This window comes from Metopolophium dirhodum, chromosome 3 (assembly GCF_019925205.1).
Source record: "Metopolophium dirhodum isolate CAU chromosome 3, ASM1992520v1, whole genome shotgun sequence".
In the NCBI taxonomy this organism is placed as follows: domain Eukaryota; kingdom Metazoa; phylum Arthropoda; class Insecta; order Hemiptera; family Aphididae; genus Metopolophium; species Metopolophium dirhodum.
This window is the reverse complement of record NC_083562.1, coordinates 6,457,279-6,690,543: the sequence shown is the minus strand read 5'-3', so window position 1 is coordinate 6,690,543 and position 233,265 is coordinate 6,457,279. Positions and strand designations below refer to the sequence as shown.

General features: G+C 28.8%; 22 protein-coding genes and 1 non-coding gene across 45 annotated transcripts; 9 read left to right on the top strand and 14 right to left on the bottom strand.

The window, feature by feature from the left end:
- Positions 1-7,726: 7,726 nt before the first annotated feature.
- On the bottom strand, positions 7,727-20,656 carry LOC132942099 (zinc finger protein 3 homolog). Of its 8 annotated transcripts, XM_061010402.1 has the most exons (20): positions 20,420-20,656; positions 20,241-20,339; positions 19,842-19,905; positions 17,873-17,916; positions 17,685-17,814; positions 17,563-17,614; positions 17,244-17,286; positions 17,051-17,180; positions 16,937-16,988; positions 16,781-16,823; positions 16,582-16,711; positions 16,449-16,500; positions 16,127-16,169; positions 15,928-16,057; positions 15,803-15,860; positions 15,381-15,429; positions 14,575-14,692; positions 13,341-13,410; positions 13,135-13,186; positions 7,727-9,663 (listed from the first exon to the last, which is right to left on the bottom strand). In XM_061010402.1, the coding sequence occupies exons 7-20, from the start codon at positions 17,244-17,246 to the stop codon at positions 8,422-8,424; spliced, it is 2,172 nt and encodes a 723-aa protein (XP_060866385.1). In that variant the 5' UTR covers positions 17,247-17,286; positions 17,563-17,614; positions 17,685-17,814; positions 17,873-17,916; positions 19,842-19,905; positions 20,241-20,339; positions 20,420-20,656; the 3' UTR covers positions 7,727-8,421. The 8 variants fall into 8 exon arrangements, with proteins under 8 accessions (XP_060866385.1, XP_060866387.1, XP_060866386.1 ...); XM_061010404.1 differs by having other exon boundaries at positions 17,685-17,916; positions 20,492-20,656; XM_061010403.1 differs by having other exon boundaries at positions 17,685-17,916; positions 20,503-20,656.
- Positions 20,657-26,280: 5,624 nt separating this feature from the next.
- Positions 26,281-31,118, bottom strand: LOC132941536 (casein kinase II subunit beta). Of its 2 annotated transcripts, none has more exons than XM_061009635.1 (6): positions 30,893-31,118; positions 30,570-30,664; positions 30,409-30,511; positions 28,569-28,760; positions 27,868-28,057; positions 26,281-26,534 (listed from the first exon to the last, which is right to left on the bottom strand). In XM_061009635.1, the coding sequence occupies exons 2-6, from the start codon at positions 30,639-30,641 to the stop codon at positions 26,429-26,431; spliced, it is 663 nt and encodes a 220-aa protein (XP_060865618.1). In that variant the 5' UTR covers positions 30,642-30,664; positions 30,893-31,118; the 3' UTR covers positions 26,281-26,428. The 2 variants fall into 2 exon arrangements, with proteins under 2 accessions (XP_060865618.1, XP_060865617.1); XM_061009634.1 differs by having other exon boundaries at positions 30,570-30,645; positions 30,893-31,117.
- A 182-nt stretch (positions 31,119-31,300) lies between these two features.
- Positions 31,301-43,299, top strand: LOC132940880 (protein vav). 2 transcript variants are annotated; one of them, XM_061008680.1, is made up of 18 exons: positions 31,301-31,680; positions 32,681-32,856; positions 32,925-32,990; positions 33,292-33,433; positions 35,499-35,672; positions 35,730-35,933; positions 36,354-36,473; positions 36,545-36,661; positions 36,760-36,875; positions 37,026-37,074; positions 38,382-38,584; positions 40,499-40,616; positions 40,690-40,848; positions 41,420-41,475; positions 42,171-42,302; positions 42,383-42,532; positions 42,610-42,778; positions 42,858-43,299. In XM_061008680.1, the coding sequence occupies exons 1-18, from the start codon at positions 31,471-31,473 to the stop codon at positions 42,921-42,923; spliced, it is 2,427 nt and encodes an 808-aa protein (XP_060864663.1). In that variant the 5' UTR covers positions 31,301-31,470; the 3' UTR covers positions 42,924-43,299. The 2 variants fall into 2 exon arrangements, with proteins under 2 accessions (XP_060864663.1, XP_060864662.1); XM_061008679.1 differs by having other exon boundaries at positions 38,367-38,584.
- On the bottom strand, positions 42,792-48,818 carry LOC132940882 (torsin-1A-like). Its single transcript, XM_061008682.1, has 6 exons — positions 47,881-48,818; positions 47,044-47,315; positions 44,761-44,906; positions 44,340-44,488; positions 43,810-43,954; positions 42,792-43,029 (listed from the first exon to the last, which is right to left on the bottom strand). The coding sequence occupies exons 1-6, from the start codon at positions 48,068-48,070 to the stop codon at positions 42,915-42,917; spliced, it is 1,017 nt and encodes a 338-aa protein (XP_060864665.1). The 5' UTR covers positions 48,071-48,818; the 3' UTR covers positions 42,792-42,914.
- Positions 48,819-53,210: 4,392 nt separating this feature from the next.
- On the bottom strand, positions 53,211-58,867 carry LOC132941805 (torsin-like protein). Of its 2 annotated transcripts, none has more exons than XM_061009983.1 (6): positions 58,488-58,867; positions 57,915-58,186; positions 56,658-56,803; positions 55,972-56,120; positions 55,573-55,717; positions 53,211-53,432 (listed from the first exon to the last, which is right to left on the bottom strand). In XM_061009983.1, the coding sequence occupies exons 1-6, from the start codon at positions 58,669-58,671 to the stop codon at positions 53,324-53,326; spliced, it is 1,005 nt and encodes a 334-aa protein (XP_060865966.1). In that variant the 5' UTR covers positions 58,672-58,867; the 3' UTR covers positions 53,211-53,323. The 2 variants fall into 2 exon arrangements, with proteins under 2 accessions (XP_060865966.1, XP_060865967.1); XM_061009984.1 differs by lacking the exon at positions 58,488-58,867 and adding an exon at positions 58,252-58,474.
- A 277-nt stretch (positions 58,868-59,144) lies between these two features.
- Positions 59,145-63,502, top strand: LOC132940900 (dnaJ homolog subfamily C member 16). The gene is made up of 12 exons (XM_061008702.1): positions 59,145-59,458; positions 59,531-59,597; positions 59,683-59,843; positions 59,905-60,038; positions 60,115-60,261; positions 60,323-60,506; positions 60,589-61,123; positions 61,191-61,450; positions 61,509-61,736; positions 61,806-62,013; positions 62,701-62,844; positions 63,170-63,502. The coding sequence occupies exons 1-12, from the start codon at positions 59,310-59,312 to the stop codon at positions 63,290-63,292; spliced, it is 2,340 nt and encodes a 779-aa protein (XP_060864685.1). The 5' UTR covers positions 59,145-59,309; the 3' UTR covers positions 63,293-63,502.
- Positions 63,503-63,593: 91 nt separating this feature from the next.
- Positions 63,594-66,351, bottom strand: LOC132940901 (large ribosomal subunit protein eL18). The gene is made up of 5 exons (XM_061008703.1): positions 66,211-66,351; positions 66,048-66,134; positions 65,762-65,968; positions 65,575-65,698; positions 63,594-63,821 (listed from the first exon to the last, which is right to left on the bottom strand). Exons 1-5 carry the CDS (start codon positions 66,211-66,213, stop codon positions 63,676-63,678), a joined length of 567 nt encoding a protein of 188 aa, XP_060864686.1. The 5' UTR covers positions 66,214-66,351; the 3' UTR covers positions 63,594-63,675.
- Positions 66,352-73,731: 7,380 nt separating this feature from the next.
- On the top strand, positions 73,732-84,285 carry LOC132941173 (uncharacterized). Its single transcript, XM_061009111.1, has 2 exons — positions 73,732-74,495; positions 82,974-84,285. Exons 1-2 carry the CDS (start codon positions 74,001-74,003, stop codon positions 83,736-83,738), a joined length of 1,260 nt encoding a protein of 419 aa, XP_060865094.1. The 5' UTR covers positions 73,732-74,000; the 3' UTR covers positions 83,739-84,285.
- Positions 84,286-86,177: 1,892 nt separating this feature from the next.
- Positions 86,178-92,954, bottom strand: LOC132941172 (WD repeat-containing protein 19). The gene is made up of 24 exons (XM_061009110.1): positions 92,728-92,954; positions 92,468-92,622; positions 92,123-92,347; positions 91,844-92,054; positions 91,494-91,780; positions 91,174-91,417; positions 90,858-91,103; positions 90,415-90,534; positions 89,972-90,121; positions 89,757-89,904; positions 89,375-89,692; positions 89,173-89,303; positions 88,963-89,114; positions 88,706-88,907; positions 88,501-88,647; positions 88,275-88,441; positions 87,918-88,161; positions 87,700-87,852; positions 87,464-87,560; positions 87,104-87,310; positions 86,785-86,894; positions 86,539-86,718; positions 86,400-86,476; positions 86,178-86,309 (listed from the first exon to the last, which is right to left on the bottom strand). Exons 1-24 carry the CDS (start codon positions 92,731-92,733, stop codon positions 86,198-86,200), a joined length of 4,089 nt encoding a protein of 1,362 aa, XP_060865093.1. The 5' UTR covers positions 92,734-92,954; the 3' UTR covers positions 86,178-86,197.
- A 3,084-nt stretch (positions 92,955-96,038) lies between these two features.
- LOC132941753 (uncharacterized) lies at positions 96,039-99,955 on the top strand. Of its 3 annotated transcripts, none has more exons than XM_061009911.1 (7): positions 96,039-96,324; positions 96,437-96,512; positions 96,585-96,680; positions 96,755-96,925; positions 97,013-97,137; positions 98,946-99,090; positions 99,160-99,955. In XM_061009911.1, exons 3-7 carry the CDS (start codon positions 96,593-96,595, stop codon positions 99,474-99,476), a joined length of 846 nt encoding a protein of 281 aa, XP_060865894.1. In that variant the 5' UTR covers positions 96,039-96,324; positions 96,437-96,512; positions 96,585-96,592; the 3' UTR covers positions 99,477-99,955. The 3 variants fall into 3 exon arrangements, with proteins under 3 accessions (XP_060865894.1, XP_060865893.1, XP_060865892.1); XM_061009910.1 differs by having other exon boundaries at positions 96,391-96,512; XM_061009909.1 differs by having other exon boundaries at positions 96,039-96,512.
- A 2,072-nt stretch (positions 99,956-102,027) lies between these two features.
- LOC132940533 (glycylpeptide N-tetradecanoyltransferase 1) lies at positions 102,028-109,911 on the bottom strand. Its single transcript, XM_061008200.1, has 11 exons — positions 109,446-109,911; positions 109,284-109,383; positions 107,439-107,553; positions 105,711-105,927; positions 105,535-105,651; positions 105,302-105,472; positions 104,762-104,942; positions 104,577-104,694; positions 102,756-102,901; positions 102,549-102,686; positions 102,028-102,486 (listed from the first exon to the last, which is right to left on the bottom strand). The coding sequence occupies exons 1-11, from the start codon at positions 109,508-109,510 to the stop codon at positions 102,466-102,468; spliced, it is 1,389 nt and encodes a 462-aa protein (XP_060864183.1). The 5' UTR covers positions 109,511-109,911; the 3' UTR covers positions 102,028-102,465.
- A 1,135-nt stretch (positions 109,912-111,046) lies between these two features.
- On the bottom strand, positions 111,047-115,472 carry LOC132940532 (serine/threonine-protein kinase RIO1). Of its 2 annotated transcripts, XM_061008199.1 has the most exons (11): positions 115,252-115,472; positions 114,377-114,525; positions 114,091-114,313; positions 113,777-114,028; positions 113,140-113,326; positions 112,949-113,067; positions 112,786-112,889; positions 112,516-112,721; positions 112,196-112,444; positions 111,988-112,126; positions 111,047-111,927 (listed from the first exon to the last, which is right to left on the bottom strand). In XM_061008199.1, the coding sequence occupies exons 1-10, from the start codon at positions 115,287-115,289 to the stop codon at positions 112,019-112,021; spliced, it is 1,635 nt and encodes a 544-aa protein (XP_060864182.1). In that variant the 5' UTR covers positions 115,290-115,472; the 3' UTR covers positions 111,047-111,927; positions 111,988-112,018. The 2 variants fall into 2 exon arrangements, with proteins under 2 accessions (XP_060864182.1, XP_060864181.1); XM_061008198.1 differs by having other exon boundaries at positions 111,047-112,126.
- Positions 115,473-117,103: 1,631 nt separating this feature from the next.
- Positions 117,104-119,917, bottom strand: LOC132941608 (probable ribosome production factor 1). Its single transcript, XM_061009740.1, has 2 exons — positions 119,576-119,917; positions 117,104-118,068 (listed from the first exon to the last, which is right to left on the bottom strand). Exons 1-2 carry the CDS (start codon positions 119,693-119,695, stop codon positions 117,151-117,153), a joined length of 1,038 nt encoding a protein of 345 aa, XP_060865723.1. The 5' UTR covers positions 119,696-119,917; the 3' UTR covers positions 117,104-117,150.
- Positions 119,918-122,338: 2,421 nt separating this feature from the next.
- Positions 122,339-123,205, top strand: LOC132941610 (uncharacterized). The gene is made up of 2 exons (XM_061009741.1): positions 122,339-122,476; positions 122,754-123,205. Exons 1-2 carry the CDS (start codon positions 122,377-122,379, stop codon positions 123,158-123,160), a joined length of 507 nt encoding a protein of 168 aa, XP_060865724.1. The 5' UTR covers positions 122,339-122,376; the 3' UTR covers positions 123,161-123,205.
- A 2,230-nt stretch (positions 123,206-125,435) lies between these two features.
- On the top strand, positions 125,436-137,361 carry LOC132941690 (uncharacterized). The gene is made up of 7 exons (XM_061009841.1): positions 125,436-125,588; positions 129,923-130,073; positions 130,148-130,311; positions 131,197-131,280; positions 131,487-131,612; positions 131,686-131,749; positions 133,639-137,361. Exons 2-7 carry the CDS (start codon positions 129,968-129,970, stop codon positions 133,728-133,730), a joined length of 636 nt encoding a protein of 211 aa, XP_060865824.1. The 5' UTR covers positions 125,436-125,588; positions 129,923-129,967; the 3' UTR covers positions 133,731-137,361.
- A 12,387-nt stretch (positions 137,362-149,748) lies between these two features.
- On the top strand, positions 149,749-154,182 carry LOC132940954 (programmed cell death protein 4). Of its 2 annotated transcripts, XM_061008766.1 has the most exons (9): positions 150,239-150,373; positions 150,455-150,612; positions 151,648-151,808; positions 152,125-152,226; positions 152,286-152,563; positions 152,625-152,847; positions 152,936-153,046; positions 153,107-153,246; positions 153,330-154,182. In XM_061008766.1, the coding sequence occupies exons 2-9, from the start codon at positions 150,474-150,476 to the stop codon at positions 153,385-153,387; spliced, it is 1,212 nt and encodes a 403-aa protein (XP_060864749.1). In that variant the 5' UTR covers positions 150,239-150,373; positions 150,455-150,473; the 3' UTR covers positions 153,388-154,182. The 2 variants fall into 2 exon arrangements, with proteins under 2 accessions (XP_060864748.1, XP_060864749.1); XM_061008765.1 differs by lacking the exon at positions 150,455-150,612 and having other exon boundaries at positions 149,749-150,373.
- A 5,994-nt stretch (positions 154,183-160,176) lies between these two features.
- On the top strand, positions 160,177-160,386 carry LOC132942227 (small nucleolar RNA U3). Its single transcript, XR_009664244.1, has one exon. It is a non-coding gene; the product is annotated as a small nucleolar RNA U3 (small nucleolar RNA).
- Positions 160,387-163,621: 3,235 nt separating this feature from the next.
- Positions 163,622-168,926, bottom strand: LOC132941613 (nose resistant to fluoxetine protein 6-like). The gene is made up of 11 exons (XM_061009746.1): positions 168,714-168,926; positions 168,425-168,624; positions 168,078-168,348; positions 167,758-167,981; positions 167,536-167,675; positions 165,967-166,135; positions 165,703-165,896; positions 165,209-165,335; positions 164,912-165,101; positions 164,495-164,637; positions 163,622-164,021 (listed from the first exon to the last, which is right to left on the bottom strand). Exons 1-11 carry the CDS (start codon positions 168,892-168,894, stop codon positions 163,890-163,892), a joined length of 1,971 nt encoding a protein of 656 aa, XP_060865729.1. The 5' UTR covers positions 168,895-168,926; the 3' UTR covers positions 163,622-163,889.
- A 66-nt stretch (positions 168,927-168,992) lies between these two features.
- Positions 168,993-174,720, bottom strand: LOC132941614 (endochitinase). The gene is made up of 9 exons (XM_061009747.1): positions 174,390-174,720; positions 174,155-174,318; positions 173,863-174,028; positions 173,576-173,798; positions 173,225-173,348; positions 172,868-173,147; positions 172,552-172,763; positions 172,228-172,479; positions 168,993-169,225 (listed from the first exon to the last, which is right to left on the bottom strand). The coding sequence occupies exons 1-9, from the start codon at positions 174,451-174,453 to the stop codon at positions 169,100-169,102; spliced, it is 1,611 nt and encodes a 536-aa protein (XP_060865730.1). The 5' UTR covers positions 174,454-174,720; the 3' UTR covers positions 168,993-169,099.
- Positions 174,721-175,859: 1,139 nt separating this feature from the next.
- On the bottom strand, positions 175,860-184,464 carry LOC132941616 (histone deacetylase 11). Of its 8 annotated transcripts, none has more exons than XM_061009752.1 (9): positions 184,307-184,462; positions 184,196-184,234; positions 183,761-183,885; positions 183,095-183,205; positions 182,751-182,842; positions 182,492-182,705; positions 182,253-182,419; positions 181,277-181,385; positions 175,882-177,149 (listed from the first exon to the last, which is right to left on the bottom strand). In XM_061009752.1, exons 3-9 carry the CDS (start codon positions 183,881-183,883, stop codon positions 176,982-176,984), a joined length of 984 nt encoding a protein of 327 aa, XP_060865735.1. In that variant the 5' UTR covers positions 183,884-183,885; positions 184,196-184,234; positions 184,307-184,462; the 3' UTR covers positions 175,882-176,981. The 8 variants fall into 8 exon arrangements, with proteins under 8 accessions (XP_060865739.1, XP_060865738.1, XP_060865736.1 ...); XM_061009750.1 differs by having other exon boundaries at positions 175,885-177,149; positions 183,761-183,941; positions 184,307-184,461; XM_061009754.1 differs by having other exon boundaries at positions 175,897-177,149; positions 182,492-182,696; positions 183,761-183,941; positions 184,307-184,457.
- A 1,541-nt stretch (positions 184,465-186,005) lies between these two features.
- Positions 186,006-220,831, bottom strand: LOC132941615 (protein SEC13 homolog). Of its 2 annotated transcripts, none has more exons than XM_061009748.1 (2): positions 220,567-220,831; positions 186,006-187,234 (listed from the first exon to the last, which is right to left on the bottom strand). In XM_061009748.1, the coding sequence occupies exons 1-2, from the start codon at positions 220,806-220,808 to the stop codon at positions 186,292-186,294; spliced, it is 1,185 nt and encodes a 394-aa protein (XP_060865731.1). In that variant the 5' UTR covers positions 220,809-220,831; the 3' UTR covers positions 186,006-186,291. The 2 variants fall into 2 exon arrangements, with proteins under 2 accessions (XP_060865731.1, XP_060865732.1); XM_061009749.1 differs by lacking the exon at positions 220,567-220,831 and adding an exon at positions 188,885-189,090.
- LOC132941612 (cysteine--tRNA ligase, cytoplasmic) lies at positions 189,164-193,655 on the top strand. Its single transcript, XM_061009744.1, has 11 exons — positions 189,164-189,318; positions 189,686-189,903; positions 189,966-190,281; positions 190,343-190,483; positions 190,563-190,773; positions 191,081-191,316; positions 191,380-191,613; positions 192,367-192,511; positions 192,579-192,787; positions 193,043-193,417; positions 193,505-193,655. The coding sequence occupies exons 2-11, from the start codon at positions 189,725-189,727 to the stop codon at positions 193,628-193,630; spliced, it is 2,172 nt and encodes a 723-aa protein (XP_060865727.1). The 5' UTR covers positions 189,164-189,318; positions 189,686-189,724; the 3' UTR covers positions 193,631-193,655.
- Positions 220,832-223,567: 2,736 nt separating the features above from the next.
- Positions 223,568-229,024, bottom strand: LOC132941182 (protein krueppel-like). The gene is made up of 2 exons (XM_061009121.1): positions 227,883-229,024; positions 223,568-225,909 (listed from the first exon to the last, which is right to left on the bottom strand). The coding sequence occupies exons 1-2, from the start codon at positions 228,004-228,006 to the stop codon at positions 224,822-224,824; spliced, it is 1,212 nt and encodes a 403-aa protein (XP_060865104.1). The 5' UTR covers positions 228,007-229,024; the 3' UTR covers positions 223,568-224,821.
- Between the last annotated feature and the right edge of the window lie 4,241 nt (positions 229,025-233,265).

Here is a 233,265-nt window from a genome sequence, read left to right as displayed (position 1 = left end):
ATGCACAGCGACGTTGTGATATAGGCACTTCACGTAAGTATCTACTGTAAATATATAATAATTAAAATATGTTTTAATGTTTAAGAATTCAGGTATTGAATAAATTCTATATCGAAAATATTTAATGTAAATTATTACATTTGAAATAATCGATCGAGTCTATGTGTATGCATGAATGCTGTTTAAAGTCGAATATGTCATATGCAAATAATAATAATAATGCTGTTTAAGCAAATATGTATAAATATGTATGTATGTATGTATGTATAATGTATGTATGTATGTATGAATACTATTTAAATATATAAGAATATGTAAGGATAGGCGAATCCCGGAAAAAAAATCCCCAGACTACAATATTATTCACAACCACATGCAACATGAACAAATATTTTTTTAACGTTAATTAGTATCTATAGTTATCAATTACCACATTATTAATATATTATATTATAAAAAAATTATACATTATAAATAATATTTTGTTTTAAATATTATTAATTGTAATTCAACTTAATTAATTTAACAACTTCACAAATATAGCATATAAAAATATTTCGAATGATCGATACGTCAAATAATAAAGTTAAAAACATAGTATACAAAAATATTATACAAAATATAGGTAATAATAATAATAATTATCAAACAATAATTTATTAAATGTATAGGCACAAGGCATATTACACATAATATATTATCGTAATTTTTAAACAAAATTTTATTTATAATATATAATTTTTTCAATAACATAATATAATATAATATACGTATTTATAATTAAATATTAATAATGTGGTAAATGGTAATTATAGATACGTTTAAAAAATATTTGTTCATGTTGCATGTGGTTGTGAATAATATTGTAGTCTAGGGATTTTTTTTGCTAGGGTCGGGGATTTTTTTCCGGGGTTGTTCATCGGGGGATTTATTTTCCGGGGATTTTTTTCCTGGGGATTATTTTTCCGATTAGCGGATAGGCATATACAAGTATGGTGTATGTAAGTAATATATATGCACATATATGTATGCCTATATGTAGATGACTTATTGATGTGTATATAATATAATATATGTGAATGTTTATATACACATATATACATATATATATATTTATGTAAACTATATAATATGTTTAGGTGTTTGTAATACCAAATATGTATATATGATTTAATGTGGGTTTGCATATCATATGTACTATTTTTCACATATTCACGTAACTCATAGAGTAACTCTGTGATGTAACTATAGAACTAAGTGATGGCTCGATAATAGTTTTTACTTAATGTTATATATATAATTCCCACTGCACTTGATGAATAATAGTACAATAATAACAGTTAAAAAGATTTTTTTTTTCTATTATAATATACTCGTACCTACCTATAATCCATGTATGTGTATATATAAGCTATGATTTTAGTCTAATGTAATCTCATACAATATTTCAATGTACGTATGACTGATTAAAAATATAAGTATCTGTAATATTATTCAGGATAGGTAAGCCTAGTAGTATTGTGTATATAAACATACAACAAGAAGAATGTATGTATGTTCCCACCTATATGCTAATTGTAGCATGAGTCTGTATGAAAAACGACTAATAATATGAAAATGTATAAATGTTTAATTGATAAAGATGTTACTATAATATTACAGATGTAGGTAACGTTAATTATGGTATATTCCGACAATTAGGTAATAAACCGCATAAAGTATCTACTGAAATGAGAGATATTGTAAATAGTTCTTAATTTTCCGATATTATAACTTATACAATAATATATGGCGGAGGTGATATGACTGTGTATGCACACCATAAAATAAAAATATTATACAAATGATAAAATATGTGTCAGTCACTTGAGTGATATGTAAGTTGCTGTATGTGCACAGTGGCGTCATATGGGGGGGGGAGGGCAACTGGGGCATTTGCCCCAGTCTAGTATTTACATCAACCTTAAGTCGGCTCATTTACCGTTTATGTCACAAATTGAAATACCATAAGTATAAATAGATTTTACCAAGGATAAATAAATAGTTATTTTTTGTGCATTATTAAATATATATTTAACTTCTTTAAATATGAAGAAGAATTTTCGCAAAATATTATTTAAAAAATTTGTATATGGCTATCCCATTTGAGTCTATAGCAAAGAATTAAACTAAGTTATTCTTATTCCCTCACATATTCTAGTTTAACACACTCTGGCCCACATGTTTTATTAGATATCGAAACACGTTTTGTTGAATGGACTATTAAGGGGATTCCATACCGTGATTTTCTGTTTTTGTCTAACACACGCGTGACATAGGATTTTAGACGAATTCTTTGCCAAACATATCAATTGATCTAATGAAGTGATAAGAATTCTGAAAACAGATTTGAATTCGTCGTCAAATCTACTTGAAATCGATTTTCCCAAAATTTTAGATTCTGAGCGAAGCGATGAATGTATTGATTTTACAATGATGTGTTTTTTTTTTTATTTTTTTTTTGTGTCTGTCATCACCTTTTAGGACAGTAAAAGTGCTTGGATTTTCTTCAACAGTACCTTTTCTGATAGGAAAGTGAATCTAGTTAGTACTTTGAGGGGTCAAAATTTCTCAGTAGTTTCCAAACGCGACGTGAAAAACAAAAGAAAAATTAACTGAAAACTGGAATTTTTACGCAAAATCTGTTTTCGAGAAAATCGATTTTGGTTTTTGGTGTAACTCTAAAACAAATGACCGTAGATACATACAATTTTGACTGAATGCTTATATTATCATTTTCTATACACCATAACATTTTGATTTATTTTGAGCTGTTTACGGACATTTTCAGTTTCCATTTTTTTTAGTTTTTTTTTTCTATAAATATCAATAAAATTTTATCTGTTGGGTAAAAAAGCTTGAAAATTTAATAGAAGGCTCCTAGGTTATTGTTTCAAAGGCAGATGAAATAAATTAAAAATTCTTAGTCACAGTTTTTATTTATAAGCATTTAAGGTTCAAATCTTGACAAAATACGGAAAAATCACGAAAATTAGCAAATTATTTTGAGTTGAGATTCATAAAAAATTTTCTTTTTAAATTTAAGGTTTGAAAATGTAATACAAGATTATCCATAAGTTTGCTTACCATTATCGAAAAAAGAATGGCTACAAGAAAGTCAAATTAAATTTTTATGAGCTTTTGAAATTCATATTTTTACAACATTTGATATTCACCCGATATCTCATGTAACGATTTTCTTATTTTGCTGTAATTAAAAAACGTATGACTGTAGATACTTGAAAATTTCACTGAATGTTTGTATTAGCATTTTCTATACACGATAAAATTTTGAAAATAATTTGACTCTTTTTAAATTGTTTACGGACATTGTCAGTTAGTTTCAATTTTTTTAGTTTTTTTTTCTATAAATATCAATAAAATTTTATTTGTTGGGTAAAAAAGCGTGAAAGTTTAATATAAGGCTCCTGATATATCGTTCTAATATCAGTTGAAAAATATTAAAAATACTTAGGCACAATTTTTTTTTATAGGCATTTAAAGTTCAAATTTTGACAAAATTTAATAATTATTTTGTAGTTAAAAATGTATGGCGTCATCGGGCACATAAAAATATTGTAAAGGAAGTTTTCTAGTACCAAAAAACATCAACATTGTTTTCAATGTATATTGTATAAAAATATTATTGTCCAAATATTACCCTATAATTATTAATATAGATATTTTGAAGACTTGAAGTATTTGTTATAGTTACTGCAATACTTTTTATTCTAGTTTACCCTATTGGTAGTATAATATTTGTGTTAAGAATATTTATGTGAAAACATTTTTTTTTTAGGATCTGTGTGAACACTATTGGTTCTATCCACATGATGAAAAAACTATATATGCCTGAGAGAGTTGTCTGATTTGTGTTTTTAATTTACTTCATTCGCTTAATTTACATATGCCTACTTATTCTAATTTATATGCATGCCACGATGGAATATGTACTAACCTTATCGGTAACTCAGATTAATTGTGAACGAGTAATTAGCAAATTAAAAATTATCAAAAATCGTCTACGTGCTTCATTATCTAATGACCGCTTAGATGCTTTTTTATTAATGTCTGTAGAAAAAGATATATTGAATGATTTGAAGGTTAAAGATATTTTGGACATTATTAAAAACTCATATTATCATATTTTAACTAAATTATTATCGTACACAATATAATTACATAAATATATAATTTATAAGATTTAATTTGTCATACTGCTACTTAGTGTAACTGATTTATACCTATATATTATGTATTGATATATTTTACATTTTCTTTGTAATCGACATAAAAAAGTTCCTAAACCCTAATTCTTATACTACTATACTATTGAGAAAAATATAAAAAGTTTAAAATATATTAATTTGGGCCAATAAATGTAGGAAAATGGGCCGGTAGTTTACAGAAAATAGTGGACCGAACTACCGAAGTCCTTCCAGACTGGCAGCATTGTCCTACAACGGTAACTTCAGTATTTATAAGCTTTTATTTTTGGCGGTATTATAATAGATTGGTAACGTTTGTAATGAATTAAAAAATATCCGTAGTGAACCTATGTACCTATTGTATGCTTTTTTAAATATCGTATTAGGTAATTTTTAACCATGTGGCCTGACGAATTGCCACAATAGTTTCACATGAATTAAGTGCACAGCAGTTCAAAAATTATGATTTTTCTGTGTGTATTTCTATTGTTGTTTTAAAAAGGTGTTTTTAGGACACATAAAATACCTTAATAGTGTCACTACTCATATCCACGATGATTCTTATACCTAAATGTGATATTTTATGGTAGGCTGCAGATAGTTTATATTTACCTACTAACCTACTGATGAACGTCTTTGAACAAACGTCGAACTCCAGCCTCCAGGGTAGATACGCGTTATCCGGTTAGATTGTTTGATCACTTTCTAGTTGGTACCAACAGAAAATAACAAATAATAAACGACAAACATCGTCGTAACTAGGGGGGAAAGAGGCCTAGCCCCCCCCCCCCCCCTATACTCGTATTTAGCCCTTATAGCGTTTTACTTTTTAGTCCCTCCTGAAGTTCGTATTAAGAACTCAAATCCTAACGTTTTATTGACACACATAGAAAAAAGACTAATAAAATTGAAAACTGAAAATGTTCCTAAACATTTCAAATTTTCAAAATTGTTTGAAAATTTTTTCGTGTATAGAAAATGCAAATATAAATTACCAGTGAAAATTACATGTATATACGTACATTTGTTTTTGAGTTCCACAAAAAACCAAAATCGATTTTGTTTAAAACGGATTTTGCTTAAATTTCCTTTTTACCTTAATTTTCATGTTGTTTTTCTCGGCGCTTTTGAAAACTGTTGAGAATTTTAAAATCGAAGCAGTTTTACTGCCCCAAACCGTGATGACAGACACAAAGATAAAAAAATAAAATAAAATAAATAACACACATCTTTGTAAAATGAATACATTTATCGCTTCGCTCAGAATCTAAAAAGTGCACATTATTTTGTAGTATCACAGATACTACAAAAAGATTCCCATCAGTAGATAATATTGTAACCAAAAACTCTAAAAAATATATACTAAGTTTAACAAAATTCATGATAACCACAAATATTTGGACATTATTTTATAATTTTAAGTACATATAAAAAATGTATAACAACACGTGGGTACTTGACTTTTTTAAAGTATATAAAATGAAATGTTTTGGGAAATGTAATTCGACCTACTATTAGTATAAATTAAAAATGTAATGCAAGCTTCCTTATGAATTGTTTTAATAGCAGTTTTCCCAAAATTCATTAAAATCATGAAAACATTTGTTTGTACCTAATTTTAATTGTTAAAAAGGTGAGCAAATGGGTGTTGCTCTGCTGTATAGTAGGATAGTAGGTTACCAGTGGGTAACCGTATACTGTAATTGTGGATGGAGTTAATTTTTAATTGAATGATATAAATAAATAATATAATTGTATTTGTGTACGGAGTCAGCCTATGATATTACTGAGAATATTAATTGATGATATTATTGTGAACAAAATAATTTATTTACCTATTTACGTGAAACCTTGTTTTAAATTTTCAATTCTTAGCTATAAAAGTTGAACATTTTTCACTACAAAAATTATTTGATAATTTTTAAATTTGATGAATGTTGTCAAAATTCAAACTTTCAATGCTTATAAAAAAAATGTGTGCTTAAGTATTTTAAATATTTTTCAACTGCTACAGTAACAATATATCAGATTCCATCAGATATATTTTTTTTTTAAATTTAAATGTATTCAATCAGTTTAAAATAAAAACAATAAGTAATAAGGATAACATAGAAAATATAATATACAAACATGAATCACGTGAAGAGGAGACCATTCATTAAAAGAATCTCAGATTCAAAAAGAAATTTTTTATGAATTTCTAACAACATTTTTCAAAACACATTTTCATGAATTTTACGTATTTTGTCAAAATTTGAACTTCAAATGCTTATAAAAAAAATGTGACTAAGCAATTTTAATTTTTTTTTAACTGCCATTGTATCAATATATTTGGTGCCTTGTATTAAATTTTCAAGGTTTTTGATCCAACGAATAACATTTTATTGACATTTATAGAAAAAAATACTAAAAAAATTGGAAACTTAAATGTCCGCAAACAGCTCATAGCGAGTCTACATATTTTGAATGTTTTAACGTGTATAGAAAATTAGAATATTTCATGTATCTACTGTCATTTGTTTTCGAATTACACCAAAAACCAAAATGGAGTTAGTCGAAAATTCCCGTTTTTCCTTAATTTGTTATTTTGTTTTTCCCGGCGCTTTTGAAAATTACTGGGAATTTGACCTCTCCAATAATGCACCAAATTGATTCACTTTTCCATCGGATAAGATACTGAAGTTTAAAATCGAAGCATTATTTCGTCTACTTATCGTGTACAGACACAAAAAATTAAAAAACAGATCTTGTAAAATCAATACATTCATGGCTCCGCTAGTCTGCTCAGAATTTAAAATGTATAATAAAATATTTCACAAGAAGTTATATTGTAACCAAAAACTCAAATTTACAAAAGACACTTTTCGAGCTATAAACCGTGAGGCAATATAAATATTTACTTTCTTCATTTTTCAATCACACCAAAAAATTTCCTGTTTTCTTAATATTTTTTCCCTGATTTTTAAAACTATTCCGAATATTTTTACTTTTTACCCACCAAAGAACTGTATTTATTTTTCTAGATGAAAATTTAAAATAGCACTGACACACATCATTGTAAAATCAATAGGTACGTTCGAAATAATTCTAAAAAAATGTTAAACAAAACTGTTATAATATATTATACAATTTTTAATTTTTTTTTTTATTAGTTAAACCGCGGCAATTTAGGCCATTGAGTGGCTTTTTAAACTGAGGCGAGCGAACAACAGTAGGTATAGACACGTGTGTGTAGTTTTGGCAGATTTTCAAGTGGGCACCCGTAGGTATCTGCCATGCCTGGGTGGGTGATGGCGGCACTTGTTCTCCGGACACCTTGACTTGCCGAAGAAAAATGCCGCCCGTGAACCGAGGTTTGAACCAGCGCCGGCATGCGTCACAACCGACGCCTTAGTCCGCTCAGCCACTCCGTCCCCCTTTAAATTTTTATTATTCAAGTATCGTCCAAAGATTAAAAAAATTACACAATAAAAACCTAATTCTATACAAACTGAATTTAGTTCTTATTTAATATGATTAGTATAATATGTTACGAAATCAAATTGAACAACAGTCTACAGTTATAACTTATAACTAATATATACATTGTATTATTTTCTAATTTTAGTCGAGTAGATTATACTCGCTATCTGCTCACAGAATAATTCTAAAGTAGAGAATATTTACATTGATAGAACTATAGAAGCAATACATCCATTACTGTACACTGTACACGAAAAGGTTTTGGTTTTTAATATACTTATAATAACGTTTGTAACAAATTAAAAAATATCCGTAGCTTTTTGAAATATCGCAACAATATACGTTTTTCAAAGTGCGTAAAAGTGTGGTTGAAATGGTTGAATATCGTAGCTTCTACTGAAAAGCAAATACCACAAACGTCAAACGCGCGATGTTTCATACCGACTTGCGATCTTCGTTCAAAGAGTTTACATAAAATGATGTAGGTGCGTGTTGTTACAAGCGTCGCACTCAAGAGTAGGAAGATTTCCCGGTGCGACCGATTTCGAAGACGATCGATGAAAGTATAACGCCAGACGTCAGTGGACACCGCAGTTACTACGCAAGGTTTTATTCACAACAGACGATCATCGTTGAGAGTGAGAACTATATGGTATTGTTTTTTGTTCGTCCCGAACGCCCGAGCAGACGAATTCAAACGTTCATAACGAGTTTAAAAACATTTGTTATGAACTCTTCGTGTATGTCTTACACAATCACCGCTTGCTGAGAACTTTTTTTCACACTGGCCGCACTCGTATGGTCTTTCACCTGTGTGTATTCTATAATGTACAACCAAAACTGATTTACGAGAAAATAGTCGGCCACAAATGTTGCAAGTATATGGCCTCTCCCCGGTGTGCGTTCTTCTATGTCTAACCAAACTTACTTGCTGCGAAAATGAATTTCCACAAACATTGCACGCATATGGTTTCTCCCCGGTGTGCGTTCTTTTATGTTTAACCAGATGTTCTTTCCTCGAAAATGAATTTCCACAAATGCTGCAAGTATATGGCCTCTCCCCAGTATGCGTTCTTGTATGTACAACCAATGTTGACTTACGTGAAAATGATTGACAACAAACGTTGCAAGAATATGGCCTCTCCCCGGAATGCGTTCTTTTATGTCTAACCAAATGTCCATGCACCGAAAATGAATTTCCACAAACGTCGCACGCATATGGTTTCTCCCCGGAATGCGTTCTTTTATGTCTAACCAAATTTCCTTGGGCCGAAAATAATCGGCCGCAAACATTGCACGCATATGGTTTCTCCCCGGTATGCGTTCTTTTATGTATAACCAGATGTTCTTTCCTCGAAAATGAATTTCCACAAATGCTGCAAGTATATGGCCTCTCCCCAGTATGCGTTCTTGTATGTACAACCAATGTTGACTTACGTGAAAATGATTGACAACAAACGTTGCAAGAATATGGCCTCTCCCCGGAATGCGTTCTTTTATGTCTAACCAAATTTCCTTGGGCCGAAAATAATCGGCCGCAAACATTGCACGCATATGGTTTCTCCCCGGTGTGCGTTCTTTTATGTATATGCAATTTAGATTTATAACTAAACGTTTTAAAACAAACGTCGCACTGGAGAGGAGTGTTTCCAGTGAGAACATTTTCGTGACTGTATACACCGTTGACGTTGTTAAATGTTTGATTACAATATTGGCCATAATTCATACCTGTGTCGGTCATAATGCGATATTCCGACGTGTGATCGTCCAAAGAATCAAACAATTCCAATTTCTTTACGCCGTCATCGTCAATAGAATTAATACTATCATAACATGTCTCCACATCCATGTCCACTGATTGAAGGGAATAGTTTTTCGAATATTCCCTATCAGTCGTCTGTCGTTTACGTTTATTTAATTGTTTCGGAGACACAAGTTCTTTAGTAGTAACGGCCTATAAAACATTAATTAGTAATAATAATTAGATATTCTCAAAATACATACAGTGTATGTATTTAAAAAACTTACTAAAATGTTGTGAATTTCTAACTACAAAGTAATTTATATACCTATTTTGATTGTTCTAAAAGGGGGATAACAGGTATAAAAAAGTACCATTACAAAACTACATAGGCGCAATAATAATATAATATATTATTGTAAACCTATTTTCTTTGTTTTTGTGCTGTAGGTAATCCAACACTGATTCTGTTTTTATATTATTTGAAATACTTAATATTTTAAATGGACAATTCAGTAAACTATTGCTGTAACATACATTGTCCTCAGACCTCAACCAATTTTTAATGTGTTGCATACAAAAAAATATGTTTACATGTTTTTTTTTTTTTTTTTTATTTTATTTATATATTTAGGTAATTTACAATCTATACAACATTATGTACAATGGGCAAATTTGATAATTAATATAATACGAATAACAGAATTTAACATTAAGGGGCAGGCACTCAGCAGCACCACCCGACCGAGAACATTTTAGATGTCGTGGTTTTTTTTATTTTTTATTTTTTTTTTTTTTATTTTAGTAGGTCTCTAGGCCACTGCCTTTTGAGTCTTCTACGTACATTGCCAGGAAGTGAGGTGGAAGAAAGTTGCTTTATTAATGGATTACTGTGAGAGTTTAAGTTGGAGTGAAATTTAGAGTAATGTGCTTTTGCTAATTGATTAAGTGTAGGAATTTTAAGGTCTTTGTGAAGATTTTTGTTTGTGAAATACCAAGGAGAAGATGTTATTAATCGTAGACAGATAGATTGAAAAGCTTGAAGAGTGTTGGTGTTAGAGGGCTTTGCAGAGCCCCATAACTGGATACCGTATGTCCAAGCTGGTCGAATTATTGATTTGTATATTGTTAGTTTATTGGAAAGGGAAAGTTTGGATTTTAGGAGTGGTCTAAGGATATGGAGTCTAGAGTTAACAGTTTTGCGTTTCAGTTTAATGTGTGGGCTCCAGGTTAAGCGTTTGTCGAGAGTTAGTCCAAGGTATTTGACTTCGTTTGCCTTAGGAATTGTTATATTGTTTAACGTGACAGGAGGAGAATCGAGATTACGTAGTGAAAAAGTTACTTGAACAGATTTAGTTTCATTTATTTTAATTTTCCATCTGTTTGCCCACAAGCTGATCATATTTAAATGGTTTTGAATCATTTCGCTGGCTGTGACGTGGCTTTCGTGGGAGGCGGTTATTAGCGTATCATCAGCGTATGTGCCTAAAGATGTATAAAATGTCTTGGGTATGTCATGAGTGAAAATCGAGTAAAGGAATGGAGCGATGTCGCTTCCTTGTGGGACTCCAGCTCTAATAGTATAACGGGTTGAGTAGGTGTTATTTAGGCGAACTGTAAAGAAACGATTTGATAGATATGATTTTATCAAGAGGAAAAGAGGGGCGGGTAAGAACTTTTTAAGTTTGTACATTAGTCCGTCATGCCAAACCCGATCAAAGGCTTGGGAGATGTCAATGAATACTGCTGTACAGAAATGTTTTTTTTCCAGGGAGCTGGATATGATATCGACTGTTCTGTGTAATTGGTGCAAAGTAGAATGTTTTGATCTGAATCCGAATTGTGTGTGTAGAATTATGTCTTTTGAAGAAGCAAAATGAATGAGTCTTTTTAAAAGAATTTTCTCAAAAATTTTTGAAAAGGTTGGGAGAAGACTTATGGGTCCGTAAGAGGCAGGATCTTGTGGTGGTTTATTGGGCTTAGGTATTAGAATAACGACCGAGTATTTCCAAGTGTTTGGAAAGTACGATAGTCTGAAAATGGCGTTGAATATGTGTGATAAAAAAATAATAATTTTTTTGGGGAGGTTCTTTGTAATAACATTACTAATTAGATCATGACCTGGTGATTTTTTAATAGGGAGTTGCTTGATAATGTGTTCAATTTCACCCGGAGAGGTGTTTTTAGCGGGAAGTGACATGGGAAGGGGTGAATTGAGAGAGCTATCCACTATTTCTAGTTGAGATGCACTAGGCTGTATATCATGAGGAGTAAAGCATTTCGATAGGTGCTCAGCGAATATGTTAACTTTTTCGAGGTCAGTGATAGCCCAAGAGTGATCTGCATTGCGAAGAGGAGGAGAAGGTTGTTTTAACCGTAGTAGGGATTTGGTTGCTTTCCATAAGGAGCAGTTGGTTGTTGTGAGGGCTTCAACATATGAATTGTAAGAGTCATTTTTGTGCTTCCTAATTACCTTTTTAAGTTTGTTACTTAATTGATTAAGTTTAATCTTGTCATTGGGGTATTTTGATTTTTGCCACTTAGCTCTAGCCTTACGTTTCTCTGCTAGTAAGATTTGGATGTGATGTGGTGTTGAATTATGCGAGGATTTGTTAGTTTTCGTAATGGAGGCGCACAAAGCAGCGGACTGAATTGTTGACGTTAAAAAATCCAACGCATCATTTACTTCGTCTGTTGTTTTTAATGAAATGTTAAGTTTTATGTTATTATTTAAAGTTTTTTTAAAGATTGACCAATCCATTCGACCGGGAGTAAGTGTTTCTCTTTTTTGTGTACTTGGGCTTAACCCAACTTTGACTAGGGTTGGTGTGTGATCGGAGGATAGGTCGTAAAGGTTATTTATAGTGGAGTGAATGTTACTAGGCAATTTGTAAACAAAAAAGTCCAGTATGTCGGGTAGTCTGTTTTTATGGGAGGGCCAGTAAGTAGGATCAGGAGGAGCCAATGTTGATAAGTTGTTATAGGTTATGCAGTTGAATGTTGACATGTTACAGAAAAAAGAACTTATTGGAATTATAACTGAAATTTGAAATAAGTTAAGTATATTAGGAAACACTTTTTGAACTGTTTTTTTTTTTAGTTAAAACGTTAAATAAAATAAGGAAATTGCTCTTTTATCACATTATTTTTAGTGTTTTATAACAGTGGCTGAATTAAAGATTGTGGGTGCTAAAGCCCCTCCAAGCAACTTCCTAGTTGCGCCTATGCAAAACTATGTCAAATTTGCTCAGAATCGATGAAGATGTATAGTTGAATGTAGTGATTTTATAATAAAGTCATCTTAAACTAAGTACCTATACATTTTATTAAAATCTAAAAGTAATGGGTTTGTAAGTACTAAATATTAATGATTGATAATTTTATAAAACATTTATGGGTATAATGTAGAAACTTAGTATAAATAATATTGACAAAATTTTGAATTTAGATGACAAATAACCGTTCTATGGATTTCTAGGGAGAATAGAGGGTTGCCACTATACTATTGATTTCTATTTAAATTGTTGTAGCCTCATAATTTAAAAAAATTTTTCCTTTCCCCCGTATCACTCTTTAAGAGATACTTCACTACTTCAATAGACTATAATGATTAATGAATATCAAATTTAATTAAATATCTTAAATAAAAAAAAAAAAAAAAACTATTAAAAAACTAATACCAACCTTAATAGATTTTTTCTTATCTTTCTTTTTGTTCTTGAATAATTTTTGAAATCTACACAAGAATAGAGTAATTATATTTTTCACTGCAATACAATTTTGTTATAAAAAGAATTACAAATTAATCATACACAAAAAGAATATTTTGTTTATATTTACACAAATTATTATAAACAAAAATAATGAATTATACTTATTCTCATACTCACAAATCAGGGTACTCCTCATCATGGACTTTTGAAATTCTCGAATTATAAGGAGTGTCAATCATAGCAGGATCTATTTAATTAAAATAAAGGTATAATATAAGACAACATTTTTAACTCAACACAATACAATTATTTATAGTATAAATTAAATTAAATATTTTAGAATAAATATCTATACTTTATTGTTTACCATTAGTGTTTCTATTTCTCTCTCATATGTGATTTATAAAATTAATTAAATAGTATAAGTAGACAATTAGTTTATAATATCCAACCAAGAATGTTAAAAATATTTTCAACAGTTGTCCTACATTTTACGAATTAGTTTTAAAGAAATACAATAGGTTCATGTTTTTTTTTCGGATACACAATGATAATGACAACACAAATTTATCTAGAGGGACGGAGTGGCCCAGCGGATTAAGGCGTTTATTACGATGCTCACTGGTGCCGGTTTGAACTCAGCCGCGAGTGGAATTTTTTTTCAGTCCAGTCACGATGACCGGAGAGAAGTGCTGCCATCCCCCACCCGGGCATAGCAGATACCTACGAGTACCCACTTAAATTCTGCCAAACCAAAAACACACGTGTTTACAAACTTACAATTTCCTTCCCTACAAACAAAAACAAACAGCTAATGGCCATATTTGCTAGACTTCATGATCAAAAAAAAATAAATAATTAGTATCGTTAAAATAAAACTAATATTGAAATATTTTGAGTCAGAAAACAAATACAATTTATCAATAATATATATCCTAAAAATTAAAACATACATAAGAATTTAATATATACACTTTCTTTTCCTTTTTCCATTTGTTAATACAAAATACTCAACATGATTTTGATAGCCACTATATATATGCGATAAAATAACACTAAAAGCATTTATAAATTATAAATTAAATAGATGTAGATACATTTATGCAATCATACTATGTTGTTTCAATTTTTAGTCAAACCCTAACCTCATAACATTTTGATGAGTGAGGTCCTATTGAATATGTTAATTACTTTTAATATGGTTTAAACAAAACTTTTTACTCAAATCTAATTTTTGTAGACAGCATAATATAATACAATTTGAGCATTGGTATATTACTAGATATTTAAAATATTAAATTATACCAAAATCAGTTAATATATTAAGGGAATTTTGTTGAGTTAATAGGCAGTAATAGCAGTTTCTAAAACTTTTATTTCGAAAGATATTTGTAAGATAAGAAAATTTTACCAATGTGAATCTCATTAGACTGCTGATCAGATATATATTTTTTCAGGTCTTCCATATTTATAAGATTTTTTTGTATAGTTTCGTATTTTGACGAATCAGTATCTTCTTTTATTGCCATCTAAAATTAAATGTTTAAGAATATAAATATAAATCTCAGCATGTTTATTTCTTTTATATAGACGAGACCAGGGCAGAGGACTTGTAACTCTAAAAAATCACCAAATATATACTTAGGTATATAAAATATGCATTTTTGAATACAAAATAAGCATTTTTTCTGTAAATACCTATTATTTTAAAGAATATATTTTATTTAAATTTCAAGTAGTAAGTTACAATAAATATTAAATTATTTTAATTTATGGGTTTTCAGATACTTCTTCAAATTAATGTTTCAATTTCTTCAACATTTTAAAAAATAATTGACAAAATATTTCTGTTTCAAATGTTTACTCTCGAGACGTGTTTCTAGGAAAAACATGTGTCTGGGAACAGCCAAAAAAAAAACGACTATATTAATATTGAGATTAACATTATTTTGGTCGTAGAAAAAAATAAATAAAAACTTCGACCAAAATTATTAATAAAATGATTAAAGCATGAACGTATTTGTGTTGTACACAGCTATTTTTGTGACTTTGCAAAAAAAATTTGCAAATGCTACAAATCCTTTGCCCTATAGATGACTAATAGCTTTCAAAATCTGCCTTTATCAGCATTTGATATATATTTCTGATAATTCAAATAAATTACAAAAAAGTATAAATAATTAAAAAATAAAACAATAAAAATAGATAAAACAATACCTTAGATTTTTTCTTTTTTTTCTTGGATTTCTTTAATGGACTTTTTAAACTAAACCAAAAAGACAATTATTCACTAAAATAATATATATGCAATTATTAACTAATATTTAATAAAAAGCAAACATTCTTTTCTTTGCTCAAAATCTAAAAGTTCATGCAGTTCTATTTCCCATTTTCCCCAAGGCGTAAATTATTTTTTACAATTGGAGCGAAAATCTAAATTTGGAACTGGAAATGATATATTACAAAATTTATTGTTTATGATAAATTAACAACTAAGTTTAGATTAATGAGAGCCCAAGGTATAAATTGAAAAAAAAAATATTTGATGTCTACAATAAATATTATATATTATATAAATCATAAACTAAATAATAATGATACTAAATACTAATAAGTAATTAACTTTTTTAGATACTTACAATGTCAATTCTTCATCATGTTCTGAAGCATTTGCAATTTGAATACTTGTTGAATTGTCTAAATATGTTAATAAACATATTAAATATTAATAAAATTGTACATTATGGTTACAAAAATTACACACCTTTATTTAAATTGGAAGCACTTATATTGATTTTATTTAAATACTTGACATTGTCATCACAGGTATCATTATACAATTGTTCTACTTCCAATGTACTTTTATCGTTTTTCAAATATTTATCTTTTTGTACCTAAAGACAACATAAAAATCTTATAGGTAATAAGTATCAATGTTTTTTAAATTTAATATCAAAACAAACCATTTTTTTATTTCCCTTCTTTTTCTTCTTCTTTTTTTTAAATCTACAATGTGCATAATAATAAAATACAATACCACGTATGAACAATATTTTAATAAACAGCAACCAAATACATGCATTGTATGTTAATAAATTTGTTAAGAATTAATTTAAATGTGCTCAAGAGCAGCTACAAGATTAAAATCAAAGATGACAAACCAATAAAAAATGTTTAATGTAAATAAGGTTAGGTTAGGTCCATTATGTAACTTATCTTCAAATGGACAAGAAATAAAAATATGATTGTATAAATCAATTTAATCTTTCATTGATAGGTACTTACAACAGGACATCTTCTGAAGCATTAGCAATGAAAATTCTTCTTATCAATTCATCTAAAAAAAATATATATATTATTAAATAATATTCAAATAAAAATATAGAACATAAACATCATTGCAACAAAAAACCCAGACCTTTGTTGAAATTATAGTCCATTGTTTCGTCTTTATACAAATGCTTGTCATTGTCATCACAGGTCTCATTATAAAACTTATCTACCTTCAATGTACCTATATTGTTATTCATATTTTCATCATTTTGTACCTAAAGACAATATAACAGTCTTTTAGGTAATAGGTATCAATGTTTTTTAAATTTAATATTAAAACAAACCATTTTTTTATATCCCTTCTTTTTCTTCTCCTTTTTTTTAAATCTACAATGTGCATAACAATAAAATACAATACCACGTATGAACAATATTTTAATATATGTACAATAAATAAAAATATGGTTGTATAAAGTAATTTAAACTTTAATGATACTTACAAAGAGTCGCCTTCCGAAGTATTAGCAATAGGAATATTTCTTGGGAATTCATCTAAAAATAGAAACCAACACATTAAATAATAATAAAATAATAACATTAAAAAAAAAACGGACCTATGCTTAAATTAGAATACCCTGTATTGCCTTTAATCAAATGTTTGTAATTGCCATCACAGGTCTCAGTATGAAACTTCTCTAATCTCAATGTAGCTATAACGTTTTCGAAATTATTAACATTTTGCACCTATAGACAACATAACAGTCTTAAAGGTATCTAATATTATTTTATTTTATTGTCAAAACAAACCATTATTTTATCTCGCTTCTTTTTCTTCTTCTTTTTTTTAAATCTACAAAGAGCACAACAATAAAATACAATACTACGTATAAAAAAATATTTTAACTTACATTTACGTATTAATATATACATTATTTGTTTGTAAATTTCAGTAGAATTTTATTTAAACGTGTAAAGAACAGTCACAAGATTAAAATCAGAGAATACACAACGACAAAAATGTTTTAATGTGAATAATGCACAAAATTAATTAAGTAACTTATTATTTAATGTAAAATAAATAGAAATATTATTGTGTAAAGTAATTTAAACCTTTAATAATACTTACAATGAGTCGCCTTCTGAAGTATTAGCAATAGGAATCTTTTTTGTGAATTCATCTAAAAATAGAAACCAACACTATAAATAATAATAATAAAAAAATAACATTATAGCAAAAAAAAAACGGACCTTTGCTTAAATTAGAATACCCTGTTTCGTTTTTAATCAAATGCTTGTCGTTGTCATCACAGGTCTCAGTATAATGCTTTTGTATCGTCAATATAGATTTATCATTTTTTAATTTTTTATTATTTTGTACCTGATGAAGATAGTATTAGTTTGAAATATGAATTTTTTTTTTTTTGAAGATAACAAACCTTTTTTTTGTCTTTTTTTTTTTTTTTTCTTTTTTTTTTTTGATCTATTATAAACATTACAATAAAATACGGTTATAATAAACGATTAGAGTATAATATTATAAAATTTGTGTTTCAACATACCATATATTTTATTGTGAATGAAAAGAGTCTAGTGCTAGTTACCTCCCAATGGCCAAGTAATAAATGTATAAATGGTCCATAAACGATTCAAATATTTTTAGTATAAATATTATAATATTTAGGTATATTATATATTTATAATTTAAATTATACCCATTATAGTATTACCAAATGTTTTTTTTTATTGACTCATTATATTTTAACTTTTAATAGTAATATATTATTTGTAAAAATGTATATAATACTAAGTAGGTATATATCTAAGAACAATATTTTTAAATTTTAGAATGTAGGTACATAATTCTAAATATCTAAAAAAAATATGTTTAAGGGGCTCAGTTTTTCAAATTTTCTGAAATTCTATAAAATTTGAAATGTCATTTTAGATTCTGAGCGAAGCGATGAATGTATTGATTTTACATTGATGTGTTTTTTTTTAAATTTTTTTTTGTGTCTGTCATCACCTTTTAGAACAGTAAAAGTGCTTGGATTTTCTTCAACAGTAACTTCTCTGATAGGAAAGTGAATCTAGTTGGTACTTTGAGGGGTCAAAAGTAAAAATTTCTCAGTAGTTTTCAAACACGATGTGAAAAACAAAAGAAAAATTAAGGGAAAACGGGAATTTTTACGCAAAATCTGCTTTTGAGAAAATCGATTTTGGTTTTTGGTGCAACTCTAAAACGAATGACCATAGATACATGAAATGTTGACTCAATGTTTATATTAGCATTTTCTATACACCATAACATTTTCCAAATATTTTGACTTTTTTTGAACTGTTTACGGACATTTTGAGTTTTCTTTTTTTTTTTATAAATATCAATAAAATTTGTCGGGTAAAAAAGCTTGAAAATTTAATAGAAGGCTTCTAGGTTATTTCTTCAAAGGCAGATGAAAAAAATTAAACAAAAATTACAAAAATTATCAAATTATTTTGAGTTGAGAATTCATAAAAATTTTTTATTTTACATCTAAGATTTGTAATACAAGATTATCCATAAGTTTGTCTACCTTTATCAAAAAAAAAATGTCTACAAGAAAGTCAAATTAAATTTTTATGAGCGTTTGAAATTCATATATTTACAACATTTGATATTCACTCGATTTCTCATGCACAAAGACAACACTTTTTCTACAGGGTTGGAAAATGTTAAAGACTTATCCATAACAGAATTCGTAGCAAAAATTAATTTTGGAATTCGAGAATATTCGGTCCACATTTTATTAAAAGTATTGTATTATTGATATTATAAAATTCATACTTGTTCATTTATTGAGTTGTAAGTAATTCATAGTAGGAAAAAATATTTTTAATCTAAAAATTACAGAAATATTAATTGTAATTGTTTTGGCTGGATAAATAAATAAATAAATATGTGACTGAATTAAAATAATTTATCAGAGAAAATGAGTGCAATAATTGTATTTAAGTAAATAGTAAATATAAACAATTATAATTATCTGATGTAAAAAAATTCATATTTTCAGTATATTTGACAAGTTTAAGGATTATTAAGAGAAAATGTAAAGGTTTTTTTAAAGTATAATAAAATAATAATTTAAACTAGATATAATTTAACCTAAATATCTGATTAATTTTATAACAATAATAGGTAATAGTAAAACAAGTTTTAATGTTACAGAAACTTATATGATGAGCTTAAGTACTTCATTGTAATTTTATTTTATTAATTATAACAATGAACAATAATTAAAACAGGTATTCAATGTAAAATACATACTAACTAAATCTATACACAACAACTATTAGTGTATAGCTGGGATGGTATTTTTATACTTAAAATAAATACTAAATTATTTCATAATAACAGTTAAATATACTTACAATATCAGTTCTGTTTCATCTTCAGCTGAAGCATTAGATATAAGAATACAATTTATCAACTCATCTAAACATTGAGATAAACTTATTAAATATTTTATTAATCAAATAATTTCATTATAGCAACAAAAACAACAGACTTTTGTTTAAATTGTTATTCCTATTTGGTCTTTCTTGAAATACTTGTTATTGTCATTGCATATTATTCCTATTTGTAACCTAAGTTTGCCTAATTGTTGATCTGATTCAGAACCATTATCTATTAATATTTAATATCTAAGAATCGTCATTATTATGAAAAAGAACAAATATAGAAAAAATTTGAATAATATGCAGACACCAGGCACCAACAATTACAACTGCATATAGAAACCTCAATGGATAAAAGAAATTAAAATTTACTTTTGGTTTTTTTTTGTTTCTTGCGTTTCTGAATTTCGCGTTTTATAATACTTGCTATTGTAACAAAATCTTCTGTTCCGATAGCCATTCTTCTTCATTCTAAAAATTATAATCATAAATAAAATTACATATAGGTAGGACTGGTAGGTATTTACTGTTTCTACTAAAAAAATAAGAACCTTCTAAATTATGACTTAAACAAAAACAATATAGGTATTATATATATATATATATGTATAAATGTTTAATACATTTTGTTTACCCAAGTCATAATAATTTGTGATATTTTGTAATCATCCATGCATTGATTTGATTTCTGACACTGTCACTATCGAGAATAGAACAGAAAGTCAGAAACTATGAATAATTAAATGTTTGCCATTGGGAAACAATTGGAGCCAAATTTTAAAATAATATCGTATTATCAGTAGTTATCACAGATTACTGATTAACTTCATGTTATCTAAGGAAATACCGGGATTGCAAGAAGTCAAGGAAATCTATGGTAAGGGCACAGAATTATGAATCTATTCTGTGATTATACCGCTATGTTACATTGGTCTTAAATAACTCGCTGTTTTTCTTGAAACTAGAAAAAATATTAAAAATCAGAAGAATAATGAAATCAAAATGTTGAAACATCAATATCTTCAGAAAAATAAACTCTACAAAATGGCTATCTTCGTTTTTTGTTTAAATAATTAAATAAAAAAATATATTTTTAAACTTTTTACCAAGACATTAAAATAAATTAAAACATGAAATATTTGAAGTTCTTGTCCCTGTGAGTCTTACAAAAAATCAGAAATATGATGTCTCCATTTTTTCAGGAGATATCGTAATGGATAAATCCTCGCGGGATACCCTGTATACATTTTTTTTATAAAAACACAATATAACATAAAATAAAAAGGAAAAAAAAATCATAATACGTACAAAACACAACTTAATAATGGAAAAAATAAATGAATACATTTATCCCTCCCTCGTATCCTCTACTGCGACTGCGGCTCGTGCCACACCACGGTTTAAGATATCTACAACCGCGTGCCACACACATCGCCTTCGACCGAAATAGCTCACTTTCCGCCCTTGCCGCATAATATACCTAATACCTATTACCAGTATTACCTACTATTGTTAATAACTTCTGTGACGTTATATATTATTATTTATAATTAATATTGTGAGTTATGACGCATAAACTCTATGTCGTACATAATAGTATATTTTGTGGCATGGGCGGGTAGTGAGCTATTTCAGTCGCAGGCGAGAATTCAAATTGGTAAATATATAAACATATAACATACAATTTAACGTAGTTGGTATTAGAGTTCATTTTATGGTGACCTTGTGAAGCGCGGTGATTGGACACAGTCACTAATATAGTAATGTGTGCAGCGGTCGAGCAGGCTCCCAGATGGGTGACCACCAGGGTTCTTTGTGACGATCTATCTGCCTCACATAAAAAAACGCGTACCAATCGTAGCTACACCGAATGGGGTTGCAGAGTGTAGAAAAAAACGAAGTTAATTTTTTTTTTTTTTTTATTAAGAAAGATAATTTACAATCTGTACACAGTAATTACAATAAGCAAATGAGATATAAAACAGAATAAAATGACATGAATATCGTGTTGAGGAAGAAACCCAATGGTAACACCTCTTTTACTAATTTAATAGGTCTCTACACCATTTACGTTTAAGTCTGCGTGGCGGGTTTTTTGGGAGGGTGATGGAGGACATGTGTGATATTAAAGTATTGCTATGCGTGCTTAGATTTTGGTGAAAGCGTTTGTACATTGTTTTGGCTAGTTCAGTGGTAGTTGTTATTTTTAAGTCATTGTGTAAGGTAGAGTTCGAAACGTACAAGGGGGCTTTGATTACTAACCTTAGCGCAATTGATTGAAAAGCCTGAATTGGCCTGATGTTTGATGGCTTGGCTGGACCCCAGATTGCTATTCCATAAGACCAGACTGGTCTTATGATTGACTTATATATAATAAGTTTGTTTTGGAGTGGTATTTTGGAGTTAAGGAGTGGTCGGAGGAGGTGAAGTCGATTGTTTGCTGATTTACGTTTTTCTTTTAGGTGGGGGCCCCAGGTTAGTCTTTTATCAAGTGTTATGCCTAATTACTTAATTTCGGTTTGGACAGGGATGTGAGTGTTGTTCATGATTAATCGAGAGCACTCACGGGGGGATTGTTTTAACGTGAAAGTAACTTGCACAGATTAACCTGAATTAATTTTGATTTTCCATTTTTTGGCCCATTTGTCTATTTTATTAGCATGATCCTGGAGTGCAGCTGAAGCTAGGATAGGATTTGGACTGGAGGAAAGAACAGCTGTGTCATCAGCGTATGTTGCAAGAAGGGTGTTACTAGATTGAGGGATGTCTGCTGCGAATACATTATATAGATCGGGGGATAAATCACTACCCTGTGGGACTCCAGCATATATTGAGTGAGTAGATGACATATCGTTACCCTGTCGTACGACAAACGAACGATTTTGTAGATAAGATTTGATAATAAGATAGTAGGGAGCGGGCATGAAAAGTTTTAATTTGTATAGTAAGCCATCGTGCCAGACTTTATCGAATGCTTGGGCAATATCTAAAAAAAGTCCGGAACAGTATTCTTTGTTTTCGAGAGCAGTTGAGATTTCGTCAGTAAGACGATGAACTTGATGAATTGTTGAGTGACTGTTTCGAAATCCAAACTGATTATTTGGTATGATTTGGTTGTTTTGAAGGATGGGACGTAATCTTTTTAGGAGGACCTTTTCGAAAAGTTTACCAAGGACTGGAAGTAGACTTATGGGACGGTATGATGAAGATAAGTGTTTAGGTTTATTTGGTTTGGGTACAAGTATGATGACTGCAAATTTCCAGATTTTTGGGAAGTGAGACATCTTAACATAGAATTATATATGTGGGTGAGCAATGTCAAAGTTTTGAGAGACAGATTTTTCAGAATTTTATTTGTAATGAGGTCATTTCCAGGTGCCTTGCCGGGAGGTAATTTTTTAATTATAAACTGAATTTCACCAGGAGAAATGGGTTTTGCAGGTAGCGACATAGGTAGCGGAGCTGATAGAAATTGTTGAATTTCGATAATTGTGTCGTTTATGGGGTCGGTGCACGAATGAGGCTGAAATGTTTCGGCTAATTGAGAAGCAAAAACGTTAGTAAAGTAAAGTTAATTTTATGATTTATTTTTTAACCTCTCGCATGACACAGTGAACTTCAAGTTAAAAACAATGGTGTGGAATATTGTACCAGCTAATAACCATGCAGTTTAAAGTCTTAAAAAAAAAATGATACTCTAACCCAGGGATGGCCAACCCAAATGATCTTGCGGGCCACTTTGTAAATACATCACAACCTGCGGGCCACATATAGGGTTGCCAAAAAAAAAAAAAAAAAGGCCATCAGCCCAAAATATTAATATAAGTAATCACATATTTTATTCAAAATAAAATTAGGCCACATATAAAAATATAAAAGTATTTAAAAGCTATAAGCTGGTGTCTACTCGTATATATACTTTTATCAGATTAGATTAGAATTATTACTTTTGTTGCGATTACGTTGTTAATAATACAGATACCGCGTTGCACGGGCATTCCAGAATATTCTATCGGCGCAAAAATATTTTTTTTTTGTAAATATTTGATAAATGTCGCGGGCCGCAAAACTTTCCAAGGCGGGCCACATGCGGCCCGCGGGCCGCGGGTTGGCCATCCCTGCTCTAACCTCTTAGTTATTTACCCAAGGACTTCAATTGGCCGTGACGAAAATAGTGTTTGCACCTTTTTATCTTCTAGTTAGCAATGTCAAAAAAAAATAAAACACTGTTTCTTTAAATTCATAGTATTCGTTATCAATGTAGTTAAATGTATAATATTATAATAATTTGAGATTAATTGATATTTTTTTCTCAAATAAAATCTAAATTGACAAATTAACAATGAACACATTTTTAAATTATTAAAAAAATAATCGTCTAGTTTAAATAGTGATGAAATGTATTTGTTGTAATTTGTAAGATGATTATTAAATCTGTGGTGGGTTGTTGGTGGTTTTTGGTTGACATCCCACTGCAGTGTTCGCGTGATGCCCGATGTCAATTTTATTACATTAATATTATTTAATATTATTACAGACTTTAACTGCGGTCTTATTAAGAATATAACTAAAATTAAATAAAGTATTATTTCAAGTCTTACTAGATGTCGTATAATACAGTCATTCATTTCTTGGTCTCTAGCTCCTCCCTGGATCTGATATCTTTGTAATCCAATTGCTATTATAAATTAGATATCGTTAAAACTATAACTCATAAGTAGGTAAGCCATATTTAAATAACTCGGCTCACCATTTACCATCCAATCCAGGGGGACCCGATCTTATTTCCTATTATGATAAATGATAATATTAATTATTATAGTGGAAATTCTATAGCAGAAAACGTTTTTTAGAACAAACACCAATGTTTGAAACGTTGAAAAGGTAGAAATCTCGATTATAAAGAACTTTATAATTCTTTATAATCGTGGTCCTTGGACATGCCCGAAAGCTGTATGTGATAAACTGATAACTTACGGCCAAAATGTTCCGTGGACCCCTGTCCTTGACCTCCTCGAACACGTTGACACCATTTTGCAGCTGCCTGATAAATTCTACAATATTATCCCAATAATTCCAAAAAACATTTAAAAAATTTGAAAACTAGTCCATTTTATAATTTTATTTTATTTTATGTTGTAAAATTTGGATTATATAAATAAATAAATCGGTAGTAACTACAATATTATTTATTAAAATTTGTGATTAGCTACATTTTTTTTTATTATATATTAATAGGTATTAATAAAATACACATTCAAACATTATTAAATGGCTGCTTCAGTTCATGACTCAACAATATTTGATAATTCTATATTAAGAGCTCAATTTGAGAATGGTGGTTATGCATGTCACAATTATATGACACCTCTTGGCTCTTTCCAACCTTACTACTGAAGCAGACATACAATATCAAGTAAGAAAAACATACGATAATTTCATAAAACAACTACAATATGTGTTGCTCTGTACAAAGCAATAACTGCAGTACTTGGAACTATTCGAATACTTTTTTTTTGTATTTCAAATACTTTTAAAATATTTTTTGGCCAAACCGACTAGTTTAGCGGTCCATCAGTGACTATCATTATTGAAGCGTCAACAGGGTAGGTGGTGACGATTGCTGCGGCAGGGCAAAAACTCCTCTATATTACTCTATGGTCGTAACACAGAACAGTCGTAGAGAAGATAAGGTGACAGCTTAAACATAATCTCTAGACACAATAAGTTATCTGACAGTTTCTGTTGGATATCCATTTTGGTAAATGGGAGACTATCCCATTGAGTGTATAAATTTATATAACATGTTATTGCGTTCAACAATAATTCTAAGCATATTCTAAGGCCTTAATAATTAATATTCAGACTTGACCTGTTGACTCATATTACACTAAATTTCTGCAGAATATTACAATAAAATATGCTTAAAACAAATAAACGCTGTTTTAACCGAAATATAAGGTATAATATTAAAAAGGTACATACAAAAATTGCTATTAATGAAATTATAATATGTACACACTAATTATTACTTTTAAAACATTTTTTTAATTTCAAACTTTTTACAATAGATCATTTTGTATGTATTAATGCAAGCTAAATTGATTTATTATTATATAAATATTTTAAATTTTGCATTACTATTGACTTTAACTCATTTACTGTTCAGTTTTACGAGATTCATCCAAAATTTACTGAACTTTCTTTTGGCACAAAACTATAGAATTTTATTTATTGCAGTTATGATAGAATAAAAAAAAAGCCACATAATATTCTCAAATTTGGTCAAAAAGAATATAATTTTAAAATGCCAAAAAATCCAGAAGTCCTAATTCCTAACAAAAATTTAGATTGTTCTCTAACATAGGTATACAACATGAATTGGAATTGCAAAAAGAATTACTATTTACAATTGTGATGAACAAATTAAATCAATTTATTAATATATAATGTACAGCTAACAGCTGGTGAAAATTGTAACTGAAATTAAATCTTGTTTTTGTTAATCTAGTAATATTTAAGAATAATAAAAATGTGGATAAATTTTCCATTAATACATATTAACGTTTTCCATTAAAGCTGGTCAGTCTGAGTGGTGTTTTGACATTAGCTGCTGCCTGCTGTTGTATTTGATAAGCCAGGCCATGTATCTTAAAACCATAAAGTCTAGAAAACAGTAAACAAATTATTATTATTCTACTTAATATTTTTTTAAAACTTAAATTAACTAAAACACCGAGTTGTTTAAAAAACTAATACTAAACATTTAATGAATCAATAATAAGTTAATGGTCTCTTTAACAGAATTAGTTCATTGTGTTTTAATGAATTAACTTTTTATGCGACTTGACCACGGACTAAGATATTGTGGACTGGAATCGACAAGGTTGACGGACAGCCACTAAAAAGGTTCCTCACACTGGGGACGACCGAATGTTTTTTGTGCTACCTTTGGTTTTATTTGGCTTCACATTTTGTATCTCAGTCCGTGTTTCATACAGATGGCATTGTAAACTCTCGGTCCCCATTGGGACCCCCTGCACTTGCCTCGGGTACATTTATTTGTCGCCTTTGATAAGCTCCTAATTTCCAGTCCATTTTATCTTAGTCCATGGACCTGACTTATGAATTTAATTTACAATACTTAAACTTAAACTAAATAACACCATTGATTATACATATTATAACTATCTAGTATCTATAATCAATGATAACACTTAGGTATATAATACTTTAAAAATAATACAAGACCATTACTTTTTTTTGTTGCTTCTCAGGCTAAATATAGTTTAATAATTCTAAATCGTAATCAATAAATCTTAACAGTTCTATTTTTTTATTGGTTATTATTTATTTAGTTTGGCATATTTTTTTATTGGTTATAATTTATTTATTTTAGCATATTTTCCTATAGTATGCACTCCATTTATAGCATAACAAGCCAGAAATAAATTCTATAAAATGTTGAGAATAAAAATGAAAATAAAAAATATATTTTCAATATTTTGTTAAGTTTAGTAAAGAATATGCATTTTCTTAATTTTTGCATACATTTAATATTTCGTAAAAACAATTTGTTCAAATCTATTTTATTATTCAATAGTTTATATATTTTCCACAGCCGAAAAATTGTTCTGCGATGTTGTCAAATGCAAGCTGGGAGTTTGTTAGAATAATAAACTGATACTCCAGGGACACTGCCTGAGTTCACTTTTAAATGAAATATAGGTAAAGATTATAATTTTCTTCATTGAAAAAAAAATGCTCGGCCTTACTATACTGAATTACTCATACAAAGACCAATAGATTAGCCAATACATTTGATTAATAGCTTGTTGTTTTCATACATCATAGTATTATACATAAAAATGTTAGTAGTATAAGTGTAGTATTAATGGTGTTTATACAAATGTTATAAGAAATATAATATTATCTATATGCGCCTTATGAAATTTTAGTAAAATTTGTATATAGAAATTTAATTAGCAATCACACATACCTAGGCACAAATTGATTGCTAGGCCTTGGTGGTCTGTATTCTGGATGTACCATAAACAACATATGTGGAAAACCTGTACCAAAATAAGCACCATCAGTGTGATGATGACGAGATGATTTTGGTGTATACACATCCATACATTTAGGACAGTAAAGCTTAACCATTGCTTCTCCTGGAACATCTGACAAACCTGTGCAAATATTTAAGTTATTATGTATTAATAAAAATATTAGAACACTAATTACTTATTCAAAACAAAATATGGTTTTTTAATTGTTTAATATACTAAATGGTGTTAAAATATTGCATTGTCGATTATTTGATTAATTATCAAAGAATTAATTATACAAACATTCTAATCCAATTATTTCAGATATTAGAACATATTTAAATAAAATTCAATAACTATTACAATTATGTATACAAATGATTATAAAATAGAGAATGACTAATTATTAATTTGAATTCATTGCATAATAGCTCAGAACATTTTTTTAGGGATGATTAACTACATTTTAGTTAATTAACGGGGTATACTTCAACTTTTAAATAATAATTTTAGATTAAACATATATTTTGAATCATTATTTTTTCTTGGTCATTGAATTAATTAAACACAGCTCCAAAGATTAATTACTACTTTCATAGTTAAATTTAACACCGCAGTTTAATAACATATATATATATTTTTTGATATTTACCTATTGGGAGCATTGGTGAATTTTCACAATATACTCGCGGGCAGTGTCCAAAATCACCAGTTTGATATTTCTCAATCATTTGAGCAATACCACGGTTTGTCAAAATGTAACGAGCATGTATCAAACCATATAACATCTCAGCAGCCTGTTCAATTAAGTCTGAATGATTTGGATTGTCATCCAAATCATCATCTAAAAAAAAAATTAATTGTATTAAGAAGAAAAATTTGATATAATTATTGATTACATAATATTTAAATAAAACACATTATTGGCAACAATTTAAAGATTTTTAATAGTTTTTTAGGGGCACTAATATTACCGGAATGTTGTATGCATTTAATGCACCTTTACATCAACCAAAAAATACTAAAACTTGAGAAACACTTGCATCTTTAACTAAACCTTAACAATTTATAGATAAACTATTCTATACTTATTCCAAGCTGCATACAAAAACAATTAATTGAATAGTCCACTAAAATGTAATAAATCATTTATGAGCTATTAAGTAATAATTAAGGGATCATTAGCTATTGATATATTACATTTTTAATAACTGCTTATGCCAAGTGGCATAAATACTGTGATTTGAAAGCTTTATTAGTTGTTTTTAAGTTTAAATATGTAATAAGTAATAATATAAAACTGGATTATGCCAAAAAGACAGGTTTCCAAAAAGATACTTTTATTTTCCTTCATCTGTCATCAAGTTGCGAGACAAAATAAATGCTTAAATATTCAACTATACGAGTAATTTCTACTAAAAATTGGATACCTATAGTTGGTATTTATTTTAAGCGACTTATTAGAGAGAGTAAAACTAAATGAAATATTCTATAGTTGTATTAACACTTTTCAGCTATCTATCTGTGCTAATACGTGTTTAATGTGTAAAAGTTTATCAGCCCTCGCCAAAAAAAAATCCTGACTACGCCACTGACCTACCTAAATCAAGGTATTTTTTAATAAATTATGGCAGCGGTTCTCAACCTGGGGTCGCATCGGTCAGAAATATATTAAACGCTGATTTGGCAAAACAACCTTTTATTTACATTCAAATTTAAATTATTATAATAGTACCAATTGTATGAAATTGAATTTATTTTGATAAATTTAGGTTGTGCCGGGTCACCATTGTAATGTAAAACACAATAAGTAAATGTGAACTTTGCAAAAGTCACAAAGTCCAACTTAATAATTTGTATTTTAAGTATAATAAGTAATTCTTTCACATTGTCATATTATTTACAACCATTCATAAATAACTACTTTGCATAAAATAAAATAAATTAAAACAAGCAAAAACAAAAAGTGAGGTGACTGTATAGGAGGAATTGTATTTTTCACCTATTTCGGGGATCGCAACGTTTAAAAGGTTGAAAAACACTGTATTATGGTATTGAATTTTAAGTTTTTATTTTCACACATAAAATAGATATTTGTGGATAATAATATATATTTTTACTTTTTATTTTACTAGCTACTAGTATAAAACTGGATAATATAGTGGATTCGCGAAAACTAGGTACACTCTATAACTTGGTTACCTACATTAGTCAGTACCCTATACATATTTTAAAATTCTGTTTGCGGGAGATTGATGATCCAATAATCTAGTTCCATGTCCCGCTAACAGAATTCAAAAATATTTAGTTCACTGAATAATATTGTTAATGCAGTGTACCCTGTTTTCACAAAATATATTAAATATGCAGATTTTCTATACATGTACATGATTAGATTATAATGGAGGCCAAATTCAAGACTATAATATTATAATATGTGTAGTTGATATTTTAAATGAATTGCAAAATGCCAAATACTAAAATATACAAACCTGGTTCAAGATCCAAAATCATATCCAAAGCTTGCCTATAATGAGGCACCTGTTCATTAAGTCCTGTCAAATTGAATTTGTCTTGAATGTAATCTTCATCGACCTATTGGAAAATCACGATTAATATGACTGTACGATAATATTTTAGAAAAAATATTTACTTCGCAGAAAAATTCATTTCCTCGTAGTCCACAGAACCATGAGATCCAAGAAACTTCTTCGGAACTGCTCATCCTCCTGTCATAAAATTAAGAACCTTAAATACATATATAAATATATTATATATAATATATGAAAAAATCAAACTGGAATTTGTGATCAAAATGACGCAATGCTAGCAAAAATGTAATACTGATAACACATCTTAAGAGAAAACTAACAAAATATTATTAATTATTACAATACATCACTATAATGATAGGTAGGTAAGTAGGTATAAAACGAATTTCTAACACGTATAAAACATGCTGATGAAAAGACTTACCTTCTTTTACTTGGGCTAGCCACGCTTTTATGTTAGACACAATTTCTAAAATGGTTGACGTATTTATTTTATAAACAATTTCCACTACTAGTTTGACTAAAACAGTAAGAACTATATGTCGTTACTGAGTAGTGAGCAGTAACTATAGTAAGTATAAAGTAATGGAAAATGGAATAGTGGAATTGGATAAGAAATTTTGTGTGGAAAAGAAATCACCGAACAGTAGAACAGTAAAAAGTGTACACCAATAAAATTCAGTGTGACCAAGTGTTTATTGATTTTATTTTATTTTCTATGGGCTGTTCGCGTATTCAGCTGTTAGCTACACTGTTAAACATGTATTTATTCGTTATCAGCAGGAAGTTATGTATCATTTCTTTCATGGTATCATTGTATTATTGTAATATGCATGATACATCAAATCAAAATAAACATTCAACAAGTTGATTGTTGTCGTTAATCTAAAATCGTGTTGACATTCCTTTAATCCTTTCGTTTTTTACTTTTACTTTTCCAACCAATTTCTAGTTTTATTATGACCATTTATTTATTTGCAACTGTATCTTATTGATGTTGTCATGGCAAACGGTGGTTGGCGTGAATGCACGAATTGGCTAACAAGGTGTGGCGCGATCAGATCTGATCATAAAGTCAATTGGCCAGAATCTACAATCGACGATTTAGCACATACACTTAGGGATGGAGTAATTTTATGCAATCTTTTAAACATTCTAGAGCCAGGATGTCTTGGAACAAAAGACATAAATCAAAAACCACAAATGGCTCAAGTAATGTTTTATAAGTTTCATTATACATTGAAAACTTAATCAAATTTATTTATTAAATTAAACATACATACCCCACGTTTATAAATTGATATTATGGTTGATCTAGAAGTTTTAAACACTGACTAATACACCAATTTGTCACGAATAAACTTATATAAATAGAGTTAAAAATCGAAAATTAATTAAAACTTAATTTTCTTTATTTGTACTGTTAAATTACACCACTTTACTTATTTATGTAAATTGTATAGTTAAATAATTAATTTAAAAACAAATTAAATATATTTATCATTTTTATATGACTGTTATTTATAATTAGGTATATTATATTAAGTACCTATTCATTATTTCAAAAACCATTAACATTTTTAGGTTCTATATAAATTCCTATATTCTACCATAATAGGTAACACTTTTTTTTAGTCATTCACTACCCGTAGTAATTTTCATTTATTATTTAACCAAAAACTTGATTTAAGATTATACAGAATGATTTACCAAGTATGCTCACTTTTTCGTTTAATAATAAATATATTCAAATTCTCATTTTTATTATTTTTAGATAAGAATTTTAAAAATCAAAATTTGAACAAATTAATTATTAAAGATAAAATAATCTAATTATCTTATTGCCCGATTGGGCGCGAGTTAATTAAAATAAAATTAGGGGAAGCATTTCATTTGTGAATCAACCTGTGTATGACTCGAGTACTATAATATAATTAATTTTTGTAGCAAAATAAGTTGATTTATTTTCCTAGATTCATATTAAAGTATTTAACCTATATATTATAAATTATAAGCTAATTGTGCTCTGCATAAATATGTTTTTGCAATATATTTTATTGCAAAAAATATTCATTGTTCAGTTTTTTAGAAAGTATATACACTATAGCTTAAATATAAATGAAAATTGTTTACATTCATGAACATTTATAGTTTTAACTGTTTTAAGTTTGCAATGCTTTCAATTTATTTATTATTATTTTAATTTTTCTAGTTTTTATGTTTACGCAACATAAAAACATTTCTACAAGTATGTCAAGAAGTTTTTGATGTTAAAGAATATGATATATTTGATCCAATTATATTGTTTGAACTATCTGATTTTTTCAAAGTTATTCGTACTTTATCAATTCTATCACAAACTCCAAAATTACAAAGACTTCATATACCGTACGTATATTGAATTGATTATTATTTTTTAAACGTAAATTTGTTTTAAAAATGTGCTTTGGTTACAGTGGATTTATTGTTACTAAACCAAGAACATTATCACAAGAAGACATATACAGAAACATAAACTCATTGTAATTTAAAATATTTCATATATATTTTAAGTGATGGGTATTGTATTATGAAATATATTTTATTTTATTTGTTATTTGTTCAAAATCAAAATTTAAGTTTAAAAACCATTGTCCATAACTCCTACAATAGCTAATGGCCATAGTTGCCAGGCTCAAGTTAAAAAAAAAAAATATACCATTTATGTAAATGAGTTATTTATCTAAAATGTTTGTTTGTTTATTTTACAAATACCCATTACTATAATTTTAATTACCTAATTAATTATCATTATTTTAAATGCATTTTAAAATTATATTTTAGAGACCTTGTATCTTCAAGAAGTGCTTTATTAGATTCTTTTCATGAAAATGAATACACCAGTTATGATACTCATATTCGAAATGAAGAAATTTATCATGATTTATGTGCAATCGACATTCGAACTTCACTATCTATTTCAGAGGTAAATTGTTTAATAGGTATTATTAGTTATTAGTTTTCTCTATGATAAAAATTCATTTGTATATTTTAATGACTATTTAATAATAATACAACGTCATTCAAGAGTAAGTCACTAAAATTTATAATATGTTAAATTTGAATTCATTGCCTACGAAAATTATTACATTTAAAAATGTCACTGTGTGTATAAAGTATAATAATATACGTTAACAGTTTCAAGTACCCACAAATAATATTTTTAAGGGGGACAGAGTGGCCGATCGGACTATGGCGTAAGTTCGAAACCCGGCCACAGGTGGCACTTCTCTTCGGGCAGTCACGGTGTCTGGAGAGAGTCCGCCATCCCCCAGGATGGCAGATATCTATAGGTGCCCACTAGAAAATAACTAACAAATACACGTGTTAAACCTACAGTACCCTCCCTCACAGTAAAAAACCACCCAATGGCCCAAGTTGCTGTGGGTTAATTAATAAAAAAAAATTTTTTAAGTTTTTTTAGTTTAAAATAACTAAAATTGTTTTTCTTTGATTAAATAACTAATTTCCTCCAAATTTGAACTTAAAATATCTAAAAAAAAGTTTACATATTTGTTATAATATGAACAGAAAAATTGAATTACATTTTCAATCCTTGGCTATACAATTTTTAACCACAGTTGAAAATAGAAGTATTTTTACTGTCCTAATGGTGAAAACAAAAAAAAAACTCATCACTCCATTCAGAATCTAAAAATATTTGTTTTAATTAATATTTAATTGATTATTAATATTAAAATGAAAACGTATTTAATATTTAAAGACTTCAGGCTGTAGCATAACACAATGACAATTTAAATAAGTTAATACTTACAGAGAAGTAACTAAGTAGTTAGATCAAGCACTTCATTTAATGTGAAGGGGACTGTGCTGGGTGGGTAATTCACACCTATATTTTGTACATCTTCTTAAGTTTGATACAAATAAAAAAAAATTTTCAAAATGACAAAATCTGTCATTGAGTTAATCTAGTTTTGTTTTCCAAATACATTTAACACAATTAACCAACTACCAAGAGAAAATTTAAAACATTAATATATATTTAAAATGTATATTTATTTTTCTAAAAAACCACCATTCAGTAGAATCAATATTTCTGATTTCATGGGGCTAACACTAAGATATGCTAGAAACAGTTTCTTTGTTAATTGTTCATAAAAAGCAGGTACAAGAAAGCAATATGAATTTTGAATTTCAAAGTACCAAATTAGATAATTAACTTACCATTTAATTAATGGCTTTTCTAAAATTCTGATCATGGTTTATATTATAGTCATTATAATATTATACACAATTGTTTTTACTAGGTGCGGATCTAGACATTAAAAAAGGGAAGGGCCAGCCGAAAAAGTTTACTTCAAGTATATATAAGCATAGGCTTTAAGTTTAAGTTTTTATAATGAATAATTTTATTCATCATACATGCATATTTTAAAATAATAATAATTAGTTATTCTTAATAACAAACTTTAATAACAAGATTACCTTTTTATTGAATATATTATATAATTGCGTAGGCAAGAGTGAAATATTTTTAAGCACCTAAGGCCTATGGGGGGGAGGAATTCAGCCCCCATGGTCCCCCCTCCTTGTATCCCAGTATACTTATTTGTTTTTATTTATCAAACATAATCATATGTGATTTTTCTCTGATTATTTGTAAGTGTTAATAGGGGAAAAATTGTTTGAGAATATGTTTAAGATAATATGGACATATTCAAAAAAAGAAATAGTTAAGACAATTTAGGAGGAAGTTATAGCAGAGGTAGCTAAAATAAAAGTTGGTTAGAATTATTAAAACTTCTGTAAATACACTTGTAGTGGATATAAATATTATGGGTAGCGAGAAGAGAGTAGTATAGACAAAAATGTAATATTTACAGAATATAATTTATTGCAGAATAAATGCAATAGTGGTTGTTGATTTATAATTATAATTGTATGATCAACTATATGCACTATAGTGTAATCTTTTTAATTAAACTTTACTTAGGTACTTGTATATTTTTATACTTTCATACTTATTTTAGCATCCTGTAGTTCCACAACAAATTATTGAAAAACGAGACTATGTCATTAATGAACTGGTTGAAACTGAAAAAAATTATGTTGATGTATTACAAACACTGTTAAAATGCTTTATAAAACCACTAATAAAAATAATGAAAGAAGATGATTTTTGTACAATATTTCAAGGAATAAAAGTAAGCTTTAATTATCATCACATTTTTATTTGTTTTAATATTTTATAACATGTTTAGGAACTTCATGAAATACATAAGGATTTTCATTTGGATTTAATAAAAGCATGTTCACAGTATAGCTCCTTAAGGCTTTCTGATGTCTTTCTTAATTGGAAGGATAAGTTTCTGGTTTATGCAGATTACTGTGCAAACCTGACAACAGCTCAAGATAGAATACAAGACATTTGCAACCAAAATGAACATATCAATAGAGAAGTTAATGTATGATTAAATATATTTGAATTTATTATTCATATTATGTTGTATTTATATACTTTTTTTCCTCTACTTTTAATAAAACCTAGTAATTTCATGTTTCATCTTCTTCACTTTATGGTACATATAATATTTATTTTAGGTTTTGGGTTATCTCAGTTTTAATTATGATGTTTTTCTTTAGTATTGTATGTTTGATTTATTGTCTAAAGTCCATTTATTAGTTTTATATTTTTTATTGAAAAATTTTATAAATGGGAAATATATTTTACGGTCTTTTTAATGTTTCTAAATTACCTATTATGTTGTAAAATGTTTAGGTATACACCATCTTTTTTTACTACATTCTTATTCAAGTACTAGTTAATTGTTTGTTTAATATAAAAATATCAATTCAAATTTTAAAAATGTAATTATTTTTTTTAGCGTTGCCAAGAAGAAGCTAATAATGGAAAATTTAAATTAAGAGATATCTTGTCTGTACCAATGCAAAGGATACTTAAATACCACTTATTATTAGATAAACTTATACATGATACACCGCAGGTATTATAACCAACATTTATAATATATTATATTTTATCTAAAATATTTATATTTATATGATTGTAAATTAGACACATAAAGATCTTCCAGGATTAGAATGGGCAAAAGAGTGTATGGTAGATATAGCTCAATATATAAATGAAGTTAAGAGAGATAGTGATACTTTGCAAATCATGAATGATGTTCAAGTAATAATTATTAATATTGATTATTGTAAAAAAAGAATAATAATATTATAAAATGTTATGTAATAAATTGTAATAACAATAAAATTATAATTTTTCAGAAAAGTATTGTTGATTGGGATATTGTTGGAATGACTGAATTGAAAAACTATGGTCATTTAATTGCTGATGGTGAATTAAAAATAAAAGCACATAATGATCAGAAATTAAAACCAAGGTATTTTAATTTGTTTAATTGATTTGAAATGTATAATTTTATTTAATATTGGTTTGAGGGTGGAATTGTGCATGTTAGTATAGTACATGTTTGATGTTTAATGATTTTCTTTGCTTGAATGTAAATATTTTATTATTTTAATTTTTGTAGATATGTCTTCATTTTTGACCAAGTCGTGTTGATGTGCAAATCGATTAGAGTAAGTTAAATTTTTAACTTTGATTTATTCATGTATTACTAAGGGTTGATATAGTTGCACCCGGTTTGCGTTGGTAACATGTGATAGTGTGTATTTAGAAGTTACTGGTTATAAATTATAATAGGTATGCTTAAATATAAATCATTATAATAATTGCATTTAAATATATTTTAATATGCACACTTCATATAATTGTATATAATAAAATTCTTAAAAATGAAATTGTTATCTTGATAGTTAATATAAATTGTGTTTGTATTGTTTTTTTTTTTTTGCTATAGATTTCAATAAAAAAAAAATCCCTCATTCAAAAAACTAGAAAATTTAATACGAGCTTACATAGCTGTTAGGTTAGATTGAGCGTAAATCCACTATACTAATGAGTGTTCAAAGTTAAAATATTGACAAATTGCATCGAAATCATAAAAATGTACAAATTATTATGCAGTTAAATGTATTATACCCATACTTAAGATTTGAAAATTTAATACAAGTTTCTGCATAAGTTGTTATTAGAATTAAATGTTTGTTTTTCATACATTTTCTCTACACAATTATATCTTATGAGCATCTGATCTAGATTTTTATGCCATTCCTGGTAGCTGTAACTCAAATCGCGGTTCTCTGCCCGGTCCTCGATAATACGAAAAAAAAAATAGATTTTTATGCCATTATTATATTATTTATAAGTAAAAAAAAATATTTTTTATAAAATTATTTTAGTTTTTTTTTTAACATTCCACTATTATTTAAATTATCATGTTCTATACACAATGAAATGTTCAAAATATTTAGGGTCAATTTATAAGCAATTATAATTGTTGATAAAGATGTTTTAGCTGGTTAAAAAGTTACCCAGTAAGTCCAGCAAAAAATTAACTAAGTTAAGTTAACTTTATTTTCTATTTCAACTTCAAATTTATCTATTTTAATTTTTTTTTTGTTAACTTTTAATTTAAGTTAAGCTTCAGTTATTTTCATTAACTTGCCCACCTTAGGATAGTCACATACAATTACGACCTCTTCTCAATAAAAACAATTTTGTATAAATTAATAATAATAAATGATCGATAGGTAATAAAGGTAATGTATAACTATGTATATGTATATAACTAAATATTTAAGATAAAAATATTAAAATTGCAACATGAATTTTTATATAATTTTGTCTTCAATTATTAATCATTATTTTTGTCTTATAAAAATAATTTGATAAAATATAAAATTTAAAGTCTTAATATAATGAAGTTTGTTTGTTTTTAATGAAGTTTATTTTATTTAAACATATTTAGTTCATTGGTTTCCAGAGTGATCAATATTCTTTTAAGCAATCACTTCTTATATCACAATATCGTCTAGAAGATTATACTAGCCGCAAATTCTTATATAGAGAAAATCGATGGTCCTATCAGTTTCACATGGTTCACAAGTCAGAAAGCACTGTGTATACATTTTATGCAAGATCTGAAGAACAAAAGATGAAATGGATGAAAGCTATTCAAGATGCCATGTAAGAAAACTATACCTACATAATCTATTATAAATATTAAAAAATACTAATGAATATGATTTATTTAATTCAATTTTAATTAATAACTTTCCTTGTATACATATTCTAGAGTAATAATTCTTCTTCTTCTTCTTCTTTTTCTTGGTTTCGGCCTTTAAGACCATACCGCTAAATACAAATCTTGCCATCTGTCCCTATCCTCTGCAGTTTCTCTCCATCTGATTCCTGGATCTATCATTTTTAAGTCCTTTTTAACACAGTCTTCCCACCTCAGTCTGGGTCTTCCTAGAGGTCTTTTACCTATTGGTTTATTCTCTATTACCTGTCTAACTAGGGATCCTTGTTTACGCCAGGCATGGCCCCCCCAACTGAGTCTTCTTTTTGTGATCTCCTTAACTATGTCAGGTCTCTGAAACTGTCTTTTGAGTTCATCATTATGTAACTTTCTCCATTCATTTGTTCCACTGTCAAAGACCGGTCCATAAATTTTTCTTAAAACTTTCCTCTCGAAAACCCCTAGTCTCTGTTCTTCAGCTTTCCTCAATGCCCACGTCTCAGAGCCATACAGGACAATAGGTCGTAATAATGTCATATACATTCTTATTTTTAAATTTTTAGAGAGTGTCCTCGATTTTAGTATTTTTTCTAATCCATAATATCCCTTGTTAGCTAATTGTATTCTTGACGACACCTCAGTCTTAAGTTCATTATCTTGGGTGATAATCGATCCTAGATATTTGAATTGTGATACTTTCTTAAATTTATGTCCTTCTAGCTCAATATGTTGTTCTAGTCTATAATTTCTGTTACTTCGACTGACAACCAAATATTCTGTCTTATCATCATTAATAGTTAAGCCTACTTTCTCCGCGGTCTTTATAAGTTTCTTTCCCAGACTTTTTATCACCTCAATATTATCTCCTAAGAGAGCAATATCGTCTGCGTATGCTATGAGCCCTATTTTTACCTGACCTAGTTCAATTCCTTCCGAGATGTTCATTTCTCGAACTATTTTTTTTCGAGTACCAAGTTAAACAGCACTGGAGATAGTGCATCGCCTTGTCGGAGACCTGTTGTCACTCCCACGGGCTGTGATATTGTGTTTGCTATCTTGACTTTTATATCTGTCTGGCTGATGGTAGCTCCAATGAGGTTCACGATTTTACTTGGAAATCTGAATTCTTTAAGTATATTTACTAGGCTTTCCTTATGAATAGAATCATAAGCTTTTTTAAAGTCCACAAACAATATGTGTACATCCTTGTTATATTCCCAGCTTTTTTGGAGAATCTGCCTTATAACGAAAATCTGATCTGTTGTGGATCTATTGGGCCTAAATCCTCCCTGGTAGTCACCTAGTAAATTCTCTGCTATAGGTCTTACTCTATCCAGTATACAATATGCTAGAACTTTGTACGTTGTATCTAGTAATGCTATACCCCTATAATTACTACACTCTTGTGGATCATTTTTTTTATGAATAGGGCAGATTAATGCGGTGCCCCAGTCTTTAGGAAGTCTTTCTTCATGCCAAACACTCTCTATAATACTATGTATTTTATTTATCGTTAATTCATCTAGGTTTTTTAGCACTTCTCCTTGGATTCCGTCCTCCCCAGGAGTCTTATAGTTTTTTAGCCTGTTGAGTTGTTGTAATATTTCATCTCTGCTTGAAGGCGGGCATTCAGTGTCATTAGGTTCCGTTGGCATCCATGCAAATGTCTTCACTGGGTTTTCACAGTTAAGTAGTCGTCCAAAATAGTGTTTCCATTTTTCAAGTATTTTGTTCTGTTAGGTTAGGTTAATTAATAATTAGTAATCAATATTTTCCAATTTATACACTGAGTTTTCAAAATGTCATGTTAATTGATACGTTTTTATTAATTATTTATAAAAATAAAAACTTTAATTTAGGGATAATATTGAGCCATCAGTATGCAATTTAACAAGTCACAAATTTGTAATGCAAACTTTTGATATACCAACCGTATGTTATCATTGTTCGAAATACTTGAAAGGCTGTATATTTCAGGTAAACTATTATTTAAATCTAATTAGTTTTATTGTTGGTACATTCTATATCTGAGTTTATTTTGTGTTTATAGGGTTACAAATGCGAAGAATGTTTTATTAGTGTTCATAAATCATGCATACCAGAATCTGGGAGGTGTGGTTTAATTAGTCCACAATCTACTACCCTTCAAAACACAATGTTTTCAAATCGATTTCCAGTTGATCATACCAATTTCAATCAACGACACAGAGTATGAATCTATATTGTCTTATATTTTGAACTAAATAAATCTTACTATGTAAATATGATTATTTAGAAAGAAATTTGCATTCACTCACAAAATATAATTAAGCTCAATTATTTCTAGTCACACAACAAATATATAGTAGAACCTCAATTATTGTCTTTTCCGGTTAACCGCAAGGTTTTTTTTAAATTAATCGACTTTTTCAAATAATAATTGTACATGGTATTGCAGTTTATATAAAACACATTTTTCTATTAGCGGTTATACTGATTTGAGGTAGGTTTTGATTTGTTTACATTTTTGAGAATTACAAAGCTTGAGTAGAAAGTGCAACATCTGGTTTAATATAATCTGTAATAGTATTATGTTTATTGTACATTTTTAAACATAATATGAATGTACGTATGTAGTAACTAGTTAATAAACTCATAATAATAAGTTTAAAAATATATTTATTAAATATAAACAAAAAACATTATAAATTAATTTTTATTGATTTTCATTTAAAAAAAAAAATTATTTCTATTTAAAAAAATACAATAACTTGTAAGAAAAAATTTACTTCTTATTTCAGTCACCAGATTGGACAAGAAATTGGTCAGACAATGATACTTTAACAGAACATTTGTGGTGAGTTTTATAAAATATATATTAAAAACTAAATACCCAGTAACCTGTAACTAAAGCAAGACCTTGAAAAATAATTTAAATTTTTAACAAGTTTTAAAAAAAATATTACCAACATCAAAAGCAAAATATATAACTTACTGTGTATGCCGTATGGCTGTAAACTAATCTAACTATAAGTATCATGGACTTCTAAAGTAAAATCAAAATTTCTTCTTTTTAGGATTTTGCAAATATTTTTTATCAGGGTAAGACTGTAGATTTCCATATTCAAAACTATTTGAAAACTACCACTACAAAAAACTAATATAAAATACTTCAGATTAAAAAAATACATTTTGACATTTATTTTGCACAACCATGTGTCCACATTCTGTACTTTTATGATTGTGACTGATTGGATTTAGTTATAAATCCATAATAAGTATACCTATTTATTTAATTGAGAAGAATACTAATTTATGATTTGATTGTATGCATATTTTGACTGCTTACAAGGATACTAAAAAATCAGCTAATTGAAGCCCATGAAAATGTTCTGTAGATTCACTTAATAACAGTCCACAATTGTGGTAGTTTTCTCTAGTGGGGTTTTTACAAACACTATCCTAATTATATTTATAAAAGTGCACAACAAAAATGTATGCCGTAATATTATTAATGAAAATTATAGTTCAATAAATTATTTTATTGTATAGGTTTGTTGGAGAAATGGATAGAGATCGAGCAACAAATCTATTGGAAAGCGAATCTGATGGTACCTATTTAGTGAGAATACGACCTCAAGGACCTACTAGACCAGTAGAAACTGTTTATGCATTAAGTTTAAAGTAAGCTTCTTAACAATTAGTTAAATATCAACTATCAAAATTTAAAATTAATTTAACACAATACATGTATTTATATTTAGATCCAATAACCAAGTAAAGCATATGAAAATATGTGAGAGATTAGAAGATGGAATTAGCAGTTTTTATCTATCAGAAAAACGGTTCTTTCCCAATCTAGTTGAATTAGTTAATTTTTATGAACGAAATAGTTTGAGTGAAAATTTTACTGGGTGTGTACACTTAACATAATTTAAAAATATAAAAATAATACATTCATAATAATTATATTTAATTATTAATTTTACAGGTTGGACATCAAACTGAAATGGCCATTTTGTCGAATACTTGCTATAGCCAAGTATAATTTTTCTCCTACTGAATCAAACCAGTTACCATTAAAAGAAGGATGCACATTGAAAATTTTGAGCAAAGAAGGGGATCAAAAAGGATGGTGGAAAGGACAAATTGGAGATAAAGTAATTGACTTAATTATATTAAACATTTTTAATGATTATAAAACATTACAAAAATATATATTTTAATACTTATTTTCAGATTGGTTTTTTTCCAAAAGTTTATGTACAAGAACACTCACAGTGTACATTAAAAATTTCAAATTAAATTTGATTCTAATTCAGTTGTAACCAATGCTTTGATCCTTTTACAACCAGAAGAAGAAAATAACTTTTGAGGCTCGGGACCAAATGTAATTATCTGCAATATTTCGCTAAAAAAAAAAGTGAATGATATTATTAAGTACATTTTACAAATAATCAATGCCATACATGGTTATTTATTTTTAACTGTAATAAGTCTCAAAAATGTGTCATTATACATTTTAATAATTTCCCATAAATTTGATCAATTGAAAATTCATTGATATTTAAGTTAATTAAGATAGTGAACAATATTTTATTTTATGTGCTATATTAAGAAATATATTTAATTAAATATTTATAATTTTGTAAAGTTAAAATATATATTAAAATTGTGTCTATTATTTACGTTTCAACATACCAAACATTTATATATAATATATTTTTTTACTTTTTTAGTCATACTGTAAAAAACTGTGTCATTACTTACTGTTAAGCATTTTTAATTTAAATATAGCATACATTTGTTAAGAAATTTTTATATTAATACTGCTATATAATAAAAACATATTGTTAATACATAACAAGTATATTAAATAAATTGTATTTATTACATAATTACTATTGAAAGCAAATAGGAGGTAGTAACCAATAATTTTCCCTTTAATATATTAATAGACATTTAACATATTATGTTTATATTTTTCACTGTCATAGCTTATGCCCTATTTGTGTTTATTTTTACATTTAAGATAATGTTCTAAAAATAATTTGAAATAACTCAAATTTTAAAGATAGAAAAAAAATCTTCATTGAGCCATCACAGTAAGTATGCATATATTATCATAGTGACCTCATCCATTTCAGAAATACTCTGTATATATAAGTATATTCAGTGGTTATTTTATTACCTTTTTGTTTCAGAATCCAAATGTTTTTTAAGATTTTTCAACTCTGCCTCGATACATTGTTGCACATGAACTTTTTCGAGTGGTAAAAATGGAACATAATGATCAATAATATGGGAATCTATTATTGCACTTTTCTTCAACCCTCCTATTAAAATTAATACATCATCACATTTTATAATTTAAAAATTTATTTAAAAAATGACCTCTACAACATTTAAAAAATTAATTTTATTTCAAATAAATAGTTATAACTTTTACATTTAAATTACATAAAATATAAATATTTGCATGTGTTTTTTGTCTAATCAATGATTTAGCTTAACAGTTTAATTTCAAACTGAAAAAAACTTTTAATTATGTCTTTTGACAAGACAACTATTATACATATTAAATACCAACAAACCATTGTTAGCACATAATTGGAACACCATAAATTCATATTTGTATTACTTGAAATATATCAACTTTAAATTTAACTATATTATATTGAGTTATAACTAATGTTAATAATGATAAATATAAGTTTTTACCTTCTTCATTGAAAGCAGATTTTAGTAAAATGGTATCAAAATCTTGAACTTTCATCCTTTCTCTTGAAACTCCACTAACCCAGAGTTCTAAGTACTTTTTTATAATAGAATCACTGGCTGTATTAGTTAAAAATATAAAAATTGAATTCCTGTAATGTTAATAAAACAGTTTTTTTTTTAAATTAAAATTCAATCATTCAACTTTGATGTTCATATATTAATACATTTAAGCAATCCAATTCTATTGTCTTTTTAACTAAAAATATAACCCCCTTTCATATGAATAATGATTTTCTTATAGATTTCACATGGCTCAAAATTTATAGTGACAGAAACTTCAAGCAAAATATTAATTTTTTTAATTTATAAAATAGCTAGACAATAGCATCAGACCCTATAAAACAACTAACTTATAAATTACCTAGAATCCACGGATACATCATTATTTTCAAGAATAGGTATTAGTATGTCTAATATACCCATAGGTATATAATGGATTTCATCAAAAACAAATAAATTTGTATCACATGATTTTATAGCGGATTTCACATCAGAATAAAGTTTTTCCTGAAATATTAATGAATATTAAGTATAAAAATTTGAGTATTCAGTAAGAGTGAAACAATTAAATTTCATTAAAATTTAAACTTTTGACTTTCATATATGTTGAAAGTATTTAACACTTAAACTTGACTTCTTAACTTTTTGAATTGCTGTAAGAACAATGCAAAATTGATTAATTTTTCAATTTTATAAAAACTAAAAAATATAAAATTTTAAATATCTTTGAATAGCTCAAAAACAACCAAAATATTTTGAAAACTAATATGTCAAGTACTAATTTGGCTTTCTATAGATATTCATTTTTAATTTACAACGAAAAAAATGGACCTAATTGATTTTGTCAAAAATGTATGAAAAAGTTCCCATTTACCACCAAAAACCTAACTCAAAGTTTAAAATTAAATCTTCTTTACTACACCTTAGTAGGACATGAGATACTAAAAAAATGTATAATAATAGAATCAATACATTCACTGTTTTGTTCTGAATTAAAATGGAATATATAATTATGTATTACTGTTAAATGTATAATATAACTTACAGTGTCGGTCTGGCCCAACCGCCTATTCGGGTGCCCTTGGATATTTTTATATATTGAGGGCCCTAGCCAACTGGGAAAGAAATAAAAAATTAAGTTCACTTGCGATTTTCACGAATTTCTTAATATAATATTGATCAATATAATATTATATCCACCATGAACTGCTAAACACAAGTCAATTGTATACACCCATTGTAGCATGATCTTAATTTTAAAAACAAAATTATATAATTAAAATAATGAGCAAGTTATTCACAGCAACACGTTAAATTTGTCACAAAAATCATTGTCCTATAACATTGATTTGTATTGTTATTAGTGGATATATTTAACAATATAAAAAAAAAATAAACAAATATTATGTTCAATTTCAACGAGTAGTAGTGCGTATTCAACAAATTTTAAAATTATTTTTTAACCAAAATAAGTGTTTTCTGGAAAAATTTTTTTCGACCTTGGTAAAAGGAAGGCTATTAGTCATAAAGATAATACATAAAAAAAAACTTTACTAAAATATCTGCATTGTATATCAAATTAGAGCTTTCCAATTAATAAACATATTGTAGTAGGAATAGGTGCAAATATCTATATATTTTTTACCAAAATAATTGTCAAACTCTGAAATTATATTTTATGAAGGCTGTTGCGATGTACATATAGTCTATACATTATTTTATTTATATTAACTTAAATAAATTTAACACAATCCTATCTATCAAGAGGATGTGACACCCACATGTGTTGTCTCCGTCTTACAAGTGCATAACATAGCAAATTGTACGCTCAGCAAAACACGTGTAAAATTAGAGTAAATTAACCTCTTATAAAATCTAAAGGTAAGATTATTATCTAGACAACCTCATGGGTTTTTTATAACATTTTAATTTTTAAGTTAAGTTAAGCTAGTTATGAGTACTTTAAGATCTATAAACAATTTACAATTTTAAATTCTAATAGCTCGCTTAAAAATTAAAATATAATCAAAAGCCCGTGAGGTTGTCTAGATAATAATCCTACCTTTAGATTTTATAAGATGTCAATTCACTCTAATTTTTAAACTAATTGAGCTACAAGTGTTCTGCTTTGCGTAGAATTTGCTATGTTACGCACTTGTAAGACGGAGACAACACACGGGTATCACGTCCTCTTAATTATAATACCATATTTATAAGATTTGATTCTTGTATTGTTATTTATGAATTTTTGACATCAATATTGTACACAGAAAATAAAAATTACCTAGGTAAAAAACATTTTAGTTTCTGAGCGTAGCGATGTATTGATTTTACAATGATGTTTTTTAAAGGGGCCCATTGAAAATTATTGTGCTTAGGGCCCGATCAATAGCCAGACTGACACTGATAACTTATAATGTAGAAGATAATAACAATGTAACTGAAATTAATTACAGTACTCTTCAAAGTATTCACAAAAAAATCAAATGTTAAAATACAAAGATAATATTAAATTATAGTGAGAAGATCAAAATATTTAAATTTGATACAGAAATAAAGATCATTTTCTACATTTTGTAATTTTTATAAGAGATGGGATTATTAATTAAAACAAATTTTTTATTAAAACAACCTCCCTACTTACCTTATAATCGTTTATTTTTGATTGCAAAGGAAATTTAGATCGTCCATGAATAACATAATATCGTAATTCTTTTACTTTGTTCGATTTGAACATATGTTTAGCAATTAAATCTGATAAAAAATTTTTACCAGAACCAGTAGAACCATGGAAACTCATTACTAATGGTTTTTTGTTCTTACTGCTACGATGCAAATTACCTGCCAAAGCAGATACTACAATTTTTGATGCAATATGTTGCCCAAAAAAACTTTTTTTCATGTCGTGCTCTAAATCTATAAAAGGAATAATGAAAAACTATAGTATAGACATAAATGTAGAAAGTTAATACTAAATATACATAATAAATAAATAAAAGAATAATAATTTGTGATACATTTTTAGTATTTAAAGCAAAAGATATTGGTAGGTATATTAATTCTACTGAGATGTCATAAGATTAAACATAAATGAAATGATAAATGTTAATAATTTACATTATGCTTGCAATACTATATAATACTTTTATTGAATTATAATTATAATACTAAGTTACAACAAACCACGGACTACGACAACTGCATGGGTTTATTATGCAGTAAAATTTAAATCATCAATCAGAAGTTGAATATCTATGTGTAGTATTACAATTTAGTCAAATTGAACTATCTTAACAGTTATGTAATAAACTTTGTAGTTATGTTATATAGAATATTAAGAAACTACACATTTTTATAATACTTTAAAAGCTTATAAAATATTTTGATGTAAGAAGGAAAAAAATAAAATACATACAGGTTAAGTAGTTATTTATTTTTAGTTACAAGATAAGACACTGTTTAATATTTTAACTGAACTTACCTTTAATTTCAAATGTTTTAGGACATCCACCAAAATAAGGGAGTATATAGTTTGAATTTAAAAAGTATCCTGACACAAAAGCTCCTACAACAAAAGTTCCTGTGATTGGATCTATTAATCCATATACAGTTGTAGATTTAAAAAAAAATAAACTTAAGAAATAAAATAAAAAATATTTTCCACATAACATGGTACACAAATTTGTATTTTAAATTATATTGACTATAAACAAAATACTTGTTAGCTGTTGAAAAAAAAATATGTTATCAAACATTAAACTAAATAATTTAAATTCTAATAATTATTACAAAAATCATAAAGTATTAGTGTTAAATAAATAATTAGAACTTTGAACTTAATAAATAGTAGGCACTTAATATTGATAAATTGTGTACAACAACTGTAGTCTATACTAAAATAAGTAATAACTATTAACTAATAAGTTACGTTCAATTTTGAACAGTTGGGTAACAATAAAGTCCTGTAAAGTTAGCAACCGACACGGACTAATCTAGTTCGTCACTTCATCCGTACATTTAGCACTTATCAATTTTGATAAGGTAGGTAATCGGCCAGTGAGCAATCTACTTAGGACGTGTGACGAACAATTTACGCGTGCAATGACCGAGAGGATGCGCTGTTAGGTGTTTTCACGATCCGCAAGCGAACGGCGTAAGTCGCGCCTACTACTCGCAATTCGCAACCGGCCGACGGCGGCGACGAGTGCTCGTTCGAGAGCGCCGTTTATTTATCTATGAACGTTCGTCCGGTACTATTCGTATCATTATAAAATTCATTATACGCAAATGCCGACGTAATATTTTCAATACCCTCGCGTACCTATGAACTACCGATTATAAATTAAGATACTGCTTACCTAAATTTATGTCCCAATATGTAGATCGTAGAAACTGTATTATAACATAGCTTGATTAGTAGTTATTGGATTATTACTTATTTAAATATAATACTTATAGTAAAATCTAATAAATGGTAAATAAAATAAATACAGCGCAATTAAATTAATATTAATTTTCCGTGTTTTATCTTTTACGTTCAACTGTTAATGTTATATTAAAATATGATGATAAGTAATTACAAATATATTTTTAATTAATAATATGTTGGTAGTAGGTATACCTATACGGCTATACCTAATATAGTAAAATAATAATTATAATATACTCGTAATGATAATAATAACACTCTAAAATCTTTAATTATCATTCTGTAATTTTTGAAGAGATCGGGTACACTCACTGCCAAAAAATAACTAATTTAAAATGTAGGTATAGTTGTACAATATAATGTTAACAAATTGTAACATACATTTAGCAAAAAATTATTTATATAAGTAACTGTTTGTTTAAAATTACTATACAAACTACTATAGAAGTATTACACAATTCAATGAATTACAGTTTATGAAATGTATAAAATCAATCAATAGATTTAGTAAATGACCTATATTATTTATCACTATATTTTTATTTAAAAAAATAAATTATAATCATATTACCTACATTAATATAATAAAAGGGTAACGAGCAACAATTTCTTCTTATTTAACCATGAAAAATATTAATATAAGTTCAACAAATATAATAGAATTTATAATTTTATTTTAGATTCTGATTTTAGTTTTTTGTGTCTGTCATCACCTTTTAGGACAGTAAAAATGCTTAGATTTTCTTCAACGGTATCTTTTCTAATAGGAAAGTGAATCTAGTTAGTACATTGGGGACTCAAAGTAAAAATTTCCCAGTAGTTTTCAAAAGCACCGTGAAAAACAAAAGAAAAATTAAGGAATTACGGGGATTTTTACGCAAAATCTGTTTTTGAAATATTTTTTGCGATACATCATGCCATTTTTAAATTATTTTGACTTATTTTAGGCTGTTTATGGACATTTTCAGTTTCCAATTTTTTTTAGTTTTTTTTTCAATAAATATCAATAAAATTTTATTTGTTGGATAAAAAAGCTTGAAAATTTAATACAAGGCTGCTAATATAATATTTAAAAGATAGATGAAAAATATTAGAAATCCATAGGTAGTCACAATTTTTTTTATAAGCATTTAAAGTTCAAATATTGAGAAAAATACGTAAAATTCACGAAAATGTGCAAACTATTTTGAGTTAAAAATTCATACAAATTTTTCTTTTTAAACCTAAGATTTCGAAAATGTTATACAATATTCCTCATAAGTTTGTCTATCTTTATCAAAAAAAAAAATGTCTACTAGCAAATCAAATTAAATTTTTATAAGCGTTTGAAGTTCATATTTTTACAACATTTGATATTCACTCGATTTCTCATGTAACAATTTTCTTATTTTGTTGTAATTAAAAAAACGAATGACTGTATGGATACTTGAAAATTTCACTGAATGCTTATATTAGCATTTTCTATACACGATAAAATTTATAAAATAATTTGACTCTTTTTGAGCTGTTTACGTCAGTTTTCAATTTTTTTGTCTATAAATATCAATAAAATTTTATTTGATGGGTAAAAAAGCGTGAAAATTTAATGCAAGATAACTCCTGATATAATGTTACAATAGCAGTTGAAAAATATTAAAAATACATAAGCACAATTTTTTTATAAGCATTTAAAGTTCGAATTTTGACAACATTTATCAAATTTCAAATTTAATATTTATTTTATCTAGTTCCGTAAGAAGCTCGATTTTTGATATCTTTAAAACATCATGAAATATATCATGATTAATAATACACTTTTTTTAATTTTTCAAAAGTTATTTTTAGGACTTAGAAATGAAAATTTCAAAAATCGGGCTTCTTACGGAACCGGATAAAAGTCTACTACAATTTTGTTCATAGGTGTTTTTATGATCAAACCGCTCAGTAACCCATGTTATTGGAACTAGTAAACATGTTTTTAAAGGAATTTTTAGAGTGATTTTTTTCCGTGATACGTCCTCTTAATAGGTATATGGTATTTATAATCATGCTATTAAATCTGTGGTAACCGCACTCCTGCATACTCTATTGTCTATGCATATCATACAAGGGATTATAGTAACTATATATTTTTCAGATATAACTCAAGATTCAAGGGGGTTGAATAATAATTTTTTTTTATTAGCTTCAAGTGGATTTGATACCGCGATTTTCTGTTTTTGACACACGTGCGACATACTATTATAGAGGTGTTTTCGACTAACATTCCAATTGATCTATTGAAGCGATAAGGAATCTGAAAACAGATTTGAATAAACCGTCAAGTCTACTTGAAATCGAGTTTCCCACATGTTTGATATTGTTATATTCTGTGATATTATCCCCCAAATTCCTAAAAATGTCATATTTAAAAAGAGTATTTAAAAATAGTTTAGAGAAGTTAAAATCAAAAATGTGGGAAAGTCGATTTCAAGTAAACTTGACGACAAATTCAAGTCTGTTTTTAGAATTATTATCGTTTCATTAGATCAGTATTGGTATGTTTGGCAAAGAACCAGTCTAAAATCCTAAGTCGCGTGTGTTTTAGACAAAAACAGAAAATCACGGTATTGAATCCCCTTAAGTAACAACTATTTTTTTTTTTTTGGCTTAGTATAGACTATTTAGGCCCTTTGCCGTAACCACCAAATCTCCCCATGCTTCTCTATCATTAGCTAGCTCTTTGCCGTTTATTACTCCTAGAATTTGTAGGTCACTCTTAACCCTGTCTATCCATCTTTGTCTTGGCCTTCCTAATGGCCTCTTTCCATTGGGGATCCATTTTGTTAGCTCTCGAATTATCTGGTCTTGTGCTCTCCATATGTGTCCTGCCCAGCTAATACGCTTGATTTTCAGCGTTGCTACTATGTCTGCCTCACTGAGTAATTCCCTAAGTTCTAGATTGGTCCGTCATTCCCACAGGCCGGTTGAGCAATCTTTTTTGGGCCAAATATCTTTCTTAGCACCTTCCTCTCAAAAATAGCTACTTTTTGTTCATCTGTTTTTGTAGTAGTCCATGTTTCACTCATGTATAGGACAATTTGGCATATCATTACTTTATAAAATATAGTTTTTGTTTTAAAGGTGACAAACTTAGAATTTAAAACAGATTTTAGGGCAAAGAAACCTCTGTTAGCTGAATTAATTCTTTGTTTGATTTCTCTATGGTTATCTCCATCCGCTCTCAATTCCACTCCAAGGTATTTGAATGTATTAACTCTATCGAAAAGCATTCCGTTCACCACTAGGCTTTGTTGGTTATAGTTATTGTGCGATAATATCATATATTTAGTCTTTCCTTCATTTGCCATTAATCCCATTGGTTTGCTTCTCTCTATAAGTAATTCTGCTAAAGTCTTAATTTCATCCTCTGTCTTGCCAATTAGCACAACTAATATAGCTCAACAATATTAAAGTTACAAGAATATAAATAGATTACATTAAAAAAACCATTAAACTATATAGTAAAGCTAGCATCCAAAATAAAATTTATAATAATTTTAATAGAGAGTGTGCAATTAGTGTTGAGAATGGATTGGATATTAAAAGGAGAATTGAAAGATTTAAGAGAGTCGATTAGAGCTAGGCGTTTGGACTGTAGAGCAAGGCACATTAATTATATGTGCAGATGTGGAAGGTCACAAATACATTCATTAAAATGAAGTGTACAGAGTGGGGAATCATTTAGACCGAGTTTAAAAGAGTGACTTGTTAATAGATGTCCCACGCGTAATCGATTAAATTGAGTAATATATGGTTTAAATAAAACTACGTTATTGAACCAGGTGTATGTAGGAATGTTTGGTGTTATGTTTCTATATCTAACGCCAAAGTTTTCGAGTAAGTTGTTTCATAGGAAGTGAATTGTATAATGTAGTTGAAAGAGGTTAAAAATTAAGGACTTGATACGAAAACAACAGGCGATAGATGAGAGCTGAAGGGATTGGAATTTAAGGCTTGAAGGCAAGACATAGAGTCAGAGGCTATTATAATTAATTATTTGGGGCAAAATGTAAAATGAGAGTTAGGGCTTTGACAACGATATTATCCATTTGGTAAAAATAATATTCATATTTATCTTAATATATTTATTCATTTAAAATATTAAAATTAAATATTACTTATTATCCCAGATCTCTTTTAATGTTCCAGTCCAGATCCCACATCACCCTAGTCCTTTTTCATTCCCTATTTTCTCAACTAATTATGGAAAGAACCACTATGCCACTGCATGTATCTAGCAAATCGAGACCCCTTCTTTTTGCTTTAATAATACTTAAAATATTAAACAATGTATAGTATTAAATGTATAAACCGTAAATTGGGCAAAAGCCCCAATGTATTATAAAATAAAAACAAAATGATTATAAAACATTTAAAAATATATATTTCAATACTTATTTTCAGATTGGTTTTTTTCCAAAAGTTAATGTACAAGAACACTCACAGACCACAGTATTCTTTAAGAATATCCAATTTAATTAGAATATAATTTAGATGTAATCCATTGATTAAGCCTTTTACAACCAGAAGTAGCAAATAACTTTTTAGGCTCTGGACCAAATGGAACTATACGCAATATGTCACTGAAAAAAGATGGACTTTTATATTAAATATATTAAGTACATTTTTCAAGTAATTATTTCCATACATGGTTATTTATTGTTATCTGTAATAAGTCTCAAAAATATATTGTTATACATTTTAATAATTTCACATGCATTTAATCAATTAAAAATGTATTGGTATTTAAGTTTATTAAGATGAAAGTGATCAATATTTTATTTTATGTGCCATACATTAAGAAAAATATTTAAAATTTTGTAAAGTATTTATTAAAATTGGGTCCATAGTTTAAATTTCAACATACCAAACATTCATTTTAGATTCTGAGTGAAACGATGAATGTATTGATTTTACAATGATGTGTGTTTTTTTTTTTTATTTTTTTTTATTTTTTTTTTATTTTTGTGTCTGTGTACACGATAAGTAGTCGAAATAATGCTTCGATTTTCGACTTCAGTATCTTGTTCGATGGGAAAGTGAATATCGTTGGTGCATTGGGGAGGTCAAAATTTTAATTTCCCAGTAGTTTTCAAAAGCGATGTGAAAAACAAAAGAAAAATTAAGGAAAAACGGGAATTTTTACGCAAAATCGATTTTTAACAAAATCGATTTTGGTTATTGGTGTAACTCTAAAACAAATGACCGTAGATGCATGAAATTTTCACTGGTTGTTTATATTTGCATTTTCTATACACAATACAATTTTGAAAATAATTTGACTTTTTTTGAACTGTTTACGGACATTGTCAGTTTTCAGTTTTTTTAAATTTTTTTTCTATAAATATCAATAAAATTTTATCTGTTGAGTAAAAAAGCTTGACAATTTAATAGAAGGCTCCTAGTTTATTGTTTCAAAGGCAGATGAAAAAAATTAAAAATCCTTAGTCACAGTTTTTTTTTATACACGTTTAAAGTTCAAATTTTGACAAAATACGGAAAAATCACGAAAAATAGCAAATTATTTTGATGAGAATTCATAAAAATTTTTCTTTTTAAATCTAAGATTTGAAAATGTAATATAAGATTACTCATAAGTTTGTCTACCTTTATCAAAAAAAAAATGTCTAGAAGAAACTTAAATTAAATTTTTATGAGCGTCTGAAATTTATATTTTTACAACATTTGATATTTACTCGATTTCTCATGTAACAATTTTCTTATTTTATTGTAATTAAAAAACGAATGACTGTAGATACTTGAAAATTTCACTGAATGTTTATATTAGCATTTTATATACACCATAAAATGTTGAAAATATTTTGACTCTTTTTGAGCTGTTTACGGACATTGTCAGTTTTCAATTTTTTTAGTTTTTTTTTCTATAAATATCAATAAATTTTTATTTGTTGGGTAAAAAAGCGTGAAAATTTAATATTAGACTCCTGATATATCGTTTTAATAGCAGTTGAAAAATATTAAAAATACATATGCACAATTTTTTTTTATAAGCATTTAAAGTTCAAATTTTGACAACATTTATCAAATTTATAATTTATTAATTATTTTGTGGTTAAAAATTTATAAAATGTTTAACTTTTATGGCTAAGGATTGAAAATTTAAAACAAGGCTCCACGTTAATAGGTTATATATAAATTACTTTATTCACAATAATATCATCAAATATACTTGGTAATATCATAAGGTGACTGACCGTTTTCGCTCAGAATCGTTTTTCTTATACAATGATATTATATCATTGAATTCAAATTTAACACCATCCATTACAGTAACCCACTTGTAACCTACTGTACAGCAGAGCGACATCCACTTATCCACCTTTTTATAAATATTTTTACTTTTTTAGTCATACTGTAAGAAATTGTGTCATAAATTATTATTAAGGCTCGGATGTTATATAAGATAAAAAAAGGTCAAATATGTAAAAAAAATGTAATCAAAATTCTAAAATACCCATTTTATGTTGTAATTGTTTTTTTTTATTAGCTTCAAATATATTATAGCTATTATAGCTCAACAATTAAAGTACTTAATACAACGTAAATATAGAAATATATATGTATTATAGAAATAGAATAATGCTTATCAAATGGATATCAATTCAATAAATTAGTATCATAATGTAATTAAAAACTATAAACAAATAAATGATGGATTTAATTTGTCATCACTGATTTTCTATACTTCAATAATTATATTACCTTTTTGCTTCAGAATCCAAAGAATTATTTAGATTTTTCAACTCTGCCTCAATACATTGTAACACATGAACTTTTTCAAGTGGTAAAAATGGAACATAAAAATCAATAATATGGGAATCTATTATTGAACTTTTCATCAACCCACCTATCAAAATTAACATATCAATAATCAATACAAATAATCATATATAATAATCAATAATCATTTTAAAATGTACCTAAAAAATTATCTATGACACGCAAATGCATGTCTTTTATTTAAAATTAAGTTATAAAATTTTCAAATTTTTATTACATAAAATATAAATATTTATGCAGTTGTCTATTAGGTACATAAGGGTTATGGTGACGGCCTTATAACTATTGTAATTTGTAAATAATGATAAATTTAAGTTTTACCTTTTTCATTAAAAGCAGATTTTGTTAAAATGGTATCAAAATCTGCAACTGTCATTTCCTCTCTAGAAAATCCGTTATCCCAAAGATCTAAATACTTTTGTAAAATTGGATTATATCCTGTATTAGTTAAAAATATAAAAATTGAATTCCTGTAATATTAATAAGACAATTAGTATATAGTTATGTTTCTTTTTAAAATTTAAAACCAATCATTTAACTAATTGTGCATGTATTATTTAGTATTAATACATATAACACTTTTATATTATTATAATGATTTTTTTTTAGATTCAACATAGCTCAACATTTAAAGTGAAAGAAACTTCATGCGACATTTTTATTTTCAAATTTATTAAAAAGCTATATAATAGACAGTGGCGCCGAACACAGGTATCAACTGGGGAATATTCCTCAGAACTATTTATGGTTGGGTTAGGTGAGTGGGTGGGTGATAATAAGTGATCAATCATTAGTGGTATTTAATATTTAAACATCATCATAATTTAACAATAATGGTAAGTGTAAAGAATAGGCAATAATAGTATGAGTATGGCAGTTAATCGCGATTATAATGCACTATTCGAGATAAGCTAAAAATTTTTTTTAAGTAAGTGGACATGAAATATAGATCGGCACCACTGAGTCAATAGTATCAGACACTATAAAACAATGAACTAGTTAATTACCTAGAATCAATGGACACATCATTGTTCTCAAGAATAGGTCCTAGTATGTCTAATATACCCATAGGTATATAATGGATTTCATCAAAAACAAATAAATTTGTATCACATGATTTTATAGCGGATTTCACATCAGAATAAAGTTTTTCCTGAAATATTAATGAATATTAAGTATAACAATTTGAGTATTCAGTAAGAGTGAAACAATTAAATTTCATTAAAATTTAAACTTTTGACTTTCATATATGTTGAAAGTATCTAACACTTGACCTCTTATCTTTTTAAATTTTCGCAAGAACAACTTATGGGGAAATTGATTAAGTTTTTTAATTTTTTTGACATAAAAAATAACCAATGTCTAAAAAAAGAAAAACTTATAAACATTTTTAAGTACCTAACTGGCTATCCAGTTATTCATTTTTGATTTCCAATAAACAAATTGATTTTGTCAAAAATGTATGAAATACATCAAATTTACCAAAAAAAAAACCCTGAAGTTTAAGATTAAAACTTCTTTACTATATACTGCTTAAAGTCACATCACATACAAAAAAAAAGCATAAAATAATAAAATCCATACATTCATTGCTATGCTTCGAATTTAAAAGGAATAAACCATAACATATTACTATTAAATATATAATATAACTTATGATGTAGAAGATAATAACAATGTAACTGAAATTAGTTACAGTACTTTTCAAAGTATCTCTCAAAAAAATCAAAAGTTGAAATGCAAAGATAATATTATTATAGTGAGAATTTGAGACAGAAATTAAGATTACTATTCTATATTTGTAATTTTTATAGGAGATAGGATTACAAGTTAAAAAAAGCGGGTAAGTGGATGTCACTTTGCTTTACAGAAGGTTACAAGTGGGTCAATGTATAATGGATTGTATTAAACTTGAATTCGATAATATTATAGTATAAGAAAAACTATTCCGAGTGGAGATGGTTTGTCAGTCTGGATTTTTTATTATAGCCTGTTAGTTGAATTAATATTATATTTTTTTTTATTTGTTGCTATGGTGATATACAAAGTGTTAGAAATTAAAATTAAATTAAAAGATAAGGTACTATAAGTTGAAATCGAAGCACTCCTTCTGGTAGAAATTTTGTAACAGGATAAAAAAAAAAATAAATAAATAAAGACCATTGTAAAACCACTAGCTTCCTTACTCCGAATCTAAAAAAATATTTTACATCCAAACACATTCCGAGTATAGTAACATACCTACCCAAAGAACATTATTTTACCTTATAATTGTTTATTTCTGATTGCAAAGGAAATTCAGTTTGCCCATTAATAACATGATATCGTTTTTTTCTTGATTTTGTTGAATTGAACATATGACTAGCAATTAAATCTGATAAAAAATTTTTACCAGTACCACTGGAACCTTGGAAACACATTACTATTGGTTTCTTATTTTTTTTGCTACGATGCAAATTACCTGCCAAAGCAGATATTACAATTTTTGATGCAATATGTTGCCCAAAAAAACTGTTTTTCATGTCAAGTTCAAGATCTGTATAAGGAATAATGTAAAACTATAGTATAAATACAAATGTATAAAATGAACACTAAATATACTTAGAAATAAATAAGAGGATCTTAATTTAAGATTAAATTGTCTGAGAATATTTAAAAATTCCAAAACTCAGGATTTGAATATATTCTTTAGGGAAAATCTCTCTGTATAAGATTTTAAGATACATAGAAGTATTCATAACACATTAACAGCTTATTTGATGTAAGATTGTAAGAATGAAAAAATTATTAATAATAACAAGAAAAAATATTGTATAATATTTTTTAACTGACCCTACCTTTTATTTCAAATTTTTTAGGACAATCATTAAAAAAAGGCAATTTATCTGCAAAGTATCCTATCATAAAAGCTCCTGCAGCAACACCAGCTGTGATTGGTTCTACTAATCCATAGACAGTTGCAGGTTTAAAAAAAAATAAAAAACTTGAGACACATAACAAAAAATATTTTACACATAACATGATTTTTTTTTTAAATTATACTACCCATAAGCAAAATACTTGTTAACTGTTAGAAAAAAAAATATTATCAAACAATAAACCAAATAATTAAAATAGCTACTTAAACTGGCCCTTAAATCAGTTGAATATAAATTATAATCATTGTAGCTGATGGTATAAGCAATAAGCATGTGCCTTGTATAACGCAGTAGGCACTGAGATAGATAATATTATGTTATATGATAATCACGGTTTAAGATCTTAAATCGTGATGATAATATTATATATTAGTATCATTATTATTATTATTATTATTATTATCTACCTCGGTAGATAATTTAGATCATAATATTATAGTGTATGATCATAGGTATGATCTAAGGTAGATAATATTATCTATAAACCTTGATGGCGGCCGGCCTGTTACCCGTATCAGTTTGACCTTATCTATAAATGTAACATAATCGGATCTAACCAGTGTGGTCAGCGGTGCAATTATTGAATTTTTATCAACAATTTTTTATATTATTTTATACTGCCGAGTACTTACAATTTAAAAAAAAAATTATTCGCAATGTAATGAGACAGTTTTGAGTATCAACTATCAAGTCACAAATGTGCAAAATGTCGTGAATTGGATCCGTGCGCTCCACACAAAAATGAAATGGCGGCTGATTTCTACTGTGCTATTCGCAATCGTTCTGACGGCACAACCCGCCACCCAAGATCCGTATGCCATTCTTGGCATATCAAAGGCCGCATCATTGGCTGAAGTTAAAAATGCCTACCGAAATCTGGTGAAGATATGGTATGCTTTTTCAGTAAATTTTTAGCAACTTGTATTGATATTTTTAACTCTTTTCATTTATTATTTTATCAGGCATCCGGATAAGAGCAACCATCCAGAAGCTGAGACCAAATTTATCGAAATAACAACAGCTTATGAAGTACTTGAATCATTTTTATTATGACTTTTATTTGATAAATATTAATAAAAAATTGCTCACTGTAATATATTTTTTCATATTTTAGTCATTGACGAACAGAGACAAGCCAGATAGTTATGCTGCACCTACAAACAGTTTTTCCAGCAATTTTAATCAATTTTTCGACTTTGACATGGACAACTTTTTTGACAATGTGCATCATCGCTATACTTTTGAATTCTTTAGAAAATTACAAATAAATTTGGAGTAAGTTATTCTATAAACAATCTTATTCGTCATGTAATAATTTTATTTTTTATTATTTCAGTGAATTTAATTCATTAATGCTAACAAAAAATAGCAAAAAGCTTACTTTAATACTGTTTTATTCTGAATTTTCTCTTGCTTTTCTTAAAGCACAATCTGTTCTTAAAAAGGTTATCGAAGATGTCGTACCAATCGGTACGTTAACTTGTCTAAATATAGTTATAAATAATGAAAATAAAAGTTGAATAAAATTAATGTTTTTAATTTTTAGGGGTAGATTTTAAAACAATGAATAAAGATATGGAACCTTCAGCATTTTGGAGAGCTAAAGGAGTGTTTATTCCTCATTTAGTATCAATCATAGATTCAAATCTCATAGTTTATCAAGAATCATTTCAGAGTGCTGACAATATTATTAGTATGTTTTAGAAATATAATTATGTCTGTATATACCTTGTTTGATGATATTTTTCGTTTAGACTTTATAAGAAAGAGTTTGCCAGTCAACCTTATACCTGAATTCAATGATGTTACAATTGATAAATTCTTGAATACTTGGTCAACTGATAATCATGTACGGGCATTAGTTATGCAACCTGGATCTCCTTTGAGAATACGTTATGCTTTAATTGCACTTGAGTATCGAAACCATATTAATTTTGGGTAAGTGTTTGATTTATACTTACAATACTATCTAGTATCTACCTATTGTGATAAACTGGAATTAATTGATTACACTTTTTAGGTTCATGAATATTGGACTGTATGAGTGTCGATCAACACGAGACCGATATAAAGTACCACATGATAAAGATACTCTATTAATATTGAAAGAAAATGTTAGACATCCAGCTGCACATCTCTCTATGGCATACATACCGATGGTTGGTCTCCGTGACCTGATGGAAAGCAATAAATATTTGACCTTACCTAGGCTATCTTCACAAGATGTTTTTGATACTCTTTGCCCAGTTGGCCAGAAACAGTTTTGTCTGGTGTTAGTGTCTCGTAACTCTCCTAATCATGAGGCTCATCGACAATCTATCAGACGTTTCGCTCAAGAAGCTCGTTCTATTTACCCTGACGTGCGACTAGCCTTCATGTATGTGTTTAGAGAGAGACAGCCACATTTCATTAATTCATTAATACAGGGCAGTGAAAGTCCAAGTGAACCATTACTTCATATAGTCTTGTTGACTAGGCTCAATAAAATCATGGTCAGTTATAAATGGCTTTTGGGAGACGACTATAATGATTGGGCTAACTATGATTTGACTAAAGTAATACATATTAGTTGGTAAATAGTATTTTTAACATTTTATTAATAAAAAGCATATTATTTATTAGGAGAAACTAACTGGAGTGTTGAATGCACTGCTCGGCAGTGAAGCGGCTTGGACACTGAGTAATGAAGCTCATATTGGCGTTGTGTTAGATGAACATGGTCAGAGCTTATTAGTGCGTATTGCTGCAAGAGCTCAACAGCATATCATAACTATGTTTTACACCATGATCGATATGACCATAAACCATGGATTATTCTTTATGTACATTGTGTTTTTGATGATTGGAACGATGGTGGTCATGTATTTTGTATACATTTTAGTGTATGTCAAAAATATTTTGTACATATTACACATTTTTAATTCGTTTATAATATTTTAGGGAAAACGAAATAAAAGAAATAAATAAAAAAGTAGATAAAACTAAACCAAAACCATCTCAAACTAATAAACAACGTGAACTTAAACTTCATGAACTGAGAGCAGAAACTTATAATGGACTTGTGCGACTTATCAAACCAGGGTGTCGCACCATTATACTGTTGATAGACAACAGCACTGCTCTTTTACTGGCCCGACAATTTTATCATACTGTGTGGCCGTACAGAAAGTCAGCCTTCCATATTTACTATCATAAGTTATAATTATTTGTTACAAATTTTAATATTTTATGTTTTAGGAATAAGTCATTAATGTTTGGATATTTAAACCTTGATCGTTCTCCATCCAGAGACTGGTACTGCGAATTATTATCATTAAGCCTTACAGACACAAACAAAAGCATACACATTAATACACGAAATTGTGTGGGTACAGTGTTATCGTTGTGTTCTCTAAAAAAGTATTTCTGCATGTACCATGCTAAACACCCAGAATCCTCACGACATGTGAGTACAAGTTGGTTTTGTTTTGTTTAACTTATATGATATAATTTCAATCTCATTTCATGGTTGTTAGGTTACCCTAAAAATGTACATGACATTAGTGTACTTAAATACAGCGTACTTTGTCACAGGATGAAGCCAATTTATAACAATAGTATTATCATGGTATATAAACTCATTTGTTACTTCCTTAATTTGAGAGTTACTTAAATTAATAGTTTTAATTTAATTTAAATTATTTAATAACTTATTATGTTATTATAAGTTTTTACTTGCATTATGCAGCTTAAACTAGATAAGTTATAGAAAAATTATTTAAAAAAGAAAATTAAAATTGATTATTTAGTAAAACTTTAATTCTAAGATAAATAATTTCGGTAGTTTCATTCTAATAATAAAAATTTAAATTATATTTTTAAAATAATTTTTTTTTCTAATAAAAAAAATATTAATTCTCTGCTTTTACAAAGCTAATGCTGGTTACATAAAAATTGTCTTCCAATCATAGGCCATTAAATAATGTGTAAGGGATCATTAGCTCAACATTGATTCATTATATTATATTTAGTTCATGCAACCTGGCATAAGTCAGTTTAATAATATTTTATTGATATTTAATTATCATAATGGATAACATTTTTGGCGAGCCTGTTTTACAAATTTTTAATTTATCAAAATATTTGGTTATAGAAAAATGATAAGTGGAGAAGAGTTGGTATGAAACCACCAAATAACGGTGGAGAATTTTGGGGTTTTAATGAAGAGTCCGATGAAGACAATTACAGTTTTGATGAAGATGAAGAAAATACTGCTGGTTTTAAACCTATTTTAAAGGCAAGAAAAAAAATTAGATACTTTGATCACAGAATAGATTAAATTTATTGTGTGCTACAAAGTTATACTGACTATAGAGTAAATAACACTGATCGGCAATGCCAAAGGCATATATTTTAATTTGACTCACTAGTGATGTAAGGTGACAGGAGTAGATACTTATTCCCCACCTCTTCTTGTCACAATGCACTTGTTAGTCTAATGCAAATTAAAATAAAGAGTAAAAAACAATTACATTAGTGTTGCCCACTGAGTGTTATTTGCCTTTTGTACAGACAACTGATTAAATTGTATGATTCATTTATATATCATGTGTATATAATAGGATAAAGAAGATGAAATTCGAACAGAACATTTGCTAGATGGGTTACCTATGTGGCTGGATAGGTTGTTTGAAGGCAGTACAACAAGATACCAAATAAATTATTGGCCAGACTTCAAGGTATAAAAATGGAAAATTATGAAAGAAGTATTCTCACAAAATTCAATTTTAAGTATTTTTACTAATTTGTATTAATATAATAATTGTTTTACCATATTCTAGTCTTAAAAGCATTCATTGTAATCCAATGGTATTAATGCTCGCTTGTATAAGTTTGTTTTAAGCTTATTGGTTGTTTTTACTTTCTTTATATTATATTTTATTGTGGTTTTCTCATTTTTTGTCAATTTTTTAAACCACCCTAAGAATCAAAATACTTTGACTTAATTTTTGTTTGTGACTATTTTAAAATTAAAAATATTTCAAGTGTATTTATCGACAACAACAGTCCCTTTATTTTCACAAAATACATAATAAAAAATTTATTATTAAGTAAAATGAAAAGATGTTTATTTCTTGAAACCACATCCACGCCTCCTACCACGAGCTCGTTCAAACTTGCGTCCCTTGGAGCGCACATATGGTTTAGTGTGGCTGTGGGGTACACCTGGAGCTGGACCAAAGTGTCTGCATGATTCACGTGATTTGCGTTTACCTAAACAAAAATGATATTATGTTTATTATACAAATATACAATATAAAGACGATAATAAAATAAGAATCAGCCAATTTAAATATTAAACCATAAAATATAAATATATATTAAGTTTATGTTTTACCATAAAAAATTATTATCATTGTTAAATGTAAAATAAGTTAACAATAAAATTGTTACATTAGGATATTAGGGAGGGGGGGGTACAAATTGCACTGATGTAACTGATTAGAATCACATTTTTAGCATTATATCTGACTGTATTAATACTGTTTTTATATATTAAGAGGTATGCATACCGACCGTTTCTAAGGAGTTCATTATACGCGAGCGAGTCGTATAAATGTGCGTGTGGTAAGTGATCATTAGTGTGAGTGACTGTGTATAATATAAATAGCGGAGCTTACCCTGTGCTGTCAGTAATGCATCATTTTACACACTTATTACAAATGTGAATTTTAGTATTGTATTTCCAATAATATAGCTTACTGGGTGACATTACAGTATGGAACACCTACCATACAAATGTCTGTATAGTAGTTGATTTATGATATTTTATTTTCAATGTCCAATATTTAACTCTAGAACTTGTAATATTTTACTCTTGGAATTTCAATTGAGTTTAGTAATTAAAATATTTAAAATTGATTTTTAAACAGACATAACTCCTCTTCGACAATATTGATAATAGGTGTATTTACTCTAAGCCACTCAATAAACCATATTATTGGAAATACAAAAATACATCTTCATAGAATTTTTCAATACTATTTATTCACACTCCTTAATCAAATTTATAAATTACATCCAAATCTTATTGTCAGTTGTTACCTAAATATGGTTTGATAATTATTTCCGTATTAAAATCAAGTGTAATAATAATTAACAAAATTTGCCTTTATAATATCGACAACTTGCTGTTATATAATATATAATTAATTGAATATCACATAATTTTTTGTAATAATTACAATAAAAACAAATATTTGTGGATCAAAAGACAAGTCCGTCAAACACCAATTTTATAGCAGATGTATAAATATACTAACAAATAATTTGCATTTAAGAACATTATGATAAGTGACTTCAATTTCAAAAAAGTTACTTCTTTCCAAGCAACAAGGTAATTAATAATAATATTTAATTTTAAATTCACGTGAACTAAATCATATATACCAATTTTAATGATTATAACTCATGGTCCATGGCCCAAATTAGGGAAACTTTTCTGAGGGTGCTAGAATATTTTTAACTAAAATATAATAAAAAAACAGGGGGCCAAGCCTCCTCACCTACGAAAATATATTAATTACATTGTTTTCAGAATTCTAATAACAAACAAAGGGTCAGCCAAACAGAGAGGTGTACAGGTATGCTAACCGCGGTGAGCAGGGGTCAGTTTTAATATTTTACAGTGCCCTTAAATAGCAAAATAACCTTTTAGTTGGGAGATAAGAAACTAGATTTTCCTTATTCTACAGTTTATCATTTATTAGTTCATTATTGCTAGTAAAGAAATGGTAAAATTGCTAGGTTATAAATAACAAGAAAATAAAAATTGTTAATTAAAATAATTTTAAAGTTATTCTTTCATAATAAATGCTACAAATAAGTAAAGGTTTCGGTTTTAAATTTATAATACCACTTCTAGATTGTCCAATACAAGTAGCACCATTTAATGCTTTAAAATCATATTACAAACGTAAAATGCAATCTTCAATATTATTAATTAATAGTAACTGTAAACTCTCACCTTGCAATAAAACAGTATTCTTGCCAGTCGGTGCCTTCAATGCTAGTTGATCAAAAGTAAGGATTTCTCCACCAGCTTTTAAGATGCGAGCTCTGGCTCCTGAAGTTACACGCAATGCACAAACCTGTGAACGAAAAATAGTTATTATGAGAGATCCTGATGGCAGGGAAAGTCGGCAGGGACGTACTGTAAGCTTGGGCACTTTATACAACCTCTTGTCATCAACAATAGTGCCAACGACAACTGCAATACGCTTTTCATCGGCGATCTTGGTCATGTACTTAGAGATAGCGCTCAACGATATCGGCGGACGGTTAATACGAGACATGAACAAACGTCTCAATACAACTTTGTTGAAATGGGAACGGGTACGGCGAGCCAAGAAACGGTACAACTACAAGGCAGAGAACGATTAATAATACAATTTTGTGTTGACGAACAGTAAACAGTGGGTTCCTGAAACCCGTACTTACCTTGACTAACAGCAACAAATACACATCTTTGGACTTGGGTGCAGTCCGTTTGGCCTTATGCCCGCGCCTGTGGTCGATGTCGATACCCTAAGGGAAAAATATTAATATTGAATATAGCAATAAAACCACCACAAACGTGGATCGGAACAGATGAAAATCTTACCATTGCGTATTTTCAGAGTCTCGTTGAAGTTGATATTGACGTAAAGAGCTCTAGAAAGACACACGACGAACGCGAGTGCCCGGATAAACAGTGGTGAGCAGTGTTGCCAACCCTATCTGCACCACGTTTATCAGTCACTATGATAACGTCCATACGGGATGCACTGTGTCACAAGATGTACCGGTGATACAATAATATATTAACTGTGATTTATTTGGCGCTAAATATTTTAAATATTATACTATCACCAAATACTATAGAATAGAATACGGGAAGCTCATAGATTTTCTAGGGGACACTGGAGACACTATACTCTTTCATATTTGCTATTACGCATGGACCACGATTAAAGATATAAACCTCTATCTTAGTCAGTGCTATTACGTCAGCATATAATTTAATACAAATTAATGGAATTGACTACCAACGTTTGATACGGACTGGAGATTGATCGGGTCAGGGGTCTGGTCAAAAAATCTAGCTGCTAATGTAATTATTAAAACACAAACTTGTAACCAGTGGCGCATCAAGGGGAGGGGGGGCAAAAGGAGCCGTTGCTCCAGGCGGCAGGGGTGGCCAAATATTTAAGGGCGGCAAAAAAAAGTCGATAATGTCGTTTGTAATATAATAAAAATTAAATATTTATAGTAGAATAAATATTAATTATTTTAGTTTACGAATTTACGATGTCAATATTGTCGGAATATCTAAAATCAGTGGCGTATGCGGTATGCAGGATTTTTCAAAACGCTGTTTATGGACCTTGTTTTCGTAATACCATTGATTATAAATACATATAGTATTTATAATCAATGGTAATACCTAGTACCTACTACGTACTACCCGTACTATTTTCAATATCATCACCAGGGCTAGGATTTGTATGCAATAAAAAACGGTAAAATATGCATTTTATTTACCAAAATATGCAAAAATATGCATTTCAATTTTTATAAGATAAACACAAAAATATAGTTACAAAAAAAATATTTTTTTGTTGAAATACATCAGTGATTAGCTGTTCGTCTTAAGGGTCACGTTGCCAGTTTTTCAAATTTTTCACAATTCTATAAAATTTGAAAATTAAATTTTATATTTTAGTTGCCACTTCAATTATAAGTCTTTTACACTAATCTACTACCTGATACCTATTTAGGGGGGGTGGTGATAGGGTGTATTATATCGAAAAAAACGACTTTACGGGAATAACGCTCAAGCTTTGTAGAATTGTCGGATTCTGATGACTTTTTTTTTATCTGAAAGAAGAAGACTTCCTACAGCCCACATCGATCTCTGATTTTGTATTTTATTTCAAATAATTGTATTAAAAATTTGTAAAAAAAATGCTTTTTATCTTGTATTTTTTAGACATATTATAAAGTTTGAGAATGAAATATTGAAAAACAGAGATCGATGCGTGCTGTAGAATATTTCTCTCTAGCAATTAAATAAAAAATTATGAAATTTGGTTGATTCTATAAGGTGGTATCATTATTCCCGCAGAATATATTTTTGAGGACAAAATGGCATCGGCATCGGGCGCCTTAATATAATATAATTGAGAAAAAAAATAATTTAGAAATAAATTTTATAATTTACATTCACTACGAGTGTTACATGCTACGATCACATATTTTTTCAAATTTTCGAAAATGAATGTCAAATTATTTAATCTTTTATCGAATACCTATTGTACCATATTATGATTGTATTTATAAAAATAAAATTTATGTTTGACAAAAACCCAAGTATTATGAAATTTACTATAAAACATTTATTTTTTGCATTCTTATAATCGAAATGTACAATAATATTCATTTTATTCAATATATGCAATAATATGCATTTCATCCAAAATATGCAAAAACATGCAAAATAAAAATACCACCATTTATCTCATCATAAGGTGATTCGTGGACATTACTGACAAAATCAACAATCAGAAGTCGCAAAAAAAACATGCTTTTGCATATAAATCCTAGCCCTGAATTCATCACTATTCACTACATATATTATCGAGATGTTAAAGCCGCCGGCCGGGCACCGAGCTGCCCGCATACGATATTACCATGTATACCATTAAATTGCAGTACTGAGACTCTGTTGTTCGATTATAATTTACAATATCTATTATATTCTCCTATCTGTTTGTATCTATACTATTTATTTATACAAGAAATAACAAAAGTTTTGAACTTGGTCAATTTTTAGGATAATGTTATTGTTATATAATATTTAAAATTTTAAACATAGTATACCTATTTCCTATACAAGTTGTAACTATAATTACTAAGAACTAAGAAGTAATATCTAATGGCGCCGAATCCAAGTACGCAGTGGCCAAGGAGGCAACGGCAGGGCCGGATTGGTTAGGCGAGCTACCGAGAAAATCTCAGTGGGCCGCTTAAAGTTTGGGCCGGTCGTATGAGTGATTGAGTGAAAATAAATTCATGTTTTAAATACGTTGAATGCGTTGTATACTGTATAGTACTATTTAATAGTCAATTAATTTTATACAGTCCACATTATTTTGTCTCGTGTGCCCGTACTGGTGTGTTACGTTGTATTTTCGCCTTTCAGTTTAACGTGTAGTAATTTTGTCTTAAAATGCCAAAAGTTAAGACGATGTCATTGCACTATTTCATATTTGTTTTCTCTCTGGCCCTTCGCGCAATATGGACAAAACGCATTAACGCAGAATCATTTTTTCTATGTTTTTAAGTAATCTTAAAGTAAAATCACCCACTACAAAAAAGATGGAGAATAATATTTTTGAGGGAATGACAACGATTTTAAATTTTATTGTTATTTGACTTTGTATTCGATTTTAAAAACAAATAAAACAATGTTGAAAATTTAAATTATGATCGATGTGTCATTCCCTCAAAAATATTATTATCTATCATTTTTGTTATAGATGATTTTACTCTAAGATTACTTAAAAACATAGAAAAAATGATTCTGCGTAAATGCGTTTTGTCCATATTGCGTGTGGTCCAGAGAAAGAAAACAAACAGTGCGCTGATATCCTCTTAAATCATCTCTTTCGTGTAACATTTTACATTACTAACATTTTGTATCCGAGTTCGGCGAAGAGGTATTTAATGTGGATGAGTGGACGACAGTACCTATATTATTTTGTCAATTATGTGAATGTAAAGTTAACAGTGAAAAAATATTTTAAATTTAACATAACTCAGCAATTAAAACTGATAGGTAAACATATTACAGCAACAAAGCGCCATCAAAATTAAATTGAAAAAAAAACAACAGTAAGTTTCTAACAAATAATTTTTTTTTGCAGCTCTTCGGGAATCTGATCATTCTGACTATATTATTTCAAAACTTAAGTAACTACCTATAATAATTAATTATTTGTAAGTGATTAAAAAATTATTAATTAATAAATTTCTTTTTTTGCATATTTTGTTGTATTTATTGTATATTTTATAGTGAATACTAGTATTTATAATCAAAGCGGTAATTTTATTTAAGGAGTATTAATATTTAATAGTATTATATTAATTATGTTTATTGTTTATTTAATTATAATATACACTATACGTCTATACGTCTATACAGGAAGTCAGGAATAGTTAAAAATTAAAGTCCTTCTCTAATCTCTATATAGTCTATAAGTATGCAATTACTCAAACTTCACTTTTCAAGAATTAATATTATGTAATAATGATAATAATTCAGATGACTCAACATACTCTAAAATAAAAACAGTCCCTAAAGTAAGATATTTAAGTCTGACTTTCGATTATAATATGAGATGGCATATACTAAACAGTACAACGCGGTTAAAGACAATATTATATTCAAACTTTATAGTATACAAAATTATATCTCTAATGATATCATGAGTATAGTATACGTATACGTGTATCTTTATCAATCGATTTTCCAATATGGAATAATAGAATGGGGGGATGGAAGGGGAGGGGTGCTACTGAGAATATATCAAGACCATTAAATATTACACAGCAAAATAAAGTCATTCGTATCTTTGATCTTCCTAAATAAAATAAATAAAATTGGATCTACAAACAAAAACTATCTAGAACTTGGTGTTCTACCGACTACCTGTCCTGTATGTCATCAGTTATACAAGACATTTTCTATTATCTGTTAATAGCTCAAAAAAAGTTAAAATATTTTAAAAATTGTATGGTGAGTAGAAAATGAAAACATTCAGTAAAATTTTCAAGTATCTACAGTCATTTTTTTTTTAATTACGATAAAATAAAAGAAACGCTACATGAGAAATCAAGTGAATATCCAATATTGTAAAAATATGAACTTCAAACGTTCATAAAAATGTAATTTGAGTTTGTTGTAGACATTTATTTTTTTGATTAAAGTAGACAACATTATGAGAAATCTTGTATTTCATTTCAAATCTTAGATTTAAAAAGAAAAATTTTTATGAATTTCTAACTAAAAATAATATGCTAATTTTCGTGATTTTTACGTATTTTGTCAAGATATGAACTTCAAATACTTATAAAACAAAATTGTGATAGATTTTTTAATATTTTTCAAATATCATAGTAACAATATATTAGGAGCCTTATATTAAATTTTAATTTTTTTTTACCCAACAAATAATTTTTTTTTGATATTTATAGAAAAAAAAACAAAAAATTTGAAATGGAAAAACCAAAACCAATTTTGAGTGAAAATTCCCGGTGCTTTTGGGAACTATTGGGAATTTAAAATTTTGTCCTCCCGAATGCACCAAATATGTAGATTCACTTTCCCATCAAACAAGATACTGTTGAAGAAAATCAAAGCAGTCTACTGCCCCAAAAAAAAAAAAATGATATCAATAAATTACTTGGCTAAAAATTGCTAAAGGATAACTCATACATGATTTTTTTCAGCTTACGAAAAAAGAAAATTTTTTGTTTATCTAAATGGTTGCAATTAGTTATATTATATTATATTCAGTGCTCAAATTGGGGGGGGGGGGGGGGGGTGCGCACGGGGACGGAGCTCCCCTACTTTTTTTATTTTTTTTTTGCGTACCCCTACTATTTTTTTTTATTTGGACGGGGGGACGGTACAAACTAATGTCCGAAATAATTTTTATTAAAATGTTGATTTCAATTGATGTCAATTATATAACAAGTTTTACTATTTTTCATATCAAAATTATTTCTGATATTAGTTTATTAGTTAATTATAATATCACCCTGTGTTTTGCCTATATGGTCAGTAGTTCACAGATCATAGATCATATATAAGTATATTATCTTAGTCGGTGGTCTACATTTACAGTGTTTAATCTGGCCATCAGCCGTGGTAATAATTGATTGACGATGATACACCATCGATTATGGCAGACGTTTATTAGTAATGTTATAAATCAGTAAAAAAAAACAGAAACTATGATTATCGACGTCTTTGTCATATTCAACAATTTATTGTATATCTATTAAAAAAAATGACCAACAATTGATCTGTGTGTATCAAAATGGTGTTCAATAAGATTTTTTTATAGAAAAAAGAAATTTCAGGGGGGTCTAATTTTTTTTTCTACTGTAACAATGTAAGATATTGCTATCAAAATATATTATACCTATTTTGAATTCAAAATGTGTTGCTGAAAAGTGGTATTCAAAATGTATGTAAGGCTGGAGCGTGGGAGGGGGCAAGGCCCCCCACGGGTCTGTGTCGAGAAATGCGCCTTTGGAACGCAGTTTTTAAATCATTGGATTGAGCTCCTCTACTTAATTTTTCCCAATTCGAGCACTGATTATATTAGAAGAAATATGGCACGTACATTTTGTACAAATATTTTTATTAAAAATACATATTTGGGCCTGGACAACGTCGGGCGGGACAGCTAGTATAATATATAATTTGTATAATATATTTTATGACTGCATAAAATTGTATAAATTTATAAAATAATTCAATAAATTAATTCACATTTAATTTGTGGTAGTTTTGAATTTTATCATAAGTAAAATTGTATATACGTTTAATACTATTGTATTTAAATAGCTACTATTGTGTATACTGTATACTAACCTTTTGTGCCCAAGTCCTATGTACCTATTTGAGGACTATATTTACGTCCATGGTAATCTGTAAGATGTAATCAATGGCAACCATTTGTAAACAAAAAAATCTTTGATTTTCATCGTAAACTCAAAATCCTTGTTTGGAGACATCTTTTGGGTAACTTTTCCAATTATTCTTTAATTTCTTTCCGTAAGAACCTTCTTGGACAATAAATTACAAACATTTAAATAAAAATGAGCCAAAACGGTTCAGCTGTTCTAAGTGTTTATAGTGATTACCAACAAACTGTATTTCATTTTAATTTATAAATATTTTTCCTTAGTATTTACCTAACCTAACCAATGGCAACCAAAAACAAAGTTTATACAATGTTTCTATTAATTATAATAGTAATAAAATATATATATTATATTATACTTAATATGTAACTAGAAAACATTTATCACAACCTAGATAAATGTTATACACTAGTCACTAATACCTACTAATTCAATCAGTTGCAACTGTAAACCAATTAATATGGTATTATCATTCAAATATTTAGGAATAATGATAGATTTCGATTTAAAATGGTCGGATCATATACAGAATGTTAAAAATAAAATGATAAGTTTAACTACTCTGTTTTACAAAATTCGTTTTCTAAATAAAATAGTTACAAGACCTATGGCATTATGTAAGTCAATTTTATTATATGGTATAACATGCTGGGGAGTTAAGAGGCACAAATAGATCTTACCCCTAAAAATATAATAAAAGTAGCTTACTCTCTTCCGTTGACGTACCCATTAGTCGAGTTATTTAGCCACACAAACATACTATCTATATCTATAAATTGTACATTAAACAAATTCTCATAAGATCCATACAAAGGCACACGCTCAATGATTTAGAAATAATAGACAGGAGAACAGGAAAGTAATAAGCATATAAAACCACATATAGTGATTAGTGAAACGTTAACCAGTTCAAAAAGTTCTCCCGATTACGTGGTAATGATATGTTTATATTATATGTAAAGAGTCTACAACGTTATTACAACGTTATTACAACGTTAATACAACGTTTACGTTTTTAAATACCACAAACATTCACCACTGAGTTACTGAAACTTTAGATGATGTAAGGTCCACCCCCATCTAAGATCATTCATCATTAAACTTGCCTACAATTGTATATATTATTATGTATATTATGATCTAAGGGTGCCGGGTCATATTATTATTTATGCGTATCGTGCATACGTGCACCTTATAGGTACTAATATCTTAAAGTATAATGAGGTATCGTGTAAGACGGGATAACTCCATAAATGTTAAATATCATAGTTGTTAGGTAACATAATATTTTTGTTGAATGATATGAAATTTCCCTTTTCTAAATATTTTTTTTAAGTGATGCTAACGCTAATAATATATCAACACTGTAAACTATATCGCGTAATCATAATTTTGGCATTATCAGTTTTCGGCATCGGCATTTTCCTGTTTCTATTTCCGATAGTCCGAGTAGTAACTTATTTACAGTATTGCTACACATAATCTTTATAATATCTTCCAAGTTCCAAGCGATCAATCTGCTTATTTTTGTTTTGATGTTTTATTATTCGGCTATAATTAAACACAAAATACATAATATTGTGATTCATTTTTTAATATAATTTTTAAATAGAATACTTTTTCTTATTAAGTATACACTGTTCACCAAAAAGGATCTATTCGCATAAAAACACTGATCCTTGGTACAATGATGACATGTTAACCACCAACGAATTGTTTTTACTAGCACTATTAGCTAAAAACTCTTCACTTGACAGTGGTCAATGGGCCGCGATTTTGCTGTTGTTAAGTCAAAATCATCTTCTATCTGAATGTAGTTCCTCATCGTCATCATCACATCAGTCGATGGAACAACGTCCATACTTTGGCCAGCGGGACGGTCACATTAGAGATGCATTACTCGAAAAAGAGCTGGAATGGTTGGCCAAGGAAGACCGCGGTAAAAGATTACGGGTCGATAGACAAACATTTCACAAGTTATTGGCAAAGTTGCACCCATACATGGCTAAAGTTAAAAATGGATTAAAAGTGAGTGCCGCCAGACGTTTAACAGCAACACTTAGATTTCTCGGTACCAGCTCTACACTACAAGAAATTAAGGTTGACACCCACATATCACCTCAAATGTTAGCAAAGATCATTGTAGAAACTTGTGACTGTATTATAGAAGCACTCAAAGACTACATTAAGGTATTTTTTTTTATATCATATTATATACTAAATATATGTATGAATCTAACAATATTTCCTTATTCAAAAAAGTTTGCTATCATCCTGTGTCCAGAAACTGCAGGCCAATCATTTTGTTTTTTTTTATCTTACCAATGTTATTCAAATATTAGTTCTAGCCTTCAAGATATTCACTATTCTTAATACTTTTATTTCAGGATAGTAATCCTAGTAAGGAATTATTTAATCAAAACAATTAAGACATATAGGGTACCAGGCACGTAGCCAGACATTTTCTAGTAGGAGGGCCAATAATTGTTTGCCCTTTTACCATTTTCCATATTTTTTCACAATGAAATACTTGTAGACTACTTCTCTCTCACACTCACCCTAAGGTGGTATGCCAATATGCCATACAAAGAATATTATCACATTATTACAAAAAATAGATAGTACTTGATAGAAAAAAAAATACAGAATTACGTACATCTTCACTTTTGGGATATTTTTTTCATACTATGAAAAATAAATTTACCTACATATTTAGAATAAAAGCTGATTAAAATTTTCAACTTCTAACATCAAAAATTAATTACAATTTATAAACAAACTCAAATTTATTGAAAAAAATGCACATACAAGCAGAAAATAGTAATAATACATTACCTATAAGTACTTTATAAGTACTTACATAAATATTAAATAGTTCAATATCAAATAGTTTTTGTGATGCTCTGAAAATAATTGTAAAAAAATATCTAATATCTAAGTTTTTAGAAATTTTTTTTCTATACTTATTGAAGCTAAATTATTTAAACAATCATTTATCAGTCGATTCCTCGTATAGTTTTTCAGTCGACAGACATGAAAAAGTTCTTTGCATTCTGCACTTGATATAGGAATAGTTATTATTATAATAATAGCTATAGTTTATAAGTTTCATTGAATGCTAACTTATACTTTTCATGTAGTTCAATTAAATGCATCAGGATGTTTACTTTAACATTATAATGAATTTGATTTTTTTTATTGGTTGTTGGTAAATTTTTTAGGTCTGCCTTTAGACTTCCTAGATCAAGATTATAATGAACACCTAAAGGTTTCAAATAATATATTTTTAATATATATAAATCTAATATATATTTAGCCATGGGTATGTCTCTAAGACCCTATTATTTATTTTTTGCTGATAACATTATCCATGAATATAAAAATTAATTTTTATAATAATAATTATATTACTTAGTAGTAAATAGATTCAGTGAGCATAATCACATTTTTTATAATTGTTAACAATAATAATTTTTTGATTTTTTTTTTGGGGGGGGGGCAGTCCTGGGCCAGAGTAAATTTACGAGGGTTGCCCACCATGATACATGGATACATGCCTGTTAGGTACTAACTTAAAATTAGTAATTATAACCATGCTATGTCCTCTGGCCGGAAAGTTGAAATCATATAAATGTTCTTTGAACACTTTTGACACTGTTAATTTAATCTAACCTAACATTCCATGAATTATAAGAAATTCAAAGCTCATTACCTGTTTGGTTGTCTGGTATTAGCATTTATTTTATTGTCTTATTCTGTGGTATTAGTTTTGAACTTAAATTAAAAAATAATCAATCAGCAGTCTGTTCCTTATGACCTTATATTATAGGTGATCAATATAATATTAATTTAGTTTCAATTATATTTCTTATGTATTTAAATTAAATTCCTACTACTACTTCTTGGATAATTAAAAGATTATTTTGAAGTTTGCCAGTGACACTTCCTAGAGTACTGTTAACCTAACTCAGTTAAAATCAATTAATTTTGTTTTTTAGATTCTGAGTGGAACGATGAATGTATTGATTTTACAATGATGTGTGTTTTTTTTTTATTTTTGTGTCTGCTACATGATAAGTAGGTAGTCGAAATAATGATTGGATTTTCAACTTCAGTATCTTGTTCGATGGGAAAGTGAATATCGTTGGTGCATTGGAGAGGTCAAAATTTAAAATTTCCAATAATTTTCAAAAGCGCCGGGAAAAACAACATAAAAATTAAGGAAAAACGGGAATCTTTACGCAAAATTGGTTTTCCACAAAATTGTCTCTGGTTTTTGGTGTAACTCTAAAACAAATGAACGTATACACATGAAATTTTCACTGGTCATTTATATTAGCATTTTCTATACACAATAATTTTCAAAATATTTTGATTTGTTTTGAACTAATTAGGAACATTTTCAGCTTCCAATTTTATTAGTCTTTTTTTCTAAGGATGTCAATAAAACTTTATTTGTTGGGTAAAAAAGTTTGAAAATTTAATACAGGCTCCTACTATAATGTTACAATGACATTTGAAAAATATTAAAAATCCTTAGTCACAGTTTTTTTTTTAAGTTAAAAAATTGACAAAATATGGAAAAATTACAAAAATTACCAAATTATTTTGAGTTAAGAATTCATAAAAAAATTTTCTTTTTAAATCTAAGATTTTAAAACGTAATACAAGATTCCTTATAAGATTATCTACCTTTATCAAAAAAAAAAATGTCTATAAGAAAGTCAAATTAAATTTTTACGAGCATTTGAAGTTCATATTTTCACAATATTGGACATTCACTTGATTTCTCATGTAGTGGTTTTGTTATTTTATTGTTATTCCAAAACGAATAACTGTAGATACATGAAAATTTTACTGATTGTTTATATTTTCATTTTCTATACACCATAAAATATTGTAAATATTTTGACTCTTTTTGAACTGTTTACGAACATTGTCAGTTACTTTATTCACAATAATATCATCAAATATACTTAGTAATATCATAGAGGGACTAACTGTCTTCGCTCAAAATCGTTTTTCTTATAGAATGATATTTTATCACTGAATTCAAATTTAACACAATCCATTACAGTGACCCACTTGTAACCTACTGTACAGCAGAGCGACCACTTTTTTTTCTATGGATGTCAACAAATCATTATGTGTTGGATAAAAAGGCTTGAAAATTTAATATGAGGCTCCTACTATATTGTTACATGACTATTTTAAAAACATTAAAAATCCATAGGTAGTCTCATTTTTTTATTTATAAGCATTTAAAGTTCCAATCTTGACAAAATACGGAAAAATCATGAAAATTAGCATATTATTTTAAGTTGAGAATTCATAAAAAATTTGCTTTTTAAATCTAAGATTTGAAAATGTATTACAAGATTCCTCATAAGTTTTTCTACCTTTATCCAAAAAAAAAACTTTTTTTGAGCTGCTTATGGACAATGTCAGTTTTCAATTTTTTTTGTTTTTTTTCCTATAAATATCAATAACATTTTATTTGTTGAATAAAAAGGCATGAAAATTTAATGCAAGGCTCCTGATATATTTTTACAATTGCAGTTGAAAAGTATTAAAAATACATAGGCTCAATTTTTTTTTATAAGTATCTAAAGTTTGAATTTTTACAAAATTTAATAAATATTTTGTAGTTAAAAATTTATAAAATGTTCAAATTTTATAGCTAAGGATTGAAAATTTAAAACCAGGTTCCACGTAAATAGGTTGTATATAAATTACTTTTTCACAATAATATCATCAAATATATTAGTAATACCATAGGCTGACTGCTCAGAATTGTTTTTCTTATACAATGATATTATATCATTGAATTCAAATTTCACACCGTCCATTACAGTGACCCACTTGTAACCTACTATACAGCAGAGCGACATCCACTTACCCACCTTTTTTATCATTGTTATTTCATAATTATTTAATGATTGAGCAACCCTCAATTCTTGTAAAATAACTAAGTACCTAACCATTTTGTATTAATTCATACTATTAATTTGCCTTAGGGCTAGAGGTATAGAGAATTATAAGTTTGTGTACCTATTAACTTATTGAATCAAGAATTATTTGTTAACTCTTGTTTACAAATATTGTATACTGCATGATTAATTAAATAAATATTTAACTAATTTAACACATAGGTACCTACCAATTTTTTTTAAATTAACTCAAAAAAATAATAAGTAATTACAATAGACAATTAATCTAATTAAGTTATTTAAGTTCATTAGAAAATTAATAAACTAGTTAAGTTTAAAACCTGTAAAATGTAACTTTTTAACTATAATATAGTTTATTCCCATTTGATAACTAAGGTTTTAGGTTAACAAACAATTATTTTAATAGTGATATTAAAATGTTAACAAAGTCTGTATTTTTTTCCTGATTATTTTAAAAAGTACCGAAATATCTACTTTTGACCCACTAAAGTTAGGTACAACCTAGTTACCAGAAACCTCCATCCAAACATATATTTTAGATTCTAAGAGGAGCAATAAATTATTGATTTTACAAATCACTAGAATAAAACCATAAAAAAATTATGCCATAATCCTACTAATATTATAAACGCGAAAGTTTGTAAATATGTTTGTTACTCTTTCACATAAAAACTACTGAATGGATTTTGATGAAACTTTACAATAATATAGCTTATACATCAGAATAACACATAGGCTACAATTTATAAAAATATAGTGTGTGCATTTTTTAATTTTAATTTTAATTTTCAAAAAATGTGTAAATTGTATACCTATACCTTTTTTAGTAAGAATATAGAATAAGATAGTCGCTGGCTGAAAATAAATAACATTCAAACAATTATTAGTTAATCAAAAAAAAAAACAGTTTATCAATAAATAAATGTTTGTGTGTAGATTAGACTTCTAGGAAGAAAATAGGCTAATTTAAAAATGGTTAAATTTGGTTTTTTTTTATTTATCGGATTTTAGTACAGTTAGGTTAGGTTAGGATTTTGTATTAATTGATTATATTCAACATAGATGGAATACAACAAACTTGGTATAATTTTGATACTTTAGAGTTAAATCATACACTTACATACAAACACCACGGGGTCCGCGATATCTACCACAGATAGATTGCCTACCTGATAATATAATGCTGCGAACCAGAATTTTTATTCCGGAAAACTGAAAAGTTAAGATACATTTTGAACACCATACACCGAATATTAAATAACGAATTAAACAAAGTTTGAGTCATATAGAGTTGGTATATTTAAGGGATCAGCTAATTTATTATATTTTTTTTTAAAAGTAAAAATTTCCCAGTAGTTTTCAAAAGCGACGTGAAAAACAAAAGAAAAATTAAGGAAAAACGGGAATTTTTACGCAAAATCTGTTTTCGAGAAAATCAATTTTGGTTTTTGGTGTAACTCTAAAACAAATGACCGTAGGGACATGAAATTTTGACTGAATGTTTATATAAGCATTTTCTATACACCATAATATTTTGAAAATATTTTGACTCTTTTTGAGCTGTTTACGGACATTGTCAGTTTTAAATTTTATTAGTTTTTTTTTCTATAAATATCAATAAAATTTTATCTGTTGAGTAAAAAAGCTTGAAAATTTAATAAAAGGCTCCTAAGTTATTGTTTCTAAGGCAGATGAAAAAAATTAAAAATCCTTAGTCACAGTTTTTATTTATAACTATAAGCATTTAAAGTTCAAATTTTGACAAAATACGGAAAAATCACGAAAATTAGCAAATTATTTTGAGTTGAGAATCCATAAAAATTTTTCTTTTTAAATCTAAGATTTTAAAATGTAATATAGGATTACTCATAAGTTTGTCTACCTTTATATAAAAAAAAATGTCTACAAGAAACTTAAACTAAATTTTTATGAGCGTCTGAAATTTATATTTTTACATTTGATATTGACTCGATTTCTCATGTAACAATTTTCTTATTTTATTGTAATTAAAAAACGAATGACTGTAGATACTTGAAAATTTCACTGAATGTTTATTGTTTATATTAGCATTTTCTATACACCATAAAATTTTGAAAATATTTTGACTCTTTTTGAGCAGTTTACGGACATTGTGAGTTTTCAATTTTTTTAGTTTTTTTTTCTATAAATATCAATAAAAATTTTTTTGTTGGGTAAAAAAGCGTGAAAATTAAATATAAGGTTCCTGATATATCATTCTAATAGCAGTTGAAAAATATTAAAAATACATAGGCACAATTTTTTTTTATAAGCATTTAAAGTTCAAATTTTGACAACATTTATCAAATTTATAATTTATTAATTATTTTGTAGTTAAAAATGTATAAAATGTTTAACTTTTATGGCTAAGGATTGAAAATTTAAAACAAGGCTTCACGTAAGTAGGTTATATATAAATTACTTTATTCACAATAATATCATCAAATATACTTGGTAATATCATAGGCTGACTGACCGTTTTCGCTCAGAATCGTTTTTCTTATACAATGATATTATATCATTGAATTCAAATTTAACACCATCCATTACAGTGACCCACTTGTAACCACTGTACAGCAGAGCGACATCCACTTATCCACCTTTTTTTATATTATTGTCTTTGACGCCACCCTATACCAGAAAACTGTATTGAAAAATGGATTGATAAAAAGCAAAATATGTATTAAGTAAAGATTTCAATAGCAGCATATGTTGTATTTTTACGAATTTAAAAATGATGCAGCGTAGTTTGCCGATTAAATTATTATAAGAAGATATAAAAACCTCAAATTATTGTCATATATAATTCCTAAATAGCGGATTCTAGATATTTCTTTTATTTGGATACAAGTTTGTGGTTTACAATTTAAATAATTATTACAATTATGTATAATAAGAGGAAAATCAGGGCTATTAGATTTATTTATAGAAAACTTCAAATACATTGTTTTATCATAGTTCAAAATTAAACCTCTGTTATTTAAACATATTAGGTATTAGTTTTAATTTTCTAATTAAAAATTTAGAATCCATTTCACCAGGTATCCACTAGTACTCGTACTTATATCATGAAATTAATGAATAATAGCAAATTATTTAAATACAGGAAGTTATTTAAAAGGATGCTACACAGATATTTGTTGTCTCCACCTTACAAGTGTGTAACATAGTAAATTTACGCTCAGCAGACAACGTTTAGCTCCGTTAGTTTAAAAATTAGAGTGAATCGACCTATTATGAAATCTATAGTAAGAACATTATCTGTGTTCGTAAGTTGGTTTTTTATGATTATACAGTTTTTAAGTGAGTTATGAGCATTATTAATCTATGCTATATTGTAAAAAAACCAACATACGAACACAGATAATGTTCTTACTATCGAGTTTCATAATAGACCTATTCACTTTACGGAGGATAAACTTACGGATAAACTTACGGAGCTAAGCGCGTTCTCCTGAGTGTAAATTTGCTATGTTACGCACTTGTAAGACGGAGACAACAAAAGGCTGTGTCCTCTCAAAATATAATTCAAAACAATTGTATATTAGGTACTATAACATTGTAATTTAATTACATTTTTAGTACATTTTTTTGAATTTAGAATGGTTTATAATTAGAGGTTTGTTATTTAATAATTTGTTAGTCCAATAAAGTAAAAATATAATATAGTATCTATAAGGCTGTATACTTATAGTATATACAATATACATTATACATATATGGGTACAAACATATAATATTTAAGATGTTAATATTTTTTATATACTAATACACACATGAACAAAACAGAAACTAAACTTTCTCAACATGGAAAAACTACTCCCAAAATATAACATAGTTACCTACAATGTAGTTAAAATAGTTTTTATATATTTTAATTATTCATAATTTACAAATTTAGTCACATGAATATACAACAAGCAGGACACCTGGTCATTTGGATTATTGATCTAAATTTTTAATTAGAAAATTCTGAAAATTAAAACTAATGTTTAGAGCTGTGATTTAAATTCCTTTAAAAAATAAATTACTTTAAAACTCTGAATTTCACTGAGTTTTTTCAGAAATCAAGATAAATTTGTGAATCGTTTTATTTAAAGACTAGATATAGAAATAGGAAACCTTATGTTGTTTTAGTAAAATATGTGTATTTATGTATTATTTATTTATTTTTTATTTTATTTCATTTCATTCATACATATGAGTACTGGTCCTCACGGAGATAACTCGTGAGGGGGTTCATTATATTTGTTATATTATAATATTATGATAGCTTTTTGAATGAGGACATAGCGTGATAAATTTATTATTTTTTTTTGGGGGGGGGGGGCTCTAGCCTCTAATGTTTTGGATACACAAGCTTATATTTACATGGGGTAGCTATAACCCCCCTTCATTACATATCCTGAGCTGATTTCAAATTCTACATAGAAGTAATTTAACAGAAATAAATTGTAGTTGATGTTGTAGTTAAGTTCGGCTGAATAATGAATATACATTTTTGGTATTTTATTTTGTATATTTTAAAGAAAATATAAATACTTTATAGACATTTTTTTGTGATATAGTTTTTACTATGTTTTATTAATTTGTTTAAATTGATTGTCTAATATTGTTGCATGTAGAGCTAAAACTGTATATTTATAATATTAAAAATTTTGTTGAAACCAACGAATTAATATGACTTATTTATTTTTAGTGTCCTCAAACAGAAGAAGAATGGATGCGAGTATCAACAACTTTTGAACGTACTACAAGGTTCCCGTCATGTTTAGGCGCTGCATGTGCACGTCATATTGAACTTCGCAAGGCATCTAAAGCAGATTCTGATTATCTTAATGAACGTCGTCGACCCAGTGTCTTATTAACAGCTGTAGTAGATTCCAATTATGAGTTCCTTGTAGTAGACACGTGTCCAAGTGGGCATCTTTCTGAAGATAATCCACCAAATAGAATTTTAGAACGCAAATTGAGAACGACAAAGTTACCATGTCAACTTAACTCTAATCAGTTACCTTATGTATTCGTAGCTGATGAAAGTTTTAAACTTCAGGAAAATTTTATGGTGCCCTACAGAGCAGTGAATGATAAAGGTGGCGAGGCTAATAAGCTATTTAATAGACAATTAGTCAGGGCCAATCAAAGGGCTGCAAAAACTCTGGCCATTATGGCATGGAGGTTTGGTGTACTCCAGACACCTGTTAACTTAGAAGCAAAAAAAGTACAAACCATTGTTAAGGCCTGCTGTTATCTTCACAATTTTTTTAAGCGTGAAAGTGCTTATTATATAGACAGTAACATGGAAGCTGTTATCAAAGCAGATATGGCTCCAATTGTTTGGGGTCCAAATACTACGGTTATACCGCACATTAATAATTGTGATAGCGACCCACAATATGTAAGGGATAGTTTTTCAAAATTTTTATATACACTATCTAAACACCAAACCCGTGTCTGTAAATAATTCACATTCATAAAACCTTTCAGTTGGTTTCTGTGGTTGATTTCTCTATTTAGTATTAAAATCTTATGATTTCATGTTAATATCAACATGAAAACATAGTACTGAATACTGATTATTTTATACTAGTCTATTTGAAACTATTTGTGTAATGTAGGTATACTTGATGTAAAATGTTAAAACCTCGGCTATATACAATAATTAATTAATTGGATAAATTGAAATTAAGTTGGTTCAAAATTAAATTAATAAATATGAAAAGAAATATAGATAAGAAAATAACTTTAAAACTGTTAATGGTATTGTTTGTTTAATTGACTTCTCGTGCACAATTATAAATATAATACTAGGTTTTAATGACTGAAATGATTAACTGGTTATACATTGGAGGTCTTCCAAAATCCACTCTCGCCAATTTTTAAACCTTGTTGTACTATTTGTACTAATAAACACTGTTATTTATTTTTTTTTTTTTACCATAAAATGTACCAATATTAATTACAGGGTGTGCTGGTTTGTTCAGTATAATAAAATATGTTTATAAGAGTAATTTAAATTATTCATTTAATCTATTCAAATGTGATAAAAACAATTTAAAATCTAGTTTATTATCACATATTACACAATCTATCCCTGTATTTAATCTTAAATATATAAATTCTGGAATTAATTAATGGTGGTTTAATGTTTAAATAAAATGATTTGCCTAAATGTATACTTATAGCATAATATTCTTAGTTTATGCTCTAATGTGTTCTTTTTTACACATTAAAATCACATATTATAATTACATTATGTTTTAAAGAGTCAAATACTACCATCTGATATATTTTTTTTATCAATATTTTTTAATATTGAACACACCTTGATGTTTTTTTTCTATTTAAAATGTAAATTACATGCTTGATTAGATAAATTAATAAAAACTGTTTTAAAAATGTCAAGTTTTAATTTTTAAATAATTTAAAATATCTATTTACATTTGGTTCTCTTTTTTAAACACTTGAGTTGATTAATGTTTAACATAGTATTAATGATATTTAAATAATTAATACACCAACCGAGGTTATGAATATTTTTATTTATATCCAATCAAAATCAAATATTTTTTGGTCATTTTACAGATAATAAAAAAAATTCTCTTTAGAGATTATGCTGCAAAAAAATAATTTGTCTGTAGATCATGAAAATTGATTAATTATATTTTTTCAATATTTCTTTTGTTTAAAACTATATTTTTTTAATGTTGTGAGTTTATTATATTTGTGGGCCTTGTGATTTAATACAATTTTACTAAGACTATGTTCTGTAACAAAAAATATTAAATTATTTAGTTTTTATGTGTTAATGTAGTCATGCTTTTTATTAGATTAAAAATACATATAATTATACCAATGTATTTACAATCAATTGTTTCTTGTGATTTAATAATTTATTTTTTTCATAATATTAAGAAATTATTTGTTTCTTCTCTTTTAAAGTTGTCATTAAAATATTATATGCCTACTTTTGAAATTGGATTAATGTATATACTATTTGTTTAGATTTTGTATTTAAATGTACTGCAAGAAATAAAGAGACTTTAAATAATAATAATTTTTTATCACAATTTTTTAAGGTAACCAATTTATAATTCTACATCAATGTCAATTCTATAAAATAATATTTCTTTTTTTTTTATCATTTAATGCTAAACTGAAATAAGTATGTTAATGTCTACTGGGAAAATAACGTCAAAAATCAGGCTACAGGACCGGAAATCAAACTCAGGTCTTTTGCTTGCCGGGTGATTGCTCTTTCATTGAGCACAGTTAGCACAAACTTAAGATGTTATTTCCCCTTGTTAACCAATGTTTACAAGTAGATACAAAATTCTCTATGTTTTAAAAATTACAGTAATTTTTTATTCATTAAAAAACTATTCTGTTAAATTTTAACTCTTTATTAATAATAAATAATAATACTGAGTAGTTAATTACTCGGGGACCTGGTTTTAGCACCTGATCATTTAAAGTACTGCTAAGAAAATTATAAAATAAATACGACCCAAAATGTATTTATTTTTTTCAGTTTCAGTTTTAATTGAATGATACATACATAATTTAATATGTACCAGGAACATAGCAGTTATCTAAGTATACAAACACCATCTAAATAACCCGAGTATCGACATCCAATGGGCAACTTTTTTTGTATTTTTTGTTTACTGAAATAAAGTGATAATATAAATATAGTATAGTATTTTTGTGTTGGAAGTTCACGCCTAACATTTCTATTTTTATTTAAAATTCTAATTATTATTTAATAGATTAAAAATTGTATCAAACTCTCAAATATTTATATTTATTAAGCATAAATTAAAGTGTTAGAAATATAATATTGTAGTTCTAATGTGAGATCTATCATATTATAATTGGACGGAATAGTAATACAAATGGTAAGTTTAAAAATAATTATATCATTCATTTATCTCCATCAGTAAACAAAAATGGCTTTGGATCTTCAACAATCTGTAGATAATCAACCTTTACTGGATTTGAACACATTGGACAGTTTTCACCTAACTCCAATAATCTAAATAAAAATATATCAATGAAATGCAATATGATTTAAAATGTAAAAAGTAGTCTTACAACTATCATAATTAATTGCTTTACGCCTTACCCAGCAAATTCATTATATAATGCAGGAAATCGACAATTTGGACAGAATGTAAGATTATCTTTAGTAATGTGCCATCCCTAAAACAATACAATGAATGAAAATCTTTTGTTATTTACCCTTTTTAATAATTTTCACTTACAGATGCTATACAAAAAGGTATAGTGCTTTTGCAATTCGTACAAATGAGACTGGTCAAGAGTAAGTCAAGACCACAATATGGACATGGTTCTGTTTTTGTTATGGTCTCGTCCGATAGAGAACCAGCCCTTGGAGACTTTCTAATAACACTCTCAATTTTTTTCCGATACTTTTCATCAATCTTAAATAAACATAAATGTTTTAAAATTATGTTCACAGATATAATACTCACAAAAACCAAAATCACCTGATGTCTGTAATCAGATTTCATTAGAATAGTTGCAAATTTAAATGCACTTTCTTTCAAGTTGGATCGGTAACATTCAATGACGGTTGAGGTTAAAATTTGTACGGCATCTACAAACATAGGATAAATGATCTTTATTGAATCATATTTCCATAATAGGAAGCTCTGGTAAATCATTGTTAACCTATACTAATTATTACTATGACTTAAATAGATAAGTAGCTGCAATTTTTGGAATGCATCAAACCCTTTATTCCCATCAACATAAGATATTTCCCATAGTTCAGTCTAATAAAATAATAATGATTAAAAGCCGTACGTGAAGGAAATCGATCAATATTCTCTGAAACTCTTATCAATAATGGAGCTGCTTTGCTATGGTTGTCTAAACGGACATACACTCGCACCAGAATATATGAATGGAGTAGTGCTAAATTAGCAATCATCTCGTTGCTCACTTTTAATTGATTGTTACGTAATTCACCAATTGTATTGTATAAGACATCGTGAGCTTGCCTATAATTACCTGTAACATTTTATTTATTCATTTTTTAATTTCAAAATCTAGAAAAAGAAATAAAATGCACTTAAAATTGTGTAACAAAAAATAGATATTTTAATATTACTTATAAGTATTGAAAAAAAATGAATATCCTTTGTACTTGAAAAAAATGTTTACCTTTAATTTGTTCATTATTGGCTAATATAATAGCTACTTTTGCAGCCTCTTTATATCGACTTCTAGCCATGTGAAGTCTGAATAAGAATTTTGGATTCTAAAACATATAATATAATATTAATGAACCGTTCAAAATATTTAGATTTATTTATAAAAATAAAAGATATTGCTTGAGAAAATATAGTTAACAAAATTCTTTTACTATGGCAAATTTAAAATGTGTTTATAGTTCATACCCTTGCATGATCATCAATTTCACCTAACAGTAGTTTTATAAATTCATCATCAATAGAATTATTTTTTGCTGCAGCGACAACTTCAATAGCTAAAGATAAGATGTCATCATTAGTTGGATTAGCTTTACTACCCTCAATTAGATTTTTAAGAGCCTGAAAATAAATCAAAATTGTATTTCATTTTTATTTTTATGTCAATTATTACATTGAAAATATACTTTTTGATAGTTCTTGGCATGAAAATAATATTTTCCTGCTAGAGCTGCACTGTTTTGAGTTTCATAATACTTAGCTAGGCTGGCAAACTCAGGAACAGACACTTCCTCATCTTCATCTAATAACACGTCACCATATAATTCTAAATGGTTATGATCACACGCTAATCTAAAAGCGTCTGTAAAACAATGTGACATTGTTAAAAATCGAATTGCAAGTAAAATTTCATTGTTTTTTTGAAAATATCTGAAAAAAATAATATTTTATTCATTTAATGAATTATAATGATGTAATATCAAAGATTATTATTACAGAACTTTTAAAATAATAAGAGTTCACCTACATCTAATTTAATTTACCTTGCGATCATTTTCGAACCTTCAGTACTACGATGTTCTTGAACTACTGTTATAGCATGTTGTGGATCATCCAGCTTATCTAAATCCATTCTGATGACGTTTTCATAGTCATGAGCTGCACTATAACCATATAATGCTTGCTTATAATTTCCCATTGCTTCCATAGCCTATTTTATTAATACTGTAGATTTAAATATGAAAAACGATATAATATTTAAACTTTTACCTTGGCATATTGAGCATGAATTTTGGTTGACGTAATGTAAGTAGCGTATTCACCTACTTTAGTCCAATTTTTTAAGCGAATATAACAAGAAGCTGCTCGGTCCCAACTTTCAATCCTTTCATATAAATTAGCGGCTTCGCTTAATTTCTGTATAAAATGTATTTGAATAAAATTAAGAAAATAATCAAATATAGCAATCATATACTTTAGTATTTTCTAGTAGCTCAGCACATTCGTTCAATAATTTCTTTGATCCAATTTCCAAAGCTAAATTTATACCCATTTTGGCGTTACCATCTTTGATTAAACATCTAGCTATTCCTTCACGGCAATATCTCAGATGATCAGTATCAGTATCCAAGTTAAGACCTTGTTCATATTGTAACATAGCTTCATGAGCTTTACCACTGAAAAGTTATAATTAGTAAAAAAAAAGTTTAGTTAAATACAATTGGTACAAACATTAGTTCAAGCTGTTGACCATATTTAAAAGAAATATAAGGCATCCGTTCAGGAGCCAGTGTTTTGGCAAGATCTAAAGAAACATCCCATTGCAATAAATCTTGTCTCATTACTAATGCTTGAATTGGGTTTGATGATTCCAAAAACAATTTCTAAAATCAATTATATCATAATAATGCATATTAAAAATAATTTTTATTTATATACTACTTGAGCTTTATCAAATTCATTCATATACATAGCCAAATGACCAGCAAACAAATTTTTGTCTTCTATATATTTTATAAGTTCTAAAGACCAGACCATTGAAACATCACCAAGATTAGTGTATACTTGGAGAGCTTAAAATATAATAATAAGGTGCATTAGATAATTAACATTTTGAAAAAAAAAATTATATTTTAAAATTTACCAGTTTCAATATCAAAATAGTGTAGACAACTCATACCCAATTTTTCCCAATATTCTTTTTTATTTAATAACTGACAAGTCTTCCAAGCATCACTAATCCTAATAAGAGCTAATTGCTTGTCTAAGTCTTGTTCTAATCTTTCGGTTGGATGACTAAGTGTGGTAGCTGCTGGTCGCATTAATAATGCTGTATGTGTAGACAAAATTATAGTATTTAATTTTCCAGTGGAAGTCTCTAATGTTAAATCGCCATGAGATAAAAATAGTGGTATTTGACGTTCTGGTAATTTTGTGATGCCAACATAACGGATTTCACTACCTAAGCATACATCAAAAATTAATAAACAATAAGATACAATTATAAATGTAGTGCTAAGTTGTACCATTTATTGAGTCGCGTATATATACAAATGTCAACGCTGATTTATCATTACATGCTATTAGTATATGTTTTTCAGATGGCCAAAGTTCCCACAATACAGAACTAACCAAAGTTGGAAAATCTTTTATAGGTATTATCTCCTCTGAAACCTAAAAACAAACAATATCTTTAAGATTTATAATATTAATCTATCTATTTTAAATAAAATTAACATACAGGCATATATAAATATGCTTCATTTTTTGCATCGACTATTACACATCTTATACCTTCTTGATTAGGATAAAGATTAACAATACCAAAATGATGTTTGTAAGTGAAAGCTTCATTCCAGTCTTCAAGGTGAAAATAGTGAATATTACCTGCCTGTAAAAATATTTACAACAGTCATTATCTAAGAATATTAATTAAAATTATTAGTATTTTATATTATCTTCAAGTTTGGAATACAAACAATTAAAAAGTTAAACAGTATATTATATTGTCCATTGGTAGTACAACTATATAATTTTTGAAATGTCTCTAATGTGACAGAATTTTAATTAACATGTCATATTTTTTTTTTAAATATTTAATACTTATTCATACATTATTATTATTATTAATAATCATGGATATGTATAGTATTTTATTCAAGGAATAATTTATTATATTCTTACTTCAGTACTGTAGATGAGAAAATCATTAGTTAAATACTGATTGTTGATATTCCTTCCTTTATCAATCGGAAATATTTTTGATACACTATCATTGACAGCCTTTGAAATAATAGAATCAATCTAAATTTAACAATGATCAAATTTATTACATATATATATATTATAATAGACATACACACACTATTTATACAGTATATAATGTAATGACTAGCAATTTAAGTAAGAAAAAAAATATAGAAAATAGTATTATAATATTCTCTCTAAGGATTTTATAAATCATTTTATTTATTATAAGAAGATATAAGTTGTAACAGTAAGTAATATTATAATACATATATGTGTTTTTCTCTCAAATTAACATCAATAAAGTAACACATTTACTTTATTAAATTATGTTTTAATAAATAGTTGTATTATTATATGTAATGATTCCATACACTTACTGTATGAATTTGAAGTCTCCCTTCAAATAAAACTGATATAAATTCATCATTTATGCAAACATTTTTTACGGTGCCTAAATATTCACGATCACCAAGTAAAGACGTTGATAATTTTATTGGATCAGAGATATTAATTTTATAATACCAAATCCTGTTGTTCAAACCAACAGCTAAATGATGAGGACCAATACTCAAAAAGCTTGGTTCCATTTCTGTAGTTATAGAGACCATATCTGGTGGTTGATTCTAAATTATAAAATAATTATTAATAAGTATATTGTTATAAGTAAATTTTATTGATATTAAGAGAACTGACTTTGTCTGAATGGCAATAATGTATAGTAACTTGGTTTAAAGATGTTAAAAATGCAACACAGTTGTTGTATGATGATGATAACATAGGTAAGGCTTCTAAATACAGATAAACACCGCCATCTGATGTAGTAGCGGCCAGAAGCCGCCCATCTTCACTCCATGAAACATGACTAAGAACAATGCCTTCGTCGACATTTAGTACTGCTGTAGTTTCTTGTAACTTACCAATCTCATGTACTTTAATTCTAAAATTGTAATATTATACTGAAGTTAATACCTATAAACAAAAATAATTAACTTAAAATAAATCTAATTACTTACGTATATTCACCACATGTAGCTACCTTTCCGGCAATTTTAGATAACCCAACATCAGATAACATTTCTTTGTGGTTTCGTATTTGAAACAGTTCCTTGCCTACTTCTTTAGGGTGGGTTGATATAGATATTAGGTAACCTTCGCTAAAACCAATTAAAATATAGCCATCTCCATACCAGTGATAAGTAACTATAGAGCCATATTTTAAGTTAAATGCCAGTTCAAATGGATTATCTGTGTCTTGTAAATCAATAAGATATAAAGTTTTGTTAGCAACTAAAACACTTACCTACACAGAAAAAAAATATTTAAAAAACACTTCATAAAAGATAAATATAAAAATTTAACATACTGTTTCTTCAGAATGCTTTCTATGATCAGACTTCATTTTTGAAAATGCTATTTTAGATGGTTCACCTCTGAGTGATATAATTTTTAATGTATCACCTTCTATATTGTTTATGGATACTGTTTGATCCTGTGATCCTAAAGCTAGTATATTGTCTCGGTTCCATTCACCACATGTAATGCTCATGCTATGTTTTCCTAGTATAGGCAAACGTCTAAAATGGATTCAAATAAGTATACAACTATAGTAAAAAATTAAATAAACTAAAAGTTATATTCTAACTTAGTAGTTGTATAGTCATAGATAGTTAGATTTCCTTTAGCTGAAGTTACAGCAACAGTTTGGCTGACTTTTGACCATAATATACATGTCAGGTTGTCTTTGAAAACTGGATTTATTTGTTGAGTCTTAGATGAATTAGCTTCCCACAACATAAAACTAGATGATCCATCACATATTATTCCTAATAAATCACCATCACGATCCCACGCTAAACCAGTACATATTCTGAAATATAAAAATATATTTAATAATTCTAAATAGTTCTATTTATATATCTAGCAGTATATTCGCAAATGGTACATTAAATAATAAACATTATAGATTGATAGATTAAGTGATACATACCCTGAAATTTTGATTTTTTCAATTAGTTTTCCATTGCGATTGTAAATTCCAATACACTGGTCTAAACTTGTTACAGCCAGGTAAGTACCGCTCCCTTTTTGCCATGCTAAATGTGTTTCACCAGTTCCACAGTGATTTTCAAGTTTCAACAGTTTCTGTGGATTAGGATTAGGTAAGTACATTAATTATTCATACATAACATACTGAACTTTTATATTTTAAATAGAAGTAAAAATATATTGATAGTTATAAATAATTACCTTCATTAGGTAAATAAATTGTCGTTCCTTATTCTGATTACTGGCAGAATGGCATTGATGTATTGTAAACTGTCTGTTCTACAAACAACTATGTATAATTTTAGATCGACGATTTAAATTTTTTTTAAATTATTATTTATTATTTAATATTTTCATTTTCAACACTTATCACTGTGTTATCACTCGACGGTTAATGTTTCGGTACGCAATCGATTTGTTTCCTGGGCAACTAGTGCCTCTCCGGGCCTTCAGCAACCACATCATCACGTCCATGACACCATCACAGAAGACAGAACCATTGAACGATGACGTATCGCCACAGTATCAAACAATGACAAATTATATAATTTATCATGGTATTACCTACAGTATTCGCATGATTATCTAGATCCAGGGGTTAAACTAATGTTTCCATATAGTCTTAAGCGTTCCATATATAATTTTATGTATAATGTGTAATGTATAAAATCCTAATTTTTTAAAGGGGACGCTTTTTAACTGCCGTCAGAGGTAGGGGGACTGAGTCGTCATGCGCCCCCCCCACAACTTTAACCCCTCTCTAGATCATAAACCTATGATTTATAAAATAAATACACCATAATACTACATAGATTAATAAATAATAGGTACATACCACGAATTATAATTGGTACATACTAATAACTAATGTATAATAGGTATAAGTAATAAGTACCTAATAGTAATAAATCTTTGTATAAACTATTAACCATTTAATCTTTTTTCTATGCTATTAACATATTCTCGCACTGCCAGGCCTAATTCTATGATTTATCTGAGGGCGCTTGTCAGTCAAATGTGACTGACAATAAAGTTAATAAAAATGAACAAATCATTAATGAATATAATATAATGTTGTCCCGGTAGTCGAGTTCTATACTCTATTCAACAAGAGAACACACAGGTCTTCCGCATGTAGATACTGACGACCACAGACTAAGATATAATGGACTGGCATCGAAAAGGCTGGGGGTGTTGGGCATCTCATAGGCTATTTGTTATATTTTAATTTCAAAGCGAATTATGAGTATTTTAAGATGTACAAACAATTAAAAATTTAAAAATACTCATAACTCGCTTTAAAATTAAAATATAATATAAAGCCTATGATATGAGATGCTTTAGATAATAATCTTACCTTTAAATTATATAAGAGGTCAATTCACTTTGATTTTTAAGCTCACTGAGCTTAACGTGAACCGCTGAGCGTAAAATTTGCCATGTTACACATTTGTAAGACAGAAACAACAAATGTCCGCGTAGCGTCCTCTTAAGTATATTCCTAATTATTTTCAGAGGCATTTTATTTTAATAAAATTAATAGCGTTAGGTTAGTTGCATTTTTAGACATTTTAATTTTGGTCAAGTATTATCATTTATTATCTATAGCCTAACATAAGGATAATATTGAACAATGAAGTAATGTACCTAGTTTGCCTATACAATGCGCCGGCTAACACATTATATTAATATGTTTGTATTTTTTACTTCTTTATCTGTAACAACTGTGTTTACCTACGGTCGCCCACATTCCCTGTAAAATTAGATTTTGAGCGGAGCGATTAATAGAATATTATTGATTTTACAATGATGTGTGTTTTTAATGACTGTCATCTCCTTTTGGAGCAGTAAAAATGCTTTGATTTTCAACTTTAGTATCTTGTTTAATGGGAAACTTAATCTATAGTTGGTACTTTAGGGGGCCAATGTAAAAATTTCCCAGTAGTTTTCAAAAGCGACCGTTGATAGATATGTTATATTTTAAGTTTACTCAATTTGGAACTCAGCAGTTAGGGCCGTCCTTCGAGGATGGCGTGGGGGAATGTTTATACAGTCTAAAAGTACAGTAAGTTGAATCTTAATTTGACAAATATTATACCTACTGAAATCAAATAACATTATATTATAAATGAGTTAATGTTTTTAAAATGAATCGTATTCCTGTTTATGAATCCTAACATCTTAAATGATTTTTTAACTAAAATATTAATATGCAATATAGGTACTATAATTATCAATTTTATAATTAAAAGTAATAACTTATAACATTATCTAGACGAAAAAAAGTAATAACACCGCAATTATTTATATTTAGTGGGAGATAATTTCGACAACTATATACCTATATGTAACAATTTTGTTTAAATTTTATAGTAAAATTAAAGTACCATTTAATAATCAATCATTTTATATAGCCCACCCCAAAAATTATTTCTATATGCGCTACTGGAGTGGATTGATTTCTTATACAATTTAAAGTTAAGATTATTGTCTAGGTAATATCATAGGCTTTATATTATATTTTAATTTTAAAGCGAGTTATAAGAATTTTATGATGTACAATTATATATAAGTATTTGCTCTGGGGATTTTGAATTTTTTTCCGGAGGTTTTTTTTCTGATTACCCAAATGGCCTATCTATTCATTAGTATCTATGCTGGTAATACCCGTGGATATGAGTCAGTACTAATGAGTAATGACTAATGAGTTTAATGAATGCAGGATGTGTAATGACTGTGAATTGTGATATTACTGATATGACTATAATATGAGTCATGAAGACTAGATAATTCTAGTAAAATATGACCATTGACCAATATTGTTCAAAAATGGCCGTATTTAAGGGGTGGACGGGGACATTTGCCCCGGGCGGCCAGGCGACCGGGCGACCGTTAATTTTTTTTTTCTTGGGCTGGGCGTACAAATATTGTTGACCCAGGGCGCAAAAAGTATAAATACGGCCCTGATGGCACGTCGAACCCGTTCTTGATCCTACGATTATCAAATATCATAGACATGTAGATAAATATTATTTTTATTTTTGTGTAAATAATTAAATTGTATAATCCATTAACACTATATTTAGTTATTAGTTATTTTATATCTATATGGCTGTATGGCTATATATCTTTGTTCACAGGAAGTCTGGGCCCGATTTATGTATCGTCGTTATACTCAAATTTGTTTCTTAAGAATAACATGTTTATGAAATATACACTTATGCACATATATAAATGGCGTAATCGTACAAGCTATAAAATCTAAAGAGGGTTATGTTTCAAAATAATGCATATATTTACCAAAAAACGCCAAAAACTTGAATAATCCTTACACTGCGTGGGTTAAAGTAGTAATCCTAGCGTACGCAGCGCAGCCTGTGGCCATTTAATAGTGCGACTCATTTCTGGACGTTATCAAAAGCGCAGTTTGGTCTCCTCCTTAGATCATATACAATCATATTGTATAGATCATATTGTATATGATCTAAGGTCTCCTCATTCCACGGACATCTATATATGATCTTATCTAATGACGATTGCGATAGCAGATTAGTGATTCACTGATTATTTAATAGTTATCACTCGCGAAACATATGTCTCAACATAGTGACTGTATATTTTTGTTCCGTCCTGCAGATCGTGTCTTACGCTCTAAAGCAACAATTCAATATAATTGTGGGCTTTGTCTATATGTGGTCATTTTTAAGCATGTCGTGTGTTTGAAAACGTTTTGCAATCAAAATTAATGTCTATCGAGGTATACAGCACGTCATGAGTGATTGATTAATCGGTTTTTGGGTAAAAAAAAACTAAAATTTTTTAAATTTACAAAATTCAATTTATTTCTTCTGTAAATGACTTTAGAAAAATATAATAATAACAATCAAATAGTACTTATATGGTAATTTAGTGTAACTGAAGTCCTGCCATCAATTCATGTTAACTGAAAAAGTGAAAACACAAGGCCGTCATCAACTTCGCACAAGGTTTGTGGTATTTCATACACATTTTAATTTTTATGGTCATTAATAGATTATTTTTCAATTGTTATTCAATAGTAATCGTCATGGCTAATTGGTTGGATTTGGACGATTTACTCCCATATGACAACCAAGTTGGAGGTCATAAATTTACTAAAGAAAAACCATTGTTGGGTTTGTATAATGTCAAGAAATAACTGTTTGTAAAACTAACACACAACAAGCTGTATATTTGCTTTTTTATATAGGTTTATTGAAACATAAAGAAGGTTACTTATTGAAATCAGTAGAGGGCGGTACAAAAGGAAAGAATGAAGTACGCTTTTATGATGAATTATTAAAAAATGAAACCCTAATAAATCTCAGGGCACTAGTTCCATTGTATTATGGTACTGTCAATGTTCAAATTAATTCTAAAGGTTTGTAGATTCATATGAACTTTTATGTTTTATAATTATTTCCATGGTTTTTGCCATACATCTAAATTTAATTTATTTATTGTATAGATATGACATTCATTGTATTGGATGATATTACTACAGGCATGAAAAAACCATGTGTGATGGATGTAAAAATTGGTTCACAGACATGGGAACCAGGATGTTCGGAAAAGAAAAAAGATGATGAAAATGTAAATTGACTTATGTTTTATTAAAATTAATTAAATTAGTACTTAAAGCAAAAATAATTTTAAAATTATAATTTAGTTAACACTAAATACTAAAAATCAATAAGTATCAACTTGTATCAGTCACATTTTAAGTTAGTTCTAAACGCATGTGATGTTTACAATTTTAACGAAGTAGAATTATTATCTTTTGATTCCAATACACTGTTTTCGCCCTTTCAATTATGCACATGATAAAACCATAAAAAGTAATTTAGATAAATAAGATATTTACATTATAATATTATGTTGTACAGTTCAATTTTTTTTAGGAAAGTGATTATTTTTTTGGTACTGGCATAGGGTCTTATTGCTTCATAAAGGTTATCTGGAATTTGACAGTCTTCCCTGGCCTCTGTGAATATTGTATAGTGGATAACTATATTTTATCGTGATGTTTATGTTGCATGAATCTAACAATTGTAAGCTAATAACCTTGTAGTTGCTGCTTAAATAATAAAAAATAACTTGTTCCTAAATAATTGTTTAAATATAACTAGAAATCTAATTTAATATTACATTGGAGAGACCGGTAACAATAATCATATATATATCACCCAATGACTTATATTAAATATAATAATAATTTGTATAATATTTTTACCAGATATTTTTAAAATGGCGATTACTTAATATTGCAGTCAATAGTCATGTTAAGTGATTTGACATATTAACCGACTTTTAATAATATATAGAAGCTTTTAATTAAAGATTATATTGGATAAACAGTTTTTAAAATGCTATTATTAATAATTTTGTATCTAATTAAAGTGTTGGAGAAAAAACTATTAAGATTTGTTTTATTATTAAGACAATGTCACACGATTGTCTCCGTCTTCAAATGAACAACATACAAATAAATGTTTTGCGCGGGATACTCCCTCTGTAATTATAGTAGAATTTCCAAAATTCCACAATGCATTAGGAAGAACTTTATCTGTGTCTAGCTTTATTAATTGGATAACAAATGCGTTTAAAATTATCAGTTTGAGAACATTATGTTTTTTTTAAATTAATTATTAAACATAATTGGCTACGTTTTGGTAATTCTATTATAAATACAGAGGAAGTAAAATTGTCCCGTGCTTAACAGATTTTGATGTTGTACATTTGTTAGACGGAGCAACACATGCATGTGTTTTGATGAATTGTTGCTATTTATTAATTTTATTAATTGAATGTAATAAATAAAATATATACAACTGTTATATTTTTTGGGTATCAATAATTCTGGATTTCTTAGTTGAAGTTACAATGAAATCTGAAATTATGAGTCATAAATAAATCATATTTTCATATTTATACAATTTGTGTCTTAACCACCATGAACTATATTTAGTATCAATTGTGTATTTACTCTATATCAAAACAAAATGTTTAATAATTATGTATCATTCAAGTAATAAAAATTGTTAGCAATAGATATATAGACATATTTAATATTGTTCAGTGTGGCCAATGCTATTTAGCCTGGTAGCCATACAGGAAAACACCTCGACCCACTTTGTATAAAAATTAATTCAAATGAAAAATAAGATCCTCACAACACTTACAGTGAACTGTTAAACGATTAATTGAATCACAATTTATATACTGAAACCGGTTTCTTTAGTAATACATATATTTATTTAAATTTAAAATAACTAATATATATACTTAATAATACAACAATGCAACATATTATATTACACAATCATATAGCTTTATTTCGATGAAGGTCACTTTTATTCAAGTAACCACATAATTAATTATGTTTAAAAAAATTTTTTTAGGCGAAATATACAGAATGTAAAAAACAGTGGAGTTTTTGTATACCAGGTTTTCAAGTGTACGATTTATTAAATTCCAATTTGGTACGGCCACAGAAATATGATAAAGAATTTGGCAAAAGTTTAGATCCAGGAAAAGTTATCTCTGGTATCATCTTTATATCTAGTTTAACTAATAATAATTTTATATTTTACTAAATAAAATGTAATATTTCAGTGTTCGAGACATTTTTAAACATTAACAGTGGATATCTAGGTGTAGAAAAACTTGTTCAAAGCTTTACAGCTCAATTGGATCATATAAGACGATACTTCCAAACTCAAAAACATTACCATTTTTATTCTAGTTCGGTTTTGTTAGCTTATGATGCAGAAACATTAACAAATGACAAAAACACTTATCCTTTGTTAAGAGTATCACTAATAGATTTTGCACATGTAACTCCAGCTGATGGTAAAATTGATTTGAACTATTTACAAGGTATTACTAATTTATGGACGTTGTTCCGAACACAATTGTTACACAACAATTAATATGAATCTCTTCAATTATTGTTGGTGCCCAATACTTATTAAATTAATATTTTTTTTTAGTTTTAATGTCTAGCTTAACTTATCGTATTTCGTTCATTATTTTTATTATTTATTAATTTTGTCTATAACCAAAATTATAAATAGATTATATTTTATTTAACATCTAAAACCAATACATAATCATACAATAGTAATTTTACATTATTTTTTAATACTGTATTTATTTAAGATAAAATATATCTATTATTAAATCGATAGAGTTTAAATACGATTTGTGTATCTTGATTTATATATATTTTAATTCTGAAATGTTTAATTCAACTAATTTTTATGAAATTCAATTTCATTATAAAATTAATTTGATGGAGTTCTGTCAACAACTGGTTGAAATTGTTGTGTGTTATTATGAATTAATATAAAATTAATTTAATTTTAAATCTGTGATCTTATAGCCAATTTTAAACATTCAAAATTAATAATAAAGGTAAAATCATTGATATACATTTATATGTATATTTGATCAATGGTAATAAATATAATAAAAAGTTAAAACCTAAACTTTTGTTGTAAATATTACATTGTATAAACAATTTTAACATTTTATTTTGTTATTCATAATTATATTTTAAATAATTATTATGTGTTCAAGATTTATTTTTACTTGTTTTACTTTGAAATTATATTATTTAAACTGTTTAATAATAAAGGTTTAAATATATAATATGAAAATGAAGTTGTATTTTGTTAATTTAGCTATACCTAGAGTATAATTAATATTTATAATATTTTAGATACTCGTAACTTAAATAAATTTGTATCTTTTGACATTTGTTAGTTGTATTTTTTATTTGACAAAGAAGAATTAAGAGAATATCAACGCTTAAGTCAAACGAATACAAATCTCAATGCATAGCCCTGTACGTCTTGTCTTATACTTCCTTGAATAGTTGTATCTAATCTAGATACTTATTTTCAAATATGTAGCACATCCCTAATTTTAAGTATAAAAGTCTGAGTCTATATTGTACATGTTAGTATATAAAACCATTAAAAGGTCCTTAGTCAATGGACCTTGACTTTAGTTCCATGACTGACGGTTAATCGAGGTTCTTCTCAATGCCGGATGAACCGGAAGTAGTTTTTTAGACGTTTTAAGTGATTGTATAATTTTTTTGACAATGCCGATCACTGTGGCAGGATCAGAACAATCATTTTTCAATCTTAAGCTTATAAAAAATTACCTAAAAAACACATGTGGATAAGAACGTTTATTTATTATATCAATTTTAAATATAGAAAAGGAACGAACTGAAACTCTAAATATAGAGAAGATAATTGACAATTCTACCAATGCAAAATCGAGGAAAATAATTTCCTTAAAACAGAATAGTTTAACATTTTACTTTTCACTATTATATAGGAGACTGACTGTAAATAATGACCGCTATTTAGAGGTGCCCGTCCTACAGAGGTAGGATAACACTAAGATACCACTCGATGGGACCAAAAAAACTGACTGTTAACGGAAGTTTTACTGTACTATTCATTTTTTTTTTTTTTTTTGCACCGGGGCCTTAAGAGTCCAATATCCAGAACTGGTTCTACGATACACATAGGGAGAGAAAGGGGGCTATACCCTCACAAAAAAGTCCATATCTTAAAAGTAAAATTATAAATAATAACATTTTTAAGGAAATGTAGTATCAATTCGTCTAAATATTGTATTAAAACATGATTTTTTATTTTAAAGTCAAATGTATAGTCAGATAATAAAATTTAAGACCAATATGTCAAAATCTCAAAAATATTATTCTTTATAATTTTTGTAATAGGTGATATAATTTTTAAGAAACTCAAAAATCAATTTTATGTGAATGCGTTTGAACAATGTTGTGCATGAGTCTGAAAGATAAAACATTAAATTGAACTTTGGATATAAATGATTAAGATCTAAGAAATAAAACTAAAAATGAAGCATTCTAGAATATTTTACATGTTGAGTACTATAAAAACTGAGGTAAAATATTTTTAGTAATTAAGTATTTAGCAACATATTGAGTAATAAAAATCTACTTGTGAGTTAATTAATAATATTCAAAACATATTTTTTTGATAATAGATGCTAAAATTTCAATTTATAGTAGGTATAATTTCAAAGTATCATAATATAATATTATTTATATAGTTTGGAAAGAAAAACAAATAAAAATATAATAATACAAAATTCATATCCATATGCCATGACTGACTCATGGATGTTTAATGTTTATAAAATAAATAAAATAATGTATAAATGTATTTTATAGCAATACAAAATAAGGTGGTAATTAAATGTTTTCCACATAAATATAATGTAGACGTTGGTAGCTAGTTCTAAAAATGACAATAAATTATATTAAATTCTGAATGAAGTATATTTATTTTTTAATATTTGTATTTATAGTATACTCATATAGTCATATTAATTTTGTACTTCAGAAATATTAAAATAATTCAAATAAGTTATATAATATAAAATAATGTAGATATCACATTAAAAATAGCAGACAAATTTTTAGAGTATCAAAAACCATATTTTATTATATAAATTCACAAAATATTTTATTCATGATCATACATTTTTAAAAAGGTAATATCAATAATAAACTACCTTTACAAAAAAATTCCGAAACCTAACATACATTATTATGAAAAATTGTGAAAGAGAAATTTGCTATTTTTAACAACTACACAATAATATACTGTTTGTTGTTTCTTCCCTAACAAAAAAATTAACATTCATTAAAACTTAAGTATTAAATTTGTTTGCACTATTTTAAATTCATATTTTACCAATTAAAAAAATTATTACAATTGCAAAACGCTTAAAAAAAAGAAAAAATATATATTTATAAATATAACTTACATTATTAATTAAATGTTGTTGGGATTAATTATTATTCATAGATTGTACATATATTATTCAACTTTTATTTAGTGACACTTCTTATTATTGAAGGATCAATCCAATCTGTAATATAGATAATATAATTTGAACGTGTGCAATTAAATAGTTAAATATCAAATTATTACCTTGCTACTATGAATTACAGGGCATTTCCAATTGTATAAATAGTATTGTAAGTTTCCATCTCCAACTCCGAATTTAAGTGGTTCTAAAAATTCCTTATTGTCCATTAGGTCCAAAGCATTGAACACATCAAAATTAGCCTAAATAGTTCAAATTGTATTAATATAATAATAATAATAATATTATTAAATATTAATAGTGTAACTTACATCTCTAGCTGAAATAAGAGCGTCTTGCATAAGATCAATCCATGGTGTTTTAGTAGAGACATTATAAAAAGAGTATGCTGCCTTTAATGTACGATAAGTCGGGTGATGCATAATAGTCGAAGGAAGAGTATAAAAACTAACTAAATCTGTAAAAATTTATAATTTAATATAGAAAAATAGATATAAATCATTTTTTTAGTTCTGGTGAGAATATATAAAAATATATAGATTATACAATAGAAGAAATTTATACATAATGGAAAATCAAACAGTGTTCTAATCTATCAATTAACCCAAAATCCTACATTATTTAATATTAAGAGGATGTTACACCTGCATGTGTTGTCTCCGTCTTACAAATGTACAACATAGCAAAAATTTTTTGGCGCGGGACAACTTTTCTCGCACCATAGTTGTTGTAGAACTACCAAATTTTCACAACACGTAAAGAAAGAACTAAATGTGCTTTTTTTTTTAATAGCACTATTCAATCATTTTTTATAAGCAAATGAAAAAAACAAAAAAACTAAATGTTTAAAAGCAATTTATGTTATCTAAAATATGGACGCATAGATAATTTTTCACCTTATATATTCAGAAATTTTGAAGTCACTACTACAAACACAGAAAGATAAAAGTTGTCCCACGCAAAAATGTTTTTGTTATGTTTTACATTTGTAAGACGGAGACAACATATGCGGGTGTGACATCCTCTTAAGTCAAAATAAATGTTACATTACATCCCAGTAAATCTCCTATCTTTTATATATATATTGTTTGTAATCAATAATCATTAATCAATTATAAATAAATAAAATTGAAAAAACTCATACAAAGAAAAATTGAATAAAAAAATGATTTAGAAATAATTATGATTACAAGTATAACCATATTTAACAAAAACTGTTTTACATTTTGGAATAAGTCACTAACATTTTATCATATCTATGTAACATATATTATCAACTTTGTAATAAAATCATAATTGTTTATTTTAAAGGTAACCAAAACACTGGAATGGTATTATAATAATAAATAGATAAACAATTTGGTATAAGCCTACTTTACCGGACACCCTTTTATTGCACAAAATATGTGCTTAAGTATGCTGAATTCAAGTGTGTGAAAAAATTTGCAAGAAACTTACTGTTCAAAGGTCTGGAGACTTACCCAAGGTAGTTTTACATAACAAATCGAGGAATTATCTCAATTTTAATCTACATTTAACTATTAGTAATATCTACAACATTGATTTGTCAAAACTTTTTAACCGGTAAAGAAGCAATAAACCTACAATTTATACAATTTAACATACTGAAAACTAACTAAAATGTATTCCAATGATATCTTAATGTGAACCAAAGTTTGATGCATGCATTTTATGAATAACAATATCAATATGATTATTCATTGATAGAAGTGATGCACCAGGTTTGGACCTCCCCCCCACATCATGTAATTTAGCAAATCTAAGTAACAGATTTTTATTAGTTACACTACAATTAATATTAGAGTAAATTTAACAACTATCTAATTTGTAGATTACAATATTAGCTATGGCAGAGCAAAGTTACATTCATATATTAATTTTAAAATTAAAATAGGCTATAATAATGTTATGTATGAGAAGCTGATAAAAATAAAAAATAAAAATATGTTAAGCAAAAGTATATTCTTTTTTTAAAAATTTGATAATATGTAAATTTGTTCTAATATCAACTATAGATAAACTTTTAGAATCCACTACGTAGACTTTCTGTGTAAGACAGATACAATACATACAGGTGTAGTGTCCTCTTAAAGTAAGCACAATAATAATACCTGTAATTTTGTTATTGTTTACAACAACATAAGCATCAATAATTCCTTCCTGAGGTAGGAACCAATGTTTGAATTCCTCATCAGAAAACATAGGTGACAAATCAAAGGTTTTCATATACTAAAAAGTAAAATTAATAAATATTAAATTTGGTTCACTTTTTCGTTAGTGTACCCTATATTCTTACATTAGAAAGTAATTTTCGAGCTTGCGGCAAATCTTTTTCGGTGAGTTTACGAAATCCAGGAGTGCGAATTGAATCAGGAAGTTTATGTAACTTTAATGTCCGTTGCATAGTCATATTGCGACTTAAGTGAGAAAACTTAACATCTATTAACTTTTTTGGATTTAAAGAACGATGCCAATATCTAAACAATATAATTTAAATTAACAAGAACAAAATATTCCACTAAGTGAGAAGACATAGAGCGGCCACGGGCAAAACTGGTATTGCTACGTAAATCTGGTGTCTTATCTTTTAGAACAGGGTATAATAATGTTAATTTATTTTTAAATCCATAAATATTTTATTTTTAGAAATTATTCTTGAAGAGTTTATTTTATGACAGGCCAAGGTATAATTTTGTTTATTAAAAAGGAAAATTATTTTATTTTATCATAAAACAAAATAAAACTATTAAATGTATGTATTTGACATTATAACATTAGTAACACTGTGATTAACGGTCAACATTTTATAATATTACAAACAATCTTATTTAATTACCTGCAGGTTCCTATGGGTTTAGGTAACACAATTCCAGCTGTATAAACGGCTTGAAAAATACCCGTCTGGTTCACTCGTCTAGTTATTTCACGAATCAAAACCGGAGCTACTCTTTTACTGCGTAATCTTTTATGAACGCAAAGGAAATTAATCTCCACCATTTTTTGAGACCTACATATGAAATAATCAATTTTATTAAATGGTTACAAAATAAAATAATAAATCATATTTACTTGTTATAGACTTTAAGCAAAGCTGGGATGGCACTAATGAAACCAACCAATTTATTACTTTTAATGACACGCACTCCAACATGCCATTCTTTTAACCATCCAGGAGGTTGAAGAGCCCTGTTATTAATTAAACAATATAAAAATTGAACAACTTAATATATAAATGTTAAAAATACCATTTTAAAAAATGAGGCTGATAATCAAATCGAAACATGCTATCTTCATCTTCAACATAGTTTTCATTTAACAATGTATACAATTCTTTTAAAACAAAAGGATCGTCAAGACTAAGTGTATCCCATTGAAAATCCTCAGGCAATGTAAATGGTTCATTTCTAATCTGATCTATTGTTTTATCCTCTTCAATGGGACCATCATTAAGTATTGTTTCACCTATATAAATTTAGTGAATTAAGATATATTTAATGTTATTATTAGACATAGTTAAAAAAAAACACCAGATTTCATTTTTATTAGAATACAAAGCTCGTCCTTCTATAATTTGTTTCGTTATCACTAAGTTTGATTAGTGTTTTTTTATAAGTTTGTTGTGTTATAGTTATTTATTTCAATTCAGAATTGGCTAAATGGTTTGGCAATGCTAAGCATCCATCGCAATATCAATGTAGAATTAAGATACAGAAAAAGAGTTAAGATTAAGTATCCTAGACACCTCAATTATTGAATGATCTAAAAAATTTGAAAATTAAAAATTAAAAATTGTAAGACAAGTATCAAATGTCATGTTTTTAAGTAAAAACATAGCCTTTATAAGCGCATCTTATGGAATATAACGAATAAAGTAAATTAAGGGAGTGCTGAATGTTTATCTGATGTACAATTTTTTTTTCTAATATCAGCCCCCCCTCCCCCGCACCTTTAGGGAAATAGTAACTATGCTGCTAGATGCTATTGTTGTTTATATAAACAAATTTATAATACTAAAATTACCATTATTATTCTCATAACATTTAAAATGAACTACAAAAATCTTAGATATTATGTGTTACAATATTTAAATATAATATTATATGTAAATAACATTTTTATACCAATACACAGTGTGATAAATTGTACAGGTAACAGTAAATTTCCTTACTAAGATTACGTTGAATAGAACCGAGAATTTTAGAAGTTATGCTAGTGATATGAGATGTCTTTATAGAAAAATTTATAACTTTCCCAGTACGCGTTAGCATAATAAGACATGGTTTTTATAAATTTAAACAAAATCTATTTCTGATACCAATATGGGTAAATCTATTTTATGAAAGTAATTTTGACTTGATAATTATGCCTCTAAAATAAAAATTGACTAAAATCTGGTTCAAACAAGGTTTCAAATTAAACTACTTGGATTTATAAAAGTTGTTGTAAGCATTTTAAGGTTCTTAATCTATGTCAGGTCATCTGTTCTTAGATACAAATTGTAATTTGAAGTATTGTTCCGCGGTGTGGTTTCACTTTTTAAAGGGTCAAAAAGTCTCTGGAGCTGTTCAGCATATGTTTTTGTTACTTTTGTTTTAATTTGTAACATTCCTAGAGAGCCTCATTCTGATTATAGTTCTATTTTTGCCTCCTTAAATCTGGATTTTGAGAACTAAATTAGGTTTATACTTAGTTAATAATAATGGAGATTGTCCTGAGTTTTTACATATATATTTTTCAACGTTCCAGTTTATTCTACTAGATCTAATACCACTTGATTAGAGTTATTTTCAAATTACTTTGTCACTGTGTTGATTGTCACAATAACTACTATTTTTATGATGGGCTCGATCCGTTGAAATAAATAAAGTGATATACATGCACATTAGTTAAAATACTTACCAATTGTTAACAGTACTATTGCCATTAATAATTTTTAAGTATTATTCAAATAAAAACATGTAAACACTACATACTCATTTTAGGTACCGGTTGTGTGTACCAAAATTTATATTGCTTATGCAAAGCTTCTTCTGGAGTTTTAGCTGCTCTTTGTTGAAGTGAGAAGACTTCCATTGCTTTTTGAATATCCTGCAAAAAGTAGCAGTTGTAAATAGTAAAGATTTTATGTGATTAGAATTTTTCAAACAAATTGTTTGCAACTACATAAAGAAAATATTTGAAACTATATTATTGCTTCTTGTAACTATTGATAATAATATAATATTTTGTGGTATATGTGGTACATCAAAATTTTCAAAAAAATTATCTACTGATTCATTCACAGTAAAAAAGGGGGGTTCTCATTTGAAAAACAGAAGTTTGTATCACCACAAGATACTCCTAAGTATAGTGCAAAAAATGTCAAGAGTTTAAAAATATAGTCTTTGAATATATTTAAAAATTCCAAAAATCAGAATTAGAATAGCTTCATTATTAAAGGAAAAAATGGGGGTTAGCATACTTGGTGATCACTCTGTATAATCATATGAAACAATAAATGTGACCGGCGGTGGTCAAGATTATCGACACGCCAAGCATATTTTCCCATGGCATTCCAAATTTAAAACTATAAAAATAATAAAAATAATATGTCGATTAGATCAAAAAAATTTTTATGATTCTATCTAAGCGCGCACCAGTTTTACGGCCCCATAATTAACAGCTTTGGGCCCTGTAAAGAAAAATTGAGCCTAAAAATGACATATTGTTGTGAGCAATGCCCTTACGGATTCATATTATTTTCATATCATATTTATAAGGGCAGTGGGTTCACTTATAAATTATTTACAACAGCTATTTAAATAAACAAAACTATGAATCAATAGATGCATAGGACTGCCAGCGCACGTACCACGAGTCGCAACTTATTTGCCTTTTGGAATTTGGCAAACATATTAAATTAGCATTAGAAATTGGCAAGGTCAGGTGATGACATTGTCGCATTATAATACAACAAATTCTCAAGAGCCGATGTCACGTCCATATCCACACCAAATAGCGCAAGATATTCAGATGTACCAGAGCTGTTGAGACCAGAGCAACTTCACGCCACACTCAGCCACATACACTTTTATATGACTACTATACAATTTATATTATTAGAATAAATAACCATGTCATTTTTCTGATAAATTAGCTACGACTTATTTCAAATCATCATCTTTTGGGATCATGGATGGTCCACATGTAACAATACAGTTAAATATTTTGATAAAGACTTTGCGGAGCCCTACTCTCTGTATAGATCTGGAACACGCCAAGCAAAAAAAAATATTGACGAGACCCTAAAAAATAAAATAAAAAAGAGGGCCCACGAAGCATTCACAGCGCCCATGGCCGGGCTGACACAATTTGTAGTACCATAGAAAAAGTCAATAATATATAGAACCATATTAATTTACGGTTGCCAGTAGTCAGATGGCATGATAGTAATCATGTCCAACTATGGGTGCCGGTAATCTCAAAAGTATAAAATTTAAGAATAACAGTTGATCGCAAGCAGTCACATGACAGTTAACGTATTAAAAAAAAAAAAATTAAACAATAGTAATATTATAAAGATGTTCGTCTTTTTATGCAGAAAATTAATAAATATGACTATATGAGTACACGACACAAATAAAACAAAATTAAAAAACAAATTTGATCATTAATTTAAAAAAATATCAAACATTAATTAGGTAATTAAACAAACAATTATTGTAAATATAGCTGCTAAAGTAATTTTCTAGCTCTTACAATAAATGTTATTTCATCATTTTATTTATTGTTTACTCGCAATTTGAATTTTAATTAATAAAATAAAAGGTACTACTAACTTGAATAGAAATAGTAGATGGCAGTGAAGTTTCTTCAACAGCTCCATTCATAGCACTTTGTTCTACCTTGACACTGTTTTTACGATTCCTATTCCGCTTTCTAGAAAACGAACACAACATTAAAAACAGAAATATTTTCTAAGAACTTTTTATTCTAATTACTTTTTCGTTTGATTGACTTCGGTGTTTGCTTGATGCTCGTCGGGAATATTTGGTGTTTCACTCATGATGTTTGAGGTGTAATGAAAAGTGTAGTTTTAAGAAACTTTATTGAAATGGTAACAAGTAGGAAAGAAGCTAAAAATCAATAAACTAGTAAGAATTTAGAACTAAAAACTAAAATTAAAAATATTTATTAAAATCCGCGAAATGTCGGAGTTGAGAAAGAAAAAAGCATTATCGGCATTCGGCGTCCGGCGACTCGGCGTTCGGCAATAAAATTAAAATTTTTTTTTTTAATAATCATAGGTCACGAGGTTGCATAACCTGGTTTGTGGGATTTTATTTGATAAATGATAATAATCGATATATATTAACGGATTTTTAAGATCGATATTGTAATATTTCACAATCGATATATTACAATGTCAACAAATAACTATATAATTATTAATTAGTATTTTCTTACAATTAATCAGAACGATGATAAATTATAAATGTAACATGTTTACAACTTAACATAACTAAGCCACGGCTGGAATGCAGATTATTACTCGGCATTTTTCAATATTTTGTAGTTACTATGGTTATGCGTACAAAAATATAACCACAGTCCACACTAGACACCATAGACAAGTATACTAGACACCAGTAGTAATACTCCAATATAACTCCACATAACCAACGACCAAAATTAAACGATGTACAATTGTAAAATAAATAGCCATGTGAGGGAGTACGAACAATAATTCTGTGAACTGTGGTTGAACGTTGAAAAATATTAAATATTTTACAAATTGTATTCGTTATCAATTATGAAATAAAATTAAATATTACAATAATTGATAAGCTACATTTAAATGATTTGTGCATAAGTATATTACTCTTTACCACGCCACACTACGGACTAATATCTAGATATACGCTAGTTACCTACTAGTAACTTAGTCCGGACTATTTACTCTATGGTGCGTAAGGAATATTCCATCATTAAGGTGACAATAACGCGTGTGGAGCACATAGACATATAAAAAACTATGTCTAGAGTGGAGCACAAAGCCACGAATGAAGTTAATTGTTTTTATATAATAAGCCTAATATTATCTTAATTCTAGGTATGAAGTTGGTTCCCCAAACCACAGAACGATACCCAAACTTAGCAAAAGCCCAAAGGATAGACATTTAGGAAAGTTAGATAACACTAGGAGTGCTCTAGTCAATCTGCAAATTGCTGCAACAGTAGGATGGATTTCAATAACTGAATAATATAACATTAATTATTCATTATAATTTATAAGGCATAAGCCGCATCGGTCTTGTAACTTTTTATCATTATTTTTTTTTATGTTAGTCATTACAATACCAATATTATGTTCAGTTTGGGTAATGTTTTTATAAAACGTAAAACAATCTTGTAGATGTTTCTGATAAACAAAATAATATATTATTAATTTTCCTGTCAATTACATCTTGTTTTTAATACAAATATATAAGGCTGGGGATTAACAAGTAAAACGTTAAGTTACTTTTAACTAAGTAGCATAATAAGTTCCTATTATTTTTAGAAGTAATGAATTAAATTATTTTCAATTGTATGCAGTGACTTATGAGTTAATTAAATTTATTGTCCTGTTAAGTTTATTTTTTTCCTAAAACCATTGATTGAAAATAAATTTATCACAGCGTACATTCAGATATAAACGTTTGTTTTTTTTTTCACTCCTATTGTGACAAATGCCACTTGACACTCACCTCAAAATGATCCTAGTTACTCCACTAGTTATTATACATCAAATTTGTTTATTGCTATTTTTACACATACAATATTTTTATTATTATATTTATAACCATATTTTTTAATTTTTTTTTTTAATGGGTTTTGGTGGGATTTCTTGAGATTGATTGAATAGCAATTTAGAAGAGAACCGTAAAATTAGTGATATTTGTCAAGAACAGACTGCAAATTTTAGAAGATTGTTATTGACAACAAGTCATTTTAAACATTCAATTATTATTTTTTAAATATGTTTTTATTTTGTGTTTGGCCATTTAGAAATTAATAAACTAATTTTTTATTATAGCAGTAGTTGAAGTCAATAATATAAGAGATTCAGTTTTTTAATTCTTTTTTAACATTTCATGGTTTATAATATTTGTTCATTATCTTAATAAATTTACTAAAAATCAACCAAAATGATGAGAAAATTAATAAAAAATGTGAGTGTTATTACAAAAAACTATAGAACATTTGCTATAAGTAATATAAACAGTTGTAAAGATAATATAAAAATCAAGTCTGAAGATGAAATAAAGAAAATTATTTTTGATAAAAGAGAAGAATATATACAATTAATGATGACTCAGTCAGTCGAATGTAATGATTTGTGCAATGAAATTAATAAATTGGAATCTAAACTAAGAGCATCTTATGGGTTCAGTAATGATGAAGATCTAACATTGTTTCCCGAAATCAAATTTAAAGAACCTGAAATAGAGAATCCACTTGAAGAGACTGAAAAGACAAAAATAAATAACGGTTTTTTACCAAAGCATGTATAATAATAACTAAATAATAATTATTTTTTTCTGCACTGTGTTGTTTTTTCTTTTCTTTTTTTCAAATGTTTTTTTAATTTCACCTTCCTCTTATCTGCTTTTTCATCTTTTACTTGTTTTTTTCTTAACTAAAAAATACACCATGCACATATAAATATAGATATTATAGACAACTTAGTACTATATTAAAATCTTACTCGTTTACTTTCAGCATCTTCATTTTTTGGTCTTGCAGAATTAGAAAATTTACTTTTTTCATCAGAATCAATACTTTCTTTTTCTGATGTACTACTATTGGTATCATCAGAATCATCATCTTCTAATATTGCTGGTGTATTTTGAGGTCCAGATAAATCGTCTTTTAGTCCAACAATTTTTTGATAAATTAAATCTTCACTAGTTTGTCCAGATTTTACCAAACTAATATCCCTTTCAAAATCAACAACCTATATTCATTGAAAATGTTTAGCAAAAACACAATTTGCTTAAACAATTTTAGATGTATTGTATAGTGTACCTCGTTTAGATTTTTTGGTATATATGCATTTTTGAATACTTCTTGTTCAACCATTTCTTCATTTGTTAATGGATCTGAATTGACCATATTTACTTGAAGACGATCAAGACAAGTTTCCATATTATCTAATGTGATGGTGGGATCAGTGAGAAAGTCAAATAAACATTTAATGGTTAATGTACCGACATCATGATGACGGAAAAACTCTGAAAAAAAATTATATGTACTCAAATTATCAACAAAGTATCTATTATAAGAAAAACTATTTACCTGTAATATTTGTACAATCTTTTCTAAGGAATTCTAATGCATATGGATGTTCATGTTCAACAGCTTGAGATACGTCAATCATCACTATTTCACCATCATTATACCTATAATTGTGTTTATTGTGATTGTTTATTTAGAATATTATGTTAAAAAATATATTTACAATAAATTAAACTCGCTAAGATCAGCATGTACAAGTTTACAAATGTTGTATAGTTTCCACATAATTATTAAACAATCTCTATAAAGTTGGCACGCTTTAGACGTAGTTAAACGAGCATCCTGTTAAAATAAAAATATAATAAACAAATAGGTATATAAAGAAGATTAATTAAATATATCCAGCACAAATACTTTTAATTTTGGAGCAGGCCAACCATCTTTACCGATAAACGACATCATTAAAACATGCGATCTTAACAAAATTGGTTGAGGTACTGGTAGACCAGCTGCATACATTCGAGCAAGATTACGCATTTCTTTTTCAGCCCATAAACGTACCATTTTTCTTGGATTATGCCTGCAGTAACCATGTCTAAATCTACAAATGCAAAAATACAATAAATGTGTGTTACAAAAACGAATCGTAAGTTTATGATTTAAAATATTTTAAAATAATCAAACATTAATTTTATGTCTAAATAACAAACTTAATAAAACAAAAATTACTAAACAAGTTTGGAATTGTGTTATAATAAATGCCTATATCTAATTTTGAAACATAATTTAAAAATTAAAAAGTTAAAAATTATACATTAAAGGGTGAAAAAAAAACAGTAAAATATTAAATATAAAAATTGCATATATCCATCTTAATTTCCAAAAATACAATTTTGAAATAATGTAAGTTAGTGGCTAAAAAAATAATAATTATGTTGATAGTACATAATATATTATATAAAAATACAAATTAAAAATCGAATCAAGTTTTAAATCAACAATTTTAAACCTGCAAAATAATAAGCTAATTGGGCAATTTTTGAGTAGGTACCTGAATTCACCAGTGACATAACGATCACGATCTTTGAACACCAATATTGATGTTTTAAATACTTTAATAGCATAATGTTTTTCACTATCAGTTGAAGTTGAATGATACACATTGGCTTCCTTTCCAGTAGATATACACCCATCAATTTGTCCAATCATTCCTCTGTTAAGCAATTTGAATAGTATCATTCGAGTTCTTGGATCCATTACTTGCTCAGCTGTGGCTCTGTCACACTTGTCTTTATTTCTAAATCTAAAAAATTACAAAAAACATTATAACTTACATGTAACGTCTTAAATATTAATAAGCTATACCGCATGGCATCAGCTTTTTTGTAGCTTTCCATCAGTTTATTAGATGCTTCATGAGTAAGTACAGGCCCTTCATACGGATCTGTATTTACTTTGTCTAAAAATTTTTTTATTACATTCTCTGATGGTTGGTAATCACTAATTTTGACATTTTTGTTCTGTTGGTTAGGAGTAGTAGATTGAATTTGAGCCTTAATTTCATTTGCCCCTTTTCTACTATAGCATCCTATTTAATTAAAAATGAAACATAATTAATAATTAATTAATTAATTTTTTTTTTACTTTTTACCATTATCAAAAAGTGTTTCGTCATCACTGCTGTCGTCTGAGTAATCAGTATCATATGTATTTTGATCATTTACTAACTTACGGCCATTATTATTAAAAGTCATCTCACCAAACAATTTAGATATATCATCATTGTTATTGATGACCAATCTAAAAATATTAAATAAATAATTATATAATACATTAAAATTTAATTAATTTTTGAGTTTTTTTTTTAATGACGAGGGGGCTGCACTTTCACTCTATGGTTAACTTTCTAATTTTTATTTTATAGAACTCTATTTACTCTGTTTAAGATAAATGCGGTACAGAGCGGCCGACTTGTGTGCGTTTGCGTGTTCCGAATGCCGAACCTGGCAGTTGACTTGGAGGAAGAATCATCTGACCGCCGCCGGAAGAAAACTTTTTGCCACCCGGTACAGGTCTTATCCTGAATAGAATATAGTCTCTGTGGCATGATGGAAGGATGCAAAGGGCTTTTCACCCTAATGGTTATTTTGAACTCAGGTTCTCTAGGACACTATCCCCTCTAACTATTAATTTCTAGTTATGACCATAGGCGTGCTTACGGCAGTTACTATAGCAATACCTAACTGGATTTATTTTTATTTTTATTGAGTAAATGCTGGATTCTAATTGAAATCCTTAGAAAAACATCAAATATTTTTATTGATCATTGATCATAACTCATAAGTCTGGTCAGTGGCCACAATTATGCACTACAGATTGATGTGATATACATTCACCGATGAATAATAAGTAGTAACCATGAAATTTAATATATGAATTGACCTATAATTCTATATATTAAAAACATTATGTTAGTACGTTACCCACGTTTCCAAAGTTAAATTGTAATCTTAAAAATATACTTACGGGGAATTGTCTTCTTCGGCATCACTGAACTGATGCATTTTTGACAAAAGTACTCGGGAATAGGTTTTTTCCAATACTAGATATAGCCTATAAACTATAGCATATAATATGTAGTTAGTTTTTCTTTTTCATAACTAAATAAGTAGCAGAGAAGCACGACATTCGTCTATTCGAATACTCAATAGCACGTTGCACATGTAAAGGTATTTAATTAATTATCAAAGATCAAAATAAAGTATAAACACTGTTATCACTACTGCAAATGATAACGAAAGATAATAAAGGAAGTTAAAGCATAGAACAAGTTAAAGGTTAAGAATAAAGATCATAGAGTATACTATTACCATTGATTATAAATAGTATTTATAATCAATGCTATTACTCTACATTCTATATATGTGGTGAAGATATTATAATATATATTATATATTTTATGGTCCATTTATTTGATGCAATTCAAGATCCATAGTTATCTATGGTTTATACACTTAATAGTGCAATGTGTATTGGTGCCATTATTTTGTTTCATAATATTATAATAATATAGAATTAATTGGAATATCAGACATTCAGTTCAGAACAATATTAAAAACATCGCTAAATAATTATATGATATATAATTTATGTTTTACATATTCTTTATAAAATATGCATAGGCGTGATTTTTATTTATAAGGATTTAAAGGTAAAAATTTGACAAAATTCATCAAAATCACGAACATTTATAAATTATTTTGTTGTTAAAAATGTATAAAATCTTCAATATTTATACCTAAGAATTGACAATTTAAAACAAATATTATCATAAATAAATATAACTGTAATCAAAAAATCTAAAAAGTATATAAATTATAAACAGTTATTTTTACAGACATATTAAATTTAATTTTGGACGAAATTATATATTAAAACCAAAAATAATGATTTTAGTTATTTTGTTGTAATTTAAAAATATAATTAAAATAATTATTATATTTTACACACGCAATGAGATTTTTAAATGTAATTTTTTTGGCAAAAATTAATTCAACCTACTGAAGTAAACTAATGTCTATAACTAAAATTGTTTATTTTAATCACAATAATATCACAAAATATACCTACTTAGTAATATTGAGTAACGTTGAGATGTAAACGTAGTCGTTAGTTCATTAAGCTACCAATCACAGTATAGCGGGTTCGATTCAACATTTTTTTTTTGTTTTTGAACTTTGCAGAAGACTGTGACACCACTGACACCCGATAATATTAATAAAAATATTAATTATTATTATATTTATTAACCTAGCTAAATCAAACAAAAAAAAGATGGTGTTAAAATGAAGTTATTCGTTTGATTTAGCTAGGTTAATAAAATATATAATAATAAATAATATTTTTAATAGATGTGTATTTTTTTTATTTTATTCTAATACAAACCTTATGTTCTATCAGTTGAAACTTGAATGACTCTGAAAGAAGTTCATACGTACTAGTTACACGCAGCTTTTTTATATCTGTCATGACCTTTTGGGGCAGTAAAAATGCTTCGATTTCTTCAGTATTGTATTTGGTGAATTCATTATAATCTATAGTTGGTACTTCTGGGGTATAAAGGTAAAAATTTCTCAGTAGTATTTTAGTAGTAAGCGATTAATATTTTTAGATTTACCTACAACAAAATTGGGAACTATACTGTTATTTTTGGTTAAAATATCAAATTTTATTAAATTTAGAATTTGATATGTGTGGTTATAAGAAAAAGGTTTTTGATTTGTGAATTTAAAACCGTTTAACGTCTCCATATAAATGTAATTATGACATACTATTGTCATAATAACTGGAACGTTTTAAAAAAAATCTGAATCATATGTAAGTATGTAACTAACTGATACATTTTTATTTAAAAAAGAACACAAATTACAAAAAAAATCTTCTTCGGCTGGTTTCAATTTTATGTCTTTTATCAGTCATTATCCATCTGTATTCACCACATTTTGGATCATATAAACCTTCTTGAAGATATTGCAATCTCAATGTAAACTTTGGTCCTAATTCTCTGAGATATGGTTTACTTTTCAAAAACTTATATCTGTGATGCCGGAAAAATATGTAATCCCTCTGATTATGCATTGTCACAACATGTCTGCCTTTAAATTCTGCGTCTTGATGAAACACTGCACCTAACATACGAGCTACAGTTTTACCTAATCCTGTTGTAAAATTTGTAGTGATTACTTCTGGCCTATGGTTAGTAAATTCTTTGCGCTGCCTTTTATTTGGAAATATAACATTACTTAAACGGAAATATGCTGTTGGTCCATCAGGTAAGTGTACAAGAATTAAACCATTAGGTTCATTGCGGTCCTCATTTAAGATTATCAAATCTGTATACCCTTTATTAATAGCAGCTTGAATTGTTTCTTTTACAGAAGCATCACGACGAAAAATTCTAACAGAATTAGGTACAATTTCAGTTAAAATTTTACCAAATTCTCTAACCTTCCTCAGAGGCTTTTCCTTGTATGTAATCAACACTTTAGGTTTATAAAGATCTGAATAATAATCAGCAAACTCATCGTGTTCAAATTCAGCAGCCAAGTCCTGTGTTTTTTGATCATAATCTTCATCGTCAGAGTGGAATACAGTTGAATCTGGTTCCCTGGTGTTTTCGATTGTTCGAGGCACTTGCTTCGGATCACCACTAGCCTTTCTAAGTTTCCTATCTCTTTTTTGAATTTTTTTTTTATTTTTTAAGTCTTTTAACTTTTCCTGTCTTAGTAATCCTTTAGGTTTCTTTCGAGCTAATTTTGGTAACTCTGGTCCTGCCTCACTTACCTAAAAAAATATATATATATTCATATTAATTATTAATAAAATCATAAGAATAGCATACTATAAATTATGTATAATATATTATAACTTATAACTAAGGGACGTCTTCTTGCATTTGCATATTTTTTTTGTAGTGGTCGTAGATTATTCTAGGTAAGTTATAAATTTGTCTTATGAAATAGCAAAGTTTGAATTTTCATATTTTTACATATTTTGTCATATTTTAGGAAAAATGCATATATAAGCATTTTTAGCATATTTATGCATATTTCACATTTTTTTTTTACTTAGATGTAGGTATATGTACAATTGTCGGGAAAAATCATATTTTGATAACATTCAAAAATATCTTAAAAAATATCATGTTTTGGTAGGTACTATAGGCACAAATAGCATTTGAGATTTGGAGAGGCTGAATCCTGAAAATCTACCATATTGAATGAGCTTAAAAAAAATGTTAGAAAATATTTGGAAATCCCCCTATTTAGATACAGTACACAAGATTTTATGAATCTCTTTGTGTCAAAACTAATTGACATCTAGATTCTAGATTGTACGAAGAAATTAAAATCAGTAGATAAGTATTCTATTATCAAGGTGTTAAAGGTACATTATTCATTATTTATTTAACCCAGTACATATGCTAGTATTTTTCAAAATTAAGTTGTTTTATTTCACAATATTTTTAAAATGCACAAAACTAGTGTCTACTGTCAATCATATTAATCAATATAAATTTGAATTAGTAAACCTGCGTATTAATTGTTTATATTATGTTTATGTACCTACTTATTTTTGAGGTTTTTTATTTCCAAAAAAGTAGTTTTATGCATTTTTAAAAAATAAAACTAAAAATTTAAATTTAATCAAAGACTGAGAAGCATTATTGTCAACAAATATTAATTCAAGTAAGCTTTCAAATACAAAGTTCAGAAACTTATATTGTCAAATAATTTACTAGTTGAATCCAAACAGAGAAAATATTAAGTTATCAATAATACAATGTAAACATTAAAAAGTCTGAATATCTATTGATGGGCTATAGATATATGTGGGAGCCAGGGCCTGGGAGGTATGAAGCACGTCATATCATATATAACTAGATAGACCTGTACAAATTTTTTTGTTGAACATAAAGGGGTTGGAATAAACCAACCATTGATTATTTGTAAATTGATGGACTTCTCAGTTAATTTTAATTTTTATGTATATTCAAATTTAACACATTATAGTGACCAACTCAATGAAATATGAATGTACGCTAGAAACATTCCATAAATTACAATACAATATTTTATAGAATTCTTAATGATAATTAACTCAATTATACACACTATATATATATTATATTTTATTTTGAATAACGTTTTTAAATTATGACCTTTTTAAGCCTTTAATACATAAACATATGATTAAGAAGATTTTTATTTCAACTATTGGTAAATACGTATTTAACACGCTAATAGTGATACCGCCAGTAATTAATAACTAAACAATAAATATTACTTACATTAACTTCATTTTCTGGTTCCATTTCTTTTGAATCCATTTTTGACAATGCGACATGCGTGAATGGCATATGCGATAATGATATGCCGATGCTCGAATGCTCGATCCCGATTGCCGACATCGTTCAATTATCCAATATCCATGATGTTTTTGTGGCGAGATAATAAAGAAATAGAAAGGCCCATTCCAGTGTTGCTAGCACGGTCTTATCTTCTAAGACCGTGGTTTCTAGACTGAACTAGCGTAAGGTTGGTAATTGACCCAGCCATTGATAAGGAATCCTCGTTCGATAACGACATTCGACATGCATATTGACTTGGAATTAGAATATTAGATAATAAAAAAATAATTATTAATTTGTGGGGGATTCGATACCATGGTTTCCTGTTTCTGTCCAACACACACGTGACGTCGTGACATAGTATTTTAGACGTGTTTTTTGCCAAAAATACCAATTGATCTAAATATGAAGCGATAAGAATTCTGAAAACTGATTTGAATTAGTCGTCAAGTCTACTTGAAATTGACTTTCCCATATTTTTGATATTAAAGAGTATTAAAAAAATTGTTCTATTTCAATTTTCGAAGAAATTAAAATCAAAAATGTGGGAAAGTCGATTTCAAGTAGACAAATTCAAATTTGTTTTTAGAACTCTTATCGCTTCATTAGAAATGTTTGGCAAAAAACACGTCTAAAATACTATGTCGCGTGTGTTTTAGACAAAAACAGAAAATCACGGTATCGAATCCCCTCAATGATCGACCCAAGCTTAAGGTATAATATTATGATCGAAGGATCATATCGACCTAATCGATCACGACGGCGAGCCGATTTGTATAATCATAGACACATACTTCATAGAAAGTGTCTATAAGTCTGAGTATAAGGGCATATTGGCATAAGGCTTAAACGGCAAAAAAATTCCTGCCTACGCCACTAGAGTACCTACTCTAGTTAGCGCTATACAATTTATACAATTTCAAAGTTCCAATTTTATTGTTTTTTTTTTCTTAGAAAATAAATATACTGCAACAAATAATATGCAAAGAATGGTAATATAATCAATCTGGTTACTGGTTAAGAAAATAAACAGAACAGCGGTATAAGTTAACACGATGTGGGTAGTCGGAAGTGGCATCATTTCAATTTCCAATAGCAAAGGTTTTAACCGGCCCGAATGGGTAAAAAATCCAATTACTACTTCACTCGCTAGCACTTATGACTTATCACAGATTATATGAAATTTACTAATTTATTTTATTTTAAATTATATATTAACTAATTTTCATATAATCTGTGGACTTATCTATCATTATCTATCATTATCTACTTGACTACTTATATTTTTATCAAATCACCATTTCCACCTCATTTATTTTATAATTTAAATATTTTTTACTCTACTTGGTAAACCCTTCTTATAAACTAGGTTCTAGGTAACAACATAATATGCAAGTATAAGATAACAGATATTTTATAAAAACAACAATTGTATACATATATACCAATTAAAACACTGTACGATATTATGACAATTTTTATTGATTAAAAAAAAATATTAGTTGTTTATTGAAGGGTATCTTCTTTTTTATTTTTCAAAATATATCAACTGCATCCATCTAAATCAATTTTACCTGATACAGTGTTACATCAGTACATCATTTATAAGTTATAAGTTATTACGATATTTTTACAAATTAATATTATTTTAAGGTCAAATTATTTTTATTTTTTATTACTTGCTTCATTTTTTCTAAGTTTTGTCTGTTTATTAAATATATTAGAAATTGTTTTCGATTCTTGAGAGATTTGCAGTAAGTATTTTTTTAGCTTGTCGGTTTTTAGCAAAACCACCCATTTTTTTTAGACATATTTTGTCCATATTCAAAAATTAATGTAAGTACGCGTCACAAAATAGTTTAATTTTATAGGTAGGATAAGGTACTAAATTATTCAACACACTACAAAATAGTTGAATAATTCACCTTACACGACTGTCACAACTCGCAAGTTAACTGAAGTCTGAGATCAGTGAGATCTATGACAAATAAGAATGCCAATCGATTGTTGTTTTTAGAATTTGTATACATTTTAAATTTTAGATATATTGATTAACGGGATTATTATATTAATTATTATTATTGTTGTGCATACAACAATATTATGTTCCTTTTCTTCAAAAAATACACGCGCACACACACACACACAGACACATACAAATACGTACAAACATACATACATAATTACATACATACGTAATATTATACACATCATACATGCATACATACATGCACGATGCACGTCCCCGCATGCGTCTAAATCGTATATTCTTGTATATTCCATGTATATTTAGACCAACTATCAATTATTAATTAAAAATGTATCATTGTGGTAATTATTTATTAGTACACAGTATAATATTTTCTGAAAATATTATAAAAATAGGCATGTCTAAAATAATATAATAATGGTTAAAGCCTAAAGGACAACAACCTGTCACCGGCCTAGAGAGGACAAACAAAAAAAATCATTTTTTAAACAGGGTACCTCTATAATTTATCTACAGATAACAACTAAATTATTTATTAATTGGCTATATCGTTATAAACAAACAAACTTACCTATATTATTATATATAACTCAAAACAATAATATTGTAATTTCTAGGTAACATCGTATCACAAACAGTTTAGTTTGACAGCAGTCTAATAGAGAAGACATTTTTAAAATCCATTCACTCAAAGCTAATTTTTAAAAAGTTTACATATCTTTCAAAACTCTTCAAAATAAAATAAAATAAAATGGCAAAGAAAGTTGGAGACTCAACCGAACTCAACTACGACATGAACTATAATTTGTTTCTTTTAAAGACCTCTATGCAGAACTTGAAAACAGCACAGGGTAATAAATAATAATTATAATTACACATTTAACGTTTTATCACTATGAACACAAATTCTGACCCCCTCCCCCCTCTAGAAATGTTATACATTCATATTTTAAGATTCTGAGCGTTTAGTATTCAGTATTCACTGCATCGTCACGTATATATATAACCTATAACCATATTCTATATGATTGCACGATGCCGCCACTTATTTTGCATATCAGTATAATAATATGTATTATGTACCATTTACCGTCACTTTATAATAATATTATCGTTTTCACGTCGCAGAAAAACACAGCGTGAACCGTTGGGTGCACAAACTGTTGGCGAGCAATAAGACGGTCGCCGAGATGAAGCTCCGTAACGATTTCATGTTCCACCTGGTAACGGCCGTCCAGGAGGGCGAGATCAAGGCACCTTTCAACCAATATCCGCCGTCGTTGCCGCTCAGCAGTCTGACGTACCTGTTAACGGGCAGCGCACCCAGTGCTAGTGGCAAGGACGGAAAAAAAGGCGCTGGCGCTTGGGAGTGTGACCTGTCCAGCGAAGACACGGAAAAGCCCATGTTGTACAGACAATCGCCCGACGGCGGAGCCTTTTTGGCCGCACAACCTGTACCAAAGTGTGGAGCGTTCTGTTACTTGGCCGTTGTCAGCAAGCCACCGGCAAAGGACGGCGACAAGCCCAAGTTGTAATAGTAACACGCGGGACCGTGTATGGTACATATATATATAATATATTGTACCTAAAATAAATAATATGATTTGTTATATCATTCGTTTCAGTATTGTTTTTTATTATTTTCGTTCGAATGCATATTACACATTATTAAGCGTACTTATTTTAAAGGTTAGCCGTTAATCATTATTATTTATTAGGCCAGTGACGCAAAAAAAAAAAACACTTATATAATGTTGAAAATAAGTTCCCTGACGCTCAAGATTACGTTTGAATGATTTTTATAATTTTACAACTTATTTAAATTGGACACTATTTTTGGTTCAAATTTAACTCATACCTACATTACAGTGACTCAGTGACGTGTACACTTGACATCTACTGTACAGCAAAGTGGTTGACTTCTTCCGCTCTTTTTTTTTATTTAGATCTCGGTGTTTTTAAATTTATAGTGTGGATCAGTGCCGTAGCCAGAAAAATATTTTTTTTTTTTTTTGGGGGGGGGGGCACTTAATTTTTTTTCTAGCCTTTGAAATGCTAGAATATCTAACTATGACCCCTTTGTTCATAAAGTGTATCTACTCTTTTTATGACAATATATTTATGTTAACAACTATGGTACCTACATTTAATATAACAATGTATTAATATTAACTATTATTGTAAACCATACGTTAATGTATTTATTAATACAAGCATATTAATATATTATTATATCAAAATGTGTTGTAAACAAAACATTCCATTTTTTGTTCGAATATTATTAAAATTTACTATAATAAAAATACAAGACTATATTGGTTGTTGTAAGCTGGTCGTTTTTTGTGCATTTAGACCAATACCTAAGTGGAAAAAAATAAACTTCCAGAAGTCCAATTTTAATTTCAAAATAATATAAGAATTTCTCCACTTTTTGTCTGTGTTTTGTAGAAGGCAAATTTTTTTTTGTAAGTAATACAGTAAAAGTGGATTTTGAAAAAAAAAAAAGAAAATTAAATTGGTACTATACTAATTAAATAATACTACAAATCAAAAATCCATTTCCTACATATAACATAGAAAAGAGATTAAGGAATTCAAATATGTTTTAAAAATTATTAAAATATTTGACTTTTGGTACTAAGTGAATTTTTCTTCCTCTTTTTGGGAGTTTCGTAGCACAAGGGAGTTGAACATTTTTTTATCACAAAATAAAGTGACGTTACTGCGTGTATGCTCGTTACTGAGATCCAAGAATCTTAGCCGTCATTTATCTTTAATTGCATAAGGTATTTGGGGAGCTCACACAACACACACACTAATGATCAGTCACTACACACAGTCACACAGCACTAACGATGGATGTACAATATTTCCTAAATCCGTCCCCTTCAAAATGGTTCACTTTCGACAGCTTTAACTTTTAATTTTTATCAAAGGTTTAATATAATATAAAACAAACCAAAACAAATTTCGGAGGGGGGGGGGCACTTGCCACCGGTGCCCAACCCCTGGCTACGGCACTGGTGTGGATTGTGGACAACTGGTCAAACATTAAACATTTGAAACATATATATTATGCATATAGCATTACAGACATAGGTAATTATAGATGCTAATATTCGATTATAGTTATAACTTATAAACTAAAAGTCTGAAAATCAAAAAATATCCACAAAACGTTTTATTGACATTGCACAGTAGTCGCAGTCGTAGCCAGTAGGTACTACGAAAAATCAATTCGTGGACATAAAATGCATACTATTTCTGATAAGTGATAGAGTAAAATAATATTAATTGCGAGGTTACCTGCAGTGTTTACAGTTCAGGATCAGTTGTTATAAATTATGATATAAAATAATATTATGTTTATATGTATCATGTATGGTCGATATAGGTAATTGATACAAATATGTATACAATATAAAGGTATAAATTAAGTATTTCATATTTGTATGTAAACATGTATATTATATATTTATATAGTATTTATTTAGTAATTACCAACTGTCGGCTTATTGGTAGGTAGGTAGGTAGGTATTCATTGTTGACTGTTGGGCGTCTGTTGGTATATTGATTATGTATTGAAACTAAAATATTAATAAAATAAAAAACGCCATACTGCGGGAAGTATATAATTTTGTACTTTTGAAGACTGCAGCGTATTATATTTTTACATAATAATATATGTAGGACATTGGACATAGGTTGTTTTAATATTTTATTTATGGATGCACTGTAAATATGGCGCCAGCGGGAAAACTTGGAAAACTACACTCAGACGGGGAAAAGAGGGCTGGAAGAAATCGATTTCCATGTCACCAGCTGATATGGATGATAATCAGAAAGAAAAATAGTGATGTGCAAATATTTAATATTAATTTCACATTCGTTCGTTATTTAGTGTTATAATATGATATTTTTAATTAATTTGTCGTTTAGTTATATTATCGATCATATAACAAGGTAAGTACTAATAGTGAAATATTACAGCACGAACCTCAATACATATATGTTGACATAGTAGGTATATTATAATATATAGTTTATGTTCTTATATTATTATTGTTACGTAACATCGAATTTCAAGTTAGCAAGTCAATACTAATAATTGTAAATACTTATACAGTTATACCAAAATGTTACTATTTTAAATTAATTTATTATTATAATCATTCTCGAAAGTGCAATAGTCATATACTATACATACCTACCTACTTTTAATTATGTAGTAGTATTATGCTGGCGCATTTTATTATCAACATATATGTAATGTTCCTTATTTTTAAGCATTAAAAAAACTATTAGGTACCTTTTCCTTTGCTAAAACGATAGTACTAAAAATGAAAGGTGTACAGAATTTTCGTGTTATTCACAAAATTAAATAATATTGTATAGGTCAAATGTGAAAACTAAACATTAATTATAACATTTAATAACCACCTAACCAAGTTTAAGTAGTTGAATATTTTCAACTATTAATTGGTATATAATGATTTGGATTTACGATTACGGAATACGGCGACAGTGTAAGAATACTTGCATATCACTAAGTACTACCACTTATCAGAAATACAATATCGAGAAATAAAATTTAAAAATAAAGCACCTACTTGTTGACTGCAGATGATGATTTAATTTAGATTTTATGGGACTAAGTTCCATCAATGCCTTCACTATACAACTTATGCCAATGTGTATAGAGTATACATAATATACATAAATAAATATACATAATAATATTTTGTTCATAAAAATAACAAAACATCTATGATACATTTTTTTTAGATTCTGAGCGAAGCGATGAATGTATTGATTCTACAATGATGTGTGTTTTTTTTTTTATTTTTTTTTTTATTTTTGTGTCTGTCATCACCTTTTAGGATAGTAAAAGTGCTTGGATTTTCTTCAATAGTAACTTTTCTGATAGGAAAGTGAATCTAGTTGGTACTTTGGGGGGGTCAAAAGTAAAAATTTCCCAGTAGTTTCACAAGTGACGTGAAAAACAAAAGAAAAATTAAGGAAAAACGGGAATTTTTACGCAAAATCTGTTTTCGAGAAAATCGATTTTGGTTTTTGGTGTAACTCTAAAACAAATGACCGTAGGGACATGAAATTTTGACTGAATGTTTATATTAGCATTTTCTATACACCATAAAATTTTGAAAATATTTTGACTCTTTTTGAGCTGTTTACGGCCATTGTCAGTTTTCAATTTTTTTAGTTTTTTTTTCTATAAATACCAATAACATTTTATCTGTTGAGTAAAAAAGCTTGAAAATTTAATAGAAGGCTCCTAGGTTATTGTTTCAAAGGCAGATGAAAAAAATTAAAAATCCTTAGTCACAGTTTTTAATTATAAGCATTTAAAGTTCAAATTTTGACAAAATACGGAAAAATCACGAAAAATAGCAAATTATTTTGATGAGAATTCATAAAAATTTTTCTTTTTAAATCTAAGATTTGAAAATGTAATATAAGATTACTCATAAGTTTTTCTACCTTTATCAAAAAAAAAATGTCTAGAAGAAACTTAAATTAAATTTTTATGAGCGTCTGAAATTTATATTTTTACAACATTTGATATTTACTCGATTTCTCATGTAACAATTTTCTTATTTTATTGTAATTAAAAAACGAATGACTGTAGATACTTGAAAATTTCACTGAATGTTTATATTAGCATTTTCTATACACCATAAAATGTTAAAATATTTTGACTCTTTTTGAGCTGTTTACGGACATTGTCAGTTTTCAATTTTTTTAGTTTTTTTTTCTATAAATATCAATAAATTTTCATTTGTTGGGTAAAAAAGCGTGAAAATTTAATATAAGGCTCTTGATATATCGTTCTAATAGCAGTTGAAAAATATTAAAAATACATAGGCACAATTTTTTTTTATAAGCATTTAAAGTTCAAATTTTGACAACATTTATCAATTTATAATTTATTAATTATTTTGTAGTTAAAAATTTATAAATTTTTAACTTTTATGGCTAAGGATTGAAAATTTAAAACAAGGCTCCACGTAAATAGGTTATATATAAATTACTTTATTCACAATAATATCATCAAATATACTTGGTAAAATCATAGGCTGACTGACCGTTTTCGCTCAGAATCGTTTTTCTTATACAATGATATTATATCATTGAATTCAAATTTAACACCATCCATTACAGTGACCCACTTGTAACCTACCGTACAGCAGAGCGACATCCACTTATCCACCTTTTTGTAAATAAAAATGTATACATTTATTTTTAGACTGCATCATTTATTCATTTTAATTTTACCTGATCTATATAATTAGATCTTTCAGTTTCAGTCGGACAATTTAACACATGAATTCCTATTACCAATTATATTAAATTATACTTACAATTGATCATTTTAGGTAGTGGATAAATTATAATATTATGATTTTTTTTAGATTTTAACTTAAAACCTTTTGACATGATTTGTCAATATTTTATTTTATAACCTCAATAAAAAATATACTTAAAAAATAAAAACGCTAAAACAATAAACAATAACATTTATAGAATAGGTTTATATTTAGGTACAACTTTTATATAAATATTAATCACAGAAGCTTTCAGAAGTTTATATTATATGTCTATATAATTTGGTACTTATAAATAATCGTTTAAGTAGAGTGAAACCAGAAGTATGTCAATGTCGAAATTGTATTATAAACAATACGGGTTTGCATGTTACAAGTATCAACTGCTTACATGTGCAGATGCAGATCATACGAGCTAACAAATGTCTAGGTTAAGAATTACAAAATATGTGGTCAAGATAAAAATTATAGTTATTATTTTATAAAAAGCTAATTTTTATTTTATTTAAAATTAAAATCTTATCAATTGAAAAATAATTTAGTATCATTTGAATTTCGTACTTAAAAAATAATGTATTTTAACAACTAGATTCAAAACTATAATTGCTTAATATTTTGGTACATGTATTATGCATATAATTCTCAGTTAGAAATATCATATACAAGTATAGTATACAGAACATCCAATTATTATTTTTTTTAAGTTGATTAATATTTAATCCTTTTTCATTTTATGTTATTTTATTTTACAATAAAAACGTTTAAGTTATATTCATCATTTAAAATAAATCAAAAAGTAAAGCACCTATATACTTAATTTATTATATGTTTATTTTTTTTTTTGTAAAATTACGGTTTGATTTATTATTATTATATTATTATATTATTCTGTTAATTATAATTTTAAATAGGTACCATGAAAATATTAAATTGTGTTAAGATTTACAATAATACGTGAGTATAACATTATCTAAAGTATTGTGTTTTTATTTATCGTATATTCATATCTACTCATAGGAAAGTAATTTAATAAAATAACCACAAAAATGAATAATATATACAAATAGGTAATTTTGGCTATTGCATTAGGAAAGTTACAAAAGATTTAAGAAAAGCAAAATATGTATCATATTATACAACGGGGTTAAAATAAATAAAACACTTTACCTACCTAATGAAAACCGTTAAAATTTTAGGTACCTAGATAATAATATGAAATACGCATGCATGCAGTTATCTTGTAATTTTCGTATTTCTCAACTTTTCCATATTTTACCTTTATAGATACTCTATAAATTATAATCATTTTTAAGTAACCTGGAACCTGGAACCTGGTTAACCTTTGCTCTGCCTACATTCTGTAATATAAATGTATAATATAAAACAATAAATGTATACACTAAACATTATACAGTATATACATACAATATACATATTATATTGTATTATTGTATGTATGTATAATACTATTAATACTACAATAGTCTATTATGAAATAGGTACTATTAATCACTATGTATTAATATGTTATCATGTATAATAATTGTACTACCAGTCTTAAATAACGTAAAAATAACCTTTAACTTAACATAGGTATAATAGCAATAAAATATTGAATATGTTATATATTGTATGTAATATGTCAAGCGCTTACTATTATTTACTTACGAGATACGAGCCATACGACAACACCAATAGATACCTTATAATTTATAATATTATCTTATCAAACGAATTAATATTGTTAATACATATATTATACATGTCATACATACCTACATGAATTATGAATATTATAAATTATAATGCATAATTAGTATTGTATATGAAATTATCGAAGTTCTATTTCCGTTACTTATATAGTTATATGATATATCTATATAGAAGGTTTAATTCAAATTTTGCACAGTGCCTGTTACTCTAGATATACAATACGAAACGACTTATTTGCAGATAACAACATTCACTGTTTTCGTGTAATGCGGCTAATCATCGGCAATGCCTTATTTATCGGCAGCCCGGGAGAACGGCCACAGCGATAGTCGACTGAAGTTGTTCAATGGTCTGTTCCGATGGAAAAAATCAGAAAAAGAAAAACAAAAAGGTATTTTAAATATATACATTTATTATTATTATATTCTAATTAAATTAATTAACTCACACATTTTATATATATAGCCAGGCAGCTAAGTAAAAGTGAAGTTTGTATAGCAACATCGATGTCAGTGAAAACAAGAAATTCGTGTCCTGCTTCTCCGGCTCTTTCTATGCCCAGATCTAGGGACGTTTTCCAGGACATGGAGACACTTAAAATCTCTAGACACGACAATCCATACTTACAGGTAAGAAAAAATAATTTTTATGATTTAAAATGTAATTTTATTCTTGAAATTTAAGAGACCCTACCTATAGATATAAAATATAGGTACAAATTAATTATGTAACTGCACTTACAAATAATTGTTTATTAAGCAAAAAAAATCGATTATATAATTATTTATTTTATTTTTTAGCCTATAAAGTAATTTTTAAAAATTGACTGAAGTATGTAAAAAAATTGCTCAGAACTGTCGGAAAATACCAATTTATTTCTGTAAAATAATAATTGTAATACAAAGAGTACCTATGGTTGTATTACTATGGTCGTCGGGCTTTTATAAGAACGTTTTTATCTGCCTACAAATGTTTATATTAGCATTTTCTATAGACCATACAATTTTCAAAATATTTTCATTCTTTTTTTTTTTGAGCTATTTATAGGCATAAGAAGTTTCCTAATCTTAAAATTTTTTTTTTTCATAAATATCAATAAACAATTTTCGGGAGGGGGGATCTGACCCCCCACATCACCACTTGTATACGACACTGACTGCATATACGTATTGAAATAAGCTTTTTGAAATCTGATGAGAATTGTCTCCGATTAAGATCATTCTTATTAAAATAACATGAATTGTATTTTGAATATTTTGCATATTTCAACGTTTTTACCTATTAAATGCAAATTTAATGCATATTTAATGCATATTATTATTTATAGCACATATATTTGTTTTTCTTCGTATTTTCACATTCACGGCCACATAATATCGATAATATTACGACCCGTATTTATTTCCAAAAATAAGATGACATACTCATATGCGACATATTATAATATATATATTATTATGGTTTAAATATAATATGATGTATATCTATTAAAATATAAAATGTTCTTTTTTTAGAAAAAAATTTTAGCAAGCAGAGAGAGCTTATTAGATGATAATATTGTTGTATCAGACACAGATGACATAGACATCATGGCCCAGGTATTTTAAGAAATAAGTAATAATTCATATTAGTAGTGACTATGACTGATCCAACACCATTAGGTTTTGAAGATCATTATATGATTTTTCTTAAATTTGAATAAAGTAAAATTAAATTGTGCCTCTAGATTCCTCAAGTTGGATCCGTTACTGTCTTAAAAAAATGTTCATATATTGAATAACTATAATTATTATTACTGTGAAAGGAATATTTAGCGGATATGGGTCCAGGTGCTTTAATAGAGCTTCATCAACATATGGTAAGAAGTCCACCTCCAACTACGTGGCCACGTATACCTATATTTAAATATGACGAAAAAGACCAAACCCAAGTACTTTAATATTTTCAAATACTTATCAGTAGTCAATAGAACACATTTATTGAATCAAAATATATTTTTTTAGGATCTGTACGGAGATAGATGTAAAAGTCCACAAGGCCGGACGTTCCTCCACAGCTCATGTTCAAGTATATATTACATTTCATTATTTATTTACTTACTTATAGACAGTGGTGTATTGGTACGGGTACGCGGGTATACGCCGTATACCCATCAGAAGATTTTCGATTTTCGGCGTATACCCAATGTAAAATCTTATTTTACGGGTATACGCTTCCAAAATAACCAGAAAACCAAATGAGATTTAAAATTTATTTAATAGTTCATATAGGAAAAAAACGTTATTCGTATTAATACATGTATGTATTAATGAATTATTTATCAATTGAAGTAGGTATTGAATATAAGTTATATAACATTATGCGTTGTGTTTAATGTATTTTAAGACTTTAAGTTCAGTTTAGTAAACCCAATATTGAATTCAAAAAATCTTTGTGGTAAATTCTATAGATTGTACCTAAATTAATAATGTTATTATTATTTTAATTTTTTTGACATTCGAGTTGATTTTGTTTTATTTTCTATTGTTACATTATACAAAAATTAATAAAATAATGTTAAAAACTATGTACTAATTGAACTGCAATAACGTTATATAATATATACGATGATATAATTTGATCGTTTAGGTTACATACATATTTTATTGGTGCGTCGTGCGTATACCCATAAATATATTTACCAATACACCACTGCTTATAGACATATTTGTAATGCATACCTAATAGTATATTTATTTTTGCATTTTACTTTATGTAACTTTGTGTAATGTGTATTGGAAAAATGTTTAATATTTTTTAACATTGAACAATCACATATTCACATCAGTCATCGGTCATGAGTCATGAATCATGATAAATTAATATATAGGTAATATTTAGCAGTTAACTATTTTAAATGCATACAAGGGTTTATCAGTTTACGAGGTGGCAGGTACCTCAATTAATAAATCATAATAAATTATTTAAGAACAATCACTCAGACGACAAAAATGTTTGATTTTATTTCCATTTTTTCCATTTTCCATAGTTTAAAGACAAAAGTTATATACTTAAGTTTTATCTAAAATGTTGGACAACGTTGGAAAATAAAAATAAAATATCGAGCGTTCTCAATCGTATTTTACCGAAAGTTTTTGTTTAGGTCAGTGTTCTAATTGCGCTCTTTATATTAACTTAATATAAGGACTAAGGAGCGCAATTATTATTATATTATTAAGCGTAATTTTAAGTACAATTGGTATACTGCCGTCACTGCCAATCGCTGCGCTTACTATCCCAATCTAACTTATAGCTTACGAAAAATCTGGTGTACAATATGTCGGATGTCCATATAACACACATTGAACTTTCGGGAATCAGGAGGTTTTGTCACTGTTTTTTGGATCACAATAAAATCCTTTTCGGAAACGTTCCGAATGACCCATTATAAATATTATGTATTGCTCTGCTCAGAATTTAAAAGAAAATTTAAAACAAATCCACTCTATACATGCCATGGACGCCCATGGAGCGTACCTATAAATAGATTCTATAGAATCACAAATTAGAGTTAGTGCTGAATAGTCCCGGATAGTACCTACATGCTATCATATTATAATATAGCCTCTTCAAGACTCCAGCACATGTTATTCATTGGTCTAGCTCTCTCATTCAACAAACTTAATTTTAAAAAGAGATTTTTATTCTTCTCTTTGTAACTTCTAAAACGATACTCTATCCACTATAATGTCATTCTAATTAAATCCGTTCTAAATAATTGTGTTAATAATTCTTCATATAGGTTTTTAATTTAACAACTATTGTTATTATGGCCTATGGGCTTTACACTGCTCACACTGTCACACACTTACATAATATGTTTGTCTTTTATAATCTTTGTATACTCTAATGTTTAATTGTTGAAATTAATTTAAAAATACAGATATAAAAATATTTTAATATTTTAATTTCTATAGGTGGTTCTTCGAGCTGTGTGGTTTCACCACGATATAACCATCAGTCTAGATGTCACCGATCGGCTAGTGAATCTCGAGGTAAACACGTTTAAACCTCACATACATACTTCGTAAATGTTGTACGATTGGAAAAATCTTCCATCAATATTGGGTATTTGTGTAAAGTTACGCAAAATCATTTTCGATCTGGAGACCGAGAAAAAGGAAGCACATAAGTTTACTCATTAACCCACCGTCACTTTATTTTAGTTAATTGACGTGTATTTCTTACAAAATGATGCATATTATGAGAAAAATCAAAAGTACATGAAAAGGGGCTTTAAATTCGTTCAATATGTACCTATGTATATGGTTTTATCTATAAAAATAAAAATTATTGATAAATGATTATAATGTGCAATAAACAATTAAGTAAGTAGTAAATTATTGTATACTTATTACATAATATTATATTGTTCTATTGATTACGAATCAGTTTTCATATAGGTATTAATTATTTATCATTATTATTATTTTTATAAATATTTTTATCTACGTTAAATTATATTTTATATTTAGAAAAGTTTAATTTTTAATTTTTTTGTCCAAAACTATATTCTATATTTTGCTTGTTATATTAAAATCTATTATTTTTACAATATCATAAATTTAATATAATTGTATCAATTACAATTTTTGGAATGTATTTTTCTATAACTTATATGTATAATAGACCATTATATGTATTTTGTATTTGATATAGAATCTAGTAATCTACTTTAAACAACGCATAATATCCCGAAATTGACTTTCTTCATTCTCCGTAGAATTATAAATATTATAAATAATTAAAAAGACATGAATCGAACATTTAATTTACATATAATTTATCACATACTCAGGTTACGTGATTTGCAATTAATCTCATTTAAAATTTATATTAATGATATTTAAATCAATTTATTAATTAAAAATTGTTGAAAATTAAAAAATGCTTAAATAATAATTATTAAATAACATTGCCTTTAATATCTACTTAGAGAATAATTATTGTGATGTTACTCATACGACATTCCATAATGTATAGTACTATAATGTACGAATATACCTATATGATGACCATAATAAATTTTATAATTGCATAGTTAGGTGCAATATTATTGCAAGTTGCCATTTATTAAATTAATTAAATATAATTGTGCGTATTTTTATTTAATGTTGTTTATACAATATACATTCACGTATAATACCTACCTTAAGATCCATAACAATATGTAAAATGCACAATGTACCTATTATATAATTATTATGTCTTATATTTTAATTAGCAGCCTACAAAAAAATTTAAGTATTTTTTTTTTTAACACGACTTGAATTAAAACTAAAATAATTAAAATTGCTTAAATTATGATCATTTTCTAAAGAAAAACGTAAAAGTAATTTGTGCTAAATAAATGGGAAATATTAAATATTCATTTATAATGTTTAAGTATATATTTAAGTAGAATGAATTATTTAAAATAATAATGGCCTATATATTTAACTCAAGCTGCATGTGAATTATTTACCACAATATTACACACAAATAACTATTTAATACGTCTTTACAAAATAATAATAGAATAAATTGATTTTGTTATTTGATATTTTATAGATACCTACTAATTTAATAAATATTCACTTACTTACCTAGTCGAGATATAAATTAAGTTTTGACCAATAGTTTATTAAAAGCTAAGGTATTATTTTGTTTTTTAATTTACATATATTATAATATGTCATACATCGAGATCAAGCTTTTAAAACCGTAGATAGTTAAAATTTAATTTGTGATTATAAGCTAATTAATACGTTTTAGAATATTTCATTATGAAAATGTTCATATACTTGATCTGATGAACTCGTTAACTTGTATAAGTACCTAGATAAGTATACCTTGAAAACCTATTGTCTATACAGACTATAGACTATAGATCAATTTTAGATAAAACTATAAAAGTATATAAGTTCTATAATACGGTGAAGGAAAAAAGGGTTTTTATACATGTTTTTTATTTTATTTAATAATCTATATTCTAAATATAGGTATAGTATAACGCGTTAATTCATTATGTGATTAGTTTAGTAAATTCACAATGGCAATTGGCAATATATTGTCAAATTTTATATTTTAATTCAATCGTTTTTTATGCATATTTCGTAATTTTTATTTTCAAGGAAATAATATTGTTACGTACGGTCCATCTCCTATAAGCCGGGTGCAGGGGTGGTCCCAGAGACTTGGTTGGGGGGGGCCTAATTGTTATAATTTTCACAAAACTTGTAACAACAATTTTTACAACACAAATTCAAGTATTTTTACTTAATTAGTATTCTTGTAGTCCATACAGATGGCAGATACATGCTACAAGTCATACACCGACGTACCTCCAATAATTACATACTTTTACGTGTCTATAATAGTCGATACTATAATGTTTTTTTGTTTGTAATTTTTTGTTAGCAATATACAATTTTTTAGAAATACGGGTTTTGGGCCTTGGGGGGGCCTCCCCTGGACCCCACCCCCAGGAACCACCCCTGGCTGGGTGCACGCAACAATATAATTTATAATGAAAATGTATAAGAACCTTTTTAAGTGCTATTAAATCCTGTCCTTATTCCCTATTATGAACTGATGAGTTATAAGTTATAACTATTGTTACTTAAAAATTAAAATATTAGGTAAAATTTAATGCTAATTCTTTTAATAATTTATTTATTCCCTCAATATTGTCGACTCTCAACAAAAATATTCAAATGTATAATTTGTTGCATATGCTACCCCTGTGCGCATGATTATAGCATGATTCACAATGTTAATGTTAGTAATTTTAACTTAAGTATTTTTTTTTAGTTAAAGTATAGTTTGTTGATAAAATTTTATTTTATTTTCTAAATTCTAGCTATAAATAATAATTATTGACTATTTGAAAGTATATACCTACCTAATACATAATATAATTAAATAGAGATAGTTATAGGTAGGTACTCAATGTATCACATGACACATTTTATCATAGGTTTTTAAGGTATTTATCTTCACAATCTGATTGGAATAAAGTACCTTAATAATATGTTTATTATAATATTTATGCATGATAATGATTATTATCAAGTATTTATTTATAATATTAAAATTTTAAGTTATAACCCATTTGAAAGAGTTAGGTATGTTGAATATTTTAATTTATATATTTAATTAATAGTTTTTTGTAGGTATTATAGAATCTTAATTGTTAATTGGGTTGTTAGAAATTATATGCATTTTTTTTGGTGCTTTGTTCGTTATTGTTTCAAAATGCTTTATTAAATTGCTGGTGCTTTTAAGTTTTTGTTCTCATTTTATCCATGGACATGTGATTCAATTTTAATCAACAAGTTTTATTTAATAAATGTTGTTACACAATATATATTTAAAATGTATTAGTTATTAAACATATTTATGTTTATGTTTAGCATAATATACCTACTTATAATAATTTAAACTATTCAGTAATAATGTATTAAAGTTTATTTTCTCTAAATAATACATTTATGGTAAAATGTTTAACTGTTATAATATGTAATAAAAACACCAATTTTAAACTTTCTAATAATAATAATTGTAATATTATTTTTATTTTACCTTTATATAGTCTATAAAATATAGTTAAAATAAATTTTTTTTTGTATGGACATGTGGTTTTATGTTACCTTTACCGTTATCTTAAATAAAGTATGAAGTTTATTTAATTTGTTTCAACATCAAAACATAATATAATGTACCTATTAAAAACGTTCTTATTTTGGTATTAAAATATTTAGAAAATAATTTAAAAGTTATGGGTTTGACGGTTTATATTTATTTATTTTTAAATAGCACACCTAATTAAATTGTATTCAATAGTGGATTTTTTCAATTCAAACGAATAAACAACAAAAATATTATTATATAGATACATATAATATGTTGTAATACATTTTAATACGTTATAATATTGTCACACATAATGTGGTTTTGTCTAGAAAAATAATTTAGGTTTTTGTATTCTTTTATCTAATATTCTAATTTCTAATGTCTTACCCATATTATATTAATAGGTAGGTATGATAAGAAGTATAATATCTATGTGAATAAAAATATTGACCTAAATTAAATTTTGTTGAAATAAACGGTTGAATATAATTTGGTTATAAATTAATACAATAATACAGGGCCTAAAATACATCGATTCAGATCGAAAACGTTCAGTCAGCCTATGATATTACTAAGTGTATTTTATATTATTGTAAATAAAGTAATTTATATATAGCCTATTTACGTGGAACCTTGTTTTAAATTTTCAATCCTTAGATATAAAATTTGAACATTTTATAAATTTTTAATTAAAAAATAATTATTTTATTTTAAATTTGATAAATTTTGTCAAAATTCTAACTTTAAATGCATGTAACAAATAAAATTTTATTGATATTTATAGAAAAAACTAACTAACTAAAAAATTTAAAACTGACATTGTCCGTTAAAAGCTCAAGAAGAGTCAATATATTTTCAACATTTTATGGTGTATGGAAAATGAAAATATAAACATTCAGTAAAATGTTCATGTATTTACAGTAATTCGCTTTTAAATAACAAAACCACTACATGAGAATTCGAGTGAATATCCAATGTTGTAAAAATATGAACTTCAAACGCTCATAAAAATTTAATTTGATTTGCTTGTAGACATTTTTTTTATGATAAAGGTAGTCAAACTTATGAATAACCTTGTATTACATTTTCAAATCTTAGATTTGATTTTATGAATTCTGAACTCAAAATAATTGCTAATTTTCGTGATTTTTCGGTATTTTGTCAAGATTTGAAGTTTAATTGCTTATAAAAAAAATTGTGACCAAGGTTTTTTAAAATTTTTTAAAATTTTTTGTAACAATATAGTAAGAGCCTTGTATTACATTTTCAAGTTTTATTACTCAACAAATAAAGTTTTATTGACAATTATAGAGAAAAAACTAAAAAAAAATGGAAACTAAAAATGTCCCTAAACGGTTAGGTTCAAAATAAGTCAAAATATTTGGAAAATGTTATGGTGTTTAGAAAATACAAATATAAACATTCAGTCAAAAATTCATGTACCTACGGTCATTTGTCTTAGAGTTGCACCAAAGTACCAAACACCGAAATCCATTTTCTCAAAAACAGATTTTGCGTAAAAATTCCCGTTTTTTGTTAATTTGTCCTTTGAAACCTACTGGGAAATTTTCACTTTTGACCCCCCTCCCACCCCATGTACCATCCAGATTCACTTTCCTATCAGAAAAGATACTGTAGAAGAAAATCTAAGCATTTTTACTGTCCTAAAAGGTGATGAAAGACACAAAAATTAAAAAATTAAAAAAAAACACATCTTGTAAAATCAATACATTCATCGCTTCGCTCAGAATCTAAAATATAAAGTAGGTAGGTAATAATATATAAATATAATTTTCTATAATATTGTACTTTAATATTTTAATAATAAGGGAGACTTAAAACATTATTTATGATATATTTCATGATGTCATTATTGCATAACAATAATATCTCAAAGAGGTTACATATTTTTTAAACAAATTCAATTGTTATGAAAATGAATTCAGACATTTTTATGGATTTAAAATTGATTTTCAATGATGAATAAAGATCAAAATAATGTTTACTGATATCGGAATGACAAAGAAATACTATTATATAGGTAGGTAGGTACATATTAAATAAATATTAAATACTAAATGTACATATTATTATACTTACATATTGCTTATATTGAAATATTGAATATTCCTTTTAAATTTACAAATATATCCATATTATAATTCATAATAATACTAAATAAGTATCCATTATATTTATTCAAATCACTTTTGCGAATAATATATTGCAGGTGTCATATTATTGTCATCATTTTATTATTATACATTATTACCGAGGAGACATATTTCAATTAATGAATTATTTATTTCTATAAACTATACAGAGTGTAACAAAGAAAATTGAGATTTTAATACTCTAAAAAATGTGTATCTATAATTTATAGACACTTGCGCAGCTGTGCTATATTTATGGTACAGCATTTTTTATATTTATTAATACTGACAATTTAAAATTTTATATTTGATTATATTTTTTGGAAAAATTCAAAATAGCCAATTCTTAAATCTAGTTTTTAGTAAATGTTAAAGGTAAAAACATTAATTTAAGACAAGTAATTTACTATCACTATTCTTTTAAATTTCAATATTTTTGTGGACTAAGACGCACTCATTAATTTAAAAAGTAATAACTTTTTTCAAAATATTCTTCTTGGGAATTTTTAGATGTGATTAAATCTTAAATTATTTATTATCTTGTTAATTTTTATAATATTTTTTTATACGTTTAACTAATATCAATTTTTCATTTTTATATAACAACCTATAATAAATTCATTGTTCAAAAGGTACAAAACAATTTTATTTATGCATGGTTACGACATACGTTAGTTTTTTTTTCATTTATCCGTTGGAAAGTTAAAGCTCTTCAAAGTTACATCTTTTTTGGAGGGGCTGTAAGAATTTAACGATGATAGTTAACGATAACCATTAACTACTATAACGGTTATAGTACCTATAACCTTTAGCAGCGTTCCTCAAACTGTGGTCCACTGTCCGCCTCTGCTATATAGTGGTCCGCATATATGCCGAAGGGGGTTCACGTATTATTAATATTTATTATTGTTAAGTTAGGTTATTTGTACTACGGGGTCCGCAATAGTTTTTACTATGCTCTAAGAGGTCCGGCGGAGGAATAGTTTTTTGAACACTGGCTGATATAGAGCTGATATAACATGTACTTTATGTACCTGCCTAATTAAAAATTCTCATATAAAATATTTGAAAAAAAGATAATATATTATCATCAAATTGCAAAAAATTCTACAAATTTTCTGCCTAGCTATTTAGAATTTTGGTAAAAATTAAATCAAATTTAAATTATATAATTTTCATTAAAAAAAAAAAAAAAATGTTAAACCATTAATGTAACGTCATGTCAATAAATTAAGTATACACAAAAATATAATATTGTTTAGAACAACAGTTTTAACTTATTACATTCGTCAGTTTTTTCTGTTTCACCCTGTATATCTGTGCATTATTTCTTATGTCTATATTATAATGTAAATAATATATTAGTTATTATACACTTATATCAATAGGCACTACATTACTATGTGTATATATTATATAAAGCTTTAAAATAGGTAAGCTCAGTTTTTTAGCCTTGTTTGTTAATTTTTAGAATAAATATGTTGTTTTCGATTGTATGACGGATAGCATATTTTATTTTACCTTTATTTCCAACTGCATTTTAAGTCTTGTCTTTTATAAAGGTATGTAATGAAGCCAACTTGTTGTAACTAGATATTCAAAGATTTTTTTAATAATTGTAAATTTATCAAATTATAAACGGAGTCTTAACAATAGCTAAAAATGTAATAACTAAAAAACGTATTTATAGAACTCTTTATTTATTCTTTTATCAATATTCAAAATTTGTTTTTAGGCTTACTGATTATTTTTATATAATATATTTTTGTATGGGACTAACACAATTTTATTTCTAGATATGTAAACCAATTTTATTTCTATACTATTTTTCACGAGAGAACAGGACCGTTTCGCGCATGTAAAATAATTCGATTGGTGCGTCGAGAACCACGTGATCATGCCTACAACGTATAGTAGGTGGGGGGTGCGCGGCGGCGAACCAGTTTTGGTCGGCCGCCGGTTCCGTTCTCTCATGAAAAATAGTATATAGATATGTAAACCTATACATTACTAACTAAAAAGTAGCCAATCCAGAAGTCACCCAAGGAGGAGCGAATTTGCAAAAATTGAATTACCTTTGTTTAGCCAAATAGTATAATAAGACATGACGTAAAAAAAACAGCCCAAGCGCGGGGGAGGGGATGAACGTTCCTTCGCCACTGAACCTATCTGTAACGACGTACCTATATCGTATATTATAATATAATAAGTAATAACGTTGTAAAACGTTTTTTTTGTGTTTTTATAGGTAAGGTATAGCCGTAGTATCGTAAAAGTTAGGGTTTTAGTTAAAACTAAAACCGGTAGTTATATATAATTTATAAAGTTATAATTTATTTTTAACTTAAACAGCATAATTACGCAGTTGAACTCAACTTCCCTAAGGCATAAGAAGACTATACCTATATAGGAACAACAATTTATAACTTATATACAGCCATATATAGGTATGTATTATATTATTTAAAATTTAAATATATATATACTTAATACTTACTATACGTCTATTGTCCATACATCTATACGTACAACAGTCTACGTCGATGGTAAATATATAAGATCACTCAAAAACCATGTAACTAAATAGTAGATTATATATAATTATTAATTATAATATGAATATAATATAAAGAAATTAGGTAATTTATTAGAAAAAAAAATAAGTACCTAGATACCTAATATACAATCTATAAAAAATATACACAATAAACATATGAGATAAATTCATAAAAAAGTAAGACTGACAAAAATAATCAGAAAATAATCAGAAAAGTGATAAATTAATTTACCCGTTGATGACACTTTTTAGTTTTTATTATACGTACCTGCCACTACCTTTATAGTATAAATTATGTTAAATAATAATTATTATAAGAGACCACGATTCATGACAGCATTTACGCTTCAGTAGTCTAGGACGATTACCGCCATTTGTCAGGAATTCATAAAGATGATAAGTTAAGTAAATATTAATAGATTTGAATGAGACGATAGACGATTTGGATTTCATTGATAAGTATTCGGCTTCAATATAAATTTAACAACAAAAACTCTTCGTACGCTACGTATAAAAATGGCTAAGTAAAAAAAAATATAAGAACTTTAAGCACTATAAAGATGTGATATCATGAATAAATGCTAAGTATAATATATTGAATTTAAGCAAACTTATTTTGTTTCAATAATTTATTTACTTGGCGAGGAATTATTTATTAAAAGAAAAAAAGTGTGATGAACAAAATAATTAAATGGCGAAGGACTATTAAAATATAACTTATTATTAATATTTATATACTATTCTAAATAATTCCTCGCCAAGTAAATAAGTTATTGAAACAAAATAAGTTTGCTTAAATTCAATACACTTAGCATTTATTCATGATATCACATCTTTATAGTGCTTAAAGATCTTATATTTTTTCTACTTTAAATATATTATTTTAAATATTGAGTATTTACACAATAATCTATAAGGACGGTAATATTGTTGGTAACATTGGCAACGCTGATGCACCGACCGCGACGACGACGACGACTACGATGGCTACCGTGATTCTGAATTTAATATAAATGTCCATTAAAAAGTTCGCACTTTTTCATTTATAACTTAGTTTTTAAACGTACAATTTTGATGATTTTTACTAAAGCACCGTACTACACAATATTTCTGATGTTTTGGAGTATACTAGGAGTTAATTGTTGCATTAGAAAATTAGTTACTTATGTCGTATAACAAATTTACCTGTATTTTACACAGTTTAAATAGGCAACTCCTGCTTCGATATACTATACACACACCGTCGTGCAGTTATTTATTTTTTTTTACTTAGCTCGCACCACGACCATGGATAACATAATATACTATATATAAGTATGTATATACATTATTTTTAAATTTGAAATCTGTGTGTTAGGTTGTTTGTAAGTTATTTGATATCTTTACGGCGTAAAGATGGGCATTATACTTAGATTTTTGATTTCCAAAACTCAAGTCCATAAGTTCAAGTTGGCTTGAAGTTTAAACAGTCTATATACATGGTATAAACATAGCAATAGGTATATAATAACACACGTTAGTATACCAATTATTCATTATTATGCAAAACAAATATACTTCTAGCTAGATAAATAAAGTACCTCTTAATAAATTATAATATTATATTGATATAATGTGTAATTGTTATAGCTCATTAATTAAGATTTCAGATCTAATATAGCAATGATTGAAAACTTTTCTTATTTGTTATACAAAATATATCAGTGTGAGAACTGAAAATACATTTATTATCATTTATCACATTATAGGACATTATTGAAATTTGAATTTACATAATTTTGCATATTTCATACATTTTTCTGTAAAAGTTTTTTTTATTTTATGCTTTTTTTTATTTTTTGATAATTTTAACACATTATACATTTTAAATTATACAAATTTCCATCGACCAGAATTAAACGAAGCACCAAAATCGACGTAAAAAAAACCCGAGGATATGTCGCTCTGCTGTAGTTATAAGTTGAGTGATCATTGTCATTGACTAAGGTCACATGACCGCTGTATTATAATAGTGAAATGGATGTGTTAAATTTGAAATCAGTGATCACTCAAATTGTAGGTATACCTTAAAACGATACACAGCGGGGACGGTCAGCCTATAGATTTATATAAGGATATTTTACTATATTATATTTATATTGATATTGCCTACAGGGACTAATATATAAGTAATTTATTTTTAAACTATGTAATTAAATTGAGCTAATTAGTAATTTTTGTCAAAACAAATGGCATAAATTATAAAACTATCTAGATGTTTTACACGACTTCACCCCAAGATCGTTCCTAGACCTATTTGTAGAGAGGGGTGAAAACTTAAATAACTATACCTATGTTCATAGCCTTTACATTTTATGATTTTAAATTGCGTATTATAGAACATATATTTATTTTTATAAATATTATGTTTTAAGTGGACATCGTAATTGCATGTATAGCCTCTGTCTTACATATCAAATGTTATGTTTAGAAATCAGAATAATCCATTTTACTTTGTAAATTTTAATATTATAGTGTATTTCCTTATTACACAATTTGAAGGTAAATATTATTTAGGGCCTTGAATAAGATTGAGTAAGATTTTTTTGATATTTTAATTTTAGAACAAGTTAAGTATATTAGTAGGTATTTAAAAATGAAAAAAAATGTACAATTTTAAAATGCTCATAACTTGTTTTAAAATTCAAATATCAAAAAGTCTACTCTGGGCCCTAAAATCTAAATAGTGTTCTTAACTTTAAATAACAGGTCAAACAACAGTACCTAATATTAAAAATTAAAAAAACAACCGGGTAAAAGTGATTTTTCTGCAGTAAAAATTGTTATGTTCTGCGTTAGTTATAACTTATTTAAGCCACCCCCATTGGCCGTTTTTTTGTGCACCTATAGCCCTCCTAAAAATTCCAAGTCACAAAAAAACATGCTCCACCTGCAGCGGATTGGAAACAGTGGCACACGGGCACAGTATTTGGGTGCTTTTCGATTCAAGTGTACTAGCTACTCATTAAAAAGTATAATAAATACAAGTACCACTAAATGAGAATATCGATTTAGACTTTAGAGTATTTAGACTATATCTCTGACTATAAGAAAACCAGAAAACATGAACCGTAAAAATCGAACAGATAGCGCCACGGATGTCTTCAAATAGGCGCAACTAGGGTTAAAATTCTGAGGGGGCTACAGGCCACCTTACAAAACTATTTATTTAAAACAACCCATAGGAAGCTAACTATACAAATCAATAAGGGATATTTTTTGAGAGGCTAAATCTTAGTCAGGGGGCTAAGCCCCCCCCCCCCCCAGTTGCGCCACTGTGTATTCCTATTCCATAGTACAATTTTCTAAGGATAGGAGCGGTCGAACTGAGCTTATAAAACTGTACCTCGAACCTGGCCGAATTACCAAGCTATCCAGCCCAGCAGCGAAAACGCCGAAAACCTCAATCAAATTCATCCAGTAGTTTCGAAGATTAGCTGTTTCCAACAAAACTCAATTTCACGTTAAAAATATATAATAATAACTGGAACCTGTGCGAACTGTGAATAATTCGCACGAAAAAAAACATATAAAAGTAACGATTACCGTGAAGAATGAAGATCTTGTAATAAAAAATATAATAAGGATAAATGTATAGTATAATAAAGTGAAAAACATGGTACAATCATAAATCATGAAAAATTATTTTTGATCAAATTTCTATACCTATAGGCTACAGATAATAGATATACAATATTATAATTTAATTTCGATTCATACATATACCTATAATTATTTATTTTTTATTTTCTACCACAGAAATTATCAAATTTTCAAAGTTTTTGTCAAGAATTAATTAAACCTTACCTTATAAGTAGGTACTTAATAAGTAATAACTAGCAATATTATTAATACATAATAATAAAATAAATATCCTTAGAAATATAGGCTAATTTTACTGACAACGCAGAATCGTTTTTCATCGTATGACGTAGGTATACAATGATTTATCATTTGAATTCTAATTTGAGATTAACACATCCATTTACCAGTCAATTACAGTTTCTTTATCTTAACTCGTTGACGTTGTATATACTCAACAACTATAGTAACTACTATTATATAATATACAGCAGAGCGATTTCCCAATTTTGTTAGGTATACTGATTATTGAATACAATTATAAATTATAATACAACTAATCAAGTCAATAGTTATTACTTATTAGTTTATTACCTAGGTATATTATACATAATTTATTATTTTATTATTGATTAAAATATCCAATATAGAATTGTTTACAATTTGGCAACCTCAATTATACAACAATTGCGCGTATATCATCTAGTTACTTCGATATTGTTTTGCTTGCCAAGGTCAATTTTTAATACGTTGCAGTATATAGCTTTTACTTTTTTATTTACATTCTAGACACCAGAAAACTGAGACATCAAATTACATCCGTATATTTCATTCAGAAAACGTGTATAGATTTTTTTATAACTTGTAACTACACGCATACAAAATTAATAATTTGTATTATTAAAATATAATAAATTCTTGATAAAGAGTATATTTTTATAATTCACAACCTTAGAATATTAATGCAAAATTATTTTATTAGTTATGTTATATCTATTTTAAATAATTATAGTTTTATTGTTATTCTAATTGTTTAACCGTAAATGTTAAATAATCACAGCTTAGCAGTTTTTTTTACAGCTTAAAGTAGAGTAGGTATGTGACTAACCTAATAGTGGAAGCAGGTATACTTACTACTTATTACAACCCACAATATAAAATGTAATGTTGTAATGGTACTATGTTTAGTATATAATTTTGTTTTTACATAGATATTGCCATTCGGCTATCGGGCTATCGATATTATTAAATATAATATTACATTTTACGGCTTACGCATATTGTTTTTAAATATTATTTAACCGACGTAATACCAATTGAAACAACAAAACGTATTCGATAAACCATGCAAACATTATTTATTTGTTATCGCATGTATCAATATTATAAATTATAAATTATAATTAATAATTAATAATTATACATGCTTACATAATATAATATAATATTATGTCAATTGTCAACTAGGTACAGATCGCGAGTAGTTATAGGTACCTATGTAATCTATATACACCTCGATCCATTTAACATTTTAACGTCAGACACTCATTATTTCTAAAGTCTAAACACACTAACGTTTTTGAAAATATATCTTTTACATAATTTTAGTTTGTTATGAAAAACGTTTTTGGAAAAAATTTTATATTTTTTATCATAATTGTTTTTCAAGTTTTTACTTTTTTGAATGACAACTTACATTTTTAATTTCATATTCCGAAGCAGAATATTATTTGGAGTATTTCAATTTCAGATCTATAAATTATAATCAAATATCAGACAAGTACTTAGTTTATTAGTTATAACTTATAAGTATTAAACATTTAGTTCATTATTTGAGCGGATAGTTGTAGCACAGAATAGATTAAATGTTGTAGACCAACATTTTGCGGAGTACCCACACAGTCTACATCAATCCGCTAATCTAAATTTTAAATACCTACTTACCTATAACTTGTAGAATACTCGCCCGAAATTGTATTTTTATGCATCACTTATTACTTCAATAAGTATTCTGCTTCGGAATAATAAATTACAAATGTATGTAGTATAAAATTGTCACTAAAGATTAAAAAAGTAACAAATAGTAAAAAAATATTTTTTTTTAGAAAAATGTTGTTTTTAACGACTTTAAATTATGTAACAAATATTTTCATAAACGTAATAGTTAATAGTTTTTGGAATAATGAACTTTTTACGTTAAATAGATCACCCAGTATATTATAATATATTGATTATAGACTATCGACTGCAATAGATAATAATTATTACATATAATATACATATTACATATATATTATATTTATATTATCAATTATATTGGTGTATTGGTTTATATTTCACATACAATTTATAAACCATTGCAAAATGATAGATTTACATAGTTACACTTATTGCACTTGTCAAATACAGATAACCGTTGAACCGACGGCCGTTTGGCATCTCGCATCTATAACTACCTACTTAATACAGCCAAAATGATATTCAAAATCGTGATACGAGTACACGCCAACAAAAAACGTAGACACGCAGTTAAATATTATCAAACAATTTGTAATCCAAGTACATCAGCTTAGAGTTGTATACAAGGATCGGCCCACCTGGAACTTTACCGGTATCCCGGTGGGCCAATCCGCCGCTGCGTTCAACGACGAATACGATAACGTTACGTCGTTACTTCATAGTTTATACTTCATAAAGTCTTAATTTATAAAATGGAAAATGTGCCATGTGGTAAATATTTGAGTTTTGCGAATTGATTGTAAAAAAGACCCAAAGTTTTTCTTAATTCTGATCATAAAATATATGAACGCCAGAGACTCAGAGTGGGAGTTATTCGTTTCCGCCAAATCTATAGATAGTAGTGTAGATATTCGATTATATTCTGGTGAAATGTATTCTTCTATATTACAATGATTGATGAAGCACGTTTTATAGTAATTCACTACTTACAATAATTTTAATTTAATATTAGGACTTATAACTTAAGTTATAACTTTTGGGTTCTAAATTCTATGTAGTACCTATATTATATTTTTAAAAATTAATCAATTACAATTTATTATTGTTAACTTATAGAACTAATAATATAATTAATTAAATTAAAAAACCTAACATTATGTATAGAACAAATTATTTTATGTTGCTTTTTGTTCGTAGATTCACATACTATATTGAGCTATTACACCTATTTTTCTTTTATAGGTATTTGCAGTGCCACACGTGACACGTAACATTTTACTCTCACAACGTCATGTAGTCGTACATGTAGGGCACCAACGCTTCATTACAGATTTATAAACCTATTTACTAATAAAATATGTACATGTCAATAATTGTGATGTGTGAATTAGTAAATGTCGTATGGAAGCGTGTTATAAAGAGTGTTGTATAAAAATATTAAATTGTTGTAGCACTCTAAAATAGTATAATATTATTATAATAATAATAATAATAATAATATCAGAAGCATAAGTATCAAGTAGGTATAATAGTAGGTACTCTAATATAATATTAAAAATATATTGTAATAATAATATATGCAGCGGCCAGGCGGTTGTCCGAAAAGGCAACGACGAATCGCAATGGTTGACGTGCCGGCGGCCGTTGTTTTCACACGACGCCCGGACGCCGTCATCAATAACAACAACAACAACAACAACATTACAATAACAATAATAACAACACCAAACACCGGCCCCCGGCGAACGGGCGATGTCGACGAGCTCGTGCACTCGCGCACGCGCTATGGTCACGGTGGTGGTGCCCGCGTCGTCACCGTCGACCATGATGATGGCCTGGCGGGGTGGGACGGGATGATATTTTCTACTACGCACTTTACGCACTTGCGCACGCACACGCACTCGATGCGAGACGCCGACGCGTCCGAATATTGGAACCTCCTTGTTTCCAGCACTCGCCGGTACGGAGCGCGGCCGACCTTGACGGCTGTCACTGTTATTGTTTACACATCGGGACGCACAGCTGTGTCCAATCGGAGCGCCCGGTTCGTCAACTGCGCAATTCCGTCTGGAAGCGGCGGTTTTGCTTTTGCGTATCGGCGGATCCCATCGTCCTATCGGCTTTTTTTCTCACCGCACACATCGTCACCGCCGTCGGTTCCAACCACACTGTCTGCCAGCCATCGTCGAATCTTTACAGTTTTCCATTCGTTTAACCCTTAGCCTTTTCCCGACAACAGTTTCACAAGCGTTTTTTTATGTAGTAACATTTCGTTTTGTATTGGTTTTTACGTTGCGCGATTCTCGTCTTTGTCTCATCCACCGTAAAGACTTCAAACGCCTAAACGATCCACTCCTCTACCTCCTGCTCATCCCCGCCGTGTACGTGCGCAGCGTGGTGTCACGCCGGTACCCCTATATCGTAGACATTCTAACGGTGTCTAGCAAAACCGAACCGCCAGCGCCATGGCCGAAGTCGACGACGCCGTCATCGACGTTGTAGCGTCCGAGGTGATCAATGGTTGCACCATCACCGGCGACAGCGACTATTCGGACAAGGCCGTGGACCCGACGTCCGTGGAGATGCGCGTCAAGCGCAAGGCCAAGCGGCTGGCCAAGTCTCTGTCCCGGGACAGCGGCATCGTCAACGGGCACGGCGGCACGGCCACCGTGGTGCAGCTCAAGCGGCGCTGGAAGAACAACAGGAAGTCCAGGAACGGTTTCACCAAGAGGGGAGAAATCAAAAAGGGTAAACCTCCTTTCCGTTGTGTTCGGTTATCCGGCACGAATGTTATGTGTATTAATATCATGTCATTTACACGTCGCGTAGTAATGCACACGTCACGACCATGTGCTTCTTGGAGACGCCGCGTCAGAGACCGTATGAATTGTTGTATGATCCGTTCCCTAGGTTTGGATATCGTGTGTGTGGTGTGACCTGTCTCGTCTGCTGTTGGTGTCGGAAGTGTGATTTTAAACGACCGTTTGGTATAGTTGCAACTTAAAACCGTTTTTTAAATATCGGGACATATACTATATATAGAATATCTCAGGTATTACGTCCACTTGGCATAATTAACGTTCAAATGTATGTATATATGCACAAAACCGAATTTATTAATAGACTTGGGCAAAACAATTTATTCAACTTTGGGTACCTTCTGAACAAATAGATTTAATATAATTAGGTATTGTTACGACATAGCACACGTTATACCTTGTAAAGAGTTTATGTGAAACTTATTTCCTTGAAAGTTTGAATTAAAAATACTTCGAAAAAAAAACATCTTTTAACATTTCAAGTGTACCTATGTGGTTTCTATAGCATTCGTTTTTTTATTTAATTATTTACTAGTTTTAAGAGTCCACAAATAAGAATTAATTACATAAACTTTTATCAATAAATTATTGACAACAATATCGATAACAATAAATTATTGATAATTTTTCTATACCTATACACACAAAACAAATGTAATTATACCTATTTACATTTTTAATCTGTTTATTGAAGGTCAACAGTATCAAATTAATATATTTGAACAAATTATAGTACAGTTAACTATTAATTAGGTATCTCAATTTAAAAAAATTGATATACTTATATTATATTTATCAATATCAAGATAATAAATATTAAAGTACATTTCAATGAAGTTATGATGTACATTATAGGTACTAGTTTTTTATATTGCTGGGTATATTTAATTTATGTTTTTATTCATTAATAATTTTTATATAATAGTTTAAAAATGTTTTTCTGTAAAACAATGATTTCTTACATTGTAACTTGGATAAAAATAACCTTATAATAATACTGTCTAGTGTGGGATATGCTACAGACACTGAATAAAATTATGTTCATAATATATAATAAACAGTTTTTTTTTAAATTTACAACTGTTGTAGATTTAAATATTAATTTAATATATTTTCCTATAATTTATGGCTACACTTATTTTTTGGCAGTGTTTAAACATACAATATATATTATATATAGCTATATTTTGTTTTATTTATTAGGTGGTGCTGGTGGCAAAGGTGTTTGGGGAAAGTTAGGTGAAGAGAGTGATATGGATGCTGCTATTGATATGAAGGATCCTAATTACGATAGTGATTTGTTGGATGATGACAATATTGTTCTGCGAGAAATCACCCCAGAATCATCCGATGAAGAACTCAAGGTAATTGTTTAACTATAGGTACTTAACTATTAATCATAATATTGTATAAATTATATTTAAAACTTAGTTTTACAGCTTTAAAGATTGGATTTGTTTAAGTTACTTTAAAAATTATTTAATTTAAGATACCTCTATCTAGATTATTGAAATAAGTGGGTCTTATAGTCCAAACATTTCTGACCAATACCTTTTTTAGAATAATTGACTTATAGATTCACGTTTACTTATATTCGGATTAAATTAATTAATATCAATAATCATTCAACCATTTTGAGTTGTTTGCACAATGTCTTATGTCTTATGTTTTATTTTTTAGAATTCCATTACCTTTAATATTCTTGAGTATTATGAACATGGTGATACTGATGAAGCGGCAATGACACTAAGCGATCTAAACATAGTTAGCAAATGGCATTTGGTTAGTGTTATATTTTTCAATAATAAAGAAACATTTTTTTAAATCTCGTCTTTTTATAGATAACTCAAGTTGCTGTTGAAGTAGCTCTCGAGCACAAACCATCTCAGAGAGAGATGACATCTGTATTGTTATCAGATTTATATGGGCGTTTAATTAAGCAAAAGGAAATAGCCCAAGGATTTGATGTTATATTGGCTAATCTTCCTGATCTCATTCTTGATACTCCCGACGCTCCTATTGTTGTTGGTTGTTTCTTAGCCAGAACCATTGCAGATGACTGTCTCCCACCAAAGATTATAGACTTCTTCAAAGAGAAAAACTACAGTGATTTAGCAAAGTAAGTAAACATAGTATAACAAAATATGTGTCCGTAAATTAATTAACATACTTTTTTTCAGTCAAGCATTAATCAAGGCCCACAACTTGTTGAATATAAAGCATGGACTGACTAGACTTGATAATGTTTGGGGTGTTGGTGGTAGCCTGAGGCCAGTGCAGTATCTTGTAAGACAAATGAACATGCTTTTGGATGAATATTTGTGTTCTGGTGATTTGCAAGAGGCCATCAGATGTATTTTAGAATTGGAAGTACCACATTTCCATCATGAACTTGTTTATGAGGTTTGTAATATTTGATTGAACACCAATATTTTAAGTTCACTATTTTAGTGCATTATAATTAATTTTGTGATGATAATTTTATTTCCAGGCTGTTGTTGATGTTATTGAAGCTATGAATACTCATACCGAAATTTCTATGTGCAAATTACTTAAAGCATTGTATGATGCTATTATTATAACTCCTGAAATGATGAACAAAGTATGGCAAAACAAATTAAAATATTTGCTTAAACCTTATTTAAATTATAATTTTTTTTAGGGTTTTGATAGAGTGTTTGATGTTCTTGATGATATTTCTATTGATGTTCCATTAGCATCTGCTGTCCTTGAACGTTTTTTGGATAAGTGCATCAATGCTGGATTTTTACAAAGGGATGTGTTGCATAAAATACCAACAAGGTACTATTTAATATTAATTATAGGTATTTGAATATTGTGTTATATTCATAATTACTATAATATTGCAATTATATTATTTTTAGAGCATCTCGTAAGCGATACGTATCTGAAGGTGATGGTGGTCGCCTCAAAGAAGCATAAAAACTATGATAAAAGAACTATTAACAAAACCTATACTCCTCTTCTCCTCTACCTCTAGAGTACAGTATTTTTTTTTCTCAACTTGTTGTTGATTTTTTTTTTGTCATTGTCATTATTTAATAAGAAGTTAATTATAAAATATTATTATTTCATTACAATTAAAATTGACCTTAAAACTTAACACTAATTTATATATGCCAATGCTATTTTTAGTAATGTAAGTAAAGATGTGTTAGATATGTTAACAATTTTATCGCTTAGCTGTGTTATTATTATTATTATGCCAGCTAAGTTGTTGCTTATCAATAAAAGTAAATAATATAATATTAATAATTTAAATTAATTTGTCATGAGTTTAGGATTGAATATCAGCAATATTAGTTTTCACAATAATGAGAGTAATATGAATTAATTATTTATTATAATATTATATTCATGTTTGACTTATTAGTAAATACTGTACTCATTAGTATCATATGGTCGAATGAATTAGGGAGTTCTTATAAATTTTAGGGTAACGTTTAAAAAAAAAAAAACCACTGCTTGATTATTACATATTTTATTTTTTTTATTGTATAATTCATTGGCTTATTTTGAGATAGTTTATACAAATTATTTTTTTCACTACTTTTTCATGTAAATTTTTTTGACATTCTAAATTTACTATTTATGTATTTTGTTAAAATGAGTGTATTTTCCAAATTAGAAGAACCATTTTCTAAAATATTTGTAATGAAATATTGTATTCTGTTTAGTACAAAATTATATAATATAGATATTATATATCATTCTTAAGCAATATTTTTTATTATTATACAAATAATGCATTATTCCTAGTGAACCTTATGTGTATCAATAAAGTACTGTATTTAGCTTCAGAATAATATTAACTATACTCTATTCAAGTTAAGAATTATACTCAACGGCGATAGTGTTTGTCACCTTCACTTAGTAACCCCCTGTATGCCTGCTGTGTAAGAATATCACAACTCAACGCACAAGTTAGTTACTGGTGCAGTTCTTAACTTGAATGGAGTATTCACATGGACATTTTATAGCTCCCTAAAGGCAAAATTGTGTGTTCAAATTTACAAAATTAGTACATTTATAAAAAGTTTTGTATATTTGATATTGATGTTATATTGATAATATGATTTACTTTTTATATTTTACTACATAAAGAAACACAAAAATAATGTTATTTATATTATCAGTTGTATTGATTAAATATAGGTTAGTGGTTTTACTTGAAACAATTTTTATAAATGATGCGAACATTTTTTAAAGCGTGTGTAACATTAAAACATTTTCTACAATTATTTTTTGAAATGAAAAAGTATTATCAATTTTGTAATCTACATTGTACCTCTTGCTCAGTATAGCTGATTATGTTAATACTTGTTTTTCCTATTTTAGAATAAAGAAAAACTTAACTAAAATAAATTTCATATTTACTTACCCAAGTCAAAAGTGAAAAAGTCTATTTCTTATAATCATAAGTATAAAATATAAAATGGCAATTTATGTTTAAAAGATTCTTTTAAAGCATTATATTATATTATGTTATAAACCATACATGTACAATATACAAATTATTCACCTACACTCTTGAGTCACTAGTCAGCCAAGATATTGTGTTAAAATGTAAATGTAAATATAATCTACAACTATTACACATACTTACTAATAAATCAATGGTAATATGTTATAAACTCATACAAAATAGGCAATTTATACTATTTTTGTTTCTATTACTTTATTATTATATAGATATGAGACCTAAGAATATGGTACAGGTGATGTTTCTTCATATAAGACCACATAAATAATATTAATTTGTTGGTAATTTATTACATATTTAAAAGGAATAATAATATTATAGTTTATTACTTAACTATCTAAAAATCTGTGTATCAATAGTGCAGAACTCGTCGCTTAAAACGTGAATATGTGTTTGAATAAAATTGGAAATTATTTAAATAGTCAACTTGTGACAAGTATATAATATATTCCATTGTCTGTATAATGCTGAATTGCGAACGCAATTTAGGACAATTTTCTTAAATTAAAAATCACTCGGGTACTAAACAAAAACGTAATTTCATAATTTATAAAAAATATTTTGGCGGAGAATCGGTTTGTACCTATAGAAATGTATAAGACAAGGATAGTTACCAATTTTGTGTAAACAATGAATATACAAATAGTTTCAAACCAATCTATATAGGTTATTTGTAAAAGGCAATGTATGTGTGGTACTGAGGTTGTATATATTTTATATATATAAATATTTTTTTTATAATTTTATAGACTCAAAAACTACTTGACCGATTTTGACGAAAGCATCAAAAAAGACTGTTCTAAGATGCCTCGACTTTACTTAGACTTAAGAAAGCAGTTTGACCTACATCCAAAATGTGGCGGAGAACAAACTAAGATAAAAACTTAGTATTTTTTTGTATAAAATATAAATTGCTACACTCACTCACACCTATTTAAAAACGGTAACAACTAGCAACTGAAAACACTTACAGGAATGTCTAATAACTTATTTTCATGTCACTAACAAAATAATATCTATATTATGTACTTGCAGCGCCATCTCTTGGAAAGTAGTAAAAATAAGTATTGTTAAATCTGTTTTGTCAGGTCATACAGCTTGCAGCTTCGTTCAAACAATCTGTATAATATAATTCTAACTATAAAAAAGCGGGTAAGTGGATGTCGGTCTGTTGTACAGTAGGTTACAAGAGGGTCACTATAATGGATGGTATTAAATTTAAATCCAATGATATAATATCATTGTATACGAAAAACGATTCTCATCGAAGACTGTCTGTCAGCCTATAATATTACCATCATACTCAATGATATTACTAAGTAGGTATATTATTTTATGATATTATTGTGATTAAAGTAATTCATTTTAGTATTAAGCGTTTAACTACTACAGTAAGTTAAATTCATTTTATGGTCATTTGTTTTTGAGTTACACAAAAAACCAAAATCGATTTTGTCAAAAGCCTATTTTGATTAAAAATTCCCATTTTTGCTTAATTTTTTATTTGTGTTTCCCGGCGCTTTTGAAAACTATTGGGAATTTTAAATTTTTACTTACCTCCTCAATGCACCAACTAGATTCACTTCCCCATCGAACAAGATACTGAAGTTGAAAATCGAACCATCATTTCGAATACTTACTCGCTCAGAGTCTTAAAATAATACTGTTCGAAACTGGAGTTATTACAGTTTTGATCTAGATGTGTTACAAAATCAACAAGTGTAGTGTTATTTTTATAATATTGAAACCGGACGACGGCTAATTTAATATAGATAATTGCTCATTGCTTACATAAACTTTTGGATGACAGTTAATTTCAATTGTAATTTTATAATTCCTAACTACATTTACCTACCTATATAAAATTATAGTTTCTAGCTCACCCGAAAGTTACAAAGTATAATTGCCTCATATAATAATGCAATACGAAGATGGTTGATAATATAATTTACAAAACACCAAAATATAGTAATTAGTAATCATATTAAAACTTAAACACCGTGTACCCCATGAACAGTAAGAGTATTCAGACTTATCTGTTGTGACGAATGTATACATGTTTGATGTTTTAAATTATAAACAACTATAGTAAGTCGCACAATATTTATTAAGGTAGGATGTAGCCGTGTAGGCATAACTATACCAAAAGATAAATATTTTATAGTCGTAAAACAACACGACTTTAATAATTATAGTAGGTACGTCGTCGGTAATCCTATCGTTTTACACTTTTACGGTATTTGCTGTTTATTATTCAGAATAAAAATAGTCTGTTATTTTAGATAATATTTCACTATATTATACCTGCTGGCTACTATACTACGGATTACAAATTATTACAATATCTAATAACTATACAATAAGAATGTACATTTTAATACAGGTTTTGAATCATAAACCATAATATACCTTGTAGACCAATCGTTGGTGGTTATAAAAATATAATAATAATAATAATAATAATAATAATAATAATAGGTACAAATAAAAGATTATAACATACATACGATTACATATTTTAGTCTGTTTAATTTATAAAACAAATCAGTATCATTATTTATTGCCTATGATCATTGTAACATGTAATAGCTTTTTTAGTGGCAGCTAACTGTTAAAATCATACGTTAGATTCCAAAAAAAAAGCTTTAACCTTGTTACATAAGGCGTATAAATAAAACATAGTAAAATACCCGATCCACAGTATTAATGATTCGAAAACGTTGAAAATTATAATAATAACGAAAAAATAAACCATCACGATGTGTTTATTGCAAAATACTAATGGTCCAAATGCACACGATGGATATTACTTTTCCAAATCGTAAAGGAAATGATTCCATCCTGTTAGATAAATAAAAACCGATTGACGAGTTATCTTTCGGAAAAAAAACAAACGAAATCTGTTATGACTCAGTTATCATGTATTATTTTTTTCTAAAAAGCGGTACAGAATATTATAATATACTAATACAGTACAGTAAATTGGGTATAATCTAAAATGTATAATTTTTTATTCAGCCAATGAGTGGAGTTTATACAATATGTTATACGTATCATATTCGTTCGATAGTGAAATAAAATGTCGAAAATAGAAGATAATATATTAATATATTATAATATAATATGTGGCCACGCCGTGATTTTAACAAAAATCACTCATTATTTAAAAAAAAAAAAATTTATTTTTAAGTTTTTAAATGTTGCAATATTAAGTTATTAACTATAACATATTTTTAATTTCATATTCCGAAGCAAAGGAGTATTTTTATGCATAAAATTAAATTAAAATTAAATACAGTTAATATAGTGACATAATCTAATATAACTTTATATAGGTACCTAAATAGTTTAGATTGACATTTTGCGGTACCTATATTATTCACTCCGATTATCTGAATGTTAAATTTAATAAAGTGTATTGAAATGAATTTTAAGTACTTAACATTGATTATACAATCAATAATACTATATTTAGCTACACTCTTAAGAGTTAAGTCCTATATTAATTGTGCATCGAGGACACGTATAAATTATACATTAATACAGTACGTCAGTACCTACCAACAAATTACAACCTTAATAAGTATATCGTATATGCCCAATATTTAGCTGTATAGTTATGTAGTTGGATACTTAGATCTCCATCGCGGAAGTAATACGAAAGTGATTCCCGCGGCGCCGTCGGTTGAAACCGAAAAAAAAAAATGAAAAAAAAAAAGATACTTAGTTCTTAGATACTAGTTTGAATGTGACAGTAAATAAGTATGTCCTTTAATAAAGACAACAAGTAAAGGCGTCTACCAAATACGTTAGACTTAGAGAGGTATAAATGTGTAATGAATTGCGACATTATTCGATATTAATATGATCTATTAAACCAAATCTAACAAAATTGATTTCGATCGTATTTTTATTGTACATGTAGTTTATAATAAATTATGTACTCTGTACATATGTATATTGTATGGGGAATAAGTATTTGATATTTTATCCGATTATTAAGTATGTAAAGTACCTTTATTGAATGAGTAATGTCGAATTGCATTCGTGTTGTACTTATCTAATGGAAAAGAGTGGCAAAAAGTGGTCATAAATGGCATGACAATTATTGACAATATTGGTTATCTTGACCCTAGGGTGACCACTGACGATATTTAAAAATTAACAAACGGGACTAAAATATTAATTACCTACTTTGAATCACGAGTACCTAGTCAATAAAAAAACAGTTGGTGATTGAAAATAATCTTTGAGAAACTAGTTTCTGCCGATGCATTATTTCCGAGGATAGTAATTATATAATAATAACAATCAAAAAAAATGTTCTAATGAAAAAATGTCATTATTTTCAAATGCCTCTGAAATTTAAATACTTTGGAACCATTATCCTGATCTTGGATTTTATATTTTCGTCCTTGTTTATCTCGATATGATTACATTCGTTCGTCACAACTAGTGAATAGTCAATAACGGCCGTTGACCAGTTTAATTTAAACAAGGAGTACAATTTGAGTAATTTGACTATCCGCTATCCCCTACTAAACGGAATTAAAATCATTTTAAAAATGTTGTCGGTCTGAATTATGCCTCTGATGGTAACAATAATACGGTAGGTACCTACAACATTATATTTTATTATGTTTATACATTATGTATTACAGCTGGTATAATCTGTAAAATTGACATTTAATGTAATATTTACAATGAGCATACAATGAGTGCCGACATAATGTGGTATGACTTGATACAGGTGTATGGCCGACATGCCATTATATTATTATTATAATTGGTCTATACTCTATAATAATAGACCTCGTACTCGGTATTATAAATTATAGTTCAGACGTTCTAATACGGCGTACGGTTTTCGGTAACGGCAGCGACATCTGTCGGCGGCGCGCACCCGTAATAACGCCGCGCGACGGATCTCGGCAACTCGTCAGTGGAGCTCCCCAACCGGCCGACGGTAGATGGCTCTGTCGCGGTACGTTCATTAAACGTTACAACGGGACGCGGGGCGTCGACGTTTTCCGGACGGGCGAAACGTTTTCCTCGTGCCGATTCCACCCCGAAAAAGCGTATCATACATTCATATCTGTGGGCCCATCGCTCCGGTCGACCGCACGCGGTACCGGAATGCCGCAATCCGATGGCCCCAAGTTACGGGGCTGCCACGTTTCGCCGGACCGCGCACTGCATAAGTACCGGTCGACGAGCACCGAACAGTTAAGATCATACTTCACAGGATCATTTCTGTAGTATGCATCGTCCCCTCCAGGTGCAAATCTGGAGTCGTCATTGGCCACGATGATGAGACATCGTCCATGTGCCGGAGCGTGAGGCGGCTGGTAGTCTTCTGCTCACGCAGTTTGGACTATTCAGCGACGATGATCGCAACTAGCTCTTGAGCTAGGAGGTACGTGGACAGTCTGAGTGGTTCACTTTTATCGAATTGGTTTTTTATTTTATACGAGATCAGGTCGAAGGGACACCACTCTCAACCGTCGGAGATGACTCGTCGTGTTACATGAATTATTCAATTATCAAATTTAAATTATCTTATTCATCGTATTTTTTCATTTTAATTCTGTAATATCTCTTGCTATTGAACACTCCTCAACCATTTAATACGAATTTCCGATATTATCAATTTTTCAAAAGCATTCGTTATTTTTATTATGTTTAACAACCAGATTAAAAATCGAAGTCTAATGCGCCCTGTAAAAAAATTAAGCAAATGATGCGATGCGTGAGTTTTTCGTGTTGGGCCATAAGTTAAAAATCGCGGTTTTTATTTTTGGTTGGCGCCGTTGACTTCTGTGCGAATGCAGCGCCCGGTAAACGCATACATTCACGCTCACACTATTATACTAATCGTCATCGTTCACACTCCATTGACGACTAACACGAATGTCATGGGCGGTGCCACGATTTAAGATAATATTATACACTATACAGGTTACTCGAACTCGACGCCGGTGCGTCTTGTCCATGAACTAAGATAGTTCATCGTTCATTAGTTCATGGTCTTGTCGTCTGAGTGATGCACTGATGTCCACGGTTAATCGCCGAAAATCAGCTGTTCACCATAGGAAGATAATACAGCTAGCGCTCTCGGTGTACATAATAATTATACATAAATCGAAATAAAATAATATAATATCTAATATCTATCATGAAAATGTTGTACCTACGTTGTTTGACCACATTAATTCCCGCGTGAGCGCTAACTGCGCTTCTCGTAATCCGTAATCGAGGATAAACACTTGGCATCAAAAATAATGCTTCGTTGAGTAACCTGTATAATAACTTAAATCGGGAGTGGCGCAAACGAAATTGTATATTATTGCCCCTCATTTAAGACACACGAGCAGGGCCCTTAACACTCGAATGGTCAATTATCATTACCTATTTGCGTTGGGAGATTAATTTTAAGTGTTCAACAAATTATATATTATTGTATTATATTATTACCAATGACTTTTTCGGAAAAATGTAATTCAACTTTTTGTATTACTATACCTAATAGTAAATACTAAATATCCAAATGACTTTAATAGCAAGATAAATATATCATACAGTTAATTTGTACATATTTTGTAATATTGACTGATAGACCGTCTTTTTCCGAATCGTTTTTCGTATGCTTCAAAGATTATTATTGATCAATAGTTATCATTGAATTCAAATTTAAGTTGTAACACATACAATACAGTGAATTACTCAATAATGACCTAACCTACTGTACAGCAGAGCAATTACCTACTTCTCCTTTTTTATTACTTTTTCAATATATTTAATAATTTCCGTCAATAAAACACGTTTTATGAATTAATTTTTGCTTTATAAATAATATTTTACACACGATAGATTTTTAAATATTTTTTACAAACATTATTCTTTATTGCATTTTTCGAGATTTTAATTTAAGTTTTTTAATGCAATAAATTGACTGTCCTACGTTTATATTATATTGTATAAGATATTTGTGCACAAACGCATTAAACAATAATAAAATTCGTACTTATATGACAATTTTTTTAAAGGTCGTTTGTGCCTAAACCTAAGCAGGGTTTCAATAGAAATTACAAAACAAATTAAGCATACATAATATATACTTAATTGTTTGAACTATAATTTCTCTAACCTCGAGCTTTTTTGATTCAATGCACTAGTTAACTTTTTAATTTTTATCAATGCACGTATAAATACGCAATAGTCTGCAAATATACGCGCGGAAAATCAGTATAAGTAGGTATGTAGTTATAGTACCATAATTATACAAATTAGTAGGAAATAACCGTATAATTAGCAATTAGTAATTATTAATTACATTGTTATTTGTGATAGGTAGATATAGATGCATAATATATCCTGCAGCTATCCTCATTGGACCATATAATATACAGGTTTACATGGCGCACAGCACTATAAATATTGGCCTTGATGAATGCCTGAAGTGAAAAGGCATAATAATATAATATACCTATGATAGGTACATAATCTACGCGTGGAAACGATCGTTCATTAGGTATACATTATTTGTTTCATGTTTTTCTGTATTATGAACCTATCTAGTATATACACCGACTACACCAAAGTTATGGTTTGTAACTGCATGAAAAAACTATACTGCCAAACAACAAATTCAGCTGCCATCTATCAATAGATTCAATTAAATATTAACAATTAATACGGTTACAGTTGGTATTTTTTTTGTATTAACACGGATTATTACCAGAACGAAACTCCAGTAACACTAGATACTTACTTTGAATTTCGATAGTGCATAACTTTAAGGACAGAGAACATACACTTTACAAAAGCACTTATGCGCAGTCAAAAAGTTAAAAATCCAAAAATATGCACTAAAATGTTTTCTAGCGGCTTAATTAATTAATAGATATTAATAATAAATAAGAACGATGTTAAATATGTCACGGAAAATTCCTCGGTCTATTGGATTGTACACTTAAATACTCAACCAACCCTCCGTCAATACGGCAGTGCGTGGAAGCTTTCAGATAATATAATTGTACAAGAACTGATTTAATAAACGTTGTTTAAAAGAAAATGTGCAAAAAATAGCCAAACAAAAAAAAAAATTAGTTTCTCCCCCCCCTCCCCTTGTCATCACTTTGATAATGGGCGTGTGCTTCATTTCCTATTTGGTATAACTTTCGTATGGGTAGAGCTGTAGAAGAACTAATTGTTTAAGGACTTTGATTTCAGATTCAGAAAAGTTTTAAGTATTTAACTACTTACTTAATGGATATGAATTATAAACTAACCTTTAAAATAAAATGTTTAAACAAAATTAGAAAAACGTACAAATTTGTTATTGTGCCCAGGCACAGATCTAGAAATCCAAAATGGGGGGGGGGGATACATTTTTTCAGAAAATATACAGTTATAATTTTACTACATAATAAATTATATACTATAACAATATTAACAATTTCATTTATACATAAAAAATAAATACATAATAGATAACATTTCCAAGGGGAGATGGGGGGTAAGTTCCTAGCTCCTTAACCAGCTTCTTAACCCCCTCCTAAAACTGAAACTGTCTGTGACATTATCTATAATTTTTTGGTTAAAGAATTTGAACATAAGAGTTTATTTCGACAAAACCGCTTAGTTTTTTAAGAAAAAAAATTATTGGTGTCGTGTTTTTTCAATTATAAAAATAATCATTATAATATCACTTCAATAAATAAAAATTCATGGATATGTTACATTATCACGCTTAAAAATATAAATAGGTACCTAATATCGTAGGTATCTCTGAGTTTTCTCACCAGAAAAACACGGTTATGAATAATAATTTAAAAAAAATTTATAAATAATATAGTATTAGTATAAAAAAAAATACAACATAATATATAGTATTAACGACATAGTATCAAAAATGTAAACATTACTATAACATAACAGCTTATAACGATTTAACTTTGTTGTTTGCACCTCTTTCTGTCACATGTTTACCAATTTTTTGAAATGGAATGTCGATGGCCAACGTCAGAATAACTGACAATCCAGCAATCAGTATCATTTGACCTACGTCGAACTAAAAAACAATAAAATAAATAATGATATTAATAATGTATGCGAATCTGCAGATTTTTGAACACTTCAAGAAAAAACTTCAAACATATTGTGGCGTGATGGGTAAACGGTGAAAAAGACCATGGAAAAAAATATATTTCATTATCTATATATTAACTATGGATTTACTATTATCATAACTACTATCAATTATTATACAAATATTCAGTTAAAATTATAGTTTAATTATAATAGACTAATATTTTGTTATTATTATTTTTGAATATGTTTTAATCGTTATGTAAATTTTAAATCGACTTCCACATTTTTTTTTTAATTTGGAGTATAACCATATGCCGTGTTCAAAGCATCAAATGTTTAAATTATTGTATGTACCTACTGCAATATTCAAGGATGGAAATTAATAAATAATTATATCCATCCAATATTAACAATGATGGATTAATATTTTATTAAAATGTATTTGTTTATTACCATCGTGGCTGTGGTGTTTAAGGACGGACCTCTGGTTGATCCAACGTAATAGAAGAACACAGGATACTGTACTAGGTAAACGGCGTATGATATTTTTGAAAGCATCGTAAACGGCCTACAACACAATAGTCTTCCAAACCAACCTATAAAAACGATAAAATGTACAGTATATTATATACATTTTTATAAGTACAATGTTTTGAAAGTCATAATATTAATAACTAATATATACATAATAAAGTTGCAAGTGTCTATAAAGTATTATTTCAAACATTACTCTAAGTCCACCTGTGAACACTTTTATGCACATGGATTGGAGAAAAAGTGTGTTGGGGGAAGAGGGAATCAGAATTTTCCATTTAAAAAAAAAATGTTTCAACCTTTCACCAATGCTTTATATATAGCATCGTTACTCACCCCCGTGACCATTGTCGGTGGCAATGACGCACCACAGTATGAAAACAGACCAAAGGATGGGTGCGACCGCGTTAAAAATCGCTAGTTGAATATTGTTGTATACATAGTTCATGTTAGACATCTGATAAGGACCAAAAACCGCCAACAGTCCACAAGCGGTCGCTACAAGCCATGTCTTTTTCACTTGCGCCTGAGGTTACAATGAAATGCCAGAGTATTATATATGATGTGGGGAAGCCGTACAGCCTACAGCATACATTATATATGTATTAAATATCCTATATAGTATATACTTACACTGGAAATATTTAAACAGCCGCGTTGCTGCATCCAGTAGCCAACCAAAAAGCCCATTAGATAAACGGTTGCTCGGTGTGTCGGTAAAGTGTACGTCAAGTCAAAAGTACGATTCAATTGTGAAATGCTGTTGTACCAAAGTAAAAAAATAAAACATTTTAGTACATTTAAAAATAATATAATTAATATTGCTAACATTTATAAAAACAGGAATGTCGAATATGTTTTTAAGCTTTTGAAAGGTCGGATAAATTATGGCTAATGTTTAAGAAGAGATATTTTTTATCTAACGTTTTTCTATGTGTGATAACACATTCGTTATAACAAAATAAACGTAAGTATTATTCATTTATGCATAAAACTAATTTCTAATCAAAATAGTGACCTAGTTTAGAGTTAAAACAACCTTCCCAAAAGTAAATATTACACCTTTATAAGAGCATTGCCGGGGAGGGGGGGGGGGGGTTCAATCATAGAACAATTTAGATGCATACTCAGATCCAAAATAAACAACCGTGGCCAAATTATTGTTTACGACTGCTTGATAACGTAGTATTGTCGATGCAGACATGATTGCTGCAATAACGAATAACCCAACAGCTTTACTTTTTCTTAATAAATATATTAATGGGATAGCCATAACGAACAATTGAAAGTCTATGGCAAGTTGATGAGTATGCGTTAAACACTGAAAATAAAAACTATATTGATTTTAACAGAATATTAACATTATAAAATAATATAGCAACAATATTTACCATATTTTTAAAACCAAATAAGTTTTGAATATACAGTAAGTTTCTCCACCAATTCTTGTAACAGAGATCAGAGTGTCGTGTGATGACCATATTCCACATAGGCCCATAATTCATCTGTGGTAAGTATTTAGCGCAAATAAGCATTACCGTAACTAACGTTGCAGTCAATCTAAAACCAAACATTTTTACTGTAAATTAAATTATAATAAAATAATGAAAATAAAATAAATCTTCATTGTTCTGTATTAATTTTTAGATTCTGAGCGGAGCGAGGAACGTAATGGTTTTACAATGATGTTTATTTATTTTTTATTCTGTAAACACTTTTTTTCCCTCTAAACTTGCTCAAAAGTATCAAGTTTAGCATCTTTTCTAAAAGGTTATGTTCTTGAGCTAGTACTTTAGAGAGGTCATTTTTCGATTTTCGAAACGCTACTCGAAATAAAAGCGGTTAAAGGAGAAAAAACGTACGATTTAACGATTTTATAATATTAAATAATTATGGACGATGTTTTCTACCAGAAATATTGCTTCAAATGAAAAATGACAAAAGCTATTTTTTGTTGTATTTTGGATTTTGTTTCTTACGGTTTAAAGTTCGGAAAATGTTAGCCATTTTTGAGTTATTTATAGACATTTTAATTTTAGGAGTTTTTTTGTTGGAATTCGGGTTGTTTACTTTTATTAGCTTTACCTAGGCATGGTAAAATGTTCAAAACATTTGAGCGACTTATATGAGCTTTTTCTTTTCTTTTATATTTTTTTTCATTTTTATGATATTTCCTAATTATAATTATATAAATTACCTATTTATATAAATCGTTCTTAAGTTGTTCTTAAAACTCTTTGTTTATCACCATAGAAATGAATAAAATTACACTATCCTGTCTGAGGCCCGAAGGGACGATGGACAAACATCCACCACCGAAATGCGCTGACCTACTTTTTGTATCTGTTTTAAAAATTATGTACTTAGTCTGTACAAAGTCTTATAATAATATCTTGGTAATATTTAAATGCGTAAAATCAGTGATTTATTCATATACTAGCTTATAAATAAAAAAATGTAAAAATGAAAGCAATATTATCTACTATATTAATTAATATTTTTTGTACCGATGTATTTCTTACAGTTCATTGTTAACAATAATATATTTTTATAATTTATAACTAAAGTAAAAACATTTTATATTAAAATATAACTACCTATTATTAATTTATATTGACGTATAAATTAATTATTTAAAATGTTTAAAAATTAAACTGTGCTATGTGTATTATTCCGACAGTTCGTATTATTTAAATAATATATATTTTTTTTTTATTAAAGCCGCAACAATATTGGTCATTGGCTCGTAATGATTACTATAAGTATAGTTAAATTATTATGAAGTTAGTATTTCTGATAAATAAGAAACAGTTTTAGGAAAGAAAAAGAATAATGTATTCAATCGGACAAAAACCTTTTTTTTTACTTTTAAAACTTCATGTTATTTCTTAAATGATTTCTATCGCCGATTTTCTATTTATTAATAATATAAAAAATACGACAAAAACAAGTATACCAACCGTATATAACGTGAAATAACACTCTTGACCGGTGAAAATTTACTCAATGTATACGCTGCCAGTAAACCACTAATGACCAAGAAAGAATCTGTGTATAAATAAGCCACTCTTCCTGTGATGAGCCACGGTTTTGACATATTCTGTGAAATAAAAATAAAATAATGATATTAGATAAAAACGTGTCATGTATAATGTTAGCCAAGAAATATTATATATACTGACTTCGGACATTTCGGTCTTGTTTAAGTATGGCAAAAACATTTTGGCCATGATCATGTGACACAAAAGCAGAGCGACCATGTTAAGAGCTCGAACGCCTTCTATGCTTTTGAATCCGTCTCTGGTAGGGGAAATAAACAGAGATTTAAAGTTCGTCCTGACCGCAAACGAATTCCTTAGAACACTTGATATTCGGAGCATAAGGGGTGCAGTTCGTTCGACGTCAGCTATAATATTGTACAGAAAATATAAAACGCAATATTACACCGTTATACACAAAACAATTGAAAGGACCTATCTGGTTAAAAAAAAATGTTACGTACGATCGAGTTTGTCGGGGGTGCAAAATGCTCCTTGTCCAAACATTGACATACTTAAAATGAAAATCGCAAACCAAAACCGTACCCAGTCGAAATCTGTTGATTTTTTCGGTATGCGTTTCACCTGACACATGTCGTTTTCAACGAGAACTTCGACGTCTTGGAACTTTTGGGTAGTAGATCCCACCGCAGAGGCCACGTCATCCGGACCGCAAGAGGACGGTACACAAACTCCCCAGTAAACGGTAGAAAACTTTGGTAAACGATGACCAGGCTGAAAGAAAAACAAATTATACACAATGCACGTCGCGCAAAATTTAAGAAGGATTCGATATGCGTGGAAAACTTACGTCAGTTAAATTATTTTTCACTTGGTGGTGAGCACTGATGTAGTTGCTGAAAATGGGATTTTTCAATTGGATCGCGACCAAACAGTATTGTCCCAACATTCCGTTGTTGTCGTTGGCGTTGATGCACTCGTCGAAATCGCCATACTGATTCAAATTGCCTCTTAATATTCCTGATGGTATCTTGGCTGACGAATCGATCACTGAAATTTCGCGGTAATCAATAATCGACTGACGGTATAAATCAGAACAATTATAGGTTTATAATATACGTATTGAAATAAAAACCAACTTTCCAATGCCCATTTGTCTAGATTTTTCACTCCGTCCAGCATATTTTTCACGTCTACACGACATTGGTCGTGCTCGCTGTTCTTGAGCTCATCGTAAAATCCAAAAGGAATCGACTCTAGGCCCGCAGCCCACGCTGCAGAGGCCAGCGAAAAAAGGACGAAAAATATTGATCCTTTCATCGTCGATGGTTACTATTCAACTAATACGTGTACACGCTGAACGGAGTTAGTTATAATATAAGACGGGAGGTTTAGAGGTGACAAAAGTAAAACACATGTTACTGTGGACAATACAACTTCCTTTTAATGTAAATTTACTATTGTTACATTTTTGTTAACATATAATTTTCTTATATATCTATATCTGAATGTTATAATTTATAAATTAAACTTTTATACAATCTGTCTGGGCAGCTCGGGAAGGCCAATCGCACACCAATTCCTCTTGATTCCAAACAGTGCCGGGTTGACAATGGAAAGTCATCAATTTCCCATGATCGCACATGAAATACTAAAAATAAATATACAAGCATTTTTAAGTTATTAATTTAACTCACTAGACCTTGAACAATTTAATATTTTAAGAGAGTATATTTTTGGTATAATTTCACGAGTCTTCAAATTTTGCGACAACTATATAATTTACGATAAACATATTCAAGCTTTTGAATAAAATATTTTAGATACATGTATATATATGTATATATATATGTTTAATCAGGGGCGTATATAGGATTTTCTTGAGGAGGGGGATATCAAAATTTTTTAGTGTTGATGCAACCTTTTGTTAGTTACTCCATGTAAGGCTAACAATAAAAACAATAATATTGATTTTAATTTTACTCTGTTTTATTAATTTATAAAATAAACTCTAGTTTTCTGTTTTTTAAGCACAACTCATCAATTACTTCATCTGTTGTAATTTCGACCTCTCTGTGACAAGAAAGCATGAATATTTATATTAGCATTTTCTATACACCATAAAATGTTGAAAATATTTTGACTCTTTTTGAGCTGTTTACGGACATTGTCAGTTTTCAATTTTTTTAGTTTTTTTTTCTATAAATATCAATAAATTTTTATTTGTTGGGTAAAAAAGCGTGAAAATTTAATATAAGGCTCCTGATATATCGTTCTAATAGCAGTTGAAAAATATTAAAAATACATAGGCACAATTTTTTTTTATAAGCATTTAAAGTTCAAATTTTGACAACATTTATCAAATTTATAATTTATTAATTATTTTGTGGTTAAAAATGTATAAATTTTTAACTTTTATGGCTAAGGATTGAAAATTTAAAACAAGGCTCCACGTAAATAGGTTATATATAAATTACTTTATTCACAATAATATCATCAAATATACTTGGTAAAATCATAGGCTGACTCGTTTTCCCTCAGAATCGTTTTTCTTATACAATGATATTATATCATTGAATTCAAATTTAACACCATCTATGACAGTGACCCACTTGTAACCTACTGTACAGCAGAGCGACATCCACTTATCCACCTTTTTTAATATTTATTTTAAAATTTACCAATTCCTTATCGTTTTCTGTCCGCTGTCGCAATTAGTTTCGTGTTCTACGTATATAACAGTATAATAGGTTAGGTACTAGCGGGTTTTACCCGACTTCTCTCGAATATAGTCCTATTTTAATTTTGTTGTTATTGTTGGGTAATATCACTCGCAGCCCACAGGATAACAAAATTATAAAATATAAATAGCAACAGTACTGCAGCTTAAACTTTATACCTAAACTAAAAAAAAGGTCAAGGGAGGGGATCTATCCCCCATATCCCCCCCCATAAATACGTCACTGTGTTTAATGTTAATCCATATTAGCATGTTATATAATAAACTTCCTATCGCAGAGTAATGAATTTAACAATTAAAAGTATCAGGTAGATAAGTTAATAATGTAAATATTATATATAAATAAAATGGAATAGGTATATATAACGTTAATTATAGGATTTAGTTATCGAATTAAAAATATATTAATACTACGTATACACCATTGGGGATCGTTAATAAAACATTTAATAAAACCTAATGATAATCAAAAACTATTTAGACTATAGAGTTCAATTTGCTTAAAAAATGTCAAGGAAAATGTTTTCTAAAATGATAACAATTAAAAAAATTATAATACTGCACACAATACGTAATATATTATTAATAGAATAGATATATAATATTCTATATTCTACATATTATACTCTAAAACAATAGTTGACTAATTTTCGTAATAACTTTCTCTCAATTATAATTCATCGTTGTTTAATGAGTTGCTTAAAATATTTTCAATTAGTATAAAGTACTTTTTCAAAGTAAAATTATTATACTATACTTGTATACAACTGTATACTCATATATGAATTATGAAATATGAATAATATGTAATATTGTGTGACACTATTGACTTTTAGTCCTTTAATTAAAAAGTCACTTTTACGGTAATAGTGGATTGGAGAATAAATATTTTTAAAAAGTTTATTTTGAAACTTATAAATGAAATCAAAGAATTCATTTTATCATAGTTATCAACTTTCATAGAATTGATTTAAAAGTAGTAACTTTTTTCAGCATGTTTTAATAAAAATTAAATTTGGTTACATTTTGTATGTACGTAAAAATTATATTATTCAATCAATTTTCTGTTAATTCAAAAAATAATGTACTTCTAGCAGCAAATTAAAACCGGTTCAATGCGATATTTAATGATTAAAACAACATCCAATGAAAAGTAATTTTATTAAAAAGCGTTAAAAAAATTATTAAGAAAAAAACTTTGGTACTTGTCGGCAATCCACCCGTCACTATTCTTCGGTCTGGATTCCTTTTAAGGTATAAACTTTTTTCATGATTTAGGCACAGTTGTTTACATAGAAATTATTTTAAAAATAAACTAATTCGCTACTGTTGTTTTATGATTACACTACATATTCACACCAAAGTTCTAAACATACAGTATTAGCAAGTTGTTCGTAGTGAATCGTGTACGTACATAGAAATAATGAATTTACGTATATTATTTAGTGGAGCATCTGGTGAGTGGTGACAAACCAGCTGTTCTAATTTTGGGCGAAAAAATTAAACTATGTACTTACTAATATAAATATTAGGCACCTACCTACTATAGAGTTTTTGAGTTTGTTTGAGAAACACATTTATCGAATAAAAAGTATCTATTTTTGTTAAGTCATAATATAATTTTTTTAGTTATAACTTACAGCGGTAGTTTATTGAAATTTTAAAGACACTGTTGCATTATGTAGGTACACGGTATAGATATTACCTATGTGTACATGATATGCAAATTATTATCAGCCAATAAAAATTAACGCATGCGTCTTTGTAATAAATAAAATAAAATAATATTTAAACTCCATTTAAAGTATTAAGTTTTGTTTTTGATTTCAATAATACTTAATTGAAATATAATATATTATATTAATTATTATAACCAATTAAAATTGATATATTATTTTTAGTTTGTAACTTACTTTATGACAGTAATTACTCGGCGAATACTCTCCTTGTTTGCATCCTGTTGTTTTGTGACCATATGTTTTTACAACTTTATTAGGTTCTTTAACTGATACAGTTGTAGGTTCTATAACTGATACAGTTGTAAGTTCTTTAACTGATACATTTGTAGGTTCTTTAACTGATACAGTTGTAGGTTCAGTAGGTACTTGTACGGTACTATCTTTCTTATTTTGAGTAGTTATTTCTGGAGGTACCAACCACTCTGGCTAATGTAGTAACAAATACGATATTTAGATATGATAATAACAATAATAATATAGTCATTCTAGTTTTCATACCGTAGGAGTAGTAATTATCTGTACAACTGGAGGTGTGTAAGTTTCCATAGCGTCTCGTAAAACTCGGATGAGAGGATTTTTGGGACCACAAATGCCATTAAAATCGTCCATATCTACAGCCCAAGTCATTGCACCACCGTAGCCTTTGTTTTTGATATGATCCATCTTTAATGATAAACTCGTGACATTATCATAACCAATCCATTGTGTACCTATTTTTTTTTAACGTGTATGTAATACAAATTACAATTTATTATATTATTAAGTATATAAAAATAATTTTTAAATTCATCTGGTAATTATACAATTATAACACCTTTATATGTATATGGACACATGCCAATTGGATCCCACATTTGAGTCCAACCATTGTCTTCGTCTAGTAAATATTTACATATCTCATAATAAGCCAAAAATCCGACAGCTTGCGTATAATTTCCAGCTTCACCACCTCCTGCTTCTTTATTGATGTATGTGCCAATATTGTAATTTTTATTACTAGCACTTAATGTAAACGATCGGCCATAGAACGGTACACCCATAACTAATTTATTTGGTGGACAACCAAGATCCACCCACAATTGCATACCATCGGCCTGTAAGTCATAAAATTCATAACACTAAGACATATAGTACGATAAAAAATAAAAAAATTAAACTTTTGGTTACACACAACATTTAGTTTTTCATAAGCGTACTGATCAGAAGGTCTTTTAAACAATGGACTATGGACATCCGCAAACCCAGCCCAATTTCCTCGTAAATCGTATGCCATTACGTGTACAGCATCGGTTAAGCTATAAGAAACACAGTAATACACAATACTATATAATAGTTTGTACATTTTAAATTATTGAATTTATTTACATTTTTTTGTTATTATTTTTTACATTAAATAATATTTTAAACACGTATAGATGTATAATTATTCATAATAATCAGTGCTCTATTATAATTAATATAGATTATATAAATACATAAGTTTATAGTTATAACTATATCTATTGTATAAAGAATAGCTCACCGACATAGACCTGGAACGTAATAACCTTCCATTAATCGGAATTTTGCTAATGGTACTGCCATAGTTAATTGCCATGCAGTATTTTGATTTTGAAATTCAGCTCTTAGTTCTTGTACAAAATAATAAAAATTATTGCGATCTGAATAAGCTCCATCTCGGTCAGTTGCACCGGGATATTCCCAATCGAGGTCTAAGCCATCAAAGTTGTATTTCTTAAGAAAGTCTAAGAGCATAAATTTGTACATTTTACAATTTATAAAAGTATTATATTTTTTAAAGTGGCTAACCGATTACACTTTTGATAAATGTTGATCTTTTCTCTGAAGAAGACACTAATGTAGAATACTTCTTGCCCCCCTCTGCCCAACCACCAAGAGCTACCATGAACTTAATGTCTGGGTTCATTTCTCGAAGATCTGTGAAGTTCTTGAAACCATTTCTATTTACATCGATCTAAAATGAATTAACACACACACACACAAGTAATAATTATAAATATTATGATATAAATGCATATGTAATATTATGTATATATAGTTGAATAATAATAAAAATATTTTTTTTTTTTTTTTTAATTACTTCAGGATCAAGAACACTTATACCCCAAGTCGTGTTATCTACTCCGACAAAAGAATAAATAACATGGGTGCAATCTTTGACTGGTATATCGTCTATGGTATATTTTCCAATGCCCGGACGATAAATAGCCCAATTGCTGAAGTAGCAAACGACTTTCGCACAATCTACAATCGAACAACAATATTATTAGTAAGTTACACAACGTGCATTTAAATATTGGACCGAAATGCATTACCTAGAGTTGATGTTGAGCTCATAATCATCAATATTAAAAAAGAAAATGTTCCGTGCAGCATCATATAGTAGTTATTATATCTAGAAGTTTTAGACTTGTTCGACGGTTCAAAGTATAATACTGTGTATTATATAATTTGATTGTGTTTCCACTGACAGTCCTCTCGGTAATGATGTCGTTGGTTGTATCAAAAACTAATTTATAGTCTGGTCGACACTCAACAGACAACAGTCAATATACCATTACAATGTCAATGTACGTCCACCGCATCACGTGGCACATCAAATACACTGCACACACGCACGTCGCACACACTATAGGATCTGCACTCACTCGCACATATTAACCAGTAAATAGTTAGTAATAATATAATATTTCGTCTTCTTCCTTCGTGGTTTGTAAGGTACTAAGGTCGCGTTGGATGAGGCTACGGTTAGGCTGATTAGGGACGGTTGTTGAATAGTAACGAATTAACGGAGAAAGCCTTCCGGAACAATAGAGAATAATTATTGAAACCGTAGACAAATGATTAATAATCTAGATTTTTATTTATATTAAAATTTGTATCGTTTACTATAACATAAAATTATCTACTTTTTTTCACGACAGACTCATCGATTCAGAAGACTGATTAGCGATTAGAGAACTAGAAAACATTATAACTAAAATAAATAGTACAATAGTATTTGTTACATTTACTAGATTTACAAGATACCTACCGGCTACCAATAACCCGTTCGATATTATAACGAAATACAATAATATATACAGTGTATACAGTAACAGTTAAGCTACTAATGGATGTGATGAACTTTGAAAGTGTTTATCTATTTTTTTATGTATTTAAAATTTAGCTTAAAATTATTTCTGACTGCGCCTATACTGCCATCATTAGACATTGTGACATACGAATCTTTTATGCCCAAATATTGATCACTCGATGTCTTTGATTACATACTGTATAATATTTTACTGGTTCCATAAACGATCAGTAGACATTTAATGAATCAATACCTAGTGAGCTAAGTGGTCGTTAAGTATGATTTGTTGATTACGATTGAGCCATGAAATATAACCATTTTTTCCATTTAATTTTTCAATGACTCAGCATATTATGTATTTTAAAATAAAAATTAATACATTTATAGGTAATATATTATATTATGTAACTATACTACCTAGGTACTTAGACAAACCGTTTAAAATATATAATACCTAGTACCTACACATATATAATTATGACATAAATTACAAACAAATGAAAACAAAACAATAATAACGTAATTAACTCATAGCACAAATAGTATTTAATTGATAGATAGATGTTAGATACAAATAAACAAAAATAAGTAGGTATTGATGAAAATATTGTACATATTGATTAATGATTATAGATATTACCTGTATATTAGGTAGGTATTAATCTAATACAATTTACGTAGTTATCTAATAAATATATTTATATATATATATATATATATATATCCATACATATAAAAATATTTTCAATGCCGGTCACATACAAATAAATTATGATTTATGATAAACAGCTATAATATAATGTTAAATTTGTTGATAGGTAGGTAAAAAATAACGGTACCTGACTTGCATAAGAGTGATGTGGTGAGCAATCGATAAAATATCACAGACATTTATTTAGGTTTTAGGAAAACAGAATTTGATTTTATTCACTCTCAACTCTTGAATGAAAAATAATTTATGAGATTAATTGTTTTATTTTTCGTATTCGTGTTAATAAAAGAATACGAAATAGCCATGTTCTTTGATTTTTTTTTAAGCCCAAAAAATTTTTACAATTCTCTCAGGCAAAGTGAACTTGAAAAAAATATTCTTACAATATATATGTATTTGTGTAAATAACTGTTGAGTTGTGCAAAAATTAAAAATGTCGTGTTTAATTTCCTATTTTAATTTATTAGTTATTATAGGTAGGTTATAAGTATATAATGCACAGTGGTGGACAATATGCTCGTTTTCCGTATTTTTTCCCCTTTAATTATCATGAAAAGTACTGAGAATTGTCTTCTTATAAGACTTTACTCCCGTCCCCCACAGTATACCAAATAGTTCTGTCTACAAGAAACCGACCTCAACTTTGAAAATTGAAGCATATTTTTCATAGATTGATCCTAAATGTAAGGTCTCACAATAACAAAACATACGTACACACAGAGATTATTGTTAAACCAATACATTAATATTCTCCGCTCAGAATGTTAAACTAACGTTTTAAAAAATAGTTACGATAAATAATATCTGAAGGTACCTACTTAAATTAAAATGATTGTTTACCATCAAGTTATGTTTAAAAAATAATTTTCTATTAATTAACTATTAGAATAACGAAGTCCGTTATATTCAATGTGCAATGTGCTTATATTATTATTACTTCTCATTTGTTATTACATTGTAGGTGGCTATATAGGTATACTCCTTTATATTTTTCTATGACAGATACTGAGCAGTGAGCAGCATTCTTCTTATTGTACTATACATTTTCAGAATGCTTTTTATTATTTATTAGAATAATAACAGTAGATAGAACTTATATTTTACGCTTATAAATTCGTATTATTCTACTTGAGATGGTTTAACTAGCCCTTGTTGTACTAGATTCTGCAATGACGCTGCTATGATGTTCGCAGTTGACTTATGATAGCCACCGGACGTCAACATAACTAAAGGAATATTATTTTGTTGAGCTAATTTGAACACCATTTCATCTCTTTGTATTATTCCCTAAAATTAACGTTCAACATTTTTAGTTTGAGAAGAGTAAAATATTTGTTATTTTGTATAGTATCGGAACAAATACGAAGTTTTATTAAGCTGGGTCCAGACTTTGCATACATAGTCATATAACATATGTTTCTGACACTACAGACTGTCGCCACAATGTTTAGATTCCCCCTCATTATTTAAAACGTAAACGAATATTAGAAAAATTGTCAAATAGGTTAATCATATGACAATGTGTGCTAAGTCTGGGCTCCGCTTATATTTGCTTAGTAAATTTAGATTTTTAAAACTAAAATAAATATTTAATATGCTATAATTTAATTTTAGTTCTACATGATCAATATTATTAAGAATTAGGCATATACGGTATCCCGTCAATTTATCGAAAAGTGAAAACAATTGATCGAAATACAATTGCTCGTAAGCGACAATTGATCGAAGAGAAATGATTGCTCGCAAAACTAAAAATTATATTATTATTATATTATTGATCTTATTATTTAAAAAAAAAATGTCAAATAAAATCCTCTTTATATAATAGTATAGATTAATTAAATACATTTAAAAAAAATGTCGAAGAAAATGACTAAATAATAAATAAAAAAATGGTAGTATTATTTAAATAGCATTTAAAAAATAAAGCCAATTAAAATCAATTAAAATTGCTAAAAAAAACGTAAAATTAAAAATTAAATTTGCAGTTAAAAATTGTAGGCAATTCCACGTAGATAATCTATACAATGAATAGATCATTATAATCAGTGCAAATTATTTTAAATTCTTTTAGCCCTATCTTGGTTTTTTTTCTGAGGTTCTATGCCAGATACAGCTGTATATATACGGCTCAATTTTGAGTCGATTTATGCTTTATTTTTTCTTTAAAGCTTCAATAAAACGCCATATTGATGGATGTTTTCCACTTAAGATTTACGTAAAGCAGTTATGCCAACCTTCAACGGAATTATTTGTCGTTACTATATCTTGTTATATTCTCAACAAACAGTTCCACATTTCAATTTCAATTTTTGGCTGCTTTCGTCTTCTTTATTTGTCTAATTTGCCTAATCAGGTATTTTCAAAATAGTCTAAAAATTGTTTCTTCATTTTCTGTATAGTAATTACTTTTAATTAAAACATTATATGAAGTTATTACATCATCCTTAGGTACACATGCTAAAGCTGGTAACATTCTTAATTGCAATGCAAATACAGGGTCTTCACTGTATTTTTTTTGCAAGCCAAATTCCTGAACATGACGCCACATACACTGGGGCAAATTAAAAAAACCACCCATTTACTTTAGTACCAGGAAATCTATTTTAATTGCATTAATAGTAGCTTTTTCATAATCAATCGTTATAGTTTTGGGATTTAAATTTGGTTTTAAAGCATCAAAAATTCGACGATATGTATCTTTTTTTTATCAGGTAGCAATACATAAACACTAGGAACCACATTTGAATACCATATACCATGAATTGTGTATAATATTATATTATACATGTGTATATTACGCATAATCGCATAAAAATCGGTGGGGCTACCGAAAACGTTCCATCACAGAACCAATGTTCACAATTCTCCATAAAATACCAAAATTACACTTTTTCATTAAACATGTTTACTAAAAGGTCTATGATTATATTGTTTATTCGGGTTATCGCGTTATTGAGCAACGAATTTGTTTTTTTGCGAACAACTGTTCTTCGATCAATTGTCGTTTCCGAGCAATTGTTTTACGATCAAAAGTTTTCGAGCAATTCTCGTGCGATCAATTGACTTGTATCCGGTAGATACCTTCTTTTAGATGTATGTATAATATAGGGGATTTTGATAAATTTTGTCAACATTTAAATTTTAAATGCTAATATAAAAAAAGGGGTCTATACCTGTGTATTTTTAATATTTGTACACTTATACAGTTATACTATAACAACTTATGAGGGTTCTAAGGACCTTGTATTACATTTTTAAATCTTAGTTTTAAAAAAAAAGTCCATGAAAAAAATTTACAAATGTCAAAATTCTACCTTCAGATGATTTTCAAAAATATTGTGTATTTATGCTCAACTTTTTTTTTAAGTTACACTGATAACAACTAATGAAGAACCTTGTATTATTTATATTTTCAAGTCTATTGACCCACAAAATTAAATAACAAACTAATCAATATATTTTGAAAATGTTATGGGGTAGAAAAAATGTTAATATAAACATTCGGTGAAAATTTCATATATCTATGGTTATTTTTTCAGAGTTATACCAAATACTAATAACAAAATAGATTTTGTCGAAAATTGGTTTAGTGTAAAATACCAGTTTTTCATAAATATTTTTTTGGTTTTTCCTGGCGCTTTTGAAGACTATACTGGGATATTTTAATTTTGACCTCACAAAATAACAACTAGATTCACTTTTTACCAGAAAAGATGCTGAAGTAGAAAATAGAGCATTTAACTGCCCAAGGCCCAAAAGAGGATGATAGACCGTCTTCCAAATATACAACATAGAAAAAACTGTTTTGCGCGGGAAAGAACGAAGAACGTAAAGTCATAATTAAGAAACGAAATTTTCACCACATAAAAAGGAGAGCTTAGACCTGTCGTTTTTTTTTTTCGTTATCGAAACTTCAAAAAAAGTTATTAAAGTTTGAAAAATACAAATAGTAATGGATTTTGAAACAATAAGAACTTTTTTCGTATAAGTTATATCAAAAAAAAAAAAAACGATATTGCTCAGCCAATGTTCTCTTTTATATGTGGTGAAAATTTCGTTTCTTAGTTATGACTATAGCCTACTCGGTTCTTTCCCGCGCCAAAACGTTTTTGCTATGCGTACGTGTATAAGACGGAGACAACATATGCGGGTGCGACGTATAAGGTCTAAAAATATTTTTAGGAAGAAGAACTCCAATGATTTTACAATATGAATCATTTTCTGTAGATTGGAAATTGGTCACACATAGTTAGAGTAAATTTTTTGTGAAAATTACAAACAAAACTATGATATTTGCGAATTCTAGCAATACATTTTTAAAACTCTAATTTAAAGTAATATCGTGAATAAAACTTAGCTATACCTAAGAATAAATTGTGACAATCTCCTAAATTCTCGGGATGGCATTAAAAAGTAAAGAATAATCAATAAATAAATAAAATTCTTAAATAGGCAGTTGACCATAGGCGCAACTAGGGTTAAAATTCTGGGGGGCTGACAAAAATATTTATTTAAAAAAACCCATAGAGGGCTTATATCTAAATCAATAAGGGATATTTTTGGCGGGCTAAGCCCCCCTATAGTTGCGCCAATGCAGTTGATAGTGATGAGTGATGATTGATGACCTATACCGACTGTAATATAATAATTGACGGTATCATATCTAAAAGATAAGGAATGGAATCAGTGGCGTAATTATGGGGGGAGATTTGAGTGTCCCCCCATGACTTTTTTTAACTTGAACCATATTTATGTACCTATTATTTAGGTAGGTACTTATTATTTATTGGTACTAATATAGTATATTTTATAGAAACAACAAATAAAAACCTTCGTAATAAAAACTAATCACTATTGCAAATTGAATATTTTACAAATATATTGAAATAATGCAGTTTAGCTCGATTTTTTGATTTTTTTTTGGAAACATATAGGTAATAGATATATTTCAAATTTTCTACGAATTAAGTACAATGGTGCAATCAGAATTTGTTGGTCGGAAGTAGTTCCAAGGTATAACCTTTTGAAGATAGCAATTTTGAGTCTTTTACGTCTACGCGGATTATTCCATGAATCTTTTCGAAAATGTAAATTTAAAACTTTATTAAATAGTATGTAATTATTTATTTTCATGTATTTATGCATTTATACATGTACCTTTCTTACATTATACAGATAACAGATCACAATGGTTGGACTGAGAGGTTTTTATGATATAAACCAAATTTTTTTTTTCGGTGTTGGGGGTAAATGTTTCAACAAAGACGAAGAAGTAGATAGTTGGATTGGATTTATTCTGTTTTAAATAATATGAATATATTACTAGTAATACAATGAATACAGTTGTATAACTTAGTCTAATATTATCATTAAAATAACTAGTCTTATAACAAAATCAAATGAAAACTTGCCTCTGGAGTAATAGAGAGCAATCCCAACTTATCTCCTTTTAAAATGTCTGTGCCAGCATTATAAATTATGAAGTCTGGTTTAACTTTTAGGAGTGATTCAATCAAAGCACTAAAAATAAGTATGGAATATTGAAATCAATATATTTAATTAATTATTAAGATTAAAATAATTAATAGTTGAAAATGAATAGTGCACAATGATTGTCATCACAAATCATAAATTATAGATTTTAATAAAATCATCATATCGTCAATAAAACTATAAGCTAGTAAACTATAGTTTATTCAGCTAATTCTATTTAATTATTACTAGATAGTTACAATAAGATTACAATTAATTAGGTATTTATTTCAATAAATATACTAGGATTTTTACTGCCTATAATAATTCATATAAAATACATCCGTAGATATTTAAATAATACATTATCTGGTGGCTGGTTATTAGGTTAGTTTAAACAACTGCATAATAATATAGTAATTTTTATTATTCTTATGCATCTGTATCTATTACCAATTAATTTCAATAATTTTGAAGTGCAATTTTAGTACTAAATTTGAATGTTTATTGTAAAATATAACTATTAGTGATAATGATATACAATATACCTACATAATATATGTTATAAGCAGACCATGCAGGGTTAAGAGTAACAAGGTTATAAACATATCATAACAAATGTAAATTGCAAAATAACACAGGTGCAAACTATTTTATATGAATATTAGATGTAGGAAGGGGTAAGAAAAATGTACAAAATAAAAACGTTGTTTATATGCATACATTAATAATTTCATGTTTAGTAAATTACATTAGGTATTTAGGTACCTACTAATAAAACACTATAGGTACAGTAAATTGTGCTTATAACACTAATAGAACAATTTATTTTAAATGTAATACTTAAATTAGTTTATTTAAACAATCTTAATATATTTTTAATTGAATTTTGTTTTATTAGCTTTTAGGTTTTACCTTTCAACAGTGGTTAAATATTCATAATCTTGTATAAAGCAATCTAGTTTCACAGCCCTTGAAATGGCAGTTTCTGCATATGTATCTTTTGGGTATATATTTTTATTAAATACATCAATAATAAATACTTTTGAGTTGCCAATAAAATCTCTTTCGTATCCATTACCCTTTGAAAAATAAAAAATGTACTATATTTTTTAAAACAAGAATAATGGTTCTTTTTTAATGTTTTCGCTAACCTGGTGAGCATCTAAATCAATAATCATCACCAATTTACAGTCATTTTCTTGTAATGCATCATTCACAATCAATGATATATCAGCATATGGACAAAACCCTCCACCACATTTTTTACTACAATGATGAAAACCTCCTCCTAAATTAATGGCAACTCCTTCCTTTCGAGCTATTTTTCCAGCTAACCTTGTACCTCCAACCTGAAATCTAAGAAATCTAAAAATAATAATGATCAAATTATTTGAATCTTAGTTTGTTTACCTAATGGGCCTTAAATATTGTCTTTGAACCAAAAAATTAGGAAATAAGGCAACCACGGGAATTTCTGATATACGTGCAGCAACACAACTCCACTGTTAATTGAATAAGTGTAGATTATTTTTTATATATACATATATTAAATAAAAATATTATTTTCATTAAAGAATTTATATTCTATTAGCATAGGCATAATTAGGGATATTTTTCGGGGGAGGGGGGAAAGGGCAAAATTGTATCAGCAGCACAAACCCTGATAATTAATATTTTCAACTAAAATATGATTGAAAAACTGGGGGGGGGGGGGGGGCACAAAAATTGTGCCTATGCAGCAGATAGCTATTTACTTTCAAACTTTTAAGATATTTTTCATCATGAATCGTAAGTAGTTCATCATTGGTAATTTCATCGGGAACATAGATGTTACTTTGATTTAAGCCCAAAGTATTTTTTAATATCTAAACAAATGTTGATGAATATTATAAGTTAATAAATATGTAAAGGTATTAAGTAGGTATATTAGTTATTCTAATGAGATAAAATCACGGACTAAGATATAATATCTTATAATCTTATAATCTTATAATGTCTTATATCTTAGTCCGTGGATAAAATTGATTGTCAAACCATCTTATAGTTTTAGGAAATATAAATATGTATACATAACAATAATACAATTAGTTAAAATAAATATATAAGCTACCAAACAAGTGTTAAAAGTCTTAAGAGAAAATATAGAGAAAATGATCATTCATATACTTATATACATTTATGAAGTAAATTACTCATAAAAATATTTTAAGTATTGAACTGATACTCAATAACTATCTAATCATCTGCTAACTAAATTGACTACAGTCTACACTTCAAAATTAACCATTAAACAATACATTATTATATAGTTTTCTTTTGAAAATTAAAAGCAATAAAGATAATACCGAATTACTGTTTAAGTCAGGTATTTCACCTGTTTCAGTTGATATACTATATGAAATTGATTCTCAGTAGCTTACTTTGTAAATGTGTGCCCATTTTTTCGAATCAAATGGATGTAAATTTTCAAGACCAAAAAATGTAACATTGTACTCTTTTCTATAGACAATCGGCCAATACTCTTTGGGTTTTATTTCAACCATATCTTATAAAAGTCAAATTGGTTAGTCAAACAATAGTTTATCATCAACAGTTAGGTACCTAGATAAATCATTTCTAAGTTATTTAAATATGTATTTTTATTTATGATTTAACGTAATATATGAATGTAACATAGTCAATATCATTATTTAGTTATCAATCTGATAGAATTCTAAACAATAAACATATTGTATGAATAAATATTTGATATGTTGTATACTATGACCACTGAACAGTGAACGACCGAACTATATACATATTAATATTATAATGTATTTAGTTCAGTGCACATGATAGACTACAGTAATAGATACTTTACTCCTAAACATAAATTCCAATGACAAAGCGACTACCTAAAAGTAAAATACATTTAAAGTGTATATCGATTAGTGGTGCCTACGTCCCACGAATTAGGATATACTTACATCTTAATTCGAGCTATGCGCCTACGTCCTATTGTAGTCTGTACACTGCAAGCATTAAGATACTTAGAATTTAGATATAGTATAATATCTTAATTCGTGGTTGACTGTAATAAATTATAAATATTTCATATTTTTAATTTAATTTATTCTGTGATAACGGTTTAAGATAATAACCATTGATCTGATAAAAGCATTGATTAATAATAATCAATGATAAAAGTTTTGAACTTGTCTAGTTTTAGTGAGTTTTACTGCTTTCTTATTGTTTCGGATTAATATCTTGTAATTTTTTAATAAATAATTTTATACCCATATTGTGTTTGTCTTGTTTATAACACTTAAAAAAAAATACGTAAAAATATTCAAAAAGTAACTACCTAATAATAAATAATAATAAATGATTTTATGAATTTTTAAGAATAGTAAAAAAATGTATTATTTATTAAAATTAAAGTAGCTCTTATATTCAGTCAATTTTGAATTTAGGACCATAGTTGATTCATCAAAATTACTTTAACAAATAGACCTATCCAAATATGGTGTTCAAAATAGGTAATGCGATTAAAAAAAAAAAACATTTTTATTGCGCATGCAAATGATGAACATTTTGAAATGTATCTATGTATGTGTATTTACGTACCACCAGCTTGTCAAAAAAAAAAAAATCGATTTATTTCAATATAATCCGGCCAAGAAATTCAGTGTTCCCTAAATTGGTGAACACACTGTATGTCTGTATATATCTATGTGTTGTAAGTTATAAGCGTATAGATTATAAGGCATGTGTATATAGTAGAGTATATCCCAGTCCTATAAAAATTGGATCGGCCCAGATCAAATATATAAGATAATTTGTGTAACCGGAGCAGACCAATTCCTAAAATATATTTTTTAACCCAAACCAATTTGAACCAAGCTCACAAATTTTTTATAACAGGGAAAAAAAGAACAATTTTTAAAAATTTTGAATAAACCTATTAATTGAAACACAACACAACACAAAACAAAATATATCAATATTAAATTATTATTAGGGAACCTAAATTACCGGTAACACTGCAAACCTACAAAAAAGCTAATATGTCATATTGACAATTTGTTTATACATTCACATAAATGCTTCGTTCTCAATCCAATAATCCTATATAAAATATTTTACAAATCATTTGACATATAGACATAAAAAAGTTAAAAAAAAAAAAATTAAATAATGATAATTGAAGTATTCAAGTATGTTATGTATGAGTCGATTTTTGATATTTTATTTTCAATGACCAATAATTAGCTCTATAACTTGTGATATTTACTTTTTGAATTTGAATTATTGATTTTAGTAATTAAAATATCAAAAATTTACTTTTATACAGGCGCAGATTAATTTCTCTTCTAAAATATTGATATTAGGTGTTTTTACTTTCAAACTGTTCAATAAACCATATTATTAGATATACAAAAATTATTTTTCATAGCATTTTTGATACTCTTAATATTTTTTTTATTTTTAAAAATTGTTCTTTTTCCGGGATACGTCACTTATAATTTATAGTGGTATGCTGTTTAAAAACTTTTTGTTAAAAATGTCTAGAAATACTATCACAACCATATCTTATACCAACCCCATCCATATTCACATTAATAATTAAATATATATAACATCAAAAATATGACAACCGTTCCCAATAACCAGTCAACACGCCAATGGTTGATTATTATTTATTATATTGAATTATAAAATTATATGACCACATACAGTAGATACATCTAAATCATATATTACATTTGAATCTAATTAAACATCCACAGACAATATTAAAAAATGATAATACTTTATATTCCATAGTTACAATTACATTTATTTTTTTTCAATGACAAAAAACAATACCTAATATTCGATTATTTAATTCCCATTTAGCAAATTTTTTGTACAAAATTTTTATTACAAAATATTTCAAAACATTTAAAAGTAAAAATAGTAAAATAAATATTTAATCTTCCACTCCTTTAGTATCATCAATATCACTGCAACTGATCCAATGACCAATTGTATTCTCTTTCCATAATGATACTTTATTAGTTTCAGCAGATACTGCAAGTACATTCCCAATTTTTGACCAGCTTACAGTCCAAACACGGCTATCAAACAAATGCATTCTTACAGAAGACCATTTGGAATAATCATCGCTATGTGACACTACAACAGTCTTATCTTCAGAACAACTTGCAATTAATTGTCGATTATCACCAATAGTACACGTCCAAGCCACATCACGAACCCAATCTGTGTGACAATTTATTTCACCAACTTGCACCCATTGATCATTTTCAACAGTCCATATCTTCACTAAATTATCGCAGCCACCACTTGCTAATACTAACTTTTTACCAAAGTCTGTTTGATCAGATCCAAATAGTAATTCTTTGTATGGAGCCCAAGCTACAGTATTACATCCATTATGGTGGGCACTAAATGACTTAGAAGACCATTCTTTGTTGAACACATGCACTCCAACAGACCCATCTGAACTCGCACTCGCTAAAATTGTGCCATGTTGATGGGGTGCCCATGCAACAGCATTAACTGAAGATTCATGAGTAAATTCAAATATATTAAACCAATCATTTGATTCTTTCCATACAACAACACGTTTATCGTAAGAACAAGAGGCTAATAAATGTCCAGATACTGGATGGGACCAACAAATTTGCCACACAGGTCCGTGATGACCCTTAATGTTGGCCAATAAAGTTTTGTTACCATTGTTTATACTATAAATTTTGATTGTTTTATCACTAGAGCATGTAGCTAAACGTTGACCATAATAATCTAGTTCAGCGTCATGAACTTCGCCTTCGTGTTCATTCAAAATTAGGCCAGTCATAGGTACCATTTTCATATTAATCCTCCAAACAAAAACGAATGTCGAATATCTGAAATACAATTTAAAATAGAATTATTAATTTCAATTCAAAATGTACAAAATAAGCAAACATGAAGTAATAGCAGTTTTATAATATTTACAAAATTCATAAAATACTGGCTGTATAATAATCTGGAGATAAATTAAACTAATACGGGCAATAGTACTTGGTAACTTTTTTTTCGTACTTGTAACCAATTGCAAGCAGAAATAAATAAAATAAATACATGTATGGTATACAGTTATGATTTTAAAATTAATAGTGGGTAAAGCGGTAAGCCACCCTAAAAAAACTGGCTAAGTATTATCTAAAGCTTCCTTGAATTGTCAAAATCAGTTGAGTATTTTTTGATATTATAAGCCTCATAATAAACGCTTTAACTTTTATATATTGAATACGTGAGGTGATTTCTTTTTAGTTTAATATATAGTATACAATTATATTACAATAGCTGTTACTTAATTTTACATTCATATAGAATAGCTATTAGCCTAAATAACAAAATGTAATATAATACAGAAAATTATATCAGTGGCATATCCAGCATTTTTTTTCGGGAGGGGTGGTAATTCATTTTTGACAATCCCCTAACTACCCCCTGGATATGCCACTGAACTATAATAATATAATATCTAATAATTATATCTGTAAATAACTAATGTATTATCTGTATGCAATGGCAACCCTAATATAAACAAAAAAAAATTCAGTTTTTGAGAGCCAAAAAAATTCATGTATGAGCTACCCTATAGCGACCTGCATAGGTTGAAAAACGAAGATACAAACCCTCACTGAATCCAAAGAATCTGTTGATATAACTTTTATTAAAAGTAGTCAACTAATTATTGTGTCTATAGAAATAGAACAAACAAGCAATCATTTTTGTGTATTAGATAGATATTTGATATTAATAACTTTACCTAATATTCTTGGTGGTTGTTCAACCCATCACAAGATACACTGTTTTGGTTTATATAGGTATGCACAGAGTTCATATTTTGTTATAAATAATGATCCAACATAAACTAAATATTCAAAATGAAAGTTAGTCAATTCAATACTTAACTCAGTTGTATAAAAGTTGCTAAGTCTGTTTTACCTAAATTATTTAGTTTTTTCTAAATAACAAAAAAATCAGTCTGTCATGATCTTAAATGTTATTATTTGAACGTATATACCCAGATTATCATTGTTGTTTATTGCATTTTTGAAATATAAAGTTTAATTTTAGATTTTATTGGAGAAAGGAATTTTAATGCTAATTATGTATATTACAAAACAAAACAATTGTGTGACGAGTACTATCCAACAATTGGAATATTTGTTATTTTTCTGAGGGTAGAAATACAATAACTACTAACTAGTCCAGTTTGAATTTACCAACAAATTTAACTTAATAGGTACTCATTTCCAACCGTTTAACTATCTAGTGACAGGCTTGAGACATTACCATTGATAATTTATCATATTTATAAATTTAAATACACAACGATTTTCTTAAGATAATTATTTTTAATTATATAATGAACAAATACCAATTAAAATTAAATATATAAAATGAACTCAATGAACCTTATCAAAATAGCTACTTCTTAATGAAAGTTACAATAACATTAGACAATAACGATAGACAGTGGAATTATAAATAATCGAAATTACCTTTAGTGACAGTTTAATTAATCCAACAACGCGTTGATGAATTCCGAAGAAACCGTTTGAAAGCAAATTTGCAGAAGTATTTCAAACACAATTCACAAATCACGTCATAATATACCTCGTTCACTTGCAAGTGCCAAGTTGCAACTTTCAAGTTACAGATAATAGGTAAGCATATTAACTACATAAGTTATTTTTTATTTTTGTATCTGATAAGGAAATAAAAAATGCCAATCTGTCAACGCGGCAGAATGATAAGATGTGATTAGTGTTATCACTTTGTTATTATCATTTTCTCATGAGCCGATCATCCATCACCGTGCGGCTTTCGGTTTTTCCGATGATAAATTATGCACACGATTCATTTGAATGTGGATTTCACATTTGTAAATAGTGATTTGTAATTGATCTGACTTGAAATCCTGCTGTGGACTTCGGTGAGTATTATATATTGTTATCGTATTTGACAATTGTATGCGCTATGCAGTAATTTAAATGAAACTCAAGTGTACATACGTTTGAAACTCGTCCTATAAAATCATAGTCTACAACAATTGCGTGGACTACAGAATTTTGATTGATACGTGCTTACGTAATTACTTTCTTGTTTATCATTTCACTGCCTACTTCAAATATTTATGTGGCGTTGACGTGTTTAGAAACAATATTTGTTTACTGTTGTGGCAACTTGTATTTGTGACAATTAATACACTAACACAAACAAGTATAAAACAATAGTTCAGTGTGCATTATTACATTTTTGTTTGATCTCGTCTAGTGAATAGTAACAGGATATATCTTTAGAATTTAGATACCTACAGAATTACGTAACATACTATCATAATGGCAAAGCGAAGTCAACCAGCATGGTCGTGTGGCAAAATGTCTGATACACCTCACTTAAAGTTATTCAACAGCTTGACAAGGAAGAAAGAAATATTCATACCAAAAAATGGTAATAAAGTGCATTGGTATAGCTGTGGGCCTACAGTGTATGACGCTTCACACATGGGACATGCACGGTAAGTACACATGTTGTCTAATATATTTTTTTAAGGAATTTATTATGTTTCTTACTTTTTAGGAGTTACATTACGTTTGATATACTACGTAGAGTATTGAAGGATTACTTTCATTATGATGTTGAATATGTCATGAATATCACAGATATCGATGACAAAATAATCAAACGAGCACGACAATTACATTTGTTTGAAGAGTATGTAAAGACAGCTACCGATAAACAAATTGTGCAAAAAGATATTATTCTGGCTCTAGGTGATCTAAAAAAAGATATTGAACAGATGGACCCTGACAAAAAAGTTATGACGTTAAAAGCTATAGAGAAATTGACCTCTATTTCTCAACTAATTGAGGGCTCATCGTTGGATGATGTAAAAGTATGTAGAAATTAATCATTTTTTTTCATTTTAAATAATTCTAAACAAACTTTTATTTTAGTTGGCTCTAAATGAAATCAAAGATCCATTAGGTGCATATTTAGATACATTAAATAGTGAAGATGTTCCTGATAACAGTATATTTGAATCTCTACCCAGATTCTGGGAATCAAATTTCCACTCAAATATGACTTCTTTAAATGTTGAGTATAATAATTATTTCTAAATTAAATATTAATACCAAGACTTACAAAGTATGTATGTTATTTTTTAATCAACAGATTTTACCACCGGATAAACTTTCTAGGGTAAGTGAGTATATTCCTGAAACCGTAGCTTACATAGAAACAATAATAAAAAATGGTTATGCTTATGAATCTAACGGTTCAGTATATTTTGATGTTGCCGCATTTGATGCTCAACCTATTCACCATTATGCTAAGTTAGTTCCAGAAGCATATGGAGATTCAAAATCACTTCAAGATGGAGAGGGTAATTAATAATATTTATAGAAATCATAAAAAATTATAACATTAAAAAGTTAATTTAGATTCTAATTTTAAAATATTTTTGTCTAATATTATGTTACTTAAAATTTTAAATTTTGTCTGCGCCATCTTTTTTCTGTATTTTTAATTTTTATTTTAAAAAACAACTAGATTAAATACAATAGATAGTAGACAGTAGTACATATTAACTATATGCACTTCTAATAAGACAATAAAAACTGTTAACATATTAGAAAATTATGCTCTAATAGTTAAAAATGTAAATAAAATATAATATAATAATATTTTAGGTGATTTAACAACTAGTGCAGTTAATGAAAAACGTTCTCCTAACGATTTTGCACTTTGGAAAAAATCAAAAAAAGGTGAACCTTGGTGGGACTCTTCTTGGGGAAAAGGGAGACCTGGCTGGCATATTGAATGCTCTGTTATGGCTTCCTGTATATTAGGCCAAACATTAGATATTCATACCGGTGGCATTGATCTAAAATTTCCACATCACGATAATGAAATTGCTCAAGCTGAAGTAATTACTTGTTTAAATCTATTATCATAAAATTAACTAATACAACTATAATTTGTCTTGCAGGCCTATTATAACAATGAAGAATGGGTTCGGTACTTTTTGCATTCTGGTCATTTAACAATTTCAGGTTGTAAAATGTCTAAGTCTCTGAAAAACTTTATTACTATTGAAGATGCTCTCAAAAATAATACATCAAGACAATTGAGACTTGCCTTTTTGTTACATTCATGGAAGGACACTTTGGATTATAGCGAAAGCACTATGGAGTCAGCGATGGCTTGTGAAAAACTTCTCAATGTTAGTCTAATATGATTATCTATATATATATATAAAAATGGAGCTTGAAAAATGTCATCAATCGAGAACGGGTGGTCTGATTTGGCTCAATTTTTTTTAAGATGTTCGTAATTACCAGGAGAAGGTTTTTTACAAAAGAAAATTTTAGGAAAATCCACCGTAAAAGTAGGAAATCTGGATGTAAAAAATACAACAGTGGCGCAACAATGTATTATATATTGGTTGCTATTTGTTAATCGGGCATGTTTGTTGATTTGTATTATTATTTTTTGTCAATATATTTAAATGATTGTGTGTAGATTAGACCTCTGGAAGAAGACAGGCTAATTTAAAAATGGTTAAATTTTGTTTTTTTTTATTCATCCGATATTAGTATGGTTAGGATAGGATTTTGTTTATTAATATTGATTATATTAATCCACCATAGGTGGAATACGACAAACTTGATACAACTTTGATACTTTAGAGTTAAATCCTTCACTTACGTACAGATAGTACGGGGTGGTCCACAATCTACCGCAGGCTAGATTGCCTACCTGATAATATACTGTTGCGAATCAGAATTTTTGTCCCGGGCAACGGAAAAATTAAGATAAATTTTGAACACCATACACCGAATCTTAAATAACGAATTGAACAAGGTTTGAGTCATATATAGAGTTGGTACATTTAATGGGCAACAAAGTGCACAGGATCAGCTAGTATTATCATATTATTGAGGTTTTTGTAACTAATATTTAATGATTTTTTTAGGAATTCTTTTTAAATGTAAAAAATGTAACTAGAAGAAATGATGTTGATAAATTAGCTATTGGATATTCAAAGTGGTTAGCTTCTGAAATAGAATTGAGCAAGAAGTTTAATTTATGTAAATTAAATGTTCATGCAGCATTGTGTGGTAAATTTTAATAGTAAATTGTTAAGTAATAAACAAAATTATTTTAATCAATTAACCATTTGTTTAGATAATATTGACACAAAGGCAGTATTAGAAGCTATCAGAGAATGTATTTCAGCCTGTAACGTATATTTAAGAGACTGCAATTCTTCTGCTGTAAATCATACTTTATTGTTGAATATAGCTAAGTACATCACAGAGATATTGAAAATATTTGGCATTAAAACAGCTGATGAAATTGGATTCCCAGTAAGCGAAGGGAGTTCTTCAAACGATGTAAGCTTCATATTTATTTGTTATTTGTTTATATTCCTATATTACATTCACGTTAAGATACCTCAGCAGCAACCAGTTTTTGTTTCCCGCCAATTAGTTATCCATTTGTATGCCACGTACTGCGTATAAGTCTGTTGCCGAGTTTCCATCTAAGCGTGAATGGAGTATAGAATTATTTATTATTGGACTATAATTGTATATACATAGTAAAATATAAAAAGATAAAAATTAATAATAAATCAATACTGTTTTTAGGTTGAGACTATTGTCACTCCATACCTGAACATTTTATCAGATTTTCGTGACTCTGTTCGTGCTATTGCTCGTTCAATAGGTTCTAAAGATATACTAATATTGTGTGATAAACTCAGAGATGAAACTCTGCCTGATAATGGAGTTCGTTTAGAAGATGCTGATGGAAAACCTACTGCCATTAAATTTGTGGGACGAGAAGCAATTTTACGTGAAAAAAAAGCAAAAGCTAAAGCAGAAGCAGATAAACTTGCTGAAAAGGAAAAAAAGAAAAAAGAACTAGATCAAGCACGGGCAAAAAAAGAAGAACTTAAAAAAATACATCCTAAGGATTTGTTTAAATTAGAAACTGACAAATATTCAGAATTTGATGAAAACGTAAATGCTTGTATTTCTTAAATTACAAATATCATTACTTTTTTTTTTACTGATTAGTACATATATTTTGTTTTAAATTATTTATAGGGTCTACCAACTATTGACAGTCAAGGTAACAAAATTAGTAAAGGATTGACCAAGAAGTTACAGAAAATTCAATCAACTCACGCAACACAACACAAGGAGTATTTAGAAAGTATTGACAAAATTTGATACAAAAATAAAAATTGAAATCATATTTGGTGTTTTATTTTATATTAACAATATATTGTATTCATCCAATTTTAATTAATTTATTAATTTATAATGTATAATATGCTGTGTCTAAAAAGTTATAAAAGCTATAAGTAATAACTAGTAAGTATGTTATTTAGTTGTTTTTAGACTTTTAGACACTTAACCTAACCTAATCTACACTATTTACTTTACATTATTGGTAACAGTATTATTGAAATAATCAAAAATAGACTAATTTCTTTCATTTATATTTTATTGACATTAACAAATGTAAAAAAGTAATTGAACTACCGTGAATTGAAAATAATATTGTGTTTTATAATAACTTTATAAAATTAAAATTGTCTTTATACATTTTTAAATTATATACACTCTTTTTTCAAACCCAGTGCCGGTGCAAACAGTACATTGCTCCGGGGTCCCAGCATTTTGTCATAATATAAGACTTCTGATATTATGAATATCAAAGTATCATAAGTGGTATATTCATAATCAGTAGATATACTAAATTAACTATATGGATTATTTTGGTAGCTAAAGATTTATTTGAATTGTAATTAATAATAAATTTAATATAAGTAAGTAGTTAAATAGAATTTTATAAGGCTCCCAAAAAATGTTCTTACGCGGGGGCTGATACTAATCGAGATTCATACTAATTTAGTATTAGGTAAGTACCTAACTATAAAGTTAACTTAACATTTATAATTTATTTTTCTATTTTTGGGCCAAATGTCTTTTTAAACTTAATTTGCATAAATTAACATACAATTTTGTTAATCTGCAATCGTGACCAAATCTCCAATCTTTTTAAAACTACGTTTTCCATGAATTTTGCTGTAAATGCCTTATCCATGAGATATACTAATATTTATATTTTATAATTTAAATATTAAAACAGGAAGAAATTTAAAATTAAATAAACACAAACAATTATAAACTATGAAAACACTATTTATGTAAGTGTAAAATTTACCTAAATGTAATTTATTAAAAATTAATTGCATATTATTTTAAAAATATCCCTATATTTTGTATTAATTTCATTACACATGTACTTACTAATATAAAATAATAAACTATTGTTTAAAAATTCAAGAATTATAAACTAAAAAGGGGGAATCCACTTTGCTGTACAGTAGGACCATAGGTGTCGAGTGTATCTGAGTATCTCATTAGTCATCATCATTAAATAAGTTACTAATTATATAATATGTGTTGTATTAATATAATATTGTCGGGTTTCATGACAAATGTATTAGTTTAATGGTTCAATAAAATGTTATGGACCAATCATGGGTCAGTGGCTACTAAATCATTTTTAAGGGACCATTAGCTCACTTGATTCATTAAATGTTTAATGTGTATTCACGCAATCTGGCATATGACATTTTAGATTCTGAGCGGAGCAATATATTGAATTGTACTTATTGATTTTACAATTATATGTTGTTGTTTTTTTTTTTTTGGGGGGGGGGGGGCGATATTTGACGAGTTGTCGAAATGATGCTTCGATTTTAACTTCACTAACTTTTCTAGTGAGAAAGTGAATCTAGTTGGAGTATTTGAGATGTCAAAATTGAAAATTACTAGACGGTTTCAAAAGCGTCGGGAAAAATAAAAAATTAAGGAAAACCGAGAATTTTTATGAGTAATCAGTTATTGTCTTTTGACAATACAAAGTTGTGTGGTGTAGCTCAAAAACAAATTACCGTGGATATTTTAAATTTTCTCCGAATATATATAATAGTATTTTCTATATATGTCATAAATATTTAGGATAAGTACCTACATAAGAACGATATTTTTTTATAATCATTTATGTCAGTAACATAGCCGCACGAATCACACAGTACCCTGTACCCAGTGCCGCAATTAGGATTCTTGGGGCCCTGGACAAAGTTTAATGCATGGGGCTCTGAAGTCTAAGTGTATAATTTTTTTTTATAGGGGACCTATACAAAAATAAATGATGATGGTAATTTTTTTTAAAAAAGCTTAAAAATATAATGTGAAGTCTCACTACCCACTAACCTAACCTACCCTACCAGTGGCCATTTATAGATAAATATAGATATTATTATAGATAAATATAGGGGTCCATTTTTTTCGACAGAAAATTAAATAGCATAATAAATTATAAAAATAAATATTTTTATTTGATATATTTAATTTGATTTAAATGCAATTACTTAAAATTTTAAAATAGATGCGGGCCCCCCTGAGCCAACGATTAGCGGCCCTCTACAGGGGCATTGCCCCGGCTGCCCCTGCAGTTGTTGCGGCACTGCCTGTACCCAGTCAGATTAATTAGAATCAGTCGAGTAAAAATCCAGACTGCTGTTCCAATATATAGTATCCTAGCCGTCAAGAAACGCGTAGTGAAACTGAAAAATAATATAACGAATACGCAAGCAATTTCATCATCATGTTTGAAATAATTGTTCGGCCTATGAATATAATATTATTTTCAGATTTTTAGCCGATAGGGTACCCAAAACCCAAGAAGTGTCGAGTGGCATATTTCAACATCGTGATTAAATTAGAACAGTAAGCACGTTAGTGGTAGCATTGATTATAAATACTAGTTACTACTTACAACAGTTGGCCAAATTCTTGTTAGGCCGAGCTTTCCGAGCACCCCACCACCGCCAAGACCACATAAAAGCGCCGATTTCTAAGATATACTCATGTCGACGGATGTTATGAAACCAGCCTTTAGTGTTACGTCCTTGCGATCTGCCTGTTCAGTCTTTAGTAGATTTAATTTAAAGGGTTTGACTTTAACAATCATAGAAAATCCACACAAATCACTAATTAGAAAATAGTAAAAATGTAAGGAATACGATTAAAGAAATCGGCCATCGGATAAGACACGGACTATATATCTATATATACATGGATATATCTTAGTCCGGGGTAATGACCCAGCATATAGTACAAAAAGCAAATAATCACGTCAGGCGATTCGTTCTCGAAAATTCATAATGATGGCCGACGGGTACCTCTACTAATTTCTATGATATTGTGAATACAATTTAAACTGAAGAGTAACTGTTATATTTAAATAGGTACCTATTGAGCACTGTTTAACATGACTATAAATATTTAGTCATGCTGTAGGTACAGGAACCGAAAATATTTGAAATTGTCAACATGTTTTTAATTTTTTTCATTCGGTCGAGTTCACCAGTCCGTCAAAATAATCCGGAATGAGGCGGAGGAAAACAATTTAGTTTCGCAATAATAATTAATTTTACATAAGTGTTTAAATTATAATATGAGCGCACATTCGAGTCATTAGCGTGTGCCGTGTGCCGAATGCCAAATGAACACAGTTCAGCATACTACTTCAGACTTCTATGAATGGTATGAGTAGAGTCCAGAATTATGCATTTAAAAATGTCAAGAGATAATATAATTAAAATATTATCTAAAGAAAAATTATAACTAAATATTTAACTATAGACAATATTCATTATATTTATCATGAACATTATAGAGATAGGTTTCTAATGTTCATGTATCATGATATTTATACTTGATATACGATATCGGGTAACTGGTAAGACCACTCGGTAAAAGATTATTTTGATAATTATTAATACTTTTACAGCAGGAATCAATGTAGGCATACCAAAGTTTTAGATTCTGAGCGGAGCGATGAATGTATTGATTTTACAATATGATGTGATGTGTGTGTGTTTTTTTTTTATTTCTGTGTCTGTCATCACGGTTTGGGGCAGTTAAACTGTTTTGATTTTCTTCAACAGTATCTTGTTCGACGGGAAAGTGAATCTAGTTGGTGCATGCGGGAGGTCAAATTTTAAAATTCTCAATAGTTTTCAAAAGCGCCGGGAAAAACGACATAAAAATTTAGGAAAAACGGGAATTTTTACGCAAAATTGATTTTGGTTTTTGGCGTGACTTTAAAACAAATGAACGTATATTCATGAACTCTTCAATAGTTGTTTGTATATATTATAATCTATAAACGATAAAATTTTGAAAATATTTTGATTTGTTTTGAACTGTTTAGGAACATTTTCAGTTTCCAATTTTATTAGTATTTTTTTCTATAGATGTCAATAAAACTTTATTTGTTGGGTAAAAAAGCGTGAAAATTTAATGCAAGGCTCCTGATATATTGTTACAATAGCAGGTGAAAATTATTAAAAATACATAGGCACAATTTTTTTTTATATGCATTTAAACCTTGAATTTTGACAAAATTTATCAAATTTAAAATTTAATAATTATTTTGTAGTTAAAAATGTATAAAATGTTCAACTTGGCATGCCCCCCCCCCCCCCCTTAATATGCTTCTACTTGGAACTGTTTGGTTTTGTATTTTCTGACAAAAAACCAGAAAGCTTCAAGGGAATATTAAAAAGAATATTGAGTTTTGGTAAAAATACAAACGATAGTTCCAAAAATTAAAATTGTTTTTTTTTTTTTTTTTCTGAAATGTTTTTAAAAGTGGAATTGTCTGGTTTAGGTGTGGACTGCACTTTTATTAGTAGTATTAATTGTATGTGCGTGTGTCGGTAATTTTTTTTCTCTAAAACGGTCCAACAGATTTTATCAACATTTTATAACTTGAGGGTTTTTGATAAAGGGAATTCGTAGATCTTACCTTCTAGAAAATTAACGTTTTTTGGTTATGCTTAACATTTTAAAACATTTACGAAAATCTGAAATTTTGATGTTATTTGGTTGTTTCATAAAGAACATAATATATTTGGAACACGTGTTTATATAATATGTGATACAAAAAATTATATCTTGAAAATAATGTTAGTTACGTGGTAATGTGGTCTTGCCGTGACAGTCGAAAGAAGTAAAATAATAGATTTCGATGATGAATCTCTGTTCTTGGACATTCCAGACGACTTGACGATTTCAACCTGACTTAAGTTGATCTGAAAACCCCGATTTCATTAAACTCACCGCAAATTTAATCCTTAAATAAAACATCCTTATTTTTATTTTGTTATAAGAAAAAAGAATAATAACATTTTCGTTCAAACAAATATATAATTTTTGAAAAACCGAATACGAGCAAAGGTCGGTCACTCGGTATACTTAATGATAATCGATAATAATAAATTAAAAAAGAACGAATATTATCAATCGGGAAATTAACTATGTTAAAATACAGTTTTTTTTATAAACTAACTGGAAAATCAAATATTAAAATTAAAATTTAATTAAAAATTATCTGGTCGTTTTTTTTTATACTAAATTAATTGATTGAAATAATAAAGTGATTAATTTTCATGAACGGCATGAAACTTAATTAAATCCAATAACAATGGTTTGAGTAAAAAAACGTTTAAAATTACCGAGAAAGTGACAATGAAAATATTCATTATTATAATATATATTAATTATTAACATTTTCATCCGAAAAAGGTTTGGCTACTGTCTACACTCTACAGCTTTGTTAGGCGGGTGGGTACAGCTTTGAAAAAAAAAAAAAACACTAAATTAAGGGACAATCTGGTAATTGGTATATCGTACCATACACGAAGTTATAGAATAAAATAATATTTTATATACAGATTTACAAAAGTTAATCTTTGTAACATATAGAATAGTATGTAACGACAAAAGATTATTTGAGGACGTGTGCCTATATGAGCATTCGTAATATTGATTAGGAACTAAGAAAAAAAAATGAGATGAACGATTTGGTTGGGACACTAAAACAGTAAAATGGGTACAATGAGTCATAGGCGCAATTTGGACAACTGATTTAAAACTTATTTAAATTCATAAAACCAATACAGGCCCGCATAATTTTTTTAATAGGTGGATTCAAGAATGAATATATTTAAAAACTCAGGGGGGCTTAAATAAAACTAGGCTAAGCCCCCTCCCCTCCCCCTAGACCTCCACAAATTGCGCCCATGCAACGGGTACATCCTATTATTATTACTGTTGGATATTATAATATTAGATACTTACCTATCTAATAACTAATTCAATTGTTACAGTTATTAGGTGTCATGCGTTACTTCCCCATACAGAAAATTACAAGTTACAGCGTTGTGATTGTACGATAGCTGACGTCGACACGAAGCATAATATAATATAACATTATCATATATACTATTTGGACAGCAAGACGAGTGTACATATTTATGTAATGACAATACAATTATTAACCACTGCAGGTCGTCCGTGTGTGTCATATGGGTATCGATTATCATTATATATATTTAGTTGAACCTTGTATTTTGTGACGGTAAATTATTTACAAAAATCAAGGGGTTTTTGATTTATCATTAATTCGGAGACGCATAACTTTCCGGAGAAGTCCGGTACGTATCGTATATGTAGATATATATTGTATAGGTGAACCGCAGTTACTATCGTCGGATGTACCGTAAACTGTGGTAAGCGTACTCACATTATATAACACGTTTTAGTAATTATACTAACTACGGCCTAAATTTTAGTAGGAAACTATATAGTATATAATATTACTATACACTGCAGTACCCACAAGGGCCGCGGCTTTCTCACAGTCATAAATAATTCTCTCGAAGTCCGAAAAAAACGCTCCCCCCTAACCATCGTCGTCATAATCGCGAAAACGATTTGTCGGCGTTACCGCGGCGGCGCGTTTTAGAAAAGCAATAACAAACCGAACTCCGGATCGGATATTATGATATGTAAAATAACAAAAAAAAAAAAAAAAAAATGATGATTCGGTACAGATTACAGATGTAGGCGCCTCTAAACGCAGTAATATCGTAAAATATATAATACAACGAAATAATTTTTAGGGGACGGGCGCAAACGATTTTGCATATTATTGTACAATACTTCGACGTGCGTGTCGATAATACACTTATTGTGTGTGTGTGTGTGCGTATTATCATCGCGAGAATCTCCGCGGGACGAGGCCCGATGATGGCGCGTCGAGGTCGAGGGTCGTCGGTGCCGGACGATAAAACAAATTCGTCGCGGACCCGACAAAATTTGAATAATATCGGCGGGACCGCGCGGCCAGAGAAATTTGAACGCGCTGCGCATATTAGTGACGGTTCCCTCGTTTACCTTGTACCGCAACACCTTTATGCAATGATAATAATAATATATACGTGTACAATACGTGCGAACATGTTATTTTTACGCGAAACACAATTTATACGTAAAGCGCGTGTATTATAATGTGCACCGGGGTTACGGATATCCGGACGGAACATATTATTCCCATCGCGCGCCGACGACGATCACGGGTGTATTATTGTTGATTGAAAAAAATGAATTCATATATATATATATTAGGTACTTTTTTTTTTTTGGAAAAAAAATCGCTGCTGCACATCGCACGTCATGTGCAGGCGCGCACACACACCGTTTTTCGCGACAATATACGATTATTAATTCGTCGACGTATTGTGTGCGTGTGCAAGAGACGCGTTTGGCTTGCACTCCATATATGTATATGTGTGCTACGTGTATATAATATAAATGTTATATATTATTATTATGTTTGATTCGCGAATCTCACCTGGAAACGATTTTATTTGATTGACAAGTGACGAACACGCGTATATATTATATTATGTGCATATATGGAGTCACGGTCGAATAAATCAAAAAGGTGCGATAAGTGTCGGTTATAGACAAAAGCTGCTGCTGCGGATTCCGGCGGCGTCGCGGCCCCGGCGAGGGAGGGTGACGGGCCATTGTGACCGCGTTACGTACGTCCGGATTGACTTGTTGCTAAATAACGATTGTTTTGCGGTCATCCGGTCCCGCGTCGCCAATTTCTTTTCCACCGATCACTCTACACGACGTTATATTATTACCTCTATGCGTATAATATATATGAACTGCATGTAGTATAATATATACAATACAGCCGTACGGGTAGGAAGGTATACGCGCATAATATGATATTATATTAAATTTATCGTTGTTTTACATTTACCATAAGTACACCTATCCAGGTAAATGATACGTATTTTGGTATCGGCGTCCGCCGTCCAGCGTTGTACGCGGTATATCCGCGGGGTAAAACTGGTAAAAGTATTCGGGGGTCGTGGTGTTCAAAAAACGTTTTCAAGTATTAAATACTATTTTGTGCACCTACAGGCAGTCGTATACCATTGGAGTATTGAATGATTTTCTTCAAATGGCACCTACTATTTGTCAGACTTTTGAATTCACAATATTTAAACACCAAAATCTATTATCCTTTTACATACTATTATATTGCCACGCTGCTAGTATACGACCGGTAGCAGTTATTTCGAACTACCCGCAATGTTTTGGAAATGTAACAAACATTTATCCAGTTAATAAGGGACGCTATATTGGTTTTTTGTTGCGCTACAGCTACTCCCCCCCAAAAAACTAGCTCGCTATATCGCTACTTATTTTTTTTTTTAAAGTGGGCTACTTTATTGTTTAAACGCAGCGCGCTATTCTTTTTTTTAATTTTCTGAGTACTGATTTGATATTTAGTAGTCACTGGACGGGATTTCACTACGCGAGTCAATCGTGGATTAAACCAGAAAAATTCACTAATACTCTCATTATTATTATTATAATACAAATAAAATAAATATGATAGTTATCACAATATTTTAACCAAGTAGGTTGATGGTGGTAAAAAAAAATATACCTAATGATAAATGATAATTTTCTCTGTACGCGAACCGTAAATTTCTATAGCGCGCTATATATGGTATTTCACTAGTTACATTATAGAAGTATTGTATAGCGATTACGTCAGTCCAAAGTTCCGTTATTATACATTTCGTTGGTCAACACGGCAATAATGACGCCCGTTGCCGCCAAAGTCAAGATCGAGACCGTCTGTTTGCCGCTGCATGTTTGGCCGGCCGAAGCGGACGCGCGGCAGTCAAGCAGTGATATCGCGGATCCGCCGAGACGTCATACTCGTTCGATGCCGAACAACGCAGTGCGCGGTTCATTACTTCGGCCGGAATCGAGTACGTACGTCCCGGCGCGAGTTTCGATCGAAACGTCCGAGTTTGAGAACATAAAAAATAAACCTCACGAGCAGTGAACGCGAGTTTGCTGCAGGAGCCTGCAGCACTAATCCCCCGCCGGTGTGATGGGACAGACCCGGTGACCGCCGCGGTTAAACCCAAGCGCCGTTCAACGTGGAACCGGGCGAAGCGGTTCGTCCGACGCTTGTTCTGCTGCGCTTGATATAAATATTAATATAAAAAAAAAAAAAATGGGCCCAGCTCAAGCAGCGGGTATCACCGAATCGGGTTACAGCCGTTCGAACGCTAGTTGCGAAAAAAAAAGCTGTACCTAGATTATAATAATATAAGATTGTTACACTGCATTATACTGCGAATCATATTATATATTACGATTTACGCAAATAAACGTTTTGGTAATATGTTATCAACATTTTTCGATTGAATTTTATTTGATATTATTACATTATTGATTACTTTTAATAAATACGGTAAACACGCGCGGCTATAGTGAAAAATTTATTTATTCGGCTTGTGAAAATCGTGACTATATTGTACAAGTATACTTGAGTTTTTTGTTTTTTATAACCAGTGCAATTATTGTGTAAAGATCCTTTTTTTTATCAACGTTTAAAGAAAAACCTAAAAAAAAATCAAATACGCCAAACAGTAAACATATATTATGAATGTACAGTATCTGAAATCCGAATATCGTATTAATGATAATTATAGGTACCGGACGAAGTCGTTCATAGGTTAACCGCTACGGAACTCCACTGTCGATTGCGCACAGAAATCGCGTCGCAGGCCATAAAGTTTAGTGATGGACTATGGACGAGATTTCGACTTGACGATGTATAGGTCATAGAATGTAGGTAGGTTACTAGGTAGTTATATAGCCTATAGGTAACTCTAATACTCCAAAGCATTAATACAAAATATACTATTTTTATTCTGTCCCATCAACATTTAGTTTTTCAACATTAATACACGATATAAAATAAAAAATATATTAAACATTTATGTAGGTGTACTCGCTAAGACTACATTTTTCAGTATAGTCATAATATTATAGTATAATTTATGTTTTAACTTTTAAGTGATTTAAATTGAAATAATGATGTATAAAATATATAATATAATATTATCATACCTACTTTTATAAATCATAACTATGTAATATACATAATATATACCCAACATATAATCTATAAATATAAGCACACTTTAATGTTTTGCATCATTATTTTAATTTACATACTACACTACTACAGCAAAAATATGTATCGACCTACAATAAGTCGAAATTAACTAAACAGCTGAAAATGACAATAATTATTATTTTTATTTTTTAAATGTCAGAGTTTTCTTTTTTATTATCATTACCCAAAATGTTAAATGTATTCTTACACTAGCTCTTCATCACATAATGCACTAACAAAGAATGACATTTCACGCATCAAAGTAGTAGGTGTAGTCCACAAAAAATGTTGGTTTTATTTTTGTGATACAAAAATAATAGTTATTGAGTTAACCGATACGATTCACTGTATATATGATATATATTATTATCGATGTCTTGTCACTTGCAATATAGGTACCGACAGTATCGTTATTACTATAAGTAATATGTGTGGCCGCATGTGTGTAAATATTACACATTTACACCGACACACTAATACCTTTACGGTCAGCTGTCGGACCTATTGATAATATAGGTACAATAGAATAAAAACGTGTTTGGACGTAGAAACCATAACCTAATCAGACCCCGGGCAGAGGTGTGGCGCTGATATTATACATAAGGAGTTCCTACACAAACCGAGCCTTTAAAAAGATGCGTCGGTGTTGCCGCGAATGGCTGTTAATAACCTTAGTATTGTATTAGTATTGTACAAAATTCAAATACGATATGCTGAAGGATGGTATACCTGATTCCGGTACTATAAATGTCGATTTCAAACGATTCTGCGGCCGACCGAGTGCGACGAGAGTCCGGGTGCGTCATTTCAGTTTTCGGTGCCAAAATGTTTGCAGCGATTTTTAAATCATTACGACCGAGCATATAAGCCTAAGCATACAGTTATAGTCTATGTATAGGTCATATAGCAGTATAAATACCTTGTAAAGTACACGTGTGTAGTTGGAATGTATAGTTTTTAGGTTTGGATGAGAAATAATCAATTTTTGTGTTTTTTAATTATTGATGTACTTATACATCATATATTGCGGACATACGGTTTAACGATTAGGACTTGGCCGCGGTTGCAGTAATTATTACAAACGAAAACACCGCAGTGTCATGTAAAAATGAATTTTTTTTACCATTATTTTACAATAATATTATATGGGTGCAAATAATATGCACACCATCATGCTGCCTCTAATTTCCTATTGAGTATTGACGCGCCTGGTTAAGACCTGTTTATGGCTTATTACTAAAGGGCCTACACGAACGATGCTTATTCCCTATGATGACTCGCGCATAGTCGTGAAACTTCGGCTTTTTCCGTATATTGTACCGGACAATATCATTTTATTTATTTCGATTTTGAATACGTTACGACCGCCCACAGCGGTAACATTATGGCCAATAATAATAAAATATCTGTTAAAAGTGGTCTAATGTTATTTGAAATGTCGACACCGAAAAATTCTATACTCGAATGTAATCAACTTCAATTTAAGTGCTCATAGGCACATTTAAAATTTTTAAGCCCAGGTCATATATTATTAATTGTCCTCCTTGGTCGCCTCCCATCATACTTTTTATAAATATCAATATTTTTTTTATATACCTATGTATATAGAAGAATATATCGAGTAACATGATCACAGCACTAAAAATACTGCAATGCTTTTCCGTTCGTCGCTACACGATTCTTCGGTGCACAATAACGAGGTTAATAGAAAAAAGTTTTCCGAGAAGATTACAATATATTTTGTTTCGACATTCATAAACGCGAACATGCATATAATGCCATTGGGCGTATAAAACAGAGCTACGATCATGGCGATCGGCCCCCTCCCCTAGATCTACATAAATATTATGCATCTATAGTCCCCTGCAGTGTAAAATTCATGTACCCAGGTACAAAGTAATTTTTTATGTACCTATACCCGACAAATAATTTTTTGTTATACCAATATTTTGATTTTTGGACATTTTAAGTATGGTACCCCCACTCCTAGTCATGGGAATTTTTTTTAAATTTTTATACGATGTTTAAGGGCTTAAATATCACCCGATTATTTTATTGAGGTTTCATTATCTAATTACATATTATTACATGTTTGACATGTTCGACGCACCACTCCCGAGCAAGTCGATAAACGGGTGACCCGCGCCGCGGTCCGGGAGTTCGACGAGGCTAGCAAATATACGAATGTCGTCACACTACACAATATACTTGACGCACTCACAATTAATGATGGCGGTCTGAAAACGGTCTGATTAGGAATCGAATGCCAAAGTGGCCTTAGAGTAAATGGCTGGCAACGTCCACGTTCACTTCAAACCTATACCACCTAATGGACGGGCGACGACATGGAAATTATTGTGGTTATCTGCTCACGAGCTTACAATGCAAGGTGACTTGCTAAGTAATTTGTTCCTTTAATAATGAATATTTTGTTCAAATTCTGATTTTTGAAACTTTCAAGTGTACTACTAAGGGCCGGATTTGCAATTATTTAGATTTTTACACCATTTAAGGAGTGTCCTTTGGCGATGTCAACTTTTTACCGTTAGCAATCCCCTTAATGTTTAACGAAATTTTAAAAGGTACCAATAGTAAAAATTGAAAAAAAAAACACTTGAATGCCCCCCCCCCCCTCTGGTAAAATTTATTAGAGTAAGTTGTGCTGCAGTCGTTTTGAATGCCATAGCGACGGATTATTTGCATTGCAAAAACGCTTTTGAATGGAGATCGGTTTCGTTTCAATAAATAAATCACATTTAACGTACCAAATTGGATAAACTTTTATGGATACAAAAAAACATCATACGTGATGTAATGGACATCATACATCTTCAGCCCTAAGTATTTGGAATTATTCATTCCTAAACTTATATAATAATACGCAACTTATATTAATTAAATACTTCTTAAATTTTAGTACAAGGTACACTTACCGTTTACTTTTTAAATACCAATCCAAAATTTCATCGTATTTTTAAAAACATAAAACTTAAAATAGGTTTTAAAAGTAACTAAATATTTTGCTGCTAATAAATTCATATCTGGGGAATTTAAGTAATTTCAATGTACGGTTTACAATGTTTACTTATTTATTAAATATAGCTAGATCAAGTACAATAAAGAATACTTTACTCGTTAATATTTTATGTAATAAATTATAATAACTGTTCAAAGTGTCTCTATAATGAACTGCTATTAAAGTTGGGTACCCAAATTAATCTATACGTTGCACTATTGCAGTTTAAATCAATAAACGACGTCTTATATTTAAGGAAATTTTAATTATAATCAGCCTGAAAATTAGTACCTTAGTAATAATAATAATACAAAATACAAATATTGATTAAACTGGTGAGGTTACTGCTAAATGGAAAGTGTAGATACTGTTTATCTAATATAATTTTAAAATTCTAACATCGTTAAATAATGCTGCAGATGCATAAGATGTAACTACATTTTACAATTAAAACTAATTGTGATTTTGTTTCACTTTATTAATTTAAGTAATAATAAAATGTAACTTAATATTCTTAAATATATAGTAATAGTATTAAAAAATAAAAATGTAAAATATTAAAAAATATATCAAAGCGCAGTGTGTTCGTTAAGAATTATTTGATATGCACTATAGGTAAATCTTTATAGAATTATTATAGATAGTCTATTTTAATATAAATATTAAAAATAAGGAAAACGGTAGAGTCGTATAATTTGTTGTATTATGAAATTATGAATAATTATTGCTCTTATTCATTCAAAATATTTTTGTTTATTCAATTATTATGAATAACCTAATAAAATCTAAAAACGGCTATTTTAGAAATTTGAAAATAATTTTTTTTAATTTTTTCTTTTTAAATAATCCTTAAATTGTAGCCATTATTTAGTCATGCGTATTCGAATATTTCATTAAAAAATATACATTAAAATATTCGAACTACAATTTTTCAATTAGGGATACCGACTTTACAATTAATTAGCCATATAGTATGTACCTATATTGTATATTATGTATATATGTATAGAAATCAACTTCTCATTAAATTAATTCAGGTTATGAATAATATCTTAACGTGATAATATATATACGAGTATAGGCAATTTATTCAAGTGTTTTTCCACTTGGTGTATATTTTATGGTTGTAATTAATTAATAATCTTTTTAAAATGTTTATACACATTTTAATGTATGTATATTATACTCAATTAACTAGGATTCGTGTATATATAGTTTTGAAATATAATATATATAAAAATATATAAATTGATTTCAAAATTTTATCTGCTTATGACATTAGTCGGTTTGTAAATAACTTACATTGGTTTTTTTTTTTGTTTACTTAATTATAACGTAGCTTTTTATGAATATTGAAGAAATACACTTTTATGTTGGGTAAAAAAAAAATACACGATGAATAATAAAAGCACCCAGAGATACTGCAGCAGTGCTCGTCATCCCTTTCTACCACGCGCTCACTCACCCGCCTCTTCATCTATATAACAGCGAGTTCCATTAGCGATGGGGCTTTTTTTTTTGTTTCAGCGATGGAAATTAATTTAGCCACCCGAGAGGGTTGAAGGAAAAACCACCCCTCTGACGATGCTTTGCATACACAACGACCCTCGGGGAAGTTATCCTTTCTCTCTCCGTCTCTTTCTCTTTCGTCTTTATTTTTTTATTTTTTTCGGCTGCTATGGGTATAGAAGCCTTTTTTTTTACCGTTTTTGCTGCCAGAACTTTCTTACATTTTTTACTGCACCCTCAGGCTTTCCAAAAGAGAATGGCTAATTAAAGTGAGCCGGGCCAAGGCGGGGAAATAGACGGTTTGCTGTACCGGAATTTTCCAACGGGTTATAAATCACGAAGAGGGAGAGTTTTTAATAAAATATATCTCTGTTGTTTGGGATGGAAAAAAAAAGAAAAAAGGAAACGAAAAAACCATGGTAGCACAATTTTAATCGGCACACCCACTTTGTATATATACTAAAGCACCTCGAGGGCTACAGCAGAACTTAACGATTTCGAAGTTCTTATACGCTTAAACTTCTCCGAGCTACCATTCATTAAATCCAAATTTATTATTTATTTATTCAAATATAATACTATTATAAATGTAAAAGTAAAACGCGTACGAAAAAAAAATGTATGTAATTAATTTTCCAAATTACCAACAATGTTCAGTTTTTTTCAAACAAAATTAGGTTTAAATAAAATTATAATAATAATTTTTTTTAATAAGTTGGTATTGGCATTTTCACTACAAAGTAAATTACATTCTTCATTAAAATATTATTTAAAAAAAAATATTAATTATGAATTTCCTCTTATTATAGGCTTTTTAAATCAATGGCATATTTTTAATAGTACCTATCTATACCTTTAAACTGGCTTTAACCAATAAACCAATTAACCCGCCGTCAATTTTTAATAACAAGTTATTTAATATGCATTAATTTAATAAGTCCAATTAAGCAATAATCTTCAACTATACCTTATCAAGTAATTATAAATTTCATAAAAAAGGGGGTATTTTTTAGAGATGGAGAATTTACGTAAAAAAAATATCGGTAAATTTACCGGTAAATTTTACGGTAAATTTACCAATAATGTTGTAAAAATGGTAAAATAGCTAAATCTTAGAGCCATTGTTATTTTTTCCTATTAGACATTAGTAAATACTAAATACGATTCGTATTAGGTACTAATGTTGTATACCTACTTGTTAAATCTAGTTCTTTCTAATAATAACAATAATTAACAAAAAATTTAAAAAATGAATCTAAAATATCTATTGTTCTGTATTAGACATTAGTAATTAGTACATTTTATGAAATATGAATATTGAATTATTCATATTACAATTAATAAATAATTTAAACTAAACTAAACTATCAAAATTCACATTACCTTTATTTCTTTTTAAGTCAAAACATTTATATTTAGACTTAACTTTTGTATTAATAATAGTATATTATCAATATCACATTATCTGCATTCTTGGTATCTCCCTATAAAATCTTTCCTAATTACCTACTGATATTTAATGTTATAATATATATTAGGGGTGGCAGAATATTGATTTTATAGTATATAACAAACTATATAAACAATAACAAGTATATAAATTATAAATATTACAAATGATAATATCACAGAAGTTCCTTTTTCGGTTTACCTACTTTGGTCCAACCTGTTTATTATATTAATCTTTAAAAAATATATCTCTTTACAATTCAGACTAGGCGTTTTCGATTTCATTTGATTAGAGAGGTCACACAACATTTTTTTTTGGTAAAAAAAAATTTACCGGTAAAAAAAAATTGGTAAAATTTACGGTAAATTTTTTTACCGGTAAAAATTTACCTGGTAAATTTACTCCACTCACATCTCTAGTATTTTTTATTTAATAAAATAATATTAACAAAACGAGAGTTAAAAGTAAATTTGGGGGTATATATTATTACTATTTCAGTTGATTATTACATTTCATGTGACTATATTAATGACTATATTAATGAATATAAATATATTATATTATAATATTTTTGTTTGATGTATTATAGTGACTCGATTATTTTTTCGCACAATAACGATATTTAATGATTTGTCACCCTTTAGTTTACTAGCATTTATTATTTAGGTCACATTATCGCACATATATTATACAATATAATATTAATATATAACAACCGATACTATATGGCACCTACAATTTGCCATGCTTGATAAATGTCATAAAAAACAGCTCCACTCGAGACGTGCTGTATCAGAAAAATATGTAAATTTATCACTCGTGTAGAATTTTTATAATCTTTACAATTAGTAGGTACCTACCTATGCAATTTTGTCAAAACTCACTTAAACGCTGTTGTCTTGTTTGTATGCACATGTAGTATCGTTCACCGTGCAGTATAAACTAAAAACGACGTATATTTATTTTATGACCAAATATAAACCATATTTCATTTAGATATTTATTTGATCTCATCCTATCCAAATCTTTAAAATTTGAGCCAATCGATTTTTATAGACAAAATATACAGATACCTGCAACTTATATATAGCCGCTAATAGCCAAGATCATAATTATACATATATATATTTATTTCAAATAATATTTGTCAAGGCTTCACCATTGATGGCAATGTCATTACATCCAAATTTCGCTCAAAGATGACACGGATATATATATATAGGTATATATACATATTATTGTATGCATATTCAAAAACGGTCATATATTTGTATACATGTACGACATGGCCATCGCAAGTATATACTCTTCATTCATGACCATATACCGTTTCATATAAATACACATTATTATATTATATACCTACGCGGAGCACATTTCATCGCAATATTTTTGAAAGCCCTTCAGCCCCGAGGCATTTCCGGGTTGATCGGCGCCCGCGCGCGCACCACAGCATATTGCATACACGCATATATATATATATATATAAGCATACGCACAGGTCCGCAATCGCACTCAGGTAGCCCGTAAAAAAATAATAAAATAACGGGCACGCTTTTTTTTCCGCGCGCGTACTTTTTTTTTTTTTTTTTTATCTCTTATTGTGAATATATACACTGCACACACACACACACACACACACACACACATAGAAGGGTTCGAGGGTGCTCCAGGTGTTGTTTCTTATTTTTAACACTGTTATTACGCATAGCCCCTTCGTTTTTTTTTTTTTCACGTTTTTTACAACGCTCTCCTCCGTTTCACCCCCGTATATAACTACCACACACACACACACATTAGCCGCGCGCGAAAGAGTGCAGCAGATATTGTGTCGGAGGGTGATGGAATGGGAGAGAGGAGACTTCGGCGCACACGTCGTCGGCATGTATATACCTACTATATTATATGCGTTGTTAAAAAACACGCGTGCGACGAGCACGAGCTCGTTATTATATTGTCTCGTGCCCGGCGAAGGGGTTTGCGTTGCCGCAGCAACCGGTTCCCCCATCACGTGGTCTCTGACGATGCGGTGTACTATTATTACGATTATTATCACACTGTATATATATATATATACGTTTGCCCACTCATGTACTCTCTCGTATTGTTTGTTATGTGCGTGCACGCCAATAGGTAGCATAATATATCAACACAACTACTATTTTATACCCGTATAGGCGCGCGGCAACATTGCGCGAACCGGTTGCGCGCGCGCGCCGTCGAAGAAGGCGTGACCCGAAAGCTACCGGCGCCGAGCGCCAAGACGATACGATGCACCGGTAAAAAGAGATGATGTGTTGGGCGTGTCTCCGGGTCGCTTAAAAAAAGTAAAAAACGACACACGCGTGCGCGGTGTGTGTGACTTAAGTACACATAATTTAGTAGTTATATATATATAGGTATAATGATACGCGACTATTATATTATATTGTGTAGGTATATAAAGGTTAGGTTATATGGTACTTATATCGTACATGCGGTATATATGGTATATGTTACATAAGTGATTAGGTACCTGGCGGTATCATATATATAGTTATATAATAGCATACCTCGTATGAAACTGCTGATGCTCTGCACGTGCGATGATAGGTAAATATATCGGAGAATTGATATATCAACATGTGATATACCTACCTACGCGTTGCTGAATTTTGGCGAATCACGACTGGAGAAACAAATTTGTCGAATCTAAAAACACATAGGTATTCTATAACGAAATATAATATTATACTTATATATATATATATATATATATATATATATTTATTGTTTGAGAATCGACTACAAGGTCAATTGACTTAACAGTTTGAAACCCTTAAAAATATTATATAAATAAGTATTAATATTACATACGTAAACAACGTGATATATAGTTAGCTAGTATTTCTCGTGTAGGTTTGATACAAACGGTCAACGGGTATGTGTATCTAATTACAGATATGTATAATATGCATAATTTCATAACAAAACAGAATCCACAAGGTCAACAAAAATTATAAAGACGTAGCACATGGGTATAAAGATACTAGCAGGGCAGTAGGCTAGTGATCTATATACACTTCTGCGTATTTATAATTTTTCAGCTGTTTCGCGTTTTTCTATATTATGAAGCTATATTAGTTATACGAAGAAACTGATCATTTCATTTTTCCAACGCTTTGTAAAATATTGTTGCAAATATGCGAAAAACATTTGAGTAAATGGTGTAGCCCAATAGGGTATATATATATATCATACATGATACATCTACAGATAGAAAGAGAGAGAAAGAGTGTGACCGAGTGAGCGGGAGAAGGGGGAGTTTTTTTATTTGATGTGTACAACGTCATGTTTTATAAACGACATAAACCATCATATTGAACCAGATTGCATATAGAGCCGACGCAAGTAGATATTATAATATATAGTGTGTTATTATTTTATTTTTTTTTTTACTTTTATTGTGATATTTCTATTTTATTGAAACGTACATCTTGTTGTGAAAACGGAAACATCATAACAAATAACAATAATAATAATATATCGTGGTGTGTTTCTAAGCGAGTACAGTAGGTATGTGTGTGAATATAAATATGGGGGATAGGATATCATAGAGTAAGTACTTATTTTTATGCCAAAATGTGCATGCAAACTTACAAACTGTTTGCAAACTTACATATAATAACGGCAATAAATATTCAGCGGATTTTTATATTTTATCTATTGTTAATCTATATTAGAGGAGTAGGTATTTTTTTTAAAAAAGAGTTATCAGAATGTAATTTGTAATAAAATATATTATATAATTATATATAGTACCTACCTTCCTATGTCAAGTAAAATGTTTATACATTTAATAATCTATAAGATTATAAATTTAAAATGTCTTTACCTAGCTACCTATATTGGTTAATGTAAGGATTATACATCAAATTCTTTCTTGAAAATTAATTCGCATTGATATTCTGTGTTCACTGTTCACTTATCAGTTGTCATAGCATCTTCAAATTGAATTCAACCGAAGTCTGCATACAAATGTTCTTCATAAAATTGGTTCACGCATAAGCACTGAGTACACGTAAACAGCATTAAATAGTAGTTTAAATTTAACACAATTTTCAACGGTCTTGATTTAGCCTTTAAATTTCATAACATTATACATATGTTATGACTCAGTTATGTCTGTGCTTAGTTCAAAAAAATAAAAATGTACGTATATTAACGGAAAATAATGATAATCGTTTTTTTCACGTGTTATATTATTATGTTTGATACTTTCAACTGTTCAAGTATTCAGCACAAAACGAATGCCAAACATAATGGTAAAACGAATATATAGTTTACCTGCATTGTCAAATCTGTAAAGAATCAGCTTTGCAGTTTGGAGTGTAAAAGATGACATTTACGGGCGTGCAGGCGTTGGGCACAAATAATATTAATAAATCATCAATCAATATATTTTGTATTTATGCGAGTCATCATCACTTCTGTAATTGTAGTAAGTGTATAAAGATTTTCAAAAATGACAATATTGTTGGGATTCAAAAAGAAACTTCCTATTTAAAATGTTCAGATGATGTTTTGAAAGATGATTAATGATAATACTAGCTGAACACATTTTTTTTTTTTTTGAGAATAACTCAAATATTTCCAAAAGCAATCGGACTAATAATTCTGCGCCATTCTCGATTTGTTCAAGAAAATAATGTACGATGTACCCTTACCTATAATTCGGCATAACTATATTAAAGATAGGTAGGTATGGTATAATATTATTTGAAGCTTATAGCGTCAGTTGCTGAAGCCGAAACAAAATATTATATTAAAAACAATTACGTTGATGCGAATGGTATATTAACAAGAGTGGGTACGGCTTAAATCGTTTTATCTTAATTGTATTGCCTACGGCGTTATGAATTCATGATATACTTCTAGTTATTTGCTTGAATTATCAAAACCAAATAACATTTTCTACATACCAGGAACAGTATTGTTTCTATCGTCAGATATATATCATTTATATTTTATAGGTACCTCTTACTAATTTATTTATTTTTTACTGCGCTCTTATCAACAATCAGCATAATATATAGTTACACGAAACCGATTAGGTATTTTTTTCTCAAAATGAGAAAAGTTCAAAAGTTGTATAGGTACAATATATTTCTATACAGGCTCTCTACCCTTATAAATATATAATTTATATCAAACACTACTTTATTGTATAGGCATATACCAGTCTACGCGAGAAATCGGTTGCCTCCGAGCCAAATAGAGACTCGGCGGCGGAAAATAACCATGTTATACGCTTGCACCGATTCATGTGTAGCGTACGATGGACGATGGGTGGCAATGGCATGTTTATGGTCCACGGGCGAAATATTTGTTTTATACTTTTATCCGCGTACTTAGGAAAACCCAAGTACAAATAATTATAATACGTAAAAAAAAAAAATATTACACGGACTAACAACTGCAGCGCGGGTCTAACCTGCGACCACCCAAAGCCGACGGTTTTTCCCCAAAAAGCTCCGGGAAAATGCTTAATTATGTATTGTGTTGTTATTGTATATATGTTCACCACGCCGGCACTGCTGTGGGGGAGGGGGGGGTCGCATATACAAAGGATTTAAGGATTGATCGACTTATACATGCGCGCTTGCGGGTACACATAATATAGAACTCGCGGAAGACGGACGCGCTACCGCAGGGGCGATGACTTGCATATTATATATATATATATATATGTAATTATAATATTCAAATTTTATGAACGTAATACAATTTTCGCGTGCGAGTGAATATTAAAAATAATATGGGCAGAAGCGATCGGGTTTGACCTCGACGAAGCGGACGACGAGACGAACGATTCCTGCAGCAACAGCAGCCTGCCGGGCAATCAGTAGCGTTCACTCTCCTCGACGACATAATAATAATAATAATAATAATAATAATAAGAAAACCGTTGCCCGGAATCCGCGGTGTTTAAAAAACAACAGATCAATAAAGAGTGGAAGTTTTTCGTTTTTTTTTTTTTTTTTACTTCTCTTTTCCCGCACCCACCTCCCCCCCCCCCAACCCCATTATCACGGATCTTCGTCGCGCGTCGACTCTGCTGCTGCTGCTGCTGCTGCTGCTGCTGCTGCTGCTTGGCTGTTCCTCCTCGTATTCTCTCTCCCGGTCGTTTGTTTAATAAGAAAAGTTCGTAATTTCCGCGCGATTGTGTGTGTCCTTCCGCGAGCTGTTACTATAGTAACGTCGGTGGATTCACCCTTTTATATTTCCTTCTTTTTTTTCGCTCTTCCTCTCTCCCTCTCCCTCCCACTCTCGTTCTATTTCTCTCTGTCTTTCTCTCTCTCTCGCTCTCTTTTATTATTATTATTATTTTTTTTTTTTTTACACACGGCCTTGTGCGCCTCTGTACACGCCGACGACTCTAAAAACCGCGCGCGTGAGGGTGACGGCAGGCAGTGCGTGGGTGAAGCCCACCCGAGAGAGCGAGAGAGTGGAAAAAAAAGGGTGACCGGACCCAAATGTAGCTAAAAAAAAATTACGCGATCGATAACTACTGTTGTTTTTATATATAACCCTCTTTTTTCCCTTGTAATTTATAATTATTGTCTTTTTCTTTCCGACTGTACGGAAAAAAAAAAGTACAGAAATTTAAACGGTAATTTATGAACAATGGGGGGCTCTTTGATAAACGTATGGCGTGGCACACACGCGATCAAAAAACTATACGTTCGCCTGATGCAGTTTTAGTAATTAGTTTTCTATATACTACATAGGTACACTTCTGCTGTATAACTGTTTATGCGAGTTCAGTATATTATATTCCTGCAGCGACGTCCTTACTCTTATTGTTGCCGAATTGCGTTAGATTATCAATCAATACGTTTGTACAATATATATTATAATATAGTATCTATCTTCAAGAAGTGTCATTTAATTATATTGTTCGATCGTACTTATATCCCCATATGTGATGATTGCAATTTAATAAATATATTTTTAGCAATATACATAATATATATTGGAAAAACTGCTGATGGTCCCCGCGGGGAGCGAACGATAGGTATCGATAGAAAAAAGGAACAGATTTAAAATTTACGAATCGTATTCAATTTTCTTCTAATTACCAGGTGACAAAATTGAATTAAATTGGCTGATTGACAGAATTTTTTTGATTTGAGATATACGTAATCTTTTTCCGCGCCAAGGAATAATTAGATTATTATTGTTTGTTATGATCGAAGTCTTTTTTAACATAAATATTATTGATCGATGAGCGATGGCAGCCACCTGTGGTTGTAAACGGCGAGTAGTTATAGGTATATGCTTCTGGAATCACATTATTATATAGAATATAATGACGCGTGCTTTTGTTTTTCAAACGAGTATTATACGATAACAATATTATGTTTGCTATGGTTGTAACGATTCCTCGACGGTGGCACAACGACCGTAATGGCATAATGTATACATATGAAAATATAATACGCTTATAGGTATAAGTACACAAATAACGATTGACGACGATGAATGAAACAAAGTGTACGATATATATACACACCGTATTCGTCTACCGCACCGACATAATAATAATAATAATATGTTCAGACGTGCGGTATATACATATTATATACACATACGTATAATATATGATATATGGAACACTCGTATACGGAACGGCCGTGGGGAGAGGCGCATCGTTTATGCACCCACAGGCCATGGGTTGTCGAGGGGTAAGCTCTCAAAGCATGCGACGGTGGCGGCGTATTTTTTTTTTATACGTATCCATGTGTATATACATATAATGTCCGTATACACTCCAAACAGTCCGACCACAGTCGGTTGCGTCCAGTCGATTAACACCGCACTCGTATATATATGTATATGATATTATTACACCGAACAAACGCAGTCGTCGGTTAATCAATTATTGTAATTTTATTCGTTTCCGTTGACTATACAATAATACATTACGACTGCGGTAATAACGGTATGGATCCAGCTCGCCTACATTACATATGCTTTGAACTCAAAAACTAAATAAATAAATAGCAGCACGGTCATAATAGATGTTTTAAGTGAACGACAGTATACAATATTATTATACGCATTGATGTAGGTCTTCAACATATCTAATATAGACCTATTGCCCGACGAGTACACGCCGTGGGTTACCCACTAGAAATATACCTGCACCCGTAGGTAAAATGTGATCATAATAATGTGTGGGAAAAGGATAAAAACTAAATTTTAGCTAAAAAAAAGTTTAATGTAAATCATCGACACAATATAAACATGCATCTAAATATGATATAATATTATAATAATGCTATAGGTGTGATAATTAATATTTATAATATTTTATAATACGTATATAGCGCTGAACTCGTTTTGATAAGTAAAGCAAAAAAAAAAAAGTAGGAAATCAAATACGATCAACTTTATCATTCTGTATCGAACTACAAGAATTGCAGATTTCTTCGTATCAATCTAACTCATATGTATATTGGATTTCATTAACATCGGCACCCTTAAACAAATACTACCCCTGTACAAGTATTAACCCTTTTACAATGAGCGTTTGTTCATATTATTTTTGCCCCCTCCCACCCGACCAGTGTTGCCTCGATGAAATGTACGAAGTGGTGTCACGGGGTACGTCGATCGACGATCACAATATTGTTGTAAGTATACAATGTAGAGTAAATACATGAAATATTATTATTGTATATCATATATATTATGTTTATTATAGTTTATATGTTCATTTAAATCATTATATATGTATTATGTACGTTATAATATGTATGTCATCCTTATTGTATAACATAATACTATGTCTATTGTATGTTTTGTCTTATTGCGAAAATTGAATCGTATACCTATATATAAGATACTAAGATGGTTTGACAATAATACGGTCGAATAAACATTTTGAAGTACATTCGATAAGAATTAACAGTATTCGTATCGAGGTCTCTCCTTTGTTCGTGGAAAAAAGCAACTGTCCAAATATAGTATACATAAAACATAACCCATATATATATACATGTATATTATTATCGGTTATGAATTTTAACAAAAAAACTAAACCCTATTTAGCCTTTTTTCGAAGTATAGCAGCAGCAGCAGCGGTGGCACGGCGGTCCGTCTATATTATTTTTGGAATTGTATATGCGCGTAAAAAAAAAATAAAAATGTTTTCATCGGAAAAAACGGGTTCTCGTTTTATATGTACAGTTAGGTTTTTTTTTTTATATTTTTTTACACCAGTTTCGCTATACCACCCACCTTTTTACCCCGAGGTCTCGTTTCCCGGGGCGGGGGAAACAATTCAGCACATGGCCCACTTCAGAGCCATCAGAGACAACAGACATTATACGTTTCCTGGTTGGGAATGAAAAAAAAAATAAAAAAAAAATAGAATTTTTGTTGATAAAACCCCTTTATTACTCTTTCAATTGTCGTGTGCCCACCTCGCGGATCACAATGCATTTCACATTTCAGGAAACGGGTTTTAACAAAAAAAATTCGCTATTCGCTATTCGCTCTATTCCCCAAAACGATATAAAGGGGTTGATTAACTCCGGTTAATCCGCAACAAAGGATTGCCACTAGGCCAGTGAATACCTAGTTTTTTTTTTTACTTTTTTGGCGCATAACGTGTCACCACTGTACATATAGCACGTCGGCACCGTCGGAGTTTCCTCAGTCGTGAAATGGTTACAAATCATTTAGGAGATTACGCCGTTTCCCTCTATATAATAATATTATATTATTATATTATATACCTGTGTGTGTGTGTGTGTGTGTGTGTGTGTGTGTAAAAGAAGGGACACGCGCGAGCGATAATAATAACATATATTATATATATACGGAAACGTCGGTCACAATAATTTTTCAGCCGTTTTTCATTTTTTGGCTCACTAGGTATACATTATGGGCACCCTTTTTTTTATACATTATACGAACCGCAGAATATATTGCGTTTTAAACTTCTCATTTGGTCACCCGGTATACAATTGTATTGTGACTCGCGTTAATAGCTGATCGTATATATTATTAACATTGGATTTGGTTTTTCGACGATATATGTGTGACAATTAATTATATTAAATTACAAATAATTGCGTGTCGTATTATTTCAATATATTAATTGAATATTATACATATACCTACGAATAAATATCACATTAAAGCCACCGCGCGTGAAACTTTGTAGTAGGTACATCGATTGTTAGGTATTTATCAAAGTTTAATTCTTAGGATTTGTATTTTGGGCTCAAACACCCATTATATACCGTCGAGCTCCGAAAATTTGAAGGGCTCTATAAACCAAATTGTTTTTTAAACCTGACAATCTACATAATGCGAAAAGTTGAAATATTTTGAAATTTAATCCCCACGAAGGCTGTTTAAGAAAAAATATAAAAGTTGCAGTATTCAGCCTTTATTTTTTAGTTTTTTTTGTCTGGCTTCATTACAGAGCATCTCTCGAGCTATATGAACTCAATTTTATATCGCGCTGGACCCTAAGACTCTACTATATAAATACCCACTAAAAGCGATTACACGGCATTATTTTTTCCTGCAGAAGAATATCATTATTTCGTATACTGTCCATGAATAAGTAATACCTGAGTGTATAGATGAGTCGGTGCGTCGAAAATAAGTTATGAAAAAAGCACCTGAGAGAATACCGCAACGCTTTTTCCAACTATATTATGGAAATATTATTCGTTATACTATATAAAGAGTATACCTACCTGTAGTCAAGAGCAAAATTATTTTTCACAGTACATATAATGTAATTAGGATTTTCCGCAGTTCGCCTGCGCGATAACCACCGGAGTCGGATTATGACATCGAATCCATGCGGGTGTCGTATTTTCTCATGGCATCGAAGGTATCGCTTTCCGGCTGAGACGTTTTTCCCCACCGTTACGGCGTGGGCAGCGTAGGCGTTGTCTATTTTTCCGTTCCGCCGCCGCGAGTGGGTGACGGCCATGAGGACGACGCGTGTTGTCCCGCCGTAGGACGTGTCTAGACTGAATGTCTGAATCGTCTCCGTTTCCCTTACGTATAATAATAAATTATTTTCGGATGCATGTACAGGCGCTAAAGTTGAAATCAAGCCGTGCCGACTACAAGTCGTTTTCATCACTCGCGTGGAAAATGCAATTGGAAAAAAAAAAAAAAAAACGTTTGCTGCACTGCAGATTGCCGCGGTCGTCGTCCACATCAAAGGGACGATAACTTCAGAAATCGATTTAATGATGATATATACGTATTGATATTATGTATATGAATCGGGGGGATTATTTCCGGGATGCAAAGGCGCGCATTTCTATTTCACGATCTTCATATTTTCTAAATGTGTTTTAAGTTCAAATTGTCTTTAGTTACGTGTTAACGGCGGACATTATAATTACCACCCACGTCTTAATATTAACTAGTAGGTACCTCCTAGTCAGGTTTAATACCTATATACTGTATTATCAATTTTATAAATATCAGCCGAAGCCACAGCAAATACACCACCATCCGATCAACTTCTCCAAATCGTCACAAGTTTCCTTAACGAACTAAAATTAATACTAAACCCCCTCCTAGCTGCTCTAACATCCCTAATAAATAAATATCCACTCCTCATCACTCCCACTCCTTAATTAACACACGTATCAAATCTACTGATCATCCATACCATATTCTAATTAAATTCTAAATTCTAAATTGTATTAATTTAAATAACAAACTTGTAAAAACATGCAATATGTTGAAACATTTAATTTATAATAAATAAAAAAAAAAAAAATAAATATCAGCGATCGCCGCAGATTGTCTCCGGAACTCTCCATGTCTTAAAACTGTAGATAATATGACTTATAATTTTCTTTAGTTTTACTATTTATGTAACTATATTTTATTTGGAACAGTGAAACGGATAAGAGAACACCCTTGTCAGGCTCGTCGTCATTTATGTATAGGTAAAATCAATTAGTTTTATTCAATATTCGGTACATCAGCTATAATAGTTATATTGTATAGTAGGTAATAGGTAAACCCGTGTAGTTTATCTAAAATATATGTCACAACATGGTAGTTAAGATATAGAGTGTATAGGTATATATTATATAAGTTTACAATGGAAATTACATAGGTACTTTAAATGATTTATACTTAAAAATGTATTTTCGTACCCACACAATTTTTTTTTAGTTTGAAATAGAGTATGTGCATTTTGGGTGGATGTGGGCCGCGGGCTGTTAAAAACCATCAAGTCAATATAACGTAAATACTCATAATTATTTCAATTGGTAAAAATCCATACAACAACAGAGCATGACAATATGCTTGGTAATTTTTTAGTTGAATATTTTTCGGAAATATTATTCCATTGTGTATTTTATGTATAAACGTATAATATCTACTATACTCGTTTTTATTTGTATGCAAAAAAAAAAACGATCAGTTGTCGTAATGTTTAATAATCGTTTTTGGGTCTTTAGAGGTATAGGTACCGGTACTATGCAAGCCGGATATGATTATTGGTTGGCCATATGTGTCGGAATTTCACGAAAAATTGTAAAACGACGCCGCTGCGATGTAGCTGATATGTACCTATATACTCGCAACATGGCAGTATGACCAATTTTCTACACTATATACACATATTAAACGTTTGTCGTTCAAGTTACGCGTAACGCGCATTATAATATTATATGATACATATATATATATATAGTAGTACCCGGTAGCAGTTGAAGGCGAACGCTGAACATTCTGAATATATTCATAAACGTACGAAAAAAAATCGTAGGAACTTATACCGGAAGGAAATCCGTTTTTGATATCCGCTAATGCGTGGCTGCTGTACCGTATATTTTGCACACTTGTTACGTAGGTATAATCTAATAAATATTTAGGTAGGTAGGTAGGTAGGTACTTGGGTGAGGGGTGGCGGTATTTTCGGTACACTGCAGGTACCCGGTATATCAGTCTTTGGAATACCGCTGTACCGCGGTGATTCGGTAATATTACCGTTGTTACCGATATCACGGTGCCGCGGTAATTACCGAAAATACCATTTAATATAATATACATTTATAGTTAACCGTAATATCCGTCATCTTTTACTAATTTTGGAATTCCAATATATATTTTTTACGATTTACATTTCTATATGTAATCGGTACGTTTTATAATTGTTTTTCGATGCCCTGCAATATTGCGCAATTGTTGATGAGTTAATTTAAAAAATGTAAAATTAATTATTTCGACGTATTATTTTTAAATAAAAAAAAAAAACATTTTCATCGAACACTCATGCTCATATTTTATACAACCAATTCTCGGTCGGTATACATTTGTACCTGCTGTGAAAAGGTCATCTACTCCTCTCGCAAACAACCCCAACATATAACGGGATTCTTTTTCTTCTTTATTTTTTTTATTATTAATTTGGCAAAGAAACCGTTCTTTACGAGGGGTTTTATTCGGTTTGTTTGAACCCTCAAGTATTATTTTTTTATTTTTCATTATTTTTCGCAACGCATTAACCCATTTTTGTGGGATTTCTCTTCGTCGTTTTCCATTAAAAGAAAAAAAAAAGAACACGGGCCTTCAAAAGGAAACACACATGCCTCTATAACTAATGCTGATATAACGGCAGATTTTTGTGAAAAAAAAAAAAGAGAACAGCAAACAAATGAAGAAATTCGAGAATATTTCACCATAAGTTACAGGAATAGGTAGACTGATTCAAGGTAAACACGAATACAAAACGGTAATATATTTTTTTTTAAAGACTTGAGCACATTTATTCAGACCATAACTCAAAATGCTTTAACAAAATAATATACCTAAATAATAAGTTTATAAATGGCACAATGATTAATGACAATCCAATATTATTGACAGTAATATAGTATAATTAATAATAATGAGTAAATAAACCTCCCATTTCAAAAATTCATTTTTCTAATAGGTAGTCGTATGTTATAAAGAAAAAAAAATGTGTTGAAATATCTTACAACAGTTAAAAGAGAGAATGGGAAACAAAACAAATACCAACTGGCTATATTAATAAATAATAAAATAATTACTTAATGAGCGCCAACATTTGTTTCCAATGTTATCCTTCACAAAATTCAGTCTTAATTTTACAATAATTTGTACAACATGTTAATATTATGATAGGTAAACGAATAAATAATATTATATATATATATATTATATTAATACATTATAATAATATTTTATAATATTGTTACAGGAGTAAAAAAAAATTTACAAAAAATAATAAATATAAAAACAAATATAATATCACATACGCACTTGTACTTTACATACGAATAACGAAATGGGAATGTCATGAAAGTTAAAACAAAAATATTGAGTAATAGTATATATATATATATATATATATAATGTATTGATTACATTTATTTATTTTTTTTTTATTTTTCTATTTACGGGTAGCAGACAACTTTTATGTACATACAAATTTCAAATTCGAACTAAGCAGCCCTTCTTTTCCTTTATTATCATAAATAATACAACTAGCACCAACTCAAATTGTTTGCCTATTCATAATAATTAAGGTTAGGGGACAACTCTGTGGTACCTATTCAAATTTGTAATAAAAAATGTTATATAATAATGTGTACCTATTATATAAATCATCGGTTAAAACTTAAAGTAACTGTACATGTTATTATATATGTATTGCACAATAATTTTGATTAACGTCAAAAAAAAAAACAATTTATTATTATTTAAAAAAAAATTTTTGATATTAATGAGAAAAAATTGAGCTTAAGACTATAACGTGACTACATATCCACAAAAAAAAAAAATAAAAAAAAATGTATAATAATTGTAAAATGTAATTTAAACTTTAAAGTCGAAATTTTTGGCTAATGGACATGGAATCTATGTATTATATAATATAATATGTAGTTGTTACATTTTATATGATTGTTTTTTTCATTCATTTCATGATATTTATAGTAATAAAAGCTATTTACATGTGAGATCCATGGCAACGTCGATAATGTTGTCGGTTCTAACGGAAAGGTCTTCGGGTTCGGTCTGTTCGGGTGACTCGAACTTGACCAAAGGTTCATTTCGTTCGGGCGACTTAAACCTCGCGATAAACTGCAGATAATGATACGGCTCAATAGACGGACCCGTGGGCGGTGAGACCGCTGGTGTTTGTTTTTGTGGCACGTTCACCACCGCTTGAGGTTGAGGTGGCGGCGAAGACCAGTAACTCGGCACGGATGGCAGTGGCGACGGGGACGGCGGTGGGGAACCGTGCGTGGCCGGTGACCACGATGGCGCCGAAGTGGACGGTTCGGTCGGGTAAACGGTGGCGCGGCAGCGTTTTTTCACGACTCCGCGGGGTTTGTTGTTTTCCTTGTGCTGCCGCTTGTGGTCTTTCAACTCGGCGGCCGTCTCGAAGAACGCGACACAGTACTCGCACGGGTAGGTCGTCTCGCCGGTGTGGGTCTTGAGGTGCCTACGTAGGTTGGCCACCTGCACGAAAAACCTATTGCAGTGCGGACACCAAAACGGCTTTTCGCCGGTGTGCAGTCTGACGTGGGTCTTGAGATGATGGTCACGGGTGAAACACTTGTTACACACCGAACACACGAACGGTTTTTCGCCCGTGTGCGTGCGCTCGTGGTTCTGCAGTACGTGCTTGTAGCCGAACTCTTTGCCGCAGACTGTGCACTTGAACGGCCGCGTTTGGCGCGGGCGCGACGAGGACGGCGGGTTGGAAGACGACGCGGACGACGCCACGGACGACGTCTCGTCGTCCACGGGGGCCGGCGCTTGCACTGGCGGTTGATTGTTGTTACGCTGATCCAGCCAGTCGGGGTGTATGTCGAACACTTGATGCATGATCTGCATGAGCACCGCGTCCGTGGGAGAGGTCGCGGATGGGTCTTTCTGCTTCTGCTGGCTGATGGCGTACCGTAGACGATGGTAAGAGCCAACCAACAGCGCGCGTAATTCTTGTTCGTCTCTGGGCACTTGGTTGATGTTGTACCGTTCAACGATCGCGTTCAACGCGAAATGCACCCAATATTCGTTTATGTTTACTGGAAAAAAAGAAAAAAACCAATTATTAACGCTGATATTATATTTACGTAATTCGTATATTATGTACAACGTCCTTTCGTCTAATCTTTTTATCAATTAGTTATGAGGTAAACGAACTAAACATGAACGGCAAGGGAATAAAAACACAACTGATCAAAAGCTTAAACTCTAAAAAAAACGTCGATCGTATATTATGAAAGAAATGGTAAAGAAAAAGTAAAAACTGTAAAATACGATATTATAATATTACGATAGATATCGGACATGGTATGATGATTTAATTAAGTAAATAATTTTTCAGTCCATAGTATTATTAATTATAGTCATAGATAATCAGGAAAGAAACTCAAAAGTTATATAAACGATAACTGTATACCTAACGAATTGTACCTATAACTTAATATTTTTAATGCAAATAATAGTACCTATAGGTAATTAATATTTACCTAATGCAGTGAAATGCAAATTCACCATTTTAGTGTATATTGTAATATTCATATAAAATAAAAAAAAATGATATTGTTATATTATCTTGGTAAAGAATAATAGGAAGGAGAGTAGTTATTACTTATTTAAATAATAAATTTTTTTTTTAAATTAATTACGCAATAATTCTTAAATTTCATTATTTTTTAATAACAGCGTAACAAAATGATTATAATATTATTTAAAACAAATTTATATTAAAATGTTATTCTTGTTTATACATTAATTATTGATACAATTTATTAATTAGTACATATTATTTGTTAGCAATATTATCGTAGACAATAAATATAAATTAATATCAACTATAAAGTATTTTGTATAGGTACTATTTAATAGTAGATTACCAATTATTCTATTAATTTAAATCGTTTCTCAATAATTAATTTAATATTTATTAATCAATTTATGTTTTTAATGCACAATCAACGATTGATGAATAATATTATTTTCATATTCGCCATGTTATAAATACTATTTTGAAATTCGATAATCCTGGTTTATTTTATCGAACGTATTTACATACCTACCTAGGTCAACACAGATTTTATTGAGAAACGTTATACATTTAATACTTAATATACATACCATTGGTAAAGGTTATTACTCAATAGCTAATAGTTATTAGAAATCTATTAATTATTATAAAACACAAGGAATTTAATTTTTTTCTAACCTCGGTTCTAACATTGAAGATACTTAGTTAAATTGTATAATTATTTGTGTAAATAATATAATTAACCATAACTACGTTTAATATTATTTACGTAGATAAAAAACCAGTACATTGATATACAATATATTAGACTAGAATGTCCCTAGTGTAACGACTTAATTAGTCAGTGTAACTATATAATTATAAAAACAAAAAACTTTCTAATCCTTGCAGTCCGTGGAATAATATTATATTATTGTACATTATAGTTATCGATATTCATCGTGTAAATAATGCAATTTTTGAACGGAAATGTATAAAACATATTTGTCAAATACGATATCAAGAGATGTGGTTTGATTCATTAATTTTATGCCAAACTTTAAGCGTTATTACGTAATATCAGACTGTAATATTATTATTATAATATAGGTATCGAGAGCATCCGATAAATCCGATAATATATTGTTTTGGGTTTTTAGAAAATATTTTTGTCGGACAAAATTAAGCAAACCCCTTCTGCGATGGAATATTATATTGTTTTCAGGTCGTCGAGCGCAGAGCACCTTATCAGTAACGTAAACAATACAATATTTATATTAGGTTAACATTGTCGACCTATGGACCACGAGAGATATTTCATGGCTTGGCGCACTTGTGTACGCCGCTGGGTGAAATCTTCGCGACGACTTAAACGAAGAACGTTTTAAATGAGCAAGTTGTAAGTTCCAAGTTTAGCAATTTCACTTGTAGTGAAGCGAATTATTCCGTCCGGTCGAAATTAGAACAACGACAATACAGTACTATAGGACATTATTAAATAATAAATACCCTTCATGTCCATTTCGTGTCCCTTCATGTCCATTTCTTCGACGTGCTCGGACTTGTACGGCTCCGAAGAGTCCAGGTTGTTGGTCCCCAATACGTGAGCCATCGGACTTTCACAAGACACCATGTAAAATGTGCGTCGCGAAACGTTCGAAAACCCGACAATATAATATATATATATATCGTATATTATTATTGACGATATAAAATATTATGTTATTACGCACAATTATTACTACGATAACAGCAGTACCTAATGATAATAATAATAATAATAATTACAGTAACAATCTTCAATAATAATATACGATCGTACAAATATCGCCGTTATCAAAAAAAAAAAAAATAACGCACGCCGGTGCGGCGAGTCGCGGGACTGATCGTCGGACGAGAGACGGTGCGAGTGCGGTGCAAGTCGAAGTTCGGCCGGCGTGGCGCGGCGTGTGATCAATTTACTACTCTCGACGACGGCGGCGGCACGGCGGCAGCGTCGTTTAAAGTTTTTTTTTTTTTTTTTTGGTTTTTCTCAAGTGTTTTAACGGCGGTAGCGGAGAGGAGAGAACAGAATAATACGTGTGCGCACGGCCGACGCGTTCGGATGACACTGCGATAATATTATTATTTTTGCCGGATTTTCGGAAACCGGCTCGGCGGCGGCCCGTCCGACGGTGGGCGGGCGGGCGCGAGGGGTCCGGTGGCCCCGCCTAATTCGTTCCCACCACGGACTCCCGCAAATGGGGTGGAAGTACGGTGCGGACGGCCGCGGCCGATCGCTGTTGATTGCCGCCGCCGCCGCTGCTGTCGTCGCGTCGGAGTGTAATAATAATAATAATATATTTTTACTATTTTACAACGATATAATAACACGGAGTTCCTATGCCTATCTTTTAACATTAATTATTATCGTTTTTCGTCACCGTTCGAACGGGTCGAAATATAGAACAAATATATTATTTTATACGAACGCTTCATAACCCGGCGGCGGTTTAGACCGTGTGTCATAAGATCGCCATATTTAAAAGTGGCGCGTACTCGTCAACCGTCTAATTATCATTTATTATACATGATTTATAGTCGTCGTCAGAATTTTTTTCGTCTGATGTTTACATTGCTCTGCTGCGGGTGTGTATTACATCGAAGACGACCGTGTATAACATATTAGTACGAGGATCGGAAGATACGCTAATAGGGGTAGATATTAAAGTATATAGTTGGGCACTTGGCTACTTAGGTGTGCGTGTGACTGTGGCAACTTACAACGTACGAAGAAAATCTACCTGTCAGTTATTGTGAAAACGCACTTGGAAATTAACATTAACTATCGTCAATCGCCGCATTGAACGCCGAGTGATAAATTGTTGTCTACCTGTCTTGCATAACGTCATAATACATATAAAAAAACAACTATTATACATTTATAATACAGACATATTTTGTAAAATGTTTCTATTATAGGGTTGAATGAAAATAATACAAGTCAACAGTTTCAAATTTTTTAATCATAAACATCGTAACTATGTGTATACCTAATATAGTTAACAGTAAAGTTTTCCAAGTATAAATATTATATAAACGTGTTGGCCTGTATCACTTGCGCCTTAAGGTCGTGTCCACTCGGCTCTGCATACACGCTACATTCATTATTAATTATTATATTACGGAGATCAATGAAATGAAATTTGTTTTTTTGTAATTCTGAAATATTAGGAAAGGATTTTGGAAATATACGTCACATTATAATATGTACTTCAATATAGTTGTGTAAAATTGATAAATGTAATTCGTAGTTCGATATTTGACGTTGATGAACATACTTAGATATAAAACACAATTGCATAGTTTTTTAGAGAAAACACTCATATTTTTGCTTTCTTAATTTGTGTTTAAAAATGTAAATTGTAACTATTTAATCATTTGAAGTAGTTATCGTAGATGATATCTTATTTATACCCATTTGTCAAACTAAAATATTCCAATCTTATTGTCACAAGAAATGGCTTATATTATATTATGGCAATTATAGTAACTATATATTCTATATATTATGTTGACCTGTCCCTAAAATATGGTCAATGTTTTGTTAAAATTAAATGTTTTTTAGGGCATGGGCCAGACGACCAGTTGCGCCTAAAATACAATTTGTAAGGGTCAGTAAATACTCTATTGCGCTGCTTACATTTTGCAATTATATATTTATGCATACTATAACGTAGATTATAAAATTTATAATCGTCAATAATTCAGTCAATAATAATTGATAAAATCGACAAACAAAATTTGTTATTAAATCTTTATAAAAATATGCTTAATATAGAATAATAATTATATTACACCTAATAGTGATTTAATGTTATGTGCTATTAAATAAAATAAATATTATGATGCTGTTATTTAGAGCAATTGGTATATGAATAGGTAATTTTAAGCGCAATTATTGGTAAACTCCCGTTTTCTCATATAAGCATCATCAAACAGCCAAGTAAGGCGTTTATATTATAATACTTTACTGCGAATTATAAGTTTAATAATAATTAAAAACGTATAATATAGTAAGTATACATTCGTATATATAATATATAATATTATAGGTAGGTAATAAATTAATAACATGATTACAATAATTTTATATCCATCATCCGTGAACATTATAGATTCTTGTCGAAATAAAAAATGCGCTCGTATTGGTTGTACAAAGATTTTTTTTCCCTTTATGTCTTATTATAATATGCAAACAATCGTAGTTCGATAAGAAAAGTGCAAACGTGGGTTTTATAGCCGGGATCAGACAGAATAATTTTTTGATAAAGATTATTAATTATTATGATCGCGTTTTATATCTTGCGCCGAGACGAGCGAAGGAAAACGAGTACTGATTACTAGTTATTATAGTTATACTTTCTATTCTGACGGAGGGACACTTGCTTATTTTGTATAATGTGTATATGTGTCGTATATACAGGGTGGTTACGATGGACGATGAAAATTAATGTTCCTATTTTAGTCGGATATATCGGATATACAATATAATATATTCTATCATACAGTATATTATATTATGTATTATTATTATATTATATACACAATAAAAGTATTTTAAAAACTATAATAGTACAACAGTTTAAAATTTTAATTTCTAACCATATTACTGTCAAATTAAAGTACAAAACACCACTCTCTTCGCTACAACAATAGGTAACCTAAAATAACTACAACTGTTGGACATCTATTTTATATATGGGTAGTTAATTTATCGCTCTATGGCTCAATGGAATAATATAACAGAATTAAATTACTATAATATGTATTATAGTAGAGAATAGCGAGTCTTGGCGTACCCGGCAGAACGTAAAGAAGAATTTTGTGAAAAACACCATTATTAAGTGACAATAATAAGTGTCTCCAACATTAATTTATTGGGTACCTAACCACCTTTGGTAACCTTAAAAGAAAAAAAAAAAAAATCGAAAACGCATCTGAATAAGTGTCGTCTGGAAACGGCCGGAAACGACCTATAATGGAAAGTGAGCGCATTGTTTAATTCGGCCAAACACATTTGACATCTGAATTTATTGATATATAAACACTTTAAGGAAACGATTCCTTTTTTTCCTACTCTATGATGTGTATATTGTATCTATAATTGTTTAGTACCACCTAACCTATACGGAACTCGTTGACTACAACCTATACTTACTGAAACGATAACATTGGTAAATGTACCGTACACCCATAGCTATCTGCTATATATTATTATAATGTGGCGTACTGGCGTCTGCAGGCATAATATATACAGTAAAATAATAGCACGCATATAGGAACATGCATAGATTTATATTGTACAAAATTATAATTGTACGGAAAGTTACTGTAACGATAATAATAATATCTACGTGCAACCTGGAGGATATCCTGAATCGATTTAGAGGAAACCGTTTGTTTTCGGTAAATTTATAATATGATGATAACACTATATTATTTGTTAGTGATTACAAATTACAATAATTATTTATGGACTATATAACTGACGGGTACTTAGCTTATATTATGGTTAATCGTAATTTATAACCAAAATAACAATAATTATAGGTACTTTATAATGTCCTAGATTATGTAATATAATATAGTTAACAACAACAAAAGATAAAATATGACTATTGAATTTAATAATACAATTCGCACTGTCAGTACAAGAGGGCCGTATATCGAAATTTTTTAATTTTAAGGTTTTGGTATCTCTGAATTCGTATTTTTTTTCTCTATTTTTATAGAGTGGCGCGATCTATGCTACTATATTATTAAATTTACTATTAATGAAATAAACTTATTGCACTGAACCAGTTTTATAGGTAGTTGATAATAATAAAGCCGTAAAACGAAATGTGGCCTCCTAAATATAACTATTTAGAACAATACCGCCGTATAATGAAATACGGCCTTTTGAATAAAATTTGTTATACTTATATCTGGCTGAAGATAACTCACTAATTTGTATAAGCTATTGAATCTTAAAAACGCTCTCCTGAACAATTTACCTTTTTAGATATACGGCCCTCTTGTACTGACAGTACGAATTAAATATAATAAATACTTTTTTATTGTTTTTTTTTTTATATATATTAAATTATTTCGGTGTATAAATTAAAAAGAATAATATTTTCTTAAGCCATTTATAGTTGTTGCTTGTTACCTACTTGTATTAAAGTATTTCATAAATATTCTGTGCAGACGAATATCGTTCGTAATACTTTTCTTTAGTTATGGTTTAAACATATTATACTTTTCTATTTATCAATGTCCAAATACTTGGATATGGGTTAAAAAAAAACCCGATTCGCTATTATATTTTGTTACACAATTAAGTCAAAACGTAGAATTTTGCGAACAAAAGGGATATATAACTGTAAATCGTAATGGTTATTCCTATTATTGGTTTTATTTTTTTGTGAACGACGTTTTATACGAAATACCTAATCCCTATGGTTCATTACCTAAACCATCTCCGCAGGAAGTAAGTGAAAACTCGAGGAAAGAGCTGGGTAAAAAAAAAAAAAGGTCGTTGATGCCAATTTCATATGACCGTGTTTACGAAAGAATATAAATCCAGAGACCACACAACGCACCACAAGAAGAGTCATCGTTGCATTGTGTTAATAATAATAATAATAATAAAAAAAATGATCTCTCTTTTCGCCGTGTAAAAAGGAAACACACACACACACAGACACAGACACACACACATAGACACACACACATACAAACGATACGGTTCGTTTTTATAGACATGACAACCGGTGTTGGGCGTTTGCGTCGTAATAATAATATCGGTAACGTTGTGTAAACAATATTATATTATATACCCACACCAGCACACGTATATTATATTATA

Bases quoted from the DNA above. Each gene is read 5' to 3' on its own strand.
- LOC132940900 (XM_061008702.1), top strand. From the start codon at position 59,310: ATGAAATGGCGGCTGATTTCTACTGTGCTATTCGCAATCGTTCTGACG. The intron at 60,039-60,114 runs GTACGTTAACTT...TTTAATTTTTAG, and splicing joins CGAAGATGTCGTACCAATCG to GGGTAGATTTTAAAACAATG. The intron at 62,845-63,169 runs GCAAGAAAAAAA...TGTATATAATAG, and splicing joins GTTTTAAACCTATTTTAAAG to GATAAAGAAGATGAAATTCG.
- LOC132941690 (XM_061009841.1), top strand. From the start codon at position 129,968: ATGCCTTATTTATCGGCAGCCCGGGAGAACGGCCACAGCGATAGTCGA. The intron at 130,074-130,147 runs GTATTTTAAATA...TTATATATATAG, and splicing joins AGAAAAAGAAAAACAAAAAG to CCAGGCAGCTAAGTAAAAGT. The intron at 131,281-131,486 runs GTATTTTAAGAA...TTACTGTGAAAG, and splicing joins ACATAGACATCATGGCCCAG to GAATATTTAGCGGATATGGG.
- LOC132942099 (XM_061010402.1), bottom strand. The intron at 15,430-15,802 runs GTAAGTATCTAA...TTTTTGGTTTAG, and splicing joins CATGATGAAGAATTGACATT to TTTAAAAAGTCCATTAAAGA. The intron at 14,693-15,380 runs GTATTGTTTTAT...ATTTAATTTTAG, and splicing joins AAAAAAAGAAAAAATCTAAG to ATGGCAATAAAAGAAGATAC.
- LOC132941753 (XM_061009911.1), top strand. From the start codon at position 96,593: ATGGCTAATTGGTTGGATTTGGACGATTTACTCCCATATGACAACCAA. The intron at 96,681-96,754 runs GTTTGTATAATG...TTTTTTATATAG, and splicing joins TAAAGAAAAACCATTGTTGG to GTTTATTGAAACATAAAGAA. The intron at 99,091-99,159 runs GTATCATCTTTA...GTAATATTTCAG, and splicing joins TCCAGGAAAAGTTATCTCTG to TGTTCGAGACATTTTTAAAC.
- LOC132940532 (XM_061008198.1), bottom strand. From the start codon at position 115,289: ATGCATCAGTTCAGTGATGCCGAAGAAGACAATTCCCC. The intron at 113,327-113,776 runs GTACCTACTCAA...TTGCATTTGTAG, and splicing joins TATGTCACTGGTGAATTCAG to ATTTAGACATGGTTACTGCA. The intron at 112,127-112,195 runs GTAAGATTTTAA...TGTATTTTTTAG, and splicing joins AAGATGCTGAAAGTAAACGA to TTAAGAAAAAAACAAGTAAA.
- LOC132941614 (XM_061009747.1), bottom strand. From the start codon at position 174,453: ATGATGCTGCACGGAACATTTTCTTTTTTAATATTGATGATTATGAGC. The intron at 173,349-173,575 runs GTGAGCTATTCT...TGTTTCTTATAG, and splicing joins TACGTTCCAGGTCTATGTCG to CTTAACCGATGCTGTACACG. The intron at 169,226-172,227 runs GTAAGTTACAAA...ATTTATTTTTAG, and splicing joins CGAGTAATTACTGTCATAAA to TATTTCATGTGCGATCATGG.
- LOC132940880 (XM_061008679.1), top strand. From the start codon at position 31,471: ATGGCAAACGGTGGTTGGCGTGAATGCACGAATTGGCTAACAAGGTGT. The intron at 40,849-41,419 runs GTATGAATCTAT...TTCTTATTTCAG, and splicing joins ATTTCAATCAACGACACAGA to TCACCAGATTGGACAAGAAA. The intron at 42,779-42,857 runs GTAATTGACTTA...ACTTATTTTCAG, and splicing joins AAGGACAAATTGGAGATAAA to ATTGGTTTTTTTCCAAAAGT.
- LOC132941608 (XM_061009740.1), bottom strand. From the start codon at position 119,695: ATGTCGGCAATCGGGATCGAGCATTCGAGCATCGGCATATCATTATCG. The intron at 118,069-119,575 runs GTAAGTAATATT...ATATTTTTTTAG, and splicing joins AACCAGAAAATGAAGTTAAT to GTAAGTGAGGCAGGACCAGA.
- LOC132941613 (XM_061009746.1), bottom strand. From the start codon at position 168,894: ATGAAAGGATCAATATTTTTCGTCCTTTTTTCGCTGGCCTCTGCAGCG. The intron at 165,336-165,702 runs GTATGCATCTAA...TTGGTACAACAG, and splicing joins GTTGTTTATTTTGGATCTGA to CATTTCACAATTGAATCGTA. The intron at 165,102-165,208 runs GTAAGTATATAC...TTGTAACCTCAG, and splicing joins GCTGTTTAAATATTTCCAGT to GCGCAAGTGAAAAAGACATG.
- LOC132941805 (XM_061009983.1), bottom strand. From the start codon at position 58,671: ATGTTATGTGTAAAATATTTTTTGTTATGTGTCTCAAGTTTTTTATTT. The intron at 56,121-56,657 runs GTAATTAACTAG...TTAATATTACAG, and splicing joins GATGTGTCCATTGATTCTAG to GAATTCAATTTTTATATTTT. The intron at 55,718-55,971 runs GTAAAACTTAAA...TAATTTTGATAG, and splicing joins ATCTGCTTTTAATGAAAAAG to GTGGGTTGATGAAAAGTTCA.
- LOC132941615 (XM_061009748.1), bottom strand. From the start codon at position 220,808: ATGGCCGTCACCCACTCGCGGCGGCGGAACGGAAAAATAGACAACGCC. The intron at 187,235-220,566 runs GTAGGTATACTC...ATTGTATTTCAG, and splicing joins AATTTTGCTCTTGACTACAG to ATATTCGACATTCGTTTTTG.
- LOC132941616 (XM_061009753.1), bottom strand. From the start codon at position 183,883: ATGGTTGAAATAAAACCCAAAGAGTATTGGCCGATTGTCTATAGAAAA. The intron at 183,206-183,760 runs GTAAGCTACTGA...ACATTTGTTTAG, and splicing joins AATGGGCACACATTTACAAA to ATATTAAAAAATACTTTGGG. The intron at 182,706-182,750 runs GTAAACAAACTA...TATTATTTTTAG, and splicing joins CAATATTTAAGGCCCATTAG to ATTTCTTAGATTTCAGGTTG.
- LOC132941536 (XM_061009635.1), bottom strand. From the start codon at position 30,641: ATGAGCAGTTCCGAAGAAGTTTCTTGGATCTCATGGTTCTGTGGACTA. The intron at 28,058-28,568 runs GTAAATATCAAA...ATATTTGCACAG, and splicing joins TTCACCAATGCTCCCAATAG to GTTTGTCAGATGTTCCAGGA. The intron at 26,535-27,867 runs GTATGTGTGATT...ACTGTTTTCTAG, and splicing joins AGCAATCAATTTGTGCCTAG to ACTTTATGGTTTTAAGATAC.
- LOC132940901 (XM_061008703.1), bottom strand. The intron at 65,969-66,047 runs GTAAGTACGGGT...TCTGCCTTGTAG, and splicing joins ATTTGTTGCTGTTAGTCAAG to TTGTACCGTTTCTTGGCTCG. The intron at 63,822-65,574 runs GTGAGAGTTTAC...ATTTTTGTTTAG, and splicing joins GAATACTGTTTTATTGCAAG to GTAAACGCAAATCACGTGAA.
- LOC132940533 (XM_061008200.1), bottom strand. From the start codon at position 109,510: ATGAGTGAAACACCAAATATTCCCGACGAGCATCAAGCAAACACCGAA. The intron at 105,928-107,438 runs GTATGTAGTGTT...AAATTTATATAG, and splicing joins ACAACCGGTACCTAAAATGA to GTGAAACAATACTTAATGAT. The intron at 105,473-105,534 runs GTAAATATGATT...TTTCATATGTAG, and splicing joins TTGCTTAAAGTCTATAACAA to GTCTCAAAAAATGGTGGAGA.
- LOC132941182 (XM_061009121.1), bottom strand. From the start codon at position 228,006: ATGGTGTCTTGTGAAAGTCCGATGGCTCACGTATTGGGGACCAACAAC. The intron at 225,910-227,882 runs GTATTTATTATT...CTTTTTTTCCAG, and splicing joins ACACGAAATGGACATGAAGG to TAAACATAAACGAATATTGG.
- LOC132941172 (XM_061009110.1), bottom strand. The intron at 86,477-86,538 runs GTAAGTGAAAAT...GTATTGTTTTAG, and splicing joins TACCTTTTTGTATAGCATCT to GGATGGCACATTACTAAAGA. The intron at 86,310-86,399 runs GTAAGGCGTAAA...ATTTTTATTTAG, and splicing joins TTATATAATGAATTTGCTGG to ATTATTGGAGTTAGGTGAAA.
- LOC132941610 (XM_061009741.1), top strand. From the start codon at position 122,377: ATGGCAAAGAAAGTTGGAGACTCAACCGAACTCAACTACGACATGAAC. The intron at 122,477-122,753 runs GTAATAAATAAT...TTCACGTCGCAG, and splicing joins GAACTTGAAAACAGCACAGG to AAAAACACAGCGTGAACCGT.
- LOC132940954 (XM_061008765.1), top strand. From the start codon at position 150,091: ATGGCCGAAGTCGACGACGCCGTCATCGACGTTGTAGCGTCCGAGGTG. The intron at 152,848-152,935 runs GTTTGTAATATT...TTTTATTTCCAG, and splicing joins ATCATGAACTTGTTTATGAG to GCTGTTGTTGATGTTATTGA. The intron at 153,247-153,329 runs GTACTATTTAAT...TATTATTTTTAG, and splicing joins TTGCATAAAATACCAACAAG to AGCATCTCGTAAGCGATACG.
- LOC132941612 (XM_061009744.1), top strand. From the start codon at position 189,725: ATGGCAAAGCGAAGTCAACCAGCATGGTCGTGTGGCAAAATGTCTGAT. The intron at 190,774-191,080 runs GTAATTAATAAT...ATAATATTTTAG, and splicing joins ATCACTTCAAGATGGAGAGG to GTGATTTAACAACTAGTGCA. The intron at 192,788-193,042 runs GTAAGCTTCATA...TACTGTTTTTAG, and splicing joins AAGGGAGTTCTTCAAACGAT to GTTGAGACTATTGTCACTCC.
- LOC132941173 (XM_061009111.1), top strand. From the start codon at position 74,001: ATGTTAACCACCAACGAATTGTTTTTACTAGCACTATTAGCTAAAAAC. The intron at 74,496-82,973 runs GTATTTTTTTTT...ATTTATTTTTAG, and splicing joins CACTCAAAGACTACATTAAG to TGTCCTCAAACAGAAGAAGA.
- LOC132940882 (XM_061008682.1), bottom strand. From the start codon at position 48,070: ATGTTATGTGGAAAATATTTTTTATTTTATTTCTTAAGTTTATTTTTT. The intron at 43,955-44,339 runs GTAAAAACTTAT...TAATTTTAATAG, and splicing joins ATCTGCTTTCAATGAAGAAG to GAGGGTTGAAGAAAAGTGCA. The intron at 43,030-43,809 runs GTAATAAAATAA...TTTTTTTTTTAG, and splicing joins TTGGATTCTGAAACAAAAAG to CGAAATATTGCAGATAATTA.